The sequence below is a fragment of the Rutilus rutilus genome (genome assembly GCF_951802725.1).
Source record: "Rutilus rutilus genome assembly, chromosome: 21".
In the NCBI taxonomy this organism is placed as follows: domain Eukaryota; kingdom Metazoa; phylum Chordata; class Actinopteri; order Cypriniformes; family Leuciscidae; genus Rutilus; species Rutilus rutilus.
The window spans coordinates 3,860,912-4,149,269 of record NC_140226.1 but is presented as its reverse complement, the minus strand read 5'-3'; the positions used below and the strand labels follow the sequence as shown (position 1 = coordinate 4,149,269).

The window sequence follows — 288,358 nt, the reverse complement described above, 5'->3', positions numbered from 1 at the left end:
ATCAGAACATTTAGAATATTTATCCAGTTCCATCTGGTTGGAAGTCGGAGTCATCACGCCGAAGTGGAGACGGGTTTGTTGAGGATCAGTGCCGATGGCTGTCGTGTCGATGAGGCCTTCACAGGGCTGATGAGGCTGGCACTTCAGGGATGCGTCGTGGACGTGTCCAGGCGCAGGTCCACCATCTGATCTGGATACGGCCCGGATCCGGCTGACTTCAGTAAACCTTGGAATAAACAGAAAGACTAACATTAGCGTGGATGCCATTCTTCTTATGATGTAACGAGTACACCAGGTGTTATAGGAAGTGTCCCTGGTTCCGGCTGACCTAATCTGCGCAGCCAATGCAGTCAAATCACACAGATTCAGATTCAAGTAGCTTTATACTATCATGTTAAAAGGCTTTACATTAAAAAAGGCAAGGCATTGGTCACATTAAATAACAGACATAGCCTATACATTTAAACACAATTTTATTTGTACAATATTTTTATTAAAAATAAATAAATACATACAAAATATTTACATTTAATTAATTTATATATATATATACATATATACGTATATATACTAGGCCTGCACAATTCTGGGAAAAGTATGAATCACGATTTTTTAGCTTAGAATTGATATCATGATTCTCTGCAATGATTTTTTCCTCATGAAGTGTAATGTTTATTGCACATATGAACCATGACAAAACAAAACAAATTGGCAGTACCAAAAATATTTGTTTTGGCACCTATAGAACATTGCACATCACCACAAGCCTGTAAACATTGAGGCTTCAATAAATAAAGAAGAAACACTCTTTGGGACCTATTTTAACGATCTGAAACGCAAGTATCAAGCGCGAAACGCAAGTAACTTTGTGGGCGGGTCTCGGGCGCTGTTGCTATTATACCGGCGGGATAAATGACTCTTGTGCCCGACGCAAATCTAAAATGGGTTGGTCTGAAGTAGCTTCATTATTCATAGGTGTGGTTTGGGCGTAACGTGAAATAAACCAATCAGAGCGTCATCTCACATTCCCTTTAAGAGCAGGCGCGCTTGTTCCATGGCGGATTGCTATTATAACGGCGGATTTGCCAGACGCACGCCAGGAGCGGTTCACAGCCGAGGAGACCGACGTTCTCGTCAGGGCCGTAAAACACAGAGAAGTGACATTGTATGGGGATGGAGAAACACACACAAATTAGCTTCGGTTAAACAGGCGTTTAATAATTTGGGTAAATGTGTAAGCTAGATTTATGCCTATTTTTTCACATCTTCATGGACACAACAATGATGTCCCTCGTGTGTTAATATTGTTCCTTGTAATAATGTATGGTTTTCTAAAAATGAGAACTGCTGCATCAGTGTGTAGGCTAGATGAGATAAGCAAAGTGCATGCGCGTTGTGCACACGCTACATTGATTATGGCCAACCATATGAATAACATGCGCCACTGACTTTAGACTAGGTTTTTCCTGGTCAGTGGTGAAATTGTTTTCTAAACCTGCAAAATAGCACCAGGGAACACGCCTCCTCTTTGCGCTGAACCGCCCCTGGGAGCGCAAATTAATTTCCTAATTTACCGACGTGCGTCTGTGGGGGGAAAAGTCTAAAGCACACATTGTCTTTAATTGCTGGCCTTTTAGTAGTTTAATGTTTCTTGAGCCAACTCCACACCTGTAAATGAAGGCTTCAATGAAAAAAGAAAACAAACATTCAATTGGCCATTCAATTAGGCTCTAAAAATTGTAACATAAATAGCATAAATAAAACACAAATCTGCCAACCTACTAAGGCGTCAATGACAAAAGAAAATTAATATTAATTTGGCCATTACAAAAGAGCACGGTGGCATGTCACAATGTTGCCCCCTGTACTGAACAGCCGCTCAGAAGGTGAGCTGGTAGCTGGAATGCATAGGTATTTCTTCACCAACACAGACAACCGTGGATATACATTGCTATTTTGCCGCCACCAGATTAAGGGGTCATCTTCACTGTCGATGTTGCATGTCAGAAGATATGCCTCCAGCTCTGTGGACACTGCTTGCTCTAGAGAAGAGGACTTGTCGTCATTGCCTTGTGTTGCTTTGAAGAAACTTACCAGAGTCTTTCGGCCCTTCTTCATGGGGGGTGCTGGGGAGGCATTTGGCTGGGGATTTAAAATTAATTAATAATCTCAATCAATATTAAGTAATATAATATCACAACAGTTCAGGACTAGACAATTGTATTGAAATGTGGAAATGACCTTACCATAGACCTTACCTTACTGGCATATAGTTATGCCAGTCAACACTGTCTGTCAGTCTCGCTCTAACTGTGGCTTTTTTCTCCTCACTGATGTAGTTCATCTTGAACCTAAGATCGAGGGTTGTGGCCATGTCGAGTAGATCCTGAGTTTGGGGATCACTGTACTTCTCTTGCAGATAGTTCAGGATGTTTGACTTGATTGATTTTGTGAATTCTGTGTCATCCTCTTGCACAGCCAAAACAGAGGTTTTGAAAAGACGGAGAACCGGCTTCACAGAGGATATGCTGACGTATAGTTCTCCAGAGAGGGCATCGGTGAATTCAGCCTGAGGACTTAGGGTGTTGTTCATTGCCTCAAGGACTTCTATGTCCTGCCATGTGGGCACTAGGTGTCTAACCTTTCGATCATTGAGGACCTGTGAAATGGCTGGAAGCTGTTCCAGGATCCTCTGAATCATCTCTTGCCTTGATCCCCATCTTGTTGGGCACTCTGTTTTCAGTTGATGCTCAGGGAGTTTGAGCTCTTTCTGGACCATGGCAAGGTTTCTCCTCCGTAGCTAGCTGTGACTGAAAGTGCTCACAATCTTTCTGCAAAGGCCTGTGACACGGTCAATTCGTGGATCTTTCATGGCATTTTCTAGAAGAAAAATACAACAAATCTGAATGAGTACAACACAAACTATTAGTCTGTAGTATCACAAATAACTTTATTTATTTATTTATTTATTTGTAGTAGTAGTATGCCCTACAGTACAAGGGCTAACTTGGTCACACACACACACACACACACACACACACACACTCACACACACACACAGAGAGAGAGAAAGAGTCAGTCAGACAGACACACACAGTCACAGTTAAACACACACACATACACACAGAGTCAGTCAGACAGACACACACTCACAGTCACAGTTACACGCACGCACACCAACTCACCAATTGCCTGATGTAGCCTATGGCCAAAACATTGGAGCCTGGTCCAGTTGTTGATGGAGATTGCCTTCACTATGTTTGATCCATTGTCTGTTGTTATACATGCCATTTTCTCCTCTTCCAAACTCCAAGATGCTAGGGCATCCTTCAGTCCCTGTGCCAAGATCTCACCTTTGTGGTCATCGGGGAAAAAAGCAGTCTGTAGGCACTTGCTCTTCATGGTGAAATCAGTCGCTATGAAGTGGACAGTTAGGCTCATTGTTCGGCTGGACCATAAATCCGTCGTTGCTGAAAAATAATCAGCTCGCTGCACTTCTGCCTCGACTACAGTCCGCACTTTCTTGTACATAGCTGGCAGTGCAACGTATGAAAAATAGTTGCGGGACGGTATTGAGTAGCGTTTGTCCAGTGCATGGATCATCTTTTGAAATCCGTCACGTTCTACGTTGTATATTGGAACCATATCTTTTGCTAGATGGTAAGCAATGGCTTCTGTTATTTCCTTACTCCTACTGGAGTTATGTGGGTATGGCGTCGCATTGTGCTAGGTGTCCGTAATAGATGTCTGCGTTTTTGGACGACTTTCGGACCTCTTGCCTTATACGGCTGCTTCATCATATTGCACTTTGTGGTGACGTTTGAGGTGCTGGTAAAGATTTGTGGTGTTACCTTGCGGTGCTGCAACAAGGGCAAAGCCCTTTGCCTTGCAAATCACATCAGACTGACCCTCGTCTTCTTGCTTGAATCCAAAATACTTCCACACCACCGAATGTGAGCCTTTTTTCGGAACAAGTTCGGTTTGAGACTGAGTGGTTGGCTGATTCTCGTCATTAGGACCTGGGTTTTCATTAATATCCATTTAGTTTATTTCCGAACTACCGCACTCGCTCGACGAGTGAAACACATGACTAAAAGGTGCTTTGTCATTGGGTGAGGATGAAGTCCTGAACTTTGTGAGAGCTGTCCTTTCAAAATAAAGGCCGATTTTTTTTATTTATTATTATTATAATTTTTTTTTAAATCGAAGTCATTAAAAATTTTTATCACGAACAGGGTGAATCGAGATCGCGATTTAATAATATATACACATATGTACAGTATGCCTGTTTGGCTGTGTGTTCATGTCTGTTACAGGTGGGCGTGTCCACAAGCGTGAACCAATCAGAAGTTGTTCCACCTGTAAATGGAATCCAAGAAGCAGTTGTTTTTTTCCCTCATGCCACATAAAATTAGCTTCTAGACTAGAGAGAAGCTTTGGAGGAGCTGGTGTGTGTGTGTGTGTGTGTGTGTGTGTGTGTGTGTGTGTGTGTGTGTACACACTGTATGCTTCAGTTTGTGTTTATTATTTAGGCCTTGTCTGCTCCTGAATGTTGAAAGTTTGGCCTACTTTTAACAATAAATGACCAATTTCTCGTCACTCTGGTGTCAGTGATGCCAACTATTATCAATGTAGGTTAAAGCCTGCTCAAGGTCAGTAAATGTAAGTAGATGACGTAATGTGCCAACTTTTGGCAGTTTACTTCTGTTTTCTCTCCTAATCTGTGCTCACATACTGTAATTTGAATGCATTATATAGATGAATATTCAATAAAGCTGTTTTGATTTACATATTTACTGTCAGACAACAGAACAAGTATGATATAGTGACAGACTACATGTTAACCAGCAATCCAAAAAGTCGCTAGATTTGTCGCTAGTCGCTACAGGGGTCTGAAAAGTCACAAATAGAGACAAAGTTGTTAAATTAATGCTTTTCAGACACAGTAAACTTGTCTGGTTGCTCATCTAATACAGCATTGCACTTTTATCATGCTTATTATCTTTGAGCTAACCATTATCGACAGGATCTTATTGTTGAATGAGATACAAGAAAAACAATCAATCCCATCAGTTTTCATTCGTATTGCTTCGACTGTAGTGGTGTGTTGCATGGCCAACAGGTCAGGCTGCAGAATCAGCTGAAGCAGTTCAGTGAGTGTTGACTTTGAGACAGTGTCTCTCTCTGTGTACACATGTTCTCCTCTCACTTAGGCTTCGATCGATCGCATCCAGAGTTTCCTCCAAAGCCACCGATACTCTCAAGGTCTGCCCATCACGCCAGCTGGCTGTATCGATCTCCATCAGGGATGAGCAACCATTAGCATCAAGGAAAATGCTGAGTAAAGAAGCCCTTTTTACAAACCTGCAGTAGGACGAACAATAGACATGAACAACGGATGTGTTCTTTCATGGAAGTTTTTAAAAATTCATTGAGTAGGAGTAAAACAAGGCATATATTCCAAGATATACATGGGTGTGAGTTTCATAGAAATTCAAAAGAAGTCATTTGAAATTTCAGCAGGTCAAATCAAATGCCATGAAGTCATAACCCGTTGCCTTACCCTTTGTGAAACAGTACAATAGCATACTTTTATTAAAGAGTAATAATAAATATTAATATTATTCTGTTAAGAAATAATATTCTTTGAAATAATATCTTTAAGTGAGAACTGAATATTTTCAGACTCTTCATTGCATGTTATTTACAATTAAATGAAAGTATTATAGTGTTATACAATTGTTATATTATATTATAATTTAAACTTACATTAAATGCTTTTGTGTAAACGACCCCTAATAAGCAAAGGAAACGAACAAAGTAAAAGCCATGTTAACAATGAAAACTAAACCTAAACAGAGCATTCACATTACAATAAGTAATTTCATGACGTCTTTGAGATATGGTTAAAGTGTACTGCTGAATATTAACATTTATGGTAGACTAAAATATACTTCAGTGTCATTTGTAAATTCATAAGTCGACACCATTGCTGAGTATTTTCTCCTTAAAACTGCAGTGAACCAAAGACAGTCTCAAAAACACGCTTTGAAATCGCTGGTGTTTCTGACGTCACAAACTACCTTGTAACCAATCAGATCAACGTGTGATCGTCAACCAGTGGATCTCTGAGCTGAGTGAGTGAGTGGAGGTGGGGCTCATTTACATATTCATAGAACCACGTATACTAAATGAGGCAAGGGTGTCGAGTTACATTCAAGATATAAGGCATGAAGTTTTTTCCAAGGAAAAAACGTTCAAATATGAAATTTTGGTGATCAGAGATGAATTTTAAGGGATAAAATTATTGAATACAGGGGGACTTTAAATATATTTGTTATTACACATTTGTAATGATAAAGTTGTAATTTACTACATTTAAAATATATTCACTTAAAATGTAATATCGAATAAGACACTACAGTATTTTAGTATGTTAGTCAACACATCAAAATTAGTGTAGGCTACTTCTTTAAAAAGATTATTAAAACGAAACAATTTAAAATGTAAAACGGTAAAACTTTTCATTTGACATTTACAAAGTTTGATAAGAAACACAGTAATGAAAGTGTCCTCTCTTTAATGTCCTTTCATTTAATTAATATTATATTATCTGCATATACAGTTTTTCTTAAATATACTTTTAAGAGTCTGAAGAACAAGTGCATCAGGGCAGTGAAACACCATCAAACCAGCCAAACCAGAGCATCAGCTTCTATGAATTACCGTTTGTCATATAACTGTCCTCTGACTGAATAATTGACTAGCTTTCCAGGACATGGAGTAATCTCCACTGCATCAACACTGGCACAGTAGACACACATAATCCAAAACTGGAAAGTATTACATTTCCTAAATTGTGATTTCCAATGTGACAGCGTCATTCCAGCATATTCTGCGTCACATGTTCCCTGTGGAGTTTTGAAAAATACATCCATCCATCTTCTTTACCCACATTATCCTCCGCAGGAATGTAGGGGAGTCAGGAACACAGCATAATAAATGTATTTACATATATATTCACTGAAAATTGTATATATTCTGACTCCACAGAGTTTTAAAGCAGTCTAATTTACACATGCAACACTGAAATCAATGCCAAACAAGATAAAAAAAGAAAAAAGAAAAAAGGACAGACAAACCACTGTATTGTCGAAGGTTATCGGCTTAAATGCTGTCATTGACCTGAATTGAATCAACATTGAACTAAATCGAGCTGAATAACTGTCTTCTGAGGAGCTGCTTTACAGCTGAATTGAATTAGTTTCATAATGGATAAACTTTGACTCTTTAATTGAACTGAATTGAATCACCAATGACCTGAATTGTGCTGAACAATGACACTGTTGTCTTCTAGAGCTGCTTTACGGCTGAAATCGAAGTCATTTCAAAACTGATGGCTTTTGCAAACCTTATTTTCCTGATAATGAATGTGAAGCTGCTTTGAAACAATCTGTATTGCATAAAGCGATATAGAAATGTGACTCGATATACAACATGTGACGTATACTTATCACATTGACATCAGTAACTTTCTATATATAAAGTCTTTGGAGTGATGATGCTGAAAATTCAGCTTTGCATCACAGGAATAAATTACACTTTAAAATATATTCGAATAGAAAAAAGTACATTTTTATTGAAATAATATTTCACAATATTACTGTTTTCCCTGTATTTCTGATCCAATAAATGCAACCGTGGTGAGCAGAAGAGACTTCTGTCGAAAAATATTACTGACCCCAAACGTTTGAATGGTGGTGAACAAATCTGAATTATTTACACATATGAAAGTGACACAGATGTGACCTGAAAATGTCAGATTCAAAGCGATGCATCACCCAAGAGATCTGTGTCACGCGTGAGGGGACGCATCAGTTATGAGAGTGTTGATGAAGGTCATTGTTCTTTGTAATCATTGATAATTTAGCTGGTTTTTAGGCTAGCTTACCTGGTGACATCAAAACTTCATAATTACGTGGATACTGTTCTTATAGGCACAAAAGAGGGAAAGAATATGAATTATGAACACTTCCATTGTGCTCTGAATGGAATCACTTAAATGCACAGCTTGTCATGATTACTTATAATCCCAGATGACATAAAGGTAGCACTGGACTTCATAAATACAGGCAGTGAGAAGGTCAGAAATGTAACGCACTCAAAAACATATTTAGGCCTAAATTTAAGATATACAGTACCAGTCAAAAGTTTGGAAACACTACTATTTTTAATGCTTTTGCAAGAAGTCTCTTATGCTCATCAAGCCTGCAGTTAAAAAAAAAAAAAAAAAACAGTAATATTATGAAATATTATTACAATTTAAAATAATGGTTCTCTTTTTTAATATACTTTAAAATGTAATTTATTTTTGTGATGCAAAGCTGAATTTTCATCAGCAAGTACTCCAGTCTTTGGTGTCTTATGATCCTTCAGAAATCATTCTAATATGATGATTTGATACTCAGTTATTATCAATGATGGAAACAGTTGTGCTGTTTAATATATTTTTTTGGAATACTTTTTTCAGGATTCATTGATGAGTAAAACGTTAACAGCATTTATTCATAAAAACAGCATTTATTCAAAATAAAAACATTTCTAACAATATAAATCGTTACCATCACCTTTTATCAATTTAACGCATTCTTGTTGAATAAAAGTACTAATTTCTTAAAAAAAAAATAGTTATTGTTCCCAAACTTTTGAATGGTAGTGTATATTGTTACAAAAGATTTCTATTCCAAATAAATACAGTTCTTTTTAACTTTTTATTCATCAAATAATCCTGAAAAAAGTATCTCAGGTTATAAAAAAATATTAAGCAGCACAACTGTTTCCAACATTGATCATAAATCAGCATATTAGAATGATTTCTGAAGAATCATAAGACACCAAAGACTGGAGTACTTGCTGATGAAAATTCAGCTTTGCATCACAAAAATAAATTACATTTTAAAGTATATTAAAAAAAGAGAACCATTATTTTAAATTGTAATAATATTTCATAATATTACTGTTTTTTTTTTTTGTTTTTTGTTTTTTTTTTAACTGCAGGCTTGATGAGCATAAGAGACTTCTTTCAAAAGCATTAAAAATAGTACTGTTTCCAAACTTTTGACTGGTACTGTATGTTTTTGAAATGCATATCAAATTTCCATCTATTTTAACATTTAGAAAGTCAGTTAATGTGATGCATATTTGTCAGTCATACCTAAATGAAATGGGTCAGATTTCCGTAATAGTACTAATTAACTGAATGTGTTTGTTTAAAATACACAATAACCAGGTTTATATATTTATCATCAATCATCCAGTCAGTTTGTTTCAGTCTCATACTGTACGTGTTAACTACAATTAAATATTCCTTTTCATATTTTATACATGTTCATACTTTTAAATATATTTTCACAATGAACAGATTCTAAGCAATTTTAATAAATGCATTTTGAAAAGCTGATTATTTAAATCAAATCAAATAGTTGCAAATAATGAACTATGCCATGTTTGTTTGTTTTTGTGTGATTTTACCTGTTTATGCGTGACACATTATGCATCACAATATTAGTTTATCTGAAAACTCTGTAATACAAATGGATGGAACTTTATGGTAAATTTAGGCCTAAATATACATTTTTGGTAATGGTATACATTTATACAACAGTTTGTTCTGGTTCTCGATTCTGATTGGCTGAGAGCCTTTTCAAGCCGTCGGTATCGGAACCGTTTCCCCGTTTGTATCACTCCACTTGTATCACTCCTCACAGCCTTTCTCTCACTGCGACTGTCATGACGGATGAGCAAACCACCATCATTTTACAAATACTACTGTTGTTGTGTCATGGAATGTAATTTTAAGAGGTTTTTTTTGGTGAGAATGTAGTTATTTAGACCTCAAATATGTGACTCACATATTATCATGCCTATTTTAAAATTTGTTTAGACGCTTTGGCAGATGCGAGCTCCTGGCCATCAGCGGTCATTCAGCACTCATGAACCGCAGAGAACAGCGTCATCTCGGCCAGTCCTTCGGGAATGTATCGCTTGCTTGTAGATAGTGTTTAAACATGAGGTGTAATTCAGTTTGGGAATATCAAACGGGCAATCTTTGGTCTTATTAAAGGGATACTCCACTTTTTTTGGAGATAGGCTCATTTTACAACTCCCCCAGAGTTAAACAGTTGAGTCTTACCGTTTTCGAATCCATTCAGCCGAACTCCGGGTCTGACGGTACCACTTTTAGCATAGCTTAGCATAGATCATTGAATCGGACAGGACCATTAGCATCTCTCTCAAAAAAATGACCAAAGAGTTTCGATATTTTTCCTATTTAAAACTTGACTCTTCTGTAGTTACATCGTGTACTAAGACCGACGGAAAATAAAAAGTTGCGATTTTCTAGGCTGATATGGCTAGGAACTATACTCTCATTCCTGCGTAATAATCAAGAAACTTTACTGCAGTACCATGAGTCCAGCAGGTGTAATGATATGACGCACCGCCTGAAAATAGTCCCCAGCTCAGTAACTTCCAACGTGACCGGGACTAGGTTTGCCTAACCTATTAGACCTATTTTCAGGTGCTGCGTCATATCATGATCAGCTTGATCACGCCAATGATCAGCTTGTAATGACATTACAAAAGCATTTTGTATTTGTAACCATCGTTGCCAAACCACAACAGGCAGCTGCCTTTTCATTATAATGTTTTACTCACCTCCAACTCTCTCTGACAGACAATCCCTGCTGCCCGTGTGTGCTTATCCATCCTTTCACTCATATTCTTTTTTTTTCTTTTTTTTTTCGGGGTTCTAAACAGATCATTGCGCAAACAATATATATAAATGTATTTTTTTCATTTATTTTTTTTACCGCCAATTTTGTCAAATAGACAATGAGCCATTTCCCATTCCACTTCTTGCTCATGTTTTTGTGACAAAATGTGTTTTTGGCACCGGATAGAGTCATTGGGTGACAGAGTTGTTGTCAGCTCGTGTAGTGTGTAACCCCCTGTTGCAGATCATTTACGTAGTGTCACATAGTGTGAACACCACAACGACTTCAAGACTCCAGAGCAAGTCATGTAGTCTAAACAGCACAGCGATCTGCCGACGTTTAAAGTTGTGTAGTGTGAACTAGGCATTAGTTGATCTCTCTCTCATAATACTATAAGCTTCAATGAAGCGACTCTGCGTTCCTTCATAGTTCTGGTGATGATGATGATGGTTCAGAATTAGTAACGGAGGCTCAACTGTTAAACTGTCAACTTGAGATTTGAATCTGTGGCAGAAGGAAGTATTTCGCACAAAAGAGGGTTTTTAAAGGTGCTGTCTGTAAGAATGACAGCTAGTGGTGGGAATAGGTACTGCAGTCCAAATTCTAAATATCAGAGATCTTTCCCTCCTCCTCAAACTTGACGCTCACGCGGGTTGCCAGTTTGAGGACACACAACAGGAACGAAAGCCGAGGAGACTTACAAACTGTAAGTTAATGAGTTGATTTATCCGCGTTTTAATATGCTCTCGTTCATAGAGATTTTTAGATGGATATCAAGGTTTTTTAGGTTGTGTGGAATCTGCTATCTCTGAGCCAGTTTGTTTGCTCGTTTCCAAGGCTACGATACTCTGTGTTTCCTGGCAACTGGCATCCCGGGTGTCGAAATACTATTGGGTGAACTGGGACTGGGCGGAGTCACACAGACTAAAACAAAACCTGACTGACAACACGGATCGTGTCAAATAATAAGTAACATAACTGGCTGTAGAAGTGTTTTTCAGAGAAACGAGTATATGTGAACTCAGCATGTTTCCGAAATATCTGCAAACATATTATGGTAATTTTATGCTTTAGTAGAGTAAAAAAGTTACACACAGCACCTTTAAAGCCCCACTATGTAGGATTTCCGTTTTGGTCAAACAACGACCCCTAGAGTCGCTGTGGACTACTTGTATTTAACGTTACTGTCGTAAATACCACTCATGCAGAGCAGTCTCTTCACTCACGGCCTGATTCCCTCCCCCCTGTATACCGGTACCCGTTCAGTCAGATAGAAGCTGTAACGAGTGGAAATAAGGTGTGGCCCCTTTAAGAGCTGCGCGCGCCCTGTTTAACTTTCGGCAGTCTGTATTGTATGTGCGCCTCGAACACCCCGTAAGCGGGTTGTTTCTGTTTGACGCTCATTCTTGTCCTATTTTTGTCTATCAAGTAATGCTGTGGACGGTAGAACGTGTGACAGACAGTTACACGAGTTCGATTGGGGAATAAACACAACGCGTTACAAATCGTCGGACATCAAACAAGCACAGCTAGCCTCCGAAGCTGTCTACTAATCCATCAACAAGAACGCCAGGTGCTTGTCCGAGTGATATACAATATAAGCAATATACTTACAAGTCCAACAGCATGTGAGGACGTGTTGGGGGAAGTGAGGTAGCCTATGCCGTAAAGCAGGCGAATTTTGTAGTTATTTTTGTGCGCGGGGGTTACTACCCGAACCCCGAAGTTTAAAAGTACGATTAAAAACTATACAAACCCCGTCAGGCTATGGCAGACATGTCATTCAACCTATTGTAAGTCGATGTACCATCACAAGGATTTTGGAAATATATTATGAAGGTTGAAAAGTTACTTAGTGTTACTTTAAAGACACTCCATTGTTGTTTCTTATTTATTTACAAACTTGTGCCGTCGAACTGTTGTATAAACACAATATCACACTCGTAGTCGTGCGATATGGCTGTATATCAGCACACTGTGATTACCTACAGCCGAATCACAGCCGCGCTGATATAGTCAAGTCAAGTCACATTTATTTATATAGCGCTTTTTACAATACAGATTGTTTTAAAGCAGCTTTACAGAGATAACAGGAAAATAATGCAACAAAGTTGGTTTCCAGAAGAAAATAGCGTCACAGTCCAGCTTAAGTAAGTTCAGTGATGTTTCATTTTTGTTGTAAAAAGTTATTAATTTAGTTAATTTATATAAATAGCCGCTCTAGAGAAAACCGTGATGTCATCGTCCAGCTCAGCTCAGTTCTCATATAATGATGTCAATGCAGGCAGATCAATAATATTGTTCAATATTAAATTAAATGTTAAATGTAATGTCCCCAACTAAGCAAGCCAGAAGCAATGGCAACAAAGGTGAAAAAGGCGACAAAGACGACCAAATAGAGCCATATCGCATTGCTGTTCATGTGATATTACTTATATATACCATCAACCACCATCAATTTAGCATACACTTTTACTGTAGTGATATACAGCACAGACACCTTACAGCAACCTGAGCTTCGCTATGATTGTCATTCCATAAGGGGTTTGAACCAACAACCTCGACTTGGTTCTTGAATGTGTCCTGGGGCTCTTTAACACCTCAACACTATCAGCCAGCGAGCAAGGTCACCTACTGACTTAACTGAATTGACAATAACCCTGCATTCAATGCAAGATCAAATTTAAAAACAGAATTAAACAAGCATCAATTGCCTTTGGCAAGCGGAAATGCCCAGTCATCCAAAATATCCCTAGACGGTGTCGCTTCAACACCAATACTGCCATCTATCAAGCCATCTGCATCACCGTGACCTGCAGATAACCAGGACTCTGGAACGCTTCCAGATAGGACGTCTGCACTGTATCCTTGGGTCTCCTGACAAGTTTGTACTGTTTGTACAGAATAAATCCTCCAGCAAGCCAAAATTAGGATCAAGGGAGCTTTAAATGATGTGCGAGAACACAGAGAACAAGAGAGAGGAATGTGGGGACTTGTGTTGTTAATAGTGAGAAGTTTTTTAGATTTCAGGATGCCTCCGTGGACTTTCCTTGAAAGTGACATTTCTGATTATTATCAATGCTGAAAACAGTTACACAAAGATATTAAGAAATATAAATAAAAAAGCCAATCGCCTGTCACCGCCGGCCTTTACATGAAACTCAAAGGCCACATGAAACTCTTTCTTCCTTATTGTGACGTGCATCCACATGTGACGTATTATTGCAAAAGAAAATTGTAACACTTTATTTTACAGTGTCCTTGTTATATTTAATTACGATAGTAATAACTATAAATTATGCATAATTAAATGCAACAAACCCTAAACAAAACCTAACCCTATAGTTTCAAAGTCTTTGCTTTACACTGTATGCACATTACCTGGACAAAACTGAAATGTGCCGTTTTCGAAGGTCCCATACGTGTCAGATTTCATTGCTTATTTGAAATACGTTTATGAAATGTGAATCTGTCTAGCGGCTCTTGTGATTTCACAATCGATTGTCAATTCAGTTAAAAAGCATTTCTACTTGCATGACTGAAAATTACTGCCCGAGTGCATTTATTAGATGGACAGAATGAACTGACTTGTCTTGAAAGGGACTTTGGTGTGTGTGGTGCCATGTCATATCATCTAAGAGACATTTTTTCACAGGTATCCAGAACATTAGATTTTTTATTTATTATTAAACACATTACCAAACCATTTATTATTAAACATTGTTCCTTTGACAGCTTGCTTTTTGTTTTAGATATAACACAGCAAAATAGTAATACTCTGTCTCACACACACACACACTCTGCTTTTCTGCTTTTCTTCTTTCTTCTCTGCTGTTTTTCAGAGGCACACACTCAGATCTGCATTGCAGTGCTCCCTCACACAGCCAAAAACAGACTTGACAAAGGCCTTGTCCCAAATGATAGGGTAGAAGTGTGCTGTGGAGCAAAAGTGCACATTTAGGCTTCAGAAGGGTTCTCGCACGCGCCCTCCATGGATGCCGTTCTCACAATGATCCCAGTTCACATGGATCCGCGGAAACGACAAACAAATCCTGTATTATGCTGCCGGACAAGTAATTTGGCAATGTCACTTTGTAAAGAAAGACAACGCACCTGCGCACATACATATTCAAACATGCATAACCTATAGACTAAACACGTGATACGCATGTGCACGCCGTCACCGTTTTCACAGATTCATGTTTTTGGAGTTTACACGGAGATGATAACGTTTTCAAAAATGTTAAAAACTTGGAAAAGCTATTTCAAAGCTTTTTGTTCTCGAGCCCCAAACACTGTTGTCGTGCAAATGACCGCCCAGAACACACTAAACGTTTCTGTTTTCAGTTAAAACGGTGTCGTGTTAGCATTACTGAGTTAATAACCAATGATCTTCGCAACGGAAGTGAATCAATCAAAACTAACTTTAGCTGGAAAATAACTTTGTTCTAGATCTGCTGTAAAGCCAAAACAATCTTTGTTCCATTATTTTCCTATTATAACTGTAAAGCTGCTTTGAAACAATCTGTATTGTTAAAGCGCTGTATAAATGAAGGTGACTTGACTTAACTTTGCCGAGCCCGCACAGCAGACCGGTGTTGACAAGTCTGCGATTTTACCGCGGTATTGGGCTGCTTTTACACTGTTGCCATGGGTTCGCGGGTTGAAGCGACACCAATAATGCAATAGTTACCCCCGAAATTTATTTTTACCAGGGGAACCCCACCAAAACACCCAGATGTTACCCTCTGGAATGTGATTGGTCTAGTTTTAAGCTAGTTTTGTGTAGCGATTAGGTGGGTTTTGTTGTGAAAACCTGGCAACCCCGCAGCAGATTTCTTCCTCACGGTAAAAGCAGCGTTACGTCATGATCGGAAGCTCAGCGAGTGTTTAGGGTGCCCTTTGGGACAGGGCCAAAGTTTAATTCAGGATTTGTGCATATAATTACTACTAACCTACTTCAGATGGCTACAGAGGGAACAGACAGAACTTCTCATTTTTATTCTTTCATTCATTTCTTTTGTATTTGGCAGTAATTAAGAATGTGTTAATTAGCTTCACTGGTTAAAGCAGGTGCCCTTGTCTTTTCTTTATTGTGATGTACATCCGAGTGAAATGGCTTCTTGGCGGTGTTCGAAATCGCCCCCTAAACCCTTAATCACTATTCCCTACATTACTCCAATATAGTCCACTTGAAGGAGTGAATGAAACCGAGTGAATTCGGACACTGAGTGCCGCTTTTATAAAGTGTGTGCTTGCTGTTTAATAATCATTCTTTGCAAACTGGCAGCTCCATTATAATGAAAACATTTATGTTGAATTTTGTCATGGAAAGTAACGTATATAAACTAATGAAACTATTTAATAATCAATTAAAAAGAAATGTATAGGCTACCTGTATGATATTATGATTTTATTTGGTGCGACCGTCACAGTGCATTATGTGTATTCTCTAGGCGTTGAGTGTACATCAATTGTACACTCGTTATTGTAGTGCATTATGGGATTGAAAGAGTACACTCGATAACGTCCACTATGTGTTCAGACACCATGGCTGTATGTATACCCTTAAATAGTGGCCTATTTTAGGGAAAATGGGGCGATTTTGGACTCGGCCCTTGATTGTGTCCTTGGGGAACTGATTGGATGGTTGTGGTTTGCTATTGGCTGATCTCATGTGAGTGACAGGTTATAGCCCCGCCCTCGTCATCAGAGAAGAGAAGAGAAGAGAAGAGATGCTGCAAGAGGAAGATAGCCTATTCTGATTCAAGATTATGTGAGACATGGATTTAAAAAAAATCCAGATAAAATATTTATAATACTGCAATATTTCATTAAAAAAATAAGAATTGTCCATTTGTCAGTCTGAAATATACTACTGTAAACTGAAGGCTTTTGGCTAATTCAAGATTTCAATACTCTTGGCTAATTGCTTTTTGATATGTTCTACCTTAACTTCCTATTTGACAAGACTATGAAAAAAAAAAAAATATATATATATATATATATATATATATATTTTTTTTTTTTTTTTTTTTTTTTTAAAGGAATACAGAGCCAAAAAGCTATATTCTTCATGATATCTTTCTTTAAGGGGAAAAAGGCTTGGCATGTGACCACGGAACAATCTTTTCAGAATGTATGAAAACATATCATTAATTAACACAGACTAAAGGGGTTAAGGCTCACATGGATTTTATTTTAACTCTTATATTGTCAAAAGCTGAGGGTAAAAAGAGCAGTTAGAGACATAAATATGTGCAGGAGAGCTGAGTTGAAAGCGATACTGCAGAAGCGGAATGAAAAGCTCAGCTGGTTTCTGCCCCCTGTGAACCGCCATGAGCTGCTGAACTCCATCGCTGGACGCGGTGAAGAGCATGCGAGATGTTTCCTGGAGCACAGCTGCCCCTCGGTGGGGAAAAGCAGAACAACAGGACAGAAAATGCTGAGTAACAAAAGAACAACTCTTTTATCGCTGTGCTGTATGAAATCAAAATTGACCCTTTTTATTACTTTCTTAATACATTACTGGTCTGATTGTAAATTATTCATCTGTGCACATTATTGCAAATAAAATGGCTTGAATTCATAATCAATCATCATAATGTTACTTGCTCCACCTCTGAAATGAGCTATTAAGTGTGAGCTATTAATTATTGTAATAGCCAGAGCTCATCATCAGTCAGTCATTGTTTTAGGCTACAGTTGTAGGTGTTGAAGACTTTTTAAGATCCTGCCAATAGCTACACGGTCATTTAAGCTGGTCAATGTTAATGTAATAAAGATTAAAGCAATAATAGCAAATGACATTTAAAAAAAATAATGTTTGGAATGTTAGCTGCTCTACACCATCAAATCAATTCGCCATTGATAAAATTAAGTCATGCCCTTCATTTTTTCTTGCTGCATATCCTACAGGCTGTGTTAAATGTCTGACGTCAAAGTCGCGATGTTGTGGTAGGAGTGACGGATCTTTTTTTTTTTTCTTATTGTGACGTGCATCCAAATGATGTGTCATTATTGAAAAAGAAAATGGTAACACTTTATTTTACAGTGTCCTTGTTATATTTATTAATAACTATAACTATTAATAATTATAATTATGCATAATTAAATGCAACTAACTGTTTTTAAAGGAATAGTTCACCCAAATAATTATATACAACTAATTAAATGCAACTAACTGTAATTAAAGGAATAGTTCACCCAAATAATTACATACAACTAATTAAATGCATAATTAAATGCAACTAACTGTTGTTAAAGGAATAGTTCACCCAAAAAGAAAAAAATCTGTCATCATTTACTGAACCCTGAAGTTGTTCCAAACAAAAGTTTCTTTCTTCTGCTGAACACAAAGGAAAATATTTTGAAGAATGTTTGTAACCAAACGGTTTCTGATCCCCATCGATTTCCATAGTATTTTCTTTCTTCATACTATGGAAGTCAATGTTGCCCCACAACTGTCTGGTTCCTGACATTCCCAATCATCTTTTGTGTTCAGCAGAAGAAAGAAATTCATACAGTTTTGGAACAACTTCATGGTCCAGTAAATGATGACAGAATTCTTTATTTTTGGGTGAACTATCCCTTTAACAACATGTACTATAGGGATATAGGTTTTGTTTAGGATTAGTTGCATTTAAATATTATGCATAATTTATAGTTATTAATAATAATAACTAATAACCAAGTAACTAAATATAACAAGGACACTGTAAAATAAAGTGTTACCATTTTATTTTTCTATAATACGTCACATTTGGATGCATTTTGGATTCATTTATATTAATTTATAATTTATAGCTGGACTCTATCGCAGCTTTCATTGGCCAGGCCCGCCCAAGAGGATGTTTGACTGACATGTGACGCAACCAATCATAGTTCGTTTTGTTCCGCATCATGTTTAGGGGTGTGAAAATGTAAAGTTGATTTCCCTATAACAGACCATTGTGCATTTAAGAATTTATTCATTCAAGAACAAGTTTACTGCAACAATGGAGCCGCGAACTTCACATTCTTTTGAAAATCCAGCGTTTAGTTGATCCTGGTAAGCGCTCATTGTCACAGCTGAAAACGCAACGGCGTTCTTCTTCCACAAGGGGGTTTGGCATCATGGCAATGACATTTGTTTCCAGGCGGACCATTAAAAAACACCACACACATGTCTCCCGGACATCCTGTATAAATTCCAAGGGGGTAATCTATCAGCCGGAAACTGAAGCTTCCCCGGGCGCCACCATTGATTAGCAGACCATCACCTGCTGTTAGCATTCCATTGACTCCCATTCATTTTGGCGTCACTTTGACAGCGAATAACTTTACATCTGAGGCGTTTAAAGACTCCATTTGTCCATTATTTATTTCTAAACAAACACGAAAATGTATAAAAGGCTCCATTACCTTGTATCTTACGTTATGGCCCCGTAGAAGCCGTTTTTGTAAAAATAGGCTAACGATTGCGTCATAACCACGCGACTCTCTGTCGCACAGTAGAGAGATTACCGTATGGACAGGAGGAGAAGCTCGCTCGCAATCGGGGGGACGTGGAGGCAAAATGACAAAATAATTAATCACAATACCTACTAAAAGTTTCTCCTGCTCCAGCTCATGGACACCTCCTACTCACGATCTCCGTCTCTGCAAGTTTCGGATGGGAATGATTCAGATTTCTCTTGGCACAGCTACTAGAAGACAGACGGGTTGCTCACGTCACATCTACGTCGTCAAGCTCAGTTTGAGTCTGCGCAGTACGCTCAGCCATCAGGAAGTGAGTGCTTCTAATTGACTTAACTTTTCTCCGTTGAATCCAATGGGGTCGCTGTGTCCATTTCTTATACTGTCTATGATAAATTCAAACAACCAGATGACGATCCTGAAGTGTTTCCACTTTCAGTAAAGTGTGCCATATGCAGCAGACGTCCAGCCTAGAGTTCTCAACGGGTCGGGTCGGCCCGACAAACCCGACGGGACCCGCGGGTTCGGGCCGGGTTCGGGTCGAAAATATAATCAAATGACTCGGGTCGGGTCGGACCTCGGGCTTAATCTTTTCCAGTCAGTGAAAAAAAAAAAACATTTATTAATCATCGCTGCTGTTCACCGTAAAGAAAGTCTGGCTGCTGCGTGCAAGCGCATCACGGAGAGGGGCTGCTGCGTGCACGCCTTTAGCCTGGAGAAGAAGATGGAGTTGGTGAAAAGTAAACTTGCCTCAGGTGAATTCACCGTCGCTACTACAGCCTATTTATATATTTAAAGTTTATTGTTTCAGTTGTTTGTATTGTTAAAAGGCGTGAACATTAAAGGTTGATTTGAATTTCCGTCTGCTGGTCATGATAATACGTGTATGAGAAAAAAAAAATCCGACGCGGCATCGGGCCGCGGGCCGGGTTCGGGCAGATAATTCATGTTGATGTGTCGGGTTACATCGGGTCCGGGCTTTAAAAGCCACGGGCCGGGTCGGGTCGGGTTGTTATTTTCAGGCCCGTTGAGAACTCTAGTCCAGCCAACGGTCCGTGGGCGTGTCTGAGACCTTGTTTATACTTTCGCCTGGCGCGCGAGTCTCCGCAGACTGCGCGCGCACCTCCCCAAACGGGCGAGGCGTTTATACTCGACGCGCTCGCTGTTTTACGATTCTGTGAAACGACAGGGGGCGACTCAAATTGTCCTCTTAACCATCGTTTATTTTAGTACAATCACCACCCTACAAAAAGATTAGTGTAAAATCCAATAAACCCTGAGATTATTACTTGTGACATTAGAACAAAATATGTGGATATAAAAACATGTATGTAGGCTATTGAGAATGAGGACATACTCATAGGTAGCTTGCTGTCACGTGACGAATTGAGCCCGTCCACCATTTTGGGAGGATACGCTATCGGTTGCCAGGGGCAACAGTGCAAGAGCAATACAGAGACGGAGCAGGAAAGACGGCTCGAGGAATTATAATAAAAATTACGAGAAAATTAAGAAGAAATGGAGAAGAATGCGGCAAAAGAGAAGGGTCCTTACAGGGTGAAACTTACTACCAATGCCAAACAAATTTTTTTTTTTTTTTTACTTTTAAATTTTAAAATACGAAAAAACTGTAACACATGGTTCCTACGGTTTCCATGACAATCGTGTGAGACACTGGAGCAGTTTTTTACACAGCAGTGTTTTCCAGGCATTCTAAAATAGTGCGACAACCTCCTCTACTACCAATACAAACAATGAACGGTGCTGGCGGGTATCCTCCCAAAATGGCGGAAAGGGGAGGATGACGCGGTCTCTGAGGGCGGGGGCGCTGTGGCGTGACGACATCTCCTCATTCTCAATACAACTAAATTAACGATCTCTTAAATATTTTCCAATGTCACTAAAAATTTCATTAAGTTTATGTCAGATTTGCCTACACCAGATGTGAGAGTCATGTCAAAAGCAAATAGAATCCATTATAATCACTGATGCTGTCTATAGCCTACACAGATGCACGTTCACTTTACTCCACGCTTGAGTCTGCCGACAAGAGGACAAAAGGAAAATAGAAAATAGAAGCGTAAACGAACGGCCAGTTTAAACAGCTCGTTTGAGTCTCTGTAGAGACTTCAGAAGGAGATCAGCGTCAGGAACAAGTGGATGTTTTTTTTCTTGAGATTGCATCGCAGAATCATATGTTTGTTAAGCGAATTTGACTTCCAGATTGTTTTGAAATCGAGGCACAGTGTAATAGAGAGTTTGCAAAGAAACGTTTTGTTGACAGATGAAGTAGTCAGCTGTATTTAATCTGACAGTTGCATCACAAACCGTTAGTGAATGATTAAACCCTTGTCTGTAAATTATGGTTTTATATGGATAATGTACTTACTCACGCGCAATAGCGATTTCATATGCAGTGATGTTAGCCAATCATAACAGTGGCCGTTTACTAACAAGTCTTAAAGGAGCCGTACCTTAAAAACGGGTCATTTCAGGGCAGAATGAGGGATGAAAATAATTGTTTTCCACATATATATTTGTTTTTGTTGTGCAAAAAAACTTTGAATTAACAAAAAAAATTATTTAAAAAAATCCATGTCATGACCCCTTTACACATTACGAAGTAATTTTTTGTGAAACGTGCAAGGATGAATTGTTCACAATAAGATCTATAATATGCATTTAGAAAATAGATAAGGTGAATTTTAATTTTGTGCCGACTTTCACAACAAAACTATGACATGCATAGTGTATTTCCTTTTTGCCAAAGAGTACAGCAGCCAGAGTAAAAATGCTTATAGCCCCCCAGTAAGGTTTAGTCCAAGGTCAAGTGCATCTCGTGCACAGGTGGACAGAGGAACAGTGTAACAGCTTGATCACTGCTATCAATCATGGTTAAGAGCCAGCAGGGCTGATATACAGTCTGTCCACATGGCGGTGCCTACAGGGAGAAATCTGTTACTCACCAGCTAAAACACACATACAGCACTGGCTCTCCAGACCAGTCACTGCGCTCTCCAGCATAGTCACTGGAGAGAAACCAGACACACAACGGCCATAGTTATGCATCAAAACCCACAAGCAGAAATGCTAAAGGGACATCCTGCATTTGCCTTTAAGACATGAAACATTTAATTGCCAGTTTTGAACTGAATATTTTTTTATTGGGTCGATTCCAGCCGGTGCTGTGCGCTGATATATCGACCACCTAAATACAAAAAGGATTTTATAAATGACTACTTCTCTGATTTTTTTAAATCTGGAATCATTCCAAATTATGACTGGATTTTAATTATTGCTGACTTTAATCTTCATGTACGCTGTCCTACGAAGCCACTGATCAAAGACTTTTTAAATCTAATTGATTCTTTTAATTTGGTTCAGTCTCTGACAGATCTTGTTTTATCATGTGGCGTACCGGTTTCTTTCCATTTTCTTTTCTGATCACATGCTTGTTCTGTTTGAGATCTTTCTTCCTTGTTACTCTAACCAAGTATTCCAGCTCGGCGATGTCGATAATTAAAGGGTAGTGTGTAACATAGCTCTAAGTGAATGAAAACATCCTGCAAAGTTTTAAATCTGAAAGTGCACCGTATATAAAGTTATTGTCTTTCAGAATAAGACTCAGAGTCAATGAAATTAATTGTTTTTCAAACGAGTCATAAGCCGTTTCGTTGTGACGTCAAGATGAAATATTAGCATATTGCCCGCCCACTAATTGCATGCGCAGACACCAGGGAAAACTTGAACCTCAAACCAGCAGCTGATTCCTGTGGATACTGGACAGCATCATGTCGAGAAGACGCTGTGCTCTACAATGTGAAGGTAAAGCCAGTTTTTTTTTCACTGCCCAAGGACGAGCATGTGAAGAATCAGTGGTTAAAGTACAGGGTGGGCCATTTATATGGATACACCGGTCCGTAATAACATGGGAATGGTTGGTGATATTAAAGTCCTGTTTGTGGCACATTAGTATATGTGAGGGGGCAAACTCCTCAAGATGGGTGGTGACCATCACATATACTAATGTGCCACAAACAGGACTTTAATATCACCAACCATTCCCATGTCATTACGGTGTATCCATATAAATGGCCCACCCTGTACATCTTCACCATGATACCACAGCAGTATTAACCTAAACTTTTGCTGTGTTCCCTATATTTCACTGACGACTGCTTCTCAAATCTCGGAGTTCAATGCAGGATTCGCAGACCACTTGCTCTTGAAAGATGGTGGTCAGAATACTTCGTTTTGAGTTTTATATTGTGTAGGTCTCCTGCTTCTGGCTAACTCACGTTATCACTGTCTTACTGAAATACTTCTGCTAATCAGTCGTGGGCCACTATTACCTATAACTGTGTCTATGCAGATCGTGCAGATCGTCTGTCGTTCTCACTACTTTGAGGAAATATTTGTTTTACCAACGTTTGTTACATCAGATCATTCACGCTAGAGCTCGGCTGATGTATATTGCATACATGCACTGTTATTGATACAGTTTCCACGTGTTCACCGCAATATATTAGAAAAATACTCAGTAAATAAATTAGTACAAGTAAAATAACCGGTTTGTTGATGGACATGCACTTGTTTATGCTGATGGTGAGGAATTACAGTTGCAACATCTCATAATGTCCCTCAAACTGAGTAGTGTCTCACTGAGAAACACTGAGTCCTGCTCGAGTCGTCCTTGCGATGGAGGTTCGGGTTGAATAACTAGTTCTTCCAGTGTTTCATCATCGGACTCGCGCTCGCATTGATATGGTAAAATCAACGTCATTGTTCATTACTGTGTATAGTTTACGGTGTAGGAAGCCTTAGGACAAGCAAAGCTTACGTTGTTATGGCAATGGGCGGTTTTGTTTTCGACATGCTGTACACGGTAGGCCAATCACAACAGACTGAGCTGTCTGGCCAATCAGAGCAGAGTATATCGCGGAAAGGCGGGATTTAGAGAGATTGATTAATTTGACGAGTCGTTTGAGAGTCATTGAATATGTGATGATGTGCAAATGTATATTATGAGGAAATTAAACAGTTTTTTTTTTACCTTGATGCATGTAAACCTGTTTAGGAGACTCCAAAACAACATTAGGAAACTTTAAAACAGCATAATAGCCCTTTAACTCTTCCACTGTTGCTCAGTTCTCTGCTTTTTTCCTAAAGTTCTTGCTTTAATATCGATGAGCTAACTTCTCTGGGTGCTTCTCAATTCTTATTTGTGCATCCTTGTTTCCTTTCCTCGCGTCTCAGCTCCAACCCCTGTAGGATGCGAGGGAAGGATGGCTGCAAGGAAAGAAAATGAGGATAGAGGAACCGTTTTTTTTTTTTTTTTAAGCTTTTTTTATACATTGGAATACTTGATCACTCGAGCGTCACTTCACTGCGTCTTCAGCAGCTCTCAAAGGATCTGCCCTTATGTTGTATTAGTTTGGTTATGTAAGAAATTCATAATAAATAATAATAAAGCAAGATACCCTGTTGAAATATATGAGATGTGTGGTTTCTATAAACTGCAAAGGTAAAGTATACATTAAAGTGATTGTGACCGATGTGAGGACAATTGATACGTGCATCACGTTTAGTCGATAAAACTCTTCCGCGTAGGATACACCTGTGTATCCTCGCTCATGACTCCTCAGGAAGCCTCCTCGCAGTGCAATTAGAGAATTGAGATGTCTTTCAAGATGGCTGAGCTCGATTGGTTTCCGGGTCATAGGATGGAGGACGGAGGAGAGAGGAAACGAGGAGGGATATTGAGAAGCACCCACTGTTTAACTCCATGTCAAATTGTTTTGGACACTGTTGCACCTTTTAAAATGATGCATCCTAAGCCAAAAACAGAGCCATGGTTGAATGATATTTGTCATGGTTTGGGGTTGAGGCGATGAGGAGATGAGGCGAGGACTCAATCGCAGAAGAATGAAGGCTTTTATTAAAAATAAAACAGACTTGACTTGACTTGACTTGGACTTGGACTTGATTTTGACTTGACTTGGAACACACAAGGGTAAACATTAGACAACAAACCAACACAGGACTGCAAACACAGGGAGAATAAATAGGGAGAGCAAACAAAGCAGGTAACGAGGGAGGACAGGTGGGGCAAATGAATCAATAATCAGGTAACAAGAAGGGAGGAGGTAGACAATCGACAGGAGAGCACATGGCACTAGGAAACATACATGACAAGCCATGTGCTCACACCAAACATGACAAACACAAGCACATGGTCAGTAACACAAACCATGTGCTCACACAAAACCAGACATGAACACGCAGCCAATGAGAACACTCATAAGCCACGTGTTCACACAAAACATGACAACATGAAAGCACACAGCCAGTGTAAAACACAAGCTGCGTGCTACATAGTAAAGACAAAAAAATGACACGAAGGCACATGAAACAAGGCACACAGACAAGACAAAACAGGAGTGTCAGGGCTCTGTCACAAAACCAAGAAATAAACTAGACAGAAGTGACAGAACCCTTACAGATATTACTCGAGCTGTCAGACGAGAGTGTAGGAGAGCTGAAAAAAACAACAAGCTGCAGGTATCGTTTGACATTTTAAAGGACACTTGGTACAGATACCAATAAACTGTCAAAGCAGAAACAACTATTGTTATTTTAAAAAATTCTTATAAACCTAAAGCACTTTTTAGTACAATTAATGCTGTGCTAAATACATCTCAACCTAATTGCTGCTGATATGTCTCCTGATACCTGCAAGAAGTTTTTAATCATGCTTTGTGGATAAGGTAACAAACATTAGAACATCTTACCTCCGTCTGAGGACCCTCTATTTTGGCCTCCTGCTCTGCTGTTCTTAACCAGTTTGAGCCTGTGTCTCTTTCTTTTTTGAAAGATGTTATTGATCAGATGAAACCCTCCACCTGTCCCACAGATGTAGTTCCTCCACATTTTTTAAAAGAAACCACTGGGCCTATAATCCAAGGCATTATTAAATGTGCAAGCTATGGTAAAGTCAGTGAATAAAAGACTAACACAATGATGAACAAGTAAAAATAACAATCGCAGTAACATGTGGTTTTACTGTTAAAACAATTAACAATTAAGTAAATATAATTTAATATAAAATATAATATAAAGAAACCTCATTGCTTGACTTGCTACTCTCTGCTGACTCAGACGACGACATCTACCGATCCTACGTCGGCCACCGTAGCTTCTCCTTAGAGAGTTTGCAAACTGAGGGATAGGCCGTGAGTGACTAGCTGTTTGCAATTCGCAAACCTCACCACTAGATGCCGCTAAAAATTACACACTGCACCTTTAATAGAAGTTTGACTTCAGGTGTTGTTCCACTGGATTTTAAATATGCAGTGGTTCAACCATTGATACAAAAATAAACTTTTAATCTGGACAGAGTTCTCTCTAATTTTAGACCAATCTCTAAACTCCCTTTTCTTTCTAAAGCATTAGAGAAAGTTGTTTGTATACAGCTGCAATCTTTTTTAGATTCACATGGAGTTTTAGAAGTCTATCGGTCTGGTTTTAAAGCTCTTCATAGCACAGAAACCGCACTTTTAAAAGTTTCCTACGATCTCTTATTGGTCACAGACTCAGTAGATTTGACTATTCTTATGCTTTTAGATCTGACAGCTGCATTTGACACCATTGATCATATTATATTAATCCCTCGGTTGGAACATGTTTTTGGTATAAAATTACTTTGCTTTGGTTTGGATTGGTTTAGTCCGTTTAGCTGACAGGAATTTCTCTATCCACCTTGTAGACTTTGTTTCCTCGTCGGCACCCCTTCAATGTGGAGTCCCTCAAGGCTCTATTCTCGGGCCAATGCTGTTTTCTTTGTACATGCTCCCATTAGGGTCCATTCTTAGGAAGTATGGCATTACGCTTCATTGTTATGCAGACGACACACAAATTGAGCTGCTGTTGAAACGAAAAGATGCCAGCCCTTTAAAACTATTGTTTGATTGCCTCAAGAACATTAAAGCATGGATGGCCCTAAATTTCTTACATTTTAATGATAGCAAGACCGAAATCATGATACTGTATATGGCCCAAACAGTACTCACAAGGCCCCTAACATTGATCTGGGCTCTCTACTTTCCTATGTTAAACCCACTGTTAAAAATTTGGGTGTAATAATGGACATATATTTTAAACTTGAGAAACAGATTAATTATGTGGTAAAATCAAGTTTTTATCTAAAGTCAAGTCTTTTTTGTCGAAAGGGTTAAACATGTCTTTATAACATGGGTTATACAGGTACACATAAGCGGGAACACATTTCCGTCATATTGGCTTCACTGCATTGGTTCCCAGTGCATTGGTTCAGCATTGATTTTAAGGTTTGAGTGTTTGCTTAATCCTTAAATGGTTTAGCCCCAATAACCTACCTTTTCTGACCTTATACAACTACACGAAGATTAGTATGAAATTAATTAATTTCTTTTGCTTATTTTTCTTTAAAGGGGTGGTATAATGCCCTTTTCACAAGATGTAAAATAAATCTCTGATGTCCCTCTGATGAGTGTGTGTGTGTGAAGTTTTAGCTCAAAATACCCCACAGATATTTTTTTATAGCATGTTAAAGTTGTCACTTTTTGAGGGTGAGCAAAAACGCACCGTTTTGTGTCTGTTCCTTTAAATGCAAATGAGCTGTTGCTCCCGGCACAGGGGGCGGAGCTTCAAGAGCTTGTGTGTGCGTGTGTGTGTGCGTGTGCGTGTGTGTGTTAGCTGCTCCCGACACAGGGGAAGGGGTTTCAAGAGCTCGTGTGTTAGCGGCTCCGATTACCTCACGCAGACACACACTAAAATGACAGAAACTGTTCTGCCTTTTATGTTTAAACGGAGTCAGACAAAGATGGAGAGACTCAAGAAGAAGTGACAACACGTAGAATGCAACAGAACGTCTCTGAATGGTTAGTTGATGAATTTATGTTGCTGATGTGGATTTAACTATCTTCAATTAGCATATTCTGTCATGCTAATCTATAAATCGCTCATATAGGAACTGTTGTGAGATGCACACAGAGTGACTTTCTATTGCATGTGAAAAGACGGATGCTACAGTTTGAGCTGACTCACAAATGTGCTCGCCTACAACAACTCTTACTCTTCTCAACATGGACTGCGTGTTCCCGGGGGCGGGGTTTATGTAAATTTTAGGGTTGGTGATGTCACTAACCCTGGAGGAATGTCGTGTAGTTCCTACCAGCCGTTTGTTGTAGTATTTCTTTAAAAGCAAATATCTTCCTTTGCTTTGAACTTTGAGCATTGTAACTTTGCAGATGCTAGTGTTAGCGAACAGAGGCTTGAATGCCATTAATTAATTCCTGCCTTAAACTGTGAAATCATGCTAGCAGGCCTGGGGTAACAAGGTGAAAGGTGTTTGACTGCCCGGTTATGAAATGATTCCAGGTTTGATGACTACTGTGACGGCCAGCAGCTGAAGTGCCCTTGAGAGCCACCAGAGGGCTCTCCACATCAGACTATTGTCCATCACTAACTACATCTCCTCCTACTCGGATCCATTATCACATTCACCTGTGTCTCAGAGATCACAAAACTCATCACAGAGCTCTCTGTCTTAGATCAGTGTTCTTCAACCCTGCTCCTGAAGGACCCCCAACACTGCACGTTTTCTTTGTCTCCCATTAACCCATGTGATAATGTGCTGATGAATTGAATCAGGTGTGTTTGATTAGGGAGACAAAGAAAAAGTGCAGTGTTGGGGGTCCTTCAGGAGCAGGGTTGAAGAACACAGTCTTAGATCCTAAAAACGTCTTGCAGCAGATTCAACATAAATAGAGCCAATGTTTGGGATGGAGCAATTCGTGGATTCAAACATGCATCATACGACCCATTACACGACATGATTGTTAAATTCACAGATGACGAAGGCTGAAGAAGCAGAGGACACATATGGTCCAAAACGCGAGTTTCCAACCCTCCTAATGGACTGTTTAAGGGCACGGAGAATCTTTGATGGTCCAGAAAATAGGAAATTCCTCACCTTTAACAACGCAAGTAAATTATTTACTTAAATCTACCTTTTATCTGCCCAGTTCATAATTGTTTTGTTTTTTTATACTAACTGGACAAAAACAATTTACTACAGCTGCCAGAGAAGATGAATACTTCCTTGCTGGGCGGATGATTGCAGTTTCTACTGTTCACGGTGGTCCAGGTCCTCTCTTCCTCTCAGATATGCTATATGATCACCTCACTGGGAGAGTTGACATTAATGGAACAGTTGAAGATATAACAGATGAGGCCATGAAGGCAGCTTTCCTTGAGGTGCATTCAATTTTTATTTAAGCTCATTTTAAGATTTTTATAATGGTTTAAGGATTAACAGTTACAATATTTGTTTGGTATTGGCTTTATGAAAAATGTATTAGAATTTAATTGATCCTTTTGAATGTTTTTATGTATCCTGATTCCTATTTACCAGATATCTAGCAGCATCATTGGATGAATTACACATGCTCATGGATAAGTATGCCAGCTTGCTCTAGACTGCTGGATGTTTCGATTATCCACAAAGAGTAATAATAATGCATTTTATTAAAGGCGCCTTTCAAACCACTCAAGGTCACCATACAACAAGTAGCATCAATAACAATATTAAAACGGAAAATAACAGTAAATAACAATGGCAATAAAAAAAGTAATAGATTTGAGTGCACAAAGTAATCATGGAAGATAAGCAATTCTAAATAGATGAGTTTTAAGTTTGACTTTAAATTGAGCTAACAAGTCTGAATTACGGAAGTTGACTGGGAGAGAATTCCAAAGACGAGGAGAAGCACGGCTAAAAGCCCGATGGCGAGCAGAAGGTGTACGGAGGAGACCCAATGAAGAGGAACGGAGAGTTTGTTCTGAAAGGTATCTGAAAGGTAAGATGGAGCGAGGTTATGAAGAGATTTATAAGCGAGGAGGAGAATTTTTAATTCAACCTGGAATTTGATAGGAAGCCAATGAAGCTGTTGGAGTGATGGATGGGGTCATATTTTGAATAGGTGAAGTCCGGGTTATGAAACGAGCTGCAGAATTCTGAATCAGCTGGAGTTTATGAAGAGATTTGTGTGTTAAACCAGATAAAAAGAGAATTACAGTAATCAATGCGAGTGGTGACAAGCGAATGAACAAGAATAGCGGAACTACGCGGAGTGAGCAATATTGCGGAGATAATAACAAGACCTGGTTATGTTGATGTGAGCTTCAAATGAAAGGGTGCTGTCGAAGATGACCCCCAAGTTCCTAACCTGGCGGGAAGGAGAAACGGAAGAAGTGTCAATGGATAAAGGAAAACTGCAGGACCTAGAGAGAGTAGATTAGTGCCAATAAGGAGTACTTCAGTCTTACTGCCAGTAAGTTTGAGGAAGTTGGCAGAAAACCAGACATTTATTTCGTGAAGGCAGTTGGTAAAGCAGGCAGGGGGGAGAATGGAAAAAGGGTTTGTAGATGTATAAAGCTGTGCATCATCAGGTATGCGTTTCCGGTCTCCAGCACCTCGTATACATATTAATGGAAGTCAATGGGACAAAAAGTGTAGTGTGACTGCCGCTTCGAGCTTCGCACTTTTTATTATGAAAGTATAGGTAATTTTTTTAAATATTTTTAAAGGACATTATTAACCGGTATTTTTTTTGTAATCAAACAGTTTTCGGAACGTTAATGTTACAGAAGGAACGCATGGACAGGAACGTTAAAAATATGTCTAAAAATGTTACAATATTTTTCTGTCTTAAGCCCTGGCTCAAATGTTTACCTCATTGCCTTGCCTTAAATAAGACATTTCTCCTAAACCATAGGTTCTCAAAGTGCGGCCGCGATAACATCTGATAACATCTGTAAAACTGTTAAAACTGTACATTGCTTTGAAAGAATGAATCTCCGTTTAGTGGTGTTTAGCGGCATCTATAGGCAAGCGGTAATTACAGGTGTGGTCCGACCGATCGCACTTGACCTCACTCCCAGAAGGCCATCAACGGAACAGTGGTTGTGTGAAGATGGAGATGGTGGAGCGAGAGTCAGAGCGGGAGCCGGGCCCCTCGAGAAAAAAACGTCATGTCAGCGAGGAGAAAGCGAGGAGTTTCAAGATAAATGGACAAACGATTACTTTGTCGAACCTCACGGGTCGGATAAAGTCGTTTGCCTGATCTGCCGGCAGGTAATTGCAGTGCGCAAGGACTTCAATATAAAACGCCATTATGATACCAAACATAAAACCTACGATAAATTCAATGGCAAGGAGCGCACCAGTAAGCTTGAACAACTTAAAAGAGGCTACACTGCACAGCAGTCAGTTTTCACAAATTTGGCTAAAACTGGTGAAGCTGTAACACAGGCTAGCTACGTGGTAGCTCAAGAAATAGCTAAGCGGAGCAAGCCTTTAGTGACGGAGAATTTGTGCGAGACTGCATGTTGAAAGTGGCCGACATTGTATGCCCAGAGCAAAAAACAAAGTTCTGTAACATTAGTTTGTCAAATGACACAGTCACACGACGAATCGAAGATCTGGCCAATGATCTGACAGAGCAACTGGGAAAACGTGTGGTGGGGCTAGGAAAGGGAGCTTTTTCCATTGCACTGGATGAAAGCACGGATATTTCCGATACAGCGCAATTGCTGATTTTCATCCGAACATTCACGGAGAACTTTGACATTGGCGAGGAGCTGCTAAGCATGGAGAGTAGGGCTGTAGTACTCGAGTCCGGCCTCGAGACCGTTTTTCTATGGTCTCGGACTTGTCTCGGACTCGCTGGTATTCGGACTCGGACTTGTCTCGGTCTCGGCCACGGGTCTTGCCAAATATGGCTTTTGGTCTCGACCGAGTCCAGGTGTCTTTATTATGTTCCCAGTAAGCACACATACGTCGCCGCGATATTAAAACAAAATATTATTGGAGGGAAAGTGAAACACTGGCCACCTAATAACTAGCGATGGGCATTCCGGCTCTTTTGACTCACAAACGGCTCTTTAAAAAATAAATGTTTAAATAAACTCGCTGAATGTCCACTGCTAGTGCAACGTGAATATTCACATTTTTAATTGTCCATAACAACCCAAAAACTTGCCTGCTTGCCTTGCATATCTAATTAATCTTTTTTTTCTTACCTTCTTTTTTTTATTTTTTATGTGGATGTTATTGAGCTTGTAGAAGTTTAGCTCTTATGTTCTTCTGAACATCTCGCTGAATGACATCTGAACATTGCCTGATGTAATTTCTGAGTCATATCACTCCATAATCTGCCTCTCTTTTAAATGCCTATTCCACGAGTGGTAGGCTCCAATGACTGGCTGTTTTAAATATAGCTAATATCAAAACAAAATAACCCAGGCAGTCTCATCTACGAGACGTTTAGGCCTCCTCCAATAGTAGGCTACTGACAGCTGGGCTCATAGCTTGCAGGTTTGCTTAGTGGCAAACTTTTTTCATTTGATTGGTTCAACCGCCACCCGCCCGAATTTAATTAAAATATTATTTTTCGTCACGTCATCCGCCCGATCTGCATCTCTAGTGTGTGTGTGACATTGCGTGTATGATTGACAGGAACGTGTGTGCTCCTTTAGGCCTGTATCATTTTTTTTTTTTTTTTTTAATTAGTCAATTATTTTAAATAAATGTAAAATCATTCATTATTACATAATGATTTAATTTCTATAGGCTATATTTTTTAGCAGACTTTTTTCTCCTGTCCTGGACTCGGTCATGACTCAGACTCGAACCTTTTTGGACTCGGTCTTGACTTGGACTCGAGTAGTCCTGGTCTTGGACTTGTCTTGGACTCGACAAAGGTGGTCTTGACTACAGCCCTAATGGAGAGTATGAAAGACACAACAAAGGGAGTCGACATTTGTGATGCTGTGTGTCGCAGTCTCGATTCATACAAAGTGAACCTGGCATCTATGGTCGGTGTCACAACAGATGGAGCACCGGCAATGGTCGGGAGTAGGGCAGGTGCCGTGTCGCTGCTCTCTGAGAAAGTGGTCAACAATGGAGGTGAGAAACTAGTCAGATACCACTGTATAATACACCAAGAAGCAATAATACAATGAGAAGAATTTTTTTTTACTGTATTTTTAAATGACAGCTTTGGTGAGCATAAGAGACTTTTTTCAAAAACATTTAAAAACTTAATGTTTCCAAACTATATAATATGTATTTTGACTATTGCACTGATTTAGTGCAAGTAAACTGCATGTAAAGCATTTTGTCTGTCGTTTCTTCCATGTTGTCCCTTATCTCCACTATGGTTTGCAGTGCGGAAATAATGGAAAATAATGGCTGCTCAAGTCAATCTAAAGAGAACTAAAGATTGTTAGCTACATTGTGCACTAATCATACTTAGGTGTATCTGCACTTTTTCACAAAGACCAACACGAAGAAGTTTAATGTTTATTTAAGGTTTATTTATAAAAAGGAGAAAGGAAAGCCTTGCAAAATCCAGGGAGCTGAGACTCAGGGTGAGGGTACAGCGTCATTGCAGGGAGTCTTCAGGATCCACTGAAACCGCTTTGTGCTTCTTGTGTTGAAAGAGAGATAAAGTAGACAAAAACAGGAGAAATTATACACAGTAGTAGTATATAACACAGCTGTTGTATTTAATATGATTCCCCATTTGGCCTATATGATAATTTTTTTTGATATTATATAATATAATATAATATAATATTATATTATATTATAGTTGGTTGGACAGGAGCATCAAGCAACTCCCTGCCTTCTCCGCACTCCGTTGTTGGTTGGACATCCCCAGTTCCTCCATATTAAGCACATCCAGGCTAGAGAACCTTTAACGGGCACTCTATGAGAGAAAGGCTTGTCCCAAAAACTGTGGTTCTCTGCAATGCATGCTGGGATGGCTGGAATCAGCTGCATGGTTGGGGAAGTGTGTGACGGCAGACTCCCTGGCCCTTCTGTTGTGATGGCTAGTCGATAGAGAGTTTAGCAGCCGCTTTCCTACATATTTCAATAAGGTCCAAGTCTCCCTGTATGGGGGAGGGAGACTCACCTGTCGCACTGTTAGGCCTGGTGTTTCCTCTGACAGTCCTGTCTTTGTTCAATGTGTCTTTGGCTACATCTACATTAATCCGGATACATTTGAAAACAGCGTTTTGGTTTAAAAACGCTCTCCGTCCACACTAGCGTTTTCAGGCGTTTTCGGACGTTTCAGTGTGGATGAGAAACTTTTGAAAAACGCCTGAAAGAGATGAGAAAGTGTAGAGCCTGCGGTAAGCAGAACTACTTCAACACTTAGGCTCTGTCATGAGTGTAGGAACCCATTACCCAGTTACGCATTATTTCCACATCTGCACTATGCAGTTGACGATAACCGCAATTTACTAGAATTGTAATGAGACGCGTTTGTTCTCCGCGTATTTTAACAGTTTGTCACCCAGCGATAAGAACTGTTATAAAATGAAATTAACGTTAGTGAGTGGGATACATCTTACAGATCCGTTTGCCATTAAACCTTCTGAATGGTTAAACAATGTAATGAAATGGCCAGCCATCCAGTGGCCAGAGATATACAATTATCATATCGAAACTCCGAGTGTTTATACCCGGGAGAAGTTAAAAGCGTACAAGTCGCTTGATGCGTACAACTTTGTTCTGTGTGGTCACGTCCAAGACATACAATTTCATGATTATCAAGTTCAAAACTTCGTTGTGCTGAAGACGGAGGTTCTGCCTAGCCAAAGACAGAGTAAGAAGACGGAATTGTACAAGGCCTCGGTTATCGTCAACAAGACAAACAACTGTATCCTTACTGCGAACTGCACCTGTATGGCTGGGTATGTAACCAAAATAAGATTACTATATTACATTTTCATTATTTACCCATTTCAGTCAGTCTCAGCAATTCAATCAAACAAAATGTAACTTCTTATTTCTTATTAAATCATACAACTGTTGTTATGTATAGCCTAAAGCACAATTTAAACCAATGTGTTACTATTATACAATTTTGTGCAGGTTAGGGTCATGCTGCAGTCATGCAGCTGCACTTATGTTTAAAGTTGAGCTGTGGGTCAGGATGGGAAAGACGGAGAAGTGTTGTACATCAGGGACAAATATGTGGATTAACACATCCAAGAGAGAGGTGAAACCAGCCAGACTGAGTGAGATCAGCTTCAGAAAGGCTAAGAGGACAGACACCCAACTGCAGCCAGTCAAGAGTAAAGCGTAGAAAGAACAATGTAAAAGGTAGACGCAATCTGAATGTAGAAAAGATCAGGTCGTACATATAACAAGCAGGTATTAATTAGTTTGATTTTATTTAAATGAAAAGGGCAATTAATGAAAAAAGACTAGTTGCAATATTGCACTAATAAAGCTTCTGAGGGTGTATTAGGACATGTTGTTCCAAGGTGTTACATTATTTCTGAGTTTTGATTATTTTGAAGCAATGGAAGTAAATGATTGATGCAAAAACACATTTCTACAAGGTGTCCCAATCTGTGAACACATTGGAACAGCCTGTTAATACCTAAATGTTGTTTTTAACTTTGGCAGTTTGCTGCTTACTTTTGTATCAATTACTGGACTTGAACTACTTATATTTCAATAAAACTACAAAATGGGGATGTTTTTTAAACTTTTTGACCGGTAGTGTAATTAATGTAAAAACAGTTTTGTTAATAATCAGTGCCATGTAACTATTAATGACATGTAACCAGATTTGATTGTAGTTTGTATTAAAATAAGATATCTTACATTTATTTTGTGTATTCAGAACTGACAGATGAAGACATTGCAGACCTGAAAGTATTGGCACCTAATGCAGCTGTGCTCACTAAGCATGGACCTCAGTGACACAGACTCCGCATCAGAATCTGAAACAGAGACCGGAGACCTGCCAGAGCCACTCGTAGCTCTGTATGATGCCAATCTGAGATGCCTCTGCCAAAATGAACTACAAGAGAGGTGTGAAGAGACCTTCGAAAAACTGGGGAAGCAGTTAACGAATGACCAGTGTGTAAACCTTGAGCTAGCGACTAAAAATCAGGCCCACTCTCAGGCCTGGCACACACACAGAACTGGAAGGATATGAGCACAACCCTACATCGTGTATGTACTGTAGTAACAGAGAGCGCTAAAACAAACCTTGTAAAACAGGTAATGCACTACAACAAACATGAGTTGTCCCATGTCCCAGCAGTACTTTGGGGAAGAGATATGGAGGACACAGCCAGAAGAAAATACACAGAAATAATGAAAGCACAACATCACAACTTTGACGTGGAGCTATGCGGTCTTGTTGTGCGGCCAGACAAACCACATCTTGGGGCATCGCCGGATGGAATGGCAAACTGGACCTGCTGTGGGAAAGCAACTGTAGAGATTAAGTGCCCATACAAATACCGTGATGGTCTGACAGGAAGTAGTGAGGACACACAGTTCTGCTTAGACAAAGCACTTAAACTAAAGAAAAATCATGAATACTACCATCAAGTTCAGCTTCACATGTTTGTATGCAATGCCCAGTACTGCGACTTCGTGGTTTGGACAAAGCAAGATATTACCATCAACCGCATCACCAGAGATGAAGAAATGCTGCAAGCAGTCCTGCCTAAAGCTGAAGTGTTCTTTAACCCTCTGATCTTTTACAGCTAGTTCAAAACGCAGCAGCTCGAGTTCTTACCAGAACCAGGAAGTATGACCATATTAGCCCAGTTCTGTCAAAACTGCATTGGCTCCCTATTAAACATCGCATCAATTTTAAAATATTGCTGATCACTTACAAAGCACTGAATGGTTTAGCTCCGCAGTACTTGAGGGAGCTCTTAACGCATTATAGTCCGTCACGTCTATTGCGATCTCAAAATTCCGGCCAGTTACTTATACCTAGAATATCAAAATCGACTGCTGGCGGTAGATCCTTTTCCTATTTAGCACCAAAACTCTGGAACAGTCTTCCTACCATTGTCCGGGAAGCAGACACACAGTCAGTTCATTGGTGGGGCATTCGAGGGCCGTGCCCCCCCTAGCGGTTATTGATGCCCCTCCTACCCATACCTGTCAACCCTCCCGTTCTTCCCGGGATTCTCCCGTATTTTACATTACTATCCCGCTATCATCCCGTTTAAATATTTCCCCGAATTTCTCCCGTATTTTTAATCTTTCTATAAAAATATTTTTTAAAAATTCCACGGGCGCAAACCAGTTAAGCAGAAATCCCGCCCTGCAGCTTATTTCATTGGTTAAGGTTACAATGACGGGTAGTTTTAGGGATCAGTGTTTGGTGTATTCAAACAGCAGTTTGTTTGACAGGCGATCTGACCAATCATAGTAGATTAACATGAGGATTTGAACTTGAAAAACGGAGGGTAGGCAACAAACGTCTTTCCATGGTCAAAACAACATTCCTTTTTATATTCATTCATGTTTATTTGATGCTATAAATATAAATGAACTAGAAGGCAGAGATGATTGGTTCACGAGCAGCTTTAACTGAGGCTCTACAGCGATCTGTCCGACATTCAAGAGCCACAAAACGGTATTGTTTACATTTCTTTAAAAAATTACCAAATTTGAAAGTTGAGGTGTTTGAAATTACCAAATGAGACTTTGCTTCATATCAAAAGCTGGTCTGTCCTGTCTGCCAGCGAGTTGTTAACGTTAGTGTCCTCTGAAGTAGTTTGGGGAATAAAAAAATTTGCACAAAGAAGAACGCGTACAGCAGAGATGGTATTGGAGACTATGTATGTAATGTAGTATGTATGTAATACAGAGATTATGTATTTATTTATGTTAATATCTGCGCAATTAATGTGTAGTAATATCTGCATTTGTGTACTTGGCTGCCTGTAAGAAGATATGTAAGGGATCATGTAGAGCGAGGCGGTTGTATTACATGGCTACCAACAAAATAAATCAATAATTTGACACAAAATATTGATTTAAAAAGGAGTTTATTTATTTAAAAACTATTCTATTGCTTCCGCTAAAGAAAATAATCCGTTCCGTCTCTACGGTTAGAGTCCTGCGTCCATAGCAACGCTCTGTTTTTCATGGCAATGGTGTGTTAACGTTATACTTAGCAGCGGCTGTTATCAAGAAATAACAGACCGCATTATATATTAGAATTCAACCAAGCCATGTAATTGTAATAATAATATAAACGTGTTTAGTTTTATATAGCATTTGTGCTGTGTTGGACTATGATGTCGCCACTGCGTCAAAATATTTGTCAAACGTCAGTGCCCCCCCGCCGATGACCCAATGCCCCTCCAGTAGATCTGCCCTGGCGCCGACTCAAAGCTAGACTAAAAACACATCTCTTTGACCTAGCATTCACATAATACATTATAGACTTCTATAATTTAATGTTAGGCTGCATAGATTAGGTCAGCCGGAACCGGGAACACTTCCCATAACTCCTGATAACTCCTGATACTTGTTACATCATGAGAAGAATGGCATCTACGCTAATTTTAGTGTCTGTGTTTATCCCGAGGTTTTCCCGCAGCCTGCCGGATCCAGGCCGTATCCAGATCTGACGAAGGACCTTCGCCTGGACCGATGACAACGCAGTGCTGAAGTGCCAACTAGTCTCTCCCTATGGAGGATCCCTCTACCACTATACAGATAAGGCGTTGTCGGGAAAATTTGTTTCGCGTTCCTACCCCAAAGCAACAAAATAAAATAAAATTGATTTACTTTATAAAAATGTATAAGGAAAGACAAGTACTTTGTTTAGGCTTGGCTTGTAGGGAATTCCAAACCTGCGTATTTTCAAATGCACATAACTATAGAACCCATTCTTAATGCGCATCTGAACGCCATCAGCGTTTCTCACAGGTTCGCGTTTAAAGTCTGTGTAGAGGGAATGGTGTCGTCTTAGCGGCCCCTAATTTAATAACAAATGATCGTTGCGACGGAAGCAAATCAATCAAAACTAACTTTAGATGGAAAATAACTTAACTCTGCTGTAAAGCCAAAACAATCTCTGTTACCTTAAATTATACGCTTATCTCTGTGAAGCTGCTTTGAAACAATCTACGTTGTTAAAAGCGCTATATAAATGAAGATGACTTGACTTGACTTGACGTGATGGTCTTCGTTTCTGTCCACACTCTGTGGTCACCCAGACAATAACATTTAATTTTGTAACAAGATAATAGTTTTTTTTTTTTTTACTAATGTAATTTTACTCTGTTTGTTAATGGTTTTACTCAACATTTGTGCAGTTTTTGGAGGATTTATGATATCTTTTAAATTTCTATAAATAAATAAATAAATAAACATTTATTTAAATAGGCTTTTTACAAAAAAACAGCATTTGATGTAAAATTCACTTTATAAAAGACCCAGATTTCTAACTTTCATTCATGGGGATAACATGGATCATTTTAAATGGTTTAATGTAACATTTATACCCATTTTTTGGAAAATGCAGTAAAAAAAAAAAAAAAAAAAAAATCACTTTAACCACTAGATGGCTATAGAGCTCCAGTATATGCTATTTGCTATTTGACTACCTGAAGATATCTTTTCACAAGTTGGATTCAGTTGGATTCATATCTAAATATTATAAAATCACAATTATAACAAAAATAAAATGTTTTTTGTCAAAGTTTAGTATTTTTTGTATACTGAAAAAAACCCATTTTTTCAATAATGTTACATTATGATTAGAATCAAACCTGAACAAAATGTTACAAAGAGAAATGGTGGAGTCTTAAGATTTGATCATTTATTTCAATCATCTATTTTTACTATAATTCTACAATTTTAATCAATATTTCAGTTACTAACTGTAACAGAACAAAAATGAACAGTTATATTACATATGAACACATGAACTGAACAGCAATAACAAGTGAGCAAATAAAGCAGTAAAAAGATAAAATTTAGTAAAAAAAATCAGTAAATGGGGAAAAAATCAAACAACGAGGAACAATAATTGGTGGTTTCATCTCATACAGTCTCGTTTACAGTGCACTGCAGTATAGCCTTACAAGTGTGTGTGTGTGTGTGTGTGTGTGTGTGTGTGTGTGTGTGTGTGTGTGTGTGTGTGTGTGTGTGTGTGTGTGTACATTTTCAGTGTGTCAGTGTCACCAATTTATTTTTGTGGTGGTACTGCATTTTGGATGATTTTATTTTACAAATGATAAGAGAACAGTTTTTATACAAACCTACGTTTTGCGCATGTGCTCCTCCACGCACTATTTCAGTCAGAACACAGCAATCAGAGCAGGACGCGCTGAAAACTGTAATGCTGTTCTCTTCCTTCATAACTCGTACTGAGAAGGTTTGAGTTGCAGAGGAATTTGTGACTGTTTCACCTGTTCAACCACATCAAAGTTTCGTAATTAGTAAGTCCGTGCTTTTTCTCTTTTTGTTCTTTATGTGCTGAAGGGCCGCTGTGCCTTGGTGAAACGGTGTTTGTACGTGAAGAGCTCTTTTCCAAAACGCCATAAACCTAAAAAGCTCCCTCAAAGATCCACCAAAAGTAATGATTATGAATATGTAAAATATTTAATTGTTTATTAACTTCTGTGTCGGCTGCAAAGATGAAGTTGACGATAGGCGATCACGATCTTCACAGTAGGCTAGTGAACGCACCAGAGAAATGCACATTTATTAGGCTACATAGTTTTTTGTTTTGAATGATTTTGTTTAGAACCAGCTTTCTGTAAATATATTTCACATTTTTTAGGCCTGTGAGGCGAGTAGGCTACGGTCAGGTTCATGATGATATAATCTCCAGTTCAAGCACCTTATGTTGTGATTGCTAGCCTATATTTACTTTTTTTGTATTAAATCAAGGAAATTTGTTAATGAAAAAAATATTAAAATTAAGATACAATTAATACAAAATGAAATTCGTTTTAAAGAAAGGATTTGTGCTTTCTGTTTTGAGGTCTCTGTGAAAGTTTGAAAGTCTTTTAGTGCTGCTTTCAGAGCGGATTTATAGCGTTTTGGGGAAAAAATTTATGGATTTATAATTTTTTTTTACTTTGAATTTATCATCAACAATATTGTTGTTTGATTTAATAATCACTGTTGCAAGAGGTGCCTTGTTCTGTTTTTTTTTTTTTTTTTTTTTTTTGTAAGCGGAAAAATGTAGCCTACGTTTATATAAAATAGCTTGTCAACCAATGCAAGTAAATTTAAAAAGACTTACTCATCCGAAATATTATCCACGGCTGGATCAAGTCGCTCATCGTTCGTCGCTCAAAATACAAACTTCAGAGTCCCGCTCTTCTTCTGAGCAAAATTTTAACTCGTGTCATCTTCCAACAGCAGGAAAGTGAATGAATGAAACTTGCTGGCTTGAAGGCATTTTAGGAGGCGTTTACCTTATTTTACATAGATCACCTCAGCACATTATCTTATGAATAGCGCACTCTGCGAGTGAGTGTGAACTCATTACAGACAATTAGATGAGATGGGAGAAACTGTACTTCTCTTTAGTTTCATACAGATTACATTGCAGGAGAATATTTGTTTTGAATGTGAATTGTTTTATTTAAAAGTAGAAATTTAAAGCTTTCTTTAGATGCATGTTTCATGGTTGTGTGATAAGTATTAGCTGAGTTTCAGTTCATTTTCCAGACTTGTTTCAGAAAGATTTTTGCGGAGACAGAGTGAGCTGAAAGCGCACCCTGTTTATTTTATTTATTTAAAAATAAAAACAAGGTTTTAATCTTAATGTGAGTGTACACAAAAAAAGAAGACCCTCTATAGTTTATAATCATGTATTTATTTCATTTATATGACCACAAATTACGGATTTTTTTAAGTTTATGTTGCTGCTATGTGAAAAAAATCCAGCAAAACGCGCCGGCGCGTTTGTCGACCTCAGAGGGTTAAAAGGTACAGCCGCTGCTGGAATTTCCTCAATATCTCCTCTGTATTAGGAGCAAATTTAAACAGACTATCAAAAATTGTCCCCAGGTACTTGTACTCTTTGACAATCTCAATCGGTTTTCTATGAATAACAGTAGGGGCTGCCATAGCCATCAGCCTCTGCTTATTAGAAAAAGTTACTACCATCTCTTTAGTCTTGTTCACATTAAGTTCCAAACAAGAGATGTCACACCACTCAACAAATTTCTGAAGTGTTGGGCCATGATGCTGTAAAGGGCCTGAGAGCAGAGACAGTAAAACAGTGTCATCCGCAAACTTAATTAGATGACAATCAGGTAGGTTAGATCTGCAATCATCAGTATACAAAATGAAGAGCAGAGGTGAAAGGATACAACCCTGGGGAGAGCCAGTTGAAGTAAATAGGTGGTCAGAAAAGATGTTATTGACCAGCACTCTCTGAGACCTATTGGTCAAAAAATCAATTATCCATAAAATCAATTGGTCCTCCAGATGAAAACGACTAATACGTTTCTCAGCCAGAATATCTGGCTGTAAGGTATTGAATGCAGAAGAAAAATCAGCAAACAAAAATCTGGGTGTGGTATTAGGAGACTCGAGATGCTTATGAACAAGGTCTGTAATAAACACCTTTGCATCATCAGCCCCTCTACCCGTGCGATAGGCAAACTGAAGTGGATCCAACTGTGAGTCAGTTACTTGAAGTTTTTTATAATCCTCTCCATTGCCTTAATCACAAGAGAGGTGAGTGCAACAGGCCTCAGATCGTTTAGGGCTTTTATGGAACTCTTTTTAGGTATTGGAATAACTGGAACATTTGCATAGGTGAGGGACTACACCACTAGCCATGGAGTTCTGAAACAAGGTCTGAAACAGGTGTTTAGGTTCTGCCACAGATATTATCTGGCCCAGGTGCAGATTTAACTTTGGTCTTTTTAAAAGCTTGCACCACCTCCTCTTTACTTATAGTTCAGTTGCGCTCGAAGACAGTGCAAGACTACAGCCAACAAGCAAGCACATCTACACCTGTATTAACTGTCCACACCAGCAGGGGGTAGTAGTCTGTGCTCATCACTCAAAAGAAACTGGAACTTGGACCGCAGATATGCTAACCATAAGCAAGCAGCACTTGATTGATATTGATCCCTTAATCTTCTCTTTCTTTCATTCCAGACAGCATGTTGTTGATGGAAATAATGCATTGGACTGCTCAGAAGAACCCTTCTGTGTGTGCCCTCTTGACTTCAATGTTTTCTTAATCACTCTTTCTTCTTGTTGGTTTGATAAGCTGAACAGTTTGGGTAAGGGCAGCTTGCCTGTTGCTTAAGCTCATTTGGGTAATTGCATTTACAGGGGCTTCTCAGCTGCTTGTAACAGAAGAGAACCCCTTCGATGCTCCTCTCCTCCTGTAAGGGGAACTCTGTCTCTCAGTCTCTGCTATTTCAGAGGGACACGCTGCTCTTTTACAAATATCCTATTCTTGACTGTCTTTAAAACAGTCTCAGAGTAAAAAAAAAAAAAAAAGGCATTCAGATTTCTCGCTGTCAGTTTGTGTTTGGGGGATATTAGCTTATGGTTTTGTTTTGGGGGTTATTGCTGCTGCCCCTGCTTTGTTACAAAAGACACAAAGGGGTTTTTGCATCAACAAACCATTTATTTGGTGTACCTTCAATTTTCAATTCTCAAAAAACATTCATCAGATGCAACATTATGAGATATTAATTCCTCTCAAACTGTGGCTGGTAGGATCTCCTCACTGTGATTCAGTATTCCTGGGAAGTAACAGATAAGATATGTCAGTACACAACAGGGGCGGATCTAGAAAAATAGTCATGGGGTGGCGAGAGGGGGGCAGGAATTTTTGAAAAAGCAATGCTTTAACAAAACAAATAAAACATGTATGTTATGCAGAAGGATGCAGGCTTTTGTGTTTTATATTCAGAAGACATAGGCCACCAAAAACAAAGTACAAACACGTTCAAACAAAAAAAGTATACTATTAAACAAATATACAAATTATATATCCAGTGCTTTAATTTCAGTAATGTCTACTGACATTACTGTTCAGTAGACAGTAGTTCAGAGTAATATGGGCTAAAAAGACATCTAATAAAGTCAGATTTAAAAAAAAAAAACACTGCATAGTTTATCATAGATAGATTAAAGCAAGAGCTGCGACTGATTTTCTCTTTGCTTGTTTGATTCACATTAGTCTCGCGTAGCCAGACCTTCAGACTGACGGTCTGGAATTCATAGCAGCTTTCTTTGGCCAAGGCCCGCCCATAAGGCCGTTTGACCGACATGTCAAACAACCAATTACAGTTCGTTTCGTTCAGCGTCACGTTTCGGGGCGTGGATTTGTCCCCACAACAACAGACCGGCGTGCAACAAGTCAGTCAGCATAGAAAATCAAAGAAGGAGAAGAAAACAAGCAGTAAGTCATTGATCTGTTCGTGCACGTATAACAACAATGGCGTCTTTTTGTCTCCACTAAGTGCCTCAAACAAAACTCCTGGACATCTCTTACAGAGTCTATGCTGTGAACCTCGCATACTTTTGAGAATCCTATGTTTAGCTGATCTTGATAAATGCTCATTGTCACTCATGTAAACACAACAGTTTTTTCTTCCGCAATCACATGTCTGCGCTTTGTTTCCCGGCGGACCGAAAATAAACGCGACACTCGCGCCCCCCCGGAAATCTGATAAAATTCAACCAATCAGATGACGACTTCGACATTCCTGAAGTGTTTCCAGTTAAGTGTACCATATGCATCAGACGTTTAGCCAACGTTCCGTGGGCGTGACGTCTGAGGCTGAGACTAGATTCACATTAATGAAGCAATCGTCAGCAGAATTATTAGACTGCTGCCTCTTTAAGACCAAATGCAGATCTAATCATTATTACGCATCATATTTTCTCCCAACTATTAATGCCCATACTTAATCCTATTGTATTTGTTATTTCCCCAGTTGTAACCTGGTTTCATTGCTGTGATATCTGAGAGGAACTGGATTTAATAGGCCTGCTTAGCTAATCAAATGATCGATCTCCTAACTGGCACTGTATTGTGTGTCGTAACGTAATGTACGTCGGCGTAACGGCGACCATCAGTAAACGTTATGGATACAACAATTTTTTTTGCTGTTCTTGTTCTTTACTAAAATCAAAATTAGGCTAATCAAAGGGAAGAGTGCTCTTACAAATCACGAGGGAGCGATTTGACCGCTGATTTTGGCTAATGTAATAGACTCTTATATAGTAATAGACTGTAATAGAGTTTTTGCTGATGCTGAATCGTCTTTAACATACAATACATTACAAATGTAACTTTAAGTTAAACGTGCGTTTAAACTACACCTGGGGAAACTCACTTCAACTTCAGAGGCTCTGGGGCAGCTCAGTCTCTCCAGTCGGGTTGCAGGGCCATCGCCCCATCGCTGTGTGTGAGCCAACGCTGCTCTGCACGTTTGAATCAGGGACGTATAGGGGCGAGGGGCTAATAATACATTTAAAATAAAAAATTTAATTGTTCACTTTTGGTAAATGTATTGTTTAGTTGTACTGTTTTGAGAAGCTTGTGGACATAGTGGCGGGTTGTTTTTACAAGTACAGTTTTGGATCATCAAAGTTAGGGGGGCAGCTGGGAGGGCAAGGCTCTAGAGTGGGGGCTCCCCCCCTTGCCCCCCTGTAGATCCACCCATGGTACACAAGACACTCATTATCAGGTTTATTTTTACTAAGGTCCACACACTCTATCAATATTTGTATAGGTTGTACTGTGACGAGTGACAATGTGAAAAGCCCTGTGAGTGTTTAAAAAGCACTGTCACCACTTCAGCAGTCTAGCAGTCGGGAAAGGCTGAAGTTTACAATGAAGTTGGGATTGACTTATAGTTCCTATATTGTTTCCATACTGTGTGCAGTTGAACAATTGAACATATTCTGGTCGCATTATATTTCCTTTCCATTATTATATCTTTACCTTTGGTTGTGGCTTTTTAACCCAAATTAAAAAAAATATCAAATACAAAACTATTGGTTGTTGGGATAAAACTGACTGCCACCCTGGGTATAGTTAGGGTTAGGGTCGTATACCTGGTTCAGTGCCACACTGACCACAGTAGAGTCTTGGTTACAGGTGACTTTGCAGGCAAATCCTGAGATACAGATGGAGATGATGAACTGAGTAATGGAGAACACCAGCATTATTCCATTGATCCCCAGATCATATCTCTAAAATATATTCAACAAGATCAAATAAAAGTAGATTACAAATAATATCCCATGAGTTATATTGAGTGAGGCTCTAAAAGTTCATATTATACTACATTTAAACAGTCATATCATGGCTTTTGAACAACTGAAACTTTCTAATTTTTATGATACTTCTATTATGCCTTTTGTGTCATTTCAAGAGCAATTTCCAGTCGTTAGTCATTATAACTGTATGGAAAAGACTGAAAAGCACAATATTTATTAGTAAAAATTTGTAAATGATGACACAGTTGTCATTTTTGGGTGAACTATTCAAGTAAACAGCAATTAAAGAAAAAACTAATTTAAACTGATCACATTACTAGTATTGCACATTGTACATTTAGTACCTTCAAATAGTAGCCATAAGAAGAATCATAGCCATAGTAAGAAGAACGATCATAGCGATACCGCCACCCTCCACTGGAAATTATATTTATCTCTATGGACATCAGAACGATGATTATCACTGCAGTTATGGCACTGAACACATTCATTATAAGAGAGGCTTTGACCTGCAGAGGAAAAGAGCTGACATGTGAAAGGTGACAGTAATAGTAAAGGGTGTACACTTATAAAATGTCCTGAACTGCAGGTTTAAATATGTAAATGGATAATGAGTCAGATCTCCTTTTAGTCCACATTCGTTTAATGGTAAAAATGTGTCATTGTTCTATAAGAAAGTTGAGATTAATGTGCAAGCTTCTGACTACTGTGGGAAGAGTGTATGGTATTTTTAAAACTTATTTGCCTCAATTTGTAGTCATTTATATATACATATATACATTTAGACAGAAAATACACATTTTATGTAAAAATCACTGTATAGGAGATCTACATTTCTCAATTTCACTCAATATCAGGGGACTGGGCATGAGCACAAGCGGATGTGTTGTAGTGTTGCTATGCATTTCTGTATTTGTGTTCTGCTATATGTTTGACCGCTTGTAATGATTTAATAATAATAGTGTATGAATACATTAGAAACACTGTGGCAAAAGGAAAGTTATCACACACAGATTTCAGCACATTATGTACGTACCACACACAGATTAAGTTTATTCTGTGCAGCAACAGACAGAGATCCAGCACTGATGAACTGAGAGAGAAACACACATTTCACAGTTCATTCTGGAAGTTAAAAACAGTAAAACCATTAAATGAAACTTACAATAAGGGATCCCCAGTAGGTGATGCCACTGATGATAGACACGAGTGGGTATTCGAAGACACTGGTGTGTACGATACCCAATAAAAACACCACCACTCCGATCATTATTTGCACAGTCTAGACAGGGCAGATCTGAGTCAAGTAGTGTTCTTCATAAGGGCATAGCATTCATATTTGAACACACACACACACACACACACACACACACAGAAGCTATATTAATGTGTTATGCACTATACAGTCTTAAGGCAATCAGACCGGAACACATCTATAACTTGAGGTCATATAATAACAGCTTTTTATTTTCTGTTCATTTTTTCACCGAAGAAAATTAGACACTAAAAATATTCCCGAAATCATCCATAATTGTAATTCATCATTAAATGTATTACCCCCAGTGCCTTTGGTTGTGCTTTGAAAAACCCAGTAAGAGCCGTACTGGGCTGTGCTCCTCTGGTCTCCTGCCCATCACCACCAGTCACAATATTCTGAGTCACCTGTGGATTTACTTGGATGACAACTGTAGCTTTATCAGAAGAGATGATCCTGCTGGTTTCCATTTTAGGAAGAGTTTTCACCTGGAATTAAGCGTTCACATTCTTACAACTCACTCAAGGCTGTTTTATTTTCTGTGTTTCATGTACAGTATTTATGATTAAAGCATTATCTGATGCCCTTGTCCAGAGTGACTGATAAAACCGTGATACTTGCTTTACTAAGGCTTACATGAGCTTAAAGACGTCTTCCTCTCCTTCCGAAAGATCACAGGACTCAAATTTACTCTGATCACAGTATTCATGATTGTATATTTTGTAGCTTAATGTCCAAACAAATCCAAAACTAATACATGTAATTTTATGTGCCAAAGTATAACAATAAATGAACAACAGCTTACACTGAGTCTCACTAGTAATAAAATAAACTATAGATGTCAATTAACGCATAAAATATTTTACCTGAAATGAGTTGTTGATGAGGATGTCTGATCGCTCTAATGGCATATCTGTGTGTGTGTGTGTGTGTGTGAGAGAGAGAGAGAGAGAGAGAGAGAGTGTGTGTGTGTGTGTGAAGAACTACTAAGGAGGAGGAGCTTGCTTCATATGAGCTTGCTTTATACTTTTAAAGATTATGTTGATGCCCTTCCTGATAAAATGTACATATAGATCAAATCTACAAGGTAGCATAAATTATAGCCGTCGATTGAGGACAAAAATCTCTGTGATTAAAAGCACCAACAGACGTGTCTCTGTTCAAAACACACAATAATCCTGTAGTTGGGCCCTGATTTATCAATAAATGATGGAAAAGGGCCTTAAATTAACTATAAATTAAATCCTGATGAGACTTTTTGCCATTTTTGTATCAACAAATCTGAAATATTACCCATTAGCAATGAGTGTAACATTAATGAGAGGGACACTGCACTACTACGGCATTAATACAGAAAGTTTGATGTACAGAAGGCGAACATTAATGCAACAGGGAACAGAAGAGAACTAATTACAAACCAAGACAACTAATAATGAACTACAACTAGAAATGATGACACGTATCCACGTTTCTGTCCAGTTTTTACGCTGTTTTGTTGTCGACGAACGAAGTGTTTTCATCCAATTGGCCTTTAACAGATTACATTGTGCCGTCATCCCAAAAAAAAAAAAAACATTGTCATATTAGGCATCTGTTGCCTTTGGCTTGCTCAGTTGGGGATATTCTGGATATCTAATTTGATTTTATCAATAAATTCCACTAGAAACAAACCTTGTTGTATTATTTTAATTTAATACTGTGAAGCTGCTTTGATACAATCTGTATTGTGAAAAGCGCTATACAAATATACTTGACTTGACTTGACTTGACTTTTGTTGTATTACTAAAAAAACTGGCCTTCAATACATCATTTTGTGTATATATCGCAAATTATATTGTATCTTTCGCATACTAAATATGTGTAATATGTAGAGAGTAATGAGGCAATTTAAATTAGCCAGTTTACTGCTTACTATTTTCACAAATAATATTATGAAATGAGGAAATATTATGAAATATCAGAAGATGACAGCAAAGTGGAGCAGCTTGTCTGACAGGACAAGATTCTGACCATTAAATCAAAACAGACTTGTGACATTAAAAGACATTAATTTTAATTTATTTATGACATTAAAATGAACACATTATTTGTGCATTTTTCGTTTCTTTTTATCGGCATTGGAAACTCCAACAGCCTACCTTCATTTGAAAGATTTTCTGCAGATAAGCTTTTTTTCTCATCCATTTCAAATTAAGCCTTATTATATAATACATAATAACATTTTGGGCCTTGCCTCATGCAGAAGTATAATAAGGCATATTTTCCAATATATAGCAAGATTTGCACAAATATTCTTGCCTGTAACACTAGAAAAGATATAAACTGTGGCTGGTAGGATCTCCTCACTGTGATTCAGTTTCCCTGGGAAGTAACAGATAAGATATGTTAGTACACAAGACACTCATTATCAGGTTTAATTTTACTAACATGAACCACACACCATACAGACTATTTTTATTGAAAAAGAGAAAAACAATAAAGCATGTTGTGATTGACTAATATTCCCTGTATCTATTTCATGATAAGCAATGTTAAAGGCAGTTTACCATGAAACCTTCTGGTAACTTTACATTTCTTTTTCATTCTTCTAGCTTTACCTTTGTTTGTGGCTCATTTAGTGGATTTGCATAATTCTCTAAAAAAAATAAACTTCAACACAAATAACTATTGGTTGTTGGGATAAAACCAGCAATGAATCATTTACCTGGTTCAGTGCCACATTGACCAGTGTAGAGTCTCGGTTACAGGTAGCTTTGCAGGCAAATGCTGAGATACAGATGGAGATGATGAACTGAGGAATGGTGAACACCAGCATTATTCCAATGATCCGCAAACTAAAATACTACAAAACATTCAACAAAATTTATTGAGAAGCATGCATAATTTGAACTAATTATGAGAGTCCCACCAATCAGGATATATATTTAAGCAATAATCATTTCTTCTGTGAACAGGACAAATTTTGAAGACTGTTTTACACAAATTTACAATAAATGATAACTGAGTCATTCAAGCTTTAAAAAAAGAAAACACACAAACCAAAGATTCCTTCTGAAGTTTAGGTTCCCTATCGATACGGTTCACTTGTATTGGGTCACTAGAAAATAGGAAAACTCTTTTGCGCTACTGCGCTCGCAAGCCGTTTTTCTGAGGAAAACGTCTCCGCCCCTCGTTCTCCACTGTTCACTCCCTCTCAGAGCCTGAGAGCAAGAAGCAATGGGGGCGCGGGGTTGGGCTTACGGGACTAAGTGAGGCTCACTCCGGTGATATCCCGCGTTACTCACTCTCCCTGTAGCAAGAGGATTCCCCAGTGCTCTCCTCCTGTGATAACCAGAACCCAGCCAATTCATTGGCAGATTTAGGCTACGTTTACACGTGGATGGCTATTTTCATATACGGACATTTCACCCCTCTTCGTTTTCAAAAATAATATCGTGCACACGAACCTGTGTATATGCTGTCAAGAGCATGCCAAACCTGTAGGTGGCAGTGTAACGAGAAGCTCAAGCCCACCTTAGCCAATCAGAATCCCGTGACGTCACATTCTGTGACGTCGCTGCCTAAAACTTTTTTAGAAGTTTTTAGAGTTTTTAGAAAGAATCGGTTTCATTGGCGAATCCTCCGTTTGCGTGTAAACGAAGGGCGCAAAACGAAGGGAAATGTCTCCGTTTTTCAAAATAACCATGTATGTGTAAACGGGGCCTTCATTTCAGAGGAGTGATCGGGCTCCATGCAGGACTCTGCCTCCTACCACCCAAGGAGCCAGGTGATGTTGAATGCCTGGCTTGAACTTGTCGCTCGGTTTGGAGTGGTCGGCCCTGGAAATGCCAGCCCACAGCCGCTCGACGAATGATTTCCTGCAGCCGAGGCGCCATCAGTGAGCCCCCCACCAGGAATCCACCCCAGTCAGTCATGATGAACGATAACGAGTTATGATCATTATATGTCACAGATCTCCCACCTGCTTGTCGCTGAGGGTGTCCCCCTGCCACCACCTCCGCTCCCGCTAGGCCTCAGCAGCAGCCTCCACCAAGGCCTCAGTGTGGAGCCGGCCGAGGAACCCTGTAAAGCCTTGGTACCCTCAGTCCTCCTCTTGCATTGCCAGCCAGCAGCCTGGTGCGGTTCAAGAACCCGGGTATGCCGTCTCACGCATCGCCTGCCGGTCCGTGGAAACAGGTAAGTGTTGCACCGCACACTCAGACCCTGCTTCGGGCCGCTATGCTTTCCGAGTCAACTCTGTGTTCACTGGAAGGTGGCAGCAATACGTCAAACATGACCAACTGAAAGGGAATGTCTCGGTTACGTATGAAAACCTCTTTCCCTGAAGATCTACAGCTCAGAATAACCCGCCACAGACAACACAAATTTTCATCATTGCAGTCTCCCGACGTTCCAGGCAGTGTAAACTTCCGTCACCACAACCGGAAGGGCTACCTCTCCATTCATTCAATTGGACACTAGAGAAAAACTTGATCACATCGAGTTGATTTTTTTTCAACTTCAGGCGCTCAGAGAGCTCCTACAAAAACACAAGGTGCCCGGGGTGCATAAACAGCACGCAAAACGCTCACTGCCAATATATAAAAATTGAAAAAAGGCGCTCAGTGTAAAACGTGTTCTGTCTGATCGGGGCTTAAGGAAGAAAAAAGCCATACCAGCATATGACAGTGAGTAAATGATGACAGAGTAAAAATTTTACATTACAAAACATTACACATGAATACAAAATATGAACTGTAATACCTCAGCATAATAAGCTTGGATCCATCATTGATATTATTCCTATTTGTTTGGACATCAGAAGAATGGCGAGTCCTGCAGTTATGGCACTGAACACATTCATTCCAAGAGAGGCTCTGACCTATACAAAGACAGAATGTACAAGTTTCAGACACTGAGGGGGTATACAATTTTTACTCAAACAACAGATCATTAAAAACTCAGAAACTCATAATTACTTTTAAGGAGGGTGTTACGTCCCAGGGTGTTCTAATATAATTTGTTGTGAGAGCCTGCTTGTGTTCCCTGTGTTGGGCTTTCTGTTTCTCTCCCTTATTCTCTTTCACTCAGTCATCAGCTGCAACTCGTGAGCATGCCTGAGACTGAGACGTGTGTGTGTGTGTGTGTGTGTGTGTGTGTGTGTGTGTGTGTGTGTGTGTGTGTGTGTGTGGCCTATAACTTTGAGTTAGGAGTGGGACCTATACTTACTAGTTGTGTGCCAGTAAAGGTTCCTTAGTTTTGCTCACCAGTTTATCCTTTTGTGGGTAACTAAAAGATATTGTGTATAACGTTCTGTAACGTTCTGTGTCATAATTGTTCTCCTGCTGTTTTATTGACCTCTTTCCGTGGTTGAAAAACACTGTTTGAACGATATTATTTATGAGGCATATACCTTTCAGTAAGGTGTAACTTAGGCTTAGTCTACTGTACCTTTTAAAAAGTAACAGATGATCGACAGCGATCTGTCAAGTCACATTTACAAGCGCCAAAACGGTATTTATTGTCTGAATTTCGTAATAAAATGGACAGAACTTTTTTCCTATCAATAGTAACCTTCCCTGTCTAGTCTGTCGGAGTCAGTGTCCTCTTTGCTCTGCATGAGCAATCTTTCTCTGCGTGAGAAAACTGATGTGTGGCGTGAGAGCGTGTGAAAAGTGTTGATTGCGTGAGTCTCACACTGAATGCCTGAGAGTTGGCAGCCCTGATTAAGTGATATGTACATACCACAGAAGGATGAAGTTTAATCTGCGCAGCAACATACAGAGATCCAGCAATGATGAACTGAGAGAGAAACAACACATTTCACAGTTCATACTGGAAATTAAAAAGAGTGGCAAAAAATGAAAAACATTAAGTGAAACTCACAATGCAAGATCCCAGTAGGTGATGCCACTATAGACAAGAATAACAGGGTAATTGTAGTCATTGATGGTGAGTAGAACACCAAGAAAGAAGACCATCACTCCAATCATTACCTGGACAGTCTAAGGGCAGATATAGGTCAGGTGTTTCACTCATTATGGCATAACACACATGTGTGAGTGAATGCAGTGATCTAGAAGAAATTAAATACTCAGAAAATTCCTAAAACCATGTATTATTATAATGTATGTGGTATTAAGTAAATGCATTACCCCCAATGCCTTTGGTTGTAATTTCAAAAATCCTTCAAGAACTGTATTTTGATCTTTTCCTTCGGTCTCCTGTCCATCAACACAAATACCGTTTTCCTGTGTCACCTTTAGTCTGACGACTGTACCTTTGTCTGTTGAGGTGACCTCGCCGGTTTCCATTTTAGGAAAAGTTCTGGATTAATCATGTTCATACTCATAATCATGTTCATATCACTCTTGTTCAAGTTCAGTAAGAAATGTGAGCAAAGTACTAAAAATCTAAAAGATTAATGGTCTGGGATTGGTCAATGAAAATCGGCCTGTTCGAGGGGCGGCACCAAGCATGCATTTGAAAATCTCACTGCACGCAATTGGATAACACTACGACCAATCACAACAATAAACCCCATACGTTACCAGCGGAGCTAACTGGTAGATTATAATTATTACCGTATCCGGTCGGCAAAGCAGCAAAAACGTCCTTCTTGCAAAGGAACGATTCGAGCGTCTTCTGTTTCTCTTTTAGGGAAAAAGCCAAGTCTAACTCGTTCATTGTGGCAGCCAGAGCCGTTTCAAACAACTGCTATGTTTACTAATGACTTCGACGTCGCAGCGCTGTCGTCATCTGTTTAGCTCGCCTCTGGCCCGCCTATATCAGATAACCCGCTGTGATTGGTGCAGCTCAGATTGAGGGGCATATTTAATGAGCTCCATTGCTCGAAGCCAGAGTAACTCGCTGAGCAAATTCAGCTTGTGCTCTCACGAGAACTCTGGATTACCAGGGTGGGAGGGACTTGCTTTAAATATAGAAAGGCTGCTTTCCTCTTAAAATAAAAAGCACTTTACATATAAGTGAAAAATAAACAGTCCTGCAGCTCAAACCATAGAGAATGACACTATCCATATTAAGGTTGTGGGTTTAATTCCCTGGGAATGTGGGAACTGATAATGTGTCTTGACATAGCCTAAGTCACTTTTTGCAGAAGGCAGTTTATCATGCAGCATCTGTGGTTGATTCATATTTCCTTTTCAGTCTGCTAGCTGTACCTTTGCTGTTTTGAGTAATGTGGGTTTTGAGGCATTAAAAACATTACTCTGTTTACTGAAACATTGGTCAGAGTCATTGCGAACAGATGCAGACGATAAAAGCTCAAAGATCAACCTTGTTACCCATAAAATGATAACATTAACTTGGATTTTGTGTTTTTTTTTCTTTTCTTTATTCCACTTGTGTAGAACTCACAATGTACACATTTATGTGTGCGCGCGGTCAAACTGTAAATACAAACAATTCACATTTAGTATCCAGTAATGTTTTCACTTCTCCAAATAAGTTTCTACAACATAACATCAGCTTAGACGATAAACATTAAAATAAATATATATATATACTTATAAATCAAAGATATTCCCTACAACGCAAATATCACGTGTGGTATGTAGCTATTAGCATTAAACATTATCACATGCGTGTGATACACCTGACAAGACACATTACTAAACAGCATTACAACACACATTAGATCTGTTTAACAAATAAATGCAACATATATTGCTTGAATATTTTAATAGGCAAAATAAACTATAATATCAAACCAAACATAATAGCCTAAACAAAAAACATTAGGCGTTTAGGCGCTAATCGCAAATAGCGATCTATGTAATGATTTTAATATACTTCTAACAAAAGAAAAATATGTTACTCACCACACTGGGAATATATAGTTTAGATTATGGGATTTATCTGTAGTTGTTATAGAACATTAGAAAGTCTACATAAGCATCTACAGGGCTTTCACACTCAGATCAGTTCAGTTCAGTTTTTTTTTCTACTTGCGCTGCTTCCTAGGTGATCACATGAGCCCACAGAATCAACGTCCTTAATTAATTTGCCTATCACATCGATCTCATATCACTAGCTTTAGTCTAAATCCCGATCGTTTGCATAGCGCGTTAGCATTTTTCTACCCAGTTAGCTTGCCGCTGTCCTCCGCGCCTTCCCTCCTCACTTTGGTCAGGTCAGGCTTGTTGGAAGCTTGCTACTGGTAACATGTAAACCAGTACCACCTGTTCCATGGTCGAGCCACCGGCGGCTAATCTGGTGAACCCACTGGCCCGCATAGGGAGTGGGAGGGTGTGTAGACACCCTGTCAGGACAAACACAACACCTGTCTTTAAGGGCGCATGCACCTAGGGTCTTGCGTCCATCTACCAAGCCGGCACCCTGCTGCCTTGCAGTCACGTCCCTGTAAAGACAAAGGCTAAGGGAGTTGACTCTAACAGAGAATCAAGGTGTGTTGTCAGCCTGTGAGGGCGGTTGGATGGGGCATTGCCTTTACCTAAACTTCCGATCAGACACTGCGACTGCTACGCTGCTCTCTCTCGTCTTGGATTCTCCTTGCCAGGTGGGCGAATTTAGCAGAAGAGAGGGGCTCACTGGCAACTAGCAAAACCCAGTGAATTCTTAACAGATATTGCTAGCATTCCTTCAAAAACTATGAAATCTCACAGAAAAAGAAAATCATTCTGGCAGGACGTCACCCAGGTTAAAAATGTCCACCCTAAACCCATCAAGATGAAATTCGCAACATGGAACATTAGAACCATGCTTGACAGAGAAGAAGCTAACAGACCCGAGAGACGTTCAGCTATAATCTCTCGTGAACTACTGAAATATAACACAGACATTGTGGCTCTGAGTGAGGTACGCTTTCCTGCATCCGGGAAGAAAGTGGCTACACAATATACTGGAGTGGGAAGCCATCAGGGCAAAGACGTGAGGCTGGTGTCGCTCTTGCAGTATCAAATCACCTAACCCCAAAGCTGATACAGGACCCTAAACCTGTAAACGACAGGATCATGACCCTCAGGCTGCCGTTAACAAACAATAGGAATTGCACCCTGATCGCAACATACACACCAACAATGATGAACAGCCCGGAGACAATCAAAGCTTTCTACAGCCAACTGCACCAAGTTCTAAGGGCCATCCCAAACTCTGATAAGATCATCTTACTAGGCGACTTCAATGCCAGGGTAGGCCAAGACAGCACCACATGGCTTAAAGTCCTTGGGAAGTTCGGCACAGGTAAGGTGAACTCTAATGGTGAGCTTTTCCTCTCACTATGCACAGAGTTTAAACTTGCCATCACCAATACCATCTTCAAACACAAAGCGGCACACAAGAACTCATGGATGCACCCGCGCTCACACCACTGGCACCTGATTGACTTCATTGTCACTCGCCAGCGTGACATGGAGGACTTCGTGGATACTAGAGCAATGCGTGGGGCAAACTGCACCACAGACCACATATTGATAATGTCGACAACTCGTTTAAAGATAAGGAAGATGATAAATAGAGGAAAACAGCCAATAAAAAAACTGGACGTCCTCAAACTAAAGCGTAAAAATGTAAGGGAAGTTCTTGAAGCAAATCTAAATGAAAGACTGACGGACCCAAACGTCACAGTCTCTATGGACGAAACTTGGAACTCATTCAAATCTGTCTTCTATGAGAAAGCAAAGAAGACACTTGGGATTGCACGCCAGAGAAACGAAGACTGGTTCGATGAGAATTACGAGGAGGTCAGCAAATTCATAAAAACGAGAAATGAGACAAGAAACAAAGTGCTGAATACAAACACCAGATCGGCCAAAGCAGAACTCAGGAAGCACTCTAATCTAGTGCAGAGAAGATGCAGAGAGCTGAAAAATGATTGGTCGTCGAACAAGGCAGCGGAGCTACAACAACTGGCAGACATGAATTATACAAAATAATTTTACCAGAGCATGAAAGTAGTATGGGGTCTGCGGGTCAACTACCCCGATCAACTTCTCGCTAGTGATACTACAACCCTACTAAGTGAAAAGCAGGGCCTACTGAACTGAACACTTTAGAGTCTATTTAACGTCCGCACAGATGTCGACCAACATGTGACGGATACTATTCCCCAAGCACCTACTCAGCAATGGATGGATGCCCACCCTACCATGAAGTCCATAAAGCTGTGAATTTGCTAAGTAGTGGTAAGGCCCCAGGTGCTGAACGGAATCCATCCTGAGATAATCCAGCAAGGTGGCATCAAACTACTAGATGCACTGCACAAGATCATAACTGCAGCATGAGACTCCCCATCTGTTCCACAAGACTGGAGGGACGCACAACTGATTACCCTTTTCAAGAAAGGTGACAGACGTGTATGTGGGAACTATCAAGGAAGTATTTGCCAGAATTCTTCTCAACAGACTAGCAACCCATGCCGAAACAATCCTCCCTGAGGCCCAATGAGATTTTCGACCAGGCAGAGAAATGGTAGACATGATTTTCTCCCTAAAACAGATACAGGAAAAGTGCATTGAGCAGAACAGGCCTCTCTTCATGGTATTTGTAGACTTTACTAAAGCCTTCGATACAGTGCACAGAGAAACATTATGGAAGATCCTGCGTAAAATAAATTGGTTGCTCTGACCTGTTCACTGACCTGATCGCCTCCCTCCATAATGGCATGAAGGCTTCAGTTAGCATGAAGGGGGAACTATCTGACAACTTCGATGTGCTAAATGGAGTGAAACAAGGATGTGTCCTAGCGCCAACCTTGTTTTCCCTCTTCCTTGCCATAGTCCTAGATGCTTTTGCAGATTGTGATAAAGGTGTGATGATACAGACAAGACAGACAGGAGCTGACCTCTTCAACCTCAGTCGGTTCAAATCATCAAGTAGAACTAAACCTCTCCTTGTCCGGAAACTTATGTTCGTTTGAATGAGTCCTATTGAAGAGATGAGTCCGAGCTTAGGACCCCATTAGTATGCCAGTAGTATGCCTGATCTAAATCTGTTCTCGCGATAACTTGTAGCTAACGTGAGCTGTTTTAGTGTTATTATGTGTTAGCTTTATGTAGAATGCTAAATCCCGCTGCATGCAAGGTAAGATTAAATTAAACTGTATATTATATATGTAAATTGTGTATATTCTATAGATAATATTTAAAATCTCAAGTTGCGTCAATAGCAGAGGAGAAAGACAGTGAAATTTAAAAATACTTCTGTTATTGTGTCACGAAATGTAGTTTTAAGAGTTTTTCAGTCGAGAATGTAGTTGTTTGAAACTCAAATATGTTGTTTATTTATACAGATAGCGCCTATTTTAAAATGTTATCTGGCGTTTTCGGAGTTGTGAGATCCAGGCGATCACCGGGCGCTCAGCGCTCATGTACCCCGCCTGGAACAGCCTTACCTCGGCTAGTCCTTCTGACGTTTGCCGCTGGCTCTGATGTCTCTAGTCTAGTGGTTAAACATGAGATATAATTCGTCCTCTCATTAATCTATAATTTGTTCCCTGGCAAATCGTTTTGGCTGAGGGCAAAGTTTAGTTTCATAACTTTATATAAATTATTTAGGCTATTTATCTTTAATGTTGTAGCCTGCTGACTTATGTTTGACTGAATCGTTTAACTTACTTTATTTCTTGACTTGTATAGCTTCGTATACCTTTTAGGCTACTTATACTGTACTTTTATAATGGCTATTATTGATCAATAAAACTGAAATTTAACAAAAAGAGACAGGGTTGTGTCATTTTATATAACCTATGTAAGAATATTTTAATATATATAAAATATATTACCAACACGTCATGTATTTTTTTCATGTATGGGATTGGAAGTATTTCAGAGTATGTTGTCTTGAAAGAAATCAAGCATCACTGGCAAAGGCTCAAAAGAGACCATGCCTTTCTAAAAGATCTTTTAAAAACATATTGTTTGTATTTTTTGTTTTACTTTTAGGACTGGAGAACATCTGGCAATGTGATGTCACGACTTCTTTTCTGTTTGTTGAGAAAAGCTACACTACATCAGCGATCACATCTTCTTTTCATCAGTTATGGTACAACTGAACAAACTGTTCAGAAGAATAAGAACATGGTTGCTACACTTGCAGACAAATCAGGCAACATTCTCCGCCAGAAAACCAATGTGTCCCAACTCAAACCATTCCTGCGGCCTGACATTAACCTGGATGGTGAGAAAGGCAGTACATTACAGTAGATGGTCCACTTTTTGAAGTAAATGTTTATGGCAAATTTAAAATATTACATATACAACCTTTTTCAGTGAATATTCATGATGACCATGATAATTACTGCTTGAAGACAGACATGGCAGGAGAGGTGATGCATCACACACAGGTATGCTTTATTTGATTTTGATATTAGAGTTCAATTTTTGCATTTCTTATTTATATGTAAAAATGTACAATGAGTAACTTTGGCAAAGATTTGTGACTGATCCGAACGTGTTTACAGAAATTGTTCAGTTTTCAATGAATCGCTTTCACATCTTGGAGCTAGAAGAGGTAAGATGTCAAATAAATGGAAGTCTGTTATATATTATATTATACTGTATATGTAAGACAATTACAAAGCATTATTTTTTCTAGGAAAATGTATATGAGAATTTTGAGTGAGGAAACCAATAGAAAGCGGCCACTCATTCAGTTTTCGAGATGCCAGGCCACAGTTGAAGATTTCGAGACACTTTGTCCACAGAAGAAAAGATTCCCATGGCTGAATGACGACGTTAGAATTTCAATTTGATAAAAATATTTTAGACATAATATCTCTAGTTAGTCCCGGTTTCCAGAAAACGTCCAAATTTCACTGTTTCCGAGTCTCTATTTGCCACAGTGGAATAAATGCTTTGTGGGATCTCCATATCTCAGCTCTGGAAGGCTCTAGAGCCTCCAATCTTGCAATTGTGTCTATGTCTCAGCACCCTCTAACAGAATCCAAGGTTTCAAGATTATCCAAGAAACTTTATTTTTCGACCCAAAATATCTATAAGGGGTATTTTTTTGGGTCGAAAAATAAAGTTTCTCAGATAGTCTCGAAACCTTGGATTCTGTTAGAGGGTGCTGAGACATAGATATGATTGCATGATTGGAGGAATTTTGGGATGAAACTTAGTGCTACGGACTCAGGCAAGCCCTCCATATGCGTCCAATTTGTATGGGCATTTGTACACAAACCTCCTATATGTACTTCTTATATTATACAACAACATTTTATTGAAATCTACTATTTCTTTTAGATTCTTGACACAAGGATTGCACAGCTCTGGTTCCACATGGTGGACCTGCTTTACAGATGCACACGTTCGTTCTCTGATGGTGATCGTTCACTATCAAGAAACATGTGGATGACAGTCACGTTTCTTGTCTGAAGGTAAATGAAAATCTATAAAATAAATTTCAGGGGCAGGGGGACACATTTGCAGCACCAATTATTTACTTAAAATATTTTAAAGGACCTTGATGAGAATGACACGGTCCTTATTCCAAGAATTGTTGGTGGACAGAGCCCTGAAAAGGGAAACCACTTCATTTTGTGGGTATGTGTGGATAAAAAAAAAAAACATTTTTACTCAACAGTTGTTACTCTGGTAAAAGCGGTTTCTGTTTATTTTGTATTATCTTAGATGGTTTGCCGAATCATATTCGAGTTACGACCCCACTGGCAACTACAAGTCAATTTATGTGATGGACCTGGCTATACTATGGTATTTTATGCTTTGTAAATGACAAAATTGTCATCTTTATTTACTAATGTACATTTCTTTTTTCTTTTGTACAAAAGCAATGCCTTCCGAAATACTTGGGACTTGGGAAAAAGGACTGTCGAGTCTCCAGAACAGTGGAGGCTGGCTGACTAACAACTGTGGGGTTTTGGTTTGTACAGTAAGTTAAATAAATGCTTTTATTTTTATTTTTATTGTTTTTTTTTTGTGTGTGTATTCAGGGCCGGAGTGGGGCCACTTTTCAGCCCGGGAGTTTCAGGCCCAAAACCGGCCCACTTTTTCCATGGTGGAATTCCAAATTAGCACTTTTTTTTAATTGGATAAATGAAGCAACAGCTCAGCTCGTAGGCCTACTATTGTGTAGTTTGTATTAATACCATGGGTTAACAAATAATGTAAAGGTTAAATAATAATTCACTTAGACTTTATAAGAAGCAATTGCGACTTTATTTCACACAATTCTGACTTTATAACACGTTTTGCGACTTTATATCACACAATTCTGACTCTATATCTTTGCAGTTCTGACTTTATAAGCAATTGCGACTTTATATCTTGCAATTCTGACTTTATAAGAAGCAGTTGCGACTTTATTTCACACAATTCTGACTTTATATCTCGCAATTCTTATAACACACAATTGCGACTTTATATCACGCAATTCTGACTTTATAACACGCAATTGCGACTTTATTTCAGGCAATTCTGACTTTATATCTCGCAATTCTGACTTTATAACACGCAATTGCGACTTTATTTCACGCAATTCTGACTTTATATCTCGCAATTCTGAGAAATAAAGTCAGAATTGCGAGATGTAAACTCGCAATTGTGAGATAAAAAGTCGCAATTATCTTTTAAAATGTTTTATTCTGTGGCGGAAACAAAGCTTCCATACCTCCTGGCCTCTTCCTCCCATCCATCCCCCCTGACGCGTACCGTTACGGCCGTCCCAGCAATCAGTAGGCGCCGGCGGTGCCGCGGTAGCCTACCTGAGAAAACGTTTTGGAAAAGACGGGCTATGGACCCAACCAACTCTATAGGAGCGGAGGGGAGAACTCCCTCACATGGTACAACCCATGCAGAGGCTGCGCGCTGCGGTGTCAGAATGCGGAACGTGTGTAGCCTAATGTAACTAATGTGACATTGAAATGTAAAAAAAAAAAAAAAAAATTTTAAATAAATTCCTCGACCGGCCCAAAAGTGAAACGGCCCACCGGGAATTCTCCCGATTCTTCCGATTACCCACTCCGGGCCTGTGTGTATTACATCTACATTACTTTAACAACTGTGTTTATTGCATTATATGGCAGAAATGGAGGTGAGGGACAAATGGACCTCTACGAAAAACGAGGTGATACAGGGAGAAGATCTGTGGCATCTGAGAAGATATCACGCATCATCAATGGCAGCATATGCTGTTCAGCATATGACGTATGAAAGGTATGTGTAAAATGTGTGTCATTTTGCAGAGTTCCCTCAAGCCAGTCCATGACAACCAGGTTCAATGAGCTAACTATGTCTGCTGCGTTGTGCCTTCTAGTTTGCCCATCAAAGAAAAACAGTGAGTGATGTTCCATAGCACCAAAGACTTTGCGAGTGTACAGTTGCACGTGACGTGTTGCAGCATGTTTGTTGTGTGTTTTGCAGAGTTCCCTCAAGCCAGTCCATGACAACAAGTCCAGCCTCCTCGCCTACCACGCCCCACCATGCCTAGGCACATCTCAACTGACTGCATCATCAAGGCCTTAGGACGATTCCACATTGAATTGACTGCACAAATAACATGAATTTACTTAAAACTAAAGATTTGACTTTACATACAGCAAAAGACACTGCATCTATTTGTGTCTCATTAGCTAATCCAGGATGGACCTAAAACAAACTTTAACCTTACAGTTCATTAAATATTTGAACACAGCTAACTCAACATGAATTGTTTTTTAATCTTCACAATGTATTGCCATAGGACTATCACAAAAGTATTTAGGAAATTAAAGACATAGAGTATGTCTGTTTAAAGCTGCTTTGTATTGTTGTGTATTTTAAAAAGCTCTATAAATGTCCTAAAACGATGTGCATTTTGCTTGTAGTTTTGTGTTAATAAAAATTTAATATAGTACATCTCATAGTTCAGTTGAATTCATTATGTAATGTATTTTGTAATTTAATTTAATTTTTATTTTAGTTTTGGTTCACTCATTTTATTACATTAAATGTTATTGTATTGTATGATGTTCTGTTTTAAGAATTAATTATGACATAAATCATATGCATTAGTACACAGATGACATGCTTGTAATTGTCAAGTTCTCAGGGTTTCTGTGCCTCAATGTCTGCCCAAACTTGAAAAGGCTTCAATCAACTTTAAGAGGAAGGTGCATGGAATAACTCAAAGCATTGAATTCTTCTTCATCGAATCAATTTATTGGAAATCTTTCAACAAAGACTTGATCTTCTTATTTCAATGAATATCTCAGATGCTTAGCTTAATAACCTATATAGAAAAACATATAAAATATATGAGTCACTACACACAAAATAAATGTACATTCAGAGATATTAAAAGTACAAACAATATTGTTAAACTATTTGCGGTTTATATAGCAGCTTGTAAACAGCAACAACAATGTAAAATCATATCCACCTAGTGCACATGTCCAGTTAACATGCTAGATGCTACAATGCTAGCATCAAACAACTTTCAAACACAATGAATATTTGTCCTACCTCAGTAAAGTTAGCACTCCAAGTTGATGAACACATTTTGGCTTTCCCCAGCAGTCTTTGAACAAACTCACACTTTAAATCACTGTTTCTAAAAAAAAAAATCTAAAAATGGATAAGAAATAGTCTTTGAGATTGTTTAAATATATATATTCAAATCCACCTACATTTTTTTAAAGTAAATGTGTCGTAAAGAGCTGGGGAATTCACATGCCTCTCCATAGAGAGCTGTACATTCCATCTAGTGGTTACACCATGGTACTACGGTTTCACTCCATACTCTCACCAGATGGCGCTAATCTGCCTTCAAAAATTGTTTTTAAGGCCTAGTCTCTATTTTAACCTAAAATACTGCATTAATTACATATATATATACAATTTCAATGGCATAAATGGACCATAAATATTGCATAAATATTAATAAGTAACATCAAATTCTTTCAAAATTCAAAATTCAAATATTATTGAACAAAAATAAATTGCATTGGTTTTACTGGGATGGAGAAAGTTTCATTTATAGGTGTCCGGTCACTTTTGACCGGGAAGATAACAAGTGTGACTCGAAGAGCACCTGAGGGTTAACCCTGAAATTATGTGTGTAATATGGGGTGGGGGTGACTTGCCACCGACCATCGGGGTAGTGGTTGTTGGTCGGACATCCCCAGTTCCTCCATATTAAGCACATCCAGGCTAGAGAACCTTTAACAGGCACTCTATGAGAGAAAGGCTTGTCCCAAAAACTGTGGTTCTCTGCAATGCATGCTGGGATGGCTGGAATCAGCTGCATGGTTGGGGAAGTGTGTGACGGCAGACTCCCTGGCCCTTCTGTTGTGATGGCTAGTCGATAGAGAGTTTAGCAGCCGCTTTCCTACATATTTCAATAAGGTCCAAGTCTCCCTGTATGGGGGAGGGAGACTCACCTGTCGCACTGTTAGGCCTGGTGTTTCCTCTGACAGTCCTGTCTTTGTTCACTGTGTCTTTGGCTACATCTACATTAATCCGGATACATTTGAAAACAGCGTTTTGGTTTAAAAACGCTCTCCGTCCACACTAGCGTTTTCAGGCGTTTTCGGACGTTTCAGTGTGGATGAGAAACTTTTGAAAAACGCCTGAAAGAGATGAGAAAGTGTAGAGCCTGCGGTAAGCAGAACTACTTTCAAAACACTTAGGCTCTGTCATGAGTGTAGGAACCCATTACCCAGTTACGCATTATTTCCACATCTGCACTATGCAGTTGACGATAACCGCAATGTACTAGAATTGTAATGAGACGCGTTTGTAAACCATGTTTTCCGCCAAATAAAAGCTTGATGCAGTTTCCGTCAAAATAAAAGATCATGGGTCTCATTCATGAAACACGAGCAGAACGAATTTCTGTGTAAATCGTGTGTAAAGTGGTTCTGGTGTAAATTTTCGGATTCATTAAAATGTTCGTATTTTCCAAATGTTAGTTGGTACGAAAGAAATCTACACCTGCTCCCAGCCACGCGTAAATGGTGCGTTTAACATCCGTTTTGCTCATTAATAAGGCTGCATTTTAATTCACTTTAATCGGGTACATATTTACACAGCACTTTGAAAAAATATTATATATAGTAATTACATACGGTTTTTCTTTTTACTTTTATTATGAGAGCCAGTAATAGCATCTGCAAACGGAACACTTTAAAGGAGAACTCCGGTCAATTTTAACATTGAGCTCATTTTTTTGTACATTTGGAGTGCTGTCAATACAGAGAACAACGACAAAAATCGGTGTTGCCTACACCGAGTTATTCTATTTTTAAAATTTGCACCCTATTGACTTCAATGGGGCAAGTAGTAAGCCTGCTTTTTAGCCTCTTAACATCCTTTAAGTGTCATTACAAGTGCACAGAAAATGTGAGTGATTCCTTCCGAGTGAACACGGGTGGATCTGACTGCAGTAGATGTTAGAGATATTAATAAAAATGAAGTTAATTCAGCCAGCGCTCATACCTTTGTTTACATCCTGTTTTCGGTGGAAGGCCATAGTAATCGATTGTCGAGTTCACGCGCATAGGTTTAGTACCTATGATCACGCGCGTGAACTCGACAATCGATTACTATGGCCTTCCACCGAAAACAGGATGTAAACAAAGGTATGAGCGCTGGCTGAATTAACTTCATTTTTATTAATATCTCTAACATCTACTGCAGTCAGATCCACCCGTGTTCACTCGGAAGGAATCACTCACATTTTCTGTGCACTTGTAATGACACTTAAAGGATGTTAAGAGGCTAAAAAGCAGGCTTACTACTTGCCCCATTGAAGTCAATAGGGTGCAAATTTTAAAAATAGAATAACTCGGTGTAGGCAACACCGATTTTTGTCGTTGTTCTCTGTATTGACAGCACTCCAAATGTACAAAAAAATGAGCTCAATGTTAAAATTGACCGGAGTTCTCCTTTAATCAAATAATGAATTGCTTTCAATAGGGCTGGGCAAACTAATAGCCCCTTAATTGTTACGGAAATGGTTTCCTATAAAATATCCAAAATCAGGCATAACAAGAAACATTTACGATGGCTGATATAGCGCTTTTGCTAGATTTGGCAGATAGAGCGCTGCGCAAAAGGCGTATTTTCAGAGACCGCGCAGACTTACTTGCCGAGACTACTAAGTAGTCTCGGCAAGTAAGTCATGTACGCTTGAAAATAAAATGTGGCGTTTTGAATGAACTTCTGATAATAAAACTTTAATTTCTGCATCTGGGAAATTTCTCTTTTTCATTCGCTTTTGAGAAGACATGTTGAAATCCTTCGTTTGGTGTCATAATATGATGCCCATATATAGTTGTCAGTCGGATTTAATGGGCGGGATTTATGGTAATTGAGAATGAGCGTGCACGCGCGGCCCATTTACGACTGATTGGAATTCATTAACACACACACACATTTCACTATCACATCTGACGTTTACGAAGTATTTGTGAATCAGGAGAAGAGTTTTCGGGAAGGTCTCTTTACACGCAAATCACTCACATATTTACTCGTATATTTACGAATGTTTCATGAATGAGACCCCATGTGTTTATCTCTTTCAAGTATAGAAATTAGTACAAAACTAATGGCGGCATGCCCCCGAACCCCCCTAGAAGGCCCAAGGCCACACAACACAGATTGACCAAAAATCCCGTGAGAAACACTGGTATTGCTATGCCAGTGCAGCTTATAGCTTGTTTTAGGATTCATCACTGTGGAGTCTAGTCCAATTGTATTAATAAATGACAGTTCTGTACTTATTTCATCTGTTAACTCTCACTCGTTCCTACTCACTCATTACGGGCTTTAAGAGTACTGGGTCTGCATTTACTTTTTACAGTGCCTTTCAACTCTCTCTGTTCGTGGGCATCTAAAATGAATCAATAACACAAATTAAAGTCAAAGTCAAGTCAAAATGTATTTCTAAAACACATTTAAAAGCAACAGATTTTCACTACAAGTGCTGTACAATAAAACATGGAGCATATAAAACACAAACAAAACAAAACATATTAAGTTTAACATATTGGTCAGTGCTAAGCATTCCTAATTTATCTGTGATATAAATAAGATGCTAAAATTGTTATTTATACAGTATGTACAGATTGTTCATATATACAGATTGGTCATAAATAAGGCACTATATTTAAAGATGACTTTGTCTTGACTTTTAAAACGAAGCAAATGTGTCTGTGATGACTTGATGACTTTAGGCTTTCCTGTAGCTCAAACAGTAGAGCGTTGGCGCTAGCAACGCCAAGGTCATGGGTTCGATTCCCAGGGAAAGCAAGAACTGATAAAATGTAAAATGTGTACCTTGAATGCAATGTAAGTCGCTTTGGATAAAAGCGTCTGCCAAATGCATAAATGTAAATGTAAATGTAAATGACTTCTTTCCAGTCTTCAGTCTCTCATGTTCTTGCTCAGACGTGGACAGGCTCTGAGTTTCTGTCAGGATGGTGTTGGACTTCAGGCTTCGGGTCAAGTCTCGAGCTCAGAGCTCTCAGCAAGAATGTTATTTCCTATCCAATAGACTCCGTGCACAAGATGGCGCCTATCAGCTTCCGGTATATGAGTGTGCGCGTCAGTACTTCCGGTTCTAGCTATCCCGCAGTGCTGTGCTAAGAGTTTTGACATCAACACTAAGATCAAACTAGAAGTAATAATGAGTGGATTCAAGATTAAAGAAAGGCGATTGACCTTCCAACGGGTGAAAAAGGCGGCATTGCATTGTTGTGTACCTCTTTGTAATAATTCGTCACGCTATAACTCAGAGATAAGTTTTCACTCGTTTCCCGTAGATACTGCGGTACGGGCTCAGTGGCTAATCAAGATCCGTAGGGACAGCTTCAGCCCTACGGAAACCAGTCGTGTGTGTAGCAGGCATTTTCAGCCGGGAGACTTAGTAGTGACTGTTGGGGGGTTAAGGAGATTACAAAAAGGCGCTACACCGGTTCTCTTTTCTTGGAATGAGTACGCTCTACCCACACCAAGACCTAGTGTTTGGGAGCGTAAGCCGAGGGCAGAGAGCCCTACCCCGTTCTTGACTGCAGACTCAGAGTCCGAGATGGAAACAGCAACTCCTGATCATGATTACTGTGTGACTCCAGCGACGGCAGTGATGGCAAATGAGATGACCAGCGAGAATGAAGCCTTGCATCAGAAAATTAGGTATCTCCAACACCAACTGGAAGTGTTACAGCTGCGAACCCGTTTCGGCATTCAACGCTTCGCAGGGTCGGACGAGCGCATTCGTTTTTACACCAGATTGGTTTATAACTTGTTAATCAATGTGTTATGTGGGTCAAAGACGTATAATGTTTTCAAAGCAGCAAAAAATAAACCGGCAATTAATGTCCCTAAAAGGATTTTTTATGTTCATTGGAGTGTCACTTATGCTCATATATTAGTTATAATATATTATATAATATTATATATTAGTCATATATTTATATTCGAGAATAAAACCAATTATATTTTTATATTTTTTATAATGATTTGATATGACAACAAGTTGTCACTTTTGAGCTCAGTAACTCCCTTAATTTAATAGTTTGCAATACATATTTCTGGTTCAAAAGAAGGATAAGAGTTAAGTGATTTAATATTATATTTACACATTTATCTTTTTATGTTAAATGAATGGCCTTTGGACACCAAATTTACATGTCTCGTCTTTGACCCATTTTGAGGAATCTAATTTAAAAAATAAAACAAAACCTAACATGAACAACATTACATTCTTAGATTTGCCTCATACAAACATTTCCAGGCCTTTTGGAAACTAGTGGAGCCTGCAGTCAACACCAAGATGGTGCGGATCACCAATGCCAAGGCTGCATCTGCCAGAAGCTCTGAGTTCTCTCTATCAACAACGGTATGCATGTGTACAATACTTATAATGTAGATCTTTTACTTTTACTAGGGCTGCACGTTTTCAAGTTTTTCATTAACCGTTAACCGAGGCCCTTAGCGGTTAATACTCGGTTAACCATAGTGTGCGCGCCGCAACCCCGAGATAGGCGTAATTTGCGGGTGAGACATATCCCCACCACTATTTTCTAAGGTCGATATTGTATTGTCCCCACCACTTTTGAAACATCTCGCGGCAGGAATACCAATACAAATAAACAAAACATCTCCAGTTAACTAGCAGAGCATTCATTTCGTTCGTTTTTTTTTAGGCGATCTAGCGCTGAAATGTTTTGTTTTTTAAATCAAGTGATCAAAGTGCTCGTTGCCGCTGCGATCGAGAAGGGTCTTGTAAAACGTGCTGAGGTATTATTAATTCGTGGCCACGAAACAATTCACCTGAATATTCACCAGTTCACACACACACACACCAAAAAAAGGAATAAAAAGCTGTACGAGAATAGTCGGCCTTCACTGAAGAGCTATCTTCACAGGTAAGAAAAACAGTTTAATAATTATTATTAATTCGTGGCCACGAAATAATTCACCTGAATATTCACCAATTCACAAAAAATAGGTCTTTAGCATTCACTAATTAATTATCAAACTGTTTTTGGCCACGTTGTAATTCGTTAAATCAAAATGAGGGAGGGAATTTGTTCAACGTGTCCACGATTTATTAAAACGAGGGAACAAATAAGTCGTCGTAACAACTAATTATTTAGATCAGTGGACAGGGAGCATAAGAACAAACAGTGAGAGAGCCCCGGCCGCGCGCGCGCACTCTCACCGCCTTCAAACAACACGAGCGCTGTATTGCTCTCTCTCCCTCGCGCATATCAACACAATAGTAAAAGGTCGGAAGACCGATTGTGTTTTATAGATTAATAGTTTGTTCAGATAAAGTGATTGATTAGCAAGTACATGTTTAGGAAATGCATAATACAAATTGTATGGGTTAATGTAACGGTAAACGGACTCTGCGGGTAAAACTGTTGTGATGAAATTGCGCATGCTCGAGGTAAAACTGCTGGGGTAAAGCTGTGGCTCTGCGGCTCTGCAGACAGATATTATTGTGCTGCCATCAGTGGCGCGGATACTATGTTTGTTTCTGGCTCGCGCACAGCCTTCACTCTCGCACAGCCTTCACTCTCGGACGCGCGCTTTCTTTGCCCGCTTCATATTAGAAGACTGGTCTAGCGGTCTCTGGTGGTGCAAAAATGTATTACAACTAAATTCAGTGCACGCCATTGACGCCACTTAACCGAGCAAAATGTTTCACTCGGTTACGCAATTTTTAACGGTTAATCGGTTAACCATGGACACCCCTAACTTTTACTTTAATAAAAGTAGTAATACTAGAGTGTAGAAACATCAGTGGTGGAGGGAAGTATTCAGATCCTTTATTTAAGTAAAAGTAATAATACTACACTGTAAAATAGTTAACCATGAAATTGTACTTGAATAAATGTACCGAGTTACATTCCACCACAGTATCTAGGATTAACACTTGTTTATTTTCACAGAAACTTCAGCCCATTGATGAGCTGCTGCTGTTCCTCATGCATCTGTCAGTGGGCCTGCCTCTCATGGATCTAGCAGAACGGTTTGACATTCACCGCACCACAGCCAGCAGGATTATTGCCACCTGGACGCACTTCCTTTACTACCTGCTTGGAAGCCAACGTCTGTGGATACCACGTGAAACTGTCAGAGCTCATCTTCCGCCAGAGTTTTCAGCTTTCCCTGACACACAAGTGGTGCTTGACTGCACTGAAATATATTGTCAGACTCCATCATCTCTCCTGTTGCAAAGTGAGGTGTTTTCCACGTACAAATCGCATGCTACATTCAAGGCCATGATCGGCATGGCGCCCCATCGAATGCAACCATTCTTAATCCTTATTGTTGCACAGCGGCCAAAAGTAAAAGTAAAATCACACACCACTCAATTGAATATGAAGTCAAATGGCTTGCATTAATTCAACCATATTTATCAATTCAATATTAAGCCCAAAATAGTTTTTGACTCACCAATCGGTAGATTATTTGTAGCCTACATCAAATTCATCCGCCGCCATTTCCTCATGAAGACGTCGATCGCAGCTTTGTAAAACTCATCTTTACGGGCCTTCAGTTTGCACAGTCTCTGGCTCTCAATTTAAAACATTTAACTCTCTGATGACAGCCTTTTAACTCCGGTGCTGTCATTTTGGCTTTGAATTTGCCGCGGGGATTAGGCATGTAGGCTATCTGTGGTGTGTAACGTTAATGACGTTAGCTGCGCAAATGTCCAGTAATATCTTGATTTTAATTGGTCCATGTCTGATATGTTACGGAGATGTTACGGGCATACCATATTTACGTCCAAAGGCACAGCAGAGTTGTGCTTTTTGACGTACATGTTAAAGAATACAGGATCGAAGTGCGCATGCGCAACATGGGTTTTTCGCTTGCCGTCTGCAATGAATGGACAGTAAAAGCACTGCTTATTCTACGATTTGTTTTTTATTTGATTATGCGTAACTGCTACATTTGTCATCATAACGTCTAAATAATTGGAATAACACACATATTGCATATATAAATCACAAGAATAAACAGTAAAAATACAAATACAAGTTTATTATTTAATAAACCATTTTATTTTTGAATTTTGGCAGGGTAGGCAGTGCCTAGTTTGCCTACCCAGACCGCACGTCACTGGCCCCATGGTGCCATTACATTCGTGTCTGGTCTGTATGCAGGATCCATGAGTGACCGTGAGATCTTCAAGTTGTCTGGCATTGCAAACCTACTCACACCAGACATGGCAATTATGGTTGACAAAGGGTTCCTTGTGGACAATCTGGCACCGTGCAAGGTTTACCGGCCTGCCTTTCTCTCAAGAAACACCCAAATGAGTAGAGAGGATGTCATGCAGACTCAATCCATTGCACGTCTGAGGGTCCATGTGGAGAGGTGCATCAGGAGGGTTAAAGAGAACAAACTTTTTGACAGAGAAATACCCCTTTCTGTGTGTGGAAGCATTGAGGAGTTATTCAGTGTGGCTTGCTTCCTGGTCAACTACCAGCAGTGCCGGCCCGTGGGGTTGTGGGGCCCTAGGCAAGATCATGAAAATTGGCCCCACTGGAGTAAAAAACTCTCATAACAATTTTATGAAGGAAGAGAAAGCACATGATACGACAATTTCAATATTTAAGTTTGTAAATGTGTATTAAGTGTAGCATTCAAAAATGAAAAAAATATTTACATGAAACTCAAATAAATTAAATAAAATGTATGAATTGTACATAAATTATAATATATATATATATATATATATTATATATATATATATATATCCCTTTGATGCACAACATGGGTCTAAAAAGACCCGACTGAGTTTTCATTTTCTATATCTTTGCAAGAAATTTATTTAATCATTCAGTATTCCAGGTATTCCTCAATTAACTTGTTTTAGATCATTACAAATCAATATTTAAATTTTTCCTTTCTTACTTTTCGAATAAAAATGGTTTTTGTGTCACTACCCCTCTAATGCGCAACATGGGTCTAAAAAGACCCGTATTCATGTTTCTTTGCTGAATCTTTGAAATAAATGTATTTTATAATTTATTAATCCAGGTGTTCATTAAATATCTTGTTTTTGATTTTCAAAAATCATTATGTTTATTTTTCCTTTCTTACTTTATAAACAAACACGATTTTTGTATTTCTACATCCATTTTACACACATGGGTCAAAAATGACCCGTATAGGAACCTTTGATATGTATAAATATATTTACTGCAGAAAACTATTCATCTGCCACACATTTCACAATTCAACACGGCTGCTTTTGTATTTTTCATGCATGTAAGTTTTATTTAAAACACTTTTTTGTTACAGAAAAATATAGATATAGCCTTGTAGGCTAAGGTTACCTTGACCTTGAAAACCATTACTAGTGTGAAAGAGAAACATGTCCAATACCATTAGCTAGCTTGCGTCGACATTCTATTTTATCTAATGTTAGCTAGGTCAATAAAATAAAATTTGCAATAGAAAGTTATATATAAAAGTATATATTGTCGCTGTTGGGCAGAAACCTTGTACCGTTATTCATTTTTATTTGTGGTCATAAATCAATGCTATCGGTCACATAAGCCGGTGTGTGGTGGCGTTCTGGTGCACTATGGCTGCTGTCGCATCATCCAGGTGGATACTGCACATTGGTGGTGGTTGAGGAGATCCCCCTACAGTTGCACTACACTACAGTTCAATTTCAGTGTTATCGGTTAGGCATATATGCGTGTTATGTGTGACAAAGTGGCCAATAAACATATTTCAAGTGTTACAGTAAATGTGTTGATCTAAACAACTGTGACATTGGTTATTTTAACAAAAAGTTTTCTTTATTCTTTTGTTTTATCACGCTTGCATACATGGGTCATTTTAGACCCATATGTGTAAACTTGATGTTTTAACACAAAACTTATAAAAAAATATTAAAATATGAATTTGTGATCATAAAATAAAATAAAAATTATATTCATAAATCATGAAATTAATAGATCATGAAATAGTAAATGCTCAAATAAAGTGATTTCAAAAGGTGAAACAAAAAAAAATGCCAAGCCATGCATGAAATAACAGGAAATGAATACGGGTCTTTTTAGACCCATGTTGTGCATTAGAAGGGGTATCCATAGTGTGCGCATCAAAGGGTTAAATATAATATATTTAAAAAATTAGGCTATAGATTGCTCAATATATAAGTTTATAAAAGTGTAACATTCAACGTACATATGAAAAAACACTAAGAAACTAAGAGATTTTTAGCATAGCCCTAGCCTAGTACATAAAAAACAGAAAGCACACATAAAAAATAAAGCATATAAAATAAAGCATAAATTAAAGGTATTTTTGTAAATGCAGTAGTAATTATGCATAATGACTAGAAATGCAGTAGGCTACTACATTTTAACTTTTTACTGATGATCACAATAATAAAAATGTTTTGTATTATTTAGAAATGTTTAAATATTAATTTGGAAAGAGGGAGAAACCTGTTTTTAGCGGGAAGGGAGAATGGATGGGGTGGGTTAGGACTGCATGATAATAATGGAACTGATAATCACAATTATTTTGCTCAAAATTATAATAGTGATTATTAATGACCATTATTCTCAGTTGAGAAATTGCAGAAAAAGAGACTGTTAATATAAATTAATTGCATAAATAGCCTATCAAAAGGGGTAAAACGGCCATTTTGAGGTCTGAGATGGTCCACCTTAATTTAAAAAAACTACGATAACTTCATCAGAGGATTAAAATCTATACAAAATGCATGGGTAGATAATTCTTAACATGCTGAATGTGGCCCAATTTTTCCATGTCTGTCTGTCTGCGATCACGGGCATTGTTACATTTATTAGTAAAACTAATAATACAGCAATAAATAACGCACTATTTATAGAAGTCAGAAGAACACACCTTTACTTTGAGCTTGTCTTTATTCCTCAACCATTCTCCTCTTCCTTTTTTCAGATCCAGAAAGATGGCGTTTGGATGCCATTTCTACCACAGTTTAACATTATTATTTCAATTAACTAAAAATAGCATTGCTGTATGACTACGACTCTGACGAGACTTCGTGACGTTATGACAGACAAGAGGCAATCCAAATATGTGAAGTCGATATTACCATAGAGATTATAATATTTGGTATTTTATTTTTGACAGCACATTTTCTGTCATGCAAAATGCCTCATATAGGCCTAAGAAATTAAGCATTACTAAAGGGTAAGAGCACCACAAAAAAAAAAAAAAAATTCTCTTGTTTCTAAAACGTGAGCATTTTGGAGAGAAGTGTGGTGGAATCCGTGTGTGTGAATACTGTGATAATTACGGTACTCGAGGTCTCCCACTATATCTCGGGCGGTATTATGCAAATTAGCATGTGAGGAGCTACTGTGTATATTTCTTATGTTTTCGTATTTTATTCGTTCTATTGTTATGTATTTATTATCTTTTTTGGAAATTTGTCATGTTTGAACTATACAGAGCTATCCTTTGTATGTATGTTGTAGGTCTGGGTAATTTATTAGATACTCACCGTCTCTGTGAACTGTATCATGATTAGTCAGGTCCATGCAATGCGCCGGGCTTTCTCTGACTGCGAAAGTCGAGATGCACGCACCTGAGTGAATTCGCAATATTATGCTTAATTAACGATTTATAAAATATAGTATTTGTCAGATCCAGGGGCCCCCTCTGGCAAGGCGGGGCCCTAGGCAACCGCCTATGTCGCCTAATGGACGGGCCGGCTCTGACTACCAGTATGGACCACTGGTAAAGGCATGGGCAACTCGATGAATCACTCTGGACTCATGTATTAAAGGGATACTCCACTTTAAAATGAAAATTCTGTCATCATATTCTCACCCTCATGTTGTTTCAAACCTGTATGAATTTCTTTCTTCTGCTGAACAGAAAGGAAGATATTTAGAAGAATGTCAGTAACCAGGCAGTTTATGGTCTCATTGACTTCCATAGTATATATTCTTTCCTACTAAAAACTATTTTTGTGTTCAGCAGAAGAAAGTAATTCATACAGGTTTGAAACAACATGAGGGTGAGAATATGATGACAGAATTTTTATTTAAAGTGGAGTATCCCTTTAATGACACTTGACTTTTTGCTTATTAATAGTTTTCTAATTAATGTATTTCTAATGTATGTATTTCTAATCCTAAAGTAATTCTAATTTTAGTTTCTTGTAAAGTTTCTAATGAATGTTCTATAGTTTTGTTAAACATTTACTTACCAGAATTGATTCATTAAACAGCCTTTTGTTGACACAGCTTTTACATTATTAAAAAGAGAATTAAAAATAATTGTATACATGTATATTTATGAACTCTTTAAACCCCCTCTTCTACAACTGGTGATGAGATGGGCAGTTACAGGTTACAACTAAGGAAAGTTTAGAGTTCTGTATCGTTTTACACACCTAGCTCAAAGTAAGATTATAGCATTAAGAGGAGACCACACATAGAAGCATATTTAAAGTAATATTTATTATACATAACAGCAGTGATTCTTAAATAATGTTTTTCAAAAAAAAAAGAAAAAAGTGCATATCAATCAAAGGCAACTCTAAATGCAAAAAAAGTGGTAGAGAACCCTGTTCAAACTACCATGTAAAAATAAAACTAAAAATAATCTCCCTTCTCCCTGATGGTTTTAGCCACCTCGCCGTCTCTGTAGATGCGTTGTATTAGAATATCCTCCTCTGCAAACACTACAAAATCACACCACTCCATCCCTGTAAGTAGGAGCTGGCCTTGCACCTGCCAGTAGTAGCTGTGAGTCTGCTTCAATTTCAATGTGCCACTCTGCATTTTCAAGTAGCAACAGTCCACATAACTCTTAGCGTTGGGACATTTAATTTCCACCAGCAGTCCGAAGGGTGGGCTCTCAGTTGGGTCAAACACCAGACCGTCAGGAGATGACCCTAACCAGGGGGCGTCTGGGTGGATGATGAACCCACAAGGCCAGTAATTAGTGTTTTTTACTCTGCAGTACTCCTGGATGGCAACCGGTTCCAGTGCCAGTCCCCTCTTCATTGCAGCCGTTTGAGCCACTCCCTTTTTAATTATTTGTGCCAAGTTTTCAGCAGAACTCTGACCTCTGACATGGCATATTTCCCTGAATCGTGAAGAAGTTATTCTTGGCCTCCTGACACGGTGCCACTCCACAGTGTTGCTCTGCTCCCTGGTGGCAACCTCTATTTTCCTTGCCATGTCTACTGTAACGACAAGTGACTGTAGATGGAGGTGTTGTTGGTGACTGCAGACAAACTGGCAGCTGGTAGGCTCCAGCCTATAGCCATCTACAGGTAGAGGTGGTGGTGGTGGAGGGGCATCTGGGTGGCGTACTATTACCCGGCTCACTGGCAATGGATGCTGGTAGGATATGGGACTACCTTCCTGGACTTTTCCCAAAGCGGAGTCAACCAGTGAGACGTCCGCATTTATCGCCATGGTGGTGATGAGTGGAGCAATGTCTGGCAAGAAGTCATCATACACCTCGTCAACTTTGAGGACATCTGGATCTGGCAGCTCCCCTCGCACTGCCTTGTAACGTGTACTCCTTTGAATAATTTCATTTAACAATTAGGACTTTAAGAACAATTTTACACTCAAATCACAAAGTTATACTGTATAGTAGGCTGTACAATTGCATAGGACAATAGATATTACCTAACACCGTCAGCAATTGTGAACTGCTTCGGCTTAGTGGAAATGAACACCATGTCACTCACTCTGCCTGGTTTCACACCCTATTAAGTACACAAAAGAATTACCAAATTGATTTGAATTGTTGTTGATGCAATATACTAGATCAGCTTTTCACACATGAAAAACTACAATAGTAAAGTACTTGAATTAATTTGTTGGAGTAATATAACAAATATAGTAATATAAACAATTTACTTTACCCACAGTTTAGTTTTCTACAGCTATAGGGTATATTTATACTACAATACACTAAAGTTTACTGTAGTAAAAACTAAAGTATAATACAGTATTTATTAGTTTATCAATTCACTATAATTAACACTACAGTATGTTGTAGCATTCATTAACAAAGTGTTGTAAAAACTAATATATACAGTATAATACAATTTACTATAGTATTTTTTCATGTGGTTGTGAATGCATACTTACCATGGTTCTTGGCTTGTGCCAGCGCTGCTCTGTTTCAGTGCAGCTGAGGACAGGGGGTACGGCAGCCAGGTTCAGTGTGGAGTAGTGCGCACTCTGGAACAGCAGGGCAACATTGTGGTTGCAGAGTGCTGTTCCAGCTACACAGGAACACTCTGCCAATGAAATGTCCACTGGCGAGCAGTCCTCCTCAAAGACAATCTACACATTAAAACAAATGCATGTCAGTCATTTCACATTTAGGACACTACTTCAGAACAACACAGAAAATGAGAAAACTGAGAGCAGGCTGATCAGGTAAGCAGTAGGTATGGGAATAGGCTCAATCATGTCAGGTTATCAATGGCATCATATACAATTCTGTAATCTAAGGACATCCAAATAGATAAGCCTTTATCACTATTCTCAATTTACTCACTTTCATATAGTGTTATTAAAACAGTGAACATTGAACATACAGTAAAGAACCGCAGCCGTCAAAACCAGTTTCTGTGGTTTCCATGAAAGCTATAACACAGGGTTGCAAAACGAAAAGAAAGATTTAACTCAGCCTTTCACGTCAGCTAGCTAGACTTATTTGAATCCTAAAATCACAGGTTACCTCCATTAGCCACATCAAAACCACAGAACATTAACCTGATTGAGGCTTTGAACTGATAAACATTTCTTATTTCTACTCCCTACTCTGAGGTCGTGAGGCTTCTCGCTCTTTCTCATCGACCTGTAACAGGCAGCCCTGACGCTCACTCTCCCTGACGAATCTTTGTTTGAAACTGTGGGGAATTGAACATCATTAATCGTACATCATCAAAACACTACACTGTATCAAATAGCCTGTCAAGTTTAGTTGTCAAAGTTACACACTAACGTTAACTAACTGAGCTAACGTTAGCTAGCTTGCCAGTCTGTTAGCTAGCTGTTGTATAACTTACCTTCGTAGTTGTCGATGTAACTCGATATATACATTTTGAATCCCTTTTCCCGTTTGCTCCTCGGGGCTGAGCTTGCCGCTTGTACTAGCCGGTGTACATCGCTGATGGTAATCTTCGGTAGGTCTTGAAGGCATCTTGAGTAAAACAGCGCCATCCTGCTGTTATATCTCGGGACCGGAAGTTTACATGCGTACACACAGTAAAGCGGAAATAGAATTACGTCAACCCGTGCAACTAGTCCATACAAAGATGATATGAACAAGTCAACTCATGAATGATTTTTTAGAGCTAGAACAGAATTGAATTCTGCTTGGTTCACTGATTCTGTTATTCTCATGTTTACTACAGTGAAGCCGCTTTAAAACAATCTGTATAGTATCAAGCGCTATATAAATGAAGGTGACTTGACTATATAACAAGAACATTACAATGAACACAAATTTGAAAATCTCCCTACAAATAATCCAGAATTTAAGACAACAGATAATATCCTACTCTGCTGTTACACTTCCTCACACCTGAAACTGATCGAGAGAATCTCCTGAACTTCTCCAATCTACTGTAGACCATCACTAATCCACTGATGTTGTAACATCTGCTCTAACGTCGGGCGTTTAGCTGGATCCCGGGCTAGACACTGGCTAATCAGATCCCTGCATTCTGTGCACATTTTAATAAGGAGAGAGCTGGTTAGTCATGACCATGTGACCTGGCATTTTTGAAAACAGCATCTAAAACATGATTAATGTACTGTAAAATGTTCCTTATCATTAGTTTAAAAGTGAAGTATGTCGTTTCTGCGACACTAGTGGCAGCGAGTGGAATAAATGACCAAATAAAGCATATTTTCAAAAAACCTTGCAAAGGCCCCTTCTTCCCTTCATCGCGTCTTCCCCGACTCAAACATCACAAGCGCAGCTCTTACTGGTTCATGTGAAGGCATGTTTCAGGTCCAACATATTAGTAATATTTGTAGCTGTGTTGCGTTTGTCTTTATGAAAATGTGCCTTTCCGCATCACAATGCTCTGTTCACTTTGACGTGTTCATGACCCGTTTAATCTTTGAAGGCATAAATGCAGTGAATTTTGGCTTTCACTTCTGTAACTAAAGCTGCATTTCTTTTCCCATGGCTCTCGCCCCAAACTCTCGCTATATATAAAACATCTTACATACTTCACCTTTAACTGTTTCTGTGCAAAGCCTTTGCTTTATGTGTGTGTTTATCAGTGTTATCAATATTACTCACTTTTGGATAAGTTGGGTTTCACAAATATAACTTTGGCTCGTTTGATTTCCGTTCTCTTGCAAAAAGGAGAACATCCGTTCACCATCTTGTACAGCAACACTCCTAGAGACCAGACGTTTGCTGGGACGGCGTGGAATCGAGGTTCTGTCAAGACTTCAGGTGGGCAGTAATCCGCAACTCCTGTAAGAAAGACATTTGCACATTGTTGAGCTTTTTTTTTTAAAGCATCAAATAATTAGTAAGTCACTACATTCAGGTTTCCACACTCCAAGAATGCTCACCAATGTATATTTGGCTCTCGTAGCCATCGCTACTAAACAGCTGACCGCAGCCAAAGTCTATCAGCTTGAGCTGTACCGGGGATTTCTTCAACAGGAAGTTCTGCGCATGAATGTCATGATGGAAAACACCACGATGGATGCAGTGTTGCACTGCCAGCACAGCCTGTCTCATGATGACCCGTGCTGTTGGTTCAAACACTTGATGATTGCGATTGATGAAGTCCAGCAAGCTCTCGCAGGGTTCGGGATACTCCATAACCAGAGTGAAATCTCTAGGATCTTCAAACCACTCGTACAGTCGTATGACGAAGGGGCTTATGGGTTCTCGCCTCATCAGCAGCAGCAGAGCCACTTCTGTAACGAGAGGTTCGGGATTCCCAGGCTAGAGAGAAGTAGCAGACCGAAGGTTAGCTGGGTAAAAATCTGAAGAAAACATCATTTTGAAATGTACTTTTCTTTGATCTTTTTAGATCCGTTCAAAAGAGCCTTTTCAGCTCAAAGTTATTTGGTGCCTCTAGGCTTATTTGTTGATCACATTTACACCTAATGCTTCCTACGGGTGTATTAACTACAGTAATCTACACTTAAACAACTCAATACACATTCAGCTTTTGGCCAACTTACAATATTAAGATAACGATCGTTGTGAATCTTGCGCATCCGCTTGATGGCAACCTGCAAAAAAAAACACACCCCAGTTTCAATAACAGTAACAGTATTCAAGCGCCTGACCTTGCACTAAGGATTAAACCATCTGTACATTGTTTTAAATGTGTTTTGCAAGAGCAAAATGTTTGTACAATTAAGTAAGATTGACCTTTTTGCCATCAAATCTGCGTGTTCCCAGGTACACCTTGCCAAATCCTCCGGATCCAATCATCTTTCCCACGTTGTAGAGAGACTCAAAGGACTCTGAAAAACAAACAGAAAAATATGAGACAATTATTAGCTTGCTAGATCCAGTGCTGGTCGAGAAAATAATATTAATATTCTCTAAAACCAAGCCTCAGTTTTGAGTGGAAAACAAGAGAATACTGTTCAAAATAATGTTGGAGAAATAATGATTGACCATTATTTGTCTTGACGCCGGAGTGATCTGGAGCGGGTGATGATGGTTCAGGATCTGCTGGAGGAACAAAAGCCTCCACAACATCCACAGCACTGCAGGAACAGCAGCAGAAGACACACTTCAACGCCTTCCAGAGCCGGACGAGACAACCAGGCACTTTCCTCTTCCTACGTTCTGGAGCTTTTTCTGAAATGAAGAAAAAACAATTGAAAACAACTATTAGACACATCTCTGACGTCAGATTAAGCAATGATATAATGACATAACTTACATTTTACTGTTAAATTCTTATCTGTAATGTTACAAATCTAAAGTAATGGGAATTTTTCACGCTATCCCCCTGACTTCTGCTTAATGCCTGCATAAATGTCCCAATATCATATTGCACAATATTAATAGTCATTTTATGTAACATACATTTCCAGGCTTCATTTGGCCAGCTCTGGCACATGTGGCTCAGTTCTGGTAATGGCAAAGATCATATGGGCCATATCTTAAAATATATTTATATTATATTAAACATTGACTTTTATTAAATGCATAGCAATGTCTTATTTATGACATAACCGACTCTGTAATGCTCGGCACGACAGCCATTTTGACAATTTTGCGTGTATTTGACAATTCAAGAGCAATAAGTGGGGAAATATAATAATTTTCTGGATCGTATGCTGTCTGAGAAGCGGCTTTCTGTGCGTGTGTTTCTGGTGTGTGTCAGACAGCGCAAGTGCCATCGAGTTCATGCCTTATTGAGAGCGTTTTGCTAACATTCCCATTAAATTAAGGAAACATTATTTCTAAATGTTCCCTGAACGTTCAAAACGTCCAGTTTTTTCAACGTTTCAAAAATGTTCTATCTCGGCTAAAGGAACATTCTATTTTATAATTTTGCATTATGGGAACGTTACTTTTGAATGTTCTCGGAATGTTCTGAAAATGTTAGATGATTGTCCAATTAAAATATATATATACAAAAGGTTTCACTTTATTGTGATGGTCCCTTTAACACATTCTGTTGACTATAAGTAACATTGCACCTATGTCTACTAACTCTCATTAGAGTATTAGTAGAGTATTAGTATTTAGTATTCTAATTTAGTATTTAGTATTAGTATTCTAGGGTTAGAATAAGTTGACATGTAGTTGTAAAGTTACTTGTAGTCAGTAGAGTGTCTGTTGGAGGAGCATCACAATAAAGAGTTTGCAGATATTAAGCAGAGAGTCTACTAATGCTCTAATGAGAGTTAGTTGACATGTAGTTGTAAAGTTACTTATAGTCGACAGAATGTTCAAAAGGGACCATCAAAATAAAGTGTTACCAAAAAAATTAAATACAATAAAAATCAGAAAGAAAATTTCAGTGAAATTTTGCTGAGCAACAGTAAATGTGACCGGACATTAACATGTTAAAAACTTGACTCAGTTATGCATGAAATAGCAAAATCTCTCTCTGTAGACTTTACACTGCCCAGCCTTATTTCAGGCTCACCTGTTGAGCTCTTGTTCACTGGAGAAGCCTCCACGGCACCCTGAGCAGTTCGGCCATCTGAAGTCTCTGTTGGCTCGACAGGAACTTGACCCGGCAGCGGAAACCCTTCGAGGCTGTCGGACGTGGAGAAACTCTGTTGGTTTGGGCTCTCCGATCCATCGCCACTCCACCTCCACTCGACGCTGTACGAGCCTCGGCTGCTCAGACTCAACGGCTCTCTACACCTCCTCTCCACATGGACCTCAGAGAGGAACGAACCTGAGGAGGACGTGATGCCCGGAGAAGAAGCTGTGGAAGCAGTTCTCCAGGATCCTGAGGATGGAACATTTCAGACATCAGAAACCGTTTTTGTTTGATATATTTTTTATAATATTAATAATCAATGTCAGTGGTCACATCAAATTGTTACTTTGGTTTCACTTTATTTTAGTCCCTTTAAGATATTCGGTTGTCTATAAGTAACATTGCACTTACATGTCTACTAACTCTCATTAGAGTATTAGTAGAGTATTAGTACTGGTAGAGTTAGAATAAGTTGACGTGTAATTGTAAAGTTACTTGTAGTCAGTAGAGTGTCTGTTGGAGGAGCATCACAATAAAGAGTTTGCAGATATTAAGCAGAGAGTCTAACGTTACTAATGCTCTAATGAGAGTTAGTTGACATGTAGTTGCAAAGTTACTTATAGGCTAGTCGACTGAATGTTCAAAAGGGACCATCAAAGTGTTACCGTTACTTTAGTTGGTTCAACTTTCTATTTTCAATGACAAATCAGCCATTGAAAATAGAAATAGAAACTAAGCCATTACTTCTTTATTAAAAGCCTATTCTGACCTCTGCGAGAGTGTTCAGATGAAGTGGACGGACGTCCATCATCAGGGTTCTGCTTCGCCCTCGTCCAAACCTCCTGACCAGCCGTCTCAGAGAAAGCAGCTCTCCTGGATCTCGAGCGGTCTGATGATGGAATATTTCACACATCACATAATTAATAATAATCAATGTCTGTGGTCGATTACAACTTTTTACTTCAGTTACTCAAATTCAAAAGTTTATTCCACATGCAAGGAATCAAATAAATGTGATCAAATGGGTTCTTCACATTCATGTAGTCAGTCATTGTACAACATCATACCATAAACCATAAATGAAAAATTAAAGCACTCACCTCCTCTTTCACCCATCATTTGAGCCATCGACATCCTCCTGCAAACTTAAATAAAAACAATACAAAATACAACACAATACAATACAATAAAATACAAATCTCCTCAGAAATACTGCCCTAAAAATAAATAATAAAGCAAAAAATGAAATTAACTCCTTCTAAAATAAGAAAAGAACAATCAAAAGTATTCTCGGAAATTATATGCTTTCAAAAATATAACTCTATAACAATATAACTTTCAAAAATATAACTCTGTAAAAAGGATATATCGTCCGATGTCCTTCTTGAATAAAAGTCTTCTTTCAGAAATCCAGAAAACAGCTTCAAAGTCTCAAGATTTGCTCAGAAAATTCTCTGCAAAAAGTCTGTCAATTCGCCTCGTCTCTCATTCAACAGACTGCGATCGTTTCAAGTGTAAATATATACATGCAGACTGCAGAAATTCATAACGCGCGTTGCTATAGAAACTAAACTTCAAATCACATGTATACGCATGCACGCGCACATCGAATCTGATTTATTAAATAGTTACACATATTTAATGTTTACGTTTTCTTTAATATGAGATTCTTTGTTTCAGACCAGTTTTATTATTAATATCCGTGGAAAATGCGCATAAAAGGCACAAGGGAGAATAAATCGGACATCATCAATTAAATCTGCCCGTTTCCGCATAACCATCAAGGCCAATCAGCTTTCAGTATGACTAATGCGTCATCAAACCAGTTAGTAGTAGTGGTGATGAAATCCAAATTATTTTTGAATTCTCTATTAAAATTGATCCATTAATACTATCACTTTCTCTTCTATTCTATATCTATTTATAAAAAATAAGATAAAAAAGTAATGTACTGCGTTAGATTAAACCGGCAAGGGTCATAGCACTTGCATATTGTTGTCCTATTGTTAGTTTAACTGCTTCTATTGTTCTCATTTGTAAGTCGCTCTGGATAAAAGCGTCTGCTAAATGAATAAATGAAAGAGACAATGTTTGAAGAGACAATCATGTGTTTGGGACTGTGTGAATTGCAAAGTGTTTTGGGTTGACTTTTCAAACTTAGTTAAAAGGTCTTCAAACTCCTGTATAAGCCACACACACACACACACACACACACACAGGTTTTTGGTGACTCTCTGATGTTAGACCCTTCTCATTTTAAATTTGTAATTAATTTACTACTTTTTTGCCAAATTTTATATTCATAAATGTACATTTTCAGAGAAAATCCTTCTTTTTTATGTTTAAAGGAGTCATCAATGTATGTTATGATCGACTAACGATTATACACTGGCCGGGAAGCCGATATTTAAAAGTGAAGCGTTTGTTTACCTCAGGGTAAATAAACCAGCGCGCGTGCACGCGCACTCAAATACGAGATTTGATTTCAGCTCCCTCTTGACGTCATGAGGTAGTAGGATATACCATATATGGACACCGCAGCAGGAAGCCCCCCTTCCCCTCTCCCCCTCATATTCAGTTCAGTCGGGAAAGATGGAGAAACCGAGTGCACACCGGACTTGCTCTGTGGTTGATTGCCATAAAAAACATGTAAATGTGTTTTATCTCCCAAAATCGGACGAAACTATCAGGGACCAGTGGATGAAATTCAGTTTTAATGACGCTGTCCCAACAACCATTTCAACTGGCGTGCAGAGCCATATAGAGCGTCCACGACAGCCAAAACATCGCATTGATCTCGCGAGACAATAATGCCTTCAGAAATAAGGGTAAAAGTAGGTCTGTGTTTATTTTTTTCCACTTTTCTTTTTTAGAAGGGCCTGAAAGACTATAATACAGCAGTAGGTATCCAATGTAATACTAGGTTATGACTCCTTTAAGAAAGAGTTTGAGGACATCTTAAAACTGTAAGACTGTCATGGTGTAAAACATTTAAGCTGATTTAATATTCTTTGTGGTTTAGTCTTGTAACCATCATTATTGTCTATTATTGTTTGTTACTGTTTTGTCTTGTTTTTGTATTTGTTATTGTTGCATAATAATTAATCTATATTAATAATACAAAAATAAATTCAAATTAATAAAGGATCCCAAAACAAGACCAAACGAAAAAGCCCATTTACAATTTTTTAAACGTTTATTAAAAATATACATGCAACATTTCAAGAGATACAAATGTTTCACATATAATGCTTTAAAGAATTCCACTGCATCATAAAACATTAATAACATTTTTAACATCAGGCATTGTTTATGATGAACGTTGAGGATAACATTCATATCAAAGATATTAAAGAAAAATAACTTTTATTTAGCAAGGACGCATTACATTGATCAAAAGATTCTATTTCAAATAAATGCTGTTCTTCTGATATTTCTATTCATCAAAGAATCCTGACAAAAATGTATCAGGGTTTCATAAAAAAAAAAATGAAGCATGCATGCAAAAAATGGTTTTCAACATTGATATAAAAATAAGAACCATAATTGAGCACCAATAATGATTGATAATAGAGCACAAAATCAGCATGTTGTATGATTTCTGAAGGATCATGTGACACTGAAGACTGGAGTAATGATGCTGAAAATCCAGCTTTGATAACAGGAATAAATGACATTTTAAATAATATTAAAACAGAAAACAGCTATTTTTAAGTGCATATAAAGGACAAACTAAGCACTGGTATGTTGGGTTACAGTCATCAAAATGCCTGAAACATCACTAAAAACCACTTATTTGGTTTTGTTTAGAGAGCTGAAATGTTTTTTTCAATCTGCAGATATAAAGAGACAGCCGAGTCTTTTTATAAAGCAAGAAGCATTGTGGGACTGATGGATGCCATTGCTCTGATGTTTAAAGCAGGACGTACACAGCAGCAAAATAGACTTTTTTTTCACTGGGATTTTTTCTAAAAAGTGGTTTGTTCCAGAAACTTCATGAAACAGGCCAAATTTAAACTGTTTTTTCTTCCAGCAGGGACGCTTGCTTGTATCTCTCTCTCTCTCACACACACACACACACACACACACACACACACAGAGGGAGCATGTTTGCTCTGGACAGACAGCAGTGGTGTGTGTTGTGTACATTGGATTAATGATTACTCCAGCATGGCTGCCATTGCTCTCGACAGGATCCCGAAGGCACGAGCGGATCTGATCCAGATATAGAGACGGCAGATGCTCTCGGCTGCGTCTCATCTCACATCTGCCAAATCCGTCAGGGTAGAGCTCAAAGATGACCAGCAGAGGCCCGTCCTCAATGCACACGTGAACAACTGCTTACAACACGATCCCTACCCTATAAAGCCTATTGTATCATATTTGATATGCAAGCCTGTAAATTATTAACATGACCAAAACTGTTGTCTGTTGCACAATCTACTACATGCCTTTTGTCGTCTGACTGATAGTTTAGACTTTTTTAGAGAGTAAAAGGCCTTTAGTACTACTGTAAAAACGTCCTCCTTCAGCTCGTGGTTCACGTCTTTTTGCTGTGAAATCTGCACTGATATTAATAAAGTAAATGGAAGTTTTTTATTTATTTATTGTTAGCTCATAAACAAATGAACAAATAAAGCTCACAGTTGCGCATCTTCTCCCAGCCGCTCTGGTTTTGAGTTTTTTATGCTAGTTTTTCATCCCATATCCAGTCATATTATTTCCATTACAAAAGTTTTACTAGCAAATGCATGGTTTATCTGGGAGGCGCAACAGTTTTGCAAGAAAACGCAAAGCATTACAATATAACCCCCCATCCCCAATCCCCCAATCCCTATCCCCCAATCCCTATCCCCAATCCCAATCCCCATCCCCATCCCCCAATCCCTATCCCCAATCCCCATCCCCCAATCCCTATCCGCAATCCCCATTCCCATATCCCCCAATCCCTATCCCCAATCCCTATCCCCAATCCCCCAATCCCTATCCGCAATCCCCATCCCCAATCCCTATCCCCATCCCCCAATCCCTATCCCCCAATCCCTATCCCCATCCCCCAATCCCTATCCCCATCCCCAATCCCTATCCCCAATCCCTATCCCCATCCCCCAATCCCTATCCCCCAATCCCTATCCCCATCCCCCAATCCCTATCCCCAATCCCCAATCCCCCAATCCCTATCCGCAATCCCCATCCCCAATCCCCATCCCCAATCCCTATCCCCCAATCCCTATCCCCCAATCCCTATCCCCATCCCCCAATCCCTATCCCCATCCCCAATCCCTATCCCCATCCCCAATCCCTATCCCCATCCCCCAATCCCTATCCCCATCCCCCAATCCCTATCCCCAATCCCTATCCCCATCCCCAATCCCTATCCCCAATCCCTATCCCCATCCCCAATCCCCATCCCCAATCCCTATCCCCATCCCCCAATCCCCATCCCCCAATCCCTATCCCCATCCCCCAATCCCTATCCCTATCCCCAATCCCTATCCCCATCCGCAATCCCCATCCCCAATCCCTATCCCCATCCGCAATCCCTATCCCCAATCCCTATCCCCATCCGCAATCCCTATCCCCAATCCCTATCCCCATCCGCAATCCCTATCCCCAATCCCCATCCCCCAATCCCCATCCCCATCCCATTTGTCTGTCTATTGAGGGATAACTATAAATGAAAGAAATAAAACAAATAAAAATAAAGGAGCTTCTGGGGAAAAGACCACATATTATAGCATTGAAAGCTGATTTTGATATCACATGATTCTGAATATACACTAGGACGAGTGTTTCAAATGAGTAGCAGAGAGATGTATCATCGTCATTTATTACCAGTCATTATTCCAGCGACCACACAGTAGCACAGGCACATTTAAAAAAGGTTCAACAATATCTTAATGTTCCCTTTAAACAAAAAAGATTTAGACTTACAAGCATATCGCTACTCTACACACTCAAACACGTGGTTAGATCACGGCAAACATCATGAAAGCATGTGACATTAAAAACATGAACGTTTAGGCCTGGGATGCACATGACAGTTTCATAATTCACATGTTTTTCTCTTGCGATGATGACATTGTCTGGCAGTGTCTCCTGGCCTTGAAGGCAGACAGCAAGAAGCAGACATCAGCACATCAGAGATGTTCTCAGCATCCTTAAAGCAAACCACATGACCATGACGTTACACATGACAGACGTTAAACAGTGTTCTGAACGCCGTCTGCAATATTAAGGCAGGGTTTGTAGCACAGAAATAATTGTATATTAATCTGCATTAAATGCAACACATAAAACTGAGCACTACAGACTTTGGTCACTTTTTGTAATCCATTAGCAAACAATCAAATGGGAAAATAACATTGTAAAGTACAACAAAGAAGTATAAGCCGTATGCTTTTATGTCAGAGGTTCCTCAAGAGGAAACCGGTTTAAAACGCCTCAGGCAGGAAATTCAGGCTGTGATACATTGTAATACTTCAATACATTATGTTAGTTATGTGTAAACAATTCATGTTACACCAAATATTCTTATAAAAAGCCAAAAGGCAACGTAAAATGCAAACCAATTCAAGGCAGAAAGTAAAAAGTTAGAGCCATGCTCCGAGAGAGCTCAGTATTCCCTAGTAGACTAAACACTGAGTTTGTGTTATACATATTTGTAGCCTGAGTGCATGTGTTTATGTAGTCGCTCTCGCTGATCCCAGATCTGTATAGTGAGTTATGAGGGGAAACTGAAAAGCGTCACGTCTATCCAACTGTTGCAGAGATTGAAGTTACACAGACATTTGTGGAATAGAATAAAATTAAACTATAACTAAACTAAAGTATAATCATATCTTTCACTGGCGCACTGCTGAACTGATCATCTGCATCATCTCTCGCTCTCTCTCTCTGTGTGTGTGTGTGTGTGAAGTTAACATCCACGTCTCAGGGCTGTTCTGTAGATGTTTCAACACTTCAGATGCACTACATTACTAAAATGTGGGCCGACTACACCATTAAAATTTGTCTTTGAGAACTTTATTTTAATATTAAAATTAATCAGTAAAATATGTTTTATGGCACGTGACATTTGAAGAAACAAATTTAGAGTTTCTTTTTTTTTTTTTTTTTACAAAATCCTTAGAAGGATTTTTACAAAAATATATATTTCTAACACTTTCACACACTAAAATTCTTTCATGATGGCACTTATCAAACAATATCAAAGGGATATCATATATCAGCAGGAATTTGAACCCTTCCGTAGGAATCTTTTAAAAATGATAATAAGGATCTGTCGTACAGCGGGAACACGGGAGTAAGGCTTTGATTAAGCTTGCAAGGACTGGAGGTTTAACCATCTATGGTTAGAGGATGCACGATGTTTTCAAGGCTACAGCCATGATGTTGATGTCTTCATATGATACTTCATGCGCATCCCACAACAGTCTCTGATCGCAGGGGTGAGGAGTTTGTACCAGGTTCTCCAAAAATACGGCAGAAGGATTAACACTTGTGCTTCATGGCAAGCTAGAGAGAGAGAGAGAGAGAGACAGGAAGATAGTAAATTTACTGTAGAATTACAGTACAAAATGTCTAATGATGTCAGTGAGCTCATTCATAACGTCCTCACATAATCTCCTGCCCCTTGCATGCTTTAATAAATATGTTGGTTAATTTGATAATACGTTAAGAGTAAAATGCATTTCCATACACTACTGTTCAAAAGTTGTTGTTTTTTAAATAAGGATTATTATTTTGATTCAGCAAATATGCATTAAATTGATCAAAAGTGACAGTAAAGACATTTATAATGTTACAAAAGGTTTCGATTTCAAATAAATGCTGTTCATTTCTATTCATCAAAGAATCCAGAAAAGCTGTTTTCAACATTAATAATCAGACATGTTTCTTGAGCATCAAATCCTCATATTAGAGTGATTTGTGAAGGATCATGTGACACTGAAGACTGGAGTAATGATGCTGAACATTCAGCTTTGATCACAGGAATAAACTACACTTTACAATATATTCACATAGAAAGCAGTTATTGTAAATTGTAATAATATTTCACAATATTGCTGTATTTTCTGCTTGGCGAACTTTCAAAAACATGAACAAATCTTCCCGACCCCAACTTTTGAACAGTAGCATGTGTGTGTGTGTGTATGACAGCAGTCACCACATGAAGGCAGCAAAGCAACACACATAGTTTTTCCTCTTGATTTAGTTTTGGAAAACTTGCTTGAACTGGGCAAAAGTCTATGAGTAAACAAACACGTGGCGCATTACCTTGTGTGCAGTGTCAGCGAAGTGCTGTGCGCTGTTCTTCATGTCGCTGGTCTTCTCCTCGACTCGTCCCAGCCTCTCGCCGCGCTCGTTCAGAGCCTGACTGGCCTTCTGCACTGCGCTGGTGACGCTGTCTGCTGCCTCGTGGAGGATGCTGGTCCCTGCACAGATCAAGAGAAACCAGCTGAGAGAAAAGACAGTGACAGAACGTACGGTCGTAGTGACACCATAATCCTTCACACTTCATACACTTCAGCACACTTCTAAACAATAAAAATAAATCACTCTAAAATAATCATTTACTTTAATACTTACTTGTTATCAAACATGCATTCATTACTTCAGTGAGCTCATTGTTTCTGCCTTAATTATTACATTGATTAAATTAAAACATTTTTAGCTAACTGTGATTTGTATATGTACATTTCTGAAGTACTCCCTCTGATAACAGATCACTCTAAATTGTAATGTGGACTCATGCATGTTCTGTAAAGCTGCTTTGAATCTATGTGTATTGTGAAAAGCGATATACAAATAAATGTGAATTGAACTTAATTGCAATGATTAAATGTAATATTTTCAGACGTTTAATTGCATGTTACATAAAATGAAATGAAAATGTTTTTTTGACTCTGTCAAGTAGGACTTAAGTGCATCTTTATATGCAATTTAATAATAACTTCTATTTTCTTTGATATTTGAAGTACATTCAGCTTAAAATGTTTGCTGAATGCATTTACGCAAATGTCATATTTAATTTAGGGCAGTCAATAGATAAAAAAACTTTGTTCACAATTAAATCACACCCTTTTGTTAACTGTACGACTCTTGAACGTCACGGCAATCATCTTTACCACAATGAGATGCAAAAATAAATAAATAAATAAACCAACCGCCTTGACCTGACTGCATTATATGCCTCGTACAGTACACAGATCCATTCAGAATTACTAAACACATGACAGATAAAAACATTATTCTGAATGTGAGTGGAAAGAACATGAATTTACTGAAATGGATCCGTGCACATACACCGTTTGTTTGCGCATCAATTATAAGAACTGTAGGACTCCTGTACGTCACTGCAATCGTCTTTACAATTCGCATCCATCAGAACTTTACTAGCGAGACGCTGGTTTGCTTTATCCAGCCGATTACTGTAGTTCGTTTATCATCTGGCTGTACAGCGGTTGGATGTTTTGATGTTCTGTTCAGTCTGTATTTCACGCCGTGTGATGTGTGAGGGCTCACGCTCTTCAGAACCAATCACAGAATATGACAGAGCTCGGTTCGGTTAGAGGGTTAGAATTGAAATCTGCACCTACCAGGGTTACAGGCGTTTGCACCATTGTAGATGCGCAATGAAAAACTCACGACCATCAACAGATAATCTAACCGCGTGACGTAAATTACGTTAATGACGTAATTTTGCGTGTATTATTAATTTATTTGCGTTATTTTGCAATTGCAGGCAGTAGATCGTTTTCCTATTTAGCACCTAAACTTTGGAAATGGTCTTCCTAACCTTGTTTGACACACATAACACATTATCATATTTCTGTATCCAGATCAGATGGAGGACCGGCGTCTAGACACGACCACAACACATGATGTAGTCAGCCAGATCTGGGCCGTATCCAGATCAGATGGAGGACCGGCGCCTCGACACGACCACAACACATGATGTAGTCAGCCGGATCTGGGCCGGATCCAGATCAGATGGAGGACCAGCGTCTAGACACGACCACAACACATGATGTAGTCAGCCGGATCCAGATCAGATGGAGGACCGGCGTCTAGACACGACCACAACACATGATGTAGTCAGCCGGATCCAGATCAGATGGAGGACCGGCACCTCGACACGACCACAACACATGATGTAGTCAGCCGGATCTGGGCCGGATCCAGATCAGATGGAGGACCGGCGTCTAGCCACGACCACAACACATGATGTAGTCAGCCAGATCTGGGCCGTATCCAGATCAGATGGAGGACCAGCGTCTAGACACGACCACAACACATGATGTAGTCAGCCGGATCTGGGCCGGATCCAGATCAGATGGAGGACCGGCGTCTAGCCACGACCACAACACATGATGTAGTCAGCCAGATCTGGGCCGTATCCAGATCAGATGGAGGACCGGCGTCTAGACACGACCACAACACATGATGTAGTCAGCCAGATCTGGGCCGTATCCAGATCAGATGGAGGACCAGCGTCTAGACACGACCACAACACATGATGTAGTCAGCCAGATCTGGGCCGTATCCAGATCAGATGGAGGACCAGCGCCTCGACACGACCACAACACATGATGTAGTCAGCCGGATCCAGATCAGATGGAGGACCGGCGTCTAGACACGACCACAACACATGATGTAGTCAGCCGGATCCAGATCAGATGGAGGACCAGCGTCTAGACACGACCACAACACATGATGTAGTCAGCCAGATCTGGGCCGTATCCAGATCAGATGGAGGACCGGCGTCTAGACACGACCACAACACATGATGTAGTCAGCCAGATCTGGGCCGTATCCAGATCAGATGGAGGACCGGCGTCTAGACACGACCACAACACATGATGTAGTCAGCCAGATCTGGGCCGTATCCAGATCAGATGGAGGACCAGCGCCTCGACACGACCACAACACATGATGTAGTCAGCCGGATCCAGATCAGATGGAGGACCGGCGTCTAGACACGACCACAACACATGATGTAGTCAGCCGGATCCAGATCAGATGGAGGACCAGCGTCTAGACACGACCACAACACATGATGTAGTCAGCCAGATCTGGGCCGTATCCAGATCAGATAGAGGACCGGCGCCTCGACACGACCACAACACATGATGTAGTCAGCCGGATCTGGGCCGGATCCAGATCAGATGGAGGACCAGCGTCTAGCCACGACCACAACACATGATGTAGTCAGCCGGATCCAGATCAGATGGAGGACCGGCGTCTAGACACGACCACAACACATGATGTAGTCAGCCGGATCCAATCAGATGGAGGACCTGCGCCTATAGACACGACCACAACACATGATGTAGTCAGCTGGATCTGGGCCGTATCCAGATCAGATGGAGGACCGGCGTCTAGACACGACCACAACACATGATGTAGTCAGCTGGATCTGGGCCGTATCCAGATCAGATGAAAGACCTGCGCCTAGACACGACCACAACGCAGCCCTGAAGTGCCAACAGACCCTCAACTAGACTCTCCCTGTGAAGACCTCGTCGACATGACAGCCATCGGCACTGATCCTCAACAAAGACCAAATGAACCAGACTGGTCCTCCACACAGACCCTATGACCAGCTTCGGCTTCATACCGGTGTGATGAATCATAATGACACGGTGTTCGTCCGTAGTTTTTTCTCCACTCTGTCACCTGATGGAGTTTGGCTTTATTTCCACTGTCGCCTCTGGCTTGCTTAGTTGGGGACACTTAATATTCAGCAATATTATTAATCTGAAGTTTGATCAGTACTGATGCTGTTGTATGAGGAATGAACTGAGCAGGACGTTTTCTGCAGAACTGCTTTATAGATGAAATTGACTAGTTTTAATAATTGATGATCTTTACAACGGGACTGAATCAACACTGAGCTGACTTCAGCCGAACAATGACACCGTTTTCTTTTAGAGCAGCTGGACAACCGAATCCAACTCTGTTTCCATCACTGAATCCTTTTCCTGTTATCACTGTAAAGCTGCTTTGAAACAACCTGTATTACAGGGTTGCCAACTCTCACGCATCTGGCGTGACACTCACGCTTTCAGCATCAATCTCACGCTCTCACGCACACGCAAGAAATGTAACGCCAAAATCCACGTTTCTCCCCTCTCAATCCGTTCATTTTCTGTTGATGACTATACTGGACCACAGCGTATTAATGACAGGAGAGGAGTTTAAGGCTGTAACATCTGCCTACAATCTGCAGTATTCTCTGATCGTTGATTCGCTGAAACCTGATACGTCAGTTGCGTGTGAAAAGTTCAGAGAGAGTTCGAACTTCGGAGCATAGGTTCGGAGTCGGAGCCACTGATGCACGTTTGAAAGTTTGGATGACAATCAAGGTAAGCAGATGATAAAATGGTGTGCCTTTCACTACAGACGTAGCCTTGACTAATCAGTCTGTGTGCCGAGAGTACAGACTTCAACTATAGTTGCAAACGTTGTCTGACGTGCGTTATGTGGGCTAGCTAATTGCTCAATAAAAATAGGCTCATGGTACAAATTACGTTTTGTCAAATCGGGCAAGTGGTATTTTAAAATTCCCCAAATTATGAAAGGTTGCCCAGATTGTGTTGAGTCTGCCACAGTCAAATGCGGATGCTGAGCGAACCTTTTCAGTTATTGGCCTAAACAAGACTGACACCAGGAACAGACTGGCACTTGATGGCACCCTGTGAGTGATGGGAAGTTCGGCTCATTTTACTGACTCGCTTGTTCTACCTCGTTCATTAAAATGAACGAATCTTTTTGAGTCATTTCGTTCATTTAAGGGGCTTTAAATGTTATACTTTTAACAGCCAAATTCCACGAACATATCCACCTACGCAGTCTTTATCATATTCTGAATTAAGAAAAATAATTTACAGGGAACATAAATAGGCTACTTACTTTACCTTCCGAGTCTTTCGTTCATTTGTCACGTGACAGACGCATTACGGTTCATGAACGGATCGAACCCTGCTTCAGATACGAGCCTCCTGCAGAGGTAGTGAAGCGGGCCAACACTGCCACTGTGGCGTAGGCTACAACAGGCCTAATGTGTGAAACTTTTGTGTTGTGGTTTTCTGGGGCGGTGGAGTAACTGTTATGTGTCCCTTTTGTTTTGAGATTTCTTATTGTTTTGATGTTGTTGTTTTACATGTTTGTAATTTAAATCACATCTTAATTTTTTATATCAATCGATCAATCAAATTAATTGTACGTTTTGAAAACACGTTTCCATTCTATTAGTTTTTTGTCTTTTTTTCCCCATAAATCAGGGTTTATTCTAAGTAAACAAGGACTGATATTTTTTAAATTAGGGCTGGCAAAAATTGTCTCCGCGCGCGTGCACTGAAGTTTTACAGAGTCTCACTCCAGCCAAAGTCCCAAAGTTGGCAACCCTGGTATTATATAAAGCACTACATAAATAAAGGTGACTTGACTTATTTGCATTAATGTCAACGCATTTTAATTTAATTATGAATTTTTAATGATGAAGTTGTAATTTAAATGAGCTTTCAATAAAACTTGGCTGCCTATACAGTAAGAAAACAGAGAAAAAAGGTTTTGCCCAATAGGTAGGAAAACTCCCAGGCTCACTTCCACCAGTGGGGGGTGGGGGGTGGGGGGTGGGTGGACTGGGTGGTTTTTAATTTTATTGTGTGGGTAAATATTTTTACAAGACACACGACCAGTGGGGAGTCGGCTGGAGTCGGTGTCGACGACGAGCGGCACTTTTAGCCAATCAAGAGTGATATCAGGCAGACATGATGATTCATGAGTGATGGGTTTTTAGCACGATAAGATTTTTAAATTGTAGCTGTAAATTCAACTTTTAAACCGCCTGGATCTGCACTCGTCCCCGACAGCTGCTGAAAGAGGTCTGAATCTGAAAATTAATCAGTTTTGACTGTGCTAAGCTCTGCGTTATGTTCTACAATGTGTACTTCAAGAAAGACGTACTGTAATTCTGTTTGAAGTTTAATCACAAAATTAAGCGCATTATTATTGTCGTTCATTTTTTAAACACGAATGACACATTTTCGGCTGTTATGGTGTGTGTGAGGGTTTTTACTGTCATTTGCAAATATTTGATATACTTTAATAGTTTATACCTGTTTGGGTAGAAACAGTATTGTCGTATTTGCTCATTTTCTTGTTTGCTTGTTTGATCCATTTTCCTGATGTATTGTTCTCCTGGCAGATTCATTTTTATCATTTTATTTTGTCATCATTATGGTTAAAAATCATCGACCCAATCTGGCAACACTGCCAGAGTCAAATGTTACCTTGCTTTAGTAGGAAAAACTTCTTAGCAAACTTTCAGTCAGAATGGTGTCGACTTGTATTGTTGCGAGATTTCATCGAGTTTGGTGGGAATGAGTTACTTTGGTCTTTCAGTGAAGGATCCAAGAGATGAACGGCCACAACGGAAAATCTGAAAACCCTCAACATTTCAAAGTGGATGACAATGAACACAGTGTTTTAGGGCAAATGGAGGGAAAAACTGAGTCAGTTCTGCCCGAAGCAAAAGCCTATCGCATACAGGAGAGAAAGCTGTTGCCATAGTATTTATCATCATAATGCTGTTTAAAGAGTAGATAAAGTTTGATACAATTTCCAGAGATAAACCTTCTCTTACAACAGCTGTTCTGTTAATAACCCTCTGTCAATCCGACTGCCTGTGCACAACGATTAATAAAAAAGCTAAAGCATAATCTGTAGTTTTCACGAAAGACCTGGATCTGTCAAAAGCTGACAAATAAACGCGAATTAGGATAAATCCAGGCAACACGGAGAACGTTGTTCATTTACATATACTACCAACACTGTAAGAATACAAAGTGGGTTGAAAATCAGTGAAGTTAAACTTTAAAATACTTATAACACTACAGTTCACATTATAATCAAGTACTTTACATTTGCTTTAGCATGTTAACACATCAAGATAAGTGTACATATAGGCATGACAAAAGATTATTCAAACATAATGATTTAAACATACTTTGTAATAATGTCAAATTAAACGTTTTATTTCAAAGTGCACTTTTTAAAAAAAGTAAGTGTCCATAATAGGATGTGCAGAAGTAACATCATGTTCATGAAATGTTTCCAGCATTATAAATGTCATTTATTCCAGTATCTATCCATGGAGTTGAGGATGAAACTGGTCCTGTAGTGACATCTGACATCCCCACAGTTTTCGTCCCACACCTGAGCAGCTTCACCGTATTCGTTTTGCACTGGTGTGAGACTTAGACCGGAGGGGCCAGGAGGGCTCGGTCTTCTTCAGCTCGCATGATCGTATCATTAACCATATCATTAGCCAGTACAGACTGACAAATGTTGCTTTCAACACTATATGTAAACTGCTGCTATATGCCATGTATTAATGTATGGTAGCTTGTTTCCGCCACAGAATAAAACGGTTTTGAGAAATAAAGTCAGAATTGCGAGATATAGTCTCAATTGCGTGTTATAGTCAGAATTGAGTGATATAAACTAACAATTGTGTGTTTTTAAGTCAGAATTGCGAGTTTATTTCTCGCAATTCTGACTATAACACGCAATTGCGACTTTATATCAAAGTTGTAGTCAAAATTGCGAGATATAAACTCATAATTGCGAGAAATAAAATTGCAATTCTGACTTAAAAACACGCAATTGTGAGTTTATATCACTCAATTCTGACTATGACACGCAATTGCGACTTTATATCACACAATTCTGAGATAAAAAGTCAGAATTGAGATAAAAAGTCACAATTGCGTGTTTTTAAATCAGAATTGCGAGTTTATTTCTCGCAATTCTGACTATAAAACGCAATTGCGACTTTATATCAAAGTTGTAGTGAAAATTGCGAGATATAAACTATCAATTGCGAGAAATAAACGTGCAATTCTGACTTAAAAACACGCAATTGTGAGTTTATATCAAAGTTGTAGTCAAAATTGCGAGATATATACTATCAATTGTGAGAAATAAACGTGCAATTCTGACTATGACACGCAATTGCGACTTTATATCACGCAATTCTTAGATAAAAAGTCAGAATTGAGATAAAAAGTCACAATTGCGTGTTTTTAAATCAGAATTGCAATTTTATTTCTCGCAATTCTGACTATAACTTTGATATAAAGTCGCAGTTGCGTGTTGTCACAATTGCGAGAAAAAAACGTGCAATTCTGACTTAAAAACATGCAATTGTGAGTTTATATCTCGCAATTCTGACTATAACACGCAACTGCAACTTTATATCATGCAATTCTGAGATAAAAAGTCACAATTACCTTTTTTTTTTAATTCTGTGGCGGAAACAAGCTTCCATATAATGTGTTGTAGTATCATGTGACAAATAACTTGAACTTTAAAATGACATTTCAGCTCGAGTTATCATAAATAAACATTAACAGGAATTATAAATGTGACTTTTAGCTCACAATCAGGTGTGTTGATGTTTGCTCAGCTTTAAATGGATCAGTGAACCCTGCCAGGCAACAGAATACAGGCCTCTGAACCCACAGCAACCGAGACTCTTTCCCACAATAACACAGTCCATCCTCTCCGTGAGTCAGACCGCGACTAAAAGAATAAAGACAAGAAGCGACACTAAAAGCTGTTATTTATTAAGTGGGAGGAATAACTGGCAGGGAAGAGAAGGAAGAGTGCTTCCCCGAGACACAGTTAAAATAGCATCAGCACCCTCCTCGACAAAGAACACTCTAATTGCAGCATACAAATGTAAACTGTCTGAGCTTTAGTTTTGGTACTGTGTGATATAACTGTGAAAGTTAAAGGTCTGCAAAGTTTCAAACATCAAAGTGTAGATGAATGGCATTATTGTTTCCCAAATGAAAGAACTGATTCTGAACTTCCTGAAACGAGTCGTCAGTAATTCTAAACTTATTTTCCGCTCAAACCTGCGTAGGTTTGTAACTAATTTGCATAATGCCAGGCAATGGTTTTCATTGGCTGTCCGCAAACAATATTTACTTTGCCCCGCCCTCAAACACTGTAGTTGTAGCTGAGATTGGGTTCATATTGTCCATGTCGAGAAGACGCTGTTTTCTGCGCTGCCAATGCAAATCCACTTTACATGCACTTCAAGAGGATGAGATTGATACGGTAAAAATGACACCATCGTTACCCTTCGTATCACTGTGTATCAAGTGCTGAGGAAGAGCTGAAATTCAGATGTGTTAATGGATGTTACTATTCTGACACACGCTGTAAGCGGTCGACCAATCACAACAGACTGGGCCATCTGACCAATCAGAGCAGAGTAGACACTGAGAAAATAGCTGATCCTGCAATGTATATTATGAAAAAACTATTTTTTGACCTTGGATGCATGAAAACTTCTTGTAGGAGAATCTTTAAAATAGCATTATAGGGGCATAAAGTAATAAACATGGTTACAATGAGAGCGACAGAAAGAACGGAGAGCAGATGCAATCCCATGAAGGATTGTGGAGACGCTGATAAAGTGAGAATCACCATCCAGTATTTTGCACATGTAACCTAATTTATTTTAAAAATGTATGCGTTACATTTTGTATACTCAAAGAATCCTTTAGGTATTTTGAATTGATTACGGACCAACATAATTGATCATTTAAAAGTCTTATTTCAAGTCCAATGCAGTTGCATAAGCAGGATGCAATGTGAGAATGAATGAATTGTTACACCTCCAGTAATATGCCAACAAGCAGGAAACAATTTGAAATAAAGTGAGTGTCAGGGTTTTCATAGCAAAAGAAAACCCACCATTAATCATGACCTTAAGTTATAGGATATAAACATCAAAGTTTGCAAAAATAAACTTCTCCTGATTAGCAGAACAAAACAGATTCGCTGCACTGCAAAAAATACAGTGAAAACACGATGCAATAAAGTACTTAACACATGAATCTGGCATGAAACTATTTTCCAACACAAGGTCAGTGAAAGAATATCTCAGAAAGAATATTATATGAGCAGATTTATTTTGAAATGTTGGACCTTTGTGCTTATTTCTGTTACTTGTGACATTTTCATGGATAAAGTCTAATTACACTCTTTTTTAAACACAAACTCTGCAACAATAATATATCAGCAGCATGTATGTAAAAGTTTGTCGTTTTGAGATAATGACGTTTATGCGTGGTTTATGAAAAAAATTTAAAATAATTGTCACTGAAATAAGGCCATGAAACCCATACTGGTTATTTCTTCACAAGACTTTTGAAAATTGTATCACGTAGCCTAGAATATTTGCTACAAAACTATGTGAAAATCATTCAGCTAAAACAATATTTTGATAAAAAATTTGTAGGACATGTTTTGTGTAAGAAAGCTTTAAGAATCATCATGAATATTTATGTTTTTCACACCTGAGAAAGACAAAGACCCTGCCCTAATGGCCCTATCAGGTTGGACTGTGAGGGAACTAGAACGAAGAATGAGTAGAGATTTTAAAAAGAATGGATTGGCCATTGTGTTCACATGCTCAACATATATGTCTGTGATTGGCCACTATCTTCACATGCTCAACATATATGTCTGTGATTGGCCATTGTGTTCACGCACTCAACATATATGTCTGTGATTGGCCATTGTGTTCACACACTCAACATATATGTCTGTGATTGGCCATTGTGTTCACACACTCAACAATATGTCTGTGAATGGCCATTGTGTTCACATGCTCAACATATATGTCTGTGATTGGCCACTATCTTCACACGCTCAACATATATGTCTGTGATTGGCCATTGTGTTCACACACTCAACAATATGTCTGTGATTGGCCACTGTGTTCACATGCTCAACATATATGTCTGTGATTGGCCATTGTGTTCACATGCTCAACATATATGTCTCTGATTGGCCACTATCTTCACATGCTCAACATATATGTCTGTGATTGGCCATTGTGTTCACACGCTCAACAAATATGTCTCTGATTGGCCACTATCTTCACACGCTCAACATATTATGTCTCTGATTGGCCATTGTGTTCACGCGCTCATCATATATGTCTCTGATTGGCCATTGTGTTCACACACTCAACATATATGCCTGTGATTGGCCATGGTGTTTACACACTCAACATATATGTCTGTGATTGGCCATTGTATTCACACACTCAACATATATGTCTCTGATTGGCCATTGTGTTCACGCGCTCAACATATATGTCTGTGATTGGCCATTGTGTTCACACACTCAACATATATGTCTGTGATTGGCCATGGTGTTCACACACTCAACATATATGTCTGTGATTGGCCATTGTGTTCACACACTCAACATATATGTCTCTGATTGGCCATTGTGTTCACGCGCTCAACATATATGTCTGTGATTGGCCATGGTGTTCACACACTCAACATATATGTCTGTGATTGGCCATTGTGTTCACACACTCAACATATATGTCTCTGATTGGCCATTGTGTTCACGCGCTCAACATATATGTCTCTGATTGGCCGTTGTGTTCACACACTCAACATATATGCCTGTGATTGGCCATTGTGTTCACACACTCAACATATATGCCTGTGATTGGCCATTGTGTTCACGCGCTCAACATATATGCCTGTGATTGGCCATTGTGTTCACACACTCAACATATATGCCTGTGATTGGCCATTGTGTTCACGCGCTCAACATATATGCCTGTGATTGGCCATTGTGTTCACACACTCAACATATATGCCTGTGATTGGCCATTGTGTTCACACACTCAACATATATGCCTGTGATTGGCCATTGTGTTCACACACTCAACATATATGTCTGTGATTGGCCATTGTGTTCACACACTCAACATATATGTCTGTGATTGGCCATTGTGTTCACACACTCAACATATATGTCTCTGATTGGCCATTGTGTTCACGCGCTCAACATATATGTCTGTGATTGGCCATTGTGTTCACACGCTGTCTGTGATTGGCCATTGTGTTCACACGCTCAACATATATGTCTGTGATTGGCCATTGTGTTCACACGCTCAACATATATGTCTCTGATTGGCCATTGTGTTCACACACTCAACATATATGTCTGTGATTGGCCATTGTGTTCACGTGCTCAACATATATGTCTGTGATTGGCCATTGTGTTCACGTGCTCAACATATATGTCTGTGATTGGCCATTGTGTTCACACGCTCAACATATATGGCCATGAACACAATGGACAACCAGAGGTGTTTAAGAATCCGTTCAACAGTGCTCAAAATGTTATACCAGGGAAATGCTGGTATAGTCACATTTTTTTTATTTCAGTACCGACTTGGTACAGAAGTCAGTACTTTTAACAACACTAATGTAGACATGGTCAAGATGATCTGCTGAAGTTAAATCTGAGCATCAGAATGAAGAAGAAACGTGATTTATGTGACTTTGAACGTGGCATGGTTGTTGGGCTGATCTGAGTATTTCAGAAACTGCTGATCTACTGGGATTTTCACGCACCACCATCTCTAGGGTTTACAGAGAATGGCCTGAAAAAGAGAAAATATCCAGTAAGTGGCAGTTCTGTGGGCGAAAATGCCTTGTTGATGCCAGAGGTCAGAGGAGAATTGTTCCAGCTGATAGAAAGGCAACAGTAACTCAAATTGTTACAACCAAGGTGTGCAGAAGAGCATCTCTGAACACACAAACTGTTGAAACGGGATGATGGACTACAGCAGCAGAAAGCAAAGCAAAAAACACACAAAAACAGCAGAAGGAGAGAGTGTACAGTATGTGTGAATGGGGCGTCTCACCTCCCACCAGTTTGGAGTGGCAGTTGATAAAATCAGGTTTTCTTTCGGGGATGAACCGCTGACATGTGTGATGGAGGATCTGGACAAACATGCACTTCTCTCCAGCTGAACCTGCTATCCACTGGTCAGATCCATTCTCAAATATCAGGTCAAACTCAGCGCAATCCTAAACATTTTTGGATGAAGAGAAGTAGTCAAAGATCAATACCATCAAAACACCCAACAGCCATCTCAGAAAGATGGAAATGGAGAAAGAGGCCGATCTACTCACTCGCATGGGGTCGATGCCGTTCACCTGCCGCAGCTGACTGATGGTCCACTGTGTTCTCCTAACAAAAGATGATGAGCCCTCAAACTGCTTCACTTTTGTGAGGAAAACTTGTACTGGTTTCTTATTGGTAACTGAAACGAAAATGAACACACACTACTGGTCAATAGTTTGGAATAATTACGATTTTTAATGTTTATAAAAAAGAAGTCTCTTGAGCTCACCAAGGCAATATGTATTTGATCAAGAATAGAGTAAAAACTGTATTATTATTTTAATATTTAAAATGTATTGTGTGTAATGTAAATATAAAATGTAATTTATTCCTGTGATTAAAATCAGAATTTTCAGCATCATTACTCCAGTCTTCAGTGTCACATGATCCTTCAGAAATCACTCTAATATGAGGATTTGAAGAAACATTTAAGATTATTATCAATGTTGAAAACCAGTGATACCCCAAAGTTTTGAATGGTGGTAGATAATAAATAAATAAATAAATAAATAAATAAATAAATAAAAATAAAAATAAAAATAAATATTGTAATTCAGAAAGGATGCATTAAATTAATGGAAAGTGACAGTAATTATATTTATATTACAAAATATTTCTATGTCAAATAAATGCTGTTCTTTTGAAATTCATTAAAGTATCCTGAAAATACGTAGCGCAGAAAATATTATTCAGAAAAATAAATGATGATAATAAAAACCATTATCAAAAATTGAGCACCAATAATGATTAATAATAACTGAGCAGCAAATGAGCATAATAGAATAATCCTGAAGGATCATATGACACTGAAGACTGGAGTAATGATGCTGATCATTCAGCTTTGATCACACAAGCAGAAGAGACTTTCAAAAACCAAAACCAAAATCTTGCCAACTCAAACTTTTAATCGGAAGCATACACACAGTACATTCAGATTTTTCGACATAATAGAGAAACAAACAATACTAAGATATCTGAATGACATATAATACGGAGAAACACAATTAGTGGAAAAATTAGCTGGCTCTCTAGCGCTCTTTTCCATATCAAAGAGCAGTGTTTACAGATCCCACCACACCCGGTTCTGCTGGAGCGAGAACATCCGGCCCGAGGCGTACTGTTTGAGGAATTTCTGATCCTCAACTGTTTGTTCAGGCCTCTGTGTACAACACTCCCTTTTCCTCCCTCTCATTCCCTCCATCTGTGCTAGGCTACTCATGTCAGGGTCATCTCTGATCCATCTGCCCAGCTATCAACTCCAACATTTGTGCAGTCCTAGGAGACTCCAGACTCTTCTTCATGAAACTGAACACTACACAGTAGCTCAGGGGTGTGTGTCTGTAGGAATATTTCTCAGCCATCTCATCACTCAATATCTTGACAAATCTGCTGTGCAATAATGTTTAGTAACCTAACATTTCAAAAGAGCCATGCACATCATCAACTTCATTTATTTTCTGGGTAAATATACACAAACTCTATACCTTGCAACGTTACATATTGTAAGTAACGTTACCTAAAGTCAATAGAATGTTCAAAGGGGACTATCAAAATAAAAATTGTTACCAATATATATGAAAATGATTCAACCCCCATTGCAAAGCAGGGTTATTGGCAACATTTACAGACGTTCAGCTGTTTGCAATGAACAAATCAAACAAAAGTAATTGAAATCGCTCAACACAACAAATGTTTCCCCAAATTCAACTGAAAATGCATCTTTTAATGACTTCTGCATTCTCAAAACCCCCTGAATAGAATCCCTCACAACAGCACAAATCTGCAAAACAGGTGTTGTCTCAAGCACACCTGACCTGGCTTCATTAGCTGAACCAGGTGTGCTTGAGCTAGAACACATTAAATATCTGAACTGGGTAGGTTTGTTGAGTGTCACGTTTGACTGCATGTTAGAAATATGGCCAAGTCAAAAGAATGGTCCAAAAAGTTACGAGAAGATGTCATCGCCCTTCGCAAACAAGGAACAGGATAAAAAAAGATAGCGAAGGCACTAAATGTTCCTAGAGACACTGTTGGAAGCACAGTTCGCAAGTTCAAAGTTAAAGGAACAGTGGTTACACTACCTGGACAGGGCAGAAAAGGGAAGATATCAACGGCTGCAAGCAGATTTCTGAGAAGGCAGGTTCAGAAAAGTCCCAGAGTGACTGCAAAAGACCTGCAGCAAGACTTGGTGGCAACAGGCACTGAGGTTTCAGCTGCACAGTAAGGCGCGCACTAAACGCATGTGGTTTCCATGCCAGAGCTACAAGACATACGCCACTACTGAACCAACAGCACAAGAAAATTCAGCTCCAATTTGCTCAAAATCATATAAATACGCCACAGAAATTTTGTGATTCTGTTCTGTGGAGCATTGAAACAAAACTGGAACTTTTCGGCCCTATGGATCAGCGGTATGTCAGGAGGAAGAAGACTGAAGCATATGCTGAAAAGAACACTGTCTACAGTTCAGCATGATGGGGCTCGGTGATGCTCTGCGGCTGCTTTACATCCTCTGGCACTGGAAACCTGCAGCGTGTGGAAGGCAAGATGGATTCATTGAAGTGTCAGGAAATCCTAGGAGAAAACGTCATGTCATCAGTGAGGAAGCTGAAGCTTGGACATCATTGGACCTTCCAACAGGACAATGATCCCTAGCATACCTCAAATTCCAGCTTGGTTTCACGGCTAACAAACAGGCTTGGTTTCAGAAGAAGTCCTGAAAGAGTCTACAGTGGCTTCACAGTCCCCTGATATGAACCCCATAGAAAATCTCTGGTGGGATTTGAAGAGGGCGGTTGCAGCAAACAAACCCTAGAATATTACTGAACTGGAGGCCATTGCTCATGAGGAACGGAATCAGATACATACACACACATATACATAAATATATTACTGTATATGTATATATCTTTATTCATATACATACACACACATACATACACACACATACACACACACACACACACACATACACACAAACAAAAAAGTAAAAATCGGTGTTGACGATTATATGAAACATGTCAATCGCCAGTTAGCGATAATATTTTTATGCATGGTTGCTAGAACATGAACGTGAACAACGTTTGGGACAGTTGACGGGCTAACTGCTGCATCGCCGCGAAAGTTTAAGGGTGATTTCACAGCTGTAGTTCGGTTCATTTGGTCCGGACCAAGGGCGAAAAATGATACTTTGTAGCATTTTTCAGGCATTTTGGTTCCTTTTCACACCACACTGATCGCTCTGGTTCGAATCAGTTTATGAGTTGATAAAACGAACCAAAATGCAGTCACGTGACAACATCCACATCACTCGTTGGCCAGATTTCTTGAATGCACTTCCATAACTGCACTTCGTTTGGTCAGAATTAATGTGCGGGAAAATTCCAACACAACTCCCGGAAGTAAACAAAGAGGTGGAAAATCCGGCAGACAACACGCCGCTGTTTCCTATGGAGAGACGACTGCGTGGGCTGAATGTATCCCTGGTCATATTTTATTATATAGTTTGTCTACACCACTTTAGACAAATAATAATATTTGAGAATGAGGATGCGGCTTGAAAATAACGTTAATAATTTCTATCAGGATCCGCACCTCCTCATAACTCTGTGAGCTTGCCATGCTTAAAGTGCAAACTGTCAACAAACATTTCTCCTCATCCCATAATGCACAGCGCAGCTGACTACAGCAACTGGTTTAGTCCACCTCTTCGAGGAGGTCTCGGCACGCTTGTTTGGTCCGCTTTTGGTGTGCACCCGAGTGCGATTGCCGCATTCTCACCTGCCCAAACGAACCGCAGCAATGGGGAAAACGAACTCTAGTGCGATTCAACCGAACTAAACGAGGTAGGTGTGAAAGCACCCTAAGCCTTGCCAATTGAAATATTCAAGCACAAGACGTGAAAGGGAAATAAATTTGTTACACGCTGTGTTTTTCTGTGTTCAAACATTGAAGCATGTGCCCAGAAATCCACGTCTCAGACAGCACACGAAATTGAACTCTTTCACGTCTTCTTGCGCTTGAAACGCCTGTATTGTCGAGTTGTATTGTCAATTGTATCCTCGTTAACAGTCAGTTATGTCTTATGTGAACAAACAATTCAGAAAGAAAATGCACGTGTATCAGTATATTGGATCTGTGCATTAGCTCTTAAAGGGACAGCAGCCTAATACAGGCGAAACTCGAAACATTTGAATATCGTGCAAAAGTTTGTAAATTAAAAGGTGAAACTAATATATTTTGTATATATAACTATATACATATGCATGATTATACTTTTAAGAGGGCCGACATTTCTGTATTTAAAATCCTTTTTTTTAAATTGATTTCATGTAATATTCTAATTTTCTGAGATTTAGAATTTGGGGTTTTCATAAGCTGTGAGCCATAATCATCTAAATTAAAACTTTTGCGCAATATTCTAATTTTTCGAGTTTCTCCTGTATATACCTGCTACCATCTGTGTCCTTACTGTTAATCAAACCACAAAAGACAAAGAAAAATCACTTTTCTTATCAAAAAATGATCTTGACTGAAAATCTTTTGTAACTTTAATAACGATTAATCTATATTTTATTTACAAAAAGAAAAGACCTTCGTTCATCTTCGGAACACAAATTAAGATATTTTTGATTAAATCTTAAAGTTGTCTAACTCCTCCATAGGCTTCTAAGGAACCGAAACTTGCTGGCCCAAAAAATGTATTAAAGACATCGTTAATATAGTCCAAGTGACTCCAGTGGCTCAATCTTAAGTTTATAAAGCGACGAGAATACTTTTTGTGCGCAAAAACAAACAAAAATAACGACTTTATTCCACTTTTCATTTCCTTCTCTCTGGGCCTCGGGTCTTTTTGCGTAGTTTTTAAGCGTAGCGCGTCTGTGTTGCACGTCACCACGTATCACACATGACAAGCGTCGGCCAATAGTGAGCCTACGTGGTGACGTGTAACACAGACGCGCTGCGCAAAAACACTACGAGAACCAACTAGAGGTCGAGAGAGAAGGAAATGAATAGTAGAATAAAGTCGTTATTTTTGTTTGTTTTTGCGCACAAAAAGTATTCTCGTCGCTTTATAAACTTAAGATTGAGCCACTGGAGTCACTTGGACTATATTAACAATGTCTTTAATACATTTTCTGGGCCAGCAAGTTTCGGTTCCTTAGAAGCCTATGGAGGAGTGAGACAACTCTAAGATTTAATCAAAAATATCTTAATTTGTGTTCCGAAGATGAACGAAGGTCTTACGGGGTTGGAACAACATGAGGGTGAGTAATTACTGACAGAATTTTCATTTTTGGGTGAACTAACCCTTTAATGATGTGGCATGGAAATAATAGCGGGACTTACAAATGAGGCGTTTCAGGCAAGGGTTTTCTGGAGTAATTCACTCCCTTTGGCTTTGTAACAGATTGATTACATAAACAAACAGATTTATTACACATTAAAGGAAAGGTCAAATAAAATAAAAAACATTACAGGAGCCATTGAAGTAAGTGAAATTTGTACTTTCCAATTGTTTTAGTATCTCGTAGTAAATAGATCTTTAATTTGTGATTCATTCCATTCTTAGTGTCAACAGGCCTTTAAAAAGCAAAAAAATGTACTGGAGCTCAGCAGTAGATGATTTCCAGAAGGCTACTATTGAATACTTTCAGTGCGGTTTCCCCTCAACAACCCCAAAATGTTTTTCAAAATCTTCAGGACTCCTTTGATACCTAGAGCCATGTGACCGTCCATGCTGAGCCCTGTAAAGTGAAACAGACTGACTCCTGGAACACAGTGTTGCTGTGTGTCTGTGGGCTGGAATGCAGAAGCGTGAAGTTCTGGGTGTGTTTGAGACTCTCTCTGAATGGAAGCACAAAGGCCAAGCTGGAGATCCTGGTGATGGGTCTTTACTTTCTGCTCTGGGCGCTAGATTTATTATGACTGGCTAACCACATTTATGCTTAACACACCACATAAACTTAGCCCACTTTAACAGAATATTTGCACAGTATCTGGAGATTAAATGCTCATTATCCTCAAAGAAAATGTTTACAATCATGCACATTATGAATCATATTAGGGGCGGAGGTAAAGTGAGTGTGGCTTTGGGGTGTCGGTGTAATAAATTAAAATAAACAGATCTAATCCACACACACAGAAACTGATGAAATGGAATTTAAACCAAGCAAACACACAACCTGAATACACACTGTGGGGAGTTTTTCCAGTTTTGGGTCACTTAGTGTGACTAGGGTGGCCATTGCTATAGCAACAAAAAGGAGGAGCCTTTGCAGGATTCAGTGAAGCCAAGATAAAAACTGTAAAACAATCCCAAACAAACAGTGACAGAAATGAACTGCCCGCCCATATTTTCTCTTCTTCCAGAAGCCGTTTCACTCAGATATACGTCTCAGCAGGGAAGAAAAGACTATTGCAATTTCCGTTTAAGGCGAGACAATGCAAAAACATTGATTTTTCATGCAGTGGTCAGTTTTGAGATTTTGGGCTAGTTTACTTCTTTAATATGTGTTCTTTCAAGCTGCTATAAAGAAAACGTTGAAAATATACATTAAGATGTTTATTTTATTACATTTTGTTTACTTGCGGCAGTAAGTTTCTCCCGAATTTACCAAGAAGTTAGCATTCCAGCGCGACACGCTGAGCTCCGTCTGTTTACTGAAGTCTGTCGTGACCGGTATCGTTGTAAAGCTCAGAGTCTCCTGCACAACGCTACGTAACCCAAATATGGGCATTTCCTTTCTATCAGTAACCAATCGTGAATGTCCAAAGGGGGATTTAAAGCTAACAATGAAATCTCATTTAGAGCTATTTAAATCTTTAACTGCCGTTTTCTCAAAATGAGTTTTTTTGTCATTCTCCAGTACAAACATCTCAGCCTATGTAGCACCGATGTACACCAAACTTTCCAGTTATACACTTAGCAGTATTCTGAAGATATTCTCAGAGGGATTTGTTAATAAATCTTTCCTGGCCTGATTTATGTGACTTTTTAATCAAAGAAATATGTCGAAAATCGATTTTTTAAGGCTATTAGTTTAGTTTAGTTTAGTTTATTGGTTTATAATAATGTGGACAACCTCTTTTTAATGAAAAGAGCAGCTTTAGCCTCTACGGCTAATTTCCAGCTGTAGTCCCCAGCCAGTTGTTAATTGGCATACATCAATAAATACATTACAATTAAAACAAGGCTTAAGCAAGAGCTTAGACAAACAAACAAGGTGGCACAAAATTGAAACAGACAAGCAAGCACAAATTGCAAAGACATAAAAGCAGGTCAAGCAATAAACTAGAGAAAATTGACACAAAAAAATAGGCCACATTGACAGTACACTATGGACAGTACATTTTGATTTCCTAGGTAATGAAAGCATATATCCTGAAATCCCTCTGAATCTTGTGTGTAAACAAGATGAAAAAATAATTTTGCACCTGGCTTTATCATATGTTCAGATCCATCTACCGAAAATATACGCAAAATCATGCATATTTAATGAGATAGTGCCTAATTTGCATAATTAACCAAATTTCTAAAACTTGTAATACAATTTTTTTATATATACTTGTGTAAGTTTACTGAGGTGTACTGAGGAAGTTTCATGGTGATATCTATTATTTTAAAATTTTACCCTATTCACCTGTAGTGTCTCGCCTTAAATGAGACACGCCTATTGAAGCTATAGTTGAATTGAAGGAGAGGGCTAAAATCGGGGTAGAAAATGGCTTATTATTTCTAAATTAAGACAGTTGTGATATAAAATATCTTACTAACATAAGTGCACCTTGAGAAACATTATAAAATGAAAAAATGTTGTCCATGACCCATTTAAGTGAGCATGCTTGTATCACTGCACCATTGAGGATGTTCAGAGATGCGTTCATGGCTCTTCAGAAAATGCCAAGAAGATGGATATATGTACAGAGCAGAGCTCAGCAAGAGTTCAGGACTCAGTCTGATGAATAGGAACTCCTAATAGTCGCTCCGCAGACTCCAGATGATCACAGACCAGCCAAATAGATCAGCACAAATGAGTCTGTGGAACCGCTCCAACCAAACCATTAACCCAGCAAGACCTCAGGCTGAGACTAATAAACATCTTCCTGGAGGACAAACATATTATTTGTGGGCATTTAAACAACAACTGAGCAATTTTATTGTTACTTAAAACTATAAAGAACATTTTAAAGTAGATCCTAAATTACTACTCTCTTTGTCTCAAAAGTACTAGACTAGAAAACTAGAAAACTAAGTTAAAGTGTGTTTGTATCAAGTGACCAGGCCTGGTTCTAAGGGGCAATGAATGACCCTCAAACACAAGCAAGAACACCCCCTCAGTTGATAACTGTAGTAATATATTGGCGAAACAGACACTTTGCAAACGCTCCAGTGCATATCTGTGTTTGCGCTCTGGAGAAAGTCAAAATGTATCCATTTACAATATGTTTTTGAAGCGGTGAGCAATGTAGCCAATCACAGACATGGTTGTTGATCTCTTGAACGCAATGGCTAATCGTGTTTAATGGGGTCATGAACTGGATTCTTAAAATTATTTCATAATGTTTCCTGAGGTGCACTTATAATGATTTATACATAAAAAAAAATAATAAAAAAAAAATCACAATTTAGAAATAAATGGCTATATTATAGAATAATTTTCTATCCTGATTTTAGCCCTCTAATTTGAACACTCTGTTTGAAGAGTGAACATCTTTGCATATGAAATAAATATTGCATATGGAACCCTCTTGAATACTACGTTTTGACTATTATAGGTGTCAAGATTAACGAATCATGAAAAGTGTTGATTATAGCATTATATTTAGATCTAATCACATGAGAGGTTGCAGAGATGAACATTGAGACAGACAGACAGACTGTTGATCGCGTGAATGCAGTGATCTCATCATTGCGACGCGATTTCTGCACTCTCACAAATGCTTTCACCATAAATAATGCAAACATGATGTGAATACAGAAAGAGAGTCATTGATTACATAACGGGAGTTTTGGCAAGTGTCCAGATAAACTCGCGCTGTGTAAAGCATTCTTTGATCGCTTTCTGTATATAATTTAATCTGATTTTTTTCATGCTACCAAGAAAAACAAAGTTAAGTTGATCGTTTAATCACCGTCTCAAAATTGTTCAACACTGTTTGCATCAGTAAATCAAGCCAAAGAAAATCTGTCTGAACTTGAATAATTACACATCAGATATCACTGATCACAGATCAGGCATTAGAATGAACACTGTTACTTGCATGTTTGTGGCGTTGCTGATGGATCCATATCGTAAAGGTCTGTTTGCAAAGCCTGCGCCGAGATTGCGACTGAATTTGCAAATAATCCACAGTGAAATGTACCGAATACAAACATAATGCACTGCTGACACTTTCCCATAGTTGAAGAAAACAAACACTTTCCTAGCATTAGGATCCTTTGGAACAGTGATTCCCAACCCCCGGTCCCCGGACCGGTGCCGGTCCGTGGACTCGTTAGTACCGGGCCTTGAAATATTCCCAGAATAATGTTTCTTTTTTTTCTTTTTTCTTTTTTTTTTATAATAATAATAATTGTCTTTTTTAAATGCTTTTTAAGTGCTATGACGTCATGTTATTTAATCCAAAAACTAAACAATAAATAGATTAAAATGTGTTTATTTGAGCGCCTTGCGATTGCTTAGCAACGCGTCATATCTGAACGGACTGCAAAAAAGCGAGCTGCACCTGAAGTGACAGGGAAGTGGAGAGATGAGCGGGCCGCGATATTTTTTTTTCAATGGCTAATTTCATTGCGGACAGTTCTGGTAAAAGAAAAGGCGATGACCAACTTGAAAATAGCGAGAGAGAGAGAGAAAGAAAAAAAGTCAAGCTTCATATATACGATACCTCGTACCTGTACATTGGATTTACGACAACAGGCGATTCCGTGGCGCCAAATCCGTTGTGTTATTTGTGGTGAAAAACTGTAAGCTGGTTTTCGTTCATATTTGTGAAGCAGACCTTTTTAAATTTCGTTTTATTGTATCCTGGAATTTGTGTGCATTGTTTTGGATGCATATGTTTTTTATGGATGCTCAGGAAGAACAGCTTGTCTTGTGCACAGCTATGTAGTAATATCAATAAGCAGTTCTTGCTCACATTAAAATAGTTTTGTTCTCATTGGTCTGATCTGGTATTTTTTGTTAAAGGTTACAGCTTAATCTCTAATTTTATACTTTTAAAAATGATTGGCTGAAATCACTAAGTTATGTGTTTGCTATTGTATTCTGAAACTGTCTGACTGTTGAAACTGGCTCTTATTTTCATACAATTAGCCTTTGTTGTCACCTGTTGGTGATTGAAAACAAAGTTGCTGTTGAAGTGATTGTCTTCAGTGGTTCTGGAGAGATTTGACAGGTGAAATGGACTGGTATTTTCATACAATTTGCCATTACTGCCACCTGCTAGTGAGTGAGTGCTGTGTGAGTTGCTTTTGAAGTAGACCTAATTGTATGGCAGAAAAGGGAAAAATTTTGTGAACCGGTCTGAAAGTTTAAAAAGATTGGTATATTCATACAAGTAGCCTTTGTTGCCACCTAGTTCATTATATGCAAATAAATGATAGGCTATTACTGTTTTACACAGTGATATGTTCCAAACGATGCATCTTAAAATTGACAACTGGTCCCTGGAATTTTTTTTATGAATATGCTGGTCCCTGGCACAAAAAAGGTTGGGAACCCCTGCTTTGGAAGATAATGTTATTGATCCTGTGTCGATCTTTACTCGTTCTCATGTCACTATTCACTAATGCACCAGTGGGCGGAGCCAAAGACATGGTGATGTAGACGTTGATCGTCTGCAAAGGCGGTCTTTCGTCGCAATATTACGTCATAATTCCACACCTTTTAGGTCCCTTTTCTGGCCTTGGCTTCAATAACAGCTGTTAATGAAATAACAAGGAAGTTTTGAGTTTTGAAACTTCCAGGATATTGTTATAGTATAACTACCTCTTAATTGTCAAAAGATCAAGTCAAATTTGAATTCTCAGTTCATGGCCCCTTTAAGTCAGCCAGAATCCAGTGCCGGAGTTATGCAGGCTCGCGAAACCTCAATAGCAAACAAAGTGTAGACATGATGTCAGATATTTATTGTGCATTGTTGGGGCAGCTTCATTAATCATAACGGAACTTTGTGAGATTGCGATGGAACTGACAAAGCGACAGTGTTTTAGTGATTAAATGTATTTCATAGGACCCTAAACATGTTCAACTTTTAAAGGGGTGGTATTAGGGCTGCACGATTATGACAAAAATCATAATTACCGATTATTCCCTTGAAATTGTAATTGCGATTATTAATTACGATTATCAGAATATGACTAATAGTAAAGACTACTTATAAATAAATATTAGGCCTATGCTAAAGCTATTAAATAACAGTCCCAAACTAGTTTTTGTTAATACAGTGTTGGTATGAGCCACCAGAGTCATTTAATAATATAATAAAAAAAACACAAGGTGAAAATAAAGTGGCATTTTGGGGTTAATATGGAAATGACAGTTACCATGGTGAATATACAATACTAACAAGAACTGTTAATGAAACATGGAAACTGCTCCTGGTGAATAGAATGAAAATCATCCCTGCATGCAAATCCTTCTCAGCTAACACATGACGTACCAGTAACGTGATTCATTGGTATTTTACTTTTATTTAGTGTAATTTACAACGTAACAATGTTGCATGCTCGTAGTTTCTTTTACACTTTATATACAGTGAAGCGACACAATTGAAGAGTGTGTGCTACGAGCACAGTAATGGCTGACAGGACAGGAAAGTCCGTTTTTCTGAGGTGAAAGACTTTATTTCAGCGTACATTTCCGTCACTGCCTGGTATGTGCTGGATTTTCTGAAGTAGTCGTGATTCACCACTCATAACATAACATGCTCTAAACAACACGCACGCAGACGTAGAGTGGATTTTATTTAGTAATCGCGGCTTTGAACGATTATGTAAACGTGGCACCCGTAATCGTAATCGTGATTAGAAATTCTATTAATTGTGCAGCCCTAGGTGGTATAATGCCCTTTTCACAAGATGTAAAATAAGTCTTTGATGTCCCCAGAGTGTGTGTGTGTGAAGTTTTAGCTCAAAATACTCCAGTTATTTTTATATTGCATGTTAAAGTTGTCACTTTTTGAGGGTGAGCAAAAACGTACCGTTTTGTGTCTGTTCCTTTAAATGCAAATGAGCTGCTGCTCCCGGCACAGGGGGCGGAGCTTCAACAGCTTGCACTCACACACACATGCACTGAACATTTCAAAAACTTTTAGCCTTTTATGTTCAAACCTGAGTCAGACAATGATGGAGAGACTCAAGAAGAAGTGACAACATGTAGAAGCAACAGGACATTTCTGAATGGTTAGTTGATGAATTTATGTAGCTTATGTGTAGTTATCTTCTAGTCATTGATTAGCATATTCTATCTTGATAATCTGTAAATCATGATCCTGGGGGCGGGGTTTATGTAAATTCTAGGGTTGGTGATGTCACTAACCCTGGAGGAATGTGGTGTAGTCTCTACCAGCCGTTTGTTGTAGTCCTTAAAAAGCGATTTCTTTAAAAGCAAATATCTCCCTTTGCTTTGAACTTTGAGCGTTGTAACTTTGCAGATGTTGTTTATGCTCAAACAGCAACATTACACACTAACTAAAGTTAGAAAAGTGAAATCATAATCAACCACCCCTTTAATAAATTGTTGTTAAATTGTATAAGTTTCATGAGTTCAATTCATTAGAGCAAATAAACAACAACTAAATTTAAACCGGTATCAGGAATGGCCCATTTGCTCCTCAGCTTGCAGACAGTTTCTCTCAAAGCATCACTGCACGTTAGGGTTGGGCGGTATTACGGTAATATCGGATACCGCGGGATCTTAAAATAGCACCGGTATCAGTTTCAATACCGTCATTACCGGCACTTATATAGCCTATAATATATATATAATTTATTTATTGCCTAAAAAATGCTTATGTGTGGTTGCAGTTTGGCAATATTTCTGGTTCCAACCGAATGAGAAGGGAGAGGCGGTAAATACTGACGAGGCAATTTGTAAATTGTGCAATAAAAAGGTGACCGCGAGAGATGTAAACACCTCTAACGTCGCATCTCGGAAAAAAACGCCCACTCACTGCTGCCACGTTACATAAGCGCATTAAGTTTCGTATTTGTTAAAATATTATAATGTTATTTTTTCCATCTTTGTTGATTATGAAAAGTGAACAGCACAAATAAGATGGGATGCATCGGGAGTCAGACGATTTGACCACTTCAATAAATTTAGTTTTGTAAAAGGCCTCTTTAAAACGAATTTCGTTTTGTATATAAATTGTATCTAAATTTTTATAAAATTTTCATCAACCAATATTGCCTGGATTAAATATAATCATGACATGATGGGCATGCCGCTGTACACTTGCATTGAAATCTCATAAAAAAGGCTATGCCTCACTGACATGACAAATAAATAAAGCTTGAAATTTCTTTAAACGAAACAATTAAAAACGAAAGAAATAGGCAACTCACTGATTAAGTAATCCATGATGTGCATTTCTCTCGTTCATACAGAGATGCGATCGTCAATTTCATTAAACGAAACAATTCAAAACGAAAGGAAATATAGTCTGATTAATCAATGGTGTGCATTTCTCTCTATAGCGTTCACTACAGAGATGGCGATCGTCAATTTCTTTAAACGAAACAATTCAAAACGAAAGAAATAGGCTACTCACTGATTAGGCTAAGTAATCCACGATGTGCATTTCTCTCTAGGCGCGTTCATACAGAGATGCGATCGTCAATTTCAGTAAAAGAAACCATTCAAAACGAAAAGAAATATAGTCTGATTAATCAATGGTGTGCATTTCTCTCGAGGCGCGTTCATACGGAGATGGCGATCGTCAATTTCTTTAAACGTAACAATTCAAAACGAAAAGAAATATAGTCTGATTAATCAATGGTGTGCATTTCTCTCGAGGCGCGTTCATACGGAGATGGCGATCGTCAATTTCTTTAAACGAAACAATTCAAAACGAAAGAAATAGGCTACTCACTGATTAGGCTAAGTAATCCACGATGTGCATTTCTCTCTAGGCGCGTTCATACAGAGATGCGATCGTCAATTTCAGTAAAAGAAACCATTCAAAACGAAAAGAAATATAGTCTGATTAATCAATGGTGTGCATTTCTCTCGAGGCGCGTTCATACGGAGATGGCGATCGTCAATTTCTTTAAACGTAACAATTCAAAACGAAAGAAATAGGCTACTCACTGATTAGGCTGAGTAATCCACGATGTGCATTTCTCTCTAGGCGCGTTCATACGGAGATGCGATCGTCAATTTCAGTAAACGAAACCATTCAAAACGAAAATAAATAGACTAGCCTACTCTCTGTAATCCATGATGTGCATTTCTCTCTATAGCGTTCAGATGCCGATCGTCAATTTCTTTAAACGAAACAATTCAAAACGAAAAGAAAAGGGCCACTCTCTGATTGTGTAATGATGTGCATTTCTCTCAATAGGCGCGTTCAGAGATGGCGATCGTCAACTTCCATCTTTGCAGAAAAGTTTTATTAATAAAAATCAATGGACACGCGTCACCGGATTACAAAGGCACTTCTTGCTTGTTGCACGCACACAGATATTATGTTGAATAATGGTGGGCTCCGCTCATAATAACAGTTAATGCCGTCGGCCGGACTCAGACACAAAGTGCAGGGGTTGGGCTTGATTTTTTTGTTGTTGTTTTTTTGCCCAATCTGGCATTCAGTTTCTGAATGGTGTAGGCACAAGCCAACAGTTTGGTGACGCCGTCTGAGCCCATTATGTCATAATTTTTAATTAGTCACGGTAATACCGTATACCCCGGTAAAATAGGGAGGCGGTTTGACGGTTTCAAAATTCGAATACCGCCCAAGCCTACTGCACGTTATAAAGTTTCATCAGGCCACAGCCACACTGAAAATGATTTGGTATAGGTCATCTATGATTTACTGAATGGCCTTTAAACATGTTTTTTATTTACAGAGCTGCCAACTCTCACGCATTCACCATGAGACTCACGCGATTGACACTTTTCACAATCTCTCACGCCACACATTCATTTTCTCATGCACAGAAAAATCGTGAAGCAAAGAGGACACGGAGACCGACAGACTAGACAGACCAGGTTACTTACGATATAAAAAAAATATAAAAAAAATCTCAGCTCGCAGATTCTGTCAATTTTATTACGAAATTCAAACAATAAATACAGTTTTGGTGCTTGTAAATGTGATGTGACAGATCCCTAGTGGCACGTGAACAGATCATCTCTAGCTAGCAAATAAACACGAATGAACACTGTTGAAAGATACAGTACAACTTACCGAAATGTATATTCCTCATACATAATATCGATCAATCAGTGTTTTTCAACCGCGGAAAGAGGTCAATAAAACAGCTGGAGAACAATTGACACATAACATTTACCTCAAGAAAGCCATTTAATGACCATAATATAGGCTATAGCACGTTAGTTGGCTAGAAAAAAAAGAGCTATATTTTGCTAAATATGTGTACTATATTACATATTTATTATATTTTACTTATATCATTAATTAAAGTTATTATAATAAAAAAACGCATTATATTTAATTTGAGTTATTTTTAACCTTAAATAATACTACCAGCTGACAGGGCTCTCTGTATGTTTACTGCATTAGGGGAGGTTTTTTTTTCTTGAGAAAAATTAACGCCTATCTTGTGTACCTAATATTTATCCAAATGAGTCAATATTAAATCAAATCACAAGAATTGAAATCGTGAAATTTGTGTCAAGCAATAATGAAAAAAACATAGCTTACCAGAAATTGTACCATATAGGCTAAACATTGTAACATGTTGTCACTAAACCTAATAAAATTCAGTTTAGTTACTAAAATGTTTTGACAATCACAATACACTTATTGTGATGCAATATTATTTTTTATTTTTTTTTACACAATTATTTGGCTATGATTTACTGAATGGCCTTTGAACATGTTTTTTTATTTATGTTTAAAGTTTTAAAAAGAACGTAACACAGACTTTCAATCACGGCATGAAGGGTCATCGGCACACAGAACAGAGCCAGCATGCGGTTCCCTCAGACAGGAAGGTGAACTCGAGTTTAGTTCCTCTGCTCGTCTCTGAGGACGGCCTTAATCAATGTCAGAAACACAAGAGTCTGTTCAGGTAAGCAGCGCAAAACAGCTTAACACGAAGCTTTTGCAACAATGAAATCTTGGACCAAGGACAAATTCAGGAGGATGAGAAAGAAAAGAGATGAAAAGACAACAGTGGATTATTCTGACATCACCGTTCCTGTTTTCCTCCTTCCTGTCCAGGGAAACAAAAGCCTTTCATCGCCTCACACGACACTGATGAGCAGATGCTCATTCATCACACGCCCTACCAGAGCCCATCAACAACTATTACAAATGTAAAGATACTGCCAATTTCATTAAATAAATCTTGGGAAAAGGGAAAAGCATGAGCATAATTCAAGCGCAAAGGTACAAAGTGATGTTTCTGTTGCATGTTTTTAGCGTTTCAGCTTCTCATAATCGCATGTCTGATGGATTTCATATCTTATGATGGTGTGTTGAGTTCTTTGATTAGAAGGTGGCACACTTTTAATAAACACTTGCTGGAAGGTTCATGGCAATAACTGTATGTATACTGTACAGTGCTTTGTTTTCTAAAGTTACTCTGTGAAATAGTTGGTGCTTATTACATCTGGATGAAGGAAAGTTCAAGAAATAGTTCTGCTAATTTCTCCAGTGTTATCTGCACAACAATTTAAACTTTTTAGAGAATGAGTCTGACTTAATGCCAACAGTCAAACGTCTAGATAAGGAGAATGAAATATAGATGGAGCAGGTCTGGGTCTCTGAATTATTTTATTAAAGGTAGATAAATCTAGTCTTGCCTTGATCAGTTTGGCCCTGATTTGGCACAAGTATCTAAAAAAAATGCTGGAGTTCTGAATCTCTTCATACCTGACATTCACAAACACTTGACAGAAGAAAATGTATTAAAAAGTATTAGTTCTGTTATTTCTAATTATTTGACTGGTGATCTTGTAGCAAATCAACTTTGCCTGAGAGTAAAAACTGAGACATTGCATATAACATGTATTCATGCATTAAATGCACATGTAAAATATGTAGTTACACTTTATTTTAAGGTGATGGTTACGTTACATGTACTTACTTTCTACAAACATGTAGTAAATATTACATAATTCAGTACTTATTTGTGTATTTACACTGTGGTACCTTAAAATAATGTGTAACCAAATAGGTTATTATCATATAACACGTTTATAACATGATATCTGTTTTTTGTCTGTCATGTCTGTGCGTGTTCATAATAATTACATCATGCCCTGCATTATAATCATTCCTGTAAATCCACCGGGAGCAACAGCTCCTCTCAGACCTCTGTATTAACACTCAGTTTACAGCCAATGATCTCTACTTTTCTTTTTATATCATTTTCTAACCCATCCTGAAAATCCTCAAAGAATGTTCCCAGTTTCTAAAGTGTGTTTTTGCACCATTTATTTCAAAGTATGTCGGCATCAGTGTTATTGTATCAAGATACTAATAGCCTATAGTTTTATTAATATTTTGAATTAGGTTTTATTTTTACATTTTCATTTTTACATTTTCATTTTAGTAAAAGTTTCAATAATTTTTTGTGCATTGTTGTCATTTTTATTGTCTATATAATTAATTTTTATTTTAGTTTGAGGAATTTTAGTGCATCAATGAAAATGTTAAATGTTGCCTTGGCAAAAATGAGTTTAAGTTTTTACTCCTTGTAATGCACATTATAATGCAAAGCAAACATGATCTCATGAATGATTGTAACAACAGTTATAATACACATTTGACACTTATCAGGACTTATCTACATTGTTACACCTTTAGAAAGTATAATGCATTAAAACACATGACAAACAACCCATTTCAGATGTAATAAAGAATCTGAAACTATTATAATGCATTTTAACAATGGTTACAATTATTTTTTTGCAAATATACTGTATAATGCTTTACAACGTACATCATGAATACCTTTATAATGCTAAATTATACAGTACATAAAGTTTTTCATATTTGATTTCAGTTAATGGTTATTTCAAGTAATGAAAATGTTGTTTTATGGGTTTTAATTAACTATAATAATGCTGCCAATGAGGCAATGCAGAATAACAGAATAACAGAGTCTTTGCCGCTGTGTTAAACCTGTGTCATGTCTAGTTTCACAATAACCAAGTAATGATTTGAAATTATTAAAATGTCTACTGAAATATTTGCATCTAAAGCCGGTTATTCAAGCCACACATCTTTAGATGCAAAATTAATTTAAATGAACTCAGTCAAGCATTTCCTTGCGAAGAAAAATATCATATCATCATATCAGATCAGCAAAACAAAGCAAAAACACTGGCTTCTATTATCGCTCTTAACTGTGCGTGAACGGGAACGGGAGTGATATAGTTGTGCTCTAACAATGCCCGTTTTGACTCAACTATTCATATAAAGGACAGATGCATGCTGGAGTCCTATTACTTCTCCAAAAGAGATCAATTCAAATCTTTTTTTGACAAATCGACATGACACTGACTTCACCCAAACAGCTCAAGTCACTGCTTAAGCGCAGAAGCTCTCAGAGAGAAACGTCTGTCTAAATCTCATCTAACCTTTAGACGTGTTCGGAGTGAACAGCAGGTCGCCAACACAACACAACACACACACACACACACCGTCCTGCTGCTCCGGACACTGGCACGCATAACAGCATTTCAGCAACTGATAAGACTTAAATGCCTTGCATTCAATCTGCGTTGGGTCAGTCTGACCATATAAGACAGTGTCTTTCCATCTACATCGGTGCATCCCTACCTGACAACACTGTTTAGTGTAGATTAATGCAAAACCTGAGGTCATAATGTGGATTCGAGTTCATTTTCAATAATTCACTTCATGGCCGGGAATCAATTATTCCGTTTATATAATCTTTTCCCCCCAATAAAACACGCAAGTCACACAAGCATCTGTCTGAGTGAAGGACAATTATATAAGTAGGCTTGAGCCATTGATAAGCAGACTAATGCAGTTACTGAAGAGAGATTGATAGATTGCTTAAGCGTGTGTGAAATACAATTGTGTGTGAGTCTCTCAACAGTGTTTGACAGCAGCGTCTAAAGCAAAGCTGTAAGTTTAACTGCCTCAAAAACAGCGACATTATCACCTCGATACTGAGAAATGTCATGTAGTTTTGCAGATTCTAAACTATTTTATTGATAAAGTCGCAGGGCAGTGTTGACCAGTTTCTGTGTGCATGTCCTTCTGTGTGTGTGTGTGTGTGTGTGTGTGTGTGTGTGTGTGTTTGTATGGGAGAGAGAATGGGAGAAAGAGTGTGTGTCCATAGATAAAGAAATGTAATGTTGTGGGAAAACATGGAAACAGTTTGTCATTTTTATCCCATTGTTTGTTATAAGTATTTGGTTAATTTGTTGTTGTATGCAGTAAGGCCCTTCAAAGTGATTATGTAACTAATGCGGTCGAGACCATCCTGGAATAACGTTCATTGCATTCGTAGTCGTGCAATATGGCTCTATTTTAGCATGGCTGTGATATAGAGATATATCGTGTGTGATATTGCTTTTATACAGTTAGACGGCACAAGTGTGTAAATAAGAAACATCAACGGAGTGTCTCTTTTGTGCAGAACTATTTCCTTCTGCTACTTCAAACGTCACTTTACAACTAGAAATGAAGGAACGCCGAGTCGCTTCATTGAAGCTTATTGTATTATGTAGGATATTACGAGAGAGATCGACTAAGTGATTGTCTTACCTTCATCTGATAAAGCAGTCATTCTTCAGGTCAATCTTATATTCAGAATAAAAAATATGTTTGAATGTCCACTGAGGAAAGCGATATCTTTGTCTTAGTATCGTTTTAACAGTTAATATTTACCTTTGTCTGGTGCGTCTTATAAGGTGTTGTTTAAGGTAGAAATAATGTCCTTGTTTACAACCTTGTTTCAGTCCCTTTCAATATAAAAGTCTCTGCTACTGCTACTGTCAAAAGTACAAAAGCTGTGTTCTAGTTAGTACAGGGTTTAAGTTGAATTAAAATCATATATGACCTGATGCACAAACATATTAGCCACAGAAAAATATGAATTGCTATTAAAAATGTAAATTGATTGACTCGATTTAGTGAAACTTCCTGTAAAACAAGAGTAAAAGAGCTGGTCTTTGCCCATTAGCAGTGAGGTGTGGAGTGAGATTGGAGCATATGTCAGTGTCATGGTCCTGGTGGGCAGAGGTCTAAACTACAGGCCTCTGTGGTGTGTGTGTGTGTGTGTGTGTGTGTGTGTGTGTGTGTGTGTGTGTGTGTGTGTGTGTGTGTGTGTGTGTCCAGCAGCTTCTTGTGCACACTTTCATTAAATCAAATTAACACAGACGTCAGTCATAAAGCAGACTCTGCTATGTGAAATATGCAGCTCATTCTTGTTGCCTCACAGTTGTGTAGTACAGTAGCATTAAGTTTAAAAAAATAATTACCTTTTAATTTCTGCTGATTAAGAGACAGATGCCAGCCATATCTGATTGATTGATTGAAAAACAGTCAAAATGTAGTTTATCAAGTTAAGACAAGATATTTGTATTTCCACAGAGCTTTAAAATAAAATTCAATAAAAATAAAAATTCAAAGCAGCTTCACATTAATAATCAGGAAAATAAGTGCAATAACTGCAAAATGTATCAATTACTTACATTTCAGCAATACAGCAGCTCTACAGAAGACAATAGCATCTTTATTCAGCTCAATTTAGTTGATTCAATGTTGATTTAACAGAGTCAGTGCTGCAAAGTTCATCAGTTAATGAAAGCACTCCTCCGTGTCTCCGGCCCTAAGTGGGCCATTTATAGCTAATGTGCATTTAAGACGTCCATGTAAACATATTTTGCGTTGCTTGCACAAGCTGCAGGTTTTATGTTGGGTCTAATACAGTTTTAATCTGCACCATTGTGACAAAAAATGTATTGTAAAAAAAATGTATGTACAATAAGCAGAATAATTGTAATCTAAAGGGAAAAGAGTGGATTTAAAGTTAGAAAGCATGAAGCTCGCGGTGACAGAATGCCAGTCTGTCGGTCAAATATGAAGCGAGACACAACTCACAGCAACACGTCTCAGATAGTCTGATGGCAGATGACAAATAAATAGTAAATAAATGACTTTTGAGTGATTCCATACTAAAGTGTGCATTGAATATGCTAAACACTAGGGCTGGGTAAAAAAAAAAAAAAATTCTCGATTTTAATCGATTCTCATTTTTACGAACCGATATCAATTCTTAAATCCCAAGAATCGATTAGTCATCCTGTGTTCAGTTGATGAATGACTGGAACATTGTAGCACGCATCCCATCCAATAAATCGCAATAATCTTTGTGCTTTGTTACTATTGATATGAAACAAAGTCTCAGATTTCAAATTACGTCCATTTTCTGATGAAATTCAAAAACATAAATACCATTTTGTCGCTGTGGCGTGAGATCGCTCTGACTCAGCTCTAGAGAAGCACATGGTCTTCTCCTCCGCCTTAATAACACCAGTTACAGCAAGAATTAAACATGAACGAGCATCTGAAAGTGTGTTAAAAGATAGAGTACAACTTATCGAAATCCATATCGTCACATGGAATCGCCAAATCAGTGTTTCAACCGTGGAAAGACGTCAGTAAAACAGCTTGTAAACAATGTCATGTAACGTCACATTTACCTCAGAAAAAACATATCCAGTGACCATAAACTCGTCAGTCAGCTAGAACAATTAACTCTAGAGAGGAGCATTTAGCTAAATATATGCACCATATTGCATATTCATTATAATTTTTAATGTTCTTCAATATTTAATGCATGTTTGAATAAATCTGGCAAGTTATGGCAGCCACCATTAAAATTTTTATATTTCATATAACTTTATTATTATAAAAATAAATAAAAGTGTAATTTAAGTGTTTGTATACAAAATTTGCCATGTATTGTACCTGATATCCAGAATAATCAATATTGAATCGAATCGGAATCGAATTGCAAGCTTGTGAATCGAAATCGAATCGAATTGTGAAATTTGTGTCAACACCCAGCCCTATAAACACGGATGCTTGAAAGTGCGTGTGTGTGTGTGACGTGCTAGAACAGACCTCATTGCGTCTCACACACATCTGAACTTCTTCTTTTCCTTTTAATGGCGGTTGGCAAACCCACTTTAAGATGCATACCGCCACCTACCGCACAACACCCGCGTGACAGCTGACGGAAAATAAAGGATCGGCTTAAGGATTGAGATCGGCTCGGGACATCCCAAGAATGATCTGTTTCAATACTGTTGTTCCCCGGGAGCTTTGAGTGCTGAAAGTCACAGCGTGTTTTCAAAGTACAGGAAAGTCTTACAAGGTTTGAATTGCAGCAGGAATTATTAGACAGACACAGTCGGATAACAAACGCTGTACTGCGGCGGATCTTGAGTTTCAGGTGTTAAATAAGGAACGGTGAAGGTTTAAGAGAGTGCACTTCATCCATGAGCTTTCTTTTAAACAGTTATTTCGACTTTATACCACCAGACGCAGGAGTTAATCTCACTGTGGTGTCATGAATAGTGCAGTGCCTATATATAAATTGCCCTTATACTCTCACATCAGCAAATAAATACCAAAAGTAATTTCATCGTTCATGTAGTTTGGACTAAGAAATGTTTCTGTTTAGCATCAAGCTCTTGTAAATCCAGCCACACTGACAAAGTGCACATAGAGAAACGTTTCAGATGGAAAAACAAACCAAGGACAAAGCAGGGAAGAACAATACTAGGAAACATCAGAACAAAGACTGAAAAATGGAGCATGTGCAAAAGCAAGGGCAATAAGGCTGAAGGAAACAGCTTGCAAAGCTTTATTTCCAAGACATAAGTGTCATTTTGCAGACTTGGCTGATATATGGGATTAGTGAGGGTTTTATAAAATGCCAACGGGACAATTTTTGAAGGACTACCACAATTCACATAATGTAGAATGAACTCACCAATAAGAATTGAGTTTTCAGTTTAATGTCACTGAAGCACTTTAGATCACAACATTTTCTATGAATATCCTTCTAAAGAAGACCTTAGGAATCTTAGGAATACACGTCCTCTTTTCAGTGGGCTTGTAGTCCTGGTTGGTGAAGTGTGTGAAACATAGATCAGAGACGCTTTCATAGCAAAACAAAAAGTACATTCATACCAGACATGCCAACATTCCAGAATGGCTGGACAAAGACACGTTTGTATTTGTTATCTTTCCAACATCCCAAGCAAATATTTGGGGAGGACTTTTCCTAAAATGAATACTAGAAATGATAAGAAATTGAGTTTTTAAAGTAATTGTGAGCCATTAAATTTGAATTATGTTGTAACTTCTCAAAGTTGCAAATGCTAACCTTAAATTACAATAAATTATTTTAAATTCAAGAATTACGAGGCTATAACACTAAATACTTAGATAATATAAATAATTATATAGTAAATAAAAAAAGTATTAATACTTTTTCAGGATGTCATTTAGGATGTAACACTATGGAAGCTTGTTTCCGCCACAGAATAAAACATTTTAAGAGATAATTGCGACTTTTTATCTCACAATTGCGAGTTTACATCTCGCAATTCTGACTTTATTTCTCAGAATTTTGAGATATAAAGTCAGAATTGAGTGAAATAAAGTCGCAATTGCGTGTTATAAAGTCAGAATTGCGAGATATAAAGTCAGAATTGCGTGAAATAAAGTCGCAATTGCGTGTTATAAAGTCAGAATTCTGACCTTTTTTTTCTCGCAATTGCGACTTTATAGCACGCAATTCTGACTTTATATTTCGCAATTCTGACTTTATAATGCGCAATTGGGAGATATAAAGTCAGAATTGCATGATATAAAGTCAGAATTGTGAGATAAACTATTCTGAGGTAAAAAAAAAAAAAAAAGTATTTTTTTTTCCCCTTAGAATTGGACTTTATATCTCACAATTGTGAGTTTATATCTCACAATTCAGAGAAAATATGTCAGAATTGCGAGATATAAACTTGCAATTGCGTGTTATAAAGTCAGAATTGCGTGATATAAAGTCGCAATTGCGAGAAAAAAAGTCATTTAATTTTTTTTATTTTGTGGTGGAAACAAGCTTCCATATAACACCATCAAACCATAATACATAAAAAAAAAAAAAAAAAAAAAAAAAAAAAACCTGTGGTAGATGACAACTGCTTTAAATAAAAAGCTTGGTTTCTAAAAAAAAAAAAAAAAAATTAATCTAAGAAAGACTAAGAAATCTAAGACTTAAACCGGCACAGAAACTGTGACGTGCTGTAAATGTGGTGAAGAACCACAGACACTCAGCACTTCCTCTTTGGAGGCAGGACGATCGGATGATAAAAGCCGAAACTCATGTGATGGTGGAGGCTGATTTTGCACATTCAGTTTTTGTTTATGGCTTTAGTGAGGTCCAGGAAAACTGTGGCATAACCATCTTTAAGAATGATCACTCAGACGCAGCTGATCACATGGGTCTAATTTTTAACTTTATTTCTGGAAATTTAAATGTACTTTGTAAATGTAAAACTTTGAATATTTGGAGTTGCCCTGAAGGGACTAGATGACTATGTAGAAAATGTGACTGGCTCAACAACTCTAAAACAAATCTCCACTAGATTCCTCAAACTGCTTAAACAAGGAAGTCAAGGAAACACTTCCATCTGTAATCACCGGATCGATCTTATGCATCTGACAGAGAGACAATCACATGCCCCACAGCTTGTGATAATGTTCATTACATTGTGTGTGACTTGAATTTCTCAGCCCGTCTGTGAGAATGTGGACATGTTCGTTTTCATCTGCAATATTACAGAAGGATTATTTTAATAGGATTGGCCAGGAATAAGGGTTTGAATTATTTTGGATAAGTCAACTTGCAACAGTAACACAGCCAAACTGTTGTTGAAGTTATTAGTATTTGTATTAATAATTAGTTCAGTTATTTATTACTAATTTATTAGTTACTTAAAGTGCCCCATTATGCCTTTTCAGATATTACCTTTCATGTAGTGTGTAAGGCTGTGTGTCCACCAAAGCGTTTTTTCACGCGGCTGGCGTGTTTTTTCAATTGTTTTCAATGGGAGCGCCGCGTTTTTAAAATGCCATGAGCGTAACGAGGTGCTGAGCGTTCGGCGGTTTTTACTAGTCGCCGAGAGTTGAAGAATGTTCAACTTTGGGTAAAACCCAGCGCTCATCACTGTCACTTTTTACCCAGCCGTCCAATCACAGTGGAGGAGGGGCGGGGCTAATACCACACCGACCAACCGCCACATTCCGCTTGTACAACGTCAACAGACGACAACAACTAGCATAATAACGGAAGAAAATAATTTAAAATATACGTTACATTGTATCGACATTTTAATATAGAATCAACACAGATACAAAATATGTGTGAAATGAGATACTAGTAACACTTTCACAGTTATTCCGTATCATAACAAGCAAAGCGTCTCAAATGCTGCGCTGCCAAAACGCTCTCAAGCGCCCATAGCTAGGCGTTTTCAGCTGGCTAAAGCGCTTTAGTGGACACACGGCCTCATAGAGCTGTTTGTGAATGTAAAAGCTCTGCAAAGAGTTGTCGTCTCCCAAAAGAAAAGCGATTCTGAACTGCCTGAAACGAGTCGTCAGTGAATCCAGTCTCACTTCCTGTTACGAACCTACGCAGATTTGTAACTAATTTGCATAATGCCAGTCTTTGGTCTTGATTGGCTGAACAACATCGACTTTGCCCCACCCTCAGACACTGTAGTTGCAGCTGAGACTGGAAGAGTTTGGAAATGCTGTGTGCAACGGGGTTTGAGATGCTTTCTCTTGTTTGGTGGGTGTGTCAGAAATGTCTGCCCAATCAGCAGCAACATGTATATAAACCACGCGGTATTAAAGAGGCACAATGGGTCAGAGTAAAGTCGTTTACAAACGTGTCCGCTGCAGCTCGATATACGCAACAGTTGAAGATATTAGAAGACGTTTGTCGTAAGAGTTTTATAGTAATAATATAGCTTATCAACAGTGATCAGAAATATACTCAAAATAAAAATAATACGGTCATAAAGATCATAACACAGTCTCTGAGGTAAGAAGTGGATTATCCTTCACCTGAAATGTTTGTCTTTTCATCCTGAAATGCGAGGCAAATGTTGGATCTCAATAATTAGGAACCACAGTTCCCACAAATCCCTTCACTCGATTGGGATGTTCTCTGTTATTCTGGACGGCAAGGGCAGTGACTGACTCACAGAGCGTATTTTGCAGTATTAAACACGTTTTTATAACGAGAGGACACTGGTCAAGTCACTGGAAAAGACGCCTAGTTGTACGACAGGGTCACAGAGCATTTCCTTGAAAGGGAACATAGAGCAGAATTTACGTATAAATAAATGGACAATTTTTATGATGTAGGCCGAAAATGAGCTTCCCCTCTTTGAAAGACCAGCAGCCGCCACTGCTACATACTGATAAAATCAATAAACCACTCCATTTAACCACAGTAAAATCATTCTATTATGAATACTGATATATTCCATATTTCCAAGAAGTCTCGTCTCCTTGCCTTTGACTAATAACAGTGCTACATTTCAATAGAAGTGAAGTCAGGAGTGTCCTCTGTTGTTCATATTCTCCAGTGTTTTGCTCAACTTCCTTTGAATCAGAGTTCAGAGAAACACACACACATTCTGCAGTGGAGTTTGGGATTCATTAGTCCGCAGTGACGGAGCAGCCGAGCCCTGAGGCGTACAGCAGCGCCACAGCATGTATTTCTTCCACCGTGATTCAGTTGGACCGATACTCCGCGTTGGCACCGGGACGGAGGAAACGCCTCCACTTGACTCACACTCATTGTAGTAATATTTTTTGGAAAGCAGTTGTTTTCTTATGTTGATCATAGACAGTTCAGGAACACAGGTGTTCTCAATCACACAAGCGGATAGATTGCACATGGTATAAATCCTTCTGTAGTCCTGAAAAACAAACTCCTGACTATAGAAGTGAAGTCTGGTTCACTAAGCAGTTTATTCTAGACTAGAACCGCTCGCATAGAAAGATGTCTGACATTTAAAGAGGACATGTCACGCTTTCTTCAGTGTGTGTAATGTTGCTGTTTGAGAAAGAAATAGCTCTTCAAAGTCCCTCCAGGGAGTTATTCTCTATATCAGTGTCACTGTTTCTGAACTCCCTGAAACGCCTCCATTGTAGTCTTGAGTTTCTTCTGGGAACGAACACGTCACAGTATTCCTCATTTAAATAATTCATACGCAGAATAAAGGGGCGGGGCCTGGTTGAGTTAGTTAGTAGTGTGTTAAACTGGCGGTTATGGTAAGGGGAGGGACATTTTCCAAACACACTCGAAGCGCTCGACCAATCACAACACACTGATCCAGTCGACCAATCAGAGCACAGTGTGCTTTTCAGAAGGAGGGGCTTCATAGAGACAGGAACTAAACAGAGCGTTACTAACAGACTGGCAGAGGTGTCAAGTAACGAAGTACAAATACTTTGTTACCTTACTTAAGTAGAAATTTGGGGTATCTATACTTTACTGGAGTAATTATTTTTCAGACGACTTTTTACTTCTACTCCTTACGTTTTCACGCAATTATCTGTACTTCCTACTCCTTACATTTTAAAAATAGCCTCGTTACTCCTATTTAATTTCGGCTTGTTTTCATTCCGGCTTGTCGTCGTTAAAAAAAATATTGGCCAATTACACAAACGGTTTAGATCTGAGTCCCGCCTCCTGGATACACATCGCTAAACTGATTGGCGTTGTGTTTTCCTTCTAACTTGTGAGAGGCTGTAGTCACATTTGGTTGTGCGAAGCGCCAAAACTCCTCCGAAGGAAACCTAGATGCGGTAAGCGAGGGAGAAATCGGGGCAAATCGCGTCAAATATTGATTTAGAGAGAGAGAGAGAGAGAGAGAGAGAGAGAGAGGGAGAGAGAGAGAGAGAGAGAGAGAGAGAGAGAGAGAGAGAGAGAGCATTAATTGAATTTTTTTTCCTTACATTACTTTTACTTTTATACTTTAAGTAGTTTTGAAACAAGTACTTTTATACTTTTACTTGAGTAAAAAGCTTGAGTTGATACTTCAACTTCTACAGAAGTCTTTTTAAACCCTAGTATCTATACTTCTACCTGAGTAATGAATGTGAATACTTTTGACACCTCTGCAGACTGGGAAGAGAGGAGCCGCAACAATGGAGAATATGGGAAAATAATGTGTTTTTGGAACATTTCAAACATGAAAACCTATTCTAGTAAACCCCAAAAACTAAATCAAGACTTAGTAAGGGCATGATATGGTCTCTTTAAGTAAGGGATCTGACAGGGTGTTTAGGTCCCCAACGAGAAGCGGTAACAACCACCTGAATGTACACTACACAATCAAACCAAAATCGTGATATGGCTTTGTGCAATTATCAAATCCCTAAGGCTGCGATTTAATTTTAGAAATATATGCGCTACGCGTTTCAGAGTGAAGCGCAGCACCGTGTTCATTTACACATGAGCAGCTCATAATCCTCATAACTCATAAGTAAATGCTCCATTCAGAGTAAATCCTGTAATTTTTTTCCGTCACAATTGTGCACAGGGTTATTAGTTATTGACAATCGAAACCATAAAAACAAAAAAACTTTCATAACTTGAAATTAAATAAAATATATATGCAAAACCCCTCAAATAAAATTTATTTCAATTGCCATGGCTTTTCCTTTTTCTAAAAGTGAAATAAAAAAATAATAACTATATAGACAAAAAATGGCAAAAACACAATTAATTTAAACTTTAACAAATTAAAATGAAAAACAATATATATATTTATTACAATATTTATTTATTTTTAAATCTAAATATTAATAAAAACTATAAAAGTATCTCAACACTTCTTAGATACCACTGATCGTACAATTCTAAATTAACGTAAATACCAATTATTAATAAACCTGATTTGAGGAATCATTCATGTGTGTAGCTCAAAGGTGTGGGTGAAGTTACGAGCCACAGTTTAATAATTAGGGATCGAATCACTGAGCTCAAACATGAGCCGCAGTATTCGAGGGAAGGGATGAGGGAAGACTTTACCTGATAAGCAAATGAATGTGGTGTAGTCCCCCTGGCCTCCTGTAGCCAAGAATGGGATCTTCTTCTTCGTCCTCCTCTTCACCTGCACGGCTGCCAACATCCGCTCATCATTCGGAAGAAAGACCGCCTTGTTGAGGGCCGATTTGCCACTCATTGTAGCCGATGGCACGGGCTGGGTGACGGCAGGGCTCTCTTAGCTCTGATGACAGAAAAAATGAGACACAGAGGCCGTTTCTCAATACGAGTTTTTAAGCGATCTTGCGTCCTTGTACAACAACATCATCATCATCAACCGTTAAAATCTGCTTCCAATACTCAAGAAAGCAAGAACAGAGAAAGTCCCTGGATGTGTTCTTGATATCAGGGATGCATCGAGTGCAGACTTGAGAGAATCAAACCTTTAAAAAACCCAGTCATCATCGCAGGCGGACGACGCACAGAAGCTATACGCTAGCTGTACGCTAGTTCTCACTCAAGAGATTACCGCTGAAAGCTCGCAAATACTTGCGAGAAAAAGGCTTGTGAAATATGTCGTAAAAACATAATTTTGATCAAATTATAAATACGTGGAGAAAGCCTACAGTAGTTTTTAATTGGCATATTTAAAAGAATCTTAATGCTGACAAAGCGCCTTAAATGCATACTCATTATTTTAAAAGATTAAAATAAAAACAACAATAATGCAAGTAAATATTTTACGACACCTGTGATGTTATGCTATATTTATTGTGCTTTGGATGGTGTTGTTTCACCGCCTAATATTTGTGGAATGGTCAGTTAAAGGAACACGCCGACTTTTTGGGACTTTAGCTTATTCACCGTATCCCCCAGAGTTAGATAAGTCCATACATACCCTTCTCATCTCCGTGCGCGCCGTAACTCTGTCTGACGCACCCACCGCTAGCCTAGCTTAGCACAAAGACTGGAGGTAAACGGCTCCAGCTAGCATACAGCTCCCAATAAGTGACAAAATAACGCTATTTACATGTTGTGATTTGTATAGTCACAGCGTGTACAAATAACAAGGTCACATGAGACACAGCCATCTTCTAACCGTATACATATTGGGAACTATATTCTCAGAAGGCGAAGCACTGCTACTTCTGCGGAGTGATTATTTTGTCACTTATTGGGAGCAGTATGCTAGCTGGAGCCATTTACCTCCAGTCTTTGTGCTAAGCTAGGCTAGCGTTGGGTGCGTCAGACAGAGTTACGGAGATGAGAAGGGTATGTATATGGACTTATCTAACTCTGGGGGCCAGTTGTTCAAAGGTAAACTGATCGGATTTTGGTTATCGGATTGGATCAAATCTTGAAAATGGGTTGTTCAAAAGGGAAAGAAGGAATCTGAAATCAGATTAGATCACGGAATCCAATCCTAGTTTTAATCTGGATCAAACCTTCAGTTTGTGTTGGTCAAAACTTGTCAGTAGGGTTTGGATTACTTTGATCCAAAAAAACAGGATTATCCTGATCCCAACAGGGGGTTGGATTTCAAGGTGGATTCCAGGAAGAAAATGTAGTAAAACTTTAAAATTGGTAAAAAAATACAACATTTGTATCATGTAATGATTTCTATTTTCCTATTTTTAGGATTTCCATCCTATTTTTATTTTGCTTTTGATTAGCTTAACTGTTAAAGTAATACATTAGAAGTAGACATTATAGGCTACATATTAAGCCTTTCGGTAGCCTACTGTAAAGTAAAAAAGAGATTTTGCCGCCATTAAATAATCCCCAAACAGCTGTAAAAATCAAACAAAAATATTATCTTTAATTCAAAGTGTTTTATCACTGTTTTTAAACTACATTGGCACAATCATAAGAGATGAACCAGTCAAAAGATCTTTGCAAGCGAACACAAAGTTTTTTTTTGGTGAACGCTATACAAAACCTTTCTGAGAGCAAAAGCATTGAAATATTTTTTTTCCCTAACTCATATTTTTTACATGACCATGTCCCTTTGGGGGTTCCGTAGATCACCAGTAATCCAGATTTGGTAATCGGAAAAAGTTTACATCCAGATCAGGGTGATCCAATCCAATTTTGCTTTGAAAAACCGGCACAAAAGTAAGATGGATTACCTGATGCTGGATAGCAAAACATGGCATAAACTTTTTGAACAACTGGCCCTGGGGGATACAGTGAATAACCTAAAGTCCCAAAAAGTCGGCGTGTTCCTTTAAGTAACAAGATCACAGCACATCTAATTTCTGACAAAGATGCGTTCTGTGTCTTCGTGTACTTCTGAGTTTCTTCTTTCAAGGTCGCCTGACAACATCAGTCTTCACAAGAATGCAAGTCCGTTCTTTGTGTTCTTAGAATTGAGAAACAGCCAGAGTCAATATCTAGCAGGACCTCTTCATATGTGACCTATTGAGTTATTAGTACCATGATTAATGGAATCATATGTGGAATTATTATTTCTCTAGATATATCACGCGTTCGGGTTGAGGGTTGTTTTAAGGACATGTTCGTGCATGCCCGTAGCCAGCCACTCTGAAGCGGTCAAAGGCGATTCTAAACGAGTCAAAAAGTCAAGACACAAAATTTCTGTGTCCACCACTCTAGATCATCCAAAACAAACCAGAAAAGAGACTCAAAGTGCTAAATACCGGAATTATCCTTTAAGACAAGTCTTAGCAGTTTGTGCAACCGGCTCCAGGGGTGCGTTCCCCAAAAGCATCATTAGCCAACTATGGTCACAAGTTCCACTGAATTGTGTTGGTAATGATGGAACTTGCAACTATATTTGGCATCGGAAAACGAACCCCAGGAGCGTTACTGACACACTGGGAAGAGAGGAGCTGCAACAATGGAGAATATGGGAAAATAAGGTGTCTTTTTGAACATTCAAGCATGAAAACATATTCTAGAAGAGCACAAAAGCGCACAATCAAGACTTTAAAAAGGGGCATTATATGGTCTCTTTAAGTAAGTGATAATTTACATTCCAGATGGTTTTATTGCCAAATAAAGCCCAACAGGGTGATCAGGACCCGGATGAGAAGAGGTAACAACCGACTGAATGTATTACTGGAGAATTAAGCAGTCAAACAAAAGCTGCATATTGCAACTGTTGTTGTTGTTGCATTCATAATGTATGAACATAAAATACATTATACATGACACCTGTTAATATCAACTTCATTTGAACATAACATGAAAGCAGAAACATCATGATATTATACAAAAATTGGACCAAACTTAAATTCTGAATACTGACCTAATATTACACAAAGGTAAGACAGATAAGAATAAAACCTTCAAGAACCAAACCCAGACCAACTCGCACACTCATGCAAAAGCAACAAACACAAACACGTCCAGTCTGTCAGCAGTCATTGTGGACCGGCATATGGGAGGCTGCACCAAACTCACAACCCCTTGTGTAACACAGAACAAAGACTCGTAGTTACAGTCACAATGCCTGAACAAAGGGCACAAAGCTCCTTTTGGCAAACAGCAGGTCTGGAGGCAATGGTTTTGTCATGAAAAGGTCAGTGCTGATGTTGTCTCGTTTGCACACTGTTGTCTCACCTAAATGGGAAACAAATGGCTTTTAGATATTCAATGTGTTGTTTTTCCACTGATGTCAAACTGGCTTTGCACACCCTCAAAACACATGCCCATCAAACTCTCCGTCAGCCCATATAGTGTCGAAGCATCCTGACTCCTGGTTTTAACTAGGAAAACATTTTAATGTTCTTCTGCACTCTGTTTAGGAGGCTGCAGGCACATCTTTCAAACCTGACTAACCATGCTGTCAGCAACCTTAAAAACCTGTAACCTCCCTTTACATTTGCAGAAGCAGTAGATGCAGTAAGATATCTGAAATGATTTCAATCTCCCCTTACTAGTCACTGAAAGCCTTCTTTAGATAATGGCAACTTCTTTGGATATAGGGAGCATAAAGCAGTCTCTTAAAAATTGAGCTGCTCATCATTTCAGTCTCTTAAAAAATAATTAAATACAATGCCAAATTAACCAGTTGCAGACAAACTGATGCCAGTTTATTTTGTTTCTTTGAATCCTAGTAATTCAGCATTTTTATTAGCCTGGTTCTACCAGACTCTCGTACATTTCATTTGTATAGAGAGTCTGGCCTCTCTCCATTGACAAGCGTTAACTTCCTTGTAGGCGGGTGTTGAAGTTTAAAACTATTGGATCTGACCAGAGTCACTCTGGATCTGCCATAACCAATTGCTAACGTTTGGTCGTGACGTATGTCAACTCAAACTAGCGCACGATCTCAACGTCATCGTTCTCAGCCACTCCCTCTGTTCGCTGATTGGACCGGTTAAAAATTGATCGGAGAAAACCAAAGAATACACCACAATTCCAGACGGAGTTACTGAAGGAAAATGAAATTGAGCGGAAGTACGTAGGAGGGCGGAGCCAGGCTACATTTTTATGCCATTACACACTGGTTCTGATGTAACAGTCAGACATTCAGATATATAAGGCCAGATATACACTGATGACCCAAAACATTATGACCCATCACAGGTGAAGCGACTATCGTTGATCATCTCCTAACAAGTCCATATATTAAGGTCTGGTTAGATTAGATGGTGTGCAACCAATCGGTTCTCGTCATCAACTTGTTGGATAGAGGATAAATGGGCAGGAATAAAGATCTGAGCGACTTTGACAAGGCCCAGATTGTTATGGCGAGACGACTGTGTCAGAGTATCTCTAAGACGGCGAGGCTTGTGTGTTGCCCCGGTCAGCAGTGGTGGGAATTTACCAGCAGTGTCCGAGGAGGAACAAACACAAATCGTCAACAGGGTATTGAGTGTCCAAGGCTCAACGAAGGGCAATGAAGGCTATCCCGTTTACGTTTACATCACGTGGACGTGTGCACTGTTTACCTGGGTAAATGACGGCACCAGGATCACTGTGGGATAATGACGAGCCGCTGGAGGGAGTGTGATGCTCTGAACAAAGTTCTGCTGGGAAACTCTGGGTCCGGACATTCATGTGGACGTAAATTTCCACCTACCTAAAGATTGTTGCAGAGCAGGTCCAGCCCTTCATGACACTGGAGTTCCCGGTGGAAGTGGCTCTTTCAGCAGGATAATGCACCGTCACACTGCACACATGGATCAGGAGTGGATTGAGGAGCATGAAGAAGAGTTCAAGGTGTTTCCCTGGCCTTCAAACTCCCCAGATCTCAATCCAACCGAGCATCAGTGGGTTGTGCTGGACCTACAAGTTCAATCCATGGCGAACGGGATCGGCAAAAACTCTCGAGCTGGGAATCAAACTCCGGTCGCTGGAGGTTCAGTTGCACCATATGCCATTTATCATTTTATGTTCTGCCCATGAGGCCTATGCCTCAGACACAATAATGTAAATATACTTTAAAATGTAATTTATTCCTGAGATCAAAGCTGAATTTTCAGCATCATTACTCCAGTCTTCAGTGTCACATGATCCTTCACAAATCTTTCTAATGTGATGATTTGCTGCTCAAGAAACATTTATGATTATTATCAATGCTGAAAACAGCTTTTGCTCATTTAAAAATAATAATAATGTTTTGCCGTTATTGTTTTTTATTGTATATTTGATCAAATAAATACAGCCTTTATGAGCATCAGAGACTTCTTTCAAAAACAAAACAAAAAAATCTTAATTATTCCAAACGTTTGACTAGTAGTATCACTGACCATCATAAATCAAGAGAATACTGTCAACTACAAAACACTGAGCATAATAAAAATACAAGCATTTACTGAAAACTCAGTTACATAAAAATACAGAAAGAACAGGACTAGCAAGTTAGTTTGACCTCTTATGCAACGAGAGGCAGAAGGACTGGATAGTGAAGTCAAAGCAACGTGTGTTTCCCATCAGCCAGCGAAGCGGCGGCACGGACTTCACACCACAGAGCGGAAAATATGAGCATCAGCTCAGAATCCAGAGTTAGGAGGGAAAACACATGAGACACGAAGCTTGAGGCCCGCGACTGACTAAATCAAATCCTTAATCAAAAGCAAACAACTGGTCCAAAACAGCCAATTAACAGCACAGAGTGCATGAGTAATCATTATCTCACTCATTAATGGGGTATTAAAAAAATGAAAAAAAAGCAGTTGTTAGTCGATGTCTTCTCTTATGGCAGCCCATAGAACCGTATGGTAAAAAGTTCTGCATTTGGCACATTAACAACAGTAATTTAGGAGTCTAACTCAATCTCTCTAGCGCCACCAACTGTCCAAAGTTGCATATTTGTGCTAATAACTTTTGAACCATAAGGGCTAGCAACAAAATTCCTTGGCTCAAGATGACTGAATTGTGCACTATGATGTCATTTTTTGTAATGAACATTTACAGAAAATGGAATTCCGGAATTTAGAATTTTCTGAAAAGTCTCGAACTCATCGTAGACGATTCATCAGATTTTAACCTAAATGTTTCAGACCATGCAAATCCTTTTTGAATAACGGGCAAACTAATTTGACGAAGAACACACAAAATGGATGTGAGGCTGTATCTCCGCAACGCTTTAGCGCATTGAGATGAATCTTGGTGTATGTCATCACAAGCATGACCTGAGGCTACATGCAGCGTTTCTGCACAGCACCACCTACTGGTCAGGAGATATGAAAAACGGCTTTGCTTATCACTTCTGAACGGTTTGCCGTTGAATGATACCCAATTTTCCCATGTTGACCATTTTGGGGCGTCACCCATATTGAATTTTGTCAAAAAATGCTGTATTTTACGAATATATTAGCGTATCATTACGAAACTCGATCTGTCATTGGCACCATGCCCCTGGAGGAACTGACAATGCAATTTCAAAAAATTCTATTGATTAATTGATGCTATAGCTTTTGATTAATCTGAATGAAACTTGTTACATTTCTTGAGTCATACCAAGAACATTGATACCAATTACACCATGGTCAGTCGAAACTGTTGTCTGCCACATTCAATTTCTTTTAATCCCTATTTTTTAAGTACTCCTAGACCGCTGGTCCGATTTTCACCATAAGCGGCTCTTCAGAATTATTGAATATTCTCACATTTTTCAACATACACAAGCTGTGTTCTGACTGCAATGAATCTAGAGGAAAGGGTTTCTGCACAACTTGGTCTCAAATCTTGTGATTTTAGAGAAGTTAATTCTAGAGGTTGAATCTGTAAGAGCCACAATTTTAAAAGTTTTTTTTCCCTTTACGTGACATTGAGTAGAGACAAACGTGACACAAACACACACACGTCTACCTTCATAATTCTAGTTTTGACAATTCAAAAATTTCACTTACTGCAGGCTATATTATAATATACAGTGATACAACTGAGACAACGGTACTTTTTAATCCATAAGTAACTAATGCGCTAGTTTTCATTCAAAATAAATATGTAATATAATTAGGTACTTTAGTTGTTATTAAGAGTCACACACATCTTTGAGCTATTCCTGTTAAGGCAGTATTTTAGAGTGAACACTAGTCATAATCTAACCAAAACTAGGACAATACTCATATTTACTGTATGTCTGTCTTTAATTTCTTCATTCTGCCAAAAAACTAAAACAAAAACACACTTACTACAGTACAGTAGGCTACATGGTAAAACATTGTTATTCATTGTTATTGGTAAAACAATTCATTCATTCATTCATTCATTCATTCACCCCAGCCTGTTTAACTTAACCCCTTAACGCCCACTGTCGCGAATTTGCAACAAACCCCTTCCATTCAGACTGCAGGCGAGATAGCGTGTGTTTTCCCCCAATGCCTGTTTGTGCACATTTGATACATACCTAGGAACATTTTGCACGCACTGGTTTATCGTAGGAGCGGTCGGAGTGGGAACTACATCCGGTTCACCGAAGCTAATATTTTGTTTTGCAAAATCCGCATATCAAGTGCGCAAATGTGGAGAAATTTCCCAAAATGATTTAAGTTGTGCTAAGATAAAAATATGTACCAGCTTATTGATTGCTTCTATAGCTATGTTATTCATATAGACTTCATGTGACGAATATTTTTTACATACTTTGTAGATTTCTGTTTGTAGCAAATTTGCGACATTGGTCCATAACGGCTGGATTGGGCTAATGGCTACATATTATAATAATGCTGTATTTAGATGGTGTCAGCCAAAAAATTTTTTTTTTTTTTTCACAAAAAATAGCATGTTAGGATATAACACTATAAGAATATATAATGTATGCACTGGAGAAACAAGGAAAGAGTTAAACAGAGTGTAACATGGAATGTATAAAAACTACTGTCAATGTTAGGGAGTAGGAGAGTGTTTTGTTTCTTGCTGTTGTCAAGATTCATTAATTTGTCAAAGTTTATAAGTATAAAGTTTATAAGTTCTAACAACTTTGTGCCATGAATAAAATCAACATTCCTGAGATGGGAAAATGTGTTTTATTAATTTTTCCATTTTGTAAAAAAATACCCTAAATGCTCACTGTCGCAAATTTGCAACATACCAAAATTTCTATTTATTTGTTGTGCAAAAGTGAAATTGATAATCTCAACATTATTTACCATCTACTTAAGGTCAAAAACACACAGAATTTTTTTTTTTTTATATACAGCTTTATAAATTCAGGCGTTAAAGTCCCCCTGTAGTCAATCATTTTATCCCTTAAAAATCATCTTTGATCACCAAAATGACATTTTTAAACGGACTTTAAGAATTGTGTAATACCGTGACTAGCCTACTGTCCCGTCCTCGCTTCAGAAACTACTCAGACGGCAGGGGTTGAAGGGGGTTCGAGTGGATTTTGCTACGGTCTCTATTTGGGGAATGAACCCAGCGCTATGATTGGCCGATCTCTTCTTTTGCTGTTGCTTGAGTGTCCTGCACGTGCACAGAGCCGTCACCAGGTTTTCGCGTAGTTCAGAGTGACAAATCGTACCAGTACTTTGAGGTCAAAATGCGTACAGATTGGCAGGTGTGTGTCATTAGCTATATCTTCATCCAAAGTTCGCAAGTTTAACTTAAGCACAAAATTGGAATAGCGCATAAAACATTTGCAAAAGTTTCCATCAAGTGAGCCAATAGGAACAAAAGCGCCACTTCCTGATAAACTGGCGCTAAATATCACCAATAAAAATGGAGGTTGCTGCAGTACGAGAAACCACTGCATGTAATGATGTCGAATATATTAAATTAATTAAATAATAAATTACTTGGGAACAGTCGTGTAAGACAGTTCTTGGTCATTATACCGAACCATGTAGACAACAGACTTTGCTTAGGCATTTCAGAACAACAAAAAACCCTAATTTCAGATGCTGTGCAACGAGATCGGTCCGCCGGTTGGTCCAGTTATGCCGTCCCATCGCAGTCACGTGATTTTTTAGATGCACATCAAAGAATTTATTCAATAAATGGGTTTCCATCTAAGTTTATGCGCATGTTTTCTTATCGGATAAAATGTGCATCCGACTCAATTGAGCGCATCCATTTTTATTTTATGTGCATTTTGTCGTTTCCATCCAGCGTTTCTCATGCGAACGATGAAAATGCTCATAAAAATAGGTGTATGGAAACATAGCTGTTGTCGCCTCACACTGACCACACAACATCAACTTGGTAAAAGAGCCGCCAATTAGTCAGAAGTCATAAGCAATTTAATCATATTACTAGTAATTGTATTTACGCTTTTTTAAAGCCATTTTTGGTAACACTTTACAAGAATGAACTAAGAATGAACAATACTTCTTCAGCATTTATTAATCCTAGGTAATATTAACTTAGACATTTACTAATACATTAATAAAATCAAATGTTGTGTTGACATTAGTTAATGCACTGTGAACTAACATGAACAAACAATGAACAGCTGGATTTTTTAACAAAGATTAATAAATACTGTAACAAATGTATTGCTCATGGTTAGTTCATGTTAGTTAATACATTACTTAATGTTAACTAATGAACCTTATTGTAAAGTGTTGCCCTTATTTTCTCTGAATCATCTAAAACGTCTTTAATTACTCATTACTGCGGTCTAATATCGCTCCATTTTGCCTCTTTTCTAATTTCTATTTTTATGATTCAGTTAGTTATTAGCTTTCCATCAATCCCCAGGCGTTTGTAAATCCCAGTTTGCGAATCCCTGAATCAGCGGAAAATCTAATAGCCTTCCACTGCTGTCCGGTACATCATCTTTTACTCGTTCAGAAATCACCTCGGCCTCATCTCTGATCAATTCTCAACATTCACCATATCAATTTTGTCAAGACAACATACTAAATGTATGCTCATGTAATTTCTGCTATATTAAAATACACTAATGTTTTGCGGTGACACATTACACTTATAATCTGAGAGGAATAAATAAGCTTCTACACTGGCGAGGGGTTGCTGAACGGTACATAAATACAAGGGCTGTCCATCTGGTGTGGTGATTCAGCAGTAAGTGAGAATTATTACCAAGAACCCAATAAACCCAAGAAACCTGATGTGGACTTCATTATATTTAGACCAGCGCTCCTGAAACAATCCCCTCATAAACCCTAAATCAGACCAGAAGCATCGAGTCGAGAGCAAGAAGAAGAAAAAAGCTCAACTCAAGCAGTTTAATCACACAGTAATAGAGCAGGACTGATGCTTCTGGACTTGATCTGTAGCAAATACTGAGGACCATTTATTTTAATCTCACTAACCCGTATGCGGCGTTGAAAACCATGTATGTTCCCGGTCAAAAATAAAAAAAATGGCTAGTTATGCTTTATTATTACCAATTCTTGGACTCAATCTTTTTGTCGACTTGTTTTCTGTCAATTAGCACAGGTTTTGTGATTCTTTGTTTAAACTGATTGATCGTCCTCGTTGATCTGAGCGCATGCACCTCAGTTTTTGAGTGAAAAAAAGGCATTATTTGTGGATAAATGTCAATATTCAACAAAATATGGGTACAAAATTGCAGTGTTTATCACACTAGAGTGCTTTAATGTTTAACCAGGAAGTTTGTTTTGAAATGCATTTATTTTGTACAAACAAGAAAGTCAGACTAGTGGTGTTCCCGGACTAAACATTACCGGCCTACAATTAAAAAAAAAGCGTATAAATCTCGTTATGCAATTTTATATATCGGCTTTACTATATTGCACAGGTCCGAGGCCTTTATCTTCGCAAGCACGTGTAGGTCACATTAATACATACATTTTTGTAAAATAATTTTACCAATTATTTTCTTTTATTTAATTTAACCTTTATTTACAACTGAATTTATTTGACAGATGAATGTGATTTTCATTGTAAAAAAAAAAAAAAAAGTGATCATTATTGTCACACCAAGTGATTTTTGCATCACAACAAAGGATTATAAATAGCCTAAATAAAATATATTTTTGCACCTTGAGGGATTATAATCTAGACAACTCTCTCTCTAGTCACTTTTTGTAATGTATGTTTGTCTGTAAAAATGTAAATCGTGTTTTTGTTTTTTTGTATTTGTATTTTCAAAGCATGTCCTTGGATTTTCATGTTGGTTGCAAATCTACAGTCTGTAATATTTGGTTTATGTTGCGCTGGTTATACGGCACATGACAGTCATCTTATAGCAGTGTGAATTTAGACGCATGCAAGGTTTCCATTGCTGATGCCAGTGACGAGCGAACACAAAGTTTCTCGTGGGAACGCAAATGCAAAATCACTGACATTATTTTTCTCCACCATCATCATGACCCTTCAGGAGCTCTGAACTACTCAAAGCCAGCAATGATGAATTCCTTCCACAAGCAAATGTGTCCAGTATCAGGGTTTAGTGGGACACACTGGGCTGGTCATGTGAGGCCACTGTAAAGCTGCTTTGAAACAGTCTGTATTGTAAAAAGCGCTATATAAATAAAGGTGACATGAAACATATTATTCCATATTATTATACAATAAACATATTATTATATCATTAATAACTTTTCCACTATTCAAACCATGAGTACATTTTAAACAATAGTACATAGATCAACGATGTAATCACAATACAGGTTGTGTTAGGTCTAAGGTAATTTCAAACAATGTTTGTTTTTATCCTGTGATGAAACCAAAACTGCTGACGTGAAAACGAGAAGCTCTCTGAGATTTCATCATTTCATCATTAAACACATGCAGTCTGGAAAGGCAGCTGACAAGATTTTGAAACACAGCCGGTCAAAAGTCACAGTGTTTAAATGATTTCTCTGCAAATATTCCTTCCTTCTGATAAAACCAGCAGCGCTGTTGCAGATCAATACAACTTTCTGTAGTAAAATCAGTGTGTGTTATCCTCGTAAAAGCTGAAATACGCGCTGAAGAATCACTCCAGTCTAAAGTTCCTTCAAGAGAAACTGAAAGAGCGTCGGCTGACTGCGGGTTTGTCGCCAGACACACAACAGACACACTGTGTTTAGTTTCATAAAGATGTTATTGAGAGGAATTGAGCGGTTTTTCTGTCACACAAGATCCGTGACTCGCGTTCGGTCACAACAAACAGACAAAACTTTAAAATAATAAGACTACTAGAGCTTTACAGCATCTTCAGACTGATAAGTGTTCCTCTTCTCTCACTATAATCATCTTCTGGTGTTTTCTTACCTTTCACTGTGAGTTCAGCGTTACTCTCGCGCGCTCCGTCTAGGCTGTTCTCTCCATCTGGAAACGTGCAAAGTTTGAGCGCGCGCTTCTCCTGTCACACACGGTCTCTGCAGCGATTAGTGCTGGTCTAGTGTTTACTCTGTAGTGTGTGTGTGTGTGTGTGTCGACAGCTGCTTCACTGCTCGACCGCGTGGAAATGTGCGTGACGTGGATCAGACGCGGTGAGCGCGCGCGCGCGCGACACTGTACCTGCTATAGTTCACTTCCTTAATTCCTTAATTTCCTCATTCTGGCTTTATACAGCTATACTGGAGCTGTTCGGGAATAGGCTACACACAGTTTTAACCTCCTGGGACCCAGGAATAGACTATTGTCTTAAATGTTTAGAGGTTTCACCATGAAAACAACTTCTCCTTGGTCTTTAAAAATGTCTGACATTAATTTAGTGATCAAATGTAGGAAATATGATAATATATTGTAATTATAATTTAAATCGGACTACTTTTCAAATTGTATTTCATTATCCAACATCCAAAACATTATGGGGTTTCAAATCAAAAAATGACTTTCTGCTCCAGAACAGGGCATTGATTTCACACATGTCCCCTGTAGAGACACCGGGACTACAGCATGTTCATCAGGTGTTCTGGGAGACACAACAAGTGAATATGGAGATAAGTTATACATCAATGAAATATTAGATATTATTATTAAAATGTTGCTAATTATTACTCCAATTATTACACTTCTTTTTCCATTAAATGTTGCTCCAAGAACACATTAATGTGCACATTAGATACAGTGTATAGATACATTGCATTGAATGGGAATATTAATTTATGGCCATTTTACCCACATATTGCATAAAGTAAAATGGTGCATCAATTCATTCCATTATATCTTTCATAACATAGTTGAGAATCATCTTTATACAAATTTTGGTTAGAGAAAATCCTGAAACCCCAACATTTATTGGTGATTGAAAAAAAAAAAATCCCATTGTTTTTGCCTATACATATAATTTAATGTCATTTTATTTTTTAAACAACTGAGTCCTGGTGTCCACAGCAGAGCATAACGCTCTACCTCTACCTCTTAGCATAACGTACAAATAAAATATCATTTTTCAAAAATGTTTGATTTTTTTTACCATTCGTTTCTTATGCTCTAAACAATGTGATGACATGAAAAAAAAACTAAATAAAAAAAACTAATAATTTTCTGAGTTCATAATTTTGTCCATAATTTTGATTATTTTTTTTTTATTTTTTTTTTTAGTTTAAACCACTGATCTATATAATGTCATTCTATATAGATCAGTGGTTTAAACTCTTTATGTGACTGACACTTTTTTGAAACAAACAAACAAACAAACAATTAATTACCTTTGATAACTATGGCTCAGTGGTAATGTTTTTATTTCAGTTCAATTCAATTCATAAAATGTGTTATTTGGATGATAAAGTGTATCAATAAACATGTTGACATCATTGCACACTATTATGTATATTAGAAATAAATATAAATGAGAAAAGACCCTTGTTTATTAACACAGCTTATTTTAAATCCGTATTTAACAAACACAAATATAAACGCTGAGTTTAATTCATAGCCTATATTTGGCTGCTGTGACACAACTGATAAAACGTGTTGACATTACATTTGCATAAGTGTAACAGGATATTGATATTAAATTAACTCACAACATAATACAAATGTGACACATATGCAACAACAAATACTAGACTCTGATTGGTCCGATGGTTCAGTCTGTTGTGATTGGTCTACTCTGCTCTGATTGGTCAGATGATCCAGTCTGTTGTGATTGGTCTACTCTGCTCTGATTGGTCAGATGGCCCAGTCTGTTGTGATTGGTCTACTCTGCTCTGATTGGTCAGATGGTTCAGTCTGTTGTGATTGGTCTACCCTGCTCTGATTGGTCAGATGGTTCAGTCTGTTGTGATTGGTCTACTCTGCTCTGATTGGTCAGATGGTTCAGTCTGTTGTGATTGGTCTACCCTGCTCTGATTGGTCAGATAGTTCAGTCTGTTGTGATTGGTCTACTCTGCTCTGATTGGTCAGATGGTTCAGTCTGTTGTGATTGGTCTACCCTGCTCTGATTGGTCAGATGGTTCAGTCTGTTGTGATTGGTCTACTCTGCTCTGATTGGTCAGATGGCCCAGTCTGTTGTGATTGGTCTACTCTGCTCTGATTGGTCAGATGGTTCAGTCTGTTGTGATTGGTCTACCCTGCTCTGATTGGTCAGATGGTTCAGTCTGTTGTGATTGGTCTACTCTGCTCTGATTGGTCAGATGGCCCAGTCTGTTGTGATTGGTCTACTCTGCTCTGATTGGTCAGATGGTTCAGTCTGTTGTGATTGGTCTACCCTGCTCTGATTGGTCAGATAGTTCAGTCTGTTGTGATTGGTCTACTCTGCTCTGATTGGTCAGATGGTTCAGTCTGTTGTGATTGGTCTACCCTGCTCTGATTGGTCAGATGGTTCAGTCTGTTGTGATTGGTCTACTCTGCTCTGATTGGTCAGATGGCCCAGTCTGTTGTGATTGGTCTACTCTGCTCTGATTGGTCAGATGGTTCAGTCTGTTGTGATTGGTCTACCCTGCTCTGATTGGTCAGATAGTTCAGTCTGTTGTGATTGGTCTACTCTGCTCTGATTGATCAGGGGCACGTTCAAGTTCAAAACGGTGCGCAACGTTTTGCTACGGTTTCCGGGTTGAACGTCATGTTTCCTGGAAACGGCGTGCACCGGTGTGCAACGGGGTTTGAGATACGTTTTCTCTTGTTTGGTGGGTGTGTCAGAACTGCAGTCCAATCAGCAGCAGCATGTATATAAAGCACGTGGTATTAAAGTGAACTCGCACAATGGGTTCAAGGAAAGTAATTTACAAATGTGTTCGATGCAGCTCGGTATATGCAACAACTGAGGATATTAGAAGACATGTTTGTCGAAAGTTTTATTGTAAAAAATATAGGATATCAACATAATGATGTAGTTGTTTATATTTTTAGCTTCATTGCAAGTGTATTGGTATAGAAATAAACAATGGTAATTAAGTGCTTTTCCTAAAAATAAGAAAGAAAATACAGGGTATTTTTTCAGACGGCTCAAGCTGTTGTGATTGGTCGACTGCTTGCAGCATGTGTCCATTAGCATATCTGAATTTCAGCTCTTCCTCGGCACTTAGTGATACAAACAGTAATGATGGCACTTTAAATATACCCATATTTTAAAGCTTTGTATTCCATCTATATTTTCTCAAAACAAAGAGTCATTATCTCTGAACTCATTGCGGTTTTCATTTAAAAATCCGTCCATTAAGTAAAGACAGACGACCAGTCCATCACAGTCATCTATACATGTCAGTTATAAAATAATCAGTGAATATCAATGAATTTCATGTAGTTGCGTTGAAGGGTTAATAAGCATATTCAGCCAGTCTGAACCCCCTTCTCCATGATACCAGTGACAGATAAAACCAGTCCTGGCACAATAATGTGTGTTTACATTTAATGGAACAGAAATGACAATCTTCAGGTCAAAGGTCATACTACCTTTAATGATTTCACACCCACCCTTGTCATATTGCATCAGTCAAACTTACTCTATCATTTAAATAAACAGTGTTCCTTTAATTCAAGATTATTCATCTGACTGTGCATTGCATTATTTTATTTATTTTTTTCTACTATGTACAACCTGTTCACACATTCTTCTCTTGTGCATTTCTGCTCACCTAAATATTTATTAGTACATACATATCTATATTTATCCGTATTTCTTCTTGTGTTTGGATTCTGATAATAATTGCACTGTCCATGGAGCGGACCTGTTATTACATTTCACTGCTGGTTATATCTATTCTCTATATAACTGTGTGTGTATGTATCTTGAATCTTGAGCTCAAGAGATTCAAGCCTGTTTTGTACAACACTCGTGGATTTGCCAACATCACCTTTGTCCGTTTTAACATCTTTTTTGCGATTTCAAGCAATTGTGAATTGGTTATTTATTAGTTTAGCATTATTCCAGGAAAGCTCTTGCAGTTCCGCTCTCCACCGCTATGGCTGGGTTGTTGTGAGCATCTAATTCTTGCAAGGTGTGTAACTATGTTTCTAAAAAAAGGTACGTTTATTTGTTCTATATGCAAGTTAATGTATGCATATGTGTTTTATTTTGTTGTTTTTTCAAATGAACTCAAATAAGCGTATAATTATTGTTAACACCCATTAACCTTAAAAACTCCATGATCTATTAAACATAGGCAACATTATAAATGGCACGTTTCCTCTACATTATGCCATAAACCAACCAGTTACATGCAGCGATCATTACGATTCTGTAGTCAAATATTAATTGTACCTATATATGAATTTCTTTATAAAACTGCACTTTTAAAGGGAGCAGCTGCAGATGTTCAGGTTCATACAATAAGCAATAGTCTTTTTTACTAAAAATGTATTTAAAAATGAATGTGTGAAGAACTGTTTTGCAGTGAGTTTGGCAAAACCAGCCGGCAAGATATCATGTCAAAGTGGACGTTTTTATTTATTTATTAAAAGGCAGGATTAAACAAAAATGGAAGATGAAGTTGTTTTTCTTGTATATTTATTTGACTGCTCTTACAGTACATATAAATATCTCAACTCTTTGGTTAAAGCTCTGTCACAGAAGACCAAGAACATCAGCTAGCTTGTTGTGCCATATTATTTATGGTCATTCAAAAACAGAATAAAATAGTCATACATCAAAATTAAAAAGACAATGTGATACTTCATAATCATGAGTTAACATAAAGATTACGCAAGAACATTAGTTTCAAACTTCGCCTCTCTTCACCCGTCCTGCAGCTTAATATTGATGAGGTCTTAAATAAACCTTTAAACAGAGCAAATGTAAACCATCAGCACCCAAACATGACGGAGAGGTGTTGGAGAAACAGGACAGCTGAGTTTCTGAAACACCAGCGACTCTCACACTGGGAGGTTATCTTTAAACACTTAGCATGTTAGCATGTTCATCTACAGAACGTGGTTTAGCATGTTGCTCGATCACCTCAGTAAATCAGACTAACTTTACGAGAGGCTACATTTACAATTCATTATTATGCAGATACCAAAATGTCTAAATGATAATGTTTAAAGGGATACTAGTTAAGTTCTCTCATCATTCACTCATTCTCATGTCATCCCTGATGTATATGACTTTCTTTTAGTCAGATAAACACAAATGAAGATGTTTAGGAAAATAACCCCTCTCTGAAAGTGCATAAAATACACGCAAATGTAGACAAAACAATGATTTCTGGTTTAGATGTCAGTATTTGTCACACACACCTATCGTTTGGCTTCAGAAGACATTGATTCATCCTTCGGGATCGTATGGATTATCGTCTCGATCGCGTGCGGTTTTTCCCAAGAGTCAGCCGACAGAATATAGAGATGGAATATATTCCTGAAAATCTTCATTTGTGTTTAACTTACCTGAAGAAAGAAAGTCATATACACTACCGGTCACAAGTTTGTGGTCAGTAAGAATTTGTTTAGTTTTTTGGAAAGAAGTTAAAGAAATGAATACTTTTATTCATCAAGGACACATTAAATTGATCAAAAGTGACAGTAAAGACATTTATAATGTTACAAAAGAGTCCATTTCAAATAAATGTTGTTCTTTTGAACTTTCTATTCATCAAAGAATCCTGAGAAATGAAATGTATGCAGAAATCTGAACCGTTTTCAACACTGATAATAATCATCAATGTTTCTTGATCACCAAATCATCATATTAGAATGATTTCTGAAGGATCACGTGACACTGAAGACTGGAGTAATGATGCTGAAAATACAGCTTTGATCACAGGATATAAATTACACTTTACTATATATTCACATAGATTTACACTGGAATAATATTTCACAATTTTTACTGTATTTTTAATCAAATAAACACAGCTTTGGTGAGCAGAAGAGACTCTTAGAAGAAAATCTTAGCGACCCCAAACTTGTGAACTTTAGAGATGTCAAGAGGGGGAGTAAATGATGAGAGAACTTTCATTCTCGTGTGGCGTATCCCTTTAAAGCCTTAATTTGGGTTCTACTTTTTACTTTGAATGAATGGACTCGTTGTAGAATTGTAAAACGGCTGCATCTTTTTAACCTGCTCTCACAGAAGTGTTTCAGGACTGCTCTCGTGTGGTGAAGACGGGCCACTGCAGGGGCTGATGGGAAAAACACACGTGGAACAAAGGCCTGCTGAATCATCCTCGTAAGAGTTTAAATAAAAATGATTTTATTATTTATTTGTCAGGTAAATGGCATTTTTACAATCTTAAAACAGCAGGCCATGCAACGCACTGCTGGCATCTGAGAAAACAAAACCAAATAAACAAACAAAATAATAATAATAACCTTCATTTCTGGCTCTGAAACCGCCTTCATGTGGGGAGACATCAGGAGAAAATACTGACAAGAAGTGATAGCAGAGGAGGAGTGATTCTGCTGGCCTTCATTAGTGTTGATTAAGGCTATACGTCATCAGGTACGCTCCTCCTCACCGGAGACATAAAGAATGGCTTAATCTACATGATTTTACTCCACTTCTTCATATGCACTTATATATATATTTGTCTAAGAGTCCTTAAGATCGACAGGCACCAATCCTCGAATGTCAAAAAAATGGCTTTTTGTCCCTCTCTTCTGGAAAAAATACACTTCCAAAAAATGACAGAAAAAAGCAGCAAAAAAATAACTGTACAATTTCTTTTTTTAAAACCTGTGTGTGTGTTTTTTTTTTATACATTAGATACAAAACAAATCTAATACTTCATTTAACAATCCTTCATTCTGGAAAGAAAAAGAAAAAAAAGAAAGAAAATTGCATGGTTTGTGACCTATCGCTGGTGGGTATTAAAGAAATACTTCTGAATAATACTATACTGGTTCACAATAAAGAGTGACGAATAAAATAACAGGAAAATAATAATAATAATAATAATAAAAAGAAACTTCCAACAGTGGGAAAAATCAACGAGCTTCAAAAGCAGATTCATAACGTCGTCCTATGTTGCTTCACTGCTAGCGGTTTGCTACAAAAAAGTGGGCGACTCTCCTTCTTCATAGTGTAAAAAAATATCTGTGTCATTAAATGTAGTGTTCAAACGTCAGCTTATCGAAGCAGAGACTCTCAGCTCACGCTAGAAGTGCTTAGAAACGACCGACTCCAATGGATTCCTGACAAAAGTGTGGCGTCATCATTAGCGTAGCAAACCCTTCTCTAGTGTCTCTATAACATCACATTAATGCGACACACGATTATCATCAAAGACGAGCGACATTCAACAATTACCCGGAGAGATGCGACGTAAATTAGTGACAAATAAATAATCTGCATATTTCTATTCAGGAGGTGAAAGGTCATGGCTATGTTTAATGCTTCATCAGGGAAGCAGCGGGTTCTCGGCACTTCTGCTAGTGTTACGAACGCGTTTTAAACGGAAACGATAAAGGTTTTGGAGCGATTAGGCCGATGGAGCTGTGAAAGGAGGAGAGGAAGAGTGAGAGCGAGAGAGTGAAGCGGTGCGAGCGCCTCTCAGACCCAGCCGCTGGTCAGCTTGTAGAACATCTCCTCGTCCAGAGACTCGTTCTGGTCTTTGGCGCGCGTGGAGAGGAAGATGTATCCGCCGATGAACTCGTGCACCACTTTACAGTCCACCTCGGCACAGATGAAGGCCAGACTCGGCTCGTCCGCGAACTCCACCGTCACCTGACGCGAGAGCAGAGCCGGAGAAATGAAATTCAATTCACGTTTATTTGTACAACGCTTTTCACAATACACATCGTTTCAAAGCAGCTTTACAGCACATGCATGAGTCCACATGAGTGATCTGCTATCAGAGCTGACTAAGTTAAAGGGATACTCCACTTTTTTCAGAAATATGCTCATTTTACATCTCCCCCAGAGTTAAACAGTTGAGTTTTACCGTTTTCGAATCCATTCAGCCGATCTCCGGGTCTGACGGTACCACTTTTAGCATAGCTTAGCACAGATCATTGATTCTGATGAGTCCAGTAGCATTTCTTTCAAAATGACCAAAGAGTTTCAATATTTTTCCTATTTAAAACTTGACTCTTCTGTAGTTAAACCGTGTACTAAGATCGACGGAAAATGAAAAGTTGCGATTTTCTAAGCCTATATGGCTAGGAACTACTCTCATTCCGGCGTAATAATCAAGGAACTGTGCGGCCGTACCATGGGTGCAGCAGGCGTAGTGATATGACGCAACGCCTGAAAATAGGTCTAATAGGTTAGACAAACTTAGTCCCGGTCACGTTGGAAGAAGTTACCGAGCTGGGGACTATTTTCAGGCGCTGCGTCATATCATTACACCTGCTGGACTCATGGTACAGCCACACAGTTCCTTGATTATTACGCCGGAATGAGAGTAGTTCCTAGCCATATAGGCTTAGAAAATCGCAACTTTTCATTTTCCGTCGATCTTAGTACACGGTTTAACTACAGAAGAGTCAAGTTTTAAATAGGAAAAATATTGAAACTCTTTGGTCATTTTGAAAGAAATGCTACTGGACTCGTCAGAATCAATGATCTATGCTAAGCTATGCTAAAAGTGGTACCACCAGACCCGGAGTTCGGCTGAATGGATTCTAAAACGGTAAAACTCAACTGTTTAACTCTGGGGGAGTTGTAAAATGAGCATATTTCTGAAAAAAGTGGAGTATCCCTTTAAGTATTTCAGAAATATACATATATAAAATCACAGTTTGCGAAAAAGGTATTAATTTAAACATTGTAATAATTGATGTTGAAACAATGAGCTCATTGAAGTAATGGATACTTTGTTTGTTAACAAATGATTATGACGTTTAGAATGTTTAAACACACTCCTGTATTTTTAACACACTCTTGTAAACGCGATTACTTGCACTGTTACGCCCGTTTCACACACACTCCTTGTGCAGTGTGTATGCGGTGCAGGAGCAGCACGTGCTATAGTGCTTTCACATATGATGCGTTTGCGGTGCGTAACTGATCCACGGCTGTACCACAAACACATACTCACTATTTTTATTTCAAATCCAGAAGTTATGCAGCAACTTTTATTTATATAAAAAAAAAATTGTCAGCATTGCGATTCTCTTTGTACACATATACACTCTTTAATGGACGTATGCACGTTTAAACACAACTTAAATAACGTAGGCCTATTATTCCATGCAGTACTTCTATTTATATTAAGTTGCTCAAACAAGTGGTCAAATATTTAACCATGTACTTAACCATTAAAATCGCAAATATTTTAAATTAAAACTTCAAATTGACAAAAACAGCCGACTCTCGTGCCTTTTCTTTTGCATTTAAATTTTAATACAATAAATCTTGCATGTCACAAATAACTTGTTTTTCCACCTCCACGAATGAGACGAGTGTTGGTCATTATGTCGCCTTGTTGAGGTAAACTGTAGTTTTCCTTGCTTTACCCCGGTCTTAAAGTAAAAAAAGATGAAAAAAGTATTTAATTAAACGCATTTATGGTGAGATTACTACATTTTAATTAATTAAACGCATTTATGGTGAGATTATTATATTTTCAGGTCAATCTGTGTTGATTTTGACCACGAAACATGCGCGGTCACTTTAATTCAGCGCGTGCAGCACAGCAGAAATAGACTCGGTGCGGGAACTATCGCTGCACTGCTGTATACACACCGCTCAAGGAACGACCTGAAAATATAATAATCTCACCATAAATGCGTTTAATTAAATAAAATGTAGTAATCTCACCATAAATGTATTTAATTAAATACTTTTTTCATCTTTTTTTACTTTAAGACCGGGGTAAAGCAAGGAAAACTACAGTTTACCTCAACAAGGCGACATAATGACCAACACTCGTCTCATTCGTGGAGGTGGAAAAACAAGTTATTTGTGACATGCAAGATTTATTGTATTAAAATTTAAATGCAAAAGAAAATGCACGAGAGTCGGCTGTTTTTGTCAATTTGAAGTTTTAATTTAAAATGTTTGCGATTTTAATATAAGTACATGGTTAAATATTTTACCACTTGCTTGAGCAACTTAATATATAAATCTATATAGAAGTAGCACTGAATAATACGTTGTTTAAACGTCTATTAAAGAGTGTATGTGTGTACAAAGAGAATCGCAATGCTGACAAAACTTTTTTATAAATAAAAGCTGCAGCATAACTTCTGGATTTGAAAAAAAAAAAAAAAAATAGTGAGTATGTGTTTGTGGTACAGCCGCGGATCAGTTACGCACCGCAAACGCATCATATGTGAAAGCACTATAGCACGTGCTGCTCCTGCACCGCATACACACTGCAACACGGAGTGTGTGTGAAACCGGCGTTATTGATTTGCATGTAAACCAGAAAATCGGTTTATTTCAATAAAGAGATTTCTGTCAGTTCTCAGCGTGTTGGTGTTCATGTAAACGTGCTGAATGACATCATGGGCTGAAGGCGTAACATTAAGAGCATCTCACCATCTTGATCTCCCAGTTGACGTTCCACTGCTTCATGTTGCTGAAGCGCCAGGTCTTGATGGCGTCTCCTGTGCCGGCGTCCATGCGGATCAGTCTGTTGTAGGTGATGCCGATCAGCTCATCTTTCTTGCCCCCCTGAAACCTAATTTGATGAACTTGAACAATTAACAACAGAGATATAGAGAAAAGGCAGGTTCAATCTTTATCCGACTAGATTATGTAAAGAGACAATGAGAAGAAGAAATTAAAGATATAGTGGCGGACATATATGGGAAATTACTTCTTAAAGGGATAGTTCACCTAACAATGAGCACTGTCATCATTCACTCTCCCTCATGTCGTTCCAAACCCGTGTGACTCTGTTTTGAAGAACTCAAAGTGCAAATCCTGAGGACATGCGATTACAATTTTGTAATAATAAATGGGGACTGAAAGTTTAAGCAGAGAAGTGCCATATGATGTACTCTTTGTTAGTCTTCTAAAGCTATATGAGATCATTGTGTGAGGCTGAAATGTAGTTGTTATTCACTGGAAATCTGAACCGGCACTTGCACGAGAGTTCATGTAAGAAGTAGCTCTGTCCGGTTTGTGTCAGATCTTTTCAATCAACTGGTTTATCTGGTTCTCGAGGTCAACACACTGACTCAATGATCCCGTTGCAGCGTTTGCCAGCTCTTTTGGAAGAGAAGAAGAACTACATTTTAGTTTGTTTCTAACACAAATCTGTCATGGCTTCAGAAGACTTGGAAAATGTTTTTTCCTTCATTATTCAAATTCCTTGCCACAGCTGCCTTTGGCTTGCACACTCTTGGACGAAATATATAATGTACAATGTTTAATGTTTTAGTATTATGTCATGTCTTCATTAACTTAAAGGGATACTTCACCGATTAGCATTAAGCTGTGTATCAGCAGAAACCCGGTAGTATTTTGTAATGGCCGTGCTTCCCTCCCTCATGTCCCCCTGAGACCAGAGATTTCTGTATTGTGTGTCTGGAATAAAAACTCAGACACAAAAATCATTTATCGGAGGCGTTTGTGTCCAGAGGCGAGAGACTCCAGCCAGTAGGAGGAGCTCGTCCCGCATGTCCTCAACCCGCCCATAGGGGGATCTCACCATAAAACGCCGTCTTTTCAGTTTCGAGTCGACTAGTAGCCTAGCTGTATCATTTCTCCCGATACTGCCCTCTGTAACCGGGGCCTCGTAGGGCAGCGAAGCAAGTGCATTCTGGGAGTTGTTGTCTTTCATCCATATGAGCCAAAAATACATTTTCTGGCTTTTCTCAGTCTAGAAGGCTCCAACTTCTAAAATAATTTCACATTTCTACTACATAAATGACTCAATTTAAATACACATTCATCTTTCCAGCGGTGAAATATCCCTTTAATTAACATGACTAAATTGTAACACAATTTTAAAGTGCCCCTATTATGCTGCTATTTTAAAGGTTCCTAATTTTGATATTCCTACAATAGATTTTCATGCATGCAAGGTCAAAAAACAGTTTAATTTTCCTCATAATATACATTGCAGCATCAGCTCTTTTCTCACCGAGTCTGAGACGGTTCAATAAAGATTCAGTCTCTCTAAGCCCCTCCTTTCTGAAAGCCTGCTCTGCTCTGATTGGTCAGATGACCCAGTCTGTTGTGATTGGTCTACTCTGCTCTGATTGGTCAGATAGTTCAGTCTGTTGTGATTGGTCTACTCTGCTCTGATTGGTCAGATGGCTCAGTCTGTTGTGATTGGTCTACTCTGCTCTGATTGGTCAGATAGTTCAGTCTGTTGTGATTGGTCTACTCTGCTCTGATTGGTCAGATGGCTCAGTCTGTTGTGATTGGTCTACTCTGCTCTGATTGGTCAGATGGCTCAGTCTGTTGTGATTGGTCTACTCTGCTCTGATTGGTCAGATGGCTCAGTCTGTTGTGATTGGTCTACTCTGCTCTGATTGGTCAGATAGTTCAGTCTGTTGTGATTGGTCTACTCTGCTCTGATTGGTCAGATGGCTCAGTCTGTTGTGATTGGTCTACTCTGCTCTGATTGGTCAGATAGTTCAGTCTGTTGTGATTGGTCTACTCTGCTCTGATTGGTCAGCTGGCTCAGTCTGTTGTGATTGGTCTACTCTGCTCTGATTGGTCAGATGACCCAGTCTGTTGTGATTGGTCTACTCTGCTCTGATTGGTCAGATAGTTCAGTCTGTTGTGATTGGTCTACTCTGCTCTGATTGGTCAGATGGCTCAGTCTGTTGTGATTGGTCTACTCTGCTCTGATTGGTCAGATAGTTCAGTCTGTTGTGATTGGTCTACTCTGCTCTGATTGGTCAGCTGGCTCAGTCTGTTGTGATTGGTCTACTCTGCTCTGATTGGTCAGATGGCTCAGTCTGTTGTGATTGGTCTACTCTGCTCTGATTGGTCAGATGGCCCAGTCTGTTGTGATTGGTCTACTCTGCTCTGATTGGTCAGATGGCCCAGTCTGTTGTGATTGGTCTACTCTGCTCTGATTGGTCAGATGGCCCAGTCTGTTGTGATTGGTCTACTGTGCTCTGATTGGTCAGATAGTTCAGTCTGTTGTGATTGGTCTACTCTGCTCTGATTGGTCAGATGGCTCAGTCTGTTGTGATTCTTGACCACTTAGAATCGTTTCTTTCTTTTAGGAGACAATAAATCCATTTATCTGCACTTTGATCTTTGAGACTTTTCAGACCTTTTACATTCACAAACAGCTTTATTACACACTACATGAAAGATAAGATGCAAAAAGCATAATGGGGACACTTTAAGTTTGAATGATCAAAGTTTTAGACCTGTATATTATATGCATCATTTACCCATGATAGTGATTCGCATCACCAAATAGTAATTAGGCTACATCGAACTGTTATAAATTGAATTTTACAGGTTTCATAATTTGCAATAAATCACCACATAACAAATTAATAACTCTGCCTACAACTACTATAAATACATTGAACTTTACCCACATAAAGTACACCTCACGTAAATCATTACATACTATATAGAAAATCTCAGCTGCTTCATTGTTTATATTGTAGCATAATTTAAACTACATTATTGCCCAAATATATATTTAAAGATATATAGTTCATCCAACTTTCCCACATACATAAAGTACACTCACATTAAGCAATTTAGCAAATCTGAATTTGAAATTGCTTGATTGTTAATATCATGACTAAGATGTACACTATATTATCGCCCAGCTCTAAATGAGACTATTAAGATATTATTAACAATAACAACATGATTTTCTGTAAAGCTGCTCTGAAACTATGTGTATTGTGCAGGTGCTATACAAATAAACTTGACTTGATACTATTATTGTCTTTTTTGAAGCCCGAAAGCGTCAGTCCCCATTCATTTACATCCACAGAAGAAAGGTGGATGAAGTCGGATGGGTTTGAAACAACATCAAGGCAAGTAAAAGATGAAAGAGCCTGAACAGTAACATCTCCTGGAGCTTTCTATCTCTTCAACGAGGAATTCTGTTGTTACTGGCCGACAATCATTTAATCAAGATATCTGACAGAAGCATCGGGTTTTCTAGAAGAAACTTACTTGGCAAGAAAATGGGTCATTCCAAACTCCGGCAAGGACTGCCATGCCTGTATGAAGCGCATCTTGGCCTCAATCAGGCTCATCTGGGCCACATTCTGATGAGCTTCCAGGATACGGGCGGAAATCTGAGGATAATGCATATGTGAACATTAATAAACAAGTGCTACAAGCAATCATAACTTAAGCAGGAGCACAGAGTGAGCACACAGACACTGTCGTTAGGAAACAACCCCAGAGAAGAATGCAACACCAGACACTTTAATATGAAACTGCCGTATCCAATCACCACTAACATCACTGTGAACATGAGACGCCTCCTCTTATTCAAGCAACCGTTATGATCTGTTATACATGCGACTTAACATACATACACTGAAGCCATTGCAATCCCAGCTACCATTGTTTAGTCCCTATTTTCCCAGAGCATGAAACATTTTCGCATGAAGAAATGAGTGATGTCACTGGAGCCTCCCACTGATCGATGACATGCTAAAAAACTGGCCTTTCAATTACACAGAGGCCCCTTTCAAAGAAATATTTCTGTAAGATTTTAAACATCCTATTAGACAAATAATGCGTTGATTACAGTGACAATTATGGAGCCCCAACGGGAACATAAGAGATGGGGATAAAAAAAAATATAAGATGGGAAGAAAACTTTCCATTCGCTCGTGAAACTATTGCGTTCCCAAAGAGACGTTGCGTTCTATCACAAAAGATTTGCATATAATTTTCATCCCATCTCTTTTTTTGTCCCTTTAGGAGCTGCAGGAAAAGGCATTGGGCCCTATCTTGCACCCAGCGCAATTGACTTAGTACTCCGACGCATGTTTCATTCCTATTTTGCACCCGACGCACAGTAGACTTTTCCCTCCACAGACGCACGTCGGTAAATTAGGGAATGAACCTGCGCTCCCGGGGGCGGTTCAGTGAAAAGAGGCGGTGTGTTCCGGCGCAAACGTTCCCTGGTGCTATTTTGCAGTTTCAGAAAACAATTCCGCCACTGACTTTAGACTAGGTTTTTCCTGGTCATTGGCAGAATTGTTTCATATGTGTTCATATGCTATTTTAAGGGTGCATGCTTGGCCATAATGTAGCGTGTGCACAACACGCATACACTTTGCTTCACAGACGCAGCAGTTGCCATTTTTGCAAACCATACATTATTACAAGGAAAAATATTACCACACGAGGGAAATCATTGTTGTGTCCATGAAGATGTGAAAAAATAGGCATAAATCTAGCTTACACATTTACCCAAATTATCATACGCCTGTTTAAACGAAGCTAATTTGTGTGTGTTTCTCCATCCCCATACAATGTCACTTCTCTGTGTTTTACGGCCCTGACGAGAACGTTGGTCTCCTCGGCTGTGATCCGCTCCTGGCGTGCGTCTGGCAAATCCGCCGTTATAATAGCAATCCTGATTGGTTTATTTCACGTTACGTCCAAACCACACCTATGAATAATGACGCTACTTCAGACCAACACATTTTAGATTTGCGTCGGGCGCAAGAGTCATTTATCCCGCCGGTATAATAGCAACAGCGCCCGAGATCCGCCCACGAAGTTACTTTTCGCGTTTGATAATTGCGTTTCAGATCGTTAAAATAGGGCCCATTGTGTCATCTAAATGAATATCACAAAACAATAATTGTAATAATAATCATAATAATAATAACAATATTATTATATTTAGAGATATAATCTTGCTTGAAATGCAAAAAAAAATAACAAGGCTGACAGTTTTACAGTCTAATCTGACATCATGAGCCTCAAAGTCATGAGACTAACAAGTTGCTTCTATATTCATTAGAATATTTCTAAAATATCCATGAAATGAGCGCTTGTACATTATTTGAGTGTTTACAGTATTCATTCACTCAACACCATTCAGGCAAACAGCTGTTCATGGGGAGACACCAGTGACTCAAAACATGATCTTTAAATAATAATAATAAAGAAAGGCGAGCTTTTGAGTTGAGCTACAGCAATAAAGGGTAAAGTGGTTAATAGAAGGATTACTGAAATAAGACACAGCACCAGTGTTAGTGAGTCACGGACAATACCAGCTGTCAAACGAGTGACTTACCAAGTCCCTGACAAAGCCAGGCTGAGGAGTGTGGAAACGGGAGGAGGGACACAGAGAGGAAACAAGGGAAAAGCAAATAAATGAACAATGCAGCAAACAAGCAGAATAACAGAATCAAAACAACCGTTAATGCACAGAGAGAGAAGAGGGCAGGGTGCACACATCAGTATACAGCAGGAGAGCAGAGGAACACATTAGGTCCAGGTGGATCCAACCCTACACATATGACAACTAACCTGAGAGATCCTGCTACACCACTGACCCCAGCAGAAGACGAGTCTACTCTACAAACTCTGTGGTGGCTGGCCCATCCTACTGTAGATTCAGCTTTACTGATTATAATGGGAAAGCTCAGTTTAAGCTGTTTTTGCACTAATGTAATTATGGTTTATTATGTTGGCTTGACAACACATCTTTTCTAAAATTCTAGTGGACTTCCAAACAGGCCCAAATTTTCATGAACTTTCATTAGTCAAAAAAAGGGCACTTGTCTAAAAAAGGGTCTAATGTCTTTTTCTTTTCTTTTTTTTAAGAGGTTTCTTAGACCAATGGTGTCTAAAGTAGTCTAATATGGTATTACTTTACTGAGTTTGTATTGGTCTATCTGACTTCCTCTGAAAGCCTTGTTTGAAAGTTTCAGATATCTTTTAAAAGCTTGGTCAAGCCAACATCAAAGCTTCACTCTTCTAGTTTATTTATTTTTGTATATCTTGGTTTGTTCTTTACGCTCTGAATAAAAAGATATAAACTAAAGACATAAAATAAATAATGAAATAAAAAATATTTTGTGCTGAGAACAAATCGACTCACTTTAAAAAAAGTCTGGAAACAGGATTTTAAAGATATAAAAGGGGTCCAAAGTTCATGGCTGAGCTGTAGTTTATGATTAACCTAAACATTTCTCATCCCACATCAAACCACACACACCCTTGACTCCACAAGGCGGCGCCACACACACTTAAAACCCAATGCTACTGGAGAGACCTCTGAAATTCCCCACCATTTGGATGAATACATCCGCTTTGTTGGTCCTGTTAAGATAAAGAAGTCGGGAAGTGAGAAAGTCATCTATCCTTGTTTCCAAAAGCAAGTGCTTTCTATCCCACGTGATCTGGGAGTAAAATCCCAGAGGAAGCCTTTGAAGAACAGAATCTGAGCTTGCATTGCAGTGTTCAGAAATCCTCTGAAGTCTTCTTCCCAGACTCCCTCTCCACATTCCCAGGCATGGCTTGTTTCCTGTATGTTGTTCCCGCCTGTTTCTGAAGACCCCACCCCAACTCCTCAAAGTTTCTCGCAGCTTTACGCTGGTGGGGGGTGCGGGTGAGATGAGGACGGGAAGCCCACCATCCCCCAGCATCACAGGGGCTGGATTGAGTCCAGGGCCACAGTAAGACGACACCAGCGGCACACACACAGGAGCACACAGTCTGAGGACTCCCACACACACACTCCCTCCCCACATACTTACACTTTGCTCTTGTTTTTCAATCAAGTATTACCAAAAAACTTTATTTTGAAAAATTTCAACAATGCAAAATTGTGTTTGGCGCATGCATTTAGAAAAAGCTGACTACTCTGATTTCATTTGTGTGAAAGAAATTACCATTACCATTTAGGGCTCAGTGATATATTTCATATTTAATATGCTGCTGTTTATTACTATGTATTAGGGGTGTAACGGTACACAGAAGTCATGATTCGTGTGTAGCCTTCCTGTTCCTTCCAACGCCAAGGTCACGGGTTCGATTTCCAGGGAAAGCAAGAACTGATAAGAATGTAAATGTGTAGCTTGAAATGCAATGCAAGTTGCTTTGGATAAAAGCATCTGCCAAATGCATAAATGTAAATGTAAAATGATTCGGTACGTATCACGGTTTTGGGGTCACGGTTCGATACGAGTTTAGATGTTCGGCCCGACACGACTATAAAAATCACAGCCAATCAGAAGAGCGCGTGGGCGGGCAATCTCCCGGCACTCGCAACGAAATGGATAAGTAGCCTACATAATCAAATACATGAATATTACACCATTTTTACAATACATTATGAGTTCCTGAAACAATCGTTGTCATAGAATACACTTGTCTGTTAACAATGTGTCGACAGTTTGAACGTTCTTGTTCACTTATTTATTTTGAAGATCTGAGGTGAGATGCTTTCAGTGCGGCTATAAAAAACACAAAATGATATTCAAACTCATTTTGAAAGGATGCCGCTTTCCGAGAAGCTTGTAGAGAGCGGCACAAAAAATACTTTAAAAACTCAGCGTATAGGCCACTAGCAAGCTCTTGTTTTGGGTTCGTGAATGGATCATCTCTTCTTCTTCTGCTCTTTTTCCTGTTGTTGCATTAGCGTGCGCCCCCTTCTGGACTGGAGTGTGGATCGCCTCTGTCTGACTGTATGCACGGACGGTTCGGGACGAATACATGTACCGCTACACCCCTACTATGTCTCGTTATGTACTGTCGGTCTCTCTGCCTTTAGTTCTGTCTGTGTTGTGCGCTGCAGTGGCACACCGATCTCTCTCTGAGCCTCAGCCTCTCATTTACCTGCTTGTTCTTGTATTTCTTCAGGTATCGTGGAGACACCAGACACTCAGGGTTGATGTCGGTGGTGATGGGCTCTATGATCTGAGGATCAGGATTCATGTGCTGCATCTTCAGGAAGGACAGAATGTTCTGGACCTCCAGGTTGTAGGAACTATCAGCCATCGTCTTCCCCTTAGAGGCCAGACGACACGCTGCCATCCACTGGGCGTACTGCTTCTCCTGAGAGACGGGAGAGAGACCGCAGCGTTATTTTACTGTCACTGAGATATTATTATAGTTCTTTTAAAGTATGTGGTAAAAAAATAAAATCCAGCTTTTAATGTTGTTTATGTGTCTATGTGGTGTTTTTAATACGCTTTAAGACAAACCATGAGTAAATTCATAAGTCGACACCATTGCTGAGTGTTTTCTCCTTAAAGGGATAGTTCGCCCAAAAATGATATTTAACCCATGATTTACTCACCCTCAAGCCGTTCGAGATGCATATGTCAATCTTTTTTCAGACTAACACATTTTCAGTTATTTTAGAAAATAGCTTAGATCTTTCAGTGGTTATAATGTGAAGCTATGGGGTCCACCTCCTTCAAGTCCCAAAATGTGCATGCATCCTTCACAAAAGTAATCCATCCGGCTCCAGGGGGAAAAACAAAGGCCTTCTGAGGGTAATCCGTGCGGTTTTGTCGTAAAAATATACATATTTAAAACTTTATAAACGAAAATAACTGGCTTCCGGTAGCGGTCGACGCGCGTTCACGGAGATGGATGCTGGCGTATGACGTAGGACGTAGCGTAGGAAGCGTCGTGACGTAGAACGAACGCAGAGTTTTGTTTTGCTCTGCTCTCTGGCTGCGCTGTCACGTGTGTTCTACGTCAAGACCCTCCTACGCTACGCTTCACATTATAACCACTGAAAGATCTAAGACATTTTCTAAAATAAATGAAAATGTGTTCGTCTGAAAAAAGATTGACATATACATCTCGAACGGCTTGAGGGTGAGTAAATCATGGGTTAAATATCATTTTTGGCCAAACTATCCCTTTAAAACTGCAGTGAACCAAAGACAGTCTCAAAAACACGCTTTGAAATCGCTGGTGTTTCTGACGTCACAAACTACCTTGTAACCAATCAGATCAACGTGTGATCGTCAACCAGTGGATCTCCGAGCTGAGTGAGTGAGTGGAGGCGGGGCTCATTTGCATATTCATAGAACCGCGCATACTAAATGAGGCAAGGGTGTCGAGTTACATTCAAGCTATTTTAAGGCATGAAGACATTTTTTCCAGGATTTTTTTTTTTTTTTTATGTCATTTTGGTGATCAAAGATGAGCTTTAAGGGATACAGTTATTGACTACAGGGGGAACATTATATTTTAAATTAGTTTTTATTTTTGTATTCTCTCTTTTTAATTTGAGTTAAAGTTTTAATAACATTGTTGTGTTTTTGTCCATTTTAGTAGTTACCGGTTTTTATTTTTTTTAAATGTCTATATAGTTTTTATAAAATTTTATTTTTGTTTTAGTTTGAGTTATTTTAGCACATCAAGTTAGGGTTATTATCGTTAAACAAAACTATTTAAAAAACGTTTCTGTTAATTGAAATAAAGCTGAAATAAAAATAAAACCATATTTGAAAAACTAAGAGATGTTGCCTTAGCAATAAACTGAAAGAAGTTTGAGTTGAAGCACTAAAATTATTAACTTGAAATAAATAAAAACTTAAATGAAACTAAAATAACATAAAAAGCAATATAAAAAATATATTTAAAAAAGTATATTTCAAGTAACGCTTTAGATTTGTTCAAACCCTGCTTAGTGGCGCTGGGGTCGGGTCACATTTTGTATAATTACTTATTAAAGACAAATGAAGACGTGAGGTGATTTACTGTACAATAATGTATGGCATTCAAAAGAAGAGCATCTCACTCACGATATCACACCGCAGCCAGATCTCATTCATACCATCTGCTACAGGAATTAGCAACTTGATGTTGAATTTCTGAGCAGAGATGTTCACATCTGGTGTGACTTCACAGCCTACAGAGAAACAGCGGATGAGAAACAGTGCATAAGTGACAAACACGCTTTCTAACGGTGTGTGTGTGTGTGTATGTGTGTGTGTGGTTCACCTCTCAGGTTCATCTGGAGCGCTGGCGTGCCGTGCGCCTCCTCGCGGCTCTTATAGCAGGAGATCGTGATGTCCTTGAACGTGCACCAGTACTGCTTGTATCCTTTCAGAGTGAGTTTCTTTGGTCTGAGGTATAAGCAAAAGTTAGGGCAATGACTTCATGAGAGATTATTCTCTTCTGTTGAAAGAAAAGATCAGCTCTCCGACGTGTACTCTTTAAATTAAAGGCCATTAGGGTAAAAAACAAAACTGCAGTTGCGCAACTAAACTAAAAACTAAACAAGTCCTTCAACAAAATACGAGAACATTATAAAAACAGGGTTTCTGCAGGTTTCAGTAAGTCAAATTTAAGACCTTTTTAAGACATTTTAAGACCATAAATATTGAAATTTAAGACCTACACGACGCATTATCCACATTAGGTAGATAGTTACCTCGGGATCATTAGAGTATCTATCTATCTAGGATTATCTGATGTGTGTGTGTGAGAGAGGGAGATTTTTTTTAATAGAAAATTGTACTTTTGCATATTATACTGTAAAAACACAATTATTGTTGATTTTAGTTGATCATAGTTGATCTAGCCTGGGTGCCAGCCCGAACCCCGCCCACAACATTTTTTGGTCGGGAAGTTCGGTCTGGACTCGATCCGTTGAGGAGTAATTATGCCCGGCTCCCAAAAGGCCGGGCCAATCAAATTGCCAGGGCGGGCTTTAATCGATGATGGACAGATGATCTGCGGTCACGTAATCCCCCACGTCACCAAAGACCACTTGATTTGAATTAGTTTACAACAAAGACGACTGCAGCTGGAGAATTGAGATTTCACGAGTTCACATTTACAAATAAGTCAGATAGAGTATTTTCCGCACTATAAGGCGCACCGGATTATAAGGCGCACCTTCAATGAATGGCCTATTTTAGAACTGTTTTCATATATAGGGCGCACCGGATTATAAGGCGCATAGAATAGAAGATACTGCAGTCAAACGTTTGACTGGGTTTGCGTTATGCAGTGGTCACCAACCTTTTCAAGCCTAAGATCACATCCAAAGTCCAAATGTAAACCAAGATGCCTTGTATATACTCGACGCGTCCGCATGAGCGCGAAGTTAATAAAAAAATAATATCCGTCTGCTCAGGCAGATTCGGCCTAACAGCGCGCGCGCCTCTGAATCCGAAGATGCATGACTTTGAGCCGAATCTGCCCGAGCAGACGGATATTAGTAGTACATCTCATCACACCGGCACCCAGTTTGAGCGTCTAAATCAGTTATATGGTCTGGTGTTCAGTCTAAAACAAAACAGTTGCGTCAAGTATAAATGCCTCGTCTGTTTGGGGAGTTGCGCGCGCAGTCAGCGGAGGCTCGCGCTCCGGTGTCAGGCGAAAGTATAAAGGTTTAAGTCAGCGGTTGTTTAACAGACGTTAACATAAGGCGCCAGATCCATATATAAGGCGCTCCGGATTATAAGGCGCACTGTCGTTTTTTGAAAAAAATTAAGGCTTTTAAGTGCGCCTTATAGTGCGGAAAATACGGTATATGAGATTTCACACAAATAAGTCAGATATGCGCATATGACGTGCTGTCCGAGGAGATGGCTACCGAGCCCACAGTATTCCTGGTTGTGAGAGAACAAGACAAGAGTGAGGATTCGGGGTGGTGGAGGGATGCTGAAAAACTGTCAAGGAGTGTTAGGTAAGTTGACAGAGTGATTAAGCTTCCTCATGCTGATATAGGGTAACGTTAGACATGGTATTGTTTGATGACAAGTTGATATTGGATTGATTATTTGTACGTGCTCCTCCCGAACTTTGTTTATGAAACATCACGTGTAGATTCCGGCATCGCGTCTGTTCTAGAAGATATCCACAGTGCATTCATTTTAAAAGAGGAACAGAGAGCCGCGACATTTTGTTGGTTGAAAATATGAATGAAGAACATGCGTCATTTACTCCGTTGCTCTGATTGGTTGTAGGTCTATCCAATTGAGTGCAGAGTTTTTTTTTTCCTGGTTCAGTTGAGACACGCCCCATAATCAAATCTCTATGGAGAAGTATCAGACTCACATTCTGACTAGAATATGAGTATGACGAAGTCAGGCTATAGTTGATCATAACTAGAGAGGAAATGATGAGATGATTAAAGTGACCATAATTATCACGGTTATCACAGAATCCTGTTAAAAAAGTACTAATACTACAGAATGAAGTCAATTCAACAAGTTTTATGTCGAAAAACAGCAAATAACAAATTGATTAGCATCAATATGCACTTTTTGTTTACGTAAACATTAAAATACCATTAAAAATGATGGCCAGATTTTAAAAGAGTGTCTTGCAACATGTTATCTACTAACATGTACAAGTTCAAATAAAGTTTTGACAAAAAAGGTTTTATACAAAGATAAATCTCATATTTCAGCCTTTAACTAATTTTTTATAAAAAGAATGAGTCAAAAAAGATAAATGACTGACATTTACACATTAGCTTATATTTATTAGTAGTGTTTGGGTGCACCCCCATCCTTCATGTTGACTGAGCTTTCAATGTTGGTATGGAAAGGGGTGATTGGTTGGTTTCTGTCACATGACCTGCGGTGCGTTTGCGGCATTCTGAAAAGTTTAGATTTTTTTCATCTCGTTGCGCCTGGTAAAAAAATGTGCGCGTCGCTTCAATTATGAGCGTGCTTGCCGCGAGCCTACATTTGAACAAACTTGAGCGCGCAAAAGACGCGATATGTGAACGGCCTCTGGCGAGCTAGCTCATATCAAGCCACGAGCTACTGGTAGCACGCGAGCGACGTGTTGGAGACTCCTGCTCTAGGGCTCCGCTGTGTAGGCTACAACTCAGTACTTTTTAGCTACTTTGTAATAACTTTCTGCGGCCAGCGTTTCTGGAAATGAACGAGGGTAAACACTTTTTTAGACCTGACTAAATGAAATGTAAGACCTAGGATGAAAATCTGGCCGTTTTTAAGACTTTTTAAGGCCTTAAATTTAAAGTTCAGAATTTTAGACTTTTTAAGACTTTTTAAGACCCCTCCGCGGAAACCCTGTAAAAAGCTGCAGAGTGTAATTTCTTTGGCACTAGTGTTTCAAACATTTCTCTTGGCCTCCCATTGGCTGGTCAAACAGGTCTGGTCCACTCAAAACATTGTTTGAGCCAATATTATGTCACATCAGACACATTTGGACACCTCAAAACAATCACACTGGAACTCATTTTGTTGCCAATAGTGTTGTGGAAATGACACCATTTACACTTTAAACAGACTAATGTTTACAGACAGTCTATATGCTAAATATGGCAACAGGCCTTGTTTTATTTTGTTTTGATTCACACTAATAAAGACCAAAAAATGTTTTTCCAATTTCAACTCACTTGAAGACTTTTATATGGTCGGCCAGTTCAGGAATGGATGTGATGTCACCCTGAGAACACAAAGTGTATAAATAAAGTTATAAATAAAGATTATAGATCTCGTATAGTCACGAACCACAAAACACAGTCAACGGCAGAAAAATAATCACAATACACCGTTTTAATATAATTACATTTTGTTGTTGATGCGTAATGTTTGTTATGATTAAACTCCAATTTGATCTGCAATATAATGCTATCCAATCACTACATTCAAACACGGAGGACGTGACTATTTTATATTCCTGTATTTGAATTAGCTTTACTCGTATTCATGTGATGTATATCCTTGTCTAATTCTAATGCTCTTTAATGGGATGTTGTTTGTATTTGCATTTCTTTCACAAAAAAAGTGGTGAGACTGTGAAATATTACACATGTATACACATGGCTTGTGTGCTCCACTTTTTGATGATGAAACGTGCGTCAGAATGTCATGATGACACCATTTTTCTGCTTCATCACTCCTGACCAACTTGTGTTGTTTTAATTGTGCTGTGTAAATAAAGTGGCTGTTGCTGTGCTTCAGTACCAGCGTGTTGGACGTCTTTCCTCCCTCTAAGGTGATCTCCAGGTCTGAGAGAGCGGCGTCAACCTCGTCGACCTCCTTCTCACTGTTGTTCATGTGATTGTCTGAAGACATGATGGACAGCTTGTTGATGTGGTACTGCAAAGAAAAACACAAAGTCGTGCCATTTATTAATTAATCACATTGTAAATTATCTATTGCAATATTTAAAGGTGCACTGTAACTTTTGCCGCTCTGGAACTGCATGAGTCTTGCGAAAGAACGAGACAAAAACACAGTTTGGAAGATGAGTTCATAATATCATTCATTATATTAATGTTGGACAAAAAGTTACATAGAGTGCCTTTAACTCTCTCCAACATCTAGCATTTTCTCACTTAAAACGAAGCAAATTTTAAAATGTTTACATTTATAAATTATTTTTATTTATTAAAATAAATGGACAATTAAACGGCTAATGCAATACTTATCTTGACCTCGTGAGATGGACAAATATTTAGCAATGTTCCGTTTTGCATGCAACACTTTTATTAAATGATTTTTCCAATGAAATAAAAGTGAATTTGTCACTAAAATGTTCATGTTAAATGTCCAAATATTTTAGAGATTTTAAACTGTTACGCATTTGTGAAATTTAACATTTGTTTCATATTTGTTTTCAAATGTTCATGATTTGGTTTTCAATGGTTTTCACACATGCTGCAATTATAGTAATTTTATTATAGTTTTATTAATATTTTGAATTAGCTTTTATATATATATATTTATTTTTTGTGTAAATTTTAGTCCTTTTTTTGCCATTTCATTATGTACATTTGTCATTGTATTAGTTTTTATTTATTTATTTTTAAATATAGCTATTTAGGTTTAATTTATTTTTATTTTTATTTCAGTTTTAGTTTTTTTTTTTCATTTCCAGTTAATTTAATAATTTAAGTGCTTCAACTTATTTCAGTTAAATGCCAAGGCAACATTTCTAATTTTCATTTAAGTTTATAACTATTATATGAAGTGAACTACTAATATATTATAACTAATATTTATATTTAGCTTTATTTCAATTAACCGAAATGTTTTTAATAGTTTTGGTTCACAATAATGACCCTGCTTTGACCTCATGAGACGAGCAAACAACATGTTTTGAAGGTGAAGCAACTTTATTTTCTGTACGAGCTCAAAGCCTGTGACTTCTTTCTTCTATTAAAGTTAGCGGTCAAGCGATCCCCATGCTACTACAGCGAGCAGCTGGACTGCAGAAGCACATTCACCGATACGTGCAAACATTGCTGATGACAGCTCCACTTTCAAAATGGAGGCCGGAAGGCATTTTCATGTCACCATTTCTCTGCTCGGATAAGAGTGGTTAGTACGTGAATGACATGCCTATTTCTCTCAACAGTAAACAGACTCGCTATAACGCCGGCTAAACTTAGACCTGCTGATGTTTGATGTCGACGAGCTCTTCTACCCAGAGACACGGACCATGAGCCAACCTCACACAGGGTATAGAGGAATCATGGAGTTAAATTTAAGACCTTTTTTAAGACTCTTTCAAGTTTCCATTCATTTTAAGACCTCATCGCCACTTCAAGTTTTTACATCGGCGACACTTTAACTTACATTTACTATATATTGATTGTAAGATAGCACAACTAAACAGTCTCAGTTTGTGATGATTCCTTATCAATGCAACATAATTCAGAAGGGTGGGAACGAAGCAAAAGAGAATTAATTGACAAATTAATACAATTCTTTGGACAAATATACACAATGAAAGGTTGTTACAAAATTTAAAGGTGCAGTGTGTAATTTTTAGTGGCATCTAGTGGTGAGGTTACGAACTGCAACCAACAGAAGTTACAGTGGCCGACAGGAAAAGATGAGGTTTAGAAATGAGGTTTACTTGATTATTCAGTAAAATATTATTGTTACTTGGTCATCATTGTGTCAGTGTTTTATTCGCAGACTTTAGCTAGCTTCTTTTGCACTAACAACAACAGTGACGAAACGCGTTTTGTCCGTTCAGGGCCACTGTAGAAACATGTCGATGTAAGCGGACCCGCGGTGTGTGTAGATAGAAATGGCTCATTCTAAGGTAATAAAAACATAACGGTTCATTATGTAAGGTCTTTAAACACCACTCAAAATATATGATTTTGCATTTCTGTCAACAGATCCTTCTAAATTTTACACAATGCATCTTTAATACCTTGGAAAATGGCATTTAATACTTTTTAAGGGCCTTAATTTTCTCTAAATTGATTGATCAACTTTTAATACTTTTTAAGACCCCGCGGACACCCTGTCATATCCACTGACACAACGTGGACTGATGGGGAGGGACAGATCTGACCAATTTAAACTCGCGGTACGTAAACAGAGAAAGTCGACACCGCTGATCCACCTCCAGAAATCCCTGCTGGAGAAACCAACACCTCCCTAGTACACCAGACTCCGGGTGGTCTTCCATGTCCCACCTCCCTGAACCAGACGCCCACTCTATATTTACATGATGTGAAGACAGTGAGGCGTCCTGAGGTGTTGTCACTCAACATTTACGAGGGTCTGAAATAGCAGGGTCATCATTGGCCAAAGCCAAATGTTTGCACACTGCAGATGCTGCGCAGGCACAGAGCCCATCCAATCCATTACAGGGCGAGAGGACCCGAGTGAAGACTGCAGACTGTCAAACGCTGGGCTTACACTGCAATCCTAACAGACGGCGCGTTCACATCAATTCTGCTATGGCTCTGACGTGCACATACTAGGTTGCTCTTAGCTTTGCTGCTTTTATTTGTATTTTATGTGTTGTTATTAGTGGCCGACTGATATTTCGCCAAGGCCGATATATCGGCCGATATTTGGCATTTTTGAAATATCGGCATTGGGCGATACGTTTTTTTGATAACTAGATGCGAAAGTTCGTCGAGACAAACTTTAAGTTGGCTTGAGAAAGTTTGGACCAGAACGTTTTTTGCTAGGCGGTTGCTAGGATGTTATGGGTGGTCGCTATGGTGTTGCTAGCTAGGGTATTCTGGGTGGTTGCTAGGCGGTTGCTAGGCTGTTCTGGGTGGTTGCTATGGTGTAGCTAGGGGGTTGCTAAGGTATTTTGGGTGGTTGCTAGGGTGTTTCAGATTCGATTCAGTGTAATATCGCCCAGGCCGATATATTGGCCGATATTTGGCATTTTTGAAATATCGGCATCGGTTGATAAGTTTTTCTGATTGGCCGATGTGTTGGAAGCGGGACTTTTATTTTGAAGGCACTCCGGACTTTTATTTTGACGGGCGGCGCTGAGAACACCAGCGCCAGAAGAGAACAGCAGCTCCTCAGATCACACAGCGCTCACTCACATTCTCCGTCTTCATTAATTTACGATCTCTGTCAGTCATATCTAATACTTTGTTAGACAGAACTGGTAAACAAAGAAAGTAAATGGTGTGCGAAGTAAGTAAAGTAAAGCGTTTGCTTTTATATTATTTGTAACAGAAAAGGCAAACAATCAGGCTAAAACACTTAATCATTTGCCGTCAACATTCAGCAAATGCGCATCTACGTCATTTAATCAAATCTCTGAATATCTAATAAACATTTAATTTCACAAACCTTGCAGATTTAATCGAATCCAGCTGTGATATCTTGTGAAGTGTGCATTACTGTCTGCGAGTGACGGTCGGTCCGTGAGTGAGTGCGAACAGAAGATCAGCTTCACAGGAGACGCGATCGAAAAACTTTAAATCCTTCATTTGCTGATATATAACCAGTTGCCCACTGTGTCATGTTCATATCTGTGATATATCCAGTTGCCAACTGTGTCATTTTCATATCGTTTTCACTGTGCTGTATGTAAAATTAGCGTTACCTTGTCTTTATTTGAAAAAATATGATTACCAGCACGAAATTACCAGATTACTGAGTGCCCTGTTACAGTGTTTACCCTTTTATTCACATATTCATATATTTCTAAACAATTACTTTGTGAAAAATACTGTAATAGGATTGCAGATTCAAGAAGTTGCCATCTAAAGTATAAAAGCATGTTTATTTTAAAGATTTGTTTTATAATTTATTTAATTTATTAAATATTGATTAAAATAAATATATATATATATATAAATATCGGCTTTATATCGGCCATCTCTCTAAGATATCGGCATCGGCATCAAAAAAACAATATCGGTCGACCACTAGTTGTTACGCAGGGATTATTTTCTTATTGTTTATCTGGTTGTTCTGTAAAGCGCTTTGGTCCGCCTAGTGGCTGTTGTAAATGTGCTATATAAATAAAGTGAACTTGAACTTGAACGTACCTGGAGCGCGGCGAACATCATCATCTCCTCCTCGGTGCACTCGATTTCCTCCAGTAAGATGGCCCACTTGGCCTGTTCGTACAGCTGGTTCACCCTGATGGCGTCATACTGCAGGACAGCGTTAAAAACACGACACCTTATGACACGCTCTATTCAGGAAACACAGCACATGTGTGTAATGGTGCTTTTCCACTGCATGGTACGGCTCGCTTTAAATGGTACCACCTCTGTTGAGGTTCCAAGCCTGCCATACCGGATACTAAAATGTGACGTGAAAACACTACGGAGCAATAGTAATAATGAAGCGTGAATAAACACGACTAATTAAAAGCTTTTACATGAATGGCTTCCCACAAACATCTACTATATGACTTCAATAATAAGCAATTAGCCAGTCAGTGTTCGTGTGTAACTGGCACTGAAATAAGCATGATAACAATGCTGAGTTTTCAAACACAGAACACACTGACCTTTGGGTTGAGGTCAAAGAAGCTGTGATACTTGAACCGGAGCAGAAGAACCTCGTTCTCCTTCACATCTTGTTCCATCAGTGATCTGGAGGAGTCCAGCCACCTTCACAAACACATTCAGAGGAACACCAATTAAAGGGATAGTTCACCCAAAAATGAAAATCAGCCCATGATTTACTCACCCTGAGGAGTATATGCCTAGGAGTATATGACATTCTTCCTTCAGACGAATACAATCTGAGTTATATTAAAAAAATGTCCTGGCTCTTCCAAACTAAATAATGGGAGTGAATGGGCACTATTTTTGGAAGTCCATTAAAGTGCATCTATCCATCATAAAAGTGTCCCAAACGGCTCCGAGGGGTTAATAAAGGCCTTCTGAAGTGAAGCGATGCGTTCGTGTAAGAAAAATATCCATATTTAAAACTTTGTCAACTAAAGTTCCCATTATTTAGCTTGGAAGAGCCGGGACATTTATTAATATAACTCAGATTGTATTCGTCTGAAGGAAGAAAGTCATATACACCTAGGATGACTTTAGGGTGAGTAAATCATGAGCTAATTTTCATTTTTGGCTGAATCACAGAGTCTTCACAGATCAGATCTGCCCCAACTTACCCCTGGTTGATCTTGGCCTTGTCCAGGAGGGACTGTGGTTTGTACATCTTGACCAGGACGTCTGGTGAGGTGATGGGCTGGCTGACAGCGAGGATGCTGGGATTGCCTTCGGACAGGGGACTGTCTCCAAACCAGGCCGTGGTGGGGGACAGAGGGCTGCCGTCCCGAGAGTCATAGGTAGGCGTCATGGTCTTGCTGTAAAGTCCGGGACTAGAATAGATGCTCCCTGAAATTAAACACGACCATTAGTAAAGGCCTAAAACAGGCGGCACCCCATTCCCACGACAAGCCAGGCGGAGGGCTGGGCAGAACGACATGTATTTTAGGGCTGTGAAACGGTTTACATAATATATGTGTGTGTGTATAATTATTTTGTATATATAATTACACACACATGCATGTATATATTTTAACAATATATAATATAATATATAAATATATATTGTATACATAAATACGATAAAAAAATAAATAAATAAATAAATAAAAATAAAAATAAATAAATAAATATATATATATATATATATATATATATATATATATATATATATATATATATATATATATATATATATATATACACACACATACACTTGTATATACAAAATAATTACACACACACACACACACACATAATATTATTATAACTTTTATTTTGGATGCGATTAATTGTTTTACAGCCCTAATATATTGTGCAACAACAGAAATGTGTCAACCAGTAGAGTACGATTTAGTTTTGTAAACATGATGTACATGTTGGTTATTTGTGCTCTTCAAGCGGTTGCAGTTTGACCCTTCACATTTCCGGGGATCTCAGAAGGGGAAGTCATCATAGTTGTGTGTAAACGTCTTTAGAAATGAACGGAAACTACACAAAATATATAGCAAACTAAAAAATCTACAATGTCTGTGATTTTACAAAACAGGAAAAACACTGAGAGATTGATTACACTGGTTTGAAGAGAGAACGATGTAAAATGTGCCGTCATTCCCTCAGCCATTTTATTAAAAACACTATCGCAGCGTTAACTAGTTCTCTGTAATTTAAAGTAATGCAACACAAAACAGAGTAACAAATGAACATTATTTAAAAAAAAGAAAAAAATATGAAAATATAGAAAAAAGCTAATTTACAATAACTGTGGAAAAGCATCACAGTCTGTGAAAAAAGTCCATTTATATATAAAAAGGCTGGATAGAGTGCATATATCTGCTACATATCGCCATTTTGAGTGTCCTTTATAATGTTTCTACACTGATGTCATTTGTTATGAACAATATTTTTTTGGTTTGCTCTCATTATATTCTGAATAAAAGGATAAAATAATTGCAGATTAGAATATTAAACTAGATTAAATTGACATTTTTACATTGTTATAAAACAAAACATTTGAATTGGGTTGAATTTTTGTTGTTGCAAAAAGAACTATCGTTGTCACGATAATTATTTAAGAGTAAAGGTCATTGCACACGGAGTCGGACATTTTCACATGTTAAAAATGTGTCAATCACGTTTACACACTGCCTCCGAAACTTTCATCCGTCATTAAAAAAATTCATATCGGGTCCGATTTTCTGTGTTTTCCGCGTTTTCCGCATGCGTAGCAAGCCTTCTGAGAGGCGCTCACGACGAATACGACTTAAGATTGTGTCATACCGCCCACTCCTAGCCGGATATGTGTAACCAAACACAATGACTGAAAAATGCAGTAAAACTGATGCTCACACAATCATTCACATGACTGTACATTTCTGGTCAAGGCAGCATGCAGAACACAGTAAACACAGAGTCAAACGTTGCGATGGTCATGAGGGGTGACTGAAGCATTCAGATGGGTCTCAGTGCACCAATCCAGCTGTTATCATCATCACAGATCATTCACACATTCAGTACATTAGTGCTCATCAATCTTTAAACACTTCAGTCAATGCCTACAGGACAACCTGAGCAATTTCCCCCAGTCCTCAACAGGTTCAGTTGGTTATTAAATAGAGACTTCTGGATGCTAACTGGTCAATGCAGAATTCTAGCTGTGCAAAAATGTGTATAAGCACCCATAGAGACCCATAGAGACCCATATAACCTTAATTTAGACGACCAGGGCTAAAAGGATGACACTTAATGAACAAGATTAATAAAACAAAGCTTTAATGAGTGTAAGTGTCCTAATATATGCGTATTATGTTGCAGCCTTATATAATAGCACAAAGGTATGAGAGGCCATGGTATTTTGTGAATATAATCACAGCTGAAGGAGTTGCACTTAATGACGCTGTGTAGATTATTGTTCAAACATTTGTGAGATTGGTTATTAGTTTATGTGTAGTCAAAGTTCCTGAGCATTAAAAATAGGCAAGAAAGTGGTTTGTAAACACTAAAAAAAACTAGGAATATCAAAGCTGAGAAAGTCCTTTACTGTATTAAAGGGGTCGGTCATATAATGGTACATGCACTTTTACAAGTTGATTGTACTGAAATGTGTGTTGGCAGTGCCTGTACACCAGTGGTTCTCAATTCCAGTCCTCGTGACCCACTGCTCTGCACATTTTGCATGTCTCTCTTATCTGACACACTCAGTTCAGTTCATGGAGTCTCTCCTAATGAGCTGATGATCTGGTTCAGGTGTGTTAAATAAGGGAGACATACAAAATGTGCAGAGCAGTGGGTCACGAGGACTGGAATTGAGAACCACTGCTGTACACAACCATCATATAATCATAAAAATCCATCTAGTGTTTTTTTTTTTAAATCTCCTTATATGTTTTCCCCCGTCTCAAATCGAGCCATTCAATTTTGTGACATCACGCGGTCGGACGCCCCTCCCCCGATTGTTGATTGACAGCAGCGTTTCAACACAGACCCGCCCTCGCTCGTGAGCGAGCTGTCAGTGTCATCATAGTCCGCCATTGTTGATACGCTGGAGCAGAATGGCGTCTAAGCGATTGTGGTGTTCAGTTCTTGGGTGTAATAAGGAACACAGCAGTCATTTTGATGTTCCTAAATCCGAACCGCTGAAGACGCAGTGGCTGAGTTTTGAAGGGAATATTCCCCACGATCAACGTCAATGCTTTCATGTTTGCGTGAATCATTTCACACACCAGACTGCTTTATAAACGAGGGTCAGTATGAAGCTGGTTTGGCTAAGAAGCTGCTCCTGAAAAAAGGATCGGTACCAACTATTCGTGTTCCTGCTGCACCTCCAGAAGAAGTGAGTGTAATGTTTTATTAACCTTTATATTAATATTTATATTAATCTTTGCAAATCGCTTGCACACTTCACGATGAATGCGGCTGTTTACACTCAGGGTACATTATGGCATGTTTTCTATGTACGACGTTCTCAAAATAATTAATAATCCCACGTTTATAATGAACAACACGTTATGGTTATTGTGTTATTATTAAAAACGGTGTACGCACAGAACAGAGGGGCGGGGTGAGCAAAGCTCATTATCATTTAAAGACACATGCACAGAAACGGCGTGCTGAAAACGAAGCTGTTTTTGACCTGGTAAAACGAGTGTTTTCTTACAATACTAATGAGAATTTTTAATTAAAGTATATTAAAAACTTTTAATTTAGACCCTAAAGAATCATATTAGCTTGTACAAAAATGGCATTATATGACCCCTTTAATAAAATAAACATTTAATAATTTGAACTAACAACTGATGGAGAAAGGCCTAATAAACTGCTAATTTATGGATAAAAGTGAACACTTTTGTACTTTTTGTGAAGCAGAATTATCATCTGACCCACGGGATCAACAAAACACCTTTATTTGTTCCATGTCTCTTTAAAACAGGGCATTACCTTTAGTTACATCATGTTAAAAGAAATGTGAATTCAGCAAATTAAAAATAAACTACTGGCAAGACATCATCGCTAAAATCAGGTTGTGTGAGCAATAATGCAGTGCAAAGATAAACTAGCTGTGCAAAGATATAATTTTAAGGGAAGACGCCATCATTCCTCCACTTTTTAAACTTGTTTACGGTCATAAATCAGACAAATCACAGTTACACTACACATTTTTCTCTAACCACTCAAGTGACCAATCACAGAGCGAGTCAAACAGAAGCGCTGAAGCGAAGCCAGTAATGCGGCAGTGGGAGGCCACAGTCATGAGGAGGGACGGGAAGAGCTCTGGGTCATGAGAAAAGAGACAGGCGTTCTCAGAAACTCAAGGTCACACTCCCCTCGGGGACTGAGGAAGCCTGACCGTCAGCGTTCGGATGTTTACTCGACTCTACACACTGCTGAGGAATGCTCAAATAACCCCAATACACAAACACACGGATGCTTTAGCTCACAATCATGTCTAAAACAAGTGATGAGGAGGAGGAGGAGTGTTCACTCGCTCATGTGTCAAACTGTCTTGCTAATCAATTAGATAATTACAGTGTTTGCAAGGCTGGAGTGTCTTAGAAAGTCCTATTATTATTATTATTATTATTATTATTTGTTTTAATTCTTCATATTTTTCTGAAATTAATTACAGATTCTATTTGGTTTCATGGACAATTTCAGCCTTGTTATTGTTTTTCATGAACTTTATACTTTGTTTTCCTAAAACGGTGTGTTTGTTAGAGAGCTTTCAACAGAAAAAGCTGAATATAAATGGCGGCTTCAGTTGATGTACAATCATTGCCACGTCACCATTTGGTTTTGAAGTCTGAGGAAATGCAGGCCAATCACAATCATCAAATAAGTGTTTGCTTGTGAATCAGACTACACTGCACACTTGTTTTTCTGTGCAGTTCGAAAAAAACAAATAAATAAAAGCATTTTGCCAATTTTTCATGTTGTCACAACTAAGAAAAAAATAATGTATTTTTCTGTGGCGTTGGAGATTCGGCACCAGTGACACCAGTTGCTGAGGACATTCACCTCAGCCTTGAGAGCCAGTCTCACTGCACGCTTTACTCCACTGACTTGCATTCCTACACATGCCAATGTGGGAGACCGGAAACACAAGCTCATGCAAATTTCCTTGCTTTCCAAAGTTCAAGTTTGGTCAAGTTTGCAAGATCGGCATGACCTCTGAGCGGATTTAAAAGAATGAAAGCTTTAAAGATCTGCAGAACTGCAGTGTGGCAGTAAAGTAGATCACATATTTTTTACATTTTGGATGAATTATATGTTAAATTATGTAAAAAAATAAAAATAAATCATTATGACCGTTGCAGTGTCCATAGATATTTTGCATGCTCATAAAGTGGCGGCAGCTTCAAGTGTGCAATCTCATTTGCATACTGAGAGTTTTTTTGCATTTACTTGCATTCTAAATTTGTGATCGGCCCTTTATTTTATTTTACTTTATTTTACTATCATTTTTGTATTTGGCTTTACAACTCTCCTATCATTTGACTTTACCACTATTTTTTGGGTCCCACTTTATGTTAAGTGGCTATAAGTAGGGCTGGGTATTGACACAAATTTCACAATTCGATTCGATTTCGATTCAATATTGATTATTCTGGATATCAGGTACAATACATTGCAAATTTTCTCAAGGAAAACAAATCTCTTAACTATTATTGGTAAAAATTTACGGATTTGTATACAAACACTTAAAATACACTTATTTATTTTTATAATAATAAAGTTATATGAAATTGTATAAAAACTTAAATGGTGGCTGTCAAAAAACTTTCCAGATTTATTCAAATATGCATTAAATATTGAAGAACATTAAAAATTATAATGAATATGTAATATGGTGCATATATTTAGCTAAATGCTCCTCTCTAGAGTTAATTGTTCTAGCTGACTGACGAGTTTATGGTCACTGGATATGGTTTTTCTGAGGTAAATGTGACGTGACATGACATTGTTTTACTGACGTCTTTCCACGGTTGAAACACTGATTTGGCGATTCCATGTCACATGATACGGATTTCGATAAGTTGTACTCTACCTTTTAACACACTTTCAGATGCTCGTTCATGTTTATCTCGCACTGTAACTGGTGTTATTAAGGTGGAAGAGAAGATCATGTGCTGCTCTAGAGCTGAGCCAGAGCGATCTCACGCCACAGCGACAAAACAGTAATTATGTTTTTGAATTTCATCAGAAAATGGACGTAATTTGAAATCTTTGAAATCTTTCATATCAATAGTAACAAAGGCACAAAGATTATTGTGATTTATTGGATGGGATGTGCTCTACAATGTTCCAGTCATTCATCAACTGAACACAGGATGACTAGCCTAATCGATTCTTGGGATTTAAGAATCGGTATCGGTTCGTTAAAATGAGAATCGATTAAAATCGAGAAATCGATATTTTTTACCCAGCCCTATCTATAAGTACTATGCACTTACATCGAAATTTATAATTTGATACAATGGACGTATTGTGTACATACATGGTTTTACATTGTACTTACATTTTGAAAATACCTGCATGTAATTACACTGTTGACCTTCCCTTATACCTTAACCTACCCATACCACCACATCAGTCCCTAACCTTACCTGTATCACACCTCAATAGCAGCACAAGTGTTTTACAATACAACATGAACACAAGAAGTGCATTGTACTTAAAGCCACTTAAAGGGATACTCCACTTTTTTTGGAAATAGGCTCATTTTACAACTGAGTTAAACAGTTGAGTTTTACCGTTTTCGGATCCATTCAGCCGATCTCCGGGTAGCTTAGCATAATGAATTGAACCGGACAAGACCATTAGCACCATTAGCGTAATGATGCCTGCTTCACCCATGGTACGGCAGCAAAGTTTCTTGATTATTACGCAGGAAGTTCCTAGCCATATCAGCCTAGAAAATCGCAACTTTTCATTTTCTGTCGGTCTTAGTACACGATGTAACTACAGAAGAGTCAAGTTTTTAATAGGAAAAATATCGAAACTCTTTGTTCATTTTTTTGAGAGAGATGCTAATGGTCTTGTCCGGCTCAATTCATTATGCTAAGCTATGCTAAAAGTGGGACCCCCAGACCCGGAGATCGGCTGAATGGATTCGAAAACGGTAAAACTCAACTGTTTAACTCTGGGGGAGGTGTAAAATGAGCCTATTTCCAAAAAAAGTGGAGTATCCCTTTAACATAAAGTGGGACCATTTTTTGTTGCCTTGCAAGCACTGGTATTTCCTTCCAAATGCTCCAATGAAATAGAAGAAAAGAAAACCTGTTAAACACATGCTGTCCCCTCCACTCTCTTCATGAGGCTGTTTTCCTCAGGGAATAGCTATGTTCCTATGCATCTGAATATGCTGGTATTATATGGTTTGTTTTTACAACCAGTTATGACGAGCTCCTGATAAAAGCTTGAGTAAATCAATATCACTATTGGCTGCTGGGGTTAAAAAATAAAATAAAATCGATATTTGCTGAAGCATCCTGACCTGAGCATCCCAACCGTTTAGTGCGGCTCGTGACTTGACCTTTCATTCATTTATCTCTAATTTTATATAGATTTCAGGACAAAGTGAGACCAAACTGTGAACCGATAAGCGAACGCAAGGGAATGCACTGTTTGGGCAAAAGCTCATCTCATGACCCTCGTCAGCTGAGGCGTCACTGAAGCAGAGAGAGTCATGTGACCAGAGCCAGGGATTTCTGCCGTGGTCATGTGACTTCTCCAGCTGAGGTGAAGGAAGCAATGCGGGAAATCAGGAAAAAAGGGAACCTTACCTTTTACCGGTCCAATGTATAGTATCTCAGAGGCTTGAGGAATGAGAGGAAACGTAGAAAAGAAAACAACAAAGAGAGAGAAAGAGGGTGAATGAAAGGATATAATAAAGAGATTAACAGCTTGGAGGAAAGGAAAGTGTTAACATGCAAAGTGAGACAAGATGTAACAACAGTTTCAAGAAGAAATCTCAAAAGAAAGACAGAAAAGGTCTCTAGTGGCTGCATTTATTTGATCAAAAATACAGTAAAAACTGTAACTTTATGAAATATTATTACAATTTAAAATAACTGATGTAATAAGTTTTCAGATGTAATGTATTCCTGTGATTTTCAGCATCATTACTTCAGTCTTCAGCGTCACATGATCCTTTAGAAATCACTCTAATATGATGATGTGCTGCTTAATATTATCCCAAACTGACTGGTATATGGGACACCAAATCTTCACCCTATTTTGTGTAAAAGTGACCAACAGTAGCTCTAGGGCTGCTCAATTATGGCAAAAATCATAATCACGATTATTTTGGTCAATATTGAAATCACGATTATTTAACACGATTAGAGGTGGGTGATATGATCAAAGTCTCATTTTAAATGTCAGTGAAATTTCACAATTACAAAAAAAAAAAAAGAAAGAAAAGTAAACAGTCACCAATACAATAAGAACAAAGAAACTAAATTACAAACAAAAATACAAATTTAGGGTGTGTTCACACTTGCCGTCTTTTTTTTTTACATTATAATCCTATGAAGTAAACCGTGTGTTTTTTAAAAAAATTCCGAGCGTTTTTTTTAAACGCCACCGCATCTTAGCGAGACCTGTCGTTTCCATAACAACAAGAAAAAAATGGTGAATGTGCGGTAGATGGACTTATTGTACTAGTGTCGTAGCACAAGGGGTTATATGACATGAGCACAAAACTCTACCATAATATACACCATAAAGACAAAAAAAGTCTTTGTAATGATGTTGTAATGTTGTAAAAAGTAATGATTTTGATTAATATGCGCTCGTTCTTTAGGTTAACATGCGCCCTGTCACATGTGCAACAGTCATCTATTACTCACCAATCAAATAAGGCTTTGGCGAGGAAAAAATTCGCTTTGGCCGCTGCCAAAAAAAAATTCGATGCAGGAAAACCCCTGATTTGGTGTGGGCTTTTAGGGAGGAAAGAAAGGAAGGTGCGAGGGACAGAAGGCAGCAGCGGCACAATAATCGTGTTTTCATAATCGTTGGAAGCCAAAATCGAAATTGAAAATCAATTCTGATTAATCGCACAGCCCTAAGTAGCACTGCAGAGAGTTCAGATGGCGAACACAAATGAAGACAGAGCCTCTACTTGCAGAGCTGATTGTCTCGACTGACGATCCGTGGAGGAAGAAGGGAAAGGAACAGAAATACTTCTGGGTGGAGGAGCTGGTGTCCTGATCATGCCGTTATCAAAGCGGATCTTATCACAGCGATTGAGTTCAGTCCCTCTGAAAGCGGATCAAGCGGCGGGTCCAGAACGGCTCCCGTTTCATTTCTCCATCCTAAAAGAGCCTTTGTGCCGTAAAAACTAGGGGTGTAACGATGCCCTCATGTCACGATTCGATACATATCACGATACTGAACTCACGATACGATATTATTGCGATACTCCAAGACATACAGTACAGGCCAAAAGTTTGGACACATTACTATTTTTAATGTTTTTGAAAGAAGTTTCTTCTGCTCATCAAGCCTGCATTTATTTGATCAAAAATACAGAATTTTTTTTTATATTGTGATATATTATTACAATTTAAAATAATTGGTTTTCAATTTATTATACTTTAAATGATCATTTATTTCTGTGATGCAAAGCTGAATTGTCAGCATCATTACTCCAGTCTATCACATGATCCTTTAGAAATCGCTCTAATATTCTGATTTATTATGAGTGTTGGAAACAGTTCTGCTGCCTAATATATTTGATGAATAAAAGGTTAAAAAGAACTGCATTTATTCAAAATAAAAAAATATTTTCTAATAATATAAATCTTCTTTACTATCACTTTTTTATCAATTTAACACATCCTTCTGAATAAAAGTACTGATTTATTTCAAAAAAAGAAAGAAAAAAAATTACTGTATTTTACTGTAAAAATAATTGTTTTACTTTTTATTCATCAAAGTATCCTAAAAAAGTATCACAGGTTATGATAAAATATTAAGCAGCAGAACTGTTTCCAACTTTGATAATGAATCATCATATTAGAATGATTTCTAAAGGATCATGTGATAGACTGGAGTAATGATGCTGACAATCCAGCTTTGCATCACAGAAATAAATGATAATTTAAAGTATAATAAATTGAAAACCAATTATTTTAAATTGTAATAATATATCACAATATTACATTTTTTTTCTGTATTTTTGATCAAATAAATGCAGGCTTGATGAGCAGAAGAAACTTCTTTCAAAAACATTAAAAATAGTAATGTGTCCAAACTTTTGGCCTGTACTGTATGATAAAAGGTTAACAAAAAAATTAACTGTTGATTAAAATGCTAAATTAGGTTTTACATTGTGTGTGTAAATGAACAGGCTTGGACTTGATGCTGAAACCCAAAGCACAGGACAATAGAGACACCAGAATAACAATATTCATGATTCTGAAGCTGAAAACCCAGAATTATTGTAGATGAATATACTTGATCTGTCACTGACTAGATATATTTAAGATAATGTAGGACACCTTTCACTGGTAACATCAGACATTTGGCATCATCAGGACACACAAATATTCCCCATTACATTATTATACATTATATTCATATAGGCTAGTAGTTTAATGTAGTGCTGACACTAAAACTCTTGAATTTTTTCCTCACACAGTAATTTTCATTTTGGGTGAACGATCCACGATACATGCTGTTGCATTTTTGTATAGCGATATATTGTGACACCCCTAGTTAAAACCAGTCTTTATAGCCCCTAAACATCTTCACTCCTGCACTAATGTAACGAGGGTCATCGTGAGGTTACATGGAAGAACTGAAGAAACAAGTGGAGAACAGATCTAGACACAGGCGTTCTGAGTGTGCGTGGGGGAAGCACAATAGACCCTATTCATGCGGACCTGGAGTCTGTCCTCTGCGCATCTTAAATGGGTTTAGCGCATCATGTGTGGGGATGCATCTGACTGCTCGCTTTCAAAATGGCAGAGCGACCAAAATATGTGCGGAATCTAAACCATTCACGCTTCGGAGTTAGAGCGAGAGCCTGCAAATGATATGCTTCTCTCAGCCCACACGTTTCTCATTTCAGCACCATTTCAACACAACCACCCTTTTGTTTTCCTGCTCCTCAACCACACATTATGGAGCTTCATGGGCTCCAAACCATCAAACTCTGTCCACGCTGCAGACAAGCGGCGCGATGTGGCACGACAACCAGAGGCGCTCCAGTCAACCATCACTTTGTATTGACCGTATCTTGGGTTTGCAATTCGAACCCAAATCCCGAGTACTTCAGCATGTGCTTTACCTGCACCGTTTGTGCTGTGGATGTGAGCTCGAGTTGTGTGGCTTGTTGAAGAGAGGAGTGCTATTACTATCATGCTAATGTAAAACTATCACATTCATTTATGTTGAGTTGCTTGGCCACTTTTGATTGTTGTTTTCAATGCTTTTTTTAGGGAACCCATAAAAAACTGAACATTTTATATTTGCACATGGCCCTATAATTTCCTCAAGGAAGAAAATGGGGACGGAATTCATTACGGAAATCATAATAAAAAAAGAAAATAAAAAAAATCCGGATTTATTATTTAATGCAAATTTATTAATAAAAAATGGTTGTAACCAAATTAAGGCATTTCATTGTTGTAAATTTTTTTAACAAACTATTAAAGTTTTATCAATTCAGTTGATTAGACATGCTTTTTGAATATAAAAATGAAATTAACAATTTAAACAGAATCCAGAAAAATAAAGGAAAACAGAAGTTTGGAAAAATAAAACAAATTGAGAAAATAAATAAATTCATAGACCTTAAATTTGTTCAACTTTTAATAAATTGCTGCTAAACCATTTCATGATTTCAATTGATTAGACATGCTTTTTGATTACAAAAATAATAAAACCGAACCATTATTCAGTTCACACAGAACGCGTTTTTCCATTCCACTGCACGACTCCCATTGCTTTTCAATGTAAACGCACTAGACGCGTCTTTAACCGCGGCACTCGTGTCCTTTTCAGCGTTTAAAACCGTTCTCAAAACGAGCTGCACAAGTTAAAGCAGCACTATGCAGTTTTGGCAATCGCTGTTTGCTCGCGGGTTTCTCTACAGAGCTCCCCCTACAGCTTCGGAATAGATATCTGACAACACTGTCGTCAAAACTCCCCCCTCCCATCTTCTCCCGCTGGTCATGTGCATTTGTTTTCAAAGAAGCCGGCGAACGCATGGAGCCACGTCCACTGAGCCATGTATGATACACAGAAGGCTAGCATATAAATGTGTAGATAGTGTATGTGTGCAGTGCCGTAAAGCAATTCGTTACATCGCGAGACCTGATATCACGCGATACTTCCTGACGCTGAGGCCGCTCACAGGCGCTGGGGGGGTGCGAGAAGACCACCATTCAACCTGAAAAAAGTCATATAACCATTCCAATGACTCTGAAGCGGTTCAGTTAAGGTAAATTAACCCCCTGGGGTCGGCGGTATCGCCGGCGATACCAGCTCGCGTTTTTCCTTATCAGTTCAAACGAGAGTCCAAATACTCTGTTGACTTTGATCTTACAAACCAGTTTCATACATCAATCGATCCTGTTAAGTGTGTATTATTTTTGTGTATACTCACAATAAAAACAAAGTGTTGTGCTTTTTGCCAAATAAAGAAAAATAAACATGATGCGAGTTCTGCTTTCTCTCTGTCAGTGAAGTCCATTCTGAAACGCGTGTTGAATTCTCTTCTTTTAAATGAAGAAATTTTTATAAAAAAAACACAAATATTCTCAGTTTATGTAATCTGTATGAAAAGAGCGAGATGTCAGTCGTTCTCATCTCAGCTAATTATTTTTAATGTGACCCCGCCCACGGAGAGCGCGCGCTATTCAAACGCAAATGACTGAGGCAATCCATGTAAACTGTGAACGCCCCCATATCAGCTCAAGAAAACACATCAAGTTTATTCAGATCACTGTACTTGTCTACACCGTCTCGCGGCGCTGTGAGGAATAATACTAATGGAAAATTATTCCCCCAAAAAAAGAAGGAAAAACCTGCATAGTTCACCTTTAAAATAAGCTCAACTAGACCATTTTTTCACTCCACTGACCTGCATTTATATCAGCAAAAACGCATTCTGTGTGAACTGGCCCTTAGGCAGCATAATGGTCTAATGATGGACTAAGTGATTATTTAATTACTACAATACTAATTTCTCGTAAAAGTGGAAGAGACACTTTCAGACACCATTTTATTTTTTAGCTCAAGCATCTCTAAGGGCCTGTTCACACCTGGCCACTTCATGTGCTTTCTCAGATCGGACAGCGATCTGACTTATCCAAACGATTTCATTCACACCTGGTCACATAAATGTGTTTTCGCAAAACGGATATAAATCCGATCTTCAGTTCCTGTTTGCAGATTTAATGGAGTTCACGTCACCGAAAGCAACAGATATGAGCTGCATTTTATTGATCATCAGCTAATTTCAAAATCAAAGACTGCAATAGGAGAGAGAAGCAACAGCCCTGATAAGATCATTTAGTTTCTTTACTTTTAATGAAGATGATTGTGTGTTAAGCGACTGCGACTTACTTTTAATTAGATTTGCGGTGCAGTGGCACCCTCATTTCTGGCTATAACACGCTCTCACACGTTTAGTTTTTAGCACTGTTGGGAGGAGTAACATTTACACATGTGGTTTCAACAACCAGATGCATTTACACTTGTCCAGTCTCGTCTGGAAAGCGTCTCAGACCTCCTCCTGAAGTGGTTTGAGCGATCGGATTCAAATCCGTCTCGAATGCGTTTCAGAGGACATTTACACCTGGTGTTTTCACGAGGTGTAAACAGCCCCTAAAGGATATGATGATCTGAATCAAGTGTGTTAAACAAGCCGTGGACTAGCACTGAACACCAGTGACTTATGGTCCATGATGTGGTGCATGTAGGCAACTCACTAGGACAGTAAACCTCACAGAGTTAGAGTCATTATTTAGGCGTCCGCGTGTCTCTCAGGAGGTCTATAGTCCACGGACACATGATGATGGTGATGATGTACCTGATCCAGGAGTGAGCAGAGGTCCCTCCAGCTCCAGCGCCTCCTCCTCCGCCTCCTCCAGCTTCTTCTTCTTCTTCTTGGGGTCGCGGGGTTTGCGCAGTAAGGAGAGCTCCTCGGGGTGCCGGATGTCTGCAGAAGAGGCAGTCGTTGTAATTAAAACTGAACTCATCACAACACACAAGTCGTCTCAGACTCTGCAGGCCACAGAGACAGAAAAGGAAGACTGGGAATGATACGTTTCAATAAGTCTAAATGCAAACCTTTTTAAAGCAAGCCTGAATTACAGCATGTCTGAATGAACAGAATCGGGAATGATTTCAATTGCCGATAATTCCCCCCCACACACGCTGCAGTTAAACACATAAAGCATGAGCTGCAGCACTGTGATTTGATAGCAGGTTAATTAATTCACACAAATGACACTTCTTAAGCTGTTCTCAAATTAAGCCCAAGGAGAACAAACACAAGTTTGTCCAACCAAAGCCATTTTATTTTTTAATTCAGTTTTGTTTTTAATTCAGTTTTAATTTCTCTGGATTCCATTTTTTTTTATGCTTTAATGGTCAAATGACTTTAGACATAAAAGGGCATGTCTAATTAACCATTAAACATATACAATTTAACAATATTTAATTAAAAGTTAAACTTTCCACCCTGCAAAATCTTTGTATTTTTTGTCTTCTGTTTTTTTTCTTCTTCTGGATTCTGTTTTAATTGTTTAATTTAAATTTAAATGTATTAATTAAAAAATGCATGTCTAATGAATTCATAAAATGTATTAATTTACATACATTTTTCCAATAATAATGATGAAATGTTGAATTTTTTCAGAAATTCTGTATTGACCGTTTTATTATTTCTGGATTCATGATTTAACACAAGATACATCATCAAAATTGGTGTCAATAAAATTAAGGCATAAAACATTGACATTTTAATTAATATTTTAATGAAAAAATAGATATATTTTAATTTAAACTAAATTAAAATAAAGTGCAAAACATGGAAGAACAATTGTGTGATAGACTTTTAAATGTTTATTTTATTTTATTATTATCATTATTAGATACTGAACATACATAATTCATAATAATAATAATAATAAATATGATAATTCATATTTAATTAGCAGTCTTTTTTGTGCTTTAATATTCACAGACACTATAATATCATGTGATATGATCAAGTGTGCAGCTTTACTTTTTATTTGTTCATCCAAAATTCTCCGCGACAATCCGCATTAAACAGCAAATTCCATTTTTATGGATTCTGCAATTCTGTGTTTTCCATATCAAATCAAATTGGATGTCTCAGCAGACCAGCGATCCTAAAGAAACCTTGAGAAAACGACTCGAGTGTGAATACAAGTATAAATTTTGCTTACATAATAAAGCACATTTTAAGAATCGCTGACAGTTTTGGCACTAACCGACTTTTTATTGAAATTCTTGCACTTTATCTCTCCACTACTTGAAGCGTTATGGCAGGACGACCTGGATTTTCCACAGTCCTGGAGGAAACGAGTGTGACGGAGTGCGAGTGTGTGTTGGGGAGGGGCTTCACGGCTTGGCAGGAATGGCTTGTTTAGTTGTGTTACTAAAGCAAAAGCATTCCAGAGGTTTTAAGAGCTACCAGATGGTAGTTCTCTCTCTCTCCGAGTCTGCCCTTTTACAGCCATGTGTGAGCGAACCGTAAGCAGGACACGGGAGAGCTGGGAGTGAGGGAGCAACTCCTCTCAAATTCCAGTCAACAAACAGAAGATCCTTCAGCAAACGCTCCCAAATAAACATCCATAACTCACATGAAGCTCGTAGAGATCGCTCTGACTGAGAAACCACACATTTCTCATCTTATTGCATCTCTGACAGGCAGTTCTGGAGAAACGCAGTCCGCTTGCTTTAGGAGGTAAATAACAAACACACTCCAACTCATTTTAAGCATCACACGAGAAAGCAACAGTTAATGTGAGGAGAACACACCAATCAGAGCCACAAAACAACTGATACCACCAGAGAGAGAGAGAGAGAGAGAGAGAGAGAGAGAGAGAGAGAGAGAGAGAGAGAGTTATGAAGTCAGTGTTGAACAGTGATACGGCCTCTGAATGACCACACACACTAATTCAAGAGCTAGACGTCACATCACAGGTATTCACAACCATTTTCCAATTCCTAAAGTAAAAGTAGACGAGTATCTGTAATAGCTTTGACAAATAATTGCAATAGAAATGCAAAAATATTTGCATGCGAAAAATGTTTTTCCTGTGAATCTGTTAGTCTGCATGTACATGAATGCACATCTCTTCTGACACGCTGTATTCTTCATGCATGCTTCTGTTGTCTGATTAGTGTTATTATAACGACGGCAGGAATATTAGGCTAATATTATTGCACCGATCCAATATAGCTGCATGTACACAGAAAACAGCGAGAGTCGTCTCGCGCTTCAATGGTTTAAACTCATATTGAAATGCTCACAAAGGAATCAAATTTTTTATTTTATAACAAGTATCCGATTCCTGACCTCAAACATTCGATTCCCAGCCCTACTATAGACCTTATGTAGCCCCGCCCCTTTTCAGCGCTGCGCTCGTTGTCTTTTGACTTCCGGTCTGTATTTTCACAGTGATATTGTGTATTTATGAATGAACGGCTTGTTTTAAAATCTTCCCAGTCTACTGACATTTAAGACATCTGCTTTAAACATTACAATCCTCATGATAACTTTCGTTAACTTTACATTAAGTAAATCCACTTAAAAAGCGAATTACTCCTGGACAGCAATGCCATAGAGATATACAGAGCGACCGCAAAAACGGAAGTTCAAAGACAATATTCTAAAGATGGCGGCGCCCTCGTTTCTCTGGCGCATAAGGTCTATAGGTACACAGGGCTGTCACTTTTGTGAAAAAATCCTGTTCGATTTTTGAGACATAATTGTTCATTGAATCAATCGTAAAATTGATTTTCCATGTCTAAAGACGTTTCCATTTTAAACGCCAAATATGGGCAAATCCACGGACAACTAACAGGCATTAGGACGAACGTAAAGAGGGCGCTTGAGACGCACAAGTCAGCAATATTCCTGATGATTTATTGGCGTGACGTTTCGTGCACAATGACAAACAGGTGTGCAACATTCTCCAAAAACAATAAGCAGAGTGGACTGCCATAACATCACTGAACAACATCACTGCAGGATTCAACATGGCTGTGTTTACGGGTAGAAATGTCAAACAAATTTCGCCTACGTAGGCGATTGTAGCCCGTATCCCGAATCTGTGTCTGTATGCATGAGGCTGTCTGAATACCGGCAGAATTCACAGTTTTGTAGTAAAAAGAGACACATTATGCAGAAGTATAATTTGCTGTTATGTGTGTTTGTCACTGCAGTTGCTGTGTGACGCGTGTTCGCTGCGGGCGTATCGTGACGAGCTGGACGCGCTCCGAGAGAAGCCGTTAAAATCGATTCCCTATTTTAGTTTTCGAAACTTGCGTTGGTTGGTCCGACTCCGATCGACTGTGCAATCAATTTTCGAGCGTAAAGTGACAGCCCCACTATAGGTGCATCCCAATTTGCATCCTATTTTATATCCGCGGACACTGCGGATAATCCACGGCTCGGGCGAGTCATAAAAAATGTGACCCTGGACCACAAAACCAGTCACATGGGTAAATATTTGGCCGAGATACAACTACTGAACATCTGGAATCTGAGGGTGCAAAAATAAAATCAAAACACTGAGAAAATCTCCTTTAAAACTGTGCATTTATGTTGGCGATTGTGCTGCATTCACTCACACAAATAAATGTTTTCTATATTTACAGTAGGAAATTTAATAAATATCTTCATGGAACATGATCTTTACTAAATATCCTCATGATTTTTGGCATAAAAGAAAAATCGATAATTTTGACCCATGCAATGTATTGTTGGCTATTGCCACAAATATACCCGTGCGACTCGAGACTGGGTTTGTGGCATTTGACAGGTCGCAGGCGGATGAGAGATAAATCATTAATGTGTTGATTTCAATATAGACACTGAACTCTCATTTCACTGTAAAACGCAATGATCATGCGTCACTCTTTTTAATTTCATTTTCAACAACAATATATATTCTCTCTCTCTCTTCAGGGAAACCCAATAAAGGAAAGCGAGCCTTGTGGCAGCATTTTAATTAAACAGTTCACCAGGCCGAATAAAGTGTCGGGTGTGTGATATGTAACGGCTGTATATGACAAACTAATGAAGCCTTTGCTTGGGCTGAATGTGTTTAAGTTCTTGTGTTTGTGTTCGGGAAGTTGCAGAGACGGAAACAGTGACACTCTACTGTAAGTTAGAAGGGAGTAAAGCCTGTGTTTAAGCTTTTAGGATGTGCCATTTTGCCAAAGAAGAACTTTTACGTTAAATAAATTTTCATTTAAAAGCAGGATACTTCAGTGCAATGTGTAACTACCATATCATCACGCTTACAGTCTCCCTGTGGTGAAAATCCAGCTTTTAATGTTGTTTATGTGTCTATGTGGTGTGTTTAATACGCTTTAAGACAAACCATGTGTAGATTCATAAGTCGACACCATTGCTGAGTATTTTCTCCTTAAAACTGCAGTGAACCAAAGACAGTCTCAAAAACACGCTTTGAAATCGCTGGTGTTTCTGATGTCACAAACTACCTTGTAACCAATCAGATCAACGTGTGATCGTCAACCAGTGGATCTCTGAGCTGAGTGAGTGAGTGGAGGCGGGGCTCATTTGCATATTCATAGAACCGCGTATACTAAATGAGGCAAGGGTGTCGAGTTACATTCAAGGCATGAAGACTTTTTTTTCACGAGAGAGAGAGAGAGAGAGAGAGAGAGAGAGAGAGAGAGAGAGAGAGAGAGAGAGAGAGAGACTGCTGTAAACTTCCCATCATGTTCAGCACACGCTTCAGACATACAGTCCCAAAAGCATCTGGAATATTACAAATATCTGAATTCCATTGTATTACATAACAAAATGCAATGGCGACTTAGAAATAAAGAGGCTGTTATTGAGAGTACAGTACATTAGATTACAACTGGCCATTTAATTGCATTTCAGCAACATTTTGCCCCAGTTCCAGCAAAAAAAAAAAAAAAAAAAAGTATATATATATATATGTGATATACTGTTTTTTGTTATCATGAGGTAAAAATGGTCCCACCATTTACGAGCTGGTTATTTATCAGTTTGACAAAAGCATTTACCGAAAATCAATAAAAGGCCAAATATTAGATTGCATTTATTAAATCTGTAGAAGTAAAAATAAACAAAAATCCATTAAAAAGTGGGTTTAAACAACTTTCGCACGACTTTAAATAATCAATGGAACCGTTAATAACAATCGGAATCATTAAATTCCTTATAATTCCCATCCCTACTATTCTATATTAATAGAATTTGTTCTGTTGTTCTTTTGTTGTATTTTCTCCCATTTTAAACCCCAACACATTTGTTTCAGGCAATGTAGTATTCAAGTAATAATACAGTAAATACGAATATTTCATGCTATTTTGTGTGTGAGTGTGAGTGTGTGTGTGTGTGTGTGTGTGTGTGTGAGTGTGAGAGAGAGAGAGAGAGAGAGAGAGAGAGAGAGAGAGAGAGAGAGAGAGAGAGAGAGAGAGAGAGAGAGAGAGAGAGAGAGAGAGAGAGAGAGAGAGGTCATCAGACTTTCCTGGTCAGAAGAGTGTTCCTGCAGATATTGAAAGCTCATAAGGCCTTGTTTTCCATAAATGGACACAACAAAAGTTACACTGCCAGTTACATTGATAAGAGTCGTTTATAAAAACAAGATTTGGAGCAGTTCAAGGACATGCTGGCTCTTAGTTATGCTAAGAAAGACCAATCATGGCAGCTTAGAGTGTTTAACAAATAATAAAGACCAAGAAATGTGGTTCATTTATCAGATAGCAGTGCTATGGCATTATCGCCTCAACATAACTGCAGTGCCACAGTATTTCCAACGCTAGAAGCGTGCTGCACAGTAGTAAATACTATAACACGGCTTCCAAAGTGATATTATCGCCACACTACTTGCCGACAGAATACCATGATGTATTATGTAATAAGTTCTATTTGTGAAACTACTCAGATAGGATTATAGAGCAGAATCACTGACATTTTGCAACTAAGTATTTGTATTTACAGATTTATCAATCAAATCAAGTTAAGTTAAAATTCTCAAATTAATTTCAAATGACTTGATAAATATTATGTATATGAATATTATGTTTGATTTTTATTTTATTTTATTTTTCAGCAATGCTGTTCATGTTACGCTGCGCTGACCAGCTGGCCTCTATCTTCTCACTGATCTTCAACAGATCACTGGAGCAGTGCAAAGTCCCTTTCTGCTTTAAACGCTCCACCATCATCCCAATCCCGAAGAAACCAAAGATCACAGGACTCAATGACTACAGACCTGTTGCCTTAACATCTGTGGCCATGAAGTCATTCGAAAGACTGGTGTTAGCATATCTGAAGGACATCACTGGACCCTTGCTGGACCCCCTGCAGTTTGCCTACAGAGCAAACCGGTCTGTGGATGATGCGGTCAATATGGGACTGCATTACACCCTACAACATCTGGACAAACCAGGGACCTATGCAAGGATTCTGTTCGTGGACTTTAGTTCTGCCTTCAACACCATCACTGCTCCAGACCAAACTGACCCAGCTCTCTGTCCCTAGCTCCGTCTGTCAATGGATCACCAGCTTTCTGACAGACAGACAACAGCTAGTCAGAATGGGCAAAATCACGTCCGACAGCTGCACCATCAGCACCGGTGCTCCACAGGGATGTGTTCTCTCACCACTGCTCTTCTCCCTGTACACAAATGACTGCACCTCTAAAGACCCCTCTGTCAAGCTCCTGAAGTTTGCGGACGACACCACTGTTATCGGACTCATCCGGAACGGTGACGAGTCTGCGTACAGACAGGAGGTGGAGCAGCTGGCTCTTTGGTGCAGTTATAACAACCTGGAGCTGAACACGCTCAAAACAGTGGAGATGATCGTGGACTTCAGGAGAAACCCCCCTGCACTCCCTTCACTCACCATCATGGACAGCACTGTGACTGCAGTAGAGTCATTCAGGTTCCTGGGCACCACCATCTCTCAGGATCTGAAGTGGGACACTCACATAGACTCTATTGTGAAGAAAGCCCAACAGAGACTGTACTTCCTGCGTCAGCTGAGGAAATTCAACCTGCCACAGGAGCTGCTCGTACAGTTCTACTCAGCTGTCATCCAGTCCATCCTCTGCACTTCCATCACCGTCTGGTTCGGCTCTGCTACCAAAACCGACCTCCGTAGACTACAGCGGATAGTTCGGACTGCTGAGCGAATCACTGGCACTACCCTGCCCACACTCAAAGTACTGCACTCATCCAGAGTGAGTAAAAGGGCTCGCAAAATCACTCTGGACCCGTCACACCCAGCACACTTTCTGTTTGAACTGTTACCGTCTGGTCGACGCTACAGAGCACCGAGCACAAAAACAACCAGACACAGGAAAAGTTTCTTTCCCCAGGCCATCTACCTCATGAACACTTAATGTTCCCCTACTGTGGAACAAACATGTGCAATACTTCCCTCAGACATTTCATTATAGCACCTTATAACTTTATATATATTTATAATTTATAATCTTTTTATTTTTATTTTATTTTATTTTTTCTATTTTTTATTTATACCTATGTTACTTGTCTTGTCACTTTATATTGTATGTGTACTGGAAGCTACTGTCACCAAGACAAATTCCTCGTATGCGCAAGCATACTTGGCAATAAAGCTCTTTCTGATTCTGATTCTGTTATACGGTCTTTAAACGATTAATGGCTTTATATCAGTAACCCTGCTCCCAACAACATAGCATACTCCTGCTTGAAATGTGTACTGTCGCATAATGCATTATACAATATTGTAAATTGGAGTAAATTGTATTTTTGGGGGAGTTTTAAGATCTTTAGATCATTTGCTTTATTTCCCGAAACAGGGATTAAAGGGGTGGAATAATGCCCCTTTCTACAAGTTGTAAAATAAGTCTCTAAAGTCAAACAAGCTCAAAACACCCCACAGATATTTCTGTTAAAATTGTCACTTTTTGAGGGTGAACAAAAACTCACTGTTTTGTGTCTGTCCCTTTAAATGCAAATGAGCTGCTGCTCCCGGCACAGGGGGCGGAGCTTCAACGTCTTGTGTGCTTTTACCTCACACACACATGCACTGAACATTTCAAAAACGTTTAGCCTTTTATGTTCAAACCGGACTCAAGAAGAAGTGACAACATGTAGACAACATTTCTGAATGGTTAGTTAATGAATTTATGTAGCTTATGTGTAGTTATCTTCTAGTCACTGATTAGCATATTCTGTCTTGATAATCTATAAGTCGTGTTCAAATTTTAGGGTTGGTGATGTCACTAACTCGTGAAGAAGCTCGTTGTAGTCTCTACCAGCCGTTTGTTGTAGTTCTTAAAAAACAATTTCTTTAAAAGCAAATATCTCCCTTTGCTTTGAACTTTGAGCGTTGTAACTTTGCAGATGTTGTTTATGCTCAAACAGCAACATTACACACTAACTAAAGCTAGAAAAGTGAAATCATAATCAACCACCCCTTTATAATTGTTACAATGTTGCAATTTCTTCTTGTTTCAGTTTGCTTTCACAAGGCAACTGACCTAAATGGATCAAAATGTGTTATTGTGGCTTTCTTTGTAGTTTTGCTGTATTACTTCATAATTCTGAGCAAACATCAAGGCTTCGTCTGTATTTTAATGCGTTTTGGACAGTTCTGAAATATGCATTACACCTAGTTTTTGTGATTCATTTTGAGAGGCATTAGCAAATTAGCAATCAATGTCCGTTGGGTCAGATTGCTTTCTCCCCACAAGGGAACGGCTCCAGAGCTCGTCTTCAAGCGGGCCGAGACCAACTCGTTCAGTTAGTTCATCCCGGACGTATTTCTAGAGCGGATCCGAGTGTGAGCGCCATTTTCATATATGCCTAAACTAACTAAACCAAGGGAGAACACGTGCTAGGTTCTGAAACAAATGCTCTTGACAACCCAGGTATGAAAACGGCCTTAATAGCCTATATATTTAAAGTCCCCCTGTGGTGAAAATTAAGCTTTTAATGTTGTTTATGTGTCTATGTGGTGTTTTTAATATGCTTTAAGACAAAGCATGTGTAAATTCATAAGTCGACACCATTGCTGAGTATTTTCTCCTTAAAAAGGAGCGTTTGAAATCGCTGGTGTTTCTGACGTCACAAACTACCTTGTAACCAATCAGATCAACGTGTGATCATCAGCGAGTTGAGTGAGTGAGTGGAGGCGGGGCTCATTTGCATATTCATAGAACCGCGTATACTAAATGAGGCAAGGGTGTCGAGTTACATTTAAGATATTTTAAGGCATGAAGAAATATTTTTTTCAAGGGAAAAAACGTTTAAATATGTCATTTTGGTGATCAAAGATGAGTTTTAAAGGGTTAAAATTATTGAAATAAAAAATATAGCGGGCAGTTTTCAGTGTTTGCAGTATGCTGCTAACATTTAATTCCAAGCAATGATTGTGCTGGGTTGCGAAAAATAAAGACAGCTGGTAATTTAGAAACACAAGCCCTTGGATATATAGAGAAAATACATCAACACATGAAAACAATTGTGTTTTCAATCCATTTCATGGGGCCTTCAAGCTGCCACTGTATTCTGATTTAACTCCATCTCTCCATCCAAACCCTACATCTATTCTCAGCATTAAAGGCTGAATGTGCTCTAATGTATATCAAAATAACACAATTATCATGACGCATTGTTCTTCACGACCAGTGGGAATATTGAGTTAGGCTAATGGAGTTTATTTTAGGGAAGGCACTCACTGAAGGTTTTGCAGATGTCAGACACGGCCTTGAAGACACGGTCAGAGAAGTTGACTTTCACCCTCATGTGCTTCATGTTGGGAAGCTGAAGTCGCAGGAGCTTGTGTTGTGGAGTGAAGAGGAGCCTGGCGTCGGCCTGAATGCCATATTTATCAAGCGTCCAGTGGGTCTTTAACAGCCAGGTCTTCTTCTTTTCCCACCACAGTGCGTGATCTGACCAGTCCTTCTTCACATCTGCATAAAGATAGAGAAATATGACAAGGTTAGGAATGACAGTAGCCGCGTTTCCATTACCCTTCAAATAATGCAAATTGAAATTGCGAATTGAAAATACACCCAAAAAAGTTTTACGCTCATGAGGAGGTTTTTCAGGCAATTCGAAAAAGAAATATTTCGCAAAACTGCAATGGAAACAGTTTTTGCGCATTTATCAGGTCAGCTGACGTAGATGACGCGGTGTGTTTGGACAGAATACGAGACAGAGTTCTTTATTAAATTCATAAAAGACAAAAGAATTACAGGAATACTGGATTCTAAACCTCAAAGAAATGCCACAATCAAGACCTCGAAGCAGAAATGAGGGAGAAACACCCAGAAACTCCTCATATGTGCCGCTCACAAGTATAAGGGTCTTTCCTTACCATTAATGATTGGATAAACACCTACGTCTCCTTCCATTAATAATAATGGCCAGTGCAGTGGTTGGGATATACATAAACCTACCAACATCCATTGCCATGACTTTTGGAATGACTTATCACGAGAGGAAAAAATTACGTTTTAGTCGCATAACATCATTTAATGGAAACCCCGTCATTTCGCAATAGTTTTGTCGACATTTAGAAAAGAAAAAAAGAAGAAAAAAAAATAATAAAAAAAAAAATTAATAATAATAATAATAATACTAAATTAAAAAAAATAATAATTTTTTAAAAATCTCAAAAGTTTTGCGCAAATCTGTAACTGAAACGCGGCTTTTGATAAACACTCGGGATGAAAAGTAGCCAAGCTAAAACTGGCCTCTAATTTGCTTTCACATCCAGCAATGCAATAGAGTTGAACGAGAGGTCAACTAAAGAGAAACGTGGTTCAGTGTCAGATGTGTTCGTGTGAGACTGCACTTGCCAGAGTGGAGGCTTGCGTTCTGGCCTGGATGAAAGCGTTCGCCGGGAGGCTCGAGCACACGGGCCGAAAACAGGAGCAGTTTGAGGTGAAGCGCTGGGAATGTTTGTGTGTGTGAGTAAGGAGATCAGGGTCAGCCCTTTCTCTTTGTTCCAGATTCACATTGTAATCTGAGTCTGATACTCTAAACCAGCTTTTCCTCTAACAGATGCACACAAACAACTCGAGCTGCGGGCGTTTGTGGAGGAGAAGAATCCAATTCACACTTATCAGGTGACACATTACACACGCCAATCAGGGCTCTGCACTTGTATTTTAGTTTTATAAAACCACTAGTGTTGCCACAGAACTGGCATTTCTAACTTCCATACAATACCTTGAAAAATATTGCAATTCAATATTTATATTGCAATTCAATTCTAAAATTTGAACAGTTTCTAGGTGAGTTTACGCTTGACCCTCGTCAAAGTATTTTCTTATCAACTGAAACTCTGCGGTCTCTCGCAAGAGTTAAACCGTTAAACCCTTTATGCTTTTGTTTTGGTGGAAAACTACAAATCAAATCACTTTATTGTCACAACAACACCATGAATAAAGTGTGCAGGTGGTGCAATCCTTCAGCATGGTAGTATCGGATATACACACTAAACACACTGACAAAACACAATAGGATATTATACTATACACTCAGTAATAAAATCGAACCGCACCGTTCTCCACCCACGTTCATCTCAAATCAAGACGACGCATAAGCATCTATAATATGGTTTGTTGAAAATAATCAAAACAGACGGACATAGTTAGGCTAATGTATGTTTCTGTCGATGGATACGCATTCTGGCTTCCCCCAAACTTTGTTCAATACGAGTGCCAATATGACCAGTTGTTTACGCCGTCATAACTCACAGAACTTGCTCGCGCTGTGAGAAGATTGATGTGCACACACACCTGAAGCACCTTATTAATTCTCTTTCATATCTCCCCGCGCTTAGACAAATTCACACACATTTATCTCAATATGTCCACCTTTCAGAGCATCCAAGTAAACAGCCGGTTATGGCTTAAGTAAACAGTGGAGGAAGAACGCATGTACTAATATCCCTGCTGTTCTTCATGTTAATCTAACAACAAAAGACAAAAAAACTCACTCGCTGCTCTTCACTAAATCACGTTTTTGTAAATTTAATAAGGATTAACCTCTTAATTTGTACAGTTAAGATTATATGCAGTGTTATTTTACATTTGATTTCTTTATTCAGTGTCTGTACCTGAGAACTGATAGACCTACCTGAAAAACCTGAAAAGCCATGATTATTTCATTTGTATCTTTATTCTATTTTATTTATTTATTTGTATTATTGCTTTTCGTTTAATTATTTGCTCCTTTTTTTATTAATGACCGTTTACTTGTTTTTTTTTTTATAATCTTTGAAATTTATATTAGTAGTTTTAGCTGGAATATTGAATTTGGAATCGAGAATTTAAAAATGTCACTGGTATCTAAAATTGTGGGTGTCATAACCTTATTTATTACAATACAAGTATATATGGGTCAAAAACAACAAAAACAATAACTATATTCTTCATGTATTGCTTTCTTTGTGGTGGGGCCAGTGAATATGGAATCAGTGAAATCAGTGAATTAAATCGAAAATCGAGAATCAAATCGAGAATCGCATCGAAAATCGAGAATCAAATCGAGAATCGAATTGAGATATGAATCGGCACATCTGGATCGATACCCAGCCCTAAAACGGACGAATACAAAAATAATGTCTTGGTGAGTATCCTAGCAGACACAGTCGTTCACGTCTTAAGTGAACGAAACAGTCGAATGTTAAGTGAATGAAACAGCATGTGCATCAGAATCAGTGTGAACTGGATCAGTGCATCATGTCTTAAAGTGACAGGAGCCTAATAATCATGCTCTCTTGTGTTTTTAATGTTAATCAAACGACAAAAGACAAGGAAATCCCTCACTGCTCTTGATTGAATAGCTTTTGTAATTTTAATAAGGATTGATCTTCATTTAATTTATACAGTGACGATTGTTTTACATTTGATTACTTTATTTCCATTTCTGTACCTGAAAACTACTGTTAGACCAACCTGAAAAACCTGAAAAGCACTGTTTATTTCATTTGTATCTTTGCTCTATTGTATTTACTTGTGCTGTTGCTTGTAGTTTGATTATTTGTTCTTATTTTCTTTATATTTTTGTTTGACAGTAGTCCTTTTTCCCCTGAACATAGCCGAACCGCACCGAAACCCTAAAACCGTGATAAAAACCGAACTGAGTCATTTGTACTATACACAGAGCATGAGAACATTTAGGTTAAAATAACGCAATAATCACAGATTATGTTCACCTCTGCAGGAGTGGTGTGTAGTCTGCAGTAAAGTATGCATTAGTGCAGCTGGAAGGGAAGCTTGAATATGATGATAATAGGTTTAACAGGCACTTCTGTGTAATATGCTGTAATCATCTGTCCACAGAAGTATTGGAAATTATGCAAATGTGAACATGCATAATGAGCACACGTTATGCTCACAGCAGACATGGAGTTCACTGCATTTCTGTGAAGTGAGAAACACTGAAACACAGATAAAGCTGCTCGTGTATAAATGTTCACAGTGCAGCGCTTCGCTCTGAAACACGCAGTGCAATGGACTTTAAAGTCTCCCTGTGGTGAAAATCAAGCCTATAATGTGGTGTTTTTAATATGCTTTAAGACAAACCATGTGTAAATTCATAAGTCGACACCATTGCTGAGTATTTTCTCTTTGAAACAAAGACAGGTTTGAAATCGCTGGTGTCTTTGATGTCACAAACTACCTTGTAACCAATCAGATCAACTTGCTGTTGGAGAGAGAGCGGGAAAGATAGATACTTCAGATAGACATCTAAACCAGACCGTTGCACAAAGCACTGAAGACTCTGACTATCTTAAGTAGGACTACACTGCAATGCATTCTGGGTAAAATAAGACACATTTCAAAACAAAAAACATGGCGGATCGAGTAAGCGCATTCAACCGCTCAGTGCAGTTTACCCCAGCGGAGAATATGTGTTTGTTGGAGGAGTATAACAGTTACAAGGACATTTTACTTGGGAAATTTAGCGGAGAATGTAGTAACAAGAGGAAATGTTTAAATTATGAGCCATTTTCCCTTTTATTTTGGCTGTTTGTAATGTAACTGATTGTTACTGCTGGTTGCCACGGTAACAGAGTCTTAGACCTAAGTTAGCCTGGGGGTAAGGTGTCTAAATTGTTTGGTCTAAATTAAGTCAGTCTTTATTTTTGTGAAACAATATGAGTATTTTTGTGAAACTATGAGCACATGTTAGACTTGTCTAACACTATAGACCGGTCTAAAATAGCTTCGTGAAACCGGCCCCTGGCACTGTCATATCGATACCGTGAAAAATTAGTATTGAAATCGTTTAAAATATTTTAGTATCGATATTTATGGATGGAGAAATCAATAAAAATCTTGACAGCACCTAAAGACAATAATGCTAATGTGACACGATAATAATTAGGGCTGGGTAGGTAAAGACACACATTTCACGATTCGATTCGGAATTCATTCGATTCAATTCAATTCCAATCTTTGAAATGATTACGCACTGAAATGGTCCCGGGCCGTGAGTGAGTGTCGGGTGGGCCGGTGGAGTCTCTCCATCAGTGATGTCAGCAGACAGGTATGCATGCGAGCAGACAAAAGAACCCGTTCTCCACTCAGCGGCCCACTATCCAGTTTCTCCCTGTGTTTGTGTGACTATGAAAGTTAGTCGTTTAGAAGATTGTGTTTTCTTTTGCTTTCTGTGTGATTTACATTTTTTTGGTTCAAACACGAGAATTCACTTTTTTTTTGCCCAAATAAGTATAAAACGTGAGTTCAGGTTTATTATTTGTTAGATTTGTTACATTTTTTGGAAAGGATTATGAGCCAATATGTTTATTTCTAAAAAAGAACAAACTAAAGACACTTTGATAAAGTTTTTTTTTAATTTTTTTTATTCGGTTTCGGTTCACTTTATTCTAAGGTGTTTAAGGTTACAGTTTAATAATACATTTAAGTACCGAGTAATATTAATGAACTACATGTAGGGTTAGGAAAATGGGTTGGTTTAGGGTTAGTTGCATGTAATTACGCATAATTTATAGTTATCACTACAGTAACATCTGTAACAAAGTCACTGTAAAATAAAGTTCCCGAATTTTCTTATTTTATTAGGACAAAACAATGAACGTGACTTCTCAGCACATCTCTCGAATCTCATGTCCACTTCTGTCACAGCTGTGACCGTTTTCCTCCAGACAGAACCGCACTGACTCAGTTTTTCTCCTCCACACCCTTCAAACACACTCTTCACACCGGCCCCGTTTCAATGACCACATCTCGTTCACTAGCCAACCGCGGCGTCCAGCTCCATAACAACACACACACACACACAAACACACACACAATACACACAACAGAACATGTTCAATTCTCAATCACAGTCTACAATCACTCTGAAGAAGTTTAATATAGAGCTGCACGATTAATCGCTAAAAGATCTCGATCTCGATCCAAACACATAAATGACAATGATTCGCATGTGTGTGTGTTAACAAAATCACAGCACAGCATGCAGATCTGCGCTCTGACCCGGAGAGAGGACTTGTTCAACCACAGTATTATTATTTCTGTTTCAAATATTCAAATTATATCAGAAGCACTTGGATAAAAGTTTATAGTTTGTATATAAACACTGATGTCTATGATAGCGATCAAAGTAGAGCAAATCACCTTTTGAAAGTAACGTGGCGCTTCATATAACGATCGCATCGATCACACCAAGCGACTGTTCACAAAATGTATTTGTCATTGAATCATTCATACAGGAGATTCGTTCAAAAACGCTGATTCATCCAGTAATTATAATTGAGTCATTGAATCATTAATTCAATGATTCAATTCAATCTTTTTTTTTTTTCGTTGAATTTAATGATATACTTTTTAATAGACTGCAGCAATTAACATTTTGTCTGAACATCTAGTAAATTACATGTTATTTGGTTTAGTTGTGTGTTCAGAATTATCTCTATTTGAAACAAAAAAATCATGATTCTCAATTTATTCTGAATCGTGCAGCTCTAGTTATATAGAGCCAAAAGCTTTTAGCCAACATTGCCAATTAACAGAAATAATCAAAAGAGAATCACTATCCTGTACGCTCCTATTCTGCTTTGTAATTTTGGGGATATTGTACAGGAAGATGTCCTGATTGTCCAGTGTGAGGAGGTTAACAGTGGTGCAGAAAACACTGTGTTAAAGATTAAAATAACATTTCACTTCCTCACTTCTTTCACACTTATCAAAGAAAGAGAGAGAGAAAGTCCTGTCCAAGATTTGTTTGGCCATATTGCCCAGCCCTAATAACAAGGTCGAGAGAGAGAGAGAGAGAGAGAGAGAGAGAGAGAGAGAGAGAGAGGAAAAAGAGGAAAGAACAAAAATAATCACTTTTTTTGGGAAGCTGTTACACCCTGTGTGAGCAAAATCTATACGTTTTAGTCCAATGCAATAACATTAGGGAGTAGTACTCCAAGTAAGGAGTAGTTCACTTAAAAATGAAAATTCTGCCATCGTTTACTCGTATGAGTACCGTGTATGAGTTTCTTTATCCTGCTAAACACAAAAGAAGATTTGATGGTTGATGGACCACACTGACTTCTATAGTATTTTTTTTTCCTACTATGGAAGTCCGGCTTCCGTCATTCTTCAGAATATCCTCCTTTGTGTTCAGCGGAAGAAAGGGATTCATACAGGTCTGAAACAACTTGAGGGCGACATTTTTAAGTGAACTATTCCTTTTCCCAGCATTTTCGGGAACACTAAAATCCTCTCGGGGTCAAAATGAGCGTTAAATTAATTACATTATTAAGTTTTAATTTACTAAGTGTAAACAAAAGGATTATTGTGCTGATACTAGTAAAACCTATATATTAAATGTGTTAAATAATGTCCGTAGTCTTTCCTTCCTGTGACGGGAATGGGAATAAAGCCAGATGCAGATGGACTCTCCCTTTAAGGGTGGAGCAGACAGCTGGTGATTCTGTACGTGTGTGTGTGTGTGTGTGTGTGTGTGTGCACGTGTGTGTGTGTGTGTCTCGACCCCTACAGTCTCCGGCCAAGCTTGTGCCAAACATCCCTGATGAATTTCAATGAAATGATGGCAGTCCATTTTTGGGACTAGTATGATTTCATCTTTGACCGACGTCCACATGAGTCATTACGTTGTCATGCGCAACCTATGGAATAAACACGCTCATAGATTCAAACACACACACACACACACGATTTTTCCAGAGGATCCCCAGTGAGACTGGTTTCCCAGTCCTGCCATCAGATGGGAGTGCTGGGAGAACGGCCCTTCATTGACCATCCATCAAACAGCCTGAAGAGAGGGCTGTAATTTAATTAGCTGTCGGCCAATCGCATTTCTTGGCTAAAAATACAGCCTGCCAGCAGATGACGTAATGCTGTAGCAGAAGGGATCCATGCTAAGTGATAGGACGCATTAAAGGGTGCGGGAGACCTCCAGTGCTGCAGAGAGAGAGGGGTGTGTGTGTGTGTGGCGACCCATGAACACACAGACGACGGTCCAGGAGGAAGGATCACAAATGCACTTCCAGTCCACTCGATCGCAGATCACTGTCGTGTACGCAGCTTCCTTCTTCCATTAATGACAGTCAATTACATTTGTGAACATTACAGTTAAATAAACAATTAAATGGCTTTTCTGAGGTAAATTTGATGTGACATGGTTGTTCTCAAGCGGTTTCATATGAGCGATGCCAAAACTACAGTCATTGCTTGTATTTCATGATGAAACTGACAGGATTTGAAAGCTGAAACTTTGTTAATTGTTTACTAAAATTAACAAACACATTAAAAAGGAGACAGTTAAGTGCAAATCTTACTGGATGGCCGCGCGACAAATAATGTGAAGTTCAGGCAGTAACAGAAAACAGCAAAGATTAGAAGATATTGAGAATAAGAATCCATATCAGTACCAATTAAAAGCTAGAATTGTTGACGATTATCTGTTCCGAACACGAAATAGACGGTACCGTCCTGCACGTTTACAGTTCTTGCATGTTCTCCGTCGCTTTCTCTCTCTCTCTGGCACAGCCGTCAGCGTTGTTGCTGGACGGAGATGAGGATAAAGGATGTAACGATATGAACATTTTGACCGATACCGATAACCGATAATTCTTTATATTTGAAAGCCGATAACCGATATATTAGCCTATAAATCTAAATCCAAGTTTTTATATAATTTTTGAGAGCCTGATTCCTAAAACAAAAGTCTCATCATTAAAAGCCATGACCCAAACACACAATTATAAGGTTCTCATGCTCATGTCTGTAGCTGATATGACAGACTCATGTTGCACTGAACTGTATTTTCCTTTTTTGAAGTGATTCCAAGCATATTTCAAGCCATTTAAAACCCACATGTTGAACAGTGCGCATCTGAAGCGTCTCGGCTGGAGGAAATAATACATTATTTATCAGCTTTATTATATCGGCCAAATTTTCTTATCAGGCCGATAACGATAACATTAAAAATGAATATATATTGGCCGATACCGATATGGTGGCCGATATATCGTGCATCCCTAGATGAGGGCTTTGAAAAAGCCTGATATTTTTCGTTTGACATGCGTTTCTGAAAGCTGATCCTCAGTAGCCGAAAATACGGCCAATGGAAACACGTCAATTTCGCAAAAACTCGCATTTATCGCAAAAAAGTTTTTCCGCTCGCATGAGGAGGTTTTTCAGGCAATTCGAAAAAGGAATATTTCGTAAAACTGCAATGGAAACAGTTTTTGCACATTTACAGGTCAGCTGATGTAGATGACGCGGTGTGTTTGGACAGAATACGAGACAGAGTTCTTTATTAAATTCATAAAAGACAAAAGAATTACAGGAATACTGGATTCTAAACCTCAAAGAAATGCCACAATCAAGACCTCGAAGCAGAAATGAGGGAGAAACACTCAGAAACACCTCATATGTGCCGCTCTCAGGTATACGCTAAGGGTCTTTCCTTGCCATTAATGCTTGGATAACACACATGTATGTCTCCTTTGATCAATAATAATGGCCAGTGCAGTGGCTGAGATACATAAACCTACCAACGTCTGTTGCTATGATTTTTGGAATGACTTATGAGAGGAAAAAGTGTTTAGTCGCATAACATCGGTAAATGGAAACGCTGTCATTTTGCAATAGGTCTTTGTCGACATTTAAAAAAATATATATATAAAAAAAAATAAAATAAATAATAATAATAATAATAATAATAATTCGCAAGAGTTTTGAGCAAATCTGTAATGGAAACGCGCCTACTGTCCCCATGCATATTTTGGCACTCAAACTCAGTGAGGTTTTTTGCCACTGCAACTTTGCCGTGCGTCTCGTTTTATTACGTCAACACAACAGAAGATGTGATGGGCTACTCATCACAGAACATGCAGGGAAAAAGGCACGCAGTTTTAATCATTACATTTATATTGTCGCCAATTCAATTCTATATTTATATTTTATATTATATGTATAACTTATATATCACTCGCAAATTAATAGTTTTGGTTGCAAATGCAACCGTTTTAGTCACAGTGAAGTAAAAATCAAGAAAATTGTCTACAGTATATTATTACCTCAACATTCAATAGAAATATTCACATACATTCACATGAACAACACTGTAAATGATTATTAAAATGACTGCCAGCGATCTTATTTCTGTTGCATATTCAAGAAGCACAAATAATTAAGATATTCACAGGGAGCAGTTTAGACAAACATTATTTGTATAGCTCATAAATAATGTATATTTCCATACATTACGCTGAAATAACTTCATTATCAAGCTTCTAAAGCCAGCCTTGAAAGCAGACATGCAGCGGCTCCTCTTCCCAGAGGGCTTCAGTGTAAGTAAGCAAGTCTAAAACACTAAATCACAGCTAGATTTGATCAACGCCACAGGAAAGCGCTGTGCTGGGCAGGGCTTCTGCTCAGCGTAACTACTTCCCGTCTCGTAGATTAGACCCTGAAGACCAACACACACGCTGCAGTCAGCGCTCAACTACAGAGAAACATTCATGTGCAAACAAACCAACCTTCACATTACGAGAATAACTCATCGCTAAAATTATTCAGCGATATAAAAACATATCTTGACAATTAGCTACATTTACATGGACACTTGTCTCTTGTTTGTTGATGAATCCGAATGTAGTTTTTACATGAACGTTAAATAAAGTGATCGGGTTGATGTGCGCGTTTATGTCACAAGCTTTAAATCGGAATTAATTTTTTGACATGCGCTCACTGCACAAATATAGTTTCCTCCTATTTCTGCATACTAACCATTCTACTATATTGCACATGAACTTTTGTGCCGTGCTGCTTATATTTAACAGGCAGTAAAAAACGCACAAACTAAGGCGTCTGTGGATGAAACCAGGACTGGTGGGTGAAAACTTTAAAATCATACTTCATTCAACAATAAACAACAGCTCGTTCTTTGCATCACACATCAATACGCCATACAAAATTGTGAAGGTGAATAGAGACCTCAGTCAGAGTGTGTGAAGAATAGACGCTTCTGTCCAGTTCACAGCAAACTCATGCAAAAGCTTATACCACATATCAAGAGTTAACATGCGTAACGGCCCTGGTTTTACTTTAGCATTTGCGTAATGCCAAGCATTCTCACAGCTAACAGCATGTAGTCACGGGATGAGGAGATGACGAGCCAATACATTTGTGGAGACAGTCAAATGTCTTCAAATGAAATGAGGCCTTGTAGGTTTAATCAGACTGCATTATATTCAGGAGCAGAGTGAATGTAAAGTGGACCAGAATTAAAGCTGAATAAAGGAGAAATATTTAACATTTTAAAATGTACATTTTCACAGCATTAAAGAAAACCAAATGGGCCAATTTAATTATACAGCTACACATTAAATATAAATAAAAATATATATGTATTAGGCTAATAGGCTTACACTGTACGTGACATGAACAAAACAGACAATTAAACTGTCAATCACAAATAATAATCATCAGCACATAATCCATGATCGTGACTTCAAAATATTGCCCAGTCCTAGTTGGCAAAAACATCCACAAATCTCTTGATACGAGGAAGGAAAGGGGAGGAAGCGATGCATCCTCTGATAAATCCTGCATTTCCTCGCAGTCTCCACATTCCTCTCGCTGTGCCTCATGACTACAGTAAGGGTCGTATAGGACAGAAATATTCTCAGTTTAAAGTCCCCTTGTGATGAAAATCAAGCTTTTAAAGGTCCTGTGGCATGAAAATGTCACTTTATGAGTTTTTTTTTAATATTAATATGAGTTCCCCTAGCCTGTCTATGGTCCCCCAGTGGCTAGACATTGTGATAGGTGTAGCCTAAACCAAGCACTGGGTATTTTTGAGAAAATGAAAGCTCAGACGGGCGAATCTGGAATATTCCCTTTATGTCGTCATAAGGGGAAAGGTCACCTCCCCTTTCTCTGCTATGCCCGCAAAGAGAATTTGGCCCGCCCATGAGAAAATGAGATACGCGAGCGCGATATTGGTTTTTCCCATAGACTGTAAAAAAAGATGGACGACGCCCCTTCGCTCTCTTCCATTGGTGAGAACTGAAGCCGCCAGTGTCCCGATATGGCGCTGACATCTTGGGACTTGAGTCTGCGCAGTAGCGATCTCGGGACCAGACCTGCGCAGTAGCGATCTCGGGACCAGACCTGCGCAGTAGCGATCTCGGGACCAGACCTGCGCAGTAGTGATCTCGGGGACCAGACCTGCGCAGTAGCGATCTCGGGACCAGACCTGCGCAGTAGCGATCTCGGGACCAGACCTGCGCAGTAGCGATCTCGGGACCAGACCTGCGCAGTAGCGATCTCGGGACCAGACCTGCGCAGTAGCGATCCCGGGACCAGACCTGCGCAGTAGCGATCTCGGGACCAGACCTGCGCAGTAGCGATCTCGGGACCAGACCTGCGCAGTAGCGATCCCGGGACCAGACCTGCGCAGTAGCGATCTCGGGACCAGACCTGCGCAGTAGCGATCTCGGGACCAGACCTGCGCAGTAGCGATCTCGGGGGACCAGACCTGCGCAGTAGCGATCTCGGGGGACCAGACCTGCGCAGTAGCGATCTCGGGACCAGACCTGCGCAGTAGCGATCTCGGGACCAGACCTGCGCAGTAGCGATCTCGGGACCAGACCTGAGCAGTAGCGATCTCGGGACCAGACCTGTGCAGTAGTGAGCAGGAAGTAAAGCCGTGAAATCAACGCTCCGCCCTCACTCTCGCAGAATGCACTCTCCCTGCACTTTTTAAAAAATGTATTGCAGTACGACAAGAGGCTTGTTAAAATAAAGTTAATACAATCTTCTCAGTCCTCCGAAGATCCCGAAAAAAATGTCCGTTGGTGCTTAAGTGACTACTTCGCTCAGAGAATCTATCAATCACAGCTGTCAATCATGACGTTTCACCACCGTTTTTATAGCATCGCGTAACTAACTAAAAACCAACTTATTTTTGAAACAGACACTTGAACTTACATCAGCGTGATAAAAACGACAACAAATGACAGAAACCACCTTTGGAAAAAAGATATTTGAAGTGTAATTTAATTGTTTAGTTGGTCTCACTGGGTCTCACTCGTTGAATAACACGGGGAGGCGGGGCTTATGACCTATACTAGGACCAGTCACCGGGGGGGCGATCGAGACGTTTTGACTTCACTTTTCAGGGCTTGTGCGGCACGCTTGGTTTTTCCTCAAGAGACATCATGGCTTGCTAAACGAGCGAAGCATGGCAGTTGCTCAGTGTTTGGATGTACAAATGAACACAAAAGTATTTTTTTAGTTCCTTCATCCGAGCCTCTGAAGAACCAGTGTGTTATGGGAATTTCTGATGTGTAATTGTTCAAGTTCAGACAGATAATCTTTCTCTCAAAATCGTTCAATACTGTTTATGCATCAGTAAATCAAGCCAGTGACTAAACGATCAACTTCACGTCGTTTCTCTTAGTGGGATGAAAATAATCTTACTTAAACTGTGATTAATATACAGATAGCGATCAAAGAACAATCCCTTTCCAGTCGCCCAAGCTGTCAATCACACAGCGCGAGTTTATCTGGACACTTGCCAAAACTCGTTATGAAATCAATGACGCTGTTACGCTGCACAACGAAGCTCTTGCTGTACTTACCTCATGTTTGCATTGGTGAAAGCATTAGTGAGAATGCAGAAACTGCGTTGCAATGATAAGATCTTCATTCATGCGATCAACAGGCTGTCATCTGCTCAATGCTCATCACGGCAACCTTTTATGTGATGGGAATAGATCTAAATACTTAAACTTCTCACGATTCGTTAATCCCGATAGCTGTAATAGTAAAAACGTATAATAGCTGTAATAGTAAAAGTTTTCGAGAGAGTTCCACATGTAATGCTAGCTATTTGATATGCAAACATGTCAGCCAATCACAGCAGTGGGCGTTTACACTGAAGTCTCACAGCAGACACGCCCCTTCAAACAGAGTGTTCAAATCAGAGGCTAAAATCAGTTGTGGAAAAATGCCTTTTATTCCTAAATTATGACAATTTTTGATCTAAAAAACATACTAACATTATAAGGCCACCCCAGGAAACATTATAAAATAATAAAATAATCCATGTCATAGGACCTTTAATGTTGTTTATATGTCTATGTGGTGTTTTTAATATGCTTTTAAGACAAAGCATGTGTAAATTCATAAGTCGACACCATTGCTGAGTATTTTCTCCTTAAAACTGCAGTGAACCAAAGACAGTCTCAAAAAATACGGTTTGAAATTGCTGGTGTTTCTGACGTCACAAACTACCTTGTAACCAATCAGATCAACGTGTGATCGTCAACGAGTGGATCTCTGAGCTGAGCGAGTGAGTGGAGGCGGGGCTCATTTGCATATTCATAGAACCGCGTATACTAAATGAGGCAAGGGTGTCGAGTTATATTCAAGATATTTTAAGGCATGAAGAATATTTTTCAAGGAAAAAACTTTCAAAAATGTCATTTTGCTGATCAAAGATGAGCTTTAAGGGATAAAATGATTGACTACAGGGGGACTTTAAGACGACAACCTTTTAGTTACTGGAAAAGTAAAACTATGCTATTCCAAACTGAATTTCGGTCATCAATTGATGCTCTCTGAATAATAATAAACGTCTGAAAAAAGACTTAATGGCTTTGTCATAAATGACTGATGCTTTTTAAATCAAGTGTGAAAACAATGAAAGAATCTGTGAGCAGCAGCAGAAAATACCAGGATGACGGCAACATCCCGGGAACGAGCCAAACGTTCGAAGTCATTTCCTGTTTGCTGAAAGCCCCCCCCCCCCACCACCACCACCACCACCACCACCACCCACGTCATAAACTGGGCTCGACATGCATGTGCAACCCCACCTAAAGCCATAGTGGAGAATCTCTATCATCGTTTTCCCCGTTACAGTTCCTCTACAGTTCATGACTAACCAAACGCTTGGAACAACTGAGGCATTGGTCGAGAGGACTCAGATAAAAGTCCTGTCTCAATGATGTCATTTTGAGCTCGCTTACTTTTTAGGGTTTCCGTTTCACATTCTAATAATATACGTGCTCCCTTCGCCAGTATTAGTGGAGGAGTGTGTGTGTGTGTGTGTGTGTGTGTGTGTGTGTGTGTGTGTGTGTGTGTGTGTGTTTCTTCACTGCCTTAAGAGGGCAGGGTTTCTTTTGGCCAGCACTCACACTATGACACACTGCAGATTCTTACTCTATTATAGACTCTCAGCATTTGCCACATAGTCTGAACAAAATGTGCCCTGCTTCATTTAAGATGTCTCCACTTACTCTTAAGAAATATTATGATTTAAACAGCACTGCGAAGGGAAAACTAATGAAGGCCCTGCCTCTTGAGGAGGGGATGGTACTATATTCAGTCTCTGAAACATGACTTGTCGGTTTGTATGATGGAGAGACGGCCGACCAAAAATATCATTTTCAAAATCAATTGCAGATGGGTCGTCTGAACGTCTGGACGCGTCACACAGCCTGTGAAAGCAGTGTGTATGTGCTGTAGTAAACTACAAAACGCTGGTGATTCTGGTGGGTAAAATATTGCGCTTCTGCATAGAAAAAAACGCTAGAATATAAAGTAAAAAATTCCTTTAATAACATGCTTATCAGGAATGGGCCATTGAGATTACAAATTTGACAGTCAAGAAATGCAATTGTGTGTAAAAACAGATTTAGTGCTTTAGAAACATGTGATATCAACCCTCTTTTATCAGAGTATAATATTATAGAAATGAAAACTAGAGATGCACAGATACTAAATTCAGAATGATATCTGCAGATCCCGATAGTTGGATGAAAAACTCTCACTATACAGGGAACCCTCTCATTTGGTACACTATAATAGTACAGGTTAAAAGTAACAACAGAGGTATTATATTCAACTTATTCATGTCAATCAGATGTAATATTTACACTCAAATAAAAACTCAGTTTTAAGCACATTCGGTAGTTTTCATAAACACTTCATGGCAAATTTATTCAAACATACATATATAATTAACAGTGAATAAGCTCTTCTCTAATGTTTTTATAGATATCTAACGACCTGTGAAGACTGGTTAACTTTCCTGAGGTAAATGCAACGGTAGGCTAATTAATATTGTTTAAAAAGCTGTTTTATTGACGTCAATCCGCGGATGAAACACTGATCGAGTGATTAAATGAGGCCAATACGGATTTCGGTAAGTTGGACTGTATCTTTCAACATACCTTCTGATGTTCATGCATCTTTTTTGAGACGTAATTTGTATTAAAGTAGAATAAAAGACTTGCGCTACAGCACGTCACATTTAAGAGCGTCAAAACGCCATTTATTGTTTGAATTTGGTGATAAAATGGACATAATTGGAAAGCTAAGACTTTGTTTCTTATCAGAAGTAACATAGCTATTTGTGATTATTGGATGGGAGGCGCTACAAATGATGATTGGTGTAGGAAATCGCAGATCTGGCAACCCTGGCTTGAACTACGTGATTCATAGTCAAATAAAGCCTGCATTTCAACGCTATTTTTGAACTGTTAAAGCATTATTGTTGCATTACCTTGCCCTAAATTCAACCCCAGAGAGATTTTCCTCACACACAGTATGATTTGCAGTCTGACACGTTTCTCCGCACCCTTTTGATTGACAGGATATAATCGGCCCTGATCATCTGCTGTTTTTAAACAATCTGCCGATGGCCGATAGAGAAAATAATAGCTTTTATCAGCCGATAATATATTGGTGCATCTCTAATAAAAACTGTAATAGTACTTTATTAGAACTACCTAAAACCTCAGCATTAAACACACCGTCTTCAATATAAAAAGCTACAATAAGAAATCAACTGTCACCCAGGTCTCAGTCTCCTACACTTGACTTCTTTACGTTTCTTTTCTGAAGCACAAGTTGAGTCAAAATAAAGAAGTGCAGCAGGACCAATCCCAGCCAAATCAAGTACACTTCAAAGTGAGGGACATACTGTTCCTCTGAACTGGCAAATAAAGCCATCAAGGCCCCGGATCATTAATTATTAAATAGAATCTGCTGAAATGCTGTTTCAGGAAATGAGCACTGTAATCAATGAGAGAGTGCTTTCCTGGCATTCACATTTATTCTATTACAACATCAAAAACCTTTCGATGTACAGGACAGAGAAGAGATGAACATGGGCGACTATACTGAGGGTGTTGAAGGGTGGGGAACGAACTTTTGAATTGGCTGGATCAGGAGAGCAAATGTTGAAATGAAGTGTTATTTTATGCGTTTTTGAGTGAAGACCTGTTAATGTTTAATGTTCAGTAATGTTTGACATTTGAAAGAGTTTCTTTTAATGTTGAAGTTTTTATGGTTAGGTTGTAGATGGCTGTGATATCCAATGAGCAATAGTTTTGCTAATGCAAGTGCAGTAAAAATATCTTTCTGCTTGTGCTCTTACTAGTTACAGACGGTCTTTTAATTGTACAACATAACTGAATGTCAAATGCAAACTTTAAAAAAATCTTAAACATATTTTATTCCAACTTGCCAAGGCAACATTTCTCATTTTCATTTAGTTAAATTGATGGACTAAAATAACTAAAACTAACACAAATTAATAAAAAATAAACGATATAGACAACAGAAACTTAAAAAAGACAAAAACACAACTAAATACCTAAACCTTTATCCAAAATTCAAATAAAACCTCAACGATACTAAAATGACACTGACATGGACTTTTCTTGCATTAAATTTTATGCAATTTTCAGGTACAAGTCAATGCAAAGACTTTTTACTCTGAAAAGGGGTTGGGGCTTTTAATTTTGAACACTCAAAATGCACCAAATTGATGTATTTAAAGTCCCCCTGTGGTGAAAATCCGGCTTTCAATGTTGTTTATGTGTCTATGTGGTGTTTTTAATATGCTTTAAGACAAACCATGTGTAAATTCATTAGTCGACACCATTGCTGAGTATTTTCTCTATTGAAACAAAGACAGTCTCAAAAACACGCTTTGAAATCGCTGGTGTTCCTGTCAAAGTAAAGTGAACCTGTTGCACTTTTCCTTTTCTTAACTCATGTTTTAAATGAACATGAAACTTGTAATGCATTCAAACTAGGGGTGTAACAATATATCGTGTCACAATATATCACAATGCAAAAATACAACAATACGTATCGTGGATAGTTCACCCAAAATGAAAATTAGTGTGTGAGAAAAATGTTTAAGTTTACAGAGTTTTAGTGTGAGCACTACATTAAACTAGGGCTGTAATCTCCCAGTCGATTAGTCGATTATTTGGTCGATACGTTCTGGCTCGACCAAAATTCAGATTGGTCGATTTTTTGCCGCATTCATTTCATTAGTTTTGTCGCGTTCATTTAATCAGTTTTGCCCATAGACTGTAAAAAAAAATTGGTTTTGCTGCGTTCATTTCATCAGGTGGAAAGCACTAATTGCTAATGGGGGTGTTTTCAGAGCACCCCTGTTTCACAGGTAACAGTCTGTCTTCAGAACACCCCCCTTGTTTTCACTTCTTTTGGATTAGCCCAACCCACTGGAGAAGAGAGACAGATTGAAGAAAGTAGGCGACTAGAAGGTTTGCTGAATATTATTACTTGATCTGGTTTGTTTAATAAATATTATTTTTTATTAAAGTGCCTTTTGTGTTTAAGATTAAAAGCTTTAAGTTAATAGTCTATTCATGTCTCAGCCGCGAAGCTGAGCTCCTATGCATGTTCGCGAGCTGCACAGAGTGGCTGAAATTATAGTGTCTGTCAGTTATTATAATACATATGACAAAAACAATTGTCTAAATTATGTTACATATTCCTCAAAAGTTCTTGTGATGATATCACTAGATGACAACATGGTACTATTTTCGGGAAATCACAGGCTATGATATTGCGCAGGTGCACGTGATGCAACGCTGTCAGAGCCGACAGACTCGTGTGTCAGACTCATTTCAGTGCAAAATAATTACGTCAAAAACGATTTAATACTGCAAATAGCCAACTAGTTTTTTATGTTTATTTATAATTCATTTAGGCAGGCAACAAGGCGCACAGTGCGCAGCTAATTAATTTAAAGTTTTTTTTTTTTTTACCTAACGTCATTTTTAGTCGAAAATTTCAGGACTTTAGTCGACCAAGATTTTCTTTGGTTGATTACAGCCCTACATTAAACTGCTATAATGTTGAATATAATGTATAATAAAGCAATGGGAGAATATTTGTGGGTCCTGATGATGCCAAATGTCTGATGTTACCAGTAAAAAGTGTCCTACATTATTTTAAATATATCTAGTCAGTGACAGATCAAGCATATTCATCTACAATAATTCTGTATTTTCAGCTTCAGAATCATGAATATTGTTATTCTGGTGTCTCTATTGTCCTGTGCTTTGGATTACCAGCACCAAGTCACCTTGTTAACGTTTTCCCATATGTCTTGGGAGTATCGCAATAATATCGTATCATGAGTTCAGTATGGTGATATGTACTGAATCGTGACATGAGGTCATCGTTACACCCCTAATCATACACATCAGTTCCAAAGTGTAGTGAAGACCAAACAACACACTTCATTTCAGCACACTATAATTGAACACTCTAAAAATGCTGGGTTGTTTTAACCCATGTTTGGGTCAAATATGGACAAACCCAACCCAAATTTTTTTGAACCCAACGGTTGGGTTTGTCATTATTTGACCCAAACATGGGTTAAAACAACCCAGCATTTTTTAGAGTGTAAATGAAGGACGTGCAGGAAAGGCATATCATGTCATGGGTAGAATGGATTTCATGAAACATAAACGCCAGAGGCCTAAGGCATCTTTGTCTTCTTAAAGCAGGACAGACTGGTCGAGCTTACAGTTATCTTACAAGGACAAAATAAAAGTCACAAAGAAGAGTCATTCGACCCCTTTCCTCCAATCACAGAGATCATGAAAACATGTGACGACAGTCATTTGAGAACAATTTAGAGGCGTCTGGTCTTTAATATGCACCAATGTCACAGCAGGATGAAGGGAAAGATCAGTGGCAAACAGCTCGAGAGAAAAACAAACAACACATTTTAAACTGCAAGAGTCTTATTCAGTCATGCAAGACACAGACACAGCTTCTTCATTTTCAAAAACGCTGTTTGAAAGCTGGTCGGACCGACACAACAACAAGCGTGTAGCCAATCAGCATTAGGGGGGCGTATGAGGAGAGAGAACGAGCAAGAGGGAGATCTGAAGAAAGACTGTAGAAAGAGAGTTGGCTGAGAGACATTACAAACGAGAAAAGCTCATAAGAATTAACTATTTAAAATATTAACAATGTTCAGCAACGACTTTGAGAAATAACATTGTTATATTAATTGTTTAATTGGTAAAAGGTCGCGATCTCCATTCAAACACCCCGGGAATCTTATTCCCAAATGACAACGATTCGTCTCGGTCTGTTAAACCTTTGACGAGTACGATCACGGAGATCATTCAGATCTGCGTTCTGATCCAGAGAGGGCCGATGTCATGTATAGGCTAGATCTAGGTCTTTTCAACCTCACAGTGTCGTTATTTTAGTCTGACAAATATTCATAATATCATAGAAGAACTGGGATGAAAGTGTATAGTTCGGATATAAACACTGATGCCTACGGAAGCGATCAAAATAGAGGAAATTACCTCAAATAACTTGGCACTTCAAATAAAGATTGGATCAGTTACATCGTTACACCAGTAGGTGGCGACAAGTGACCTATTTGTCATTGAGTCATTCATTCAAGAGATTCATTCAAACCATAGAGTAATAATTAATGAAACAATGAAGGAAGAACTGTGATCTCTGTTTTGAAACAAAAAAAATCATGGTTCTCAATTTATCCAGAAATGAAATGATAGATTCCACAATATGTCAAAACAGCATATTTTTATTTGGCACACCAAGAGCACAAAGCATCCAAGAACTCACTGCACTGCTGATCTGTTTAACCCTGTACAGCATGACCTTAACTCGGTTTCACACACTTAAGCTAGTCCCAGACTAAAACGCGTGTTTGCGTTGTTTAAACTGAAAGCATATAATATGTCTTAGAAAGATGATATTCAAGTGAGATTCAAAGATCTGTAGTTTTAAAACATAAAATGCAATGCAATACAATGATGATGATTGAGAGACCTTCCTCAAAAGCCTGATGATCATATCTGATATGCATGATTTTTCTATAAAATCATGTCCGGATAATCAAGTAAACCTGCTTCAGTCCAGTAAGCGTTCCTGTTGAAATATCACTAACAATGTAAAAGTTCATCAGCAAACCAGTGCAGATTTGACAGCAATAAGACAGGTGAAGCTCGAGCTGAAGGAGGACGTTTGTTCAATTATACTAAAAGACTTTTACTTTATAAAAGAGTCTAAACTATCAGTCAGAGACAGAAGGACTGTATTAGATAGTGTGCAAACGCAAAGTTTTGTTGATCATTTACAGGCCTCAAAAATGACAGATGTAGGGTTAATGAGCCAACACACAACATTTCTCATCACCAAAACACAGTAACGAAGCACAAACAAGAACAACAACAACATTTCTGTTAAGCAGGTATGTTCAAGCAGCATGTTTGGGTCATGAGAAGTTTCTCTGAGGGTTAATAGCTAACATGTGCTCTAAACTAGCTCAACCACCACACATTCCTGGAGAGTTTACAGGGTTAATGCATGAGCATCATGGGTAACCGGTCCATAATGACCACGGCTAGATGAGTTTTCTCACACGTTTACCCTCTTTTTTTTTTAAAGATCTTTGGTCAAAGATGAAGGCAGAGCCACAGGAGGTCTTGGTGTGCCTCAATCACCAGCAAAGAGGAAAACAACAGATGCCACAGCTGATGGTTTACAGCAACACTTTTCAGACACTATAAAGTGTCAAGCATTCAAGGAGTTCACAAACACACCGAACATCCCGGCAACACATGCGGAGAATCCAGAAAAATGTACGTGTGCTAATAACGCAACGGCTCCACAAAGGGAGGATCAGTAGGACATGTGTTCTTCATCTTCGTCTTCATGGAGTGGGAAGAGCACGGAAAACAAAGGCTGTTTTGTTCTATAGCTCCTAACAACAAGGATGAACTGCAGGGAAATTGTCAGGAAGCAAATTATGCCGCATTTAGCCCTAATATCATTCCAAACTTTTGTTTTCCGACCAAAAATAGATATCACACTCAACAAGTCCATTTAATAAAGCAAGAGAATAAGGGTTTATTTCATTAAACGATGACGCATCTATAGAACGTGATGTCCGATATAAAACTTGATTTATGAATTCTACCGGTGGATTCTGATTGGCTTTCAATGTAAATCGCTCATAAGTTGGGAAGAAATCGTTCTGAATCCTCATTCTATTCTCATACGCTCTTAAAATTAAGCTTTCAAAACCTTTTTTTTTTTTTTTGCAGTGATGCCATAGACCATCTCATTTATCAAAGAATAGGCCTATCTTTATTATCTTTCCAATTCTAAAAAAGGTAAATAGATAAATAAACTAATAAAACAAAATGGTACAAATAAAGAGCAGCACATGCAATGACTGTGGTAACTTGAACCATTGAAAGGATATTATAACAAAGATATTTCTGTTTTTTTCTCCCATGATGAATATATGAATATGATTGACCTGAAGAATAAAAACCACTGTCATATACGTGGATGTTTTTGAGCAATATCACGATCATAGCCATGCAAAATGGCTCCAGCATCAATACTGTGTCAAAAGATTGTTTTATCAATAATATTAAGCAATAATTTCACATGTCTTTTAATAATCCAAGCACTTTTCCAAGTGCCATTTCATAAATATGGCTGTTTTCAAAGGTTTTCCAGGACTTCAATTTCAAAAAGTCAAATTCAAGCACTTTGAGTCTTTATGAAGCACAAAATAACCATTTTAATAATCTAAAAGAACATTTTTCCTCTATAAAGAACCTTATACAAATTCCACGAATGTTGAAGGCTCTTCATGCAACCGTCAATGCCAATAAAGAGCCTTTATTTGCAAGAGTGTAGAATTAGTGCGATTATTCAACCGAACCACCACCGAAAACGCATGGTTGATGATAATGACCACGTTTGCTTATTATGGCTCAGTTATCAGCCAATGCCGAGAGTTTTAAAACGAACAAATATCAGCTAATTAAGCAGTCTGGTTGGAATATGTCAGACAATTATTACAAATAATGAGAGAATACCTGCACAGTGAATCACATTAAACGTTACGCTTGGATGTGTGGATGCAGTGTGTGATGAATTACAGCTGAATCACTGAATAATCATGTAAACCGCAGTTGGCATGAGCATCACTCGGCTCAGCAAACTCAAGCGAAGGGTGTGAGACCGTGGACGTACCAAGTTTCTCCACGAGTTTGAGCATCACCCCGCCGATGTGGATCTCCCCGGTGACTCTGAGAGACACGTCCCTGTTGAGGTCCGTCACGTTCATCTTCAGTTCCCAGGTCCCGTCTGCGTAGCAGCCGTCCGGCATCCGGATCCCGTCCAACGCCATCCTTTAAAAACAGCCGAAACATCACAAACATGAGGATCTGAAGTCTGGGAACTCCAGCAACAAGTGTCCAGCCGGTCAAAAGAAAGCAAAGCTCTTGAGAGTGAGACACAGATCTCAATAGCTAGTGAGCTGCCCACTTAGACAACGTGTTTGGACATTATAGAGAGCTTGTGATGTTCGGATCTTGAACGAACCGTTCTTTTGAGTCGGTTGAACCCGGTTCATATGAAGTAACCGGTCGAGACGGTTCATTAATCAAACTGTTAGAAAATAAATGTGTCGTGCCATCATTACTTGATGACGTAAGGAACCGATGAATCGGTTTATGAACATTGAAACAAATCACTAATGACAGCACATTACATTTTGAGTTAAAGGGTTAGTTCCTCAACCTCATGTTGTTCCAAACCCGTAAGACTTGCGTTCATCTTCTAAACACAAATGATCTTTTTAATGAAATATGAGAGCTTTTTGTCACTCCATTGGCAGTCTACGCAACTACCACTTAAAAAAACCCATAATTTACCACTTTATTTACACATATTAATCTCCAACGCGCATTTGTTGTGTTGATGCGAGAACAAACGTTGCTGTGTAAAGGTGCATTGGAGATTCACATTTTTAAATAAAGTGGTAAATTATGTTTGTTTGTTTTTTGCGCAAACGAAGCACTCGTGTCCATATATAAAATTTCGGTTAAACCACTGGAGTCACATGGATGACTTTAATGATGTCTGTGGCTTGACAGTGGTAGTTGCGTAGGCTGTCAATGGAGGGAGGGACAGAAATCTCTTAAGATTTCATTAAAAAAGATCTTCTTTTGTGTTTAGAAGATGAAGGAAAGTCTTACGGGTTTTGAACGACATGAGGGTGAGGAATTAATGACTGAATTTTCATTTTAGGGTGAACTATCCCTTTAATGCCAATGTGCACAGATAAAATAATACTTCATCAATGATAAAATGTGTAAATAAACAATAAATACATTTAATTAAAAGCTCTTTAGGCATGTCAAGTGGATAAGGGTATTAGAATTACTGTATATTAAATTATTATTTAATTTTTGCTATACATTGTAATGTTTGTCAAGTTTAAACTGAATGGAATTGCTATTATTTCTAGAAGCCTGTTGTGTGAACTAAACGCAGTAGCTGAATCATACCAGCCGCCTAATTTAATAAACTACAACAAAATATCATACTGGAGGTTTTGATGGGTTTTAAATTCAGATTTAACGCTAAATATGATATTAAACCTGTAGCTCGTGCGACTAACGGTCATTCTCTGAGCTATAGGGCTCGGATGACGTCAGCAGCCCCGCTCCAAATGCCAACTAAATAAAGACAGCCAGGTCAATGAGAGAAAACACACACAAACGACCACTAAAGTTAGTTTAACTCGCTTTTTTGGTCGGATATGAGAGTACGCAACACAAAGCAAAGTAACACGTAGGGTTTGAGCAGGGAAACAGTGAGATTTGTATCCAGAGTTGTGGAGTAGCTACGCCAGACAAATCCCGAGAGGAGCGAGAAATCATAGCGTTCACTAACCTTCACAAATACGCCGAAACAAATCCACAAAACACCGCTTCACTTCCCAGAACTTCAACAGTCTGCGCGTTTTCTTTCCTTCGACCGCGTATTTAATCCTATCATGAGGAAGGTTCCCGAAAAAGAAGAAAATCGCCGAAGTCCAGCGACGAGCTCCTGGAGGGGTTTGCGTTAATGGAGTCCAGCGGCCGCTCTCTCTCTCTCTCTCTCTCTCTCTCTCTCTCTCTCTCTCTCTCTCTCTCTCTCTCACACACACACACACACACACACTCACTCACTCTCTCTCTCTCTCTCTCTCTCTCTCTCTCTCTCCTCCAGCCCGCCCTCGGATAACGTCACTCATTCGCTCGCCATTCACTTCTACATGATAAATAACATGTTTCTTGTGGATACTAATGGAGCGTCAGTTTTTTATTTATTTATTTATATTAATAATAAGTTCATTAAAAATTGACAAAACCATTTGTTTATTTTTATTTGTGACTGTTTTATAATGCGCAATTATATCGTTGAGAACATTACCCCAACGAATTTTGGCTAATATGACAAGGTTATTATTATGAACAAACGTTCTTCCAGTAACGTTAATATAACGTCCGTTCAAAGTTAGCTAGTCTTTAATAATGTTCTCAAAACGTTAACATACATTTTTTATTTAGCCTATAGGCTATTCGTTCGTGGAACGTTTTCGTAAATTAATGGGAATGTTAGCAAAACGTTCTTTGAACATATTTTTGCTGTAGCTGCAGATTATTATTCCTGTATTCATATTGGTTTTAATTTGGCCATAAAAAAAAAAATCATCTTTAAGCACTAAAAAAATAAAAAAATAAATGCAAATGAAAGTGGAAACCTACTGATATCTTGTTTCCCATCATCGTTCACTTTCTCATAGATAGGTCTATTTCTAATGAATATTGACTTCAGTTCACTTTTCTTTGAAAGCCCGACCAATTATCCGTTCTGAATGGGTTAATTGTGTTAAACGATTGCGATCACGCCGATAACAATCAGTTAACAGTAGCCTAATAAACTACACAATTGTCGAATTAGTGATTCACAGCTTTTCTATGGGAGTGAATCCAGGAGTTAACAGGCCATCTGGAATATTACTACACTACTGGAGTAGGAACTGCCTTTTATGGGAATAAAATGTGGTTATAGATACCTATGGTTGACTAGAACTGCTTTAAATTTACACTGAATCTATCTATCTATCTATCTATCTATCTATCTATCTATCTATCTATCTATCTATCTATCTATCTATCTATCTATCTATCTATCTATCTATCTATCTATCTATCTGTCTGTCTGTCATCTATCTGTCTGTCTGTCTGTCTGTCTGTCTATCTGTCTGTCTATCATCTATCTGTCTGTCTGTCTATCTATCTGTCTGTCTGTCATCTATCTGTCTGTCTGTCTGTCTATCTGTCTGTCATCTATCTATCTGTCTGTCTGTCTATCTATCTATCTGTCTGTCTGTCTGTCTATCTATCATCTATCTGTCTATCTATCTATCTGTCTATCTATCATCTATCTGTCTGTCTGTCTGTCTATCTATCTATCTATCTGTCTGTCTGTCTATCTATCATCTATCTGTCTGTCTGTCTGTCTATCTATCTATCTATCTGTCTGTCTGTCTATCTATCTATCATCTATCTGTCTGTCTGTCTATCTATCATCTATCTATCTATCTGTCTGTCTGTCTATCTATCATCTATCTGTCTATCTATCTGTCTGTCTGTCTATCTATCATCTATCCATCTATCTATCTGTCTGTCTGTCTATCTATCATCTATCTGTCTGTCTGTCTATCTGTCTGTCTGTCTATCTATCATCTATCTGTCTGTCTATCTGTCTGTCTGTCTGTCTATCTATCATCTATCTGTCTGTCTATCTATCTGTCTGTCTGTCTGTCTATCTATCATCTATCTGTCTGTCTATCTATCTATCTATCTGTCTGTCTGTCTGTCTGTCTGTCTATCTATCTATCTATCTATCTGTGCTCATTCTGTTTGATTCAGGTTTGCTAGATCTAAAAGATTTAGTTATAGTTTTTCCCTGCATGAACTGAAGTAACTTGTGATGGAATTAAGTTTTTTTTTAAGCTAATACTTTTCAAATGTAAAAATAAATGAATAAAAAATAAGGATATAATCCAATATTTCCAGTCCGGCTCAGATGCGAATCGTCTGCATGAAGGAATGTGTGCCTGAGCCGTGGATCTGCATCAGAAGAATGTATAATGTGCCTCCTCTGTTCTGCCATTGCCTTTTTAGGCTGTGTTTTAATTAGCGTCTAAACAGAGGCAGAGCAGGGAAATGAGGAGCTGTGTGTGTGTGTGTGTGTGTGTGTGTGTGTGTGAGTGTGAGCAGTGATGACGAGAACTTACTTAATGTGACTCTGAAACTGTAGAATTGTTCCTGAAAAGTGATTCTCTTATATTGTTCAGAAGAAGGTTGTTGATCAGCTCATAATCACTGCAGTGCTGGCTCCTCTTAATGTGTGAAATAAAAAAAATTCTATTTGGCCAATAGGACGTAACAAAGATTGTATCTAAAGACATTAAAAGAACAATATAGACCCATTTACTCACTCTAAACGTATGCAAAGTGAATGCAAATCTACTGTAAAAGGAGTTGCACTGAAACAAGGATGTGTTGCTGGAGAATAATAACCGCTGCCATCTAGTGGCCAACTCCCAACAACAGCTGAACGACTGCAGACATGACGATTACACACGAACTACATCATCTGTGCAGTGAACGGGTTTCAACAACTCTATATATATATTTATTTGAGCACTGAAAAGAGCAGCAAAGTTCAAACAAAGAGCAATTAAATGTTGCGCCGCTGCTATGAACAAATACATGAATACACTTTGTAGCCAAAAACAGGTAAACTTAAGTTATTTATTTCTGTCTGACATGAGAAACACTTAAAACCAAACATGGAGAACGGCATTTATATATTTACAGGAAAACACAAAATTGCTCAGATGTCACTGATATAACGTTACACAGGTAACCACACTCAAACTCTCTCTCACACACACACACACGCACGCACACACACACACTCTCACTCTCTCTCTCACACACATACACACTCTCACACACACATACACACTCTCTCTCTCTCTCTCTCTCTCTCTCACACACACACAAACTCTCTCACACACACACACACACAAACTATGTCTCTCTCTCTCACACACACACACACACACACACACACAAACTGTCTCTCTCTCTCACACACACACAAACTCTCTCACACACACTCAAACTGTCTTTCTCTCACACACACACACACTCTCTTTCTCACACACACACAAACACTCTCACACACTCAAACTCTTTCTCTCTCACACAAACTCTCTCTCTCACACACACACACTCAAACTCTCTCTCTTTCTCTCTCTCACACAAACTCTCACACACACACGCTCTCTCACACGCAAACTCACTCTCTCTCACACTCAAACACTCTCTCTCTCACACACACACACACTCTCTCTCTCTCTCTCTCTCTCTCTCACACACTCAAACTCTCTTTCTCTCTCACACAAACTCTCTCTCTCACACACACACACTCAAACTCTCTCTCTTTCTCTCTCACACACACGCTCTCTCACACGCACTCTCTCTCTCTCACACACACTCTCTCTCACACTCAAACTCTCTCTCTCTCACACACACACTCTCTCTCTCTCACACTCAAACTCTCTTTCTCTCTCACACACACACACGCTCTCTCACACGCAAACTCTCTCTCTCTCTCTCACACACACACACACACACACACACGATTCCCAATCTGTAAGATGTTGATAAGACTTAGCTTTGTTTGTGTATAAACCTGTAAAACAGAAACAGAAAACGTGTGTAATCCGTCCATACACGAGTTATCGTTATTGATTTATGTAGACGTTCTCCTCTTAATCTTATATGCCACGCCTCCAATATCCCATGTTTGCACTGTACATTATGAATATTGTTTGCTCTTGTGTGAGTCACTCTGGATAAAACCATCAGCATTTCTCAGACTCAGTGATTCTTAAACTGCAGACAAATAACGTCCCAGATGTCACTTATAAATAACACACACAGTGCAGCCTACGAACATCCAGTGTGACACGCGCTCACAGGAGCATGTGATCAAGTTTATGATGGGAAACACACGTATAATGGGCACAAAAAGAAATAAACACAGATAACGTCAGCCATGATGGTCTCAGTCTCCAACATGTCTCTTCTTCTTGTCCTCCACATCTTGGACATTTCTGCAGTTAAAGTGCAGGAAGAGGAACATGTGACCTGTAGTGACTGAAGGTCAAACGCTTCAGAGGAACATCAAACTAGTCTTGAGCATCATGTTCTCCATGAGCCGGCTCCTACATTCTAACAGTGTTGTCGTTCGTGGCACATATAAACGCTAAAACACAGTACAAGTGAAGGTCCAGGTCAGAGGTCAGAGGTCAGAGGTCAAGTTTCGTCTCACTGAAGACTTCATAACCTGCTCACAAACACCTGGAATGATTTGGCTATAGAAACTGTGCCCAGCCATCCATAATCATCCATAATAATCACGTCAATAAAATAAATAAATAATATAGTTATGAGGGCACAAATGGAGAAACTCAAGTGTCCTTCTGCATAAAAATACAATGTGTTAACAATAAACATTTAGTTACGCATGTTATTGATTTCTCAAGTCAAAAGAAAAATATCTATAAAAAGTAGACATTTCCATAAGCGCCGGTCATTATTAGGGAGTTATGATGCGCCGCGGACTCAATAAAGACATTGATTTGACCCACACACGTTCTTTGGACTTACATTATGTAAAAAAAAATATTACAGTTTCTTAATAACGCGCTTTGCATAGTCCAGCCTGTGTCCGTACGGGAAAGGCTTCGGGAAGAGACTCAGAGGCACCAAGTGTTGTTTAAAGTGTTCGGGATGGACCGGACGGGGTCAGTCTTTGTTGTGTGTGTTCTGATGCCTGTACATGAAGGTCAGGAGGAACAGGGCCACATCGTGGGAGGTCCAGTAGGCCGTGTGTGAGGTCACAGCTGACCAATAGCGGCTCTCCACCAAACCCTCCCGAAGCTCAAAGTCCATGCGATGCTCCATCTCAACTGGGACACACACACACACACACACACACACACAACAAGCACAATCAGCAGCAGAAGGAGAGCCATTTCTAGGTGATGATCCTTCCCTTGCGGGTCAAAATGACCCCAAGCCATAAAATTATACTACTTTTTTTTTTTTTTTTTTAAACTTATATTTCATTTTGATAATATTTTTTCTATTTTGTAATGCAATTTTTTGGGAGAATTTTTTTTTTTTACCTTTAAATGACTAGATTGAATCAATCAATAAATAGTAATTTAAGCACATTCCTCACATTCTTTCAACTTAAATTCAAAATAACTCACAATTTCATGCCTAACCCTTTTAGTTCAGCTCTAAATATCTTACATTGGGTGTGTTTGCGACCTCTTGTGGAAAAAATAATAATATAACATGATATTTCATGCCTCTAGCCACTAGATGGCGTTATAGCTCTATATGGAGTGAATGAGCAGTTCCGCTGGGTCCTAAAGGCAGTTTACTTCAGTATGCATTCAGATACATGTATTCATTATAAAATAAAAATTTTGGTCAAGTTTGAGCATTTTTAGTTAGAATTTTGAGCATTATTAGGTTTTTCTATGTGTCCTGAAGCATTCCTCACATTCCATTCATTCCTAAGGGGGTCAAATTGACCCGCGAGCGAAGGATTTGTTACTTTTAAAAATTTCAACCACAAAACTCTCGAATCCATACAAAAAAAAAAAGAATAAAAAAAAAAAGATGTATTCATGGTTCAAGTGCGACAAAAGTCATGAGGTCTTGGACCCTCTGATGAACACTCAATTAAAAAAAAAATAGAAAAAATAAAAGGGTCACATTGAGCCGAGGGAAGGATGAGGGTTTAGGTCAAACACACACTGAGATTCAAAAGTTTGAATTGTTAAGTATAGTTTATACTAGTCATGGAAATGTATTTGTATGCTTATGCATAAATGTTACATTTTATTTCCCTTTTTTTTCTAATTGTTTAAAGGTTCTCAATCTTTTTTTCTTGTTATGTAACACTAAATTTGAGCCTCATATATATATATTATTTTTATATATTTTTTTATATAATATATATATTATTTTTCACAATGTTACTGTATTTACGATCAAAATAATGCCACCATAATAAAAAAAAATATATATATATATATATATATATATATATATATATATATATATATATATATATATATATATATATATATATATATATATATATATATATATATATATATATATTTTATTATTATAATAATAATTTTTTTATATATATATATATTTTTTTTATTATTATGGTGGCATTATTTTGATCGTAAATACAGTAACATTGTGAAAAATAATTAACATTTTAAAAAACGGAATATATGTGTGAATATATTGTGTATTAAATTAATTAACCACGATTCAATTTGTGATTTCAGAATGTTCAAGAACTGTGTTTAAAAAATAGTTATTAAGAGAGAAAAAAATATGTTTTTTTTGTGTGTGTTTTTACCATTTTAATTTAGATTATTAATTTAGAGTTGTGATTATATTTATATACACTGGTCAAAAGTTTGGAATAATTAAGATGTTTTATATATTTTTGAAAGAAGTCTCCTCTGCTCACCAAGGATGCATTTATTTGATCAAAAATACAGTAAAAACAGTGAAATATTATTACAAATTTAAAATGATCAGTTTTCTATGTGAATATACAGTAAAGTGTAATTTATTCCTGTGATCAAAGCTGTATTTTCAGCATCATTACTGCAGTCTTCAGTGTCACGTGATCCTTCAGAAATCACTCTAATATGATGATTTGATGATCAAGAAACATTTATGATTATTATCAGTGTACATTTTTGTGCAAAATTGTCCTCAGGATTCTGTGATTAATAGAAAGTTAGAATAACAGAATTTGTTTGAAAAATAAATGTTGTGTAACATTATTAATGCCATTACTGTCACTTTTTTTGATCACTTTAACGCATCCTTGCTGAAAGGAAGTATTGACTTCTTTCACACTACAGCTTGCTTCATCATGTCACCACATCAAACACACACACACCGCTGGCTGTACACACCTGCTGCATCGAATAAAGAGGAGGACGAGGATGGAGATATGGCTGAATATGAAAAAGTGCTTTGGCTGTCCTCACTGTCACACATCCCAGAATCCCCGGCTGACGGCAGGCTGGGCGAGCGAGAGAAGCGGGAGAACAAGATCCCGCCGATGCCCTTGCCGAGACTCGCAGCACCTGCACAAACACCAGGGTACAGATTAGCAGACAACACTGGGACTGTTACTGTGTGTGAACATCTGTGATCCAGTTACATGTTTTTCATTCTAAAATGTGCCATAATTCACAGTATCTCTCTTTTTTTTTTTGCTGCTGCTGCCTATAAAGTCCCCATGAACTCAAACTTGAATATATTTTTTTATGGAAAATTGCAGTATTTATAATAAATGATTTATCCATCCACATCATTTTTTCAAACGAATTCCTGTTCCTGGTAATCTTGAATCAGAATCAGTCCCTCTTGCAGCATCTCTTCTCTTCTCTGATGACGAGGGCGGGGCTATAACCTGTCACTCACATGAGATCAGCCAATAGCAAACCACAACCATCCAATCAGTTCCCCACAGACACAATCAAACCCCGCCCACATTTGTTCTTGTTCCAGAAGCGTTTCACTCGGATATACAGCAGAATAGGGAAGAAAAGACTTAACGCAACTTCTTTAAGACTTCTATGTAGATGCAGGAAAGCTGAATGTATGTGGCAGAAAACAAAGCTAGAAATAAATTACAACATTTTAGGTATTTCCCCAAGGTCCTTAAAGTAAATCCAGCTTTTAATGTTGTTTATATGTGTATGTGGTGTTTTTAATATGCTTTAAGACAAAGCATGTGTAAATTCATAAGTCGACACCATTGCTGAGTATTTCCTCCTTAAAACTGCAGTGAACCAAAGACAGTCTCAAAAACACGCTTTGAAATCGCTGGTGTTTCTGACGTCACAAACTACCTTGTAACCAATCAGATCAACGTGTGATCGTCAACCAGTGGATCTCTGAGCTGAGTGAGTGAGTGGAGGCGGGGCTCATTTGCATATGATAATTCGATCAAAGATGAGTTTTAAGGGATAAAATGATTGACTACAGGGGGACTTTAAACACTGGCGTTGTCAGACCTCATCTAAAAAAAAAGAGCAGTTTTGAACTATAGACCTATCACAAATCTCCCCGTCATTGCCAAGGTAATAGAGAAGGTTGTTTTCAATCAGATGAGCGACTCAAATGACTATTTGGACAACTTCCAGTCAGGTTTCTGAACACATCAGAGCACAGAGACAGCATTGAGTGAGATATAACATTATATTTGGCTAAATGCTGACGCTGGTAAAATGTCTGTGTTGGTATTACCAGATCTCAGTGCTGCATTTGATACTGTTGAGCACAACACACTCCTCAACAGACTGGGAAGGCCAGTATTCAGCTCATATTCAGAGGCAACCGTGTGAGCATAGGCAGTTATGAATCTGACTGGACTGCTTTGACACATCGAGTTAAACACGGTTCAGTCCCTGCGCCTCGACTCTTCAGTCTGTATATGCTCCCGCTAGGCCAAATAATTCAACACAACAATATTGCTCATCTCAGCTATGCAGAAGACACTAGGGCTGTAATCAACCAAAGAAAATCTTGGTCGACTGAGGTCCTGACATTTTCGACAAAAAATCGACTAAAAATTACGTTAGAAAAAAAAGGTTAAATTAATTAGCTGCGCACTGTGCACAGTACTTGGTAGCCTTGTTGTCCGCCTAAATGAATTATAAATAAACATAAAAAATGAATAGGCTATTTGCAGTATATTAAATCGTTTTTGACCTCACTGAAATGAGTCTGACACACGAGTCTGTCGGCTCTGACAGCGCTGCATCACGTGCACCTGCGCAATATCAGAGCCTGGATTTCCGAAAATAGTACTATGTTGTCAACTAGTGATATCATCACAAGAACTTTGGAGGAATATACAACATAATTTAGACAATTGTTTTTGTCATATGTATTATAATAACTTACGGACACTAACGTTATCATTTCAGCCGCTCTGTGGGGCTCAGCTTCGCGGCTGAGACACGAATAGACTATTAACTTTTAAAATAATGCTGCCACACTGCCGATGTCTTTGTTGACATGGTAGAAGAGGACTGACTGACTATGAATTAAACGCTCTCACAATTAAATAAATAATATTCAGCAAACCTTCTAGTAGCCTACTCTCTTCAATCTGTCTCTCTTCTCCAGTGGGTTGGGCTAATCCAAAAGAAGTGAAGTCAAGGGGGGTGTTCTGAAGACAGACTGTTACCTGTGAAACAGGGGTGCTCTGAAAACACCCCCATTAGCAATTAGTGCTTTCCACCTGATGAAATGAACGTGGCAAAACTGCTGAAATGAACGCGGCAAAAAATCGACCAATCAGAATTTTGGTCGAGTCAGAACGTATCGACCAAATAATCAACTAATCGACTGGGAGATTACAGCCCTAGAAGACACCCATATCTACCTATCTCCGTCACCAAACTCCCTGTGCCAGTGCTTACGTGAAATTCAGTCATGACAACTCTCAGGGTGTTTGGCATGGTAATGGACATCTATGTCTGGTCTTGGTGGAATAAATCTGCTATGCTTCTGCTGTTATTGCTATTGCTATAGAGCAAGTACTGGACTTGCTATTGTCAATACATACACGACACACTGCTGTGAGCAAGTGAGACACGCTGCTGCTGTACAATATAGTAGGGATGTCACGGCACCAAAATTCCAGTAGTCGGTACCGATACCATTAAAATTGTACGGTTCTCGGAACCAATTTCAGTACCACAGCAAAATCTGTTGGAACTATTTTTATTTTATTTTTTTTATTAAATTCAATGACATTATTTATGACGGTAATCATAAGTATATAATACATATAAGCATTAAAGGCTACATGCTGTTTAAACGTAAATACTGCTTATAAAACAAAAATCCCATGGAGACGTGGCTAAATCTACTGTACAGTAGCCTAATTATTTCTGTCAATTTCTTCAAGTTAAACCGAACTTTTATTTTGACGGGTTGCCGTGAAGACCTTTGACGTTTCTGTGTGTGTACGATATGACGATAGTTTTTTCTCAAATTAAATGGTAAAATGTGTGTGTGTGTGTGTGTGTTTGTGTGTGTGTGTGTGTGTGTGTGTGTGTGTGTGGGGTAAATGAAACCGCGCGTCTGCGCCATTCATTCACACAGAGACAAGCAGAACATGCAGGGTTAATATTTAAATAGTCTTTTTGCAGTTTAATATACAGACACTATATATATCGTGTATATATCAGCTACAGTGCTCCAAGTAAAAAAGTTAGTCTGGAGCCCCACACTTAGATAAACACGGAAGCGACTTAAAGCAGCTCCTATTAGTGGGTACCGAATATACCCGTTACTACAGAAATGCTGGTATCGACACATTTTCAGTACCGACTTGGTACCGAAGTACCGGTACTTTGACAACACTACAATATAGCGTACATGAATTACCTGTAGCAGATCTATACAGGTGGAGCTGGGGAAGGTGGAGGGCTTCTGAAAGCACACTGCACTGCTTCAGCAAATGCTAACAAATATTTGGAGGCTGAGCAGCGAGCTCATTGGCTACTGATACAGCAGGAACCAATCAGCTGTGCCCTATCCACCTTATTCCTACGCCCCATGACACTTTGCACGAATTACGGGTGTAACTTCCGTTAAGCTGTAAACAATCAGTGAAACGCTCGCTCTGTGAACGCAATACGTTAAAAAAGTGTCACACCGAGATGACATTAATCTACTCACCCTTCAAACATCGAACATTAAAAGGAAATTTAAAAGTGTGAAAGCCTCAACAAGGCACTTTCAACAGACCAAACAACCCCAAGAGCGCGAGTCTTTCCACAGCAATAACGGACGGGTTAAATATCACTGTAGTAATATACATATCTGTATTATGTAACTTATGTTGCCTTAATCAAACATGTTCATTAACTTCAGCATTACGTGATACTATTTCAAAGTGGTTTCGGTCATTTTGTCAGATAATAAATTGCATTTACCTGTGAAAACAAACCTGGAAAGAGACGTGAGGATTTGAGGAGAATAACGAGAGATTCTTCGTGCATTCCAGTGAATTATTAATTGAATATATTGTGAATTAAATTAGGCAGAACAGACCACAAATGTGCAGGATATGTTGTCCTTTTTCATACTTTCACAGCGGATTGCAAACGGAAAAAAGAAACTAATCACGAGGAAAAGAAGCAGCGACTGAAAAGAGCTCTTGCCATAGATATTCTTGTCATAACATGTCATGTTAAAATATCAAGTATAACGTTATTCTCATGATGTCTGAAAATAAATCATGAAGGAAAATTGACAGTGCATTGAGTCAAACTGACGGATCAGCTTTATTTGTAGGGCAACCTTATGATTTGAAATGATTCGTTTCAGCTTTTTTTAATGGAAGTTCCCCAAACCGGAAGTGCCACCCATAATTCAACGGGTTATGCTCGTAAGGTCGTCAGGAATAAGGTGGATACAGAATGGTGTGATTGCAAGTGGATTCAGTTAAAGGACCTATCAGTCTGCGCTAGAGTTTCATGACAGAACTCTGGATTTAACAGCTGGATGTGCCACAACTTTCTTCAGTTAAATAAAGATAAAAACAGATGTCACTGTATTTGGCAGTAAAGGTATATGCTTATCTTGACACCAGGGGTCTAAAAACTAAACATGAGGTCAGGAATCCTGGTGTCATCCTGGATTCTGATCTAAGCTTCAGAAGCCATTACTAAATCAGCCCACTGCCAGAATCAGATCCTTTCTGTCTGAGACCTAGAGAAGCTTGTTGACGCATTAGTCAGATGTACCTAGTATGCTGGCCTTGCCCAGGCTGGTGATGGACTCTCCGTAGTGTCGACTGGCCAGGACAGGTGAGGTGCTGGGACTGTTCTCCGTGTCGTTACTGACGTTTATATATGTGGGTCTGATCTCATCATATGGACTGGAGTTGATAGTGTTACACCTTCAAAACAACATCAAAATCATATCAGAAAATCCCAACATACAGAATTATTGCAAATGTAACCTTTAAACCAGTGATTCTCAACCAGGGGTCTGGGGCCCACAGCAAACTTACAAACTTATTTAAATTAATAATAATATTATTATATACACTACTGGTCAAAAGATTGTAATTTTTTTATTTTTTATGATGATGATGATTTTGAAAGAAGTGTCTTCTGCTCACATTATTTTGATCAAAAGATAGAGTAAAAACAGTAAAATTGTGAAAAAAATTACTATTTTAAATAACTGAATACATGTGTGAATATATTTTTAAACTGTAATTTATTCCTGTTATCAAAACTGAATTTTCAGCATCATTACTCCAGTCTTCAGTGTCACATCCTAGTCTCCTCCGACAAAACCTTTGCCTTCTTCGGTTTCGTTGTTGCTTCGGCCATGACAACAACTTACACACGCTATACCAGCTGGCAAACAAACGCTAGTTGGGCTCTCACGTCCGAATTTGAGGGGGTGGGGGTGGTGGGGGAAGTGACGTATGCCGTAAAGCAGTCGAATTTTGTAGTTCTTTTTGTGCTCGGGTTACTACCCGAACCCCGAAGTTCTGTAGTGCCAGTAAAAGCGATACAGACCCCGTCAGGCTATGGCAGACGTGTCATTCAACCTATTGTAAGTCGATGTACCATCACAAGGTTCTTGGAAATATATTAAGAAGGTTGAAAAACTACATGGTGTTGCTTTAACGAATAGTGAGAAGTTTTTTTTAAAGTATTTAGATCTATTCCCATCACATAAAAGGTGCAGTGATGAGCACTGAGCAGATGACAGCCTGTTGATCGCGTGAATGAAGATCTTATTGCAACGCACTAATGATTTCACCAATGCAAACATGAGGTAAGTACAGCAAGAGCTTCGTTGTGCAGCGTAACAGCGTCATTGATTTCATAACGAGTTTTGGCAAGTGTCCAGATAAACTCGCGCTGTGTGATTGACAGCTTGGGCGACTGGAAAGGGATTGTTCTTTGATCGCTATCTGTATATTAATCACAGTTTAAATAAGATTATTTTCATCCCACTAAGAGAAACGACGTGAAGTTGATCGTTTAGTCACTGGCTTGATTTACTGATGCATAAACAGTATTGAACGACTTTGAGAGAAAGATTATCTGTCTGAACTTGAACAATTAACTTGCACATCAGAAGTTCACATAACCCACTGGTTCTTCAGAGGCTCGGATGAAGGAACTAAAAAAATACTTATAATAATTCATTACATTTATATAGCGCTTTTCTCAGCACTCAAAGCGCTTTACATAGAAGGGGGGGGATCTCCTCAACCACCACCAATGTGCAGCATCCACTTGGATGATGCGACGGCAGCCATATTGCGCCAGAACGCTCACCACACACCAGCTTACTGGTGGAGAGGAGACAGTGATGAAGCCAATCAGTATATGAGGATGATTAGGAGGCCATGATGGACAGAGGCCAAGGGGCAAATTTGGCCAGGATGCCGGGGTTACACCCCTACTCTTTCGAAAGACCTCCTGGGATTTTTAATGACCACAGAGAGTCAGGACCTCGGTTTTACGTCTCATCCGAAGGACGGATGTCCTTGTTCATTTGTACATCCAAACACTGAGAAACTGCCATGCTTCGCTCGTTTAGCAAGCCATGATGTCTCTCGAGGAAAAACCAATAGCGCGCTCGCGCAGCTCATTTTCTCATGGGCGGCCAAATTCTGTTTGCGGGCAAAGAAGAGAAAGGGGAGGTGACCTTTCCCCTTATGATGACATAAGGGGGAAGATTCTAGATTCGCCCGTCTGAGCTTTCATTTTCTCAAAAATACCCAGGGCTTGGGTTATACCCATCAAAACGTCTAGCCACTGGGGGACCATAGGCAGGCTAGGGGAACTCATATTAAGGTTAAAAAACCTCATAAAGTGACATTTTCATGCAATGGGACCTTTAAACATCCTGAAATCACAAACTGAATAGTGGTTAATTCATTTTAATACACCAACACTCCCAGTTTCTGTTAAAAAGAGTTACAACAAAGTTAAAAATATATATACGGGGCTCAAATTTAGTGTTGGACAACGAGACAAAAAGATTGAGAACCACTGCTTTAAGCAATTCTACAAGAAGGACAAATAAAAAAAAGAGGAAATAAAACATAACATTTATGCATAAGCATACAAATAAATGTCCCTGACTAGTATAAACTATACTTAAACAATAAGAAATCAAGACTCACCAGTGTATTTGGACAGGAGCGATGTTGCTATAGTGCTTTAAAACAAGAGGCTCCAGTCGATAGGCCTGCAATACAAAAGTGCAAATCATTCCCTTCTCCTCAAACAAATAGCAAAGTCACAGAAGTCCACAGCTCTTTAATCCCGGGAAATTGCCGTAAAAGTGCCTTCTGTGTGAACGCAAACACGTCCCGGGATTGATGCCGGGATGGGGACCTAGTAACATTAGGCGTGTTTCCATTACAGATTTGCGCAAAACATTTGCGATTTTTTTCAAAAACACTATTGCAAAATTACGGCGTTTCCATTAACTGATGTTATGCGACTAAAACTTCATTTTTTCCTCTCGTGATCAGTCATTCCAAAAATCATGGCAACAGACGTTGGTAGGTTTATGTATCTCAGCCACTGCACTAGCCATTATTATTAATCAAAGGAGATGTATGTGTGTTATCCAAGCTTTAATGACAAGGAAAGACCCTTATACTGTGAGCGGCACATATGAGGTGTTTCTGGGTGTTTCTCCCTCATTTCTGCTTCGAGGTCTTGATTGTGGCATTTATTTGAGGTTTAGAATCCATTATTCCTGTAATTCTTTTGTCTTTTATGAATTTAATAAAGAACTCTGTCTCGTATTCTGTCCAAACACACCGCGTCGTCTACGTCAGGTGACCTGTAAATGCGCAAAAACTGTTTCCATTGCCGTTTTGCGAAATATTTCTTTTTCGAATTGCCTGAAAAACCTCCTCATGCGAGCGGAAAAACTTTTTTGCGATAAATGGGAGTTTTTGCGAAAATTACGTGTTTCCATTGGCCGTATTTTCAATTCGCAATTTCAATTTGCGCAATTTGAAGGGTAATGGAAACGCGGCTATTGCCGGGATCAGTCCCGGAACGAGCCCTGTGTGAACATTAGCCAGGACCATTGCCGTAAGGGGTGTGTCGTAGTGATGAGCGAATCGCGCGACTGTTGCTCTTAGAAGAAAGTTTGTGTTCGTCATCAACAAAGAAAGAATGAAAAAATGTCTGCAAACTGAAATGAAGCAGAAACCAGGAGCTCCTTACTATCCGTGCTGAAGCGGAGATCGCTCGCCAGCTTTGTGGAACGGTGTACATAACACGTCACTTCCTGACGTCACGTGTCTTTACGGTATCTTTACGGGATGTGTGTGAACGCACTCACAGATTCCGGAAAATCACTGGCAGTGTGAATGAACCAAAATCAAACGATCCCTGGACAAATCCCGGGACACATTATCCGTGTATTTTCCGGAATCTCTGAGTGAAAGATGGAGATGTGGTGTGGCCGTCTCACCACAGGGTCTGTCGGGTGGAAGATGTTGAAGAGGCGTCGGCAGATGGACTTGGGCATGATGTGGTCCTGGTCGCCGGTGTTCCCGGGCCGAATCCCTCTCAGAGCCAGGAACACAGCCAGAGGAGAGCCCATGCAGAAGAAGTTCTCCACCTGCACATTAATTACAGAGCTTCATTATACAGTCAAACCGATTATTCAGACACCAGATATCATTTAACTAGTGTGTGCAGGACGCTATAGTTCATTTATGCGAGTGAGGAGAGCAAAATAAAGTAAACTGTGACATATTATACCCAAATATTCTTCATACAGTGACTACCAGTAACATTTATAAACATTTGGGACCAAATATGATTCAGACACTTTGACCTGATCATGTTTTCTTAAGTGTTTTTGGTTTAATTGCTAATGCTCTTTTTACACACAGACTGAACAAAATGAAGCATTGCTTGGTGATTGGTTGAGCTAAACTGGTATTATCTAATTGTGTAGTTAAATTTAACAGCTGACAGATATTCAACATAATTCATGTGTGAGACAGTCTAACAGAAGGACGGACAAAACCAGTGAAATATCAACTGATTTGATAACTTTGAGTTCTGGTCATATTTTATTACCATTTTCTGAACTATAGCGAATAAACTGTGATAATGTGAGAAATGTTGAAGGTGTCTGAATAAATGTTGGTGTGACTGTATGGAGGTGATCTGAGCGGATCACCATGTTTATGTTTGTTACATCACCTTAAACTTTAGCGTAGGGAAGGGTGCAGATTTCGATGCCTTCAGGCCCTGAAGCTGATCTTGCACTTCTCGTAACCTGTCACAGACATTGATTCATTACCAGACTAGATTTTGACACTTTCTGAAGAGTGAGTGCTGCTCGTCTATGCCAAACTCAGTTTCACAATGCTAGGGCTTTACTATGCCGTTGCTACACTTTCATTTGAACAGAATATCTCAGTGGAGTGTGTGTGTGTTTTCAGATCATCTATGCTTTTCCTGCAGTGTATAGAGAGTGATGTGTGAGAGCGTGGTTGCCAGATTGCAAACATAAGAAGTAAATCACTGGGAAGAAAATATATCCTTTTAAAGTCTCCCTGTGGTGAAAATCCAGCTTTTAATGTTGTTTATGTGTCTATGTGGTGTTTTTAATACGCTTTAAGACAAATCATGTGTAAATTCATAAGTCGACACCATTGCTGAGTATTTCCTCCTTAAAACTGCAGTGAACCAAAGACAGTCTCAAAAACACGCTTTGAAATCGCTGGTGTTTCTGACGTCACAAACTACCTTGTAACCAATCAGATCAACGTGTGATCGTCAACCAGTGGATCTCTGAGCTGAGTGAGTGAGTGGAGGCGGGGCTCATTTGCATATTCATAGAACCGCGTATACTAAATGAGGCAAGGGTGTCGAGTTACATTCAAGCTAGAGGCCTTTTCAAGAAAAAAAAAAAATCAAAGATGGTGATCAAAGATGAGTTTTAAGGGATACAATTATTGACTACACGTGGACTTTAAGACAAAAAGTTCTGATTAGAGGATTTAAACTCTTGACATCTGGCAATCGCAAGCATGAAAGCTCAGAGACTTGTTAAAAACAGTCAAATATAAAAAAAATTCCAGCTCTTTTTTTGTTGTAGAAAACATAGATATCTTAGAAGTGTATAAAAACTAGATCTCGTGTCAGTCTCATCAACAATAATGCATGATCATATATTCACAGCTAGTGTTCAATGATGTCGGTCATCTAGTCACCCAAACTTTTTCATCATAGTTTCATTAATAAAATGAACACTACTGTAACGCTGCTATGAAACAATGTGTATTGCGAACAGGGCTATATAAATATGTTGTAATCGACATGATGACATGCTTTAAATGATCTTAGACGTGTGACCCAGCGGCACCTTTGTCTGGTGAGCTGCACTTCCTCCAGCAGGAGGCGCTCTTCGTAACTCGTCCAGTGCAGCTCCTCCCCCTGCAGCTGGTCGTGATGCTCCTGCAGACAGAAGCGCACTGGGTCCCAGCCCGTCATGATGTCGAAGGTGATCACGCAGCCCAGCGAGTGCGAGATGATGGACACTTTCCCGCCTTTCCTCTCAAACTCAGGGTTTCGTGAGCAGAAGAGAGAATACAGGCGGTTGAGCTCCTGCGTCAAACCTTTAGTGATCTGCAAGGGATGAACATTAGCATATAATATAAACAAAATACCTGATTGGTCAGCTATACTGTATATATGCATGGGCGTCACTTTCCCGCGGGAACACACTCCCTCAGCCGCACTGAGTGGCAGAAGAGCTGATGCGTGACTGGATTTAACAGGGGAAACTGAGAAAACGCAAGTAAAACAAATGATTACCAGTTTAAACTAAAGGTTGGACTCGATATAGTGTTCCTTACAGCTTACCAAAGATCCAGTGATCCGTGGATATCGACATGCAGCAGGAATCGTGTTTCCTGATATTTATATGAGCCTGATTTCGACGCCGAGGAAATACATAAAGCAAATTTGTCTGTGAACACTTTATATAAATACAATATAGGTCTAAATCCACGTGATCACTTATTTCAATGTTAAATAGATCATCATATCGTCAGTAGGCGCGTTTCCATTACAGATTTGCGCAAAACTTTTGCGATTTTTTTCTAAATGTCGACAAATTTTTTTTTCGAAATGACGGCGTTTCCATTAACCGATATTATGCGACTAAAACTTAATTTTTCCTCTCACGATAAGTAAAATCATTCCAAAAACCATGGCGACGGACATTGGTGGGTTTATGTTCTAATCCCAGCCAGTGCACTAGCCATTATTATTAATGGAAGGAGACGTATGTGTGTTTTCCAAGCATTAATGGTAAGAAATGACCCTTATTATACTTGTGAACGGCACATATGAGGAGTTTCTGGGTGTTTCTCCCTCATTTCTGCTTCGAGGTCTTGATTGTGGCATTTATTTGAGGTTTAGAATCCAGTATTCCTGTAATTCTTCTGTCTTTTATGAATTTAATAAAGAGCTCTGTCTCGTATTCTGTCCAAACACACCGCGTCATCTACGTCAGGTGACTGTAAATGTGCAAAAACTGTTTCCATTGCAGTTTTGCGAAATATTCCTTTTTCGAATTGCCTGAAAAACGTCCTCATGAGCGTAAAACTTTTTTGCGATAAATGCGAGTTTTTTGCGAAATTGTCGTGTTTCCATTGGGCGTATCTTCAATTCGCAATTTCAATTTGCGCAATTTGAAGGGTAATGGAAACGCGTCTAGTGTTTATTTAAAAACATCCAATTATGCAGAATATACGATAGTAAATATTTTATTGATAAGTTGTCAATACAATATATAACAATACAATATCTAGGGTATGATTTTACCCCATAATTCAGCATATTGACAAAACGGTAACCGCAAATCCACCTCCGCTGCCTGGATCCAGTTGTTTCTATGAACTGCAGCGATAAATGTGTTTCTCTGTTCTGTAGCTTTCAGCAGTCTGTGAATATATACCTCAGATTTCTTGTCAAATCTAGTTGTAAGTCAATCGCAAAGCTCTTTCCCGTTTTAGATGCGTTTTGTGTGTTTTTTTGCACATTCACACTGAAAATTCACTCTTTTTTCCACTCGGTGGGCGAGAGAAAGTGATGCCAAAATGTAAGAGCGAATGAAAGGTAAGATGTGGTTCACCTCGTCTCTGTAGAGAGGGCTGGTGTAGTACATGATGTCCATGGCACTGCTGTTGAGTAAATCTCTCAGGCCTCTCACTTTATCTGGTGTGATCGACTCCACTGTGTCTGAAAACATGAACACAAACTATGATTGAACAGCTCACTCAACATTTCGTTATTAACGTTAACGCACGCCACTGTTTGAGCTGCCTTGTTTGCACAGCTGAGAGAGGATGAACTATATTATATTCTCTTGCCATCATATAAAACAGTGTGTGTGCGTGTGAAGGAAAGGTAAAAGGACAGCGTGTGTGATAAGAGCAGCTGTTCAGAGAGTGAACGCAGACAGACACGTGGTTTTATAGTCTCACCGCCGTCCAAAGCCAGTTTCGAGCGCCACTCGACCGGCAGGAACTCCACATGCTCCTCTGTTTGCTCAGCAAAGTGCTTCTCCTCCATCTTCCTCACCGCTTCCCGCAGCCTGAACACACACACACACACACACACACACATGAGTTCATACAGAATAATATCACATTCCCCTTCAAACTGTGCACACTTTCAGTAGTATTTAAAAATGCTTATTGACTTATTACCTAAAGCTAATTATTAACTATGTTAACTGATATAAAGCTGAAATAAAATACTTAAAAAACGAAAATTAGAAAATGTTGCCTTGGAAACTAAAAGTTTAAGTTCAAGTACTTAAATCACTAAAACTGAAATAAAAAATAAATTAAAGCTAAGAAGAAATATTAAACTAATAGATGATAAAAGGACATGAACATATAATACAAATAAAAATCAATTCAAAATATTTCTAAATACTATAATATTACTTGATAAGCATCTTAACATGCCATTAGTTTCGAAAATAGCCACTTTTCCAATTTACTATTAATCAGAGATGATCATTAGAATGTTTTTGACAAAAATATTTTTATTTTATTGTTTCTTTATTCTATAAAAGAAAGATACATCATTACAATTACATTACAACTCAATACTTCATATAGATATATATTATATCTATATAACCAGAGGGGATATTTGTTTTTAATGACCCTACAAGTTTGATTAAACAATCAAAATATGAGGACAATATTTTACATAAATAATAAAAAAAAGAACAGAAGCTCCGAATATCTTTAATGAACCTGAACAGATTGATCTAAATACTTTCCCAGTTAATACACTATAATCCATCTCCCTGAAGACTCCTGAGGACTCACATGCCAGTGTTTTTGATGATGCGATCCTTGTCCATCTTCTGTCCAATGCCGTGAACCACGAACACGATGTGTGTGGTCTGAGGGGGTTTGTCGTCCAGCGAGGCCTCTTCCACATAACCGCGGTGCAGTCTGGTGCCACTGCTGGAGGCTGGGCCAATCACAGCACACACGTTAAGAGAGAGTCACTGATTATGAAGGACTAAAAATGACAGAACGAAAAATAAATAAATAAATAAAAGTTTTTTTCTTGTCATTTTGGCTTTTAAACAGTGTGTGTATGCGTGTGTGTGTGTGTGATTTTGGTTGGGTGACAGTTGTAGGTTACAGTTTGTCAAGAGTTTACAGTTTGACAAAAGCACAATGTTGTGTTTTACACAAATATAAGTAGGCTAAACACTTTGCAGTTTTAATGATGTCCTGTATGAACAAAATGGAGTATGTTTTTATGTTTCCACTGTTCGATCGCGCCCGCGCCCCTCTCTCTCTGACACACACACACACACACACACACACACACACACACACACACACACACACACACACACACACACACACACACACACACACACACACACACATTCCAGCATTGCAATCTTGACATCGCAGCCTGTTCATTATTCTGCGCTCACACCAAACGCGAATAGAGCATCAAATTCGCGCGTATCGCGTCTAGTTCGACACTTGAACATTTTGAATCCAAAGCGAATAGGACGCGCGTATAAAGCGAGTGTTTGAAGCGAAATAGCACCAAACTATAACGTTTACACTGTGAACTGTAAATCTTTGTCTGGAGCTGAAGCTTATCGACCTTCTCTCAACAATAAAATTATTAATATAACCCTCTAATGCATAGTTAAGGCCCTTTTGGTGACATCGAGATGATATATAATCTTTCTGTCTCCAAAAAATCATCAATTGCCTCCTGTGAAATATCTCCTACTGTGACAGCTGCCATAGCGCCTGTTACCGAATGTTGACTGTTTGTCCGAGTGAGTGGAGGGGGCGTGGCTTAGCCATAGGTCAATTAGCATACAGGCGCAGGGAAAAATAAATGTAGAAATGTGGAAATACAGAAATAAATAAATGTAGAAATACATAAATAAATGTAGAAATGTGGAAATGCATAAATAAATAAATGTAGAAATAAATAAATGTAGAAATAAATACATATATAAATATATAAATAAATAAATAAATAAATATACATACAAATACATAAATATATAAATAAATGTATAAATACATAAATAAATACATATAGAAATGCATAAATAAATAAATAAATAAATGTAAAAATACAGAAATAGCCATTTATATTACCAAAATGTATTTATTTTCACTATTATTTCTGCATTTATATATTTATTTCTACTTTTATTTATTTATTTATTTATTTTTCGTTCTGTCATTTTTAGTCCTTCATAATTGATACGGCAGCACAATATATACAAACTATAGAAATATCGCAAATGTATAAATCGTGATATGCCTATCGCCACCGCTTGCAATAACTGGGGTCATGAACAAAAGACAGAGAGAAATCACTCACTGCTCTTGGCTGAATCACTTTAGTAGCTTTAATAAGAATCAGTATATATTTAATTCATACAGTGAAAACTAAGCAGTGTTTTATTTTTACATTTGATTATTCAGCTTCTGTTGTTAAATAACCCTAATGTAGGATAACCTGAACCCCTGATGTTAAAATAACTCTTCTTATGCTACAGTAAAACACTGATGTTCACTGTCAGAAGCTGTAGGGATGTTTTCTTGTCACAAAAGAATGTGAAACACATGTTGGTTATATCATTTTAAATATATTTTAAAGATAATTTAACTTTATTTTACACACTTTAAGCATTATCGTATCGCATATCGCATTATTAAATGAGTTATCGCATTTTTCTTCAATATCGTGCAGCCCTACTCACTGCTGTTTTACTAATACAGTGACAGCTGAAGGACACGGCCACTCTCGTTGCAACTAAGGCTGGGAATCGATTCCAATTCTGGAATTGGATACTTAAGGTCATGATAACGATGATAATCGTTATAAAATTTTCATTTCGATTCCATGTGTGCATTTTAATATGACTTTAAACCATTCAAGCGCAAGAAGACCCGCACTCTTTTATGTGCTGGTACAGTAGCCTGGAAATCCAGACCCAAATCTGAAAGATTAATGGTCTGGCGTCGACTAATGAAACTCGGCCAGCTCGAGGGGCGGCACCAAGCGTGCATTTGAAAATCTCACTGCACGCAATTGGATAACACTACGACCAATCACAACAATAAGCCCATACGCTTAGCTAGCAGCGGAGCTAACTGGTAGATTAGACTCTTGCCGTATCCAGTCGGCAAAACAGCAAAAACGCCCTTCTTGCAACGGAACGATTCGAGCGCCGTCTTCTGTTCCTCTTTTAGCTAAAAAGCCAAGTCTCACTCGTTCATTGTAGCGGCCCAAGCCGTGTCAAACAACTGGTGTTCATCCATAGCCATCTTGCGATGTTTACTAATGACTTCGTCACAGCGCTGTCGTCATCTCGCCCCTGGCCCGCCTATATCAGATAACCCGATGTGATTGGTGCAGCTCAGATCGAGGGGCATATTTAATGAGCATCATTACTGGACACCAGAGAAACTCGCTGAGCAAATTCAACTTGTGCTCTTGCGAGAACTCTGGATTTCCAGGGTACTTGAACGGACAAATACACACAAAAATGTAAAAATATCCTCGTAAACACAGTCAGTTATGTCTTAAGTGAACGTAAACCGTTGACAAAGGAAACGCATGTGTAACAGTAAATTAAATCAGTGCAGCTCTTAAAGTGACAGAAGCCTAATACTCCTGCTGCCGTCACTAAAATAACGTTAATCAAACAACAAAAGACAAAGAGAAAATCCACTCACTGTTCTTCACTGAATAACTTTTGTAACTGTATTTGTAATGTATATTTTATTATTTATAAAGTGCAGTGTTATTTTACATTTGATTACAGTTTCTGTAGCTGAAAATCTTAAGACACTGTTCATTTCAATTCAGTTGTATCTATTTGTGTGATTGCTAATTTATTTATTTGCTTTTTTTTTTATTACTGAGTGCTTACTTCTCTGAGTGCTTGATTTTTAAATTAGTTATTATAGGCTAGATGTTTTTTCTATGGTAATTTTAAACCACAGGCAAAAGTTCCCCGTGTAAGTGTTCTTTAGCCTGTTGATTGTTGTTCATGGTATTCAGCTACAATGAAATGTTTTGCAATAAGACTTAAAATAAATGTGAATATCATCGAAGTTGTTTTTTATTGGAATCGAAATTAGGAATCGATAAGAATCGGAATTGGAACGATCCCTAACCCAAGTTACATCGCCCTCATTAAAATCTCCAAGTGTGGGTCTCTGCACATCACGGGCGTGCCGAAAGCTCTTTACAGTGGGTGGCGAAAGCTGCCCGTTAAGATGTAGCTAGGTTAGGTTACACATTATGTACCTTTCAGTCTCTTGTACCTTTATTATGGAAGCTTGTTTCCGCCACAGAATAAAAAATAAAAAAGGTAATTCTGACTTCTCACAATTGCGAGTTTACATCTCGCAATTTCAATGTGATATAAAGTAGCAATTCCGATTTATAAAGTCAGAATTGTGAGATATAACTCGCAATTTAGATTTTTTTCTCAGAAATGCATGTTTATAACACGCAATTGCGAGAAATAAAGTCAGAATTGCGATATGTAACCTTGCAATTGGGAGATTAAAAAAAATATATAAAAAATAATAAAATAAAATCGCAAATATCTTTCAAAATGTTTTATTCTGTGGCGGAAACAAGCTTTACATACTTAATTGCTTTTTTATGAAAAGATAACTAGATAATAAAAATGTTATGGACACAAAAACATAGTAAGCATGTACCAGAAAAGCTTTCGCTCTTTACTAATGCAAGTCTTTGGAGGTCCATGTGTTTGGATAGTCTTAAACATAATTTTTCAAACACAGACACACAGACACAGACAGACAGACACACACACACAGACACAGACACAGACACACACACAGAATGATACGGCTGTGATTGATGACGGTGTTCATGCAGCTCCAGAGGATCCACTCACCTTTAGAGAAGCCCAGCTTCTGCGTGACGGTGCGAGCGATCTTAGACGTGGTGGCGTCACTGTACAGATACACCTCATCGTCGCTGTACCAGTCAACGTGACTGCGGCTCAGCTGCAGACTGTGAATGGCTGAACGGTGATCAGGAGAAGGATCACAAAACATTCATTACATTTACTGACATGGCTGGACAGTAACTAGGGCTGGGAGAAAGAAATCGATTCACCTAACTATCGAGATTTAGCTTTTTTACGGTTCTAAAATCTTTTTTTTTTTTATTCCAGAATCGTTATTAATTCAATTTCAATTGCTTTATTTGTATCCGTGCTTGTAGACGAAGTTGACAGAAGTTAGCCACTTTCGTTCCAACAGAGGATGAAATGTGTCGTTATCTATGAGTGTTGAGTGACGTAATATAACTGTTGACTGTGACAAGTGACTGTTAAAAAAAATTATTGAATAATTGAATAATTTATTCAAGAGAATGTAGAACTGTATGATGCTTCTGAAATAAAACTCAGATGTGATGATCGGTTTTTGTAAATATGACTCATCTTATACATCATGTACGGTCTATATAAGTGTATGATTTAACTTTTCCAGATGGTCTGGTGTTAAAAAAAATTGCAATATCGAATCGCAATATCGTATCGGCACCCAAGTATCGTGATAGTGTCGAATCGGGAGATAGGTGTATCGTCCCAGCCCTAACAGTAACACACATCACAGTTCACATTAGAGTAACTGACACACTACTAAAGGGAAGCAGTGCTTTTCAGTGCACAGACATGTCCGGTCTCCTCTGAAGTCTGATCTGAGGTGTTTAAAGAGAGCCACAGCACCCAATGACAGTGATTAGGCAGGAGAGTATCCCGTAAAGAGCACACTGAAAAGCCTCCTGTCATTCTCCCGTACAAACAGAGAGAAATGAACAGAGAAATGAATCTGAATCAGCAAAGCTTCACCTGACGTTAAGAGCAGCCCTGCTTCGTACTTCACATGCAGAATTTAAATCTAACGTTTCAGGTCGCAGTGCAAACAGATGCTTTTAATATTATGAAACATGTTCCCGGTTCCGTGGCATATTGTTGATTACCACAAAAAATAATGTCATCCCTCAGTTTGTGTTTGATAGTTCACTTATATTAGTGTAATACTATTATTAAAATTTTAGTCATACATATAAGTGTAATTAAGTATTACACATAATAATAATAATATTGGTAATGACAAAAATCGATAGAGTTATTTGAGACTCTTTTTGCACTGTCGCGACGGCCGACCCCAGGGGTTATTAATGTTCTGGTTACTTTATTTCAGTGTACAGCTTAATTTTGCACGAAGCATACAGTTAAAGTATACTTCATTCAACTGAACTGTGCACATGTATTTCCATGTCTTGTTCCATGCAATAAATGCACGAATAAGCGTGTTTTTTAAGCGTATACTGCTGGACCAAGCGTGCCGCACAAGCCCTGAAAAGTGAAGCCAAAACGTCTCGATCGCCCCCCGGTGACTGGTCCTAGTATAGGTCATAAGCCCCGCCTCCCCGTGTTATTCAACGGGACGTGAGACCAACTAAACTATTTAATTACACTTCAAATATCTTTTTTCCAAAGGTGGTTTCTTTCATTTGCTGTCAGTTTTATCACGCTGATGATCTGTTTCAAAAATAAGTTGGTTTTTAGTTAGTTACGCGATGCTATAAAAACGGTGGTGTAACGTCATGATTGACAGCTGTGATTGACAGGTTCTCTGAGCGAAGTAGTCACTTAAGCACCAACGGACATTTTTTTCGGGATCTTCGGAGGACTGAGGAGATTGTATTAACTTTATTTTAACAAGCCTCTTGTCGTACTGCAATACATTTTTTTAAAAGTGCAGGGAGAGTGCATTCTGCGAGAGTGAGGGCGGAGCGTTGATTTCACGGCTTTACTTCCTGCTCACTACTGGCCAGGTCTGGTCCCGAGATCGCTACTGCGCAGGTCTGGTCCCGAGATCGGCTACTGCGCAGGTCTGGTCCCGAGATCGCTACTGCGCAGGTCTGGTCCCGAGATCGGCTACTGCGCAGGTCTGGTCCCGAGATCGGCTACTGCGCAGGTCTGGTCCCGAGATCGTTACTGCGCAGGTCTGGTCCCGAGATCGCTACTGCGCAGGTCTGGTCCCGAGATCGTTACTGCGCAGGTCTGGTCCCGAGATCGTTACTGCGCAGGTCTGGTCCCGAGATCGCTACTGCGCAGGTCTGGTCCCCCGAGATCGCTACTGCGCAGGTCTGGTCCCGAGATGTCAGCGCCATATCAGGACACTGGCGGCTTCACTTCTCACCAATGGAAGAGAGCGAAGGGGCGTCGTCCATCTTTTTTTACAGTCTATGTGCTGGACTATGAGCTACGACCCAGTTTAGGGGCAATGTAGCCAAAATTACAATTTCAAATAAATTAGAGCTATAGAAGTGTATCTTCATATTACAAATAAAGCTTCATGTTATGAGAAGGCAACTTTCTACAACCTTTATCCTGTAGTCACGGCAAAAAAAAAAAAAAACTAGAATTGAAAAAGATTCGAAAACAACAGTGAGGAATCGACTCCCATTGATTCCAGAACCAAGAATCGGAAAAACAGCCCTACGTCACAGTGCATTATGGGTATTCTCTAGCCGTTGAGTGTACATCGGTTGCACACTCGTTATTGTGGTGCATTGTGGGATTGAATGAGTGTGCTCAATGGCTTCTCCCTAAAATAATGCCCTATTAAAGAGGATAGGGGGCAATTTCGGACACAGACATTATTTTTGCAATTGTTTGGTGTTCCACATTGCTGGTAAAAAGTATTTTAACACTAAGTTTTACCCCATAAACATCTGTTTTTTTTTTTTTTTTACAAACTGAGGAATGACTGAAAACGATTCTCCAAGTTAAGTACTACTAATTTTGCACATTTCTAAATTCATCCAGTTTTGATGGGTGGACTGAGAGCTGCTCTTGTGCACAGGTGTCTAAAACCGTGTCCTAACTACACGCGACGCCCGATAAAAGGTTATTTTCCATGTTAATCAGAGTTTTTGTCCTAACTAGCGCTGGACGGCGCTGGAACAACAAACACAGAGTGTGGCTATGATAATCTCAGGTACTGTTTATGTGCTTTATTTAATGTTAAAAGTGTGTAATGTGACTGAATATCATTTAGTGCTCCAGCTTTGAAGCTGTAAAAGCAACAATGGATAATTCACCTCAGATCTTGAAATTAAACAAATGGAAACAAGAACGTTCAAACTGTGAACAAACAAGTGGATTATTTGACAAAGATTGTTTTAGTAACTCAGTAGCCGATGTATTTTTAATAATGTTTAAATGGTGTAATATTTGTGAATTTGATTATGTAGCTACTTATCCATTTTCTTGCAAGTGCCGTCGAGATTACTCTCTGGTGCCGTGCACTCGCCGCGAGACTCTGCCCACACGCTGCTCTGATTGGCTGACTCCACCCACACGCTGTTCTGATTGGCTGACTCCGCCCATAAGCTGTTCTGATTGGCTGACTCCGCCCACAAGCTGTTCTGATTGGCTGACTCCACCCACACGCTGTTCTGATCGGCTGTGGGTTTTGATTGATTTTGACACATCTCGCAGTCATGTCGCGTCTAGTGTGGACAGACAAATTATTTGTCGCTGGAATCTTATCGCATCGCGTCTGGTTAGGACACGGTGTAAAGCTGATCACCATAGGAAAGCAAACAAAGGAGGACTAGAGCATCATGCCGAAACACAGAGCTGTTCACATTAACAGGAAGTCCTTTACAGTGATGGGTTCTACAGACTGGTGTAAAGTGAATATCCCTCGATCAATCTCATCTGTGTGAGTGAGGGCATTCAGAGGACAGAGAGGCGATAAAGCCTTTTTCTGACAGACACACATGTATTTCCAAGGCCTCAAATTTGAGCCTTCAAAATGACATTTACAATAAAAAATTATTTGTTACATTTATGTAGTGCTTTTCTGGGTACTCAAAGAGCTTTACATGGAAGGGGGAATCTCCTCAACCACCACCAATGTCCATTTCATAATCACATCTATCATAACAATAACAAGGCGACAAAAGATTGTCCATTTTTGAACCAAACATTAAAATATTAATAGAGGACCATATTAGCACCATCTTATTAAACACATTTTAACAGATATGTTGTTTTATAAATGCAACAAATGGGCAAAAGTGGATTTTTTAAAATATAACTTAAAATAAAAAATTTAAAGTAGCTATTATAGCAAAACCAAAAAATTATAAACAGTAATCGACCACATTTTGGTCCAATGGCTGATGCAGATGGAAATATCGAGAGAGGAGAAAGGCTAATATAATGCCTCATATATATATATATATTAAATGCATATATGGCAATAAATATGACAAAAATAATCACAACAAAAAACATAATATACACAATTTACTAAATTAATTAAAATCAATAAGCTACTTTGAAACTGACACAAAGGGCAACAAACTAATTGTGTTCCTGCACCAAAGCAATGGCAATAATCTAGAGAAAGGCCAAGAATCGGCTGAATAATTGACTTACTCTCTGGGTCTTGTATGGCACTATTGCAGAGGATCAACATATGTGTGTTTGTAAACTCTTGAACTAACCGTTTCCCAGAGAAAACTCAATGAAAGCATGAAGTGCTACTCTACTGACGTACATACACAACATAAGCCCATTATGGTGCCAGAGCTGAACTAAAAGGTACTCAGGGGTCCGAATAAAGATCAAATTATATAAATATGGCTGTCGAGGGCCTCATGAATCTGTGGATTAGATGATATTGTAAAGAAAAACATCCCGAAAACATAACATGTTGCATTATATGTGCAGCATAACAGGAGACGTGCGCATTAGAGCAGGACCTACTTAACCCTGAGGGATTACGAAGCCAACTAAGGTTAAGAGGGCTTGTGTCAAAAGGCAAGCCTGTCAGGATTGTTAAGCGTCGACAGGCACTTGGTTTTCTACATGTATTTTGAAGGTTATGAATCGCTCTATTCGGGGCTCCACCCAAGCTGGAATTTCATTTCTGTGAACAAGCAGAATATCGCAAAAAAAAAAGATTAAAAAAAAAGTATAAATAAAAAATAAAAATAAAAAAGTCACTTCCAGAAAAATTTGCCCACAATATCAACGAAATTGGAAGTTCAATATGTTCGTTTTTTTGTTCACTATAATAAATTACGTGCGGCTTATAGAACACAGAGAAAACATTCGCGAAAATCTCATATTTGCATGAAATTAGTGACAGAACGACGTAATTGTAGTCTTTGAAGTCACATGATTTGTTTGGGCAAAAATCACATGACCTTTTTTGGGTCACATCAAATAATTGATTTGGTAAACATGTTTCCATTGTAATGTCTGTTCATGTATTTATTTTAAACAGAATATCGAGGGTGTCAATGACTGACATCTGATAGCTTGATCTAACATGACCCAGTTTGCAGCATATCAATCGGACAGGATTAGTTTTTAGGATAATCGTTTGTAAATAAATTGGTCGACGTCTGTAATGTTCATCATCAATTAATGCAGGATGAGCGATATGTAGGATTTGTCAAGACGGGTGAGTCTACTATACACTGCCGACAAAGCTAATTGACCTAACACAACATATATTTCTATACATATGTAATTATGCAACAAAACAAAACAAAAAATATGAGAATATATGAGAGATTATTAGCAATATACCATTAATAATGTTATACAAGCCTGTAATGCTATTCTGCATTAAATGTCATGGTCGTATATCATGCTTCAAGCTACACACGCAATAGTCAACGTGACAAACTTCAAGGAACGATTCCTCAAATAATGTCTTGTCGAGTCGGCATGAAACGGGAGTTGCAATCGTCTTTTCTTTAGTATTGTGACGCATATCCGGTTGAAACGGGATCAAATACCAAGGGTGGGAGTGGGACTTGATTTTGTTAATCAGAAATGGGTTCATTTATCATCATTAGCTAATTGCTGAGATCTTATATGAGTGACGGGTTGCTGGAAGAGAGGGATTTCTGTCCCTGTGAATACAAATCATTTCTTATAATCATCAATCTTTTCTACTGCAATATTCCATAAAAAAAAGACAATTGTCAATTTTAATTTCATTGTGATTAAGTTTGTGAACTATTGGCCTTTTCTTTTATTTCAAAGTTGTAAATAAAATAAAGAATATTGGAGTACATTTTACAAGAATATACTTTTTTTTTTTACATTAAAATTGTACATTTCTTTGTAATATAAATCCTATTTTGTAATTTTTCACAATTTAAAGAACTTTTGACACTGTATGTGTATCCAAAACATTGCTTTGAGTGTTTTGGAAACATCAGATTCTAATAAAAGTAACATCAATAAGGAAATACAGCTGGGAAAATAGGAAAAGTGGGCACTTTCAAAGAACATGAGAGCCAAAAAGAAGAACACTTCAACACTTTTATGAAACTGGGTTTCCAACTAATGGGAGGGTTTCTAATGAGCAAAAGGCGGAAAAGGAGAACTAGCATCTACAAGGAGTAAAAACGGAGGGCTGTAGTACCTTGACATCGCTTTCGCTTGTGACATTTAGCACTCGTCTGATATCCGCTCCATTTGAATAGAAAGGGGAGGTAGAATGGGGGGAAGTGGGAAAGAACTAACAAACCAAAAACAGTCAATGGTCAGACACCTCTCTATCACCCTACACAATATCAGCAGAACACACAAACTATTAGTTTTAATAAAAAACAACCACCAGACTGTGTTGTACTGTATAATATTCAGCTCAAAATACAAGTAATACCATTATATTGTGTTGTTATTCCAACAGCACAGCCACTTAAGCAAAGTTTCACATGAAAATCCTGCTTCTCTCTTTTATAGGAGGCTTTTTAAAGGATTTCAATGTGAAAGCATGTGATATAACCCAGGACACATTTCTCATATCATTAAGGTCTCAAACCAATAAATGTTGCAATAATAAAAGACACAAATTCACTTTGTCTGCTGTCATGTAAATTACAAAGTTTGCATAATCTCGTACATTAAATATATTAACATAATTGGTCTTTTATCAGTTCATTGTTTAAGGGAGCTGTTGTTTTTGATGCTTTAATCATTCACCGACTGCGTTTACAAGCTCAACATATGCTATAACAATCGAATATTGCTATATTAATCTTATTTGGTCATGTTCCAATTAGGGTTGCAAAGGGGCGGAAAATGTACGGTAAATTTCCGGAAAGTTTCCGGTAAATTTCCATGGGAAGGTAAGCTGGGGAATTTTGGAAATATTCCATATTAGAAACTTTCCATGGGAATAATGGGAATTAATGGGAATTAATTGTAATGTAATCGATCATTGTATCATATCCAAGCATAAATATAAACAGAAGTCATAAGAAAACATCCATGCAAAATGTTTTCAACAGATATTTCAACAGATTTATTTGTAAGTAGAACAGAACATGTTTTAATTATTTTGAAAAACAGCCACATGAGGTAGCTAGCATCTGCCTTATGTGGTAAATAAAGTTATGCTAGCTTATTTAGCATCTAACTTATCAGCTTGCTATCTACTAGATGAATACATTTGTATGTGATATTTGCAATTTAAACATTTAATAAATATATTTCCCCATAATATCATCAAAACTTACTTCACTTTGTTTAGTCCACAGGCTCAAATGTGTGCCTTCAATAGTCTTGTGATTTGGGCTTCTGTACATGTGATGGAGGCATGCACAGTGCCAGTAGGGGGTGTGGTCTCAATAGCCATGCAGTAAGCAGTGTGCTATGTGCATGTGATTGAGGAATGGCATGGATATTCAAGTGTATTTGAATGGCATCTGTTTGTTTTAGTCAAGATTATGCTAAAATATACTTTCCTCAACTATATTTAAGTTCCCTATGAAGAGCCAACCCTCAACTTTGAAAATTCCCAGTTTATTCCCGTAAATTCCTGTTAATTCTCTTAAATTCCCATTAATTCCCATGGAAAGTTTCCATCTTTGAAAATTCCCAGAATTTTGCAACCCTAGTTCCAATTATGCATCCATTGTGTAAATGTTAACACGACTACCTAAAGTAGAGTAAGCCACTGTGTGACATGAAGAAGACTGAACAAGTTGATTAAATGAGAGTGAGTGAATTGCTAAATATGCAGTGTAATAAATGGTAAAGAGAATATCTCCAGTATTTTCAAAAAGAATATATCAGAAAAATTGCTGATATTATACAGCTTCTGTAACACAGGAAAATTCCAACAGCTGTGGAATATAACTTTTAATATAATAAAAGCTGAACTAGAACACAGGACTTAATCAGAAAAGCATGTGCATGTAAACATGGTCTATTTCTAAATGATTCAGTATATCAAATGCTGTTTTATAGAGAGCAATCACTCCTCTGCGAGGCTGTATTATATATTTACCTTCGCTCCCTTTATTTCTTATAGACAAACCAATGTGGAGCTTTTCTCTACATTTTCAGTAAACTCAAGCACTCATTCCTCGCTCATCAGATTTATCTCCACCGACAGTCCAAGCGTCATTTGAGTCATGAAGGTCAACAGTTTTCAGCAGTTTTGCATTTTAAAAAAAGGGGATTTAATACACTATAATGTCTCGAACACAAGAAGTGTGGCATATAAGAGAAAGATGTGTGGCATATAATGAAAAAAGTTTTGCATAATATAATTCTTTGAATGTTAAAACACTTTCTCGTATCTCATGCGGAGTCAATTATAAGTAAGCTTCTGGCAGATTGGCTTTTTGAAGATTGTAAACACAATGTGTGTCATGTGATCAGAAGTGACACTCAGCATGGACCTGCTGTTTGGACTGAAAATAAAATAAGCTACAGCTGAAAGATGCGATTTAGACTGAGAACAACAGAGGTCCCAGTACAGAACCCTGTGGGACTCCATGACGAATGGTGATTTACAGAAAATCAGATTTACAGATTATTCAATAAATTCTGCTATCCTGGTCGGACAAAAACTGTATAAGTGCAGCTGAGAGATTTGCACAGACTGAATGGAGCAGATCAGGCAAGTTTTTCTGGTTCTTTACTTGTAATTAAAAGCTAGATTCCAGTGGGCATTCTTGTGACTCAACGTTTAAATACACAATGTGTGTAATTGTGCACGACCTACATTCACGACCTTATGAGAACTCTTATTAAGTTCCCTACCAGACAGTGAAAATAAAATGTAGTGTAGCTTAACATAAAGGAGGAGAAAGATAATGATGGCCAATCTACTTAAACCCTGATGTAACATCTCAATGTGAAGAGTCACAATGACTCAGTGGCACTTTCACAGATTTTATTCGGTTTGCAAAAGTGTAATTTGAGGACATTCTCAGTATGAGTATCGGTATCCTCTTTTCAGCTGTCACGGCCTTCTGTCTCTGACAGAAGTGCAAATTGCATTTGTGCAAATTCTCTTTATCCTCAAGTTGACTTTTGTCTGATTGAAAATCTCTAAAGACCCAGTCGTGTTTTTGATCTCCATTCCTGCCTGCTTTCCTGTCTAAACTCCATTATCTTATTCAACTTATTTTGCATCGAGGAAGAAAGACGTTTTCTGTGAATGCACACGACTTCCGATTCATTAGCATCACCATGATGGGTACTCAATTGTGGGTTGCTTTTTTTTTTTTTTCTAACTCTATTTAGTTTCCATCATTGCTCCCATTCACTTTTCAAAGCTAAATGACAATAAATTGAATGTAAATATTTACTGAAAGATCTTGATTGGGAGCACTAAGCCATCTTGCCAATGTTCAACCCAGAAGTTTAACTTCTAAACACTATAACATACACACCTTCACACACAAATCTGTTTTCAACAGAGACCAGCAATAAGGGCAGGTGACGTTGTCACGAACAAAACCTTTTGCTGATGGATCCTTCATTTGTTTTTCAAATACTCCTAAGCTAACAAACAGCCTCACACACAGGAGGAATGCTCTCTCTTTACACTTAACCTCTATTGACCCATGTCCAACCCAATGATGTGCTAGTAGTGAATTCGCTCACCATCTTTTCTGTCCACAGTATGGGCCAGCGTGTCAGTCTCAAAAGCGTCCTGTACCTGCTGTCCTCGGAAACATGTCAGGTGTTCTTTCTCTATGAGTTCGCTCTCGTCCTCCTCTACAGGCGTCCAAGTGCCGTCAATGAACCACTGGCCTCTCATGACAGGGATGCAATCCTGTTCTACAAGGTGGGAGACACAAAATAATGATAGAACAGTGAAGGACAGAGAGAACAGCTTGTTTTCTGTTGCTTTTGAAAGCTTTTGCTTTTGTAAGACGGTTCACTGCTCCTTTGGGAAATTAGCCATGGTTTTGTGGACGATTAGTGTTTGTATTACCTTAGTTTTCCGACAAATATCATGATTAAATGGTGGATAACATTGTATCTATAAGAATATTACAAAAACATAATTCCACTCTGAAACATCCTGTGAAATCCGTGCTTTGAAATCCGTTCAGCACAATCCTCTCATTTTGTTAACATTGTCAGGGTCCGAATCGGGCTCAAATTGTTTTGAAATGGACGCCATTGTTAATATTTACATCTGAGTAGAGCTCGCGGATATGAAGGGGCGGGTCATAACCAATCATAACACACAGGGCCAGCTAATCAATCACAGCACATTTCGTATTTTCGGAAGGAGGAGCTTCATCGAAAACAACGCGTTCAACCAGACTGGGGAGAGAGGAGCTGTAATAATGTAAAATATGTGAAAAATAATGTGCTTTTTGAACAAAAATGGGATGTGTGATTGATAACAAGCTGAATTTTAATGTCAATGTGGAGACGATTTGTAAAAATGGCCAGCAACGTCTATCCTCCTGTCTACGGAGACTGTCCAAGGTTAATGCTGATCGGTCTTTGATGACTTTGTTTTACAAATCTTATATTGAGTCCATTTTAACATTCGCTATGTTATGCTTGTATGGCAGGCTTAGTGTGAAGACAAAGACTGCTTTGGTTAATAGTTAATACCAGTAGTAAGATTTTAGGAATTGAGCAGAGTCACCCAACCATCCTGTTTAATCACCAGGTAGTCAGAAAAGCCCAATTTCAGTTTTTACCCTCAGGATCTCGGTTAAGATTTCCCTCTGTTAGGAGTAACAGGTACAAACATTCATTTATTCCTACTTCTATTTCTCTGTTATATTCAGGCATGGTAGTTGTTTGGGCCTGTCGTTGTTTTGTGTAGTTTATCATGTAATTTTGAATGTATTGTAAATTGTCTTTTTTGTATGATGGTCTTGCTGTAAAACCAATTGTCCTTCGGGGACATAAAGAAATAAACAATCAAGCTTGAAAACATTCTAGTACACCCCCAAAACAAAATCAAGACTTCGTAAAAGGGCATAATAGCACCCCTTTAATAATAATTTTTCAATGCTGTAAATTAAACAGATTATTGGAGCATGCTTATACTATACTATACTATTTCAGTCTTTCTGCTTCAAAATAGCATGATGAATTCAATGTTACTGGCCATTTCTTTGTCATTATTTGTCAATCATACACCAATTTTTTTCCTCAGTGTACATGTTTGTAAAAGATTTACACACTAAATTACTGGTCACACACACACACACACACACACACACACACACACACACACACACACACACCTCACCTGACAGACAGAGGTGATTCCCCTTCACCTGAGATGATAATGCAGTTAATCATTATGCAGAAAACTAAACATGCAGCCTTCAAAATTATGCACAGAATAGAGGTCCTTATTTATGTTAAAGTATGTCAACTACGTTACTTCACTCTTACGAACATGATTTTTTTTTTTACACTGTTCATTTGTTTTTTTGTTAGTGGTTTAAAACTATTTCATCCAGATGGAAGAATTCGTATTAGTATATTGTATTTATTTGCATACATTGTTTGCAATGTTGAGAATTCTCAATAAAAAGTCGATTAGAAAATATGAAAGAGATCTTACTTCACACCTGACGTGAACAAACCTCCAGGTGTCACAGACACCAACGAATATTAATAATTCAGTGGACAGGGCGGGTAATGATGCACATGTTTTCAAGCATTCAAGCTTAGAAGTGTTTACTAACACTAGAAGGGCCAAAGGACTCTTAACAGCAAACTGTGTGTGTGTGTGTGTGTGTATTTTCTTTGTTCTGTTTTTTTTATTCATTTAGTCCTTTAATTAATCCATTTAATTACATAATATGTATTATGTGTCATTTAACCGTTTATTAATTTGTATTATTTTACTTAGGCTATTTTCCTGGCTCTTGTAGTGCATTTTATTGTTGTTTCATTCAATGATGATTGTGTGGTTTCATGAGATATTTCTCTTCATGAGTTAGACATCGGAAAATGTCTCCATTTTAAGATTTTTAATGTCACAGGATGTTGTGAAACAGTGATTTTTTAATTGCTTTTGCTTTGATAATATCACTTGTTGGATTTGTGCTGGTCAGGCAAAGTCTGAGCATTGAAACATATGCAACCAAGATTATTCATTAAACCCTGCTGATTTTTATCATCACTTCTTCTTCTGCTTTTTGCCATTTCACGGCTTCCTCCGTCAACTCCTCAGGCTGAGAGAACACTTTTAGTTCATACAGTTTTGGGTATCAGACAAAATACAGTGTTGTGAACTGATTTTGGGTATCAGACAAAACTCTGATTCTAACCTAATTCATTAAAGAAATTAAAAACAGTCAGGTGCTTTACTCGGGAATTAGTCGAATGAGGACTAAAAGTCAGGATTGGGGATTAAAAGACCATTAATATTCAATGATATTATCGCTTTAACTGCACTGACACTGTTGGATGAGAATTGAGCTGAATAATAACATCTTGAATAACGTCTTCTGTAGAGCTGCTTTACGGCTGGAATTGAATTGGTCTCATAATTAATGCATTTAATAACATTGACAGTTATTTTCCTATTTATTAATATTGCTTTGAAACAATCTGCACTGCATAAAGAGCTACAGAAATTAATGTGACTTGTCTATTTTCTATTTATCAGGCATTTTATTTTTTACCTTTTACACTCCATGTCTTGCAATTGGGTGGGTTACACTTTAATATGTTGTATATTTTTTCTTATATTGAACCGATTACTCAATAAATAAAAAAAATAAAGAAATAAATGTGACTTGACTTGCATCCATCAACGAGCAATACTTACGATTCCAGTACACCGGATAGCACTCTTTATTCCTCACATCCACTTCATAGAGTCCCCCTCTCACACACACCGCTTCCACACTGACGTCCACACTGTCATCATGTCTCTCGTCTCCACGCGTCTCCTGCGACGGGTCTCCTCCATCCAGACCATCATCTTCGAGAAGCTCCTCTCCGCCACGCTTTAAACCCCTCTCCGGGTTTCGCTCGCAGAAGCTGCGATACATGATTTCTATCCTGAGAGAGTCGTGTCCCATGAAGGGCTTCCATGTCTTTTTGTCCTCTTTGTAAAACCACCTGACTTCCTCCGGTCCCAGTTCGGTGACCACCTCGAACCGGCGTCTGGAGGAGCTGGACCGTTTCCGGATGTCGAGCAGTCGGTTCTTCTCCTGGTAGTCTGAGCCAGGGCTTGTGCAGTAACTCGTGTTGGTGGCGTGGAAGAAGCTGGCGACTGAAGTTGTGCTTAGGTCCAGATGGCCCGTGGGAAGGATGCCCGAAGCAGGACTTTCGAGTCTCAGCGTCATTCCGTCCCGTGGTGAAGTGTGTGTGTTCTTGTCTGGCTGCAATGCGTGCATCCCTCTCCCAATGGATTCATCGTAGAGCCTGAAGTAGTCATCGCTCCAGTCTCTATTGCCAAAAGACAGTTTATTGCCAGGATTGTTAATAAACCGTGTCTTCTTAGTAACACTGCTCATAACTCCTTGCTTGTGGAGCGGCTGTCCCAATCGGAGCTGACCTCAGTGGCGTCATTTAACAAGGGTCATGACCTCATATTAAAACCTGACTCTGTTATTTAACAACTAAACTGACATGTTATTAAGCTGGTTCTCTCAAAGCTATGAACACGTAATAGAACGTTCGTTCCAAGTTATCTGGGCTTCTCAAAACATTGTTTATACGTCATAATAGAACGTTCAGAATGACATTCAAAAGTAGCATTCGCGCAATGTTTACAAAACGATCCAATAGAACGTTCCCTTAACGGTCGCGTAAACGGTTTAAAGACGTTTAAAAATCTTGTCGTTTAGGAACGACGTTTTCAGATCGTTAGCAAAGGTGTATATAGGCTAACTTACCTGCCAATAAGACGTCATAGCACAATCAAAAGTAAACTTACCCCGTTTAAACGCACATTAAACGAGTTTATGTCATGCTATTTAGCTGTTTTAAAGCGGCTAGGTAAAGAAGGAGAACCGGTCTGACAGACCGCACTGATTCCGGCACTGTACCGGATTGTGCTCGTGCAAACCTGCCGTCAACCGGAGCGCGTCATTTCACAGAATCACGCTCTTCCGCTCTGTTTATCCATAAATCAGTCCGTGTCACAAATAGAAACATAAGCCTGTCCAGTATCGCAGTCAGGCTGAGGGTGCAGGGAAATACACTGACCTGCTGGCACACTGACAAGTGCGGGATGTGCGATCTTACGTCACAGCCCACGTAGTGCGTATGAGCGCATCCCGCACTTGTTGTTACTGGGCAACCAATCAGGAGGAAGACTGTTCACCTGCTGGAGCGCGCACGTTCTCGTGAACGCGCTCGAGACTGCACGTGTTCAGTGGATTGTTTTGAATAAAAACGAATTAGGTTAAAATGTAATGTTTTGCATTAAAAATTCAAGAACTGTAGTTTTTTAAATAGACCCAAGGTATGTTCGCTGTGATGTGCAGTAATTCTTTAAAATGATGAAATATTACATCGTTATACTAAGAGATTGATGTTATTAAGGTTAATTGCTATTTATTCGATTTTTATTCATTTATTAAATAGGCTATTGTTTTGAACCTTAAACCTTTGGGTTGCCCTCCAGGATCTTTAAATACCAACATAGGCTTGGTGCAAAACAAGAAAACACTTCTCCATTTTGTATTTCCATGTCCACATGTGTTGTTTTGAATTAAAAATTAATTAGGTTAAAATGTAATGTGTTATAAACATATATTTAGCATTAAAAATTCAAGAACTGTAGTTTTTTTTTTATGTTGGCTGTGATGTGCAGTAATTATTTAAAATGATGAAATATTACATGTATCATCATGTGGGGGTTGATGTTATTTAGGTTCATTGTTAAATTATTAAATATTGTTTGAACCTTAAACCTTTTGGTTGCCATCCAGGATCCTTAAATACCAACATAGGCTTGGTGCATTACAAGAAAACATTTCTCAATTTATATTTCCATCTACATGTGAATTTGATCAACAATGCATCCACACAAATGCGTAACACAATCCCACAAGTGACTACAGATAATTAAAATGAGGGGAAACCAGGAAATGCATTAATGATAGAATTTATTAGGTTGAATTCGCCTTCTTTACTAAGGTAATAATAAAAAAATGTCCACAAGATGCCGCTGTTGTCTTGCTTCTGACCATCAACCGTAGATGAATTCTGTCTTTTGTAGTGTTTCTGGGTTCCTCCTCTGACCAGGTTGGGTTGAATCTGCTGTCCAAGAATTTGGCGTCCTAAATTTTCCTTTAAATATAATATATTACAGTATTTATAATAAATGATTTATCCGTGCACATAGTTTTTTTTATTATTATTCATGTTCCTGGTAATCTTGAATCAGAATAAGTTCCTCTTGCAGCATCTCTTCTCTTCTCTGATGATGTGGGCGGGGCAACCTGTCACTCACATGAGATCCACCAATAGCAAACCACAACCATCCAATCAATTCCCCTCGGACAAAATCAAGCCCCGCCCACATTTGTTCTTCTCCCAGAAGCGTTTCACTCGGATATTCGTGAGAGGTCCTTCATCGTTCATCCCACTTAAAATTCGCTCTGTGTTCACCCTCTATCTGCTTAGTATGATCCCGCTATATCCCACTAATCTCACATTTAAATTTCCCCTAAAGAAAGAGAGTGTTTGGGGAGAACAAATATAAAATGTTGGATATACAATTTTTTTAGTGTTATTTGTTGGATATTGTCAACATAGTATATTCATGATATTGTCAACATAGTAAAAAATGTCACAGAGAAAAATAGGCTAAATTTAATACATGTGTCACTCAAAATCATAAGCCAAAATAAATAAACGGAATCTGTTGGCTTACCTCTCATGATGGGGGAGGAGAGCCCAGATAGCAAAAAATATCGGCACGGCTTCTTTTTGCCGCTGGCCCCAAGCTGTCGGCTATAGGTGCGCCCCGCTGGCGGCGATGAAGCGTTTGCCGCCGAATACGTCACTCCCATTTCTTGCGAGATGCCGCCGGCGAACAGCCGCCGGGCCGCCGACTTCATTCTCTCTGGCGGTTGCCGCCGTCTAAATGAACCGCGGCCGGCTGGCGGCAAGCCGCTTTGAAATCGACCAGCCATGAGTGAAACTGACAGCATCTTAACTACTTTTCACATTTAAAGCGATTATAATTATTATGTGAATTATATCAATTTTTGTTGTTGCTCCAAAGCCATTAGGGGTTATAACAGATTTGACTCTGATTCCATGATAAGGTTTAGGAAATTACATTTAAATTACTTTGAAACTCTGAAGCGATAATATGTAAAATATATAGAATTATTTTATTCACTTAAGGTGACAATTCTTTACATTTCTTTGATTTATGCACAATTTGAGATGCACCAATAGACCAAACAGAATTCCTTTTGTAAAACTTACTTGGCAATAAATATCTTTCTGATTCTGATTCGTTTTTAAAATAAATATTTCATTCATGGTATGAACAATTTAGCAGAATACATGGATGAAGTTAGATTTTTCACCAATGCTTGAAATCAGTGAACAGTGAAAGACATCTGCAACTTGGCCAAAATCTTGGGTTTGCTTTATATTTTTTTTATTAATTTGCAACCATGGTAATGTCTATGAGAAACATGAAAATCCCTGTTTTGACCTGAAGGATAAAGTGAAATATTTATAAATATTTTGTCTCTCTGTCACTCCAGGAAATTGTGGTTATGTCTTTCATTGTTTTACAAGCTCAATTTTTAATTTATTTTACCTTTTACATGTATAAGGGATTACTTTGCAGTTTGCAATTGCGAGTTTTGCGACCTGTACAAATGTTTAAGAAAGTGTTAAAGCACAAACAGAGAAGTACCTCCACCGGTCGAGAGGGGCAGCACCTAAAAAACTGAAGCAGATTTACTCGTCTCGTCACACGGTTTCAGTATTTGGAGAGAGGAAATATACGATCTTTTAAGTAAGTACATTTTTCCTTTTTGTGTAACGCAATATTACTATGTTCATTTTTGACATTGTTTTTAGTTCTTCTTCTTAAGATCTGTTCTTGCCTAACTAGTCAAGCTAAAGTAAGTTAGCCTTGTTTGCAAAGTTTCCGCCATGTTTCCGCCATAGCTAGGCTAACGTTACTTCGTTTCTTCCTGGCGTTGAGTTTTTTTTCTTCTTCTAAGTATGTTTAACTGTTATGTATGTTTATACAAGTGTGAGTACATGTGGTTTAAGATAGTATTGGTCAGTCGAATTAACTAACGTTACAGTTCCTGAACTACGGACAATTATTCTGCCGCCTACGTGGGAATGGTAACGTTAGCAAAATCTTCACGACAAGAAAGACTGATCAGTATAACTTGTGTTGTTTTCTAACTAAACATAATTATGCTGCTAGTCTAGATTAGTGTTCGCTACCACATGCTGTTTCACCTTTTTTACACTCAGTTCAAGCATGTTCTAACGTTACATGTTAAATGTATCTAGCCACAGTAGGTAGCCAAACTTTACATCTAGAAAGACTAGTTTAACTTTTGGTGTTTTCTTACAAAAATAACGATGTAGGTTGTTTATATGATTTTGTTTGTCTGAACATGGTTTTCTGTTGATCCACTTGTGAAAATTACTGCTTTTTCGAAGGGGTGAGCATTTTAATGTTGTTGATTTTGCCTGAAAAAAAATAATCAAAAAGTATACTTTATGCTAATGTGTCTTCTATTTTAGATGCTTCACATTGTTCAGTTTATCAACAAGGAGGATCTGCCATTTGCAGTGGTTCAGCAAGAGTGGCTCAGCGAAGGGCATGTGCCATTGGCAAAAAAGACAAAGGAACAATTTAGCCATCCGCTGCACACCTCCACACAGCACCTGGGAGAAACATCATTTTAAGTTCATGAAGGGAGCAGGTAAATGGGTCTGACTTGTACATTTGATTTTCCTTTATTTCATCTGTGTAATTTATTTGTCTGTTTATTGTGGATAACGGAATCTTTCATTCATTATTATTATTATCATCATCAAATTTCTGTTTCCCCTTTCTTAGAACCAGGTTTCTCCCCAGTAATCCAGAATCCGCCAAGAGTTTGAGTACAAGTAAGTGATGTTATTTGTGAAGTTTTTTTTGTCTTGGAAACTATTGCTTCTATTTAAAGTTGGCATGAACTGGAAGTTACAAACGACTTTTCTCCAATGTTGTGACGTATTTCCAAGTGAAAGGGAATATTGAATAGAGGAGCAGGGTTTTACTCTAGCGCTCCTCCTCTCCATCTCTGCTTATAGCAGACTAATGGTTTGAGGGGAGTTGCCACGCCATTGCACATGACCGGAAGATAAGTCGTTTCGAGGGGGGAGGGAAGGGTAATGTATTTGATTAAATATTATAAGGGTACATGAATAAAAAAATAAAAAAAGAAGTGCACAGATGAATCATTTACATAAACACTACAATATTACATATAAAAATACAAATTGTAACATTTGATTTCATGCTGACTTTAAGATGATGAATCCTTTAATCATAATCTGTTTTTCACTAGGACACTTGATGGAATTCGCTGCAGCAGTTTCTGGATGAAAGGTGTTGAGGTGTGTTGTACATTCCATTAGCTTTGCACAGTTCAATTATTGTTTCATTACTGAATATGCAATACTCTGCATTGAAATGAAAGCTGTTATGTTTGCTCCCCCAGCTCATCAAGTACTAAGCTTTACTCCCCCGGCAGCAAATTTACCCTGGCAGCATATGGGTGAAAACTCTGGAGGTATGTAATACGTTGCGCTTAACTAAGTGTTACATTTAAGTCCAATTAATGAAATGTATGCAATAACTTCAAACATATTTTTACATGTCAATGATTATCAATAGGAGGGAGAAAGTCATTGCTCTATTGTTGGCCCTTGTACTCCAATGGCATCTCGTGTCAAGCATGAAGTTTTCAGCTGTGAAGGTATATTCTAGCCCTATGTCTTAATGTCCAGTGTTTTAACAGTATTGCAAATAGTGCCTTTAGTTGTTTGTTTTATTTTATTTTTTAAATGTAGAACCAAGCCCTGAGGGAAAGCAATGCACGAGCAGGTGAGAACTTGCACTGTTTCTTAAATTGTACTTCTTTGTGTGTGATGTAAGTCCAAAATTACCATATGCCTTTCATTTTGTAGCTTCGGATGACAGCGGCTTACTTCAAGAGCAGGTGAAGCAAGTTCAACAAACAATGTTGAAGACGTTTGCTTGCACTGGGCAATCAGGTACAACTTGCAAACAGCACCTGTGGTTGTTGGTTTAATTCCCACTGGGGCTACCTGTACATGTAGTAGACCTAGATATAAATGTCATAGTTTAGTAGTTGAGGGACCAGGACTGACTATTTTATTCTGGGAAACCCTGTAGGTGCAGATCAGACCCTTATGCTGTGACGTCTTGCAGAGTTTGGCGATGTTGTGTCTGTTGGAGTTATCCCTGTCAGGGGATCTGTTACTCCCCTACACACCCAGGAAGATTTGCCGTGTCTTGACAACAGTTTGAAGCAGGATAAAAAGCTCCAGGAACAATTTGTAAGTTTGCTGATTATAACGCCATATCTAAAAAGTAAAATTTAAGATTGTATACTGCATATATTACAGTCTGAATCCTTAGCCTTTCACAAGCTTCAGAGAAATGTAATTTGTAACACTTTTTTGGATTTTCAGCTTGGTGTAGGGGATAAAGCAAGTTTTAGAGACATGTTCCTTTAGACCATTGTTCAAAGTAAGTTGGATATTTTTTTAATTATATTTAAGTAGATGTGTATGGCGTCATGCAATTCAAATGAAATGACAGATCTGTATTTTCTAAATTAGCCATCCGGAAGAACCTGGCAACCCAGGATGCCACTGATGAAGCGGTCTAGGTTAATGTTTCGCGTTACCTGAAAGGAGCATCTGACCGTAAAGGCAGAAAAAGGCACCGCACAGCTGAGAGGGACCCACAGCCGACCCCTTAGGCTGACTACTGACACCCCAGAATCACTGACAACTGGAATCCTTTCTTTATCTTGCAGTCAGTAACATCAAGACCCCTAAAGAAGTCAGAAGTGTCACACTATACTCACTAACTGTGGAAATTACTTTCTTTTTTTTCTTTTTTCAAATAATGCTTGTAAGTCCTTGTGCCACAGGTCAGCATTGCAGCTATAATGGTCTATTCTACTCCAGAGCTTTACTATAAATTACTACCACTTAACCTATTGTTAGAAATGGCTTGTAAATGTCATACTTTGATTTATTTGGTATCCTGCACATTATTTCGTATCAAGTATTCTCTTTACTTGTCATAATGTTTACAGGTAATTTTTTTCACCCTAGAGCTGTCCTCTTTATATGAACAATTATTGTAAGAGTTGTAATTTGCTTGTAAGGCTGTTTTTCGTTTGTTTGTTTTTTTACCAAAATTTAATAAGAAACCTGCATGTTAGTATATTGATTTATTTATTTTTCTGTTATGTTTCAGTGATCTGACACATCTTGTTTAAATGACAGTTAATGTACTTTGAAATGTGGAATAAAAATGCCAAATGGATATTTGTCTGGTTTGAGCAATCATTATTCTTGATAAACTGCATGCTATAAATATTAAATATTATATATAAATATATAGCCAGAATAAGCGGCGGCAGGTCGCTCGAAAATAGCACTTGCCTCCAGCGGGCCGCGGAAGGGCCGCCTTAAATATAACGGCGGCGGGACGGCGGTTGGCCGGCGGGCCGGCCGCGGAACGAAGGCGGTAGGAAGGCGGCTGCCGCTTTTAAAAAGCGGCTGCCGCCGGCGGTGCGCCGTCCAACGTGTTTGCGATGTCGCCATTCTGCCGCTTCTACTGCCGCCGGAGCGCCGACGGTGGTCCGCCGACTCATTGCTATCTGGGAGAGAGAGAGTGAGCCAGAGGGAGATTAGAAGAAAGACTAGAAAGGGAGATGGCTGAGAGACATTACAAAAGAGAAAAGATCAGAGGAATATCGCTGGAAAAAGAAGGGTTATGATCAGGCAAGAGCTTTAAGACCCATGTTAATATTGAGACCTCAGTGGGAAGGCCTGAAAACGGACTCGAGTTTGCGTTGTTTCTGCTCAGTATGTGAGTAACTTTGGTTTTGCTATGTTTCACAGAACCAAGATATGCTGTTGTTGTAATGTTAGCTTCATGGACAGTTTTGAGTGTCATTGTTTGTCTGGAGCTGCTGTGCTGTTGGCGACTAACAACCAACTCTTGCATACTGTATGTTAATTTTTTGTTCTTCCTAGTCATTTGTTCATCATATTCACATTATATTTCACTTCAGCTATGATAAAAATACATCCACTCTTGCATTGCGTGTTTGTGCATTTGGGGACGGAGCAATGAAGGAAAGGTGTGTGCTTGTTTGGGTTGATTACAAATATCAACAGTGTTTCTCAGATATCGCTTACTGCAGCTTTCAAGGTAAATTAATTCTGTCTATTGTAGTGTTTCCAAGTTCCTCTGACCAGGGGTGTGTTTCCCGTACACCGACGTAACTCGCTGCTTCACTATCACAGTACGATGCATCGTTGAAGAAATCAACTAGCTAGTCACGACTGTTTCCCGAAACCATATTGTCACAAATGTGTCGTTCAACCACGTTGGTTAATGTCGCACAGGTAGTGGAGTAATAAGTACTTTTAATGAATCTGTTTGAGATCGAATTAATGCTAGAACTAACACCATTAAATTACAGACACGGCATCTGAGGACTTCAGTATTTCTATTTCTATCTCAGTTATTTTACTTTATTTCCAGATTCAATCATTTTGTCAGTCAAAAATCTCCGAATGCGAATGAACTGACTCTGAATTTTAGTATTGTTTCTTATATGAGGATCCTTTTTCAAATACAAGGTCAATATTGATTTTCACTATCGACAAACAACAAATTATCCGTGAATTTATATGGAACTAAGCTTTAGGAGCTTTCCATCTTTACTCTCCTCCCTGTTACGTTGCATTCGGATCAACGTTGCATTCGTCAAAATGGCGGCGGACACAGCTACTGTGAGTTGTTCAAAATCTTTCTTTTTAGTAAACTCTGTGCACACAAACAATGTTCTCAATGCTGGAGTTCATGTGTAGAGCCCCTGGTGATACTTCCAGCACAGTTTCATGTTGTGTCGAGCCTTCTTAGTGTTTTAAAAATAGCGATTTTTGATGCTATCATAGAAGTGCCCCATTCAATCCCATTCACAAGGCAATTTGACCGAAACCGAAAATACGGTCAAACTTAAAAGTGGAGTTTCCATCCTAATTATGCTTTTAAAACGAAAGTTTGCCTCGGGTAGATTAACTAAAAAAACACCCTAGGTTGCATTTTGGCGAGAGTTACGCTTTAATTTGTGTTCTGAAGATGAACGAAAGTCTAACGGAGTTGAAACAACATGAGGGTGAGTAATTACTGACAGAACTTTCATTTTTTGGTGAACTAACCCTTTAAGTGTGCACCATTTTGCACTGTGACATTTATATTTGCATTACAACAGTGGATTGTGGCTTTGAAATCAAGTGCATTTGGACTTGGAAAACACTATAACGCCTCAAATGACGCCTTTTTTCACCTGTCGATAACCTCTCTGTGTATGAAGGAACTGCCCGAGCCCCACTATCGCCTCCGACACGGAGAACAGACAAGATGACTGCACGATCGGCAAAATATTACTGACATTTATTAAATCGCCATAATGGGCGATATATTGTGTCAGGGACAGGCCTAGTCCTAAATTTAGATTGGTGTGCCTCAATATTAATGTTGAGCCTCTGCTCTTGGACTGTGTACTACAGGCACTATATAGGCTGCTGTCGTGAAACCTACTTTGGGGCAACATCTCGGGCTCATGTGGGAATGTCAAGAGGCCCCAACCAGGCCCCTGTACACCATTGTTCTTTTAGCCATGTTTCCATGGAAGCTAAAGCTATGCCTGTGTGTTGCTCCTCGTATAGTACTTTGCTGTGATTAGTGTTCAGTCATTCCAGGATCTCGTGATTTCTATGCAGAGAACAAAATGGATGTGTCTGCTTATGCTGTTTACATGGTCTGTGAGACTGACTTTGGTTCAACTGTCTAGCTAATGTTCTGCAAGTGTGCAGCTGTTATCAGACTGCCTGCGATGTTTATACACATACACCATCATTACAACAACAGAAATGGTCCAGCTTCTGCTGATATATGAGTCAAATAAAGCTAAACACATTGCTTTTGTTTACTTTAATCCCCAAAGCTGCATTAGGTTACACTAATTGATTTACGATAAATGTCTGGTGTTTTAGGGCACATCTGGTATGAGTCTGCGGATGGAGGAAGGGAGAGTTTGTGAATATGCGGAATTCATGTTGAATCTTCCTGTTTATGACATGTGTGTGTTTGTGCATGTCAAGAGCATTTGACCGTAGGAAAAAAACCTCTTTAATATACAATGAGATAAAATTGTGTGTTTATGTAAGTGGCGTTTCATGTGTGTGATGTTGCATGTGTGCCGGACATCGGATCTGTTGCTCGCCACATTCCTCGCTTGCAGGTGGTCTGTCCGTGCTCGGGGTCAGGCAGGGGATTTCATATTTCATAGGAACGCAGCATGCTCTGGACAGCATCATTGAGTCCACATGGAAAGCAGAACGATCTGCTGTGAACACTTGGCTCGAAGCCGCTGCCCTTCGGCCCTCCTCTAGTGTGCACTCGCTCGTACTCACGATTACAAGCTGGTCACGCAGGTACAGATGCTGGCAGATGTCTTCCCAGCTAACATTGGGAAATACTTTATTTCGATAGTCCACTTTAGACTAAAGCTTAGCTAAATATAACCAACTTTGCACCTACATGTCAACTAGTAATATAATCTGCTTAATATCTGCTAACTCTTTATTGTGATGGTCCGCCAACAGACATTCTACAGACTATGGGCCCTATCTTGCACCCAGCGCAATTGACTTTGTACACCGACGCATGTATCATTCCTATTTTGCACCCGACGCACAGCGGACTTTTCCCTCCACAGACGCACGTCGGTAAATTAGGGAATGAACTTGCGTTCCCGGGGGCGGTTCAGCGAAAAGAGGAGGCGTGTTCCGGCGCAAACGTTCCCTGGTGCTATTTTGCGGTTTCAGAAAACAATTCCGCACTGACCAGGAGAAACTTAGTCTAAAGTCAGTGGCGCATTATTCAGATGCTATTTTAAGGGCGCATGCTTGGCCATAATGTAGCGTGTGCACAACGCACATACACTTTGCTTCTCTCATCTACACACAGACGCAGCAGTTGCCATTTTTGCAAACCATACATAATTACAAGAAAAAAAATATTATCACACGAGGGAAATCATTGTGGTGTCCATGAAGATGTGAAAAAATAGGCATAAATCTAGCTTACACATTTATCCAAATTATCATACGCCTGTTTAAACGAAGCAAATTTGGGTGGGTTTCTCCATCCCCAATGTCACGTCTCTGTATTTTACGGCCCTGACGAGAACGTCGGTCTCCTCGGCTGTGAACCGCTCCTGGCGTGCGTCTGGCAAATCCGCCGTTATAATAGCAATCCTGATTGGTTTATTTCACATTACGCTCAAACCACACCTATGAGTGATGAAGCTACTTCAGACCAACCCATTTTAGATTTGCGTCGGGTGAGAGTCATTTATCCCGCCGGTATAATAGCAACAGCGCCCGAGACCCGCCCACAAAGTTACTTGCGTTTCAGATCGTTAAAATAGGGCCCTATAAGTAACTTTACAACTGTATGTTAACTTATTTTAACCTTAACATTACCAGTCTACTAATACTCTACTAATAGTCTAATGAGAGTTTGTAGACATGTAGGTGCTACATTTTACTGCTGATAACGATGGAACTTGCGACCATAGTTGGCTAACGATGCTTTTGGGAAACACAGCCCAGAACGTTCTGAACGTTCCCTTTAGCTGGGCACCTTTGTCCTATAAAATATCTTTCATTGCTTTGTGTTGCCATGTTTGCCATAATACAATAGATATACATTCCAGGTGTTTACTGTTTGTTCTCTTGTCATTGTGTAAATGTAGTTAATAAAGTTAAAGTGCCTGAGTTTGACCAGAGCAGAACAGACAACACAGGCATATTCATTTTCAAAAGTTACAAATACATATTGACTATATTCCATATTGTGTATTCCTTGCAAAAATCTTGTCATAATAACGGCTGTCAAAGAAAACGGTTGATCTCTATTGCATAAAAGTGAGGGAAAACTTCACTCATAAAGCATTACACCATGAGAGACTATATAAACAGGATGGAGAGCCACAGATGTTCACATCACTGACGGACCTAAGTGAAAAAAGCTGTTATGTAATACAGAACATGCTTTGGGAAGTTCAGAAAACATGATCTTTACAGTTTACAAGAGGGTGACATCCATATGGCGTTATGTGTTGTTGTGCAGTGCTTGTAATGAAAGGTTTAGAGACAATAAGTTTACATGCACTAATTTTCATCAATCGGAATAAATCCAATCCAATTTCAGTTCTGTTTATATGAACCCTAAACTTAATTTAGGCCACATATGCGTCATATGTATTCCGAACAAACTTATAGATAGATATAATAAATGCATCATCATTGGGGTTCCTCAGGGCTCAGTTTTAAGACCCTTACTATTTTCTGTATATATTTGCTTCCTCTGGGCTCCATCATTCAGATCTATTGCATATCTTATCACTGTTAAGCAATTTTTTCAGTGTGCTTGGACAAGAAATCCTCAATTGAGAATGCCCCAAACTGTTTTACTGATATTAGGCATTGGCTGGCAGATAATTGAATACACTTGAATGAGAGCAAAAGTGAAGTTCTGATGTAAGGTTCCTCTGAGTTCTCTTCTCTTGACCTGGTCAATCAAGCTCTGTGTCATTTACTGTACAAGACCATGTAAGGACTATGGAGTTACATTGGACTCATCACTGCTTTTAAATAGACAGATCATTTGCTGTTGTTAAGGGCAGCTTTTTTGACTTGACCGATTGCTGTCAGACCTGGAAACTGTGATTCACTCATTTATTTCATAGATTATTGAAACTCACTGTACATCGGGTTGCCTCAAACTGCCTTATCCCGTCTACAGCTGGTCCAAAATGTGGCTGTTATGCCTGGTTCAGATTACACGATTTTAGCCCGATTTTGGCACGATCTGTTTGACGTAGGGTGTCGTGTAGATTCGTAAACGACAACGGGCATCGGGACGCAAGATTCGATCGTTTCATCTCATATAGTGTGTCATAGTGGGCGATAACCAACTGCGATGCTTCAGGACGGTCGTAGAGCTGCCAATTGACACTTTTCGCACGCTCTCAGGCCACACATCCATTTTCTCACGCACAGAAAAATCGCGAAGCAAAGAGGACATGGAGACCAACAGACTAGACAGAGCAGGTTAGTCATGATATTAAAAAAATCTCAGCTCTCAGATTCTGTCAATTTTATTACGAAATTCGTTTTGGCACTTAAATGTGACGTGACAGGACGCTAGCGGCACGTGAACCGATCATCTCTAGCTAATAGTAAATAAACACGAATGAACAATGTTGAAAGAAACAGTACAACTTACCGAAATTTATATTCCTCATACATAATATCGATCAATCAGTGTTTTTCAACTGCGGAAAGGGTCAATAATAAAACAGATGGAGAACAATTATGTCACATAACATTTACCTCAGGAAAGCCATCTAATGACCATAATAGGCTATAGCACGTTAGTTGGCTAGAAAAAAAGAGCTATAGAGAGTATTTTGCTAATATGTGTACTATATTACATATTTATTATATTTTACTTATGTCATATGTCACTTACTTTATGTCATTAAATAAAGTTGTTATTATAATAAAAAAAACACATTATATATATATATATATATATATATATATATATATATATATAATTTTATTTTTATTTTTTATATATATATTTTTTTTAACCTTAAATAATACTACAAGCTGATAGGGCTGTCTGTATGTTTACAGCATTATCAGATGAGTTTTTCTTGAGAAAAAATCTTGTGTACCTAATATTTATCCAAATGAGTCAATATTAAATCAAATCACAAGAATTGAATTGAAATCGTGAAATTTGTTTCAAGCAATAATAAAATAAAAACGTAACTTACCAGAAATTGTACCATATAAACATTGTCACTAAACCTAATAAAATTCAGTTTAGTTACTAAAATGTTTTGACAATCACAATACACTTATTGTGATGCAAGATTTTTTTTTTACATCCCCCCAATGCTCAAGCTCGTTACAGCAGGATGGATTCTGATTGGCTGTCAATGTTTTTATCGTTCGTTAGCTGGATAAAATCAGTCTGAAAGTGATTCCAACGTTATCTCTGTGCCGTTATCATTATATCTGTGGTGTGGACTCTGCTATTCTTTAATATTGAGAACTGTTTTTAAAACTATGTTTATCATTACCTTTATAATTATCGTCCTTGATGTGAATGGGCCTTTAAAGCAGCTCTGTAGAAAACAGTGATGTTGTCCAGCTCAGTTCAGTTCTCATCCAGTAGTGTCAATGCGGCTAAATCAATAATATTACTGAATGTTATGTTTCCCCTACTAATCAAGCCAGTGTCACATGATAGTCCAATGATGATGAAGAAGATTCCAATTGAAACGTGTTTATTAAAACACAGTAAACACGGTAATCCGCATAGATGAGAGACGGCGTACAAGCACAAACAATACTGGACAATGACCGTGAGAAACAGACTCAAATACAAACAGGTGTGCTCTAATTAGGAACATAATGAATAACTATATGACAGCTGATGAATGACGTGCAAATAGGAACAAAGGCAGACGGCAACAAAGAGAAACATAATAAAAGTCAATTTAATTTAAACTAAAGCTAAACTGAACATTATGGTGACAGCCAGAGTAATGAACCCAAACTCCAGCAGTGACTGAAATGGAGAAAAAAACCTTAGGAGAAACCAGGCTCAGTCGGGGGATTCAGACTGCACCACAAGTTAGATTGTGGGTTGATGTTATTCAGAATATTTCATCCAATTCCTCCTGCTTGAAGATTGGGAAACATCAACGCCAGCATATGGTGTGGAGGAGTTGAAGCTGGCCATAGGGTCTGTGCAGAGTGCTTGTAAACATAGCCTTTTCTGTAAATCCATCCATCCATCCATCCATCCATCCTTCCATATCTATCTATCTATCCATCCATCCATCCATTCATCCTTCCTTACATTTACATTTACATTTAGTCATTTAGCAGACGCTTTTATCCAAAGCGACTTACATTTACATTTAAAATTAAGCGAGTCATCATGAAGAGGCAAAAAAAAAACAACAACGCAAGAAGTGCTCAGAATACAAAGTTCAGGCATTATTCAGAGTAGCATAAGCACGATAAGTGAGGTTTTAAAGGGAAAGGTGTTTTTTATTTTTATTATTAAGTTAAAAAAAATGAAGTGTTTTTTTATGACGTCCTTCCTTCCATCATCCATCCATCCTTCCTTCCATATCTATCCATCCATCCATCCATCCTTCCTTCCATCCATCCATCCTTCCTTCCTTCCATCATCCATCCATCCTTCCTTCCATCATCCATCCATCCTTCCTTCCATCATCCATCCATCCTTCCTTCTATATCTATCTATCATCCATCTATCTATCCATCCATCCATCCATCCATCATCCATCCCTCCTTCCTTCCATATCCATCCATCCATCCATCCATCCATCCTTCCTTCCTTCCATCATCCATCCATCCTTCCTTCCATCATCCATCCATCCTTCCATCTATCCATCATCCATCCATCCATCCATCCATCCATCCTTCCTTCCATCATCCATCCATCCTTCCTTCCATATCTATCCATCCATCCATCCATCCATCCATCCATCCATCCATCCATCCATCCTTCCATCATCCATCCATCCTTCCTTCCATCATCCATCCATCCTTCTATCTATCCATCATCCATCCATCCATCCATCCTTCCTTCCTTCCATCATCCATCCATCCTTCCTTCCATATCTATCCATCCATCCATCCTTCCTTCCTTCCATCATCCATCCATCCTTCCTTCCATCATCCATCCATCCTTCCATCCATCCATCATCCATCCATCATCCATCCATCCATCCATCCTTCCTTCCATCATCCATCCATCCATCCATCCATCCATCCATCCTTCCTTCCTTCCATCATCCATCCATCCTTCCTTCCATATCTATCCATCCATCCATCCATCCTTCCTTCCTTCCATCATCCATCCATCCTTCCATCCATCCATCATCCATCCATCCTTCCTTCCATATCTATCTATCATCCATCTATCTATCCATCATCCATCCATCCATCCATCCATCCATCCATCCATCCATCCATCCCTCCTTCCTTCCATTATCCATCCATCCTTCCTTCCATATCTATCCATCCATCCATCCATCCTTCCTTCCATCATCCATCCATCCTTCCTTCCATCCATCCTTCCTTCCATCCATCCTTCCATCCATCCTTCCATCCATCCATCCATCATCCATCCATCCTTCCTTCCATATCTATCTATCATCCATCTATCTATCCATCCATCCATCCATCCATCCCTCCTTCCTTCCATCATCCTTCCATCCATCCATCCATCCTTCCTTCCTTCCTTCCTTCCTTCCTTCCTTCCTTCCTTCCTTCCTTCCTTCCATATCCATCCACCTTCCTTCCTTCCTTCCTTCCATCCATCCATCCATCCATCCATCCATCCATCCATCCATCCATCCATCCATCCATCCATCCATCCATCCATCCATCCATCCATCCATCCATCCATCCATCCATCCATCCATCCATCCATCCATCCATCCATCCATCCATCCATCCTTCCTTCCTTCCTTCCTTCCTTCCTTCCATCCATCCTTCCATCCATCCATCCATCATCCATCCATCCTTCCTTCCATATCTATCTATCATCCATCTATCTATCCATCCATCCATCCATCCATCCCTCCTTCCTTCCATCATCCTTCCATCCATCCATCCATCCATCCATCCATCCATCCATCCATCCATCCATCCATCCATCCATCCATCCATCCATCCATCCATCCATCCATCCATCCTTCCTTCCTTCCTTCCTTCCTTCCTTCCTTCCATATCCATCCACCTTCCTTCCTTCCTTCCTTCCTTCCTTCCATCCATCCATCCATCCATCCATCCATCCATCCATCCATCCATCCATCCATCCATCCATCCATCCATCCATCCATCCATCCATCCATCCATCCATCCATCCATCCATCCATCCATCCATCCATCCATCCATCCATCCATCCATCCATCCATCCATCCATCCTTCCTTCCTTCCTTCCTTCCTTCCTTCCTTCCTTCCTCCACCCATCCTTCATTCCATATCTATCTATCTATCTATCTATCTATCTATCTATCTATCTATCTATCTATCTATCTATCTATCTATCTATCTATCCATCCATCCATCCATCCATCCATCCATCCATCCTTCCTTCCTTCCATATCCATCCATCCATCCAACAAACAAACATTATTTTAAACTGTCCATCAAGCAGGGTGTGTCCCATCACTAACAGACTGCAAGAGAAACATGTTTTGGTGTTGGTGTTGGTGTTGGTGTTGTCAGCCATTATTTAAAAAGTTCTAGGCAGTGTGAGCAGCAACATTCCCAAATCAATGTCATCACTCATAAAAGACAATATAAACAGGAAATGATAGTCAATAATTTTTTTGTTTTGTTTGTTGCTGTTGCTTATCACACAAAACTATTGTGTGGCTTTCAGAAGAAAGTGTTTGCTTGTAGTGTCATTCTAATGAATCATTAAAAAAGACTCAGGATTTATCATTTGAATCAGTTTAAGTCACTGACTAAGTTATCGAAACAATATTAAGTTACATTGTAATTCCAGTACATGAATATTATAGTATATTACGGGATGTCTATACATTTTTACACATTAAATGCTGTTTCCATTACACTTCAATGTTGTCTTGTCTTAATTATTATATAATTTAAATAAATAGCAATTAAAGGGCCTGGTTGGTTTTAAAATACAATCATAACGTAATATTGAAGGTTCAGTGGAGTTCTATATAGAACTCTAGGGTTCTGGACTAGAACCATTTATGCCAGAAAGGTTATATATAAGGGGGAATGTCTTAAAAGATTGCATCTTAGAGAGTGGAGATGGTTTTGGAGGTCTGACTGGAAATGCTATATGACTGTGTTTCCACACGAGGGCATCACAGTACAAGAGAGCGTGGAGAATAACACACAACACACAACACAGATCAGGAACAGAGCTGTGTTTACGCTCAATAATCTCCATCTGGGCCACTTTCTCTTTTGGTTACAATAGCCAGAGTTATGTTGCTATGAAATAAATTTATGCTGTGTGTTAGACAGTTTGAAAGAGCATCAATGGCTGTCCTGGGCCTCTTCAAACATACATTCACACACACACACACACACACACACACACACACACACACACACACACACACACACACGCACACGCACACGCACGGATCCAAGTTAAGAGGAAGCCATGTATGTTTTTTCCAGGGGAGGTGAGGGGGATTTGGGGTCCGCAGGTCTGGTGACCACATGTCCCCTGTTGGCTTTGTGTTGGGTTATTATTGCTGGGTTGGGTTTCCCACTAAACTTCTATACAAGGTCTGAAAGAAGCCTTCTGAAAACATTGTGAGAGAGGTAGGTGAGGACAGGGGTCTGTCTGGAGACCCTTTTGACCCCTGTATACTACAATACGTATGACATTACCTTCTCTCATCACCACACACACACACACACACACACACACACACACACACACACACACACACACACACACACACACACACACACACACACACACACACACACACACACACACACACACACACACACACACACACACACACACACACACACACACTCATCTGACAATGATCAACTTCCTCTTTTACCAATTGTAACTGACAAGAGGTTTCATCATGGGAAAAAAGCAAATGGTGCTCCTGGCGTTCAACAGTTTTGTAAAATGCAATTAAATAATTGTTTTTTAAATTGTCATTTTAGTTTTTGCTGCTTAATATTTTTGTGGAAATGTAAATTAATACCTTGATTCACTATAGGATGCATTATTAAATTGATCAAAAGTGACAGTAAAGACATTTATAATATTACAAAAGATTTCAATTTCAAATAAATGCTGTTCATTGAACTCATTAAGCAGAATCCTGAAAATAATATATCACAGTTTTCACAAAAATATGCAACTGTTTTCAATATTGATAATAATCATAAATGTTTCCTGAGCAGCAAATCAGCATATTAGAATGATTTCTGAAGGATCATGTGACACTGAAATCAAATGCTGAAAATTCAGCTTTGATCACAGGAATAAATTACAGTTCACTATATATTCACATAGAAATGTTTTATTATAATTTAATAATAATTTAATAATTTGATCAAATACATGCAGCATATTGGTGAGCATAAGAGACCTTTTTCAAAAACATAAATCCATATTAACCTTAATCACGTGAAGTCATGTCTATCATTGAGAGGTGAGCGGACACAGGAAGTGATGCGTGTTGTTCAGTGTGTTTAAGTGTTTTGAGTCATGTGCTTGTCAGAAACATAAAACCACATCAACATTATTCATGCACTCTCAATCAGCACAGGTTTTGCTTGCTTATGGACATGTTAGGAGTAAAAAAAAAAACTGGAGGTCAAAGGTCACTCTACTGAGTAAAAGTGTGTGTGTAGTGAAATGGTCCTCAGCATGGGGTGTGCAGGGAATTTGTGCCCACAACAAAGAGTGACAATGTTGAGAATTTACAAATGTACTATAGCCAAGGGCTTAAAGCAGAGGCCGGGAACCTCTTCAGTTTATGTAGGTAATTAGAAAAGAAAAGCTCATTAAGACTAACTGGTGTGTTCACTGCACACTGAACAAGCAACACACACAATATAGTAGTGTTTTACGTTTTTCACATCCGTGTGCCGTTAATCATTTTATGGTTTGTGAGTTACTATGCAAAAACACCATCTTTAGAAGAGTTAAAATAGTTTTGGATGAAATGTTTGCTTTTGCAAGAGATTTGTGACAGTTTGCATGTTGTGTATGTTTGGTGGGTTTGAGAAATGGAGCCATAGTTTCAAAAATGTTGTGTTAGCAATTTTTAAAAAAAACTGTAATAGGTTAACTAGTGTCTTTTGCATGGTGACTGTGGCACTTCTGGGCGGCTGGAGGGCAATCTTAATGGTTTCTGGACAATAGGTGATTGCTAGGGTTCAAATCTTGAGATAATTTGTATAAAAACATCAAAGCAAATCAACAAGTTCCTCTTGATTAATTTACTGTCATGTTGCATAGAAATGTCTCAATTCATTCAATTCAGTTTACACACAACAGTCTAGTTCCACTCTGCTATTTTTACTCTCACTTACAATGGAAAATGTATGTGTATTATTGCCCTCCAGACATGCATATTTGATTTTACATGGATGCTCCAGTCTGACGCTCGCCTGATTCAATCACATCTAATGAAATGTACTCTTGTGCTGACTTTGATCCTCCCTCTCTCTCTCTCTCTCTCTCTCTCTCTCTCTCTCTCTCCATCTTGTCTGCATGTCCAGTCCTTTATATTTTAAGGACCCAGACGCCTTGACTCTGATATGCTGAAATTGATTCACGGGATGCTCCTGTTGTGCCATCGTGGAGTGTTGGTGTGTTCGGGGAAGTAGTTTAGACTGGCTGGCAGAGGGAGGAAAGCGCTGTAAAGTGCTCTGAGACTTTTTTTCTAGCTCTGTTGGTTGTTTGAACCAATTCTGACATTTGTCTTGGAATTGGAAGAATCACGTTTGCAAAGATTATGTGCAATATAGAGATTCCATATGTCATTTTGAAAGAGTTCACCATGTGTAAAGTCAACAGAATTCAACTGTATACAATACTGATGCTAATTCATTCACACAGAACGCTTTTTTGCAGTGAAAACATGAGATGCATGTCTGTGAAGTGAAGTGGGGGGGAAACACAACGTCTAGAGAAATGCTTTTAAAAGTTGAGCTTAAACTTGAGAGCTACGTTTTTAGATCCCGAGGCTCTGCAAATGACGCGAGACGCAAACTCAACGGTCAAACACATCAATCTAGCATGTGTTTACATTAAAAAAACAATGCAAAAGTAGCGCAGTGGAATAGAAAAACGCGTTATGTTCGAAAAACCAATGGAATTTAAAGCATTTTGATTTCAAGGCCACACTCTCATGGACTTTACACATCTTTTATGTATTAAGCATGGACTTTATACTTGAACCATCCTGTATTAAGCCCATGCTAATTAACTAATTGATGAGTAAAGTGCCCAATGCACCCAATGATTGGGGAATTTATATTCTTGGGTTTCTGATGGAACAACAGATAAAAGACAGACATAACTGCACATAAACCAATGCGTCTGCACTCATAGATGCATTCTGGAGGAGACAATTGTCCAAAAATCTGAAATGTCTTATATAACATTACACACATTTTCATATGCAAACAATAAAGTGATATAAAATGTGTTCAGCTTTATGTAAAGCCATGTGCTAAAGAGAAATGAATTGAGTATTTCAATATAAAATCTCTTACATGTGAAAATGTAGTGCAGTTTTTGTCTTCAATGCTGTATACATTTTTATATGTATCAATGTATAGCCATACTTGGTTTATGCATTATATAAGCACTAGTTTCCCATATATGGAAATGTATTATATTGCATTACATTTTTCCAGTATATCCTCATACATATTTGTTTTTTAATGGTGACGGCTCATGGCTCACCTCTTCCGGGAACTGCACCTGCAAGCTGGCAGCAATACACATTCAATGATTCTCAGAAATAATGCATTTGAGATTTCCTCACTTGGACATTTGGCGTAATTCAGCCCAGCCAGAGTGTAACCTTGATCAGTAGCCGCTTTCCCACTGTCGGTGCGAGGCAGGGCTTTCAATTTCTATTTCACAAAAGAAAGAGGACATACTTATTCAGTCGCCTCTGTTTCACAGGACAGTATGTTCCCATACACAAAAGAAATATATTTTCTGGATATGTTTTGGAATATATGCACATATTTGAAATTGGCCCAATAAATATATTTCATACTTATATTTCATATATTTTTGTTATATTTCAGAATATATTTCAATGTATTTTTTTCTGTACGGGTCCCAAAAAGTGTCAAAAATATATGTGGCATATATTCCAAATACATTGAAATATATTCTGAAATATAACAAAAATATATGAAATATAAGTATGAAATATATTTATTGGGCCAATTTCAAATATTTGCATATATTCCAAAACATATCCAGAAAATATATTTCAAATACAATTCTTTTGTGTATGGGTTTACATCACATTTGGAAAGAATGATCATTTCTACAAATTTTCCACCACAAATACCCACTTTAGCACTCTCCAGTGACAGTCCCAATACAGTTATATTTTCAGTCAGAGAAAACAGAGGAAGCTCCCGAAACACCGGAGTTGCTTTATTTTATGACGACCTAAATATGGATATCAGACAGTCCGGTATAAAGAGACGAGACGTAAGACAGATAAAATGAATACATGATTGTGATAGCCTATATAATTTGTCTGATTTCTTCAAGCGGTCGTATTTACCATGTTTATATGGTAATAGTGCGCATTGTCTTTTGCATCGCATATAAATATTTCTGCCTTATACGGTGATCAGAATCCACATCGGATCACAAACAGAAGTTATTTCAAACACTCGCTGCTGCCTGAAAGTGAGTTTTGAGCTAAAATGATGTTATAAGTCTTTAATGCTGATGATAGCTGGTATATAAAATCATCCAGCGTTGCCATCTCCAGACTCAAGCCTGAGTTGGCCCGCTTTGGACCAAGGTATTAGGCGCACCAAAAAAATAGCATGCATGTTTTGGCCTGAGAGTGGAAACACGGCTATTGTACTGGGTTAGTTGCACACATGGTGGGGTAACTCCTCTGTGGTGGGGTGTGTGGAGTTATAGGTTATAAAGTGATCAAAAGAAGCGCTGAAACTCACTTTCTCCTGTCCTGGGAGCTTTGGTAGCTCATCAGATGGCAGCCTTAAGCCAGCCTAAGCCTGGCTGACAGTCCAAATGGGCCGCTGCTCCGGCAATAAAATATGTGGGGCGGGGCTTACATAAGGGGATGGGCTTCTCCAAATATTTCGACTGGACAGTTCTCTTAAGTCATACATAGCTGGCAAAGTTTAAAAACCAGTAGTCAACTCTTTGGTCCCATTTGTTTTACATTAGCAATTACCGCCAAACGTGTTTTGAGTGAGCGGATCGCAAAGCGTTTTGGACCCACTTGTATTTATTTAGCACTTTTCGTGTGATTAGATTACCCTGGATGGAGATGGAGGCAAACAGGGCCATAGACCAGGTTCATCTGTTCCTGGTCTACAGTTTTTTAACAATGTTTTCGCCGCCTTCTTCTCATGCACGTGTAGGTGCATTTCCCACGTCTATCAAATCTCTGTGGAATTCTAATCTCTCCCGGCTCCAAAGGAGCCACACTTGAGCTGTGACCTCATTTGGATTGCAGACAATTATCCCATTAGTGTGAAGAGGTGTACCTCTACATCTAAGGCAGTACTGGGTGCAGGAGGTGGGCTGCAAAGATCAATGGTCTCTTCTTGGTTGACAGCACCCAGACAAAACCCTCTCTCAGACAGGCCAGCCCTCCTACACCTGGAAAGAGGAATCACTGCAAAAGGAATCACAGGGAAGCGGCCAACACTTCAAAGCGGAGCCGACCACCTGCGCCAAGAGCACGCCCAACCGATGCGCTGTGCAAAGAGAGAGACGCATACCACAAGAATCACTGTGCAATGTCAAAGAGAAGCAAAATATTAACCTCTTATCACATGACAAATCTTATCTCAACAAACACGGCAGTAGGTCTTACAGTAAAACACCTTAACATCTACACACAGAGACGATCACTCAAAGGCACCTCAAAGATCGCCAATCGCCGCGCCTGGGAACCTTGCTGTTTGAAGCCAGCTGTCACAACCTGACAGGCTGTTGTTTTAGGGGCCTTCGGTATGGCCGAGGGGCTGAGGGGAGAAAAAAGCACCAGGAATTTGTGCAAGTCAGGACCTAACAGTAAATCCTTCGTCCACTTCCTGTCCCTCGCTGCAGATGGAAGGGAAAGCGGGAAAAGCAGGATCACCAGGGGAGGGACCGGGGAGCGGCCCATCCTGCACGCGGTACTAGCATGTGGGTACTTAGACGTCATCAGACATTTCTGGAGAAGCCTTCAGTTTAACACAACACACTTCTCAAACCCTTGCAAATACTAACCCTGGTAACTACAGTTCCCACCAAAATACCATTAAAGTTAACAAAAATGGGGGGAAATGGCATAGAGAGACCTTAGACATATCTATACTATTTTGACTTGAACTTGTAAGCAATTACCAAGCAGGGGTGCGTTTCCCATATAACGATGTAACTCGCTGCTTAACTACCGTAGTACGATGCACTGTTGAAGAAATCAACTGGCTAGTCCCGAAACCATATTGTTGCAAATTGGTCGTTCAACCACGTTGGTTAATGATGTCACGCTGGTGTTGGAGTAATGACTACTTTTAATGTATTGTTTGAAATTGAATTAATGCTAGATGTTTTGCTATAAATTACGGACATGGCATCTGAGGACTTTTTCTCAGTTATTTTGCTTTATTTCCAGATTCAATCATAGGCTGGTTCTTATGTACTAGAGTCCGTATGCACATGCGCACTCTTCAGAAATAGTGCTTTAAATCTCTTGACAAACTAAATGTAAATGACATTTGTATATATTCTAAATAAAAGATACAGATCGTACTGAATGTCAGCTTGCTTATTTAGCTCATGATAAGGATTTATTGAGTCCACATGTCATGCAAACAAGAAAGTCTGCTTCTAACCACAGGTCGAGAGCTGTCGTTCCAAACACACAACTTTGCGATGCTGTTTGCGAATGTTCGTTTGAACTATGTTTTTGGGAAACACCGACTAGT

General features: G+C 38.6%; 5 protein-coding genes across 15 annotated transcripts; 1 reads left to right on the top strand and 4 right to left on the bottom strand.

Moving 5' to 3' along the window:
* Positions 1 to 43,716: 43,716 nt before the first annotated feature.
* On the bottom strand, positions 43,717 to 48,538 carry LOC311281308 (membrane-spanning 4-domains subfamily A member 4A-like). Of its 2 annotated transcripts, XM_084394152.1 has the most exons (7): positions 48,463 to 48,538; positions 47,899 to 48,084; positions 47,507 to 47,623; positions 47,378 to 47,434; positions 46,686 to 46,850; positions 46,177 to 46,314; positions 43,717 to 43,850 (listed from the first exon to the last, which is right to left on the bottom strand). In XM_084394152.1, the coding sequence occupies exons 1-7, from the start codon at positions 48,505 to 48,507 to the stop codon at positions 43,842 to 43,844; spliced, it is 717 nt and encodes a 238-aa protein (XP_084250278.1). In that variant the 5' UTR covers positions 48,508 to 48,538; the 3' UTR covers positions 43,717 to 43,841. The 2 variants fall into 2 exon arrangements, with proteins under 2 accessions (XP_084250278.1, XP_084250279.1); XM_084394153.1 differs by lacking the exon at positions 47,378 to 47,434.
* A 40,496-nt stretch (positions 48,539 to 89,034) lies between these two features.
* stxbp6 (syntaxin binding protein 6 (amisyn)) lies at positions 89,035 to 146,384 on the bottom strand. Its single transcript, XM_084393259.1, has 6 exons — positions 146,116 to 146,384; positions 133,555 to 133,753; positions 104,261 to 104,391; positions 103,990 to 104,155; positions 91,503 to 91,660; positions 89,035 to 90,740 (listed from the first exon to the last, which is right to left on the bottom strand). The coding sequence occupies exons 2-6, from the start codon at positions 133,706 to 133,708 to the stop codon at positions 90,717 to 90,719; spliced, it is 633 nt and encodes a 210-aa protein (XP_084249385.1). The 5' UTR covers positions 133,709 to 133,753; positions 146,116 to 146,384; the 3' UTR covers positions 89,035 to 90,716.
* Positions 146,385 to 152,396: 6,012 nt separating this feature from the next.
* fermt2 (FERM domain containing kindlin 2) lies at positions 152,397 to 225,331 on the bottom strand. Of its 4 annotated transcripts, XM_084392913.1 has the most exons (17): positions 225,020 to 225,331; positions 223,313 to 223,470; positions 200,162 to 200,395; positions 190,261 to 190,389; positions 184,001 to 184,033; positions 176,342 to 176,567; positions 175,724 to 175,826; positions 175,254 to 175,361; positions 170,947 to 171,081; positions 170,376 to 170,425; positions 166,994 to 167,118; positions 166,795 to 166,901; positions 164,867 to 165,085; positions 162,318 to 162,338; positions 160,226 to 160,350; positions 156,653 to 156,794; positions 152,397 to 153,892 (listed from the first exon to the last, which is right to left on the bottom strand). In XM_084392913.1, exons 2-17 carry the CDS (start codon positions 223,467 to 223,469, stop codon positions 153,719 to 153,721), a joined length of 2,088 nt encoding a protein of 695 aa, XP_084249039.1. In that variant the 5' UTR covers position 223,470; positions 225,020 to 225,331; the 3' UTR covers positions 152,397 to 153,718. The 4 variants fall into 4 exon arrangements, with proteins under 4 accessions (XP_084249039.1, XP_084249040.1, XP_084249041.1 ...); XM_084392914.1 differs by lacking the exon at positions 162,318 to 162,338; XM_084392915.1 differs by lacking the exon at positions 184,001 to 184,033.
* A 3,488-nt stretch (positions 225,332 to 228,819) lies between these two features.
* On the bottom strand, positions 228,820 to 264,370 carry ddhd1a (DDHD domain containing 1a). Of its 5 annotated transcripts, none has more exons than XM_084392437.1 (15): positions 264,117 to 264,297; positions 263,042 to 263,667; positions 259,885 to 260,061; positions 256,403 to 256,498; positions 249,820 to 249,948; positions 245,711 to 245,858; positions 244,850 to 244,959; positions 244,498 to 244,604; positions 242,722 to 242,984; positions 241,554 to 241,629; positions 240,811 to 240,960; positions 239,498 to 239,562; positions 237,084 to 237,238; positions 232,224 to 232,397; positions 228,820 to 230,165 (listed from the first exon to the last, which is right to left on the bottom strand). In XM_084392437.1, exons 2-15 carry the CDS (start codon positions 263,613 to 263,615, stop codon positions 230,002 to 230,004), a joined length of 2,388 nt encoding a protein of 795 aa, XP_084248563.1. In that variant the 5' UTR covers positions 263,616 to 263,667; positions 264,117 to 264,297; the 3' UTR covers positions 228,820 to 230,001. The 5 variants fall into 5 exon arrangements, with proteins under 5 accessions (XP_084248563.1, XP_084248564.1, XP_084248561.1 ...); XM_084392438.1 differs by having other exon boundaries at positions 264,158 to 264,294; XM_084392435.1 differs by having other exon boundaries at positions 263,042 to 264,370.
* A 2,743-nt stretch (positions 264,371 to 267,113) lies between these two features.
* Positions 267,114 to 270,793, top strand: LOC311280763 (uncharacterized protein). 3 transcript variants are annotated; one of them, XR_014625725.1, is made up of 11 exons: positions 267,114 to 267,211; positions 267,964 to 268,145; positions 268,283 to 268,332; positions 268,776 to 268,824; positions 268,929 to 269,000; positions 269,105 to 269,186; positions 269,281 to 269,314; positions 269,398 to 269,484; positions 269,627 to 269,790; positions 269,926 to 269,983; positions 270,076 to 270,793. XR_014625725.1 is itself a non-coding variant. In XM_084393183.1 (11 exons), the coding sequence occupies exons 6-10, from the start codon at positions 269,166 to 269,168 to the stop codon at positions 269,968 to 269,970; spliced, it is 315 nt and encodes a 104-aa protein (XP_084249309.1). In that variant the 5' UTR covers positions 267,120 to 267,211; positions 267,964 to 268,145; positions 268,283 to 268,332; positions 268,776 to 268,824; positions 268,929 to 269,000; positions 269,105 to 269,165; the 3' UTR covers positions 269,971 to 269,983; positions 270,076 to 270,793. The 3 variants fall into 3 exon arrangements, 1 of the variants encoding a protein (XP_084249309.1); XM_084393183.1 differs by having other exon boundaries at positions 267,120 to 267,211; positions 269,663 to 269,790; XR_014625726.1 differs by lacking the exon at positions 269,105 to 269,186 and having other exon boundaries at positions 267,120 to 267,211.
* Positions 270,794 to 288,358: the final 17,565 nt, after the last annotated feature.

Bases quoted from the DNA above. Each gene is read 5' to 3' on its own strand.
- LOC311281308 (XM_084394152.1), bottom strand. From the start codon at position 48,507: ATGCCATTAGAGCGATCAGACATCCTCATCAACAACTCATTTCAG. The intron at 48,085-48,462 runs GTAAAATATTTT...GCTTAATTCCAG, and splicing joins TCATCAACAACTCATTTCAG to GTGAAAACTCTTCCTAAAAT. The intron at 46,315-46,685 runs GTACTAAATGTA...AATATATTTTAG, and splicing joins CTTATGGCTACTATTTGAAG to AGATATGATCTGGGGATCAA.
- stxbp6 (XM_084393259.1), bottom strand. From the start codon at position 133,708: ATGAGTGGCAAATCGGCCCTCAACAAGGCGGTCTTTCTTCCGAATGAT. The intron at 104,156-104,260 runs GTGAGTAGATCG...AAAAATGTTTAG, and splicing joins ACGGCATCGACCCCATGCGA to GATTGCGCTGAGTTTGACCT. The intron at 90,741-91,502 runs GTAATGCGCCAC...CTCTCTCTCTAG, and splicing joins TCGCTGACACTGCACACAAG to CTTGCCATGAAGCACAAGTG.
- fermt2 (XM_084392913.1), bottom strand. From the start codon at position 223,469: ATGGCGTTGGACGGGATCCGGATGCCGGACGGCTGCTACGCAGACGGG. The intron at 184,034-190,260 runs GTACATCATCAC...TCATTCCTCAAG, and splicing joins TCTGCTCACTCCTGGATCAG to CCTCTGAGATACTATACATT. The intron at 175,827-176,341 runs GTAAGTTGGGGC...GTGTTTGTGAAG, and splicing joins AAGGCCAAGATCAACCAGGG to GTGGCTGGACTCCTCCAGAT.
- ddhd1a (XM_084392435.1), bottom strand. From the start codon at position 263,735: ATGAGCAGTGTTACTAAGAAGACACGGTTTATTAACAATCCTGGCAAT. The intron at 256,499-259,884 runs GTGAGCGAATTC...TTGGTTTGTTAG, and splicing joins TACTGTGGACAGAAAAGATG to TTCTTTCCCACTTCCCCCCA. The intron at 237,239-239,497 runs GTGAGTCTTGAT...GTTGTTTTGAAG, and splicing joins GCTCCTGTCCAAATACACTG to GTGTAACACTATCAACTCCA.
- LOC311280763 (XM_084393183.1), top strand. From the start codon at position 269,166: ATGAAGTTTTCAGCTGTGAAG. The intron at 269,187-269,280 runs GTATATTCTAGC...TTTTAAATGTAG, and splicing joins TGAAGTTTTCAGCTGTGAAG to AACCAAGCCCTGAGGGAAAG. The intron at 269,485-269,662 runs GTACAACTTGCA...GACGTCTTGCAG, and splicing joins TGCTTGCACTGGGCAATCAG to AGTTTGGCGATGTTGTGTCT.